The sequence below is a fragment of the Hypanus sabinus genome, chromosome 10 (assembly GCF_030144855.1).
Source record: "Hypanus sabinus isolate sHypSab1 chromosome 10, sHypSab1.hap1, whole genome shotgun sequence".
Taxonomy (NCBI): Eukaryota; Metazoa; Chordata; class Chondrichthyes; order Myliobatiformes; family Dasyatidae; genus Hypanus; species Hypanus sabinus.
In genome coordinates, this window is record NC_082715.1 from 39482049 (window position 1) to 39745004 (window position 262956).

Genomic DNA, 262956 nt, shown 5'->3' on the forward strand with positions numbered 1-262956 from the left:
AGTCTGCTAAATCTTCCTGAAGGTCTTTTGCAGTCAAATGGGTGTTTTGATTTGCCTTTCTAGCAATCCTACAAGCAGTTCTTTGGGAAAGTTTTCTTGGTCTTGCAGACGTCAACTTGACCTTCACCATTCCTGTTAACTGCCATTTCTTAATTAAGTTACAAACTGAGGAAACGGCTAGCTGAAAACACTTTGCTATCTTCATATAACCTTCTCCTGCTTTGTGGGCATCATTTATTTTAATTTTCAGAGTGCTGGGCAGCTGCTTAGAGGAGCCCATGGCTGCTAATTGTTGGGACAAGGTTTGAGGAGTCAGGGTATTTATAAAGTTTTGAAATTTGCTTCATATAGCCTTTCCTCACGATGATTGTGAACAAGCCATAGCCCTAACAAGCTAATTAAGGTCTGAGACCTTGGTAAAAGTTATCTGAGAGCTCAAATCTCGAGGTGCCCGAACTTTGCATGGTACTCCTTCCCTTTTTTCACTCTAAAATTGTACAAAACAAAAATAATACACTAATCTTGCTTAAAATGTTGAAAAGAATGTTTCATCTTTAACTTTATGTCTTTTGGAGATCAGTTCATCTTCTACGCACTTAACTATTCACAGTAACAGAAATTTTGACCAGGGTTGCCCAAACTTTTGCATGCCACTGTATGTGTTGCTCTGGATTTCCAGTATCTGCAGAATTCCTTTCTATTTCTGAATCATAAGACTGTCTGTGTGGAGTTTGCACATTCTCCCTGACTGTGTGGGTGCTACATTTCAAGTTCTGTTCAAGTTTGCATGTATATCGCCAAATGAAACAATGTTCCTTTGGATCAAGGTGTGCAACATAGTTCATAGAACTCATACTAAAGTGATCATTCTAATGACATGTTGGTCCTTATGTTAGTTGACTACTATAAATTACACCCAGTGTTGCTGGCTTTGGGGAGAGTCAGCAGAATCCCAGTGTCAGTCTTCTCTTGGTTCAAACAACATTTCTTTTCACGTGGATGCATTGTTTCTTCTTGGCACTTAACCCTGCAAGCAGCCAAAGTGCTGCACCTGCCCATTAACCTCTTCTCTCACCTTTTTTTAGGGCCCCAAACAAACCTTCCAGCTGAGGCAACACTTCACTTACAAATCTGTGGGAGTTGTCTATTGTATCCAGGGCTCCTGATTCAACCTCCTCTAATTTGGTGAGACCTGTTGTAAATTGGGACACAGCTTCATCAAATACTCTGCTCCATCCGCCAAAAGTGGAACTTTCTGGTGGCCAAACGTTTTAATTCTGATTCCCATTCCATTCTGACAAATCAGTCCACAGCCTCCTTTTGTGCCACAATGAGGCCATAAAAAGTTAGAGGAGCAACACCTTATATTCCATCTGGGTAGCCTCCAACCTGATGGCATGAACATCAATTTCTCCTTCCAGTAAAAAAGATACCCTCCCCCTCCCTTCTTCTTATTCCCCACTCTGGCCTCTTACCTCTTCTGATTTGCTTACCTCCTTCCCGTCCTTCCATCATCCACTCTCCTCTCCTATCAGATTCCTTCTTCTATTGCCCTTTACCTTTCCTACCCACCTAGATCCACCAATCACCTTCTAGCTATCCTCCTTCTCCTACCCTCACCTCTATATTCTAGCATCTTTCCCCTTCCTTTCCATCCTTGAAGAAGGGTCTTGGTGCAAAATGTTGACTGTTTATTAATTTCCATAGATGCTACCTGACCTGCTAAGTTCTTCCAGCATTTTGTTTGTGTTGCTTTGGATTTCCATCTTCTGCAGACTTTCTTGTACTTATGCATTGTTTTATATTATCTTTGTTACAATCCACTCAGACAAAAGTTGCAGTCTGCAGTGTCATTTGCCATTGGCAATCAAGATGAATTTGACTTGACAAGATGATCCTGCTAAACTGAGCTTCTCAGTTACTCAAAAGAAGTTTTCAATAGAAGTGCCAAGTGTTTGAAGATCCATGTTTTTTCCTCTGCTTGGTTTATACTTATGACTATGAGGCTAAGTACAGCTTCAATGCCATATTTAAGTTTGTAAATGACACCACTGTTGTTGGCTGAGGGAGACTGAAAATGTGGCTGAGTAGTGCCACACCAACAACCTTTCACTGTACATCAGCAAAATCAAAGAGCTGATTATTGACTGCAAGAGAAGGAAACCAGAAGTCCATGAGCCAGTCCTCATCAGGGAATCAGAGGTGGAGGAGGGTCAGCAACTGAATTCCTTGACGTTATCATTTTAGAGGATTTGTCCTGGGTCCAGTACATGAGTTCCATTATAAAGTCCTCCCCACCATTGAATGCAGCTACAAGGAGAGCTATCACAGGGAAGCAGCAACCTTCATCAAGTCTCCCACCAGGCCATGCTTTCTGTTTCACTGCTGATATCAGGAAGGGGGTATAGGAGCCTCAGGACCCATGCCAACAGGTTCAGGAACAGTTATTACCCACAACTACCAGTCTCTTGAACTAGAGTAGACTTCGGTCACTCCAACAATGAACTGATTGAATCCTTTTTCATGTGCAATTTTTCAGTGATTATGCATTTCTTTGCATTTACTATGAAAGCCCACAAAAATGAGTTGTAGGCTAGTATGTGGTGACATTATTGCACTTTGATTACTTTGAACTTTGACAAATTGGTAGCTATACTGCCTGCCTGCAAAATTTTGAAATTTTGGCATAGTTATCTTGATTTTGCAGCTGAAGTATGGTTCATTGCTTGGAAGTATTGGAATTATGAGAAAAAGCTGAAGTAACTTGTGTACATTTCTGTCTCACTGGGCAAATTCCAACTGTGGGTCAGTAAACAGCTGTTCCTAATATACCAGAAGGATGGTTGTCAAAACACAATCATTTTTATTTCAATATTTCAGTGGATGTAATGTTATTAGAATTTCTTAAGTAAGGAGTGTAGTGGCTGTATCATAACAAATGGCCCACACAAAACATACTTACCAGTGAAAAGAACCTGCAGTGCAAACTTCAGTTTTGAAACTGCCCACATGCACAGGAATATCTTCTGCTTGTGTAAAAATGGTCAGTGTGCATTCATGATTTAAGCTGCAAACACATTTTAATCTTTAAAAAAACTCAAGTACATAAACAAACTTAAATAAAAAGATATATTAGTACAAATCTTCTACCAATTCATTGTTGGGACTAATGGAAGTCCACGTTTCCAGTGGCAGCATTTAGAGCAAGCTGGAGTTGTCATTTTCTGTCTAGGCTGGCTGACTGTGGATGTCTCTGTCTGCTCTAATGGATTGCTCATTGATCTTCTGCAGACCTCCTGACCCTCAGTCTGGGAAATCAGCCCACTGAATCTGTGCCATTTTAAACTAGGCACAAGCGCAACAGTCTCCAACAAATGGAATAGAGGCCACCTGGTTCCAAGAGAAAGGTAAAACAACTCAATTTTTAATATTTACTAAAAATTACTTTCAATGTTTAAATGATATATTCAGAAACAGAATTAGCATCACTGGCATATGTAATAATATTTGTTAACTTTGTGGCCGCAGTACAATGCAATATGTGATAATCGAGAGAAAAAGAATGTCAATTACAGTAAATATACACATACACATAGTTATATATAAATAATTAAGTAATGCAAAAATAGGAAATAAAAAATGGGTTCAATGTATATTCAGTAATCTGATGGCAAAGGGGATGAAGCTGTTCCTGAATGGTTGAGTGTGTGCCTTTAGGCTCCTGTACTGCCCTCCTGATTGTAGCAATGAAAAGAGAGCACATCCTAAGTGGTGGGGGTCCTTAATGCTGTATGGTCACTTTCCAGAGGCACCGCTCCTGGATTCTACAAAGGCTTGTGTCCATGACTGAGATGACTAATTTTACAAGTCTCTGCAGCTTATTTCGATCCTTAACAGTAGCCCTCTCCATACCAGTGATGCAGTTATGTATAGATGTGTTTTTCAATTAGCATAACTTTTTTGTTTCAGATCTCTTGACGGTTACTGCATTTTTGAAAATATCAAAGACCAGCTTCATGGCCCGTGAATTAGGGTTGGAGCCTATCCATCAATGGTCCTGTGGCTCTCAGCAAAATTCTGCACACTGGGCCACAGTGCAGCAATCCAGCATAATGTGCGTCTGTAATAGATAACTTTAATGAAAATAATATGGTTGGTGTTCTGTTGACTGATTTTCATTAAAGTTATCTATTTTCTCTCCTCTGGAGTTCTCAATGTGTAGATAGGGATGTCACCACAAATTCGGAGTACAGAGACATGAAAAGAAATGCTTGTTTATTTCCAAGGCAGAACACTTAACCAAAATACATGGCGACGCCTCTGGCTTCAACTCCAGACGGCATTTATATTCCAATCAACAAATGCTGACAGACCTTGCGGGTGGTAGAGGGCGGGAACGGGTTGGGATTTACGATTTCAGGCTCGGTCGGTTGGCCTCTGTTGTTTTTTCCGCCGCCCCGGGCTTAACCCGCGTCAAGAGAAAGAGAAGAAAATTTGCACCGAATTTCCAACAACCAGCAGCTCCGCGCCGCGCCGCGACCCCGGCGGCCCGAGCCGGCCCCCACCCGCTCACGGTGGCTGCGTTCCCCGGCGCGGTTACTTCCTGTTTTACTGTCGGCACACGACGGCCGGGGGCGCCGCCGGCCTCGGCCTCGGCCCCGAGACCCGACACCCTGCACGCACGCCAGCCTCGGCCGGCGGAGCGGGGGATGGGGCCGGGCCCGCCGCCGCCGCCGCCGCCGGGCGCGGGGTCAGAGGGCTGCCCCGGGGTGTGATGTTATTTCCTGCCTTACTGTACATGACGTGTTGGCACTCGGGCCGGGCCGTGGGTCTCCGCGTCATGTGAGCTTGTTGTACAGTAAAGAGCCAGCAGCAGCAGCAACATGGCAGCGGCGCTCGCACCCTGAGAGCCTGGGCGGGCTGTCACTCAGCGACCAAACAGAGCGCTCGCGCTCCATTGCTCAGCTCCCCCCTCCTCCTTCCTCCTCCACCCGCCGAGTCTCTGTAACCTTCAGCAAGTGTCAGCCTTTCCGACATGAAGGAGAAACAGAAGAAAAAGAAAGGGCGAACCTGGGCGGAGGCAGCACGAACGGTAAAAAACACACACACACACACACAACCGAAATAATTGCAGCGTTAGTTTTGTCTTTCTGCGTTTTTTCCCCCCTTTTGGCAAAAGGGAATTTGAAACTTTGCGTATGATTGCGTGGGCGAGCGTGAGTGTATGTGTATGAGTTCATGACCTACTACTGCAATCATTTACTGTCAGGGCCTCCTGTAGGCCGGGGAGTTATTTCTTTTAAATTAATCGATTGTGGGTGTCCAGGCTAATGGTCCAGCCACCCAGTTTGGAGTTGTCAGTTGGAAGTTCGCCCTTTTTAAATGTTTTAGAAGCACCTTGTGCAATATTCATTCTGGGAAATAAAATGCTAACCCGGCACACACATTAATGGGGCAGGCAGATAAGAGCTGTTAATGGCTTTCATTTGCAAGATAGTCTTTTTGTAAACTTCAAAAAAAAATAGGCATTTATATGATTTCTCCGCTAATGCACCAGGTGAGCGTGCAAACTCGTGTTTATGTGGGTGACATAAATGGTTAGGTTGAACCAGTAATCCTGTTTTGCTTTGCACAAGTAGTAATTCACTAATTATGTTATTGACATGATTATATGAGGTTGACATCTAATACTGTTAAAAAGTTGAGATACATGAAACAGATAAACAGGGAAGAATCTTTGAGATATTTTAACACTTCACCCTCTGCAGCACTATGGTTGCCTGAAATGATACACATGCTTAAATACATTTTAAGAATTGAGGATATAATAGTTTTTTGAAAAGCTAATCCTTGTGGCTCCATGTTTGTGGATCCTTCTGCCGGAAATTACGACTGAAGTTGGCCTTCTGGAAAAACCAGGATTAGAGGTCCAGGATAATTTGATGTGTGTGTGGTAAAGTATTTCAGTCTCACTTTGAAGTTGTGCATTCTGGCTTTTTAAATCTTCATCATATTTTCTGTATTTGTGAAGTACATCAATGCAAACTGCCTATGTTCTGATTGCATATCCTTGCCAGTACTGGCAGTAATGTTTATTTGCAACACAATTTTACATGAGCATTTTATATTATAAACATGAATATAGAAATTAATGGTAGAATTGGAAGTACACGAATGTCCAAACATTATCAAAGCATGGTTCTAGTCATACTTTTCATATTTGCACTGTTGTATTACTAGTCGATAGTGCTGAGAGTTGCACTATATAAAGTAAGTTTGAGCTAAAACTTAACCAGATAATAAGATAACAATACCCTGTCCCTCATGAGCAGTGGGAAGTTGCACCTATTGCAGAGCTGCAGTACACTTTGTAGCAATCAAACTGAACCAATCACAACCCACAATTCCAATTTGATGCCCAGTCAGGCATCTTCCTGTAGATTCCAGGAAATGAAATAATGGAGGGTTTGTGAACTTGCTCTGGAGCTGTGCAATTAAGACCCAAGTATCATGATAATGAGAATTTGCTACTTTGTTTTATGTACGGTAAAATGGACCATGGATTTAAGTCTAGTTATTGAGCTGTGCAATATTTTTCAGTACTCTGCAGTAAGCTCATCAGCTGCATTTCAAACTTCACTATTAGTATATGTGGTATGCTCTAAGTTTACTGTATTTTTTGTTTGGCTTGACTACAATTTTTGGAGATGATCTTGCATAGTTTCTGACTGGATTTGCAGAATAATCTATATCCTACTTTGACCATTGGTATTATTAAGGATTCTGAAAAGTTATGCTGTTTTGAACAGAGTGGTAGAAAATAAGGACTTACACATGATTCATTTTTCTGGAGCTTTATGCTGAATTCTGTAGCGTATTGAATATTGAAATTAGATTAACTGAGTTCTGGGAAAAAGTCTAATAACACTGATTAAATGTGGCTTTGCTGATGGATTGTTCATTGGAAATGTGTCTTGAATGGGACTCCAATTGGAATAATGTTCACTCCATTACTTTCAACATGGATACCTAGCAATAGGATAAAAGAAAGCTGGAATGGAGAGGCTTACACATTTCTCCATGTTCAAATGGGCTTTACAATGATTATCTTAGAATTACCAAATAAACTTGGAATGCCATAGTCATTAAATGTTTTTATGTCATGGATAAAGAGAAATGCATGGGAGGGATTTTTAAAAAATAACCAACAAATCTTAGCCAAGAATTTTATTGAAAATAAACATGTATTACATTCAGTTTCAAACTGATATATATTATGTTTTGGTGGTAGTAAATCTGTAGTGGGCGTTAATAAGAATTTATAAACTAAGTGAGTGAAAATGGGTGAACGATTCTCCATATTGTTTTGCACCCTCAAACTTGTGATGCTTCATATTGCTCATTGTTGTAGTCAGAATGCTCTACGTTTATGTAGTCATACTTCTTCAGCTTAACATTGTTATTTCCTTGCCCCAAGGAAGCAAACATAAAGGGGTAATTAAAAATTGAGAATCATTTGCAATTTTTCCAAGACAAAATTGAGTTAATGCATATGTTTAAGAATTTTTATACCTTGTTGGTTCAATTGACATAGCTTAGCTGAAGTAATCTGCGTCTCAACAACTAGCTCTGAAATTGGAGGTTGATATTGTTGTCTTGTTTTTGAAAACCCAAGTCACAGATAATTCCTTTGACAGGCACAGCACAAGTCTCACGAGTTGGGTTTGGCAAAATGGTGCACTGTGCCTGAGCAATGTCAGTGTGCAGTCAGCAAGAGTTTTGTGGTCTACTGATTGCAGATTCATGTCAATTGTTATATAGCTCCATTTCACTTGGTGGGCTCTTGACCATGTGAATTGTGTACCTTGCAGATGATCAAAGGGATCTATTTCCCCTTTGACCCAGCTTTGTTGTCTTAATGTCCTCATTGACATTGTTATGTGTTAGGAGTTGCCCCAACACATGCCTTGCATGTGGCTGCAGCTGTAGTGCTGTCTTCCCATGTTGCTTTGAGAAAGCTGGTGAACTTTGATGGTGGTGAGTCCATGAAGAAGGTATCTGTGACCCTGTGTGCAACAGCTCTCCTGATGTTTTGATGCAGAAACCCTGGACATTTGTGGACTTGGATAGCCATTGATGATTCTGCAGCTGTCATTCAGCACTGGTCAATTGTTTTAGTTTGACAGAGCATTCCCAACAGGACAGGTATGCTTTCTCTACAGTGGTGTATAAGGGGATGAGAGCACCATTTCCAAACATGGATGGCCTTCCGTTTGAAGTTCTTGGTTGTAGTAATACTTGCCACCTTTCACTTTTCTGATGAGAACATGGCCAATTTACATATAACTCACAACTTGTAATCATTCTAATGAATCTGTCTCCATTGTTTGAATGGATGCACTGCACCAGAGGGCTATGTAGTATTTCAAGTACAGGAACATTGGTAATTTGCAGATGGCTAATTGCATAAGGAAATCAAATTGATATTGTCTCTGTCATACAATTTCACCATCTGGTTAGCTTCATTTATTGTTGTAGGACATTGTAATAGTTTTGATTATCATCAAGCTGTCTTGGACCTAGATAAACATTTGTGATTTTTGATAGACCTCTTGTTTCTCTTTCCCTTGCACCATTCTTGACCAAAGATTTCAGCTTTCTGACTTGTATGATTGACTGCATCTTCTGAAGGGAGCCTGTTGATGTTAATTGTAGAAACGATTGTATGAAGAAGCATAGCTGAATTAATGCACTGTTGTGGGAGGGCTTTGTTTATTTTTTCCATTTTATTTTTGAAAACTGCAAACCCCGCTGTATTTTGTTAGCACTTCAGTTTTAATTTCCACCCCAATCTTGTTTTCATTCTTCATTTTCCTGTCTTTTCCTTGACTCTGCCTCCAGTTGCTTTATTGATATACACTTCTGTTTTTATCTTTCAATTTCCTTTCCAGTGTCTTGCTCCATTGATCTATTGCAAAGTCTGGCAATCATTTCACCATACTACCTCTCAGTATTTGTTTTTCTTGTCACTTCCTCCTTTCTAAGTTGACTTACATCTTCACCCTTCATTTGTAAATTTTCAAATTCCAGGCCTGAGCCACTGATCTGTCTTTGCATCTAATAAGTTAATTGATGCACATACCCACCATTTTCTATTTTCATTTTTTTGGGTAAATGCTTTCCTGATCTGAGTTTATGTTACACAAGAATTAGCACCAAAATAGTCCAAAGCAGCACATATTTGTAAAGAAGCGATGAACGAAAAAGGTTGAATAATATCTTTATTAGGGTCCTCTTTTTGAAATCCTCTTTTGCATAGTAAATGGAAGATCTTATACTTTTTAAAAATGTAAGTGTATAATACAATAGTTCTCTATTTTATGTCCTAACTTAAAAGAAACAAAGGCACCAGGAGAGGACGCAGCACAGATGGTAGCTGATTGATTACCAATGGCAATTTAAAAATGCATCTGATATTCTTGTCAGAATAGTTTTTAAACCTTTTTCGATCTTATCTCTGTGAACAGCTGGCCCTATGCAGGCCAGCACACCATTCACTGCTTGTATTCTGAAGTGGGCATAATTGCTCATGGGAAGTTATCTGGCTGCTGTGCATTGTTGCAAATATAAATCATAGACAGTCATTATCCTTGTGCACATCCTAATTGAGAGATTGAAAATGGTGACAATTATGCTCAGCAAGATCCAACTTTCCTATCCAATTGTTAGCACTGTCCTGCCAGTAGAATTTTATTGCTAATGACAGAGAGCTAGTTTACAAATTGACCAAGGCTGGGAAGGAAAAACATCTAGTGATACTTTAAGAAGAGATGGGCAAAGTAGAATGAATAATAGGGGGGGGGGGGGTAGTCCTGATAAAGTTTGGGATAAATGTGGTAAAGAGGAGAGGTCTTAGTTTAGAAAAGAAAGAAAAGGCACCAGTTTAGACCAGGCTAAGAACTCGGTGGGGGGGGGGGGGGGGGGAGGTACTACATGGGAAAACAATGGCGGGAGTTGTCTAATTCCATTCATTCACCCCACAAAAGAAAAGATAACATGGGAATAATGTCATCAGGAAAAGAAGGGTGCCTATAACAAGGATTATGTGGGAATTTTGCATTGTACTAAGGAAACCAAATTATTAGCCATAGTATCCTGACTGAATTTGCTTAATATAAAAGAGATTATTTCTTAGAACATGATGTTGTGGAACCAATGAGGGATCAAGCTATCTTTGGTATCCTATTGTCCAATGAGAGAACATGAATTTATGATCTGTTGGTGAAGAGAACTTCAGACATGAAGGGAATTGTAGAATTTAGGGGTTAATTTAGCAAAGTGGGGGTGAGATAAAAGGTTGCTCATAACCTTACTGAATGGCAGAGTAGGCACAATGGGTCGAATGAACTATTTTTTGCTTCTGTCATGATAAGAATTGTTTCTCAGAGTCTCCTGGCTATCTGTTTTGACATCGAAATTGCACTTATAATGGCTGTGGCTTGTTACTGGTTGGGAACCGATGGCAAGTTGGAATGACACATCATTATGGCAAAAGCACAATGAAGTTAGTAATTTTATGTGGTTGCAAGCTAATTTGTACTGTATCTGAATTACTGCTTGATTCACAAATTCCACTTCAATTAAATTATGATCAGAATTCTTTTTGTTCATGTTGAATTGCATTTTCCCCTATCAGAACACTCCATTCTACCACCTGCATTACTGTGAACTTCTTTTGGGAGGGTTAGCAATATTTGTGCTTCATTGTGAGCCAGTGTGCTAAAAGATGACAGTGTTGTCAGATATATCAAGGCTGCCAATCATGCTAGAGGCCTTGCAGAATTTAACAGACACTATGTCAGTCTGACTGGGGGAGACCAACAATCAATTGATGACATCTAACAACAGGGATGACTGAAGAGCTTCCAGGCATTTAGGAATGCTATACAAAACTGCAAAGACCGTGAGAATAGTATTAAGTTCTAAGAAAAACAGCGGCCAGTCTCCAAGAATAAAGGTTTTGATGTTGAAGAGAAGGTCAGCAAAGGAGAACTATTGAGAGTTAACAGTTTTTAATTATTTGGGAGCCATCATAGATAACAGTTAAAAGGAAGTCATGACCAGAATAATCCTGCCAAAAACAAACTGCTAATCTGGATAAATTGCTGTCATGCACTTAAGTTAAAGTTGCTGCCTATTGTACTCATCTCAACCCTTGTGGCTGTGACACAGAATTTCTTGACAAATAGATAGTTAAGGCAATTGAAATTGTTGCAACCTGTGAACCTTGATAGACTTGATGGTGCAATGGTTGGGGCATTTTACAAAAAGCCCAAACATTTTTGTCCATACCAAAATACAGTGTTGTGGAGGACAGAAACACTGTAAACCCCAGAAGAGCTGGAAGCTGTTGCAAGGTCCTTGACCTGAAACACTCACTTTGTTTCTTTCCCTGCATCTGCATTATTTTTTTCTTTTTAGAGGACTTCTATGAAGGTCTAGATGTGTGTTCAACAGACAGTGCACAAAGCGAGCTAGCAAGGACAGATTGGAGAAAGTGATTGCAGTGACCCCATGTCTGAATATGGTTAGCTTTCTTTTGCTGTCTTTTGTCTGTTGTTGTTGTTCCTTTTCACACCTTGTGCATCAGGCAGCAATTTTGCCATTTCCTTAGCACTTGGCTGTTTTTTATGAGGCCAAGTTGCTAGCTCAACACTCAATCCTGCACAGGTGGAAAGCGTCCAAGGAGCCAGATGGATTCAAACTCCAGACCATTTGCCTCAGAAGTCCAGTGCTGATGCTACTACGACACCGACCAGTTATTTTGTCCATTGATCTTGCCTCCGTTTCAAGTCATGTACAGTCAAAGATGCTTAAAGTAAATAATAAAGTATTTCTCCTATTTTTATCTTAAAATGGACAATGATAGACAGCAAATGTGAAAATGCTTGTCCAGTTTAAAGTTCAAAGTGAGTTTATTGTCGAAGAACATTTATGTCACCATGTACAACTCAGATTTGTTTTCAGTAAATCCAAGAAACATAAAATCAATGAAGGACTGCATCCATCAGGATGGACAAACAACCAATGTACAAAAGGCAACAAACTGCAAATACAAAATAAAAAAAGAAATACAATAATAAATACATAGGCAATGAATATCAAGAACATGAGATGAAGAGTTGTTGAAAGTGAGTCCACAGGTTTTGGGAACAGTTCAGTGATGGTGTGAGTGAAGTTAAACCCACTGGCTCAAGAACCAGATGACTGGGGGATAACTGTTCCTGAACCTTGGGGTGTGAGTCCTGAGGCTCCTGTACCACCTTCCTGATGGCAGCAACAAGGAGAGAGCATGGCCTGGCTGATGACTTCATGATGATGGGTGCTGCTTTCCTACGACAGCACACCATGTAGATGTGCTCAATGGTGGGGAAGGCTTTAGTTGTGATGGACTGGCGATATCCTCTACTTTTTGTAGGATTTTCAGTTCAAGGTCATTGGTGTTTCCATCCCAGGCCATGGTGCAACGAGTCAATATACTCTCCATCACACATGTAAAGGTGTTGGTCAAAGTTTAGATGTTATGCTGAATATTCGCAAACTTGGAAAAAAGTACAGGCACGACAGTGGTTTCTTTGTAATTGCGCCTATGGACTGGGCCCAGGACAGATCCTCTGCAATAATAACACTGAGGAATTTTGTTGTGGCATCATAGAGCCAGCTTTTCAATCTCCCTCCTCTGTGCGGATTTGTCACCACCTCTGATTGGCCAATGACAGTGGTCTTGGCAGCAGGCTTGTACGTGGCATCAGCACTGTGTTTAGCCTCACAGACATAACTATAAACTAGTAAAGCAGGAGAGAAGTACACAGCCTTGTTGTGTACCTGTGCTGATGGAGATTGTGGAAGAGATGTTGTTGCCAATCTGAACTGACGAGTGAGGAGATCGACAATTCACTTGCACAAAGGCTCTCATATTGGACTCAGAGGCTGAATTCACATGGTCGCCGGGGGCTGTTCGTGAAGGTTCTTCATATTTTGGCAGTCAAAGTGAGCATAGAAGGCATTGAAGTCATCTGGGAGGACAGCCTTGTTATTACCCACTTGCTTGGTTTCTCTTTGTAAGAGGTAATGGCATTCCAACCCTTTCACAGCTGTCGAGCATCATTCAGTGATCACTCCTTTATACTTGCAGTGATTGGATTTTTCCCATGTGTCAGATATATTAACTCTGGATTGTTCTTTATCCTTATGCATACCGCATGGGAACAAGCCATTTGCCCCATCAATTCCTCAATTCATATTGATTTATTATTGTAATATGTATTAAAAATAGTGAAAATCTTGTCTTGCATGCTGTTCATATAGATCAATTCATTGTAATAGTGTACTGAGTTAGTACAAGGTACAATGACAGTACAGAATAAAGTGTATGTAGGCAATGCAGGTAGACAATAAGGTGCAAGGACATCTGAGGTAGATGCTGAGATCAAGATGGTGCCTTATCATAATAGCGAACCGTTTAATTGTCTTTTAACAGCGGGACCCTTGAGCCTGGCGGTATGTGGTTTCAGGCCTTTGTATTCTCATGAAAAGACGATGACTGAGTGGGTGGGGTCTTTGATTTTGTTGGCTGTCTGACCAGACAGTGAGAATTATGGACAGAGTCGATGGACAAGAGGCTGGTTTACGTGATCTGCTGAACCGTGTCCACATCTCTCTGTGGTCATGGGGAGAGAATTTGCTATACCAAGCCATGATACACCCAGATGGACTGCTTTCTATGGTGCGCTTTTTAAAACTTGGTGGTGACATAGAAATTTTTTAAGCTTCTTGAAGAAATAAATGTGCTGGTGAGCTTTCTTGGCTGTGGTGTCATTGTGATTGGACATTCCCTGGTGCTGTTCACTTGTTGGAACTTGGGGCTCTTAAACCCCTTTGACTTCATCATCATTGATGTAAACAGGAGCATGTATATCGCCCTCCTTGAAGTCTTTGACCAGCACTTTTTTGTTTTGCTGGCATTGTGGTAAATGTTGTTGTGATGATGCAATGTCAGTATGCTCTGTGTTTCCTTCCTGTACTCTGACCCATTGTTATTTGAAATACAGCCCACCACAGTGATAATCACCTGCAAATGTATGTGTAGATGGAGTTTGAGCAAAATCTGGACATGGTGTCATGAGTATGTAGGGAGTAGAGTAGGGGATCTGATGACCTAGCCTTGTGTAGTGACAGTGTTGAGGATAATCAAGGTGGAGGTGTTGCTGCTTATTTTTACTTTATTATAGTCAGGAAGTCAACGATCCCAATTGTAAAAGGAGGTGTTGAATCCCAGGTCCAGGAATTGGCAGATGAATTTGCTTGGAAGATTTGTATTGAACCACCATGTACTCCAGTTATCCACTAATTTTATATTTTAATACTCCCCACATTCCCAACCGCTGCCCACAGGTTCTACTACCACTCACCTGAACTCCAAGGGTAATTTACAATGGTCGCTTAACTTACCAAGCCACATGATATGGGATTAACCAAGCTGCATGTTTTTGGGATATTGGAGTAAACCACAACAGCTGGAAGAATCTACCCTTGATGCTCCAGAGATGTGTATATTTCTTCTTTGGCACGGTAATATTCACTTAGATTATAATAGCCACCCGCTGACAGTTTGTTTTAAATGGCGCTCATTGTTCCTGTGTACCTTTCCAGCTAGGAATGTTCACGAACTATGCTTATTATCAATTTGCAGCATGTTGTTGCATGGCTGTTTGAACCTACAACTCATTCAACCTTATCACCACACCTTATGCAGCAGAAAACACTCTTCAAATTTGAATCTGTTAATAATCTCGTGTCCTGTACTGATCCTGCTTTATTTATAACTTGGTCGGCTCCTGTCTCACGTGGAACTCCTCTCCAGCTCTTTGAACTTTGACTTCTTGTTCCTTCTGTGCTGCCGCTTTTCCCTGTTAGGGCTTGTTGACTCTCTCTCTATGAATTCCCTTTACCTTGGCGGTAGGAAGGCAGTTTGGATTTGGAAACCATCAATGCCAGCAGAACTGTCTCTAGCCCTGACAATCAAATCTCCATTATATTAAAACTCTTTTAATATGCTACCTGGGATTGGTACCGGACTGCAGGTTCCTTGGACAATTGGATGTTATACTAAAATCTCCAAACCTTGCTTATTTTGTTCAACTGTTCGACAGGAGCGTAGAATAATTAAGTTTCTATCAGCTGAGTTTAGAGGGAGCAAAAGAAGTTAGTGCATTCACAAAGAAGGCATGGCAACAGCTCCAACGGGATCCCACTACCAAGCACATCTTTCCCTCCCCCACTCTTTCCGCTTTCCGCAGGGACCGCTGCCTACACTACTCCCTTGTCCACTCGTCCTCCCCATCCCTTCCCACCGATCTCCCTCCTGGCACTTATCCTCGTAAGCGAAACAAGTGCTACACCTACCCTTACACTTCCTCCCTCACCACCATTCAGGGCCCCAGACAGTCCTTCCAGGTGAGGTGACACTTCACCTGTGAGTCAGCTGGTGTGGTATACTGCGTCTGGTGCTCCCGGTGTGGCCTTTTATATATTGGTGAGACCCGATGCAGACTGGGAGACCGTTTCACTGAACATCTACGCTTGGTCCACCAGAGAAAGCAGGATCTCCCAGTGGCCACACATTTTATTTCCACATCCCACTCCCATTCTGATATGACTATCAATGGCCTCCTCTACTGTCAAGATGAATCCATACTTGGGTTGGAGGAACAACACGTTATATACCGGCTGGGTAGCCTCCAACCTGATGGCATGAACATTGACTTTTCTAACTTCTGTTAATGCCCCTCCTCCCCTTCTTACCCCATCCCTGACATATTTAGTTGTTTGTTTTTTTTCTCTCTCTTTGCCCATCACTCTGCCTGTTCTCCATCTCCCTCTGATGCTCCCCCCCCTTTCTTTCTCCCAATGCCTCCCGTCCCATGATCTTTTCCCTTCTCCAGCTCTGTATCACTTACGCCAATCACCTTTCCAGCTCTTAGCTTCATCACACCCTCTCCGGTCTTCTCCTATCATTTCGCATTTCCCCCTACCCCCACTACTTTCAAATCTCTTAGTATCTCTCCTTTCAGTTAGTCCTGACGAAGGGTCTCAGCCCGAAACGTTGATAGTGCTTCTCCCTATAGATGCTGCCTGGTCTGCTGTGTTCCACCAGCATTTTGTGTGTTGTTATATAATTCTTTAGGACATTTGGTATGTCACCAAAGTCTCTTGCAAATGTCTGTAAATATACTGAGCATTCTGACTGGTTGCATCTCAGCCTAATAAGGAGCTGAACTGTATTGGATTGCAAAACTCTACAGGTGGTTGTAGTCTCAGTCAGATCTATCATGGGTACAACTCTCCTGGCCATTGAGAACATCGTCCAGATGAGGTGCCTCAAGAAGCTGGCATCCATTATTTAAGACCCTCACCTCCAGGACATGCCTTCTTCATGTTACAAGCATTGGGGCATTGGGGCGAAGGTGGAAGACCCACACTCAACATTTTAGGATCAGCTTCTCCCCCCCCCCCCACCCCACCACCAGCATCAGATTTCTGAACAGTCGCTATTCCTCTTTATTTTTCAGGTTCAGGTTTTCATATTTATCCCATGTACATCAAAGCCTACAATGAAATGAGTCATTTACATTAACAACCAGCACAACCTCAGGAGGATTTGCTGGGGCAGCCTGAAAGTGTCACCACACATTCTGGCGCTAATTTAGCACGCCCACAGTGCTCGCAGAATGACGTAGAAAACAGCAAAACTAAACAGGACACTGTGACGTATTCAGGCAACAAGAAATATATGAGTTCGGCAAGGGTTTCTTATAACAAACAACACGTTTATTAAACACCAAAAACAACCCCCCCAAAAGTAAACAAACACTACCGTAACCGGAAACAGCTGCTGAGCGGCAGCCCAAACAGTTCTTAAAGTGATATTGCAAAAACAGTTCTTAAAAGTGGCATTGCCAAAAACAGTTCTTTAAAGTGGTATTGCCAAAAGTTCGATATGCTCACGGTCCATTTTAAAAAGGAGAGACTTTATAGGACGATTTAGGTTCTCTTTCACGTCGCTTGGCTCCGATCCCCGACGTCGAACTTCCCACGAAGAATTTACGAAACAGAATGGCTTAAAGGCACTGACCTTTCTTTCTCCACTACCTTCAATCCTTTCTAGTTAAACATAAGGATTAACACGAAGATAGTCAACTAAATCCTTCCAAATAAGGATCAAACAAAGGTTGCCCCCGTTTCACCGTAGAAAGCGATTCTCCTCGATCTTTAACTTCCAACTTCCAATCTTCACTCTCCACTAATTTCTCGAACTAGCAGAATCATAAAGAACCTGCTGGCAATGACCTCTTAAACTTTAGGCATTAAATAAAAACTTCATCCTTCAACTAAACTGCGTCATCACTTAAAACACGCAGTGGCATGAAGTCAACCTGGCAAATCCAGCCACGAACTGCCCCTCCTCACAGGGTGGGGTCTACCTTTTATAACCTGTAAAAAAAAAACAACCCGTCACGTGATCTCTACTGGCGGGAAAATGACGTCATTCCACCATCACAAGACCATCACCTCAAGACCAGTACAGCTTCAAACCCAGTCACATGACAAGGGCACCACTGTCATGTGTCACGAGTACGTAACAACACAACAAGCAACAAAACAACAGCAGCAAAACAAGCCCCTTTCCTTCCTCCCTCCTACCCACACAATGGGTCAGAACACAGGACAGGCCTCTTGGCCTCCAATCTCCAGGCTTGGCCCATTGGGCTTTGACTTCAATCGACCTACAGGCTTCTTTCTTTGATATTGATCCCTGGGCTAGCCAGTGCCAGGCTTGCTGACTCCCTGGCCCTTGTGCCTCCTGCTTGTACAGACATTCGATCCTGTGAGCCACCAATGTGGTACATCCCAAATTGATGGATGTCCTTCGTCACATGCTCATTTTGCAGGCCTTCCAGTGTGGGAGGCCTACACTCCAGATGCTCTTTGTCCTCTGTCCCTGTTGCTGGCCTTTTGAGGGTGAAGCAGAGGTTCGGACTCCAGATGTAGTGATTTTTATATCTTGCGTTATACCATTGCTAAAAAAGAACAAATTTCATGACATATGGACATGATAATAATTCTGATTCTAATTTAGAAGAGAGCAAGGGATAAGAGGAAGAATGGGAATTGGTACCAATGAGCCAGATATCAAATTACAGGATTTCTGAACAATTATTGGAATTTTAATGAACGGACGAATTTGTACAATTGGCTCTTATGTCGGGCTCAGGCCTCTGACCACAATGAATGGTTTACTTTGGGTTTATAATCCTACCTAATTTTTTTTTTTACTGAAACAACACAAATGGTTGACAGATAAGTTGCAGTAGTTTTGGGCAAATCAGAAATCAACTTTGCCTTTAAGGCTTTTCACTTTTATACGTGGCTCTTGACGCTGTTGGGTTGGAGCTTCAGGAAGAACAGCATATAACTATTGTAAAAGTACTGTAAAGATACCAACTGATATAATCTTCTGCAGAATTTGAACAGTGCTGTGACTGAGCCAAAAGTTTTCACATCGTTAATGATTTAAACAAAAACAAGGATGATCTTGTACTCACTATCAGTAGTGGCTCAGTTGACTGCAGTCTGACCTCATGCCTCTTAGTCATAGCGTGAGATTGGTCCACTTCGTAGCGTTGCTTCTCCGCCATGTTTGTAGGCTGTGTGTACACCGATACAAAATAGATTAACCAAATCATCAAATCTACCTGCCGACATGCGAAAATGTTTGAAATGCATTTTCTCATCCATGTCTCTCACGAAGAAACTCAACACAGTGGCAAAGAAACCCCACTGCCAACTAGCGTTTTGGCACACACCAAAGCATGCTCGCTACAGCGTAGAACGATGCAGAAGTGAAAATCAGGGTTGTGGCTTAGCCCGTATGCACATGTATAAATCAGCGTGTTGTGTCTTTGAGCAAGGCACTTAACCACACATTGCTCTGCGACGACTCTGTATCGGCCCTTGCCCTACTCTTGGGCAACATCAGTGGTGTGGAGAGGGCAACTGCCGATCTCCCATACAACCCTGCCCAGGCCTGCGCCCTGGAAACTTTCGAAGGTGCAAATCCATGGTCTCTCGAGACTAACGGATGTCTGTTAATTGGTATAGACCTTAGTTAATTATGGATGTTAGCACTTTGTTAGAATTAGTTAACAGTATAAATTTGTACTACAGACTCAATGTGCTGGATCACAAAATGCTGGATGAGAGAACATCAATTACATTTTCAGGCTATCTTGGGCAAACCATCATCACTTTATGTACTGTACATTTGGAAGTAACAGGATTTTTGGGGAAAAATAATTCACAGTTACTTTCTAACAGTTACTTTGCTTTCTTTTCACTTTTCCCTGTTAATCTATTTCATAATTCTATTGCCAGCTCAGAAAAAATACCAGCAATGTTAGCTAATTCTTCCCGATTTCCCTTTCTTTGACTGTTTCAGCGAATAGAAGAAATTAGCTGAGAAATTTTATACACTTGTAGCAACACTCTCAAAACGCTGGAGAAATTCAGTAAGTCAGGTGTCATCTGGGGAGGGGAATAAAAATCGGCATTTTGAGCCAGGACCCTTCTTCAGGAGGATCTCCGCACTTCGCTTCTCAGCACTTGTAAATTTTTGAAACATTTATAACCATTGTTATTTATAAGGTACTAGTGAGTTCGAGCACTTCATGTTGCATAAATCTGAAATTTAGGCTTCAGCTTTGTAGCTGACTTCTTTGCCTCATATTCATACAGAGAATCAATCTGAATGCAACATAATTGGTGAATCACTAAGAGCAGACTCACTTGGAAATAGCACTTTCCTAAACTTGTAAATCATACTTGAACACCAGCACCTTATTCTGTTTCTTCACGACTTGGAATCTCTGAACTTAATTTGATACCTAGATCTGATAGTTGATAAACACAAGTGATTCTCCAGATGCTGGAAATCCAGAGCAACACACGCAAAATGCTGGAGGAAATCCAGAGCAATAACAAAATGCTGGAGGAACTCAGCAGGTCAGGAAGCATCTCTGGAAATGAATAAATAGCCACTATTTCTGGCGAAGAGCCTTCATCAGTACTGCAGGGGAAGAGAGAGAAGAGGCCAGAACAAGAAGTTGGGGGGAAGGGAAGGAATACAAGCTAGAAAGTGATAGGTGAAGCTGGGTGGACAAAGCACGAAGCTAGTAGGTGATAGATGGAAAAGTCAAAGGGCTGGTATCCGATAGGAGAGAAGTGAGGACCATTGGAGAAAGGGAAGGAGGAGGGGAGGTGGATAGGAAGATGAGGAGAAAAAAATGGGTAAGGAGGCCAGAGCGGGGAATTGTAGAAGAGGGAGGGGGAGAGTTTCCCAAAGTTGGAGAAATCATTGTTCATACAATTTCACCACTCTTGAATGTCTTGTGTCTGTACACAAATGTGCACTGCATTTGAATGTGTACGAGCTGCAGGATTGAACTTGATGCAATAAGTAGCAAATTGCATTTTGACTAATTTGCATTTTCCTACGCATACCTGTTAATTTTGATGTGAATTCTGTTTGTGTGTGACAGAGCTAGTGTAATTCTGTTGATTGGCAAAATACATCAGCTTCTTAAAGCCCCCATGGCAGCTGTGGAAGGCCATCAAACTAATTTAAGCTATTACCATAGAAGCTGTGACTAGCATGTAAAAGTGACACAGATACCAACTGTTCACACTTCTGTCGTCGTTTTGGAGAGTTTTAATTTATATTTCAGTCTTGTTCAAGTTCCTGAAGCAATAAAAAAAAATTAATTGAGGCCAAAAGTGCTAATTGGAATATAATGCCAGTGTCAGCAAGAATTCTGAATTGTGTTTGGACTGATGTTGAAAAGATCCAGAGGTTTATCTGCACACAACATCCAAGAGCAAGATTGAAATCCCACAGTACTGCAGGTTGATGAGATTTTTTGATAGCAGGTTGTGTTACAGCCACACATAGAACCACACACTTGGATCAGAAGTTAAATACATTCTCATTTCAATAGTTGAAGTGCAAGGTGTGCAGTTTCGGAATAAACATAAGATATTTGCAGTGTGAGGGCATAGTTTTGAGGAAATGTTGAAAAAATTGATTTAATTTACTTATTTATAAAAAAAATTGGAAAATTTATTTATTGTCCAAACAGGACAAATGGATTTCTCTTGGGGATCGTTCCTTCAGATCATAAACAGGACTCTCGCAAGGTGTTAGGCCCTGATGTGTACTTGGTAGGGCACTGAAAACCTGTGCCAACCAACTGATGGGAGTGTTCAAGGATACCTTCAGGTTCACTGCTGCATTCGGAGGTTCCCACCTGTTTCAGAAGGGCAGCGACCATACCAATGTCCAAGAAGAGCGGGGTGAGCTGCCTCGATGACTATTGCTCAGTGGCACTCACAGCTACTCGAGGTTGGTCATGGTTAGAAATAATACGTGCTTAAACAAAGGTACAGACCCGCTGCAGTTCGCCTGTTAACACGATAGGTCTATGGCCGATGCAATCTCACTGGCTCTCTACTCAGCTTTGGGTCACCTGACTATAACAATACCCATGTCAGGCAGCTGCTTATTGACTATAGCTCAGCGTTCAACACAATCATACCCTCAGTTCCAATCAACAAGCTCCAAAACCTGGGCCTCTACAACTGGATCCTTGACTTCCTCATCGTGAGACCACAGTAACTGAAAATCAAAAATAACACTTCCTCCTCACTGACAATCAACTCTGGCACACCTCAGGGATGCATGTGTAGCTCTGCTCTGCTCTGCTGTCTTTTCGCTCATAATTATGTAGCTAGGGACAGCTCAAACACCATCTATAAAATTGCCAATGAGTGTAGAACAAGCTGTCAGTGCGAATGGTGCTTGCTACTTTTGAGAGGTGTTTGGATAGGTACATGGATGGTAGGGTTATGGAGGGCTGCGGTGCCAGTATGAGTCAGTGGGGGTAGGCAGTTTAAATAGCTTGTCATGGACAAGATGAGCCAATGGGCCTGTTTCTGTCTGTACTTTTCTATGACTGTTGTTGGCAGAATTTCAGGTGGTGATGAAGATATGTACTTGGAGTAAGATAGATCAGCTGGTTGAGTGGTGCTCCAGCACTCACAGTTACAGTGACAGTAAGACCAAGGAATTGATTGTTGGCTTCAGGAAAGGGAAGTCTAGGGAACACATCCTCTTCGATAGATTAGAAGTGGAAAGCTTCAAGTTTTTGGGTGTCAACATCTCTGAGGGTCTATCTTGGGCCCAGCATATTGATGCAATTACAAAGAAAGCAGAGCAACGGCTATATTTCATTAAGAGTTTGAGGAGATGTGATATGTTACCAAAGACGCTTGCAATTTCTGCATATGTACTGTGGAGAGCATTCTGACTGGTTGCATCACTGTCTGCTATGAAGAAGCCACTGCACAGGATCAGAAAATGCTACAGGAAGTTCCAGCATGGACATCACCCTCTTCAGCATCCAGGAGTCATATAAAAGGCAATCCCTCAAAAAGGTGGCATTCATCATTAAGGACGCCCATCACCCAGGACATGTCCTCTTCTCATTACTACCATTAAGAAGGTGATACACATACTCAGTGTTTCATGAGCAACTTCTTCCCCTCCGCCATCAGATCTCTGAATGGACAATGAACCCACTGAACCAATGAACCAAACTATCTCACTATTTTTTCCTCTCTTTTTGTACTAATTTAATTTAACATGCTTTTTATATACATCTTATTGTAATTAATAGTTTTTATGACTATGTGTTTCAACGTAGTGCTGCTGCAAAACACCAAATTTCACGGTACATGCCAGTGATATTAAACTGAAAGCTATCGTAAAACATACTCTTACAACATCATAATGGATATTGAGCATTATTTGACAAAAGAATAAACATGACTGTGCTCTATTAAAATATTTTGGAGATACTGAACAGATTTTTGCAAGTAGGACATGTGAACGGATTGTAGCTGGGAGTTTTGTATGTTACTTCTGGATTGAAGAGTTGGAGTAAGTGGAATAATCTTACTTTTCCTGAACTTTATTATGAGCTTAAAGCTGTTTGGTAGTTCAGTTAAAAACTTAGTTTCTCATTGTGCATTCCTTTTTGCTGCCTTCCAACTGGAATTAATTTACTCTTTGGTCTTTCCAATGTTCATTCACAGCCTGTTTGAGATGAGCATCACAAACTATTTTGCAAGGGTGTTTCTTCAAATCCAGATTTGGAAATTAAACACCAGTGGCAACTCTTCATACAAAAAGTTAGAATGGTTAAGCTAATGAATAATAGCTTGCCATTTTCTCATTCTGACGAAGGGTCTCTGCCAAGGATGTAAATATGTATTTTCTTTTTGAGTTTGTAACTTCACTGTATTTCATACAACTTTGAATTTTGTTTCGGATGTTTCTTTAACATTCATGTTTCAGTTTTTACTTGTGTTGAATAACATGGTCATTATTGTTTGAGTTCCTGAGTACACTTGCCCTGTGTTAACATGAACTTTACGGACCTTTCATCACACACAGTTGTGGTCAAGGAATGAAATGAATTGAGGTAATGTATAGGAAATCTGTGTTTGTGATAATACATTCTAAAGTGGGCTAGAAAGGCCATACAAAACATTTTAATTTTTGATGTTAATGACAAAATAGGCCTTTTGCAGATGTTGAATGCCAGGACATGAGTTGGCTATTGCAACCTTACTTGACAAAAAGAAGCAAAACAGGAAATGGAAAATTCTACATTTGCTTGGGCTAATATCTTGGGAAGGAAATGCTTTGAATGCACTTTACTGAATGCAATTAAGGTTCATCCAAAGAGCATTAACTGGAATGGTTAGAGTGGTTTTGCCAACAAATATTCATGGCTCATTAAGCTTCTGGAATTCTTTTGTGTAAGTAACTGACGGAGGACTGTACAGTGAATATAATTGATTTGGGTACTTGGGATATATTTGATCATATTTCTTGTGAAGATTTTACAGAAGAAATTAATGACATTTTCCAACTGAACAGAGAATGTGAATGTACAATAAAGGCGCAATTAGATGTGATTTTAAAAGTAGTTGCAAGTTGTACAAAATACAACAAACTGAGGAATCATTAATATTTGGTTGAAACAAATTTTTGTAATTTGAAGCAAGAACAAATATGAATTAACAGTGCTTTGATGTGCTTTGAGACTTCAGGAACAGGTGAAACTGTTGTTACCTTCAGCAGTGTTAAAGTGTATTCTGTAATTATGTTTTTACATTTACTTTCCTTTTTATCTCACACCCACCCTCAGCACAACAGGTTTATAGCAGAGGGAAAGAGTGCCTTTCATCTTGTTTTGTAGCAATGTATCTCCACCCCAATATTCATTTTCCAAAATTTGCTTCAAATTTTGGGAACTCTCCTTCTCCCACTTCCTGTATGACTTATCCATTTAAACTCCCCCGAGTTCTAATAGCTGTTCTCGTGGAATTTTCACACATGACAGAACAGAGAACAGTGCAAAAAACAGAAAAACCATCCAGTGAGCTTCAGTTCTGTGGGCAAAAATGCCTTGTTGTTGAGAGAGGTCAGGGGAGAAGAGCCAGACCTTATTAAGCTGACAGGAAGGCAACAGTAGCTCAAATAAACATGCGTTACAACAGTCATGAACAGAAGAGCATCTCTGAACGCACAACACATCAAACCTTTAAAGTGGATGGGCTACACAGCAGAAGACCACACCAGGTTCCACTCTACTTTATCAGGTACGTTCCTGTATATGACACTGAGTGTATATGATAAGCCACAAGTGTCTCTGCACTGATCGCCATGGTGCACCGCTGGTCTAAGAGCCATCAGTCCATTACCATCATCTAACTCCTTCCAGCTGGACAATTTTGTTTCCAATTGAACAGCTCACCCAGGATCCTATGTGATCTCTCCTCCCAGACAGCCCTTTCATGGGGACCTTTTGGATCGCCCTGCTTAAGCCCTGTCTTCTTTAATCCTCATGGTTACTCCTTCATAAACAGAACTGAAGTCAAATTTGTGAGAAATGAGAAGTATGGGTAATTTCAAGATTAGAGTGACAGCAGGAAACAAGCACCAACACTAGTTGTCGGTGCAGCAGTGCGAAGCAAACAGGGGAACCCGAGTAGTATTGAAACAAAGAATGCTCTATATAGCTTACAAAACGTCAGGTACAGCTGGCTTTCCATAGCAACATCTTTATCTGCTGTTGAGTTAAAAAGAATTTTTTCAAGGTAATACAGAGAAGCTTATCAGCTAAGTAGGGGAGGCTGAAATGTGTTGACTGTTGGAACAGCACTTCCAGGACACTTTCTGGGAGATGGGAAGTAAGTCGTAAGATTTGGAACGCGAAGTCATTTTGGTAGCAGTGTCTTGTCAGAGGGGTCATGAAGATGAGACATTGGACAAAGAAGAAAACTGATCAAGGTATGTGGAATTTAATTTCTGGCCTTTGAAATAAATAGTTTACAATTATTGATTGTGAATATGGGTTAAGAGAGGAAGGAAGGAACAATTATCATGGAATTAGGCATAGAACCAGAGTGTAGTTGCAAACAAACTAAAAATTGCTGAGAGGCTAAGTGAGGGAGTATCACACTGTGATGCAACTGAGTTCCCAGTCAAAAATGTACCTTTAATCTTCTATGACAAACCAACAGTAAATCATTTGACTCTCCATGATTCAGGTAAAGCAAAAATGAGTGAGATGAGCATAATTGGATCAAATTCAAAAACAAAAAATATGCGTTCCTTACTGACCCCCTCTCTTTGCCACTATGCAGGTGAATAAGTGACCATATTCTTTTATTTCTCTCCACGTGACAAATTACCTTAACCCAGAGTGAGGATACTCAGCACAAATACAATACAGACGGGCAATAAATAGATACACGGCTCCGACAAAGGGATCAAATAAATGACTGGTTTAAAGCTCAGGAATGATTTCAGAGTGCTTGTACTGATGTGTGGAATACAGTATGACAAGCTAAGAATTATGTTATGCTTCAGCTGAGCTATGTTTCACCAGTGGGATGCCTCTCTCTCACATATTGGCTGGTGAAAGGAGGGGTGGTGGTGGTGAATGAGGAGGTAGAAGCTTGCGCTGGAAGACCAGAGCTACAGCAGCTATGGATAACTGAATCCTTCCCTGGTTGCTAATCCTCCAGGATTATTTCGGATATGATGAAATTAAGGATAAATCCTTTGAATTAGCAGCTCGTCAAAGAAAATACCAAGCGATGCACATCAAGGAAGTGTTTTTTGTAGTTCATTTGGGAAATTGTAGAAAAGTTTGAAAAGGATCCTTGGCTGCAAATGGCTGCTGCATGTGTGGGACAGGGTGAACACCCAGGAAGGTTCATATCATAGTTTGCAAATGTATATGCTCTATGTATTATCATAGCATTTGTAAAATTCATGACCACATTATGGGTGGGGTTATTGATCTTACAGTACTTGGAGATAAATCTGCTAACACGGCTGTTAGCTAGGCTTTTAAGCAACCAGGCTGTTGGTTATATCGCAAGATATATATATTATATCACAAATAAAATTTAAATTGTGGTCTCCACGATATATTGTGGTCAATATATTGCTTTTATTTTAGCCTTTAGATCATAGGCTACTGATGTATGTGGACTGGCTTGCTAAGCCCACTGTAGAAGACTGTATACGTACCTGTCCTCCTTGTGTTTCAGTTTTTGGCTTTGTCTTGTACAACCTGGTGTCCATTATTGTGAACTGTGAATCGTTGAGTGGCAGGTTACAAGCTGGATATACTGATTAACAAAAAAAGGGGGTCTGTCAGATGCCTGGCAGTTCCTGCAACTCAGCAAAAATAGCTGAAGGGTATTTGATTTCTACTCAAGTGTCCTGGTTTTTCATGCTGCAATTTTGCCATCAATACAATTTCCAAACCATCTGCTTGTAAGTGAATGAGAGCAGGTATGGTTTGTAATTTCCCCATTTGAAGTGTAAAAGTTGAATTCTATAGCTTAGCAGCCACACTTCCATGTCTTGATAATACTTTGATTCAAACCAGCCATTTGACCTTGAGCTCCCTTCTCTTTTGGGACATGGCTTTTACAGTTCATTTTTTCAACCTTGGTATGATTAAAGGCTGGAGGATTTGAGTGCCAACATAACTTTTGTCCAGAATTTGATCCTTTGTGATTTGACTGTTGTCCATTCTTCTGCCCGTACCCTGTTACCCCCTTGACTCAGGGTCGTATATGTTAATCATCAGGTGGGAAATTTGGTCGTAACAGTCTCCTGTATCACCATCCAGAATGCACAAGAAAATGATAATCAGCATATGGCAGCAAATTTCCTCATTACATTTTAATCAAATGTCAACAGTATCCACTTGGCATTTTCTGGTGAAGGTTATGCATTCGCTACCTCCTGCAGCAAGACCTACTGAACTGGAAAAGCTGCTAGTTTCATAAATTCTTATTGTGTGCGCAGTTCCAAGACTGTTCCATAAATGATTAACTTGCTCATTCCAGCTGTGAGCTTTCCCTTTCCACATGCTACTAAATGTGTTCTGCTCAAACCAACAGTTCAAGCTTTGTTGCAGCACATCAGTGTTCAGTAATTGGCAGGGACAATGCCTGAGCATTTTTATATCTAACCTCCCGTTCTTGATTAATGTCATATTCAGAAAATAACCATTATATAAGTGAACTTTATAACATTATTGCATACCACCACACACACGGGGGATTTTGCACAATGGCTTTCATTCAACTCTAGAACAATTAAGAAGGGATTGTCTATCATTCATTATGAATATAATTACTGAAGTAAGATAGGAGTACTACAGTAATTGGTACCACAGAGAATTTCCAACAAGAATGTTGGCAGTGTGTTGAAAGCTAGATAAAGTGTATCTGATGAGTTGCACAAGTCCACTTCCTGAGTGATACACCTATAAACAGTGATCAAAGAGAGTGTTCTTTGGAGCCTTGAGGTGAGAGCTTGCAAGTAATTTCAAGTGTAATTTTAGTTTATTTAGACTCCTTCATTTTTCGCAGCAAGGCAAACTTATCCCCCAAGTAAAATTTAAATTGAAGTTCTCTGTCTCTTTCAGTGTATGTTATACTCCATACTGTAAAGGTAGCACACTAGACCACCAGGCCAGTACCTGGACACCTGGAATGTCAATCAGAAATTGCTTATCGACGCATGCATGTTCTGCATCGTCCCTTCTCAGAATAAACTGTCTCCTTAATAAAGTGAATGACATTAAAAGCAGCTAGCATGGGCATTATATGGGTTTGTTTACAATTTGTGATGCTGTCAGTCAGGGTCGTCCAGCTGTCACTGTGAAATTATGATGTATCTTGTCATTAAATCTGGGTGTTAAAGGAGTTTTCAAAATAAACATTCACAGTCCACAAAGACCTAAGTTTGTTGCAACTGTATTTTGACATCCAGTTTCTTGGGAGTTGCTATAAAAATTTAAGATTCTTTTAAGTATTTGGTATCTTAATAAATTCTATGTGTGGCAGAAATCATGATTTGAAAGTTGATTGAAGTGAATTGAGTTGTGGAGTTAAAGTAGATAACAGGTTTGTTAGCTTGGGGGTGTTGGAGTAGAATCTGCTTCAATTAATAGGGATTAAATAATTTTTTTAAAGAGTTAAAAATGTTACCAGGCCATTAAGTTTAAACTTTCAAGTTATAGTGGAGTTGTGTAGTATGGCATTGTTCCTGCTTTGATCAATTTGAATTTATTTTTGGAAGCATTTTATGAAAATCTGAAAATCTTGAAAATCTGGGGAAAAATGTCATCTTTCATTTTTTCCAGGTATTTGTATTTCCTTTTCATGCTGAGAAACCTCTTCCACAGGTGCTTATTGCTGACCACTGCACTGCCCAAGCAGCTGCCTTTTATGTGTTGACTGAAACAGGGTTTCAAAGTAAGGCTATGAAACTGGTGATAAGGAAAATTACAGCTAATTGCAAACATGTCTCTTCTTGCTTTGGTTTCTCCATTTGTTGCCACTCGAGGTGAGCTTTGTTAACCTGCCACACACCTAAGTTAAAAATCTTCGCTTTCATTGAAGTTAGATGAAATCTGCATGAAGCAGTTAACAAAAATAAAACTGATTCCTTTAGCATGCAGGAAGTGCTGAACAACATGTTTGGGAAGAATTGAAATGCTCTAAGAAATCTGAGCCTTCAACAGGTTCCAGCCAGAATTACTAACTTCAGCTGCACAAATATTAAACTTGACCATGAACCCTTAACAAGGATGCAAACACAAAGAAGCAATTACTTTATCTTGTTGACTTAATGACTCAAATTATTGACCTCACTTGTCATTGCAATGTTTTTATTTAGATCTCACCAATTTATATTGTCTGTGAACAGTGCATTAATCATAGCGTTCCAAGTTTTCCATGATTTTATGTGCTGATAAATAATGTTGGATTTAAAACAGATTAGCTGGACATTTGCCCTAATGTGGTAAATGTTAAATCACCACTTCCTGTGACTGAAAGCAACCTTTTCATAATAATCTATTGTGCCATTCAGTAAATTGGGCCAGTCTTAAATAACACAGACTTGTCCATTTGACAGTGTTAAGGATATGATAATTAAATCATTCGATTCTCCGTGGATGCTGCCAACTTTCCCATTTCAACTTAATTAGTTTTAAGACTCAGACAGCTTCACTGACAACAGAACAGGCAAAATAACTTTACTATATTTTCATTTCTAAAACATGTTTTTATTTGGGCCAAGAACTGAATTATTTGAAGCAGAATTATTTAAAACAACCAAGTTCATGAGTTGAGGGTGTACCAGAGCTGCATTGAGCAAATGACATAAGTCAGCTCCAGAAAGGCAAATGTGTTTAGAGTGCTTTGCTGCATGAAAGAGAGAAAAAAACTGTGGAAAGCCAAAGTGGCGAGGAGGGGGTTGGAAGATTTGATCAGATTTATTTCTCGTGTAGATGCATACATGCGTGATTCAACAGCTCCTTTCAGTTGTTCTTCTTTACCAGTTTGATGCACGGGATTTGATCTTGTTAATTTTTTTTAAATGGTTTAATTGATTTTAAATTTTTAATGTGTTTTCCCTGTCATAATGATCTTGCATTGCCACTTGTCTTATATTTTGGCATGCTCCACTCAACAGATCCTGGTTGAGAAAAATTAATGTACTTGTGCAGAAAACAGAAGGTGTGAGATGGATGTGCTGTTTTCACTTTACTTTCTTGTAATAGAACCATAGAACATTATAGCACAGTACAGGCCCTTCAGCCCTCCATGTTGTGCTGACCCATATAATCCTTAAAAAAAAGTACTAAACCCACACTACCCCATAACCCTCTATTTTTGTTTCATCCATGTGCAAGTCCAAGAGGCTCTTAAATACCCCTAATGTTTTAGCCTCCACCACCATCCCTGTCAAGTCATTCCAGGCACTCACAACCCTCTGTGTTTTAAAAAAAATACCCCGATGTCTGCCCTAAACTTCCCTCCCTTAATTTTGTACATATGCCCTCTGGTGTTTGCTATTGGTGCCCTGGGAAACAGGTACTGACTATCCACCCTATCTATGCCTTTCATAATTTTGTAGACCTCTATCAAGTCCCCTCTCGTTCTTCTATGCTCCAAAGAGAAAAGTCCCAGCTCTGCTAACCTTGCTTCATATGACTAGTTCTCTAAACCAGGCAACATCCTGGTAAATCTCCTCTGCACCCTCTCCATAGTTTCCACATCCTTCTTATAATGTGACCAGAAATGAATGCAATACTCTAAGTGCAGTCTCACCAGAGATTTGTAGAGTTGCAACATGACCACTCTACTCTTGAACTCAATCCCCCTGTTAATGAAGCCTAGCATCCCATAGGACTTCTTAATTACCCTATCAACCTGGGCAGCGACCTTGAGGGATGTATGGATTTGAACTCCAAGGTCCCTTTGTTCATCCACACTCTTAAGTAACTGACCATTAATCCTGTACTCAGTCTTCTTGTTTGTCCTTCCAAAATGCATCACCTCACACTTATCCGGATTGAACTCCATCTGCCATTTTTCTGCCCAACTCTGCAGCCAGTCTATATCCTCTTGTAACCTTCGACAACCTGCAGCTCCATCCACAACTCCTCCAATCTTCGTGTCATCCACAAACTTATTCACCCATCCTTCTGCCTCTACATCCAGGTCATTTATAAAAATCACAAATAGCTGAGACCCCAGGACAGATCCCTGCGGCACTCCACTAGTTACCGACCTCCAGGCAGAATACTTTCCTTCCACAACTACCATCTGCTTTCTTCCTTTAAGTCAATATTTTATCCAAACAGCCAAGGTTCCACTTATCCCATGCCTCATGACTTTCTTGATGAGTCTGTAGTGAGGGACCTTGTCAAATGCCTTTCTAAAGTCCATGTAGACCAATCCACTTCCCTACCTTCATCAATTTCTTTTGTTACCTCTTCAAAAAACTCAATCAGGCTTGTGAGGCATGATCTTCCCTTCACAAAGCCAGGTTGGCTATCCATGAGTAGACTGTACTTCTCCAAATGCTTGTAGATCCTATCCTTAAGAATCCTTTCCAGTAGTTTGCAGACCACCGACGTAAGACTCACTGGTCTGTAGTTCCCATGTTTCTCCCTATTACTTTTTTTAAACAAGGGAACTGCATTTGCCATTCTCCAGTCCTCTGGCACTTTCCCTGTAGCCAAAGAGGATTCAAAGATTGTAGCTAATGCTCCAGCTACCTTTTCTCTCAATTCCCACAACAACCTGGAGTGTATCACATGCAGCCCTGGGGATTTATCAATCTTGATAATAAGACATTAATCCCTGGAGAGTATCCAGTCTACTCCACATGCAAATTTTGCATTGCCAGCTATTGGTCAAGACACTCTAGGACTAAAGGGGTTGCAACTTTAATGTACTCGGAGCCACTGAATCTCTCTTAGTGTAAGCCATACCCCTGATGTTTACACACAAAATGCCGAGGAAACTCAGCAAGTCAGCCAGCATTTATGGAGGGGAACAAACGGTTGATGTTTTGGGCTGAGACCTTTATTAGGACTGGGATCTTAACAATCTTACCTTGAGTCAGAAAGTTGTACATTCAATACCTATTGCAGGATTTCGACCAAATCGTCCTGACTGACTTTCCATAGCCTGTACTGAAACTGTATATCGAGTGAGTTATCAATGAGGATCTCCTGTCCCCTTGGGTGGAAATAAAAGATAACAGAACATTGCCAGTGTGAGTGAGAAGTGGTGAGCAAATTTATCCTTCAAGTGGTATTACAAACCATTTGTTTGTGAAATCCTGCTGTGGGCAATTTGACCTTTGTATGTCCAACCTAACTAAGTGGCAGAACTCCAAAAGCAGGCTCAGAGCACTTATAGATGCCCACAGGTTGTGACTGGTGATGTACAAATGCATCCTTTAATGAGCAGCTTTCTATCATACACAGTCTCTTCGAGCAAGTCAACTTCGGATCCAGCTTCCGAACTTGCTTTCACCTTTTGGACTAGTCTCACATTAGGGACATACTGAAGTTGTTAATGCTCTTTTGTTACCCCATTTTTAAAAAAAGTATAAGTTTGTTTAGATAGGATCCATCTTTCTTGTTTTTCCAAATGATCACTCGTGCTATCTCTCAAACTGTTTGAGTTTGTCAGGTTTACTATCAGAATCAGAATCAGATCAAATTTACCCTGAAAATTGAGGAGAAGCTAAAGTCAGATGTATCAGTATTACAATGGAGTAAAGGAAATTACAGAGGCATGAGAGAGGAGTTGGCCAGAATTGATTGGGAAAGAACACTGGCAAGGAATACGGCAGAGCAGCAGTGGCTGGAATTTCTGGAAGCAATTCGGAAGGCACAGGATTTATATATCCTGAAGAGGAAGAAGTATTCTAAAGAAAAGATGACACTACCGTGGCAAACAGGAGAAGCCAAAGCCAATATAAAACCCAAAGAGAGGGCATATAATAGAGTAAAGAATGGTGGGGATGTTATAGGATTGGGAGGCTTTTAAAAAAAACAACAGAAAGCAACTAAAAAAAGTAATTAAAAAGGGTAAAGATGGAATACGAAAGCGGTGGTGGTTGGTTTCAGTCTGTCCAGAAGGACAATGGGTGATGATGATCATTACAAGCCTGGGCGGAAGATGAGTTCCTGAAATGGCAAGTTGTCAAGATCCCCCTCTTGGCCTCACCAGTGTAGTCCAAAGGAAAGCTTATGAAGCAATATGTTTGGCACCAGTTTGGCTGCAGGAGCTGCCAGAATGATGTTCAATGACGTCCAGCTGCCTTAGGGGCTCCACTCCAGGTTTGCTGTCTGGGTTTACTTCTGCAGCCGGCGTCTCTCCTGAGACTGCCCACAAGGCAATGGGGCTACTTACTCATAGTTGGGGATCTGGTAGGCGGTAGGTGTGAGTGCTACATGTACAGGGGCCAAACCTCCTCCCTGCTCTCTAGTTCAGCCTGAGTCTGAAAGGAGTTCAGTTTCTGTGTGTCGCCACCAAAAAGGCACTACATGAGGCTTGCCTTTGGAGAGGTAGGAAGATAACTACACATTCATCTCTCCTTTTCGCAAGACTGCTAGCCAAAGGTGGAAGCTCAATGTGAGAGTGACAAGCACTACCCACTACATTACCATACTAGATGCATCACAACAACCATTTCAACATACAAAAGTAAGCTAACCAATAATATTAGAGAATACCAAAAGTTTCTTCAGATACTTAGAGCGTAAAAGAGAGGTGAGAGTGGATATCGGACTGCTGGAAAATAATGCTGGAACAGTAGTAATGGGGGACAATGAAATGGCAGATGAACTGAATAAGTATTTTGCATCACTCTTCACTGTGGAAGACACTGGCAGGATCGTGGAAGTTCCAGGTGTCAGGGGGCATGAAGTGTGCGAGGTTACCATAAGTACAGGGAAGCTATGGTCATGCACTTTGGTGGAAGAAGTAAACTGGCAGACTATTATTTAGATGTGCAGAGAATTCAAATTGCAGAGATGCAAGGGACTTGGGAGTCCTTGTGCAAGATACCCTAAAGGTTAACCTCCAGGTTGAGTCGGTTGTGAAAAAGGTGAATGCAATTTTTACATTAATTTCCAGAGGTGTAAGGCACTTGTGAGACCACACTTGGAGCATTGTGTGCTCCTTATTTTAGAAAGGATATACTGACATTGGAGAGGATTCAGAGAAGATTCACAAGAATGATTCCAGGAATGAAAGTGCTACCATATGAGGAACATCTGACAGCTCTTGGGCTGTATTCCCTGAAGTTCAGGAGAATGGGGGAGATCTCATAGAAACATTCCAAGGACAAAAGGGCCCAACTTCAGGATTGAAGGACTTCCATTTAGAACAGAGATGCATAGAGATTACTTCAGTCGGAGGGTGGTAAATCTGTGGAATTTTCTGCCACGAGTGGCTGTGGAGGCCAAGTCATTGGGTGCATTTAAGGCAGAAATAGAAAGGTTCTTGATTAGCCAGGGCATCAAAGGATATGAGGTGAAGGCAGGGAGTGGAGATGACTTGAAGAATTTGATCAGCTCATGATTGAATGGCAGAGCAGACTTGATAGGCCGAATGGCCTACTTCTGCTCCGATATCTTATGGCCTTATGACCTTCTTGGGAAGTTGGAAGGTCTGAAGGTAGATAGGTCACCTGGACCATATGTTGTACAGAGTTCTGAAAGAGGAGGCTGAAGAGATCGTGGAAGCATTAGGCCATAAGATGTAGCCAGAGAGTGGTGAATGTGTGCAGTTCTTTTCCACAGGCAGCTGTGGAGGCCAGGCCTTTATGTATATTTAAGGCAGAGGTTGATAGATTCTTGATTGTTCAGGGCATGAAGGGATATGGGGTGAATGCAGGAGATTGGGGTTGAGAGGAAAGTTGGATTAGTCATGATGAAATGGTGGAACAGATGCGTTGGGCCAAATTGCCTAATTCTGCTCCTATATTTTATAATCTTAGTGTCATTGGTATATGTTGTGAATCTTTTTAATTTTGCAGCAGCAGTAATACATGAAATACATGATAAATAAATGTAGAGAAAATAATCTGAGATAACTTAATTGTATATATGTCTATTAAATAGTGAAAGTAAATAGTGCAGAAAGAAAAGAAATAAATAAGTTGTGAGGTATTTTCATGGGTTCAATGTCTATTCAAGAAATCAGGTGGCAGATGGGAGGAAGCTGTTCCTGAATCGTTGAGTCTGTGCCTTCAGGCTTCAGTACCTCCTTCCCAATGTTAGCAGTGAAGAGGGTATGTCCTGGGTGGTGGGGATCCTTAATGATGGACTCTGCCTTCCTAAGACACCACTCTTTGAAGATGTCTTGGATACTGTGGAGGCTGGAACCCATGATAGAACTGACCAACTTTACAAGTTTCTGCAAATTATTTTGAACTTTTGTCGTGCCCCCCCCCCCCCCCCCACGATACATTTGTAAAAGTTTTTGAATGTTTTGGTTGACAAGCCGAATCTCCTCAAACTCCTATTGAAATATAGCCACTGCCTTGCCTTCTTTATAGCTGCATCTAGGTTATGTTGCGTCCAGGTCAAGTCCTCAGAGATATCAACACCCAGAAACTTGAAAGTGCTCACTCGCTCCACTTCTGATTCCTTTATGAGGATTGTTTTGTGTTTGTTTGTCTTACCCTCCTGAAATCCACAATTGGCTCTTTGGTCTCGCTGCTGATGAGTGTGACATAAATTAGCTGATTTATCTGGCTCCTGTATGCCCTTTTGTCACCATCTGTAACTCTGCCAACAATGGTTGTAAATTTATAAATGCTGTTTAAGCTGTGTGCAGCCACACAGTCATGGGTGTAGAACAGTGGGCTAAGCACATATCCCTGTGGAGCATCAGTGTTAATTGTAAGGGAGCTGAAGATGTTATTTCCAATCGACACAGATTGTGGTCAGTGCTTTGAGCTTGCCTATTTTACAAGTTGAATTCCTTGCACTAAAGTGATGCAATTAGCTTTTGTTTTCTTCCAACACTACTTATTCCTACACTACCAACTGGACTTAACTTTTTCTCCAATCGGTGACTGTACCTCCCCATCTGAATATCTACTCTGAGTCCCATTCCCTTATCAACTTGGGTTAACTCCTTCTCCAACTGCACCAGTGAACAGTAACTTGTAGACTGAGCTCTGGTGAAGGGTCTCACTCAAAATGTCAAATTGGTGTACAATTCACAGTTATCAATTTAACTGAATTCTTCAGTCTGTGCCTTGGACTGGAACAAAACTGATTTAATAGTATTTCCCAGATTGTCTGTTTTGTGTCCAGAAAAAAAAACTTTTCTCTCTTCTTAGTCCTGATGATAGAATTAACTTTTTTTTTTAGCATAATCAAGGATGCATACAAAGGGCCACACGATGGTTAGTGCGATGCTATTACAGCTTGGGGCTTCCTCTGCAAGGAGTCCGTATCTCTCCTGGTCTTATCAAGTCCACGGGCAGATTCTTCAGAGATCCTTGATTGGTCAGGGATGAAGGGATACAGGGAGAAGGCAGGAGGAGATTGGGGCTGAGAGGGAATGGATCAGCCAAGATGAAATTCTGGAGCAGACTTGATGGGCCAAATGGTCTAATTCTGTTCCTATATCACAGTCTTATATACTCCCCGTGGAATGCATGTGTTTTTTTTCCCTCAGATCCTCTGGTTTCCTCCCACCAGTCCAAATACAGTGCCTACAAAAAGTATTCAGCCCGCTTGGAAATTTTCATGTCTTGGCAGCAATTACAGCCTTGAGTCTGTGTGGATAGATCTCTATCAGCTTTGCACACCAGGACACTGCAATTTTTCCCTATTCTTCTTTGCTAAACTGCTCATGCTCTGTCAGGTTGCATGGGGATTGTGAGTGACAGCCCTTTTCAAGTCCAGCCACAAGTTCTTAATTGGAATGAGGTCTGGACTCTGACTTGGTCACTCCAGCAGATTAACTTTGTTTTTAAGGCATTCCTGTGGGGTTTTGGCTTTATGCTTGGGGTCGTTGTCTTGCTGGAAGACAAATCTTCTCCCAAGTCATAGTTCTCTTACAGACTGCATCAGGTTTTTCTCCAGGATTTCCCTGTATTTTGCTGCATTCATTTTACCCTCAACTTTCACAAGTCTTCCAGGACCTGCTGCAGTGAAGCATCCCCACAGCATAATGCAGCCACCACCATGTTTTACAGTAGGGATGGTGTGGATTTTTAAGATGTGCATTGCTTGGCTTACACCAAACATAGTGTTTAGTTAAAGAGCTTAATTTTGGTTTCATCGCACCTTCTTCCAGTTAACTTGAGAATCTTTCAGATGCCTTATGGCAAACTCTAGCTGAGATTCTGTGTGAGTTTTTTCAACAGTGGCTTTCTCTTTGCTATTCTACCATAAAGCTGTGACTGGTGAAGCACCCGGGCAACAGTTGCATGCGCAGTCTCTCCTGTGTCAGGTACTGAAGCTTGTAACTCTTCCAGAGTTGTCATAAGTCTCTTGGTGGCCTCCCTCACTTGTCCCCTTCTTGCGCGGTCACTTAGTTTTTGAGGGCAGCCTGCTCTCGGCAGATATACAGCTGTGCCATATTCTTTCCATTTCTTGATGATTGATTTAATATCCTCCAAGGGATATTCAGTGAATTAGAAATTTTCTTGTGTCTATCTCCTGACTTGTGTTTTTCAATAGCTTTTCTCAGGGAGTTGCTTGGAGTGTTCTTTTGTTGTTTTGGTGTAGTTTTTGCCGGATGCTGACTCAGTAGCAGTTGGACCTTCAAGATGCAGGTGTATTTTTACTACAATCAATTGAAACACTTGACTGCATGCAGTGATTTCTCTTTAACTAATTATATGGCTTCTAAAACCAGTTGGCTGCACCAGTGATGATTTGGTGTGTCATATTAAGGGGGGGGGGGTGAATACTTAGCAATAATTTTGAGTTTTATAATTGTAATTAATTTAGATCACTTTGTAGAGATCTGTTTTCTCTTTGACACAAAAGAGTCTTTTTCTGCTGATCAGTGTCAAAAAAGCCAAATTAAATCCCTTTAATCAATGCTGTAAAACAATAAAACATGAAAACTTCCAAGGAAGGTGAATACTTTTTATAGGCACTGTACATACTGGATAGGTTAATTGGTCATTATAAATTGTACTGATTAAGTTAGGGTTAAATCAGGGTTACTGGGCTGTGTAGTTTGAACTACCAGAAGGTGCTACTCTATGCTGTATCTCTAATAAATTAACAAAACTGTGGTGTTTTTGGCATTTTAAAATTTTGTCTCTGATTTCCAGCATCTTCAATACTTCACTATTTTATCATGGGAGATACATTGATTTTTAAATAATTCTGTGTAACTGGTACTCCACCCAAATATCTATTTGTACAAGTGCTGTAACCAAATACTCAAACCTTTTGTCTTGTATATGGACTTGCATTGTTCATGCTTTTCATCAGGGCTCTGGGAAAATGATTTCTTCTTTATTTAATCGTGGTCCCAGCCTGCAACAATTAAGTCTAATTTTTTTTAAAGAAATTTCCTTGTACTGGTACTGCTTAGTTTTTCATGTATTATAGCTAGCCACATGATTGTTGAGATTTTATTTGGCAGTTCAAGGTTATTTTCTGAAGCTGGGTAAGTAGAAAACCTGCATGTTAATTAGTTTTCCTGTACGGATAAAGTTGTACTTAATTTGTGTTGGTATGTTGACGGTGATGGACTTTATCATATTAAATGTAAGTTGATTTGGTACCCGCTGTTTTTTTCATAAAGACAAATAATTTGCTCAATGTACTGTTAGCTTGGATAATTGTCAACTGATAAGCATAAAACTGGCAGAAAAGGCCTGTGACATCGTTTCCATTAAAATATACTATGTAATTCTTCTTTCTTTATTTTAAAGATTGACAATTTGCAGAGCTGGAAAATCAAGCAAACCCAGTCGCTGTTTTGAATTTCATATTGCCCACATTGAGAAGGGTGAGATGCCAAGAAATATTATCTAAAAACATTTTTCTATGTTTATGTTTTTGAGGATTGTTTGAGTAAAGCAAGTATTGCACGATTCTTGTTCACACTCAAGACTGAAGTAAAGATTGTGAGATTGAAATAATAATTTGAAAGGACTTTAAAATAATATTGATTAGTCAACTATATCTGTAAATTTAGTGACAAACGCAAAGAGGTAACCAGAAATTCTCATGGGTCAAGGCTCCAGTGGTTAACAGATGTCTGTTGTTTTGCCAGCCAGTAGTAGTAAGTATGGGAATCCCTATATAAAAAGTCAAAATAGAAATGGATGCACAGTAAAGATCTTCCATTTGGTACCTTTGTGCTTTTATATCTTCTGTTCAGCATGCTCTCAAAGCCAAGTCAATATTCCCTTTGTTTTGAGAAAAAAACCCAATGAATATGTAAATACTTTGGAGATTTTTATAATTGCTCCAGTATGTGTTCCACTTGTTTCTCCTCTTTTTGGGAGAGATGGGCTCAGTAAATGCAGCATTAAAATTGTTGAATTTTAGTTTATAAACTGCTTTTTTTAATTTTGAGTACATTAGCGATTACAAGGCAGCTTTATAATGGGAAGTCTGGTAGGGTGGTTAATATGCTCTTGGTTGCTTGTTCTATCTCTATACTCTCCCCAGGCCTATTGTCCATGAAGTGTGCCTGATAGTTTAAAATATTTTGTTTTAAGTGTGTATCAATGTGTAACCAAATCCTAGAAGGGGAATTCCTTCTCAAGAACATTGGTCAAAGATCTCCTGTGACTGCAGATATTCTAATCAATTTGGGGCTCTGGATTTATTTTCTATCTATAGAATTGATGTAAACAGATTTTGTTTCTTTTTGCTCTTGGTAAATCTTCTGAATATGTACTTCTAAAGCACCATATAAAGTCCACAGTGACTGCTGAAATTATCTCAGAAAAAACTTCTAGGTTGTAAAGTTATGAGCTGTAAATTGCTGTAGAAGGATCAAGGGTACAGACTTAGTCAAAAAGATAAGTTTCCTAAAGGTTTTTAAATGCAGAGACAGTGGCAATGAGTTTAGAGATTAACTTGCAGAGTGGAGGCAGGTGAAGACTAAAACTCAAAGAATGGAGTGATCTAGACGCGCGTACGCACTCACTCACACACTCACTCACACTCACACACACTCACACTCACACACACTCACACACTCACACACTCACACACTCACACACACACACACACACACACACACACACACACACACACACACACACACACACACACACACACACACACACACACACACACACACACACACACACACACACACACACACACACACACACAGTGCTGGAGGATCTCAGCAAGTCAGGCAGCATCTGTGGAAAGGAATAAAGAGTCAACATTTCGGGCCAAGACCCTTCATCAGAAGATGGTTTGAAACGTTCCTCTTCATAACTAGAGCAGAAATATTTGTCCGAGGTACACAAGAATAATCATTGCATAGCCACAAACATTACACAGATAACCCAGCTCAAAGAGCCATCTGACCCTCTTTGAGGAACAACAGCTCCTCAATCTGCCAGTGTATATAACCATATGACAATTGCAGCATGGAAACGGGCCATCTCGGCCCTTCTAGTCCATGCCGACGCTTACACTCACCTAGTCCCACTGGCCTGCACTCGGCCCATTAACCCTCCATTCATTTCCTGTCCATATACCTATCCAATTTTTACTTTAAATGACAATACCGAACCTGCCTCTACCACTTCTACTGGAAACTCATTCCACACAGCTGCCACTCTGAATAAAGAAATCTCCCCTCGTGTTACCCTTAAACTTTTGCCTCCTAACTCTCAAATCGTCCTCTTGTTTGAATCTCCCCTACTCTCAATGGAAAAGGCCTGTCCACATCAACTCGATCTATCCCCCTCATTATTTTAAATACCTCGATCAAGTCCCCCCTCAATCTTCTACGCTCCAAAGAATAAAGACCTAACTTGTTCAGCCTTTCCCTGTAACTTAGGTGCTGAGATCCAGGTAACATTCTAGTAAATTTTCTCTGAACTCTCTCTATTTTGTTGATATCTTTCCTATAATTCGGTGACCAGAACTGTACACAATACTCCAAATTTGGCCTTACCAATGCCTTGTACAATTTTAACATTACATCCCAACTCCTATACTCGATGCTCTGATTTATAAAGGCTAGCTTACCAAAAGCTTTCTTCACCACCCTATCCACATGAGATTCCACCTTCAGGGAACTGCACCATTATTCCTAGATTACGCTGTTCTACTGCATTCTTCAATGCTCTACCATTTACGATGTATGTCCTATTTGGATTATTCCTACCAAAATGTAGCACCTCAAACCTATCAGCATTAAACTCCATCTGCCATCGTTCAGCCCACTCTAAATCTAAATTGCCTAAATCTCTCTGCAAGCTTTGAAAACCTACTTCATTTTCCACAACTTCACCTTAGTATCATCTGCATACTTAGTAATCCAATTTACCACCCCATCATCCAGATCATTAATGTATGTGACAAACAACATTGGACCCAATACAGATCCCTGAGGCACACCACTAATCACCGGCCTCTAACCTGACAAACAGTTATCCACCACTACTCTCTGGCATCTCCCATCTCGCCACTGTTGAATCCATTTTACTATTTCAATATTAATACCTAACGATTGAACCTTCCTAACTAACCTTCCGTGCGGAACCTTGTCAAAGGCCTTACTGAAGTCCATATAGACAACATCCACTGCTTTACCCTCATCAACTTTCCTCATAACCTCTTCAAAAAATTCAATAAGATTTGTCAAACATGACCTTCCATGCACAAATCCATGCTGACTATTCCTAATCAGACCCTGTCTATACAGATAATTATATATACCATCTCTAAGAATACTTTCCGTTAATTTACCCACCACTGATGTCAAACTGACAGGCCTATAATTGCTAGGTTTACTCTTAGAACCCTTTTTAAACAATGGAACCACATGAGCAATACACCAATCCTCTGGCACCATCCCCGTTTCTAATGACAAGTGAAATATTTCTGTCAGAGCCCCTGCTATTTCTACACCAACTTCCCTCAAGGTCCTAGGGAATATCCTGTCAGGACCCTGAGATTTATCCACTTTTATATTCCTTAAAAGTGCCAGTACTTCCTCCTCTTTAATTGTCATAGTTTCCATAACTTCCCTACTTGTTTCCCTTACCTTACACAATTATAAACTTGGTGCTCTGTTAGTAAATTGGGGAATTGAAGTAGAGCAAGTCTGAAACATAGGTCAAGTGTTCACTATGTATCCACACACCAAAAATACTCTCAGTTTAAGATCAACAACAGTGTATGTTATATCTATATCAGGCGGTGAATATTGAGCTATTTGGTTCAGAACTTAGATTTTTCTTTTAAAGGCAAAGAGCAAGAAAATTCTGTATTCTGAATCATTTGTACATAGTTGGCTAGGAAGAGCAGAGGGGAAAAGGGGATGGAAGTAGTGTTTCAGAGTCAAACGGGCAGTAGTTTCAGCTTGAATGAATGTCTGGCAAAGATTTCATAAACCTGGAAGCTTAAGGGTCATGAGGTGGGAGTAATTTGTCTTTGTATGCTCAGTTGCAGATGTGCAGTTGTTGGCTGTTGCTTGTATCTGCTTTTCCATATTTAAAGTTATTGACTAGGGATCCATTTGATTTGTTCAGGGGTATATTGGCAGTGCCTGAGGCACTGAATTGTAATTTCTATTCACGTGCCTTTGGTTTGTTGTGGATATAACCTGATTTCCTTGTTCATTATGACAAGGCTGTTGTACATTTCCACCTTTTCCAAACTCTTACCTTGTGAAATGAATTGCATTCATATTTATTAGTTTTACTTTGGACTCCAAAAATCTCTGGGCAGTTTGTTGCTGATTCACAATTAATACACACCATTTCAATGAAGTCCCAGCATAGAAACTGGCCATTTACCCGAAGCAATTCATCTCTGCTTTTATCCTTCATTCAGCCACTTGACCAAATCTAAATACTCACTCCTTCCCTGCATTTCTTTTATTTTCTCCTTCACCCCATCTAATTCCTTAGCATTTATTCTAGTTCACCAGATTGCCTTCATCCTTTCTCTCATCGCTTGCAACCTGTCACGTAAATGTACCTTAGTTGGTCCTTTGTTCATGGGGATGCTGATACAGCTCCCGAATCAGATCCTGCAGAAGGGGTTCCCTTGGACCCTGTGGGAGGCTGGCACTGAAATTCAGGAGCCCCAGCAGAGGTATTTGAAACATCTTTGGTCACAGGTGAGGTGCTGGAGGATTAGAGGAGAGCCAGTGTTGTTCCATTGTTTTAACAAAGCCTCTAAGAATAAGCCAGGAAATTATAGGCCAATGAGTAGGCCCATTGGTAGTGGGAAAGTTATTGGAAGATATTCCAAGGGACCAGATATATAAGTATTTGGGTGGGTGTGGACTGATTCGCGATAGTCAACATGTCTGTGTGTGTGGCAAATGTCTGATCAATCTAATGGGGTTTTTTGAAGAAGCTACCAGGAAAGTTGATGAAGGCAAGTGAGTGGATGTTGTCCATGTGGACTTTAGCAAGGCCTTTGACAAGGTCCCCATGGGAGGTTGGTCAAGAAGGTGCAATTGCTTGACATTCAAGATGAGGTGGTAAATTGGATTAGGCATTGGCTTTATGGGAGAAGGCAGTGCATTCAGTACAGGGAGTTGAGGTGTTATGTTCAAATTATGTGTCATTAGTGAGGCCTAATTTGGAGTGTGATACCAGTTTTGATCATCTACCTAGAGGATAGATGTAAATAAGATTGAAAGAGTGCAGAGAATATTTAAAAGGATGTTGCCAGGACATGAGGAAAAGGTTGAATAGGTTAGGACTTTATTCCCTAGAATATAGAAGATTGAGGGGAGATTTGATAGTTATTCAAAATTTTGAAGGGTATAGATAGGGTAAATGCAAGCAGGCTTTTTTTTTTACTGAAGTTGAGTGACACTCCTACTAGAGGTCATGGGTTAGGGCTGAAAGATGAAATGTTGAATGTGAACGTGACGTGGAACTTCTTCACTCAGAGAGTGGTGAACGAGCTGCAGTGCGAGTGGTGGATTCTGGGTCAACTTCTTGACTTTTTATTCAGATAAATAGTGAAGAATAGAAAGGCTTAATAGATAAATGAATGTCACATCAGTATTGACATGTAGTCATGCTTTCAGGTCAAACCATGTAATCCCATTAGTTCCATTTCTCTAATCATTTTCCTGAAATCTATTCTCTCTTACATAACAAGTCCCATAGATTTTACCATTCACAATCACTTGGATTAATTTATAACAGCCAATTTACCTGCCAACCTGCACCTCTTTGGGATGTGTGAGGAAAATGGAGCATCTCCAGGAAACCCCACGTGATTGTAGTAGGAACATGCAAACTCCGTATAAATAGCACCAGAAGTCAAGATCAAATCCAACCTGGGTCAAGCCATGCGCTTGATGTCTGATGCTCTCTGCTGAAGGAGATAGAAACAAATTGCTGGCACTTAATTTTGCTTACAGAGGTACTGCAAATTAGAGGAGGGACACTTCAGATGCTGCTGACTGGAATGATCAGGCAACTTACTGATGGAACAGTCCTTTTTTGTAGCCAGTTCCTCAAGATTGAGGATAAATTTGCTTCCACTCCAATTCTCAGATGTCTGATATGGCCTGTGAAGAATCTGCAGGCTCAGACACAGATGAGGCACAAAGTGCTTGGCAGGGCAGGTGGATGCTAATGTACTCTTCCACCACTTTTGCTGAGCCTCTGTGTGCTCCTGACAATTGGAGAAGGCATTCCAAATACTCCTTCCCCAGTGCAGGAGGTCCTGGGCCAGCGTTTCCCTCAGGCTGGCTGGGAGTTACCCTTCTTCAAAGCAGCATTGAAAATATCCTTGCAGCTTCTGTCTGCTTTGCATGTTTAAAGGATTGGATCAATTTGGCTTGCCTAAGTAAGAAGAAAGCCCTTAACTCCGAGTGGAGTAATTGGGACACGGCGTTTTTTTTTTAGCAGGTTTTCTTGTTTTTATGAGGCTGAGTTGGTAGTTCAATGCTCAACCCAGCATGGATGGAAAGCGTGCAAGGGAGCCCACTGGATTCGAACTCAGGAGCCTTTGCTCTCAAGTCCGGCAGTGATGCCACTACACCACCAGCCGTGCCCAAAGGAACTGACTAAACACTAGAAACGGACCGCAGTGCTAGTAATGTTGACCTATGAGAGGATATTGAAGCTGCTTCAAGCTTTCTGCCAATGGATTTGGAAGACTTTGCTAAAGTGAACTTGTTGGCTTTTCCCCAGAGCTTTGAGATGCCTTCTGTGAAGAGTCTATGTACAGAATTAAAATGTACTTAGTGATGTAAAAACTGGGAATATATTCCTTTTTGTGTTTGAGTAATATTCCATGACACTGAGACTGGATTCTCCATGCATGGTCAAAAATATTGTCATTGGAATATTTATGAAGTGCTGTATTAGTAATAATATAATCTTGTGAAATTCCAAAGTGCATGCAAGATGTACGTATAAATACATGTTCGAAGTTAATTTGATGCAATGCACTATTTCCCAATTGCTTTTACACACACTTTATTTTAAACAACAATTAAAAAAAAGACTGCTCCAATAACGTATTGGCAAAATACAGTGATCTGATTTCACACTGTCAATGTCTTCCAAATCAATAAGTTAGAAATAATTAAATCATATGCACAAGGAAACCTGGCAAAGATTTCTCTGAATTGTCTGTGGGTAAATTGCATAATTTATTGCCAACCTCATTGCTCATCGCATCCGTGTCAAAGTCCTTTATAATTGCTTTCTGACCTTGAGAGATGTGCCAAAGCTATGCTGAAATTTTGCAGGTGGTAAGACTACCTGATAAAGCTTTCAAAGCAACATTTGGAATCCTTGTCTTTGTAAATAAAATACCAAAAGTGCAAGAGCAAGGTCATCTTGAAGCTAAATTAAAATAACTGAAATTAGGATGGTGCACACAACCAAGCATCATTCACAACTCTTTGGGTTATGTCACATAGGTACATGTCCATTTACAAGTTTAAAATGCTGAAGATTTCTATGTCTATCCCCCTTTTAAGCCAGTGAGATCCACATCCTCACATCCTCACTTAACTTAGGTGAAAAATATTTTTGTCAACTCCTTTCCACCAACAACACCATGCCCCCTAATTAATTACCTCTCTGCTACAATATGAGATATTAAGTCCTTTCCTTCACACTGTTTGGACCTCATGATTTTATAAACCTCAATCAGATCTTCCCTTGTGCAAAAAGAAGACAGTCCCAAGCAAGGAACTATCCACTCCATCTGCAGTTCTTTAGCATTCACAATGGCTTCGTCAAGAATATAATGACCTATGAAAAGAGACAAAGGAGATTTTTCAGAATGGAATGAATATCGGGAGATTTCACTTATTGCCAAAAGACAGACTGGAGAAAATGGGATTGTACTTCTTAGAATGAAGAAGATTAAGAGACAATCTGTTAGAGGCACTCATTATCGTGAGAGGTTTTGACACAGTGAAGAGGAGGAAATCATTTCTACTAATAGCACCATTGATAATGAAAGGGCATTAAAGTAAAATAATTGGCAGAGGAGCAGATCAGAGATGAGAGAACTTTGAAATAAATATGTTGGAAGTGAGCAATGATAACAGAAAATGCAAGAAACGCTGAACGGGTCAGGCAGCTTTAATGGAGCAGGAAAACTTGAAAATTTCAGATCAAAGATACTATGTTGGAACAGGTCTCACCAAAGGTCTTCAATCTATGAAGTTCATTTTGTTCCTTTGCATTGCCCAACCAGCTGAGACTTCCAACATTTTTTCTTTAAATTTCTTTACCAAAAAAATGTAGCATGCATGTTAGATCATGTAACATCACCCAGAAGAATAAACAGAAATTGGATATACATGTGCAAAAAAAAACCTGTGCAGGTCATTGGGACGGCAGCAGAGTACTGATTTAATAGCTCTTCTCCAAAGCTAAGGCAAGATATCTGTGTTGCGATTTCCTTTCTTTCTTTTTAAATCTTTTTATTAATTTTAATCAAACATAAATGAAACATGAATACAAAGTGTTTGAGAGTACATAATTAATAGTTTAAATAGACATTCAGATATATAATAAAAATATATAACCCCCCAAACTCATAACATTGATGAACAAAGAAATAAAAAGGAAAAAAAGGGGAAAAAAAACACTAACCAACATGGGCCATTGACTAATGTTAAGTACATATATAGTAGTGCCAATAACTCCGAACCTCCATCCAAATAATTAAGGATAATATAAGTAAGGTTTAGGAAAAGACAATTCAACTCATATGAAAATGTTGAATAAATGGTCTCCAAGTTTCTTCAAATTTAACTGAAGGTCAAAAACAACACTTCTAATTTTTTCTAAGCTCAAACAAGAAATGGTTTGAGAAAACCACTGAAATATAGTTGGAGGATTAATTTCTTTCCAATTCAATAGAATAGATCTTCTAGCCATTAGTATAACAAATGCAATCATTCGTCGAGATGAAGAGGATAGATAACTATTATCCACCATTGGTAAACCAAATATTGCAGTAAAAGGATGTGGTTGGATATTAATATTCAGAACTCTTGAAATAATACTGAAAATATCTTTCCAGTAATTTTGTAAACAAGGACAAGACCAAAACATATGGGTTAATGAGGCAACATCAGAATGACATCTGTCACAGGTTGAATTAACATAAGAATAAAATCGAGCAAGTTTATCCTTAGACATATGAGCTCTACGTACAACTTTAAATTGCATTAGAGCATGTTTAGCACAAATAGAGGACAAATTAACTAATAGTAACATTTTCTCCCATTGCTCAATGGGTATATGACAATGAAGTTCTTCTTCCCATTCCTCCTTAATTTTTTCTGATACATCTGGCTGTATATTCATATATTTCCTATAAAGAGGAGCGAGTAGAATTTAGAGCCAGAGTTTATCCATCTCAACATTACCACAAAGGGCATTATGAGGATAAATAGTGCTGATGGCAAGAGTTCAGATTCCTGAAAGACTAACATCATCACTGGGAGAGAGAGGCCAAATCTTATAAACAGATGTGTGCTATTCAAGGGGGCAATGATTATTCTTACTGGGAGTATGACTAGAACAGTAGTGAACATTTAAGATAATACAGAAAGGAAATGGAAAGAATAAACAAAATAAAAAACCCCAAATAAACCAAAAAGTGTAAAATAGTGTTTGAGATGGAAAATCAGCAATGATCTCGCTGAATGGGGTTCATGCATCTGGCCAAATAGCCTTCTGCTCCTTTGTCTTAGCAATTTCCTTAAACCCAGTGGAACCATTTCTATTAACGAGAAGGGTCAAAGGTGAGGTACTGGCACCTTAACACCAGTTGCTTCAGGCAAATGAGACTCGTCAGCTGCGATTGGCAGCTTATCTCTGAAAAGGAAAGCTCTGATTTCAAAGCTCTGCTACCTTCTCCACTCATGGGGAAGGCTTCAGGAGTAAACCCCGAGGGGGGAGAAATCCAGAGCTGGAGTCTCTAATGCAGTCCTACGTTGAGTTCAACACTGATGGCAACTCCTGCGACACCGGTGGTGCCAAACTGTATCGGTCTCTGATGTTTCTTTGGATTTACGTAGCGAGGAGGAGCCTGCTGCATGGACATTGGCTTGCTTTCTATATTGGACTGCCCTTGTTTGCATACCAGCTTGTGTATCACGTAGACAGCTAGTCGTGGTCAACCCCGACCAACAGGGCCTCATATTACATTTGGAGTTTTCCCCACAGCAGTGCTCAGCACTTCAAACCCTGCAGTGGATGAGGAAGGCAGCACCTCAGCACAACTGATGCCAACTCCTCCAGTATGGTGAGCACCTATGAGAAGATAAATGAAAAAAGCGAGAGTAAAACATTTCCTAGTTGCCATCCCTCTGTCAAAGATAACTTTGGTGTCCTTCACTATACAAACCAGAATCACAAAGGTTGATATTCTAAGTATTATGTACATACATTCAATGGCATAGTTGTCAATTCATCACTTTATGCATTCCCTTAGTGCCTACAGGACTATTACATGGCTCCTTCCCTCGTACCCTATTGCTCCCTTGGAGTAGATGAGGACGTGGATGACTGTATAGGGTGGCTACAAGGAGGTGACAAAATAAACTGATGAAGGTAGAGCGGTGGATGTAAAGTATATGAATTTTAGTGAGGCTTTTGACAAGGTTCCCCATTGTAGGCATATCCAGATAGTCATGATGCATGAGATTCATGGAAAATTGGTTGTGGGGATTCAGAATTGGCTTGCCCACACAAGACAGGGATGGTGGTTGATGGAGCAGATTCTGCATGGAGGTTGGTGACACGTGGTGTTCTGCAGGAATCTTTGTGCTGTTTAGAAACGACTTGGCTGAGGAAGGGGAGAGTTGGGTTGGTAAGTTTGCAGATGACATGAAAATGGGAAGTGTTATTAATCTTGTAGAAGGCTGTCATAGGTTTTAATGGGATATAGACAGGATTAAAAGTTGGGCAGAGAGATGGTAGATTAAGTTCAGTGTTAAGTAATACACCGTCAAAGATCAAACGAAGACGGAGCACAGGACTAATGGCAAAATTTGTAGCAGTGTGGAGGGAGAGAGGCTTCCTGAGGTTCAGATCCATAGATCCCTTGAAGTTGCTGCACAAGTTGATAGGGTTGTTAAGAAGGTGTATGATGAGCCGATCTTCATCTGTCGGGACATTGAATCGAAGAGCTGTATGGTAATGTTGCAGCTTTATAAAAGCATGGTTAGACCATACCTGGAGTAACACACACAAAATGCTGGAGCAACTCAGCAGGCCAGGCAGCATCTGTGGAAAAGAGTAAGCAGTTAACGTTTAGGGCTGGGACCTTTCATCAGGACTGGAAGGAAAGAAAGTTGGACTGAGAAGGAGGGAAAGAGGAGGGAGAAGTACAAGGTAATGAGTGAAACCAGGAAGGGTGAAATAAAGAGCTGGGAATTCTGTTGGTGAAAGAGATAAAGGGCTGGAGTAGGGTTAATCTGATGGGAGAGGACAGAAGGCCGTGGAAGAACGGGAAGAGGAAGGAGCACCAGAGGGAGGTGATTGGCAGGTAAGGAGATAAGGTGAGAGAGCGGAATGGTGGAGGAGGTTGGGGAGCAATTACCAGAAATTCGAGAAAACGAGTTCTTGTCCTCAGGTTTGAGGCTACACGGATGGAATATAAAGTGCTTCTCCTCCATGCTGAGTGTGGCCTCATTGTGGAAGTAAAGGCGGCCATAGACTGACATGACAGAAGCTTGGACCGTTGTGTTCAGTTCTGGTCATCTCATTGTAGGAAGGATGTAGAAGCCATAGAGAGGGTGCAAGGGAGACTTAATAGGATGCTGCCTAGATTAGAAGATTAGGAGAGGTATCATATGTTAGGGAAAAGGTTACAGAGAGAATGGTAGGTGCCTGGAATGCACTGCTGGGGGTGGTATGTTAGAGACATTTATATGTTGGTGCAATATCCTTTGCACGCTCTTCATCCGTGCCTGGGTTGAGTGTTGAACTAGCAACTCGACCTTGTAAAAAAAAAACCTGGAGAGGGATGGGCTCCGCTAGGTTTCAGATGCCCAAGACACGCCATACAATGAGCAATCACCAAAAAGATTGGTGCTGACAGCTTGTCATGACGGCACCCCCATGACTCCACAAGGAGTTAAGGGCATGTGCACGCGCGCGCGCACACACACACACACACACACACACACAATATTGTGGGTTGAAGGGCTCATGTTGTACTGTACTATGTTTAATGAACAGCACTGGGCTTGGATGACCTGACTTTAAACTGCATATACCTGAAACATAATTTCCAGCATCTATTGCAACTTGTTTTGGACTTGTATTTGTCAGACACACGTGTATGTTCAAAATCTGCCAGGTGAAGGCGCTCAAATGAGTTCTGCAGAGTAGACCTGATGTGTGGCCTCACCTGACAGAAGCAAGTTGCAGAGCTTTGTCTTCACCAGTTTGGCCGGCGTACACCCATGTGTGGTGACTGAGCTTGTGCATCTCCTGCATCTTCAGCTGCTGTTCAAGAAGTGTCGGTGTCTGACCAGGTCACTCAAGTGTTAGATATGGTCATTTCTATTTTCTGCAGGTTCGCCAGTGGTCGATTGTGATCTCCTTACTCTGTGAAATAACGAGATGACAAATGTGTGGTCACAGGGAGGGGAGTGGTGGTGAGGAAATGGGGTCACAGTGAGGGGAGTGGTGGTGAGGAGGTGGGGTCACAGTGAGGGGAGTGGTGGTGAGGAGATGGGGTCACAGTGAGGGGAGTGGTGGTGAGGAGGTGGGGTCACAGTGAGGGGAGTGGTGGTGAGGAGGTGGGGTCACAGGGAGGGGAGTGGTGGTGAGGAGATGGGGTCACAGTGAGGGGAGTGGTGGTGAGGAGGTGGGGTCACAGGGAGGGGAGTGGTGGTGAGGAGATGGGGTCACAGTGAGGGGAGTGGTGGTGAGGAGGTGGGGTCACAGTGAGGGGAGTGGTGGTGAGGAGGTGGGGTCACAGTGAGGGGAGTGGTGGTGAGGAGATGGGGTCACAGTGAGGGGAGTGGTGGTGAGGAGGTGGGGTCACAGTGAGGGGAGTGGTGGTGAGGAGGTGGGGTCACAGGGAGGGGAGTGGTGGTGAGGAGATGGGGTCACAGTGAGGGGAGTGGTGGTGAGGAGGTGGGGTCACAGTGAGGGGAGTGGTGGTGAGGAGATGGGGTCACAGTGAGGGGAGTGGTGGTGAGGAGGTGGGGTCACAGTGAGGGGAGTGGTGGTGAGGAGATGGGGTCACAGTGAGGGGAGTGGTGGTGAGGAGATGGGGTCACAGTGAGGAAAGTGGTGGTGAGGAGGTAAACGTCACAGAGAGGGGTGTGGTGGTGAGGAGGTGGGGTCACAGTGAGGGGAGTGGTGGTGAGATGGGGTCACAGTGAGGGGAGTGGTGGTGAGGAGATGGGGTCACAGTGAGGGGAGTGGTGGTGAGGAGGTGGGGTCACAGTGAGGGGAGTGGTGGTGAGGGGGTGGGGTCACAGTGAGGGGAGTGGTGATGAGGAGGTGGGGTCACAGTGAGGGGAGTGGTGGTGAGGGGGTGGGTTCACAGTGAGGGGAGTGGTGGTAAGGAGGTAAGGTCACAGTGAGGAAAGTGGTGGTGAGGAGGTAAACGTCACAGAGAGGGGTGTGGTGGTGAGGAGGTGGGGTCACAGTGAGGGGAGTGGTGGTGAGGAGGTAAGGTCACAGGGAGGGGTGTAGCAGTGAGGGAGTGATGGTGAGGTCAGGTCACAGAGAGGGGAGTGGCTGTGAGGATGGCCGAGGGGAGAGGCAGCAAGCTGATAAGGAGGGGCATGGTGAATGGAAGGAGTAGCTGAGGAAGAGTGCCTGTGAGCTGACGGACAATGTAGGTTGGGTGATACCAAGGGGATTGTGGGAGGTGGGTAGGACACCGCAAGGCTAAAATTACAGTTCAGTTGGATATTATGGAAAATCTATCACATATGTTCAGCACTAAAATGAATGTGACCACAGTGAGTGACTGTTGCGTGGGATGTCCATATTTTCAAAGTTCAGGGACCACCCTGTTTGGACAGATACCTGAAAAAAAATGCAAGCTTTGCATTTCTGCCTGTTATTACGACAGCAGAGGGCAGAGTTGCATGTCATTGTAACTTTATTTAAGCAGTTTTAAAAAAAAATTATATAATGTTTGGTAAATTTGTTTTTTTTGTGAAGTGCGACTGCTTTGCCAACTGACTTATTCATGACTCTTGTTCACTTGTTTTGGGACAATAATCTCAGTTGTGTGTGAAGAAAATTAGTGACTTGGATTTTTGAAATGGTGCACAGTAGTAAGGTGTGGATATTTTAAAAAGTTGAAGTGTATTTTAGGTATGTAGAGTTTGCAAGCTGAAGATAAAATTTTATGTTTTGCATCATTAACTTGTGCTTGCCAATAAAATGAGCTCATGTGAGCAAATATGTGAAAGGTAGTCTTCAAGATGGAAAATTCCAGTTTATGGAGTATTCATGTCTGCGCTCGACAACTTTTGTGTGGTCAGTATATTGCAAATGGTGACTCATTTCTTTAGAAATGTTAATTCCAGTGTGGTGGCAACATTTTTAGTTTTTAGAGCAATGAAATACAGTTAAACTGAACTTTGCTCACAATGATGTTTATAATCTTGCATTTAATATTACAGGATTTAAATTGGAAGTCATATTTGTTCCTTTCAAAATCCTGTAAATACTTCCTTTATATTTTCATTCTTTTCCTTTTGGAACTACTTACAGATTTTTTTTAGCATCAATTGTCTCTCGTGTATGGCTCCTAATCAACTTAGTCTTTTGTGGCTTCCTAAACATTCTTCTCATAAAAGACCTTTCCTATCATTCTATCTACTCTGAACACTTGTTTGAGATACTGGTTGCTGTGGTTTAAATATCACATTGTTGCTAAATCTTGTATGGCTTCCTGAATTTTGAAGTTATCTTTTCACTGCATTAATTCAGTTCTGTTTTAGAGTACAAACTTTTTATTCACTTATCTGAGTAGGAGATCGAAACCATTTGTGATCTCAATTCAACTTGTGATATTAAAGTAACACTTCATATAAGATCACAAATGTAAGATATAGGAGCAGAATTAAGCAATCCGGCCAGTCGAGTTTGCTCCAGCATTCAATCATAGCTGAATTATTTTCCCTTCTGACACCATTCTCCTGTAATCTTTAACACCATTACTAATAAAGAATCTACCAACCGCCAGTTTTGAATATGTCCGATGTCTTGGCCTCCACAGCCGAATGTGGCAACAAATTACGTAGATTAATCACCCTCTACCTAAAGAACTTCATCCTCATGTCTGTTCTAAAGGGACATCTTTCTATTTTGAGACTGTGCCCTCTGCTCTTAGAGTCTCCCAGCACTTAAAGCCTCCTCTCCACTCTATTTAGGACTTTAGATATTCGGTAGGGTTCAGTAAGATTCCCCCCTCCCCATTCTTCTAAATTCTAGTGAATACAGGCTCAGAGCCATCAAAAGCTCCTCAAATGTTAACTCCTTCATTCCTGGGATCATTCTCACAAGCCTCCTTTGGGTCCTTTTCAATGCCAGCGCATCTTTTAGGTATGGGGCCCACAACTGCTCATAATAATCCAAATGTGCTCTGACCAATGCCTTATAAATTCGCAGGATTACGTCCTTGCTTTCATATTAAAGTCCTCTCAAAATCAACGCTAACATTGCAGTTTGCCTTTCTTGCCACTGACTTAGCCTGCAAATTAACCTTTAGGGAATCCTGCACGAGGACTCCCAAATCCCTTTGCACTTCTGAATTTTGAATTTTCTCCCATTTAGAAAATATTCTTTGCCTTTATTCCTTCTACCAAAGTGCATGCCCTTACATTTCCCTATACTATATTCCATCTATCATTACTTTACCTACTCTCCTAACTTGTGCAAGTCCTTCTGCAGAGTCCCTGCTTGTTCAACACAACTATCTATCTTCATATCATCACAAATGTAGCCACAAAGCCATCAATTCTGTCATCCAGGTCATTGACTTACATTGTGAAAAGTTGCGAAGCTAAAACTGACCCCTGTGGAACATCACTGGGCACCAGCAGCCAACCAGAAAAGGCCCTTTTATTCTTTCTTATGCGTTTTGTCAGCAAACCAATTTTCTGTCCATGGTAATAGCTTGCCTGTGATAGCATGGGCGCATGTCTTGTTTAGTGGCTTCATGTGTGACAGCTTGAGAAAAGGTCTTCTGAAAATCCAAGTGAACAACATCCACGGATTCTCCTTTATCCACCCTGCTTGTTATTTTCTCATAGAATTCCAACAGATTTGTCAGGCAAGATTTCCCTTGAAAGAAACCATGCTGACTTTGGCTGATTTTTATCCAAGTACCCAAAAACCTCATCCATAATAATAGACTCTGACATCTTTCCAACCACTGAAATCAGGCTAACTGGCCTGTAATTTCCTGTCATTTGCTTCCCTTCTGAAAGAGTATGATATTTGCAATTTTTCTAGTCCTCTAAAATCATTCCAAAATCAAGTAATTCTTGAAAGATCACTACTCGTGCCTCCACAACGATGTGGGACAGTAGAAAAAAGAAATTATAATGCAAATTAAAGCAAATCTATTATTTGCACTTTGGCAGATTGCAACAAGTATTATAGAAACATAGAAAATAAGTGCAGGAGTAGGCCATTCGGCCCTTGAGCCTGCACCATCATTCAGTTATGATCATGGCTGATCATCCAACTCAGAACCCTGTACCTGCTTTCTCTCCATACCACCGATCCCTTTAGCCACAAGGGCCATATCTAACTTCCTCTTAAATATAGCCAATGAACCGGCCTCAACAGTTTCCTGTGGCAGAGAATTCCACAGATTCGCCACTCTCTGTGTGAAGAGGTTTTTCCTCATCTTGGTCCTAAAAGGCTTCACTTTTATCCTTAAACTGTGACCCCTCGTTTTGGACTTCTCCAACATCAGAAACAATCTTCCTGCATCTAGCCTGTCCAATCCCTTCAGAATTTTATAGGTTTCAATAAGATCCCCCCCCCCCCTCAATCTTCTAAATTCCAGTGAGTATAAGCCTAGTTGATCCAGTCTTTCTTCGTATGAAAGTCCTGCCATCCCAGGAATCAATCTGGTGAACCTTCTCTGTACTTGGACATTATGCAATGTCCAATCTACCCTGTGGATTGATACAGCAGAGTGAGTCGTTACGCTTTGCCAATCTAGGACCTATACCATCTTAACTATCAAAAGTTTCTGGGTGGAACTTATAGTTCAGCTGTACTTACATCTAAAAATGTGAAATAATGCTGCATCTGACTAAATAGTACCCAGGTTGATAATATAAAATAGAACAGGCTGTATGTTATCATCAGCATATAACCTGCAGCGCCAGGGGGTCCCATAACAACATACTTGACCACTGCTATACTACGATTAGGAATGCTTATGGTTCCGTGTCTACACTGCATTTTAGGAAACTGATCACTTGGCTGTCCTTCTCAACTGCATATAGGCAGAGGGTAAAGAGCAAGGCTCCAGTGATCAGGACAGCAAAGAGATGGTCACCGGAGGCAGAGAAGTGGACTGGGCAATGTTCAAGGATTCATCAGAGAATCTGAACCAATGCACCTTAGTTGTTATGGACTTTATAAAAACAGTCGTAGACAAGTGTGTCCCCTCAGAATCATTTAAAAACTTCCCCAACCAGAAGCTCTGGCTGAGCCATGAGACAGGTCAGTGGCATTCAGGTAAGATACAAGAGGTCCAGGTACTATATCTGGAAGGACATCTCATGGGCAAAGTAGCAATTCTGGACTAAACTCAAATCAATGAAAGTTACTCCACAGTTGTGGAAGGGCCTGAATGCTGTTCAGTAAAGCCAAGTGATGTAGGTAAAACAAGGCTACGTTCCTAGATAAGCTTAATGCCTTTTATGTTCACTTTGACCATCAAAACATGGAGGAACCGCCATAAACTCCCACAGCCCTGATGACTCTGTGATTTGATTCTTTGAGGCCAATACACGAGTAACCTTCAAGAGGGTGAACCCATGGAAAGCATCTGACCCAGATGGCATACCTAGTAGAGCACTAAAGACCTGTGCTGATCAACTGGCTGGAGTGTTCATTGATGTCTTTAACCTCTTACCTTGGCAGTTTAGTGTGCACGCCTGCTTCTAGCAGATTTCAATTGTACCAGTGCTGAAGAAGAATGTGGTAACCTGCCTCAATGGCTATTGTCCAGTAGCACTTGCACCCACAGTCATGAAGCGCTTTGAGAGTTTGGTGATGAAATATATCAACACTTGCCTGAGAAGCAACTTGGATCTGTTCCAATTTGCCTACTGTCACAGCAGGTCCACAGCACATGCTATTTCATTGGCTCTTCACTGAACCCTGGAACATCTGGATAGCTAAAAAGACATACATTAGAATGCACTTAGTCAACAACAGCTTGGCATCCAATGCTATCATCCCCTCAAAACTAATGAAACTTCAAGACCTCAGCCTCAATACCTCCTTGTACAATTGGATACTCAAATTCCTCACTTGCCGATCCCAGTTATTTTGGATTGGTAACAAGATCTCCATAATCTCCATCAGCACAGGTCACCAGAAGTCTGTGTGCTTAGCCCCTGCTCTACTCGCTTTATACTTATGATTATTAGATTAAGCACAACTCCAAAGCCATATGTAAATTTGCTGTTGACATCACTGTTGTTGCCCGAATCAATGGTGGCAGTGAATCAGCACATAGGAGAAAGATTGAGAACCTGGCTGAGTGATGTCACAAGAACAACTGCTCACTGTCTGTCAGCGGGACCAAGGTGCTGATTATTGACTTCAGAGGAGCGAACTGGAGGCCCATGTTCCAGTCCTCATTGGAGGATCAGAGGTGGAGAGGGTCAGCTACCTTAAATTCCTCGGTGTAAGCATTTCAGAGGATCTGGTTCCAGTACGTAAGTGTTTAGAAGTTTGCGAAGATTCAGCATGACCTCTAAAACTTTGACAGACCTCTGCAGTTGTGTAGTGGAGAGTATATTGACTGGCTACATCATAGTCTGGTATAGAAACACCAAGGCTCTTGAACTGGGTTTTCCTTTTTGTAAGAAAATCCCAATAAAGTAGTGGATAAAGTCCAGTCCATCACGGGTAAAGCCCTTCCCCACATGGGACACATCTATATGGAGTGTTGTTCCAAGAAAGTAGCATCCATCATCAAGAACCCCTTCCACTGAGGCCATGCTCCCTTTCACTACTGCCATCAGGAAGAAGGTACAAGAGCCTCAGGACTCACACCACCAGGTTTAGGAACAGTTATTACCCCTCAACCATCAGGCCCTTGAAATAGAGGGGATAACTTCACTCAACTTCCCCATCACTGAACTGTTCCCACAACCTATGGACTCAATTTCAAGGACTCTTCATTTCATGTTCTCGATATTCATTGCTTATTTATTTAATTATTTATTGTTATTATTTTGTATTTGTGCAGTTGTCTTTTGTACATTGGTTATTTGTCCTGTTGGGTGCGGTCCTTTGACTTTATTGTGTTTTTTGATTTCCTGTGTATGCCCATAAGAAAATAAATCTCAAGGTTGTATAGGGTGACACACATGTACTTAGAACTTTGAAAAATACATAAAGAAAATCATGTTAATAGTTCTTAACACAGCTTGGGTCTGCTCTCCTAAATGAAACCTTCTACTCACTGTCCCAAATTTCTGTTCTGTTATTAGACTGGAGTAGAGAAAAATCATCAACCTCAGAACCTGCTCTTCTGGTCACACCCGGCAATGCCTGTCACCAGAGTGGCATCTCCATTTCCATGGCCCAGAGAAACTGGTGGGAAAGCCACGATGAGACGGTTAGGGATCCTTGCTTGATCCGTGACCCTTTCATAACTGCTGTTAGATTTCTGCTTTTGTCAGCCCTTAAAGCTCTGGCCTCAAAGGTCACTTGGAAATAAATAAAGAAGCATGTATCTTTGAGGATACAGACTCTTAAAGCTCCAGGGATTGAAGTGATTGATTATTCATTGCATATCCAATCAGTTAGGTAATAAACTTTAAATGCAGTAATTGAAATCTGAGTTAACTATTAGTTAAGAAGAGGCCACAAGTGAAATGTGTAGAGGATTTGATGTGGACCTGAACATGAACCAATTCTTTGCACTTTCAGGCACGTACTTGGGGCTTGTTTACTATGGGTGAAAAAGCTTAAGATGATATGATCCACACATTAAGAAATAAGCTGCATGATTTAACTACAAACACAGTGCTTGTTTTAAATTTGTGTAGTCTTCAGGAGAATTCCAGTCAATATTAGTGACTGGAATATTTCTTTAAGGAAAGCATTCCATAGACCATAAGACATTCCAGAAAAATTAAGCCACTTGGCCCATTGAGTCTGCTCCACCATTCCATCATGGCTAATTTATTATCCCTCTGAACTCCATTCTCCTGCTTCATATTGTAACCTTTGACCCCTCCCCCCCAAAAAAATCAAGAACTGATCAACCTCTGCTTTCAATATACCCAGTGACTTGGCTTCCATAGTTGTCAAACAAACCTCAATGAATTACACAGATTCACTACCCTTGGATTAAAGAAATTCCTCATCATCTCTGTTCTAAGTGGATGTCCCTCTCGTCTAAGTCTGTGCCCTCTGGTCCTAGACTCACTCAGTCTTGGAAACATACTCCCTTCATCCACTCCACCCAGACCTTGTAATATTCAATAGGTTGCAATGAGATTCTTTCTTCCCCTCCTCCCCCATTTTTCTAAACTCCAGTGAGTACAGGACCAGCGCCATCAAACGCTCTTCATATGTTAACTCTTTCATTCCTGGAATCATTCTCGTGAACCTCCTCTGATCCCTCACCAATGCCAGCACATAATTTCTTAGATAAGGGGCCCAAAACTGCTCACAATAGTGCGATCTAACCAATGCCTTGTATTCAGCAACATATCCTTGATTTTATATTCCAGTCCCCTCGAAATGAATGCGAACATTGCATTTGCCTTCTTTGCCACTGACTCAACCTGCAAGTTAACATTTAGGGAATCCTGCACAAGGACTCTCAAGGCCCTTTGCACCCCCGATGTCTTAAATTTTCTCCCCGTTTAGAAAATAGTCCATACTTACATTCCTTCTACCAAAATACATGACCAAAACACTTTACTACACAATATTCCATCTGCCACTTCTTTGCTTATTCTCCAGATCTGTCCAAGTCCTTACTTCCTCAACACTACTAGCTCCTCCACCTATCTTTGTATTGTCTGCAAACTTGGCCACAAAGCCATCAATTCCATTGTCCAAATCATTCACATATAAAATGAAAGGAAGCGGTCCCAGCATCAACTCCTGCATAACACCTTTCATCACTGGCAGCCAACCAGAAAAGGCTCCCTTCATTCCCACACTTTGCCTCCTGCCAGTCAGCCGTGTCTTCTATCCATGCTAGTATCAAAAAGTTTGAGCATGGAGACATAAGCCACTGCAAGTTCTGGAATCTGGACCCCAAAACAAAAATGAGCTGCTGGAGGAAAACATGAGTTGGGCAACAGGAGAAAAACACGAATCAGGCAATATCTGTGGAGGGAAATGGACAGTTGACATTTTGTGTTCCTTCTATCAGTTTACCCCTCCCATCTGGATCAAGCTATAACTTCCCAGCTTTTGCACCTCCCCTCTTTATATTCATCTTTTTTAACAGGCTATTTCACTCTGCTCTTTAAGTCCAGAACAAGGGTCTCAACCCAACACATCGACTGCCCATTTTGCTGTATGGATTCTGTCTGATCCACTGAGGTTCTCTGGCAGCTCGTCCTCTTGTGCTACCTGGCAGCCTGGTCCTTTTTGATACTCAGGTCATTTCTCAGTTTTGGGATTAATTTTTGGTGGTATACTTGGAGAACTCCTCTTTGGATTTGAAGTCCAGAAGTATGAAAGAAAGGGATAAATGAGTTTCAACAAGTCTCAACACTGAACTAGTGTCGGCTGTCACCCTGTTTTAAGAATCTGCATTGGACTTGAGTCCACAGTCTTCATCGACATTGATAGTGTCACTGCTGGCCAAAGCTGCATGCCTGTAGCAAGCAGGTGGCACAGCAATTACTGCCTTTTCTCCAGAGCTGAAGGTCTAAACGGCTTTGTGTGCTGGAATGTAAATACAGGAAATACAGATTCTTTTGTGAAGTTTGAAGCAGGTTAAAAGCAGCTTTTTCAGTATAGTTATGTCTAAAAATAAAAACACAACATTTAAGATGTTACATTGATGAACTATTATTTTCATTTCATGATGATTTTAAGCTGGACTCGCGAAAGCAAAGAAATGTTTTCTTTCATGATTCAGTGGGTACTGTAAATCGCCAGCGGAGAACCTCTTTCGGCTCCAAATGACTCATCCATTGTTTTTCACAGATATGTTATTCGCAGCTTTGATTATTTGTTAAGCATATGGAAACTATGATTCCTGAAGAAAAAATTGCCAACCATTGTCCATTCAAATGTTGTAATTGCTTTCTGATGCACTTGTGTCAATTCGTACCCTGCGGTGTAATTTTGAAGCTGCTTGTTGTAGTTGTGAACAATTTGTTTTTTTAATATAGCAACATCTGGTGATCTCAGAACTTAGTTCTTCTGTGTGGCTGTACCAATAGCATGAAGGGTGGTTCCCATTTATAACCATGGTTCCTATATTTGTTATCTACCCTTTGAAGATTTTTGGTTGCCAGCACAGACTCAGTAAGCCTATTTCTATCTGACTCAGTGACAACTAAGATGGCTTTCTTATTGCTTACAAACTCCACCCTCAGTCAGTGAAGCCAGACTATAGACCAGGGTTCACCAATTCAAGCTTCCTGTCCTTTTGTTTCCAAATCTACCATCCTGAACCAGTGGCACCTAAAAATTGTAAAAAAAAATTTAAAAGTCTACAGATGGTGGAAATACAAAATAAACTGGTAAATGCTGTTTAGCTCTGCACTGATCCTGCTAACCTGCAAAGTGCTTTCGAAACTTTGTTTTTATTGATGACTTTGGTTGGGATCTTTTGTGGGAAGGACTGAAAAACGAGTGGTAAATCAAATTGAGCCAAAGAATTGTGAGGAGAGTGAAAGGGACAGAGGGCATTATGCAGGCTGTTTTTTATTTAACATGAGAGATGAGAATCAGCCACAAGCTCACTCCAGGCTGCTCTGTCTGTGTTCAAAGGTTTCAAAGGTACATTTGGTGTCAGAGAAATGTATACAATATACATCCTGAAATGCTTTTTCTTCACAACCATCCACAAAAGCAGAGGAGTGCCCTAAAGAATGAACGACAGTTAAATGTTAGAACCCCAAAGTTCCTCCCCCTCCTCAGCTCCCCTCCCTCCTGTGCGTAAGCGGCAGCAAGCAACAATTCCCCCCTTTTCCCCCCCCTCCACCAGCAAAAAGAAAGCATTGGCACCCGCCATCAAGCAATCAAGAGTTAGCAAAGCAACAGCAAAGACACAGACTTGCAGTACTCCAAAGACTACCTGTTCACCCGGTATTCAACTTGCCACGTGCTCTCGCCCTCCCTAATAAGGGATAAAGAGGTATCTCCATTTCACAGCGAGAGGGGAGACATAACAAACAACTCACTGGTTGACGATGTTAAAAATCTGTTGCGTTGTTTTTCCAAGCTCTGTGCCCAAAGATCTCTGGTCTCTGGGCACACAGCCTTAGATCTTCCATCTCCCACGATGCACCGATCTTCGGCTTGGACACCGGCCTCTGATTCCCCCCCCCCCCCCCCCCCCGTTTGCAGAGCCAAAGCCTAACAGGGATATTTTTGACATTATGCTTTTATATACTGTGAGACAAGTTAATATTCTTCACTATTTGGAACTTAAGTTGATACAGGTTGAGTACCCATTATCTGAAATGCTTGAGGCTGAAAGTGTTTCAGATTTTGGATTTTTTTTTTCAGATTTTGGAATATATAATGATGGTACTACTATCATTTACGACACAATTTATGTGCTGCTGGTAAGCAGTCTTTGTCTTACACTAATTCATCAAACTTGTGCACTTAACAGTAAATAATATTGCATGCCATTAATATAATGAAAGTGTAATATGTGCAGCATAACTAAAGCTGCACACTAGCTTTGGGAGAATACCTGGATCAGCTGTTGAACAACAAATAAAGGCAGGCTTTCAGTCTCCACCAACGATGCTATGTTTTGGTTAAGAGGTTACACTACACTGTATTTGTATTTTTACTTTTTTTAGGTTTGATGTAAGGTATAAAAATAATCATCATTGTAGACTTGTTCTGGTGTTAGATTTTCAATAGCAATGGCCTTGGCAAACTTATCAATGAATTTCTGTGCTTCATGATTAGTAGATGCTTTATCACCTCAAATATTTTTTTAAAAATTAATGCCACACCTTTTCTTAAATTTCTGCAACCAGCCTGCTGAATATTTGCAGTTACCTTCAATTTCCAGTTGTAGTGATAGATAGTTGCTTGTTTCACGATCAGCATACCGTTAAGTGGGATATATTCACTCTGTTGCTGATGAATCCACTCTTTCAACACATGATTGAAGTCTTTATTCTTTGCTTTATGCAGTTTTTCTATTTTCCTTTCACATTTGTGAGGCCACTTCTCAGAGCTGTCCGTACTATGCAGGGACATGCACATCACCTGGAAACCTTCCCAGCATCTTGTGGAATTTTCAATTTGTGATGTCATGTCAGCACTCAAAAAAAATTTGGATTTTGGAGTTTTTGGGAATTTGGATGTTCGGATAGGGGTGCTCAACCTGTAGTTAAGAAAGGCTCTTCAAATGACGCTTGTGACCGTCATTTAGAAATTAAGTAATGTTCTGAAAATTGCCAATAGTTGAAATATTTTACTGAGTAAAGTGATGGAAGTTGAATCCTATTGACTGATTGGAAGTAATATCTTTTTTCCTGAAATTATGTTGGATTTCTGGCACAAAATGAGATTTTAGTTTGTTGTCTATATCACTACTTGCAGTAAAATAATTTTCAGACAGTATGGTCTTACACAAGCTTGACTGTCATTACTACAGTAAATGCAGAGTTTTGTTTGTTCAACATCCTTGTACAATGTGGATTTCATTCAAGTGGTGGAGCAGCTGAGGAAATTGCTATCTTTAGGCATTTATGCTGATCACTTTCATTCTGTAATTTCATGTAAGAAAATACATGAGACCTCATTTTTTTCAACCCTGTTCTTTACTATCAGATGGATATATTTCTTTGGTTATTCTGTCCCAAAGATTTGTTTTTTCTTCCTTTACCATTGCATGAATTTGTCACTACCATTTTAATATTTTATATGTTATGTCTCTGTTGTTCTTAGCTCACTAAACCTGGTCTTTTGTTCCCCACTTCATGGCCAGGCCCTGACTTGCATCTACAATCTGCCACATGAATCACTGCCTTGAACTGAAAGCCAAGATGTATTTCATTTATCTTTCAGAATTGCATTGTCTTCATAAATGAGGCCAGTCCATATTTCGGTGTGATGTTTCAATCATGGGAAATGGCCCGCCACAGGAATGTTAAAATTCAATTCACAGGCCTAAAAAAAGACTTAAGTAGGAAACATCCTTACAAATACAAGAAATTCTGCAGATGCTGAAAATCCAAAGCAACATACATAAAATGCCGGAAGAATTCAACAGGTCGAGCAGCATCTATGGAAATAAACGAACAGTCGATGTTTGAGGCTGAGACCCTTCTTCAGGACTGGAGAGGAAGTGGGAAGATGCCAGAATAAAAACAAGTGGGAGGGGAAGAACAATAGTGAGAAAGATAAAGGGTTGGAGATGAAGGAATCTGATAGGAGAGGAGAGTGTACCATAGGAGGAGGGAACCCGGGGTGAGGTGATGGCAGGTGAGAAGAGGTAAGAGGCCAGAGTTGGGAGTAGAGGAAGAGGGGAGTGAGAGGTACATTTTTTTTCACCAGAAGGAGAAATTGATATTCATGACATCGGGTTGGAGGCTACCCAGACGGAATATAAGGTGTTGCTCCTCCACTGTGAGGATCGCCTCATCATGGCACATGAGGTGGCCGTGGACCAACGTGTCAGAACAGGAATGGCAATTGAAATTAAAATCTTGGGCCTCTGGATGTTCCACTTTTGGCGAATGAAGTGGATGTGCTTGGTGAAGTGATACCCCAATTTCCGATGGGTCTCACCAATGTAGAGGAGGCCGTGTTGGGAGCACTGGACACAACAGATGACCCCAGCAGAGTTGCAGGTGAAGTGTTGCCTCACCTGGAAGGACTGTTTGAAGAGGGAGGACTTCTTTGATGTCCTGGAAAGGAAAGCCTCATCCTGGGAACAGATGTGGTGCAGAAGAATGAACTAAGAACAGGGAACAGCAAAATCAGAAAAATGCATTAGCTGAGCAACATTCTTTCCCCCTCGCAGTTTGGCTTTTCTGAGTCTTATGTAAATGTCTTTCTGCTATAACTCACAAACATGCTCATTCATTAGAAATACAGAGTGCTGGTATGAGGGCAAGGCACGTGTGATGTATTAGGTGAAGATTGTAGACGTGTGCTATTGGATTCCACATTCGGAATATGAAAATTGGCATTCTGCAGGTTATGTAGTTAATTTTCAAGATGAACTACCAGATTTTTTCATGTGAAAGCAAATCTTGTATCTCCATGGAATGTGAAATTCCCTCAAAGAATAAGGAAGGTAGCTCCAATGGTAGGCAATTAACATTATAATAGTCCTGGTGAGTTAAATTATCTAAGTGTTCACAGCTGCTTCCTCTTTGATCTTGTACTGAAACCAAACAAGTCATAATGTATTTAACTAGGAGAGCCATTGAGCATTTTGTAATCAACATATTAATGAGAAGAGGAATTTTTTGATAAGTATATAAAGCCTGGAATTACTGCTGCTTAATTTTTTGGAAGACAGTTTTCATCACTGAACAACAGTTTTAATATGGAACAGTTTAAAACAGTGGTTCCAAAACCTTTGGGTTACTGTCCCTTGGCTCCAGACCACATCCCCACTGCCCCCTCTCCCTTTCTGGCCATTACAAACTATAAAGAATTTTGATTTATGATGCACAGTGAAAGAAAATAGGAACTACAAATTCAAAGCAGAGACAAATAATTGCTAAAATTATTTAAAGCGACATATAAAATTATTTAAATTACAGTAAAAACAATTTTCATCAACAATTTTGGAGTGTACATTAGCAGTCCAACTGTTAATACTTTATAAATTTTTCTCCTTTCAATAAGATGAATGGGCTTGGTGCAGTGATATCAGCTTCTCAATGTCAGGCTGAATTTTACTCAGAAGAATTCTCAGGTTCCCACGTTCAGTAATTTGCAGTCTGTTTTGTTGCTTTAAAAGAAGTTGGGTGACTGCACTGAAACCGTACTCTATCTGTCCTGTTACTTCATTTACAAATGTTCAGGAATGGATTTTATAACTCAGTCTGGAATTTGAATCGAGAGAAGATCCTGAAGTCTCCTTGGGATGTCTTTATGCAGCTCACACACTCGGGCACAGTGTACTTGAATATCATCTGGTATTCTTTCTTTCTCTTCCAACTCCAAAAGGATGGGAATTGAAAAGGTCGTGACAGCCGATGTTGCTCTTAAATAGGGTTAACTTGGTCAGAAATGTGGAGACGACTGATTTGACTTTGATAAGATTCACATCATTTTCTTGCAATTGAATATCAATTTCATTAAAATTTAGTGAATAAGTCTGACAAATAACTAATGTTATGTTTAATATTCTCGAGATGATCACAGTTTCAAAAAGTGCATAAAAGTGTCTCGGGCATTTTCCTTTTTGAAGGCCATCTGTCTTCTGTGTGCAAAAGCAAGTGTTCATACTGTGCATCATTCTAAATACAAAGCTCTCAAAGTAGTAGAGAATGAGAGCGTGGAACTTGATTTTATTTACCCCGTGATAAGAGTATTGATTTGTATAGCTGATCACTTAGATTGTTGCGACAAGATAATGTCTGTGAATAACACAGTAAATGATAAATATGTTAGGTACAGCTTTTTTCAAGAAAGTAATAACCCCATGGTGATGTCCTGTCTGATGGTGCCCCATCTGTTGTACAACCAAGAATGTTGGTCAGCAGTATCTCCTTTTCTTTGAAAAATTGCCCGACAACCTGAGATATTAAACTCCCACTCTGTTTCCAGTCCCCTTGTAAATATCAACTCCAGAACCATGCTTCCATCTTTTATGAAGCAAACACAACCAAGAAGCAAAGGTTTGTTGCCTGGCAAAGTTGACTCATTCAACTGCAGAGCAAATTCTGTTGCTCAAACTGTTGCACAATATATCTTCCACATTCTCAGACATTTAATCTGTTCATTTTTGAACAGAGTTGTCGCTGAATGCAATTACTTTTGATTATTTGGTCTGGAGACTTATTCAAAACCAAACTTCGAACCTCCCTTCCTGCTGCCAGAGACAATTCTTCTCCAATTGTATGGGGTTTTCCAGATTTAACAATGAGCAGTGAAAGCACACAAACCATCACTGTTTTATTGTGAAGTGCTGGCAAACATGTTTTGAAGTGTTTAACGTCCCTGAAAGAGATAGGGTGATTATGTGATCACTGCAATCAATTATATGGCACTGCTGATCAAATGCTTATAATAGTGTTTCATTTCTTAAATTAAGCCTGTAATCCCTAGCTGTCCCCCCCCCCCGCTATCAATCACCCCTTTAGAAACTCTCAGCACCCTGGGGGGGGGGGGGTGTAATTTCACCAACCTTGGGAACCAGTGGTTTAAAACGTATATATTCTGCAAAATATCACAATTGCAAGGTGATTGTCTATTCATTGAACACCATAATTTGATATTATGTTGTTTGAAAATGCTATGTTTAATAAAATACCACTGTAACTGGAACATAATTTTTCTAAGTTAATCTTTGGATTATTAGATGTATACTGGATGCTCCTCATAAGTGCGGTTACCACGCGGGAATGCACATATGAAGCTGACATTGCTGTACATCTTTATCAGGTACTGGAGAAGTACCGAAACACACCAATGAGCCACAAGGAGATCCTACAAGTCATTCAGCGTGAAGGATTGAAGGAGATCAGGTAAGTGCTTTTACATTCTTTTTGCACACAGTTACCTCCACAAACCAGAATAAGGGTGAGAAGACAGCATGGATATAGTGTTGAGGTTTTATTAGGCACTGGTGAGGCCTCACTTGGAATATTGTGAGCAGTTCTGGGCCCATTAGAAAGGATGTGCTGAAACTGGAGAGGGTTAAAAAGAGGTTCATGATAATGATTCCAGGATTGAATGACTTGTCATATGAAGAGCGTTAGATGGCTCTGAGCCTCTACTTGCTGGAATTCAGAAGAATGAGGGGTGACCTCATTGAAATGCATCAAATGTTGAAAGGCCTCAATAGAGCTGACGTGGAGAGGATGTTTCTTATGGCGGGTGAGTCTAAGACCACAGCCTCAGAATAGAGGAGTGTCCTTTTAGAACAAAGATGGGGAAGTATTTTTTTAGCCAGACAGTGGTGAATATGTTGCCACAGTTGGCTGTGGAGGCCATGCCACTGGGTGTATTTAAGGCAGAGGTTGATAGGATCTTGAGATTAGGGCTGAGATGGAAAATGGATCAGCCATGGTGAAGTGGCAGAGCAGAGCCAATGGTCCAAATAGCCTACTTCTGTTCCTATGTCTTGTGGTCACACTGATAACAGAAAGACAATTGAGCTACAAGCCAAGTACACACGTCCACAAAATGGTGTTTACTCAAGAATATGGAGACATCTCCTCTGTTTTTCTCCTGTTTAGAACTTTGAAACCAACTTTTTCCTCTGTCCATAGCACAGTGCTTTGGTATAAATGTAAAAGTTTGTCAAATTATGTACAGTAAAGGTAACTAAGCAGAGATTTCAGAACATTATAGTTAGTGCTGTTCTCTTTGTTGTCTATGAGTTCTCTTCAGCGATGTCATCTGGAAGCAAGATATTGATTATCCATGTCTTGTCTCCACCTCTGTGCATACCAGTGACTTTATTTAATTGGCCCAGTTAGAAGAGCAAATCTCCCTTATCTACATGGAGCCAAAATTGTAGCAATTCCTTTTGGCTTTTGTCAGCTTTAATGGTTCTGCTCTTGTTCTTAATTTGAAGTTTTCCTTGGTGTCATTTGTCTTTGAAATTGTGTTCAATTCTCAGCTGATTCCTTTTCCCCACATTGTCAGCAAAACCACCACTTTGCATTGTCTGTAACAGAGTCTTGAAATAGATAGTAGCTTTTTGTGACTTCAAGGCAATTAAATATTTTTGGGTATTTTATCATACTAATTTTGATTTTTGTGTCTGTCCATCATTAAATTCCATTACTCAATTTTTTATCTATTTAAAAAACCCCACACTTGCATTACCAGGCTTCACTTCCACCCTGCATTTTTGAGGATGAACTTGAAGATGCAGTCCTTCAGATGCAGTCCTTCACACATCTTCACAAACCTTTTAACTTGTAACTTTGCTCCTATCCTTTTTCCCTGTGGTTCAGTTTTGTGCCTTCATTGATGCCTTCTGTGGTTCACATCTTCTGACTATCTTGTCCTTACCCTTCTGTCTCTTCCACTTCTGCTTTCGTATTTTAAAATATTTCCTCCTCACTCCTCTGAGCTTGCACTCTTTTCTCCTCCTCTCCAAAGTTCCCTCTGGACAACTTCATTTGGCACTGCAGATTGGTGTTTGTGAAAGAACTGAAACTGTTATTTTAACTGAATATAATGATGTTCCATAAAGTGACACTCAGAACGATTGAACAAAGTTTATCTCAACCGATGTGAATTTTCTAATCTGTGTGCCTGAACATTTGGGTAAAGATGAATAGGTTGCTGTGTTTTTATAATGATCTATTGGCATCTGATTATCATAGCAGATGGTGAAGTTCACATATCTAGATTTTTTTGACTGCTGTATTCAAGTTCTCACACTGCCATAACATGTTTTTTTCATGTTTTTGTACATTTTCCTATTTTCTTATCATATAGAAAGAGCTATTCAGTCCATATGGTCTGTTGGCTCTAAATCCCATAACCCACTTATTTCCCTGGCTACTGTTTTCACTTCACATCTTTCAACTTCTTTGATTATCCTATCTCCCAGCTACATAATGGAAAACTTTGAATAGCCAATTAACTTTCTAAGTAACACGTCTTTGGGATGTGTGAGAAAACTAGTGCACCTGTGGAAACCCAAACGATTAGGGGGAGTAGGTGAAAAATCAGTCCATAATCCTCATAAATTATTTAGATGATTGGATCAAATGTAATAATCCCAAATTTGGATCTGAGTGCTAGATGACAGAGACTTGCATGCCGGGGAACTGAATGGGAAAGTGACATGTAGGTGGAACGTAATGTGGAAAAATGTAACCAGCCACTTTGTGAAGAAATAGGAAGGCAGTGTATTTTATAAAGGGTAAAAGTTGGAAAGGTGCCAATGTCTAAAATAAAACTTGGGTGGCCTTGTAGACAAATCACCAATAGTTAATATGCTAGATTAGGAAGGCAAATGAGACGTCTTCTTTCATTGTAAGATTCTTACCCTTATGATTTAGAGCTTCAGTAGTACCACATTTGGGATATACCCAAGGAAGAAAATACTTCCAATGGAGGGAATGCATCAGTTTGATTTATGGATAGAGGAGATTGGACCTTGAAGAGATAACATAGGATGACATGACCATGATGATTCCCTCAGGGTGTCCAAAGGAGGGACGTGTTCTCAGAATAAATGGCTGGCCATTCAGGACTGAGAGGGGAAGAAATTTCTTGACTTGGAGAATGGAAAATGTTTGAAATTTGCTGTTGAGGCTCAGTTACTGACTAATCATGTTAAGGGAATCGAGTAGGGGGTTTAATCTACAAATAACGTCAAGGGCAAAGGTCAGGCACAACCTTACTAACTGGTAAAGCAGACATAAGGGACCAATTGGCTTCCTGCTCAGATTTCTCACATTCTTCTGATTTTAAAAATCAATAGATGGGAAACCAACAGATTTCATACTTTAAGATCTTTAAAAAAAAGTAAAGAGAAGTACTTTCAGAATTGATGAAAATGTTGGGAAATCATGCAGGATACATTTGAAGAAGAATTGGAAAAGAATACTCAAAGTCCCAGTGTATTGGTGCCACTAACCAGCAAAGTACACACTGATACCACTTTGCAACACTTGATCCAAAATGCTGCAGATCATGACTTCAGGTATGTTTTAAATGTGATATGAATTTCTCCCTCTACCTTCCTTTCAGACAGTGTATCCAGACTCTATTACCCTGGGTTTAAATCATTCCTCCTCTCTCCTGTGATGTCTGCTGTAACTTCAAATCTATGCCTCCTATTTTTGAAATGGCTGGTTGGAGAAATAGGACATTGTTATTCACACTGGTTGAGGAGAGTTGGCTATGCTAGATTTCATCTTTTCATAGAAACATAGAAAACCTAAAGCACAATACAGGCCCTTCAGCCTACAATGCTGAGCCGAACATGTATTTAGTTCACAAATTACCGATAGACCTGTGTTTTTCTAAGCTCCATGTACCGATCCAGGAGTCTCTTAAAAGACCCTATCGTATCCAACTCCACCACCGTCGCCGGCAGCCCATTCCACGCACTCACTACTTTCTGCATTAAAAAAAAGAAACTTACCCCTGACATTTCCTCTGTACCTACTTCCAAGCACTTTAAAACTTTGCCCTCCCGTGCTAGCCATTTCCTCTCAAACCATAACCAGTGAATTGCCTGTCTCCTGCAATCATTACACACATATAGCTGTTTGCTCTTATTCTTTCATAATACTGTATGCAAGATGCACAAGATTTATTCACACATTATAATATTTATAAAATTACAGCACAGTCAGTGATTATCAGAATTAATGGATTTACCAACTGTACACAATATACAAAATGTCTGCATCAAGTGTTAAGAGGCTTTGGTTCTTTGGAAATAAGTCTAAAGTGGATATCTTGAAATGGTGTTGGGATTTATAGAAAGCAAGAGTCGAGGTGTCAAAGAAAGAAATTTAGGCTGTTATTTTAATCGGTGTCACATGACAAACAAATTTATTGGCAATGCACTTGATGGAGCTTATGTTGGAGAGAGTGAGATAAAACTATTTGTTACTGAGCATGGTCTTGCATTTGTCATTTATGTATGAACTCATGTTCATCTTTGACAAAACTGTCTTTATGTTCTCCTTCCTCACAATTTTTGTTCACTGTCAATTATCATATTAAAGATTTCCAGCAGTAAACATGCAAAACATAGATTATAGCTCGATTAATTTTGTGTTACTAAGGCTTGCATTTGAAAAGTAGTCACAGTTCCAGTGGGGTTTATATTGTACTGTCCTGTTACTTGGATGGAATGAGTGAGTGGTTTAGTGTCAAGAATGCTGGTGAACCCTGAAGTATTAGAGATGTGGGATCTACACAGTAAGTGTGAGGTTCAGTTGCTGTGGCCTGCCTGTGAGTAGGAGCAGCTAACATGGGCAATGGATATTTATGAATTGCTGAATAGGACCATGGTTATATTCTGAGTTATCTTTCCTTGTGGAGGTACAAATAAAATGCAGTAAAATTCATTTATGAGCACTGTTTTCTTTGGGAAAATGATGTAGGTAGCAGAGGTCACTCATGTTTCATGGTGGTAAAAGTTGGAAGTTTAGACAAGGTTGGATCATAAGCAGCATGGTCCTTTTTGAGGATGCATTCTTTCATGCCTGCTTTGATATTAGATTATACCTATGAGAGTTTAGTCTTTTATTAAAGAGAACAGCTTAATCAGTTCTAGAGAAACTAATTACGTGTTTGGCTCTATTCAGAGCGATTATTTGTCTAACTTCCCTCTATGATGTTGCAAAATGTGAACTTAGTGGTTAAAATGCTTCAAACTGCATTTCTTTTCTCCAAGCCCTCCAGTGAGAATTAATAAAAAGTACTGCTCCAACGAATTTTCACAATGTCTTGCAGCCAGCTGCAGATGGTAGTCGGCGCAGCATGGTTTTACTAAATCAAACATATTTTGCAACTCCTGCAGGGTGAAAGGTTCTTGCATCTGACTTGAGGGTGCTGTATGTATTTTGCCAGAGGTCAGGAATCCTCCTTTAGTATCTCAATGAACCCTTTATTTTTGACTCTCGACTGCTGATTAACACTGGCAAGGTTTTTGATGAATAAATTGCAGCAGCCACAGTGAAGAACTGAAATATATGACTTCTTAACAGGGGCCTGGAGTTTCTGGAAAGTGGACATTTTTAAATAGTGAGTGAGTGCATAATGTTAACGTTTTGAAGAGGTTGTCACTGAGAGATGAAACAGAAATGCAGCAAGAGATTAGAAAGGTAGAATGCCTTTGTTATGAGAGGGTTTGAGAGCATGAGTAAGAATTTATTGCTCTAACAATAGAACCTTTGTGATGGTATATGTGGAGCAATCTGTGGAGCTTTGGTTTCCCTTTCTAAAGAAGGATATATTGGCCTTAGAGGGAATGCAGCAAAGATTCACAAAGTTGACTTCAGGGATGGTGGGTTTGCTGAGCGAGCCGAGATTTTATTTATTGAGATACAGCGTGGAACGGGCCCTTCTGACCCTTCAAGCCCTGCCACCCAGCAGTCCCCTGATTTAACAACAGCCTACTCACAAGACAATTTACAATGACCAATTAACCTACAGTCTGGTACATCTTTGGACTGTGGGAGGAAACTAGAGCACTGAGAGGAAACCCCAGTCACGGGGAGAACGTACAAACTCCTTACAGGCAGCGTTGGGAATTGAACCCGGGTCGCTGTGAGAGTCACTACGCCGTCCTACCACCCCAATCAGGTAAATACGACTGTATTCTCCATAATTTAGAGAACGAATGAGAGTTCATTGAAATGAACAGAATACTTACAGGGCATAACTGATTGGATAGATGCAAATGATACTTCCCCAGAATGAAAGAGTTTGGGACCAGGAATAAAAAAGGGGACATGCGTGAAACACTAGGTAAATGCTTTCAGCGTTTTCTGTTTGCATTTCAGATTTACAGCATCGACAAATTTTGATTTTTAAACTGAAGCCAATTGTCATGATTTCAGAATAAAGCCTAAACCATTCTGGATCAAGGGGAGGATAAATTCCATCACTACCGAAGATGGAACAAGGAATCTCTGGAGTTTTCTACCCGGGAAGGCTGTGGAGGTTTTGTCATTAACTGTGATCAAAAGAGAGATAAACAGATTTTAGGATATTAAAGGAATTAGGAGATTCAGAGGCAGTGCTTGAAGATAGCATGAAAGTGTCAGTCGGATGAGCCATGATCTAATTCAAAGTTGAGTGGGCTTGAAGGACCAAATGAACTCATCCTGCTGTTACTCTGTGTGTTCTGAAAGATACCGAGTTCCCTGTTGTTCTCCACAAAGCGCTGCATTGCTTTGTGACAGGAGTGGTTGTCGAGGACCTGATGCCAGGAATTTTCAGAAAAGGGTGATGTCATCGACTCCAATCAGCGTGAAAACTTTTAAAAGGACAGCCAACCAGGAAGGAAGAAGATGCAATTTGAAATAGAAATTGAAACGGAGCATGCTTGAATAATAATAGTGAAAAATCATATACCAAGTTATTTAGAATTTTCTTATTTTCAAAATTCAAAGTACATTTATTATTAAAGTATATACAGTACTGAACAAAAGTCTGAGACACCCTAGATTTTTTTAATATAGTTTCAGATGGTGTGGCCTCCACAGAGCCCTGAGCTCAACATCATTGAGGCTGTCTGAGATTACCCGGAGAGACAGAAGCAAGTCAGACAATCTGCAGAGGAATTGTGGGTTAGTTCTCCAAGATACTTGGAACAACATACCAGCTGATTTTCTTATTAAAAACTGCATGACAGTGTAAAGTCAAAGTACATTTATCATCAAACTATGAAACCAGAATACAGCTCTGAGATTCGTCCTCCCACAGTCAGCCACGAAACAAAGAAACACCGTGGAACCCATTCAAAGAAAACATCAACACCCACGTGTGGGGTGAAAGAAAGAACAAATCATGCAAATGACAAAAAGGAGAAGGAATAACACGCAGAATATTAAAGATCAAACTGTTGAGTCCACAACAGTCTAGGAGTGTTCTGTTCAGTTTAGCGCTGTCTTGTTAGTTGACTGCAGGCTGAAGCACTCTGATTAAATTGTGCAAAAATAGTAAAAAGAGAAACTAGAAACACATGTAGCATGAACCGCAGAGTCCTTCAAAATGAGTCCAGAACCAGAAGCTGTGCTGATCAAACCTTGCAGTGTGAGGAAAACTCCTGCACCTTCCTCTGGCAGCAGCAAAAGAGGGGGCGATGGGGACTGGTCAAACACAGGCAGATGGCACAGAACCTTCAGCTCTTGTCCTTGTTGACTTCAACCTTGCTGTGATGCTTCAATCGGCAAGGAGTAAGCATGGATTCATGCTCCACCTTCAGCCGCTCACTCTTCTCAAGCTCGCTGAATTCTCCTGGAGACAGCAAAGGCACCAGGTTGCTCAGTCAGCCCAGAAACACATCTCTCAATGTAAATTTCATGCTCCAATCACATGCCGTTTAGTATAGAAGTGTACTTAAAAGAAGTAGTTGTTTTGTGAACTGTCTGTAGGACATCTCCATTGGTAGCTGATGCCATCTTGTCAAAACAGTGAAATCAATATTTTAAAATCAGTGAAATATTGCAACAATATTAAACCCTGTATATAAAGATCAGTCAAATGCAGTTATGAATGAGTGTGCGTTCGTAAATTTGGTTACTCATTTGACAAGTCAATCAATGTTTAGTGGTTTTATGGAAAGGATGAATTGTAGGTAGTCCCCGAGTTACAAACGTCTGACTTACGGACAACTCGTACTTATGAACAGAGGAAGGAGAATGCCATCTGCTATTTTAAGTCGTTGCAGTTGACACTGTGTTGAGTGTTTAACTTTGTATTTGGCTTAAATTTTTCTTAGTAAGATTCATCCTGACCCCGCCACCCCTCCCCCCCCCCATTCCAGTCGGCTGGTGGTGCAATGAGATCAGTGCCGGGCTCAAGAATGGAGGTTTCCGAGTTCGATCCAGTGACAGATCGCTCCCGTGCCGGGTTGATGTCGAGCTCGCAACTCAACCTCGTGAAAAAAAACACTGCCACCTCCAGTTTAAATTCCCACACGGAATATTCTGGAGAATCAAATACCTAAACGCAGCACAACCCCCACTTGTCCCATTTAGCCTGGCTCAGTGCAGTGGTCCTTAGGACCCAGTGGACCTTGGGACCCGTCGCCCGCAGTGTTTCTGTTCCATTGACGGGAAGTGATCACGATTGAAAGTAAAGTAGAAACAATAAAGCATTTGGAAAGAGGTGAAACGCCATCGGTCATTGGAAAAGAGTTTGGCTACAGTTGGTCAATGATCGGAACAATTTTAAAGGATAACACACAAAGTGAGAATAATGGAGCATGTGGAAGGTCCTGCCCCGATGAAAGCTACAATTATTACTAAGCAACGCAGTGGTTTAATTATTGGAATACATACGTTTCTTAAGTGTTTTATATGCATAGAAAGGTAAAATATATACTATATACTAAGACAAATTGACGCTAAATAATACCGGATGTACTTGTTCCAACTTGCATACAAATCCAACTTAAAGACGGACTCAGGAACGGAACTCGTACGTAAACCGGGGACTGCCTGTACTTGTGTGTTGCTTTTAGGAGCGCCAGACACAGTGCGAGACCCAGGGTATCACAGCTTGCTGATTTGGTTGTTTCCCTGTGTGTCTGTGCAAACATCAGAGATTTTAGTGTTGAGCTGACAATTTTACTATTATTAAAACCCAGATGATGGACACAAGTGGGGTAGCGATTCACAGCAATATTTGTTTCTCAATCTATTATCGGAAACTTGTTACGAGAAAAAAGGAAGGGGTCATTAATTGCAGGCCACGAATGAATTTATTCCTTTGCAGTTGATAGAGTGCCCGTATATTTCAGGCAGGATAATATGGGAAAGATGAAATGAAATTGTGGGAGGAGACAGAAGCAGACCTAACAGTTCATTCAAATATATAAATTATAATTGATGCTATCATCTAATTGAATATTTATATAATTACCATATTCTAACTGGAGCCTTAATGTTGGGCAGGAGAAATAAATTGAAAGCTGGGGAAATGTTTTAACAGAATTCAGAATTCAGAATTCAGAAATCCAATAAGCGTTCCAACTAAAAATCATTCTACATGGCAGTTTTCTGCAGTACTTCTACCTCACTCTACCTCAATTGCCACTGCAGTTAATAAATAGGTATAATGAGTTAGATTTAATTTAAATTTTCAAGTGAAGTGCTACAAAGACATTCCCTGTCTTCTCATGTCTGTCCTTGTTCTTCATGGGAATTGGAATGAGAAAGAATCCATATTTTGTTGTGTTTACATTTTGGATAGGAAGCATGGGTGCACTGGAGAAAGTTAGCAGTGTTTTAGATTTTTTTTGAAATACTGCTGAATGTCGTTACTGGACGAAGTCTAAGAAACTTTAAAACTCAAATGAAGCCTTCTCTGAGAAATCAGCTCTTTAGTGGAATGTAGCAATTTTAATGTACTAGTGTTTCTGTTTTAGAAACGTTTATGACATTTGGAGAAAATAGTGTGGAATTAAATAGGGTTCAAAACTAATGTACATAGCAGATGCAGAGTTCAGGTTGTGGTAAATAGTGTAATAACGAGGATTATGTTTGAGACTCCCATCCATGGGCAATTAAATCAGCATTTGATGTAATTGGCAAGTTTACCTAATATGGGTGTGGAAGCAACGTCTATTGACTATATTAAGTTGATTTGACGAAATAAATTACATAAGTGAATCTTCATGCTGTTGCTCCTGAGGGGATTATGAGTGCATCAAAGAATTTTTGAGCTTTTCCTTTAGGCTTGGTTGGGTGTGTGTGTGTGAGAATGAGAATTGTGCATGTTGCCAAGAAAATGACTACTCGGCTGTGTGGTTACTGGCTCTTCAAACAAGTCTAGACACACATTTGACTTTCTTGAATTGAATCTGCAGTAGCAAAATTGTCAGTTAACACCTTAATGTTTCTTTTTCTACGTGAAGCCATTACAACTGGTAGCTTGTAATATTCCAGGTTTTAAATGTTGGCCTATGTATTTTTAACCTGGAAATCTGAGGTAGGTTCTTTGAAAATCAGAAATGTTTTTTCCTGTTAGGAATAGACATGTAATTCTTAATGTATTTTGTGGCATTTCTCATATTGACTGCTTCCGTCTCAGTTATAGCTCAAGAGAATTTCACTGAACAACAATATCAATGAAGTTTCTTTTCTGAGCACTGTCTAGTAGCACTATAAGTCTATGAATGATTAAGTGCAAAATTGTGGTGTAAGTATATGTTTTCTTTTTAGTTATTGTTTGGTGTGCATATTTACTGTTTCATTTTCATTCCCTACATGATATTCTCACAGCTGTACCTATGTTTGTTTGGAAATGCTTGTGCTCGGTATTTGTTGAGCTGAACTGCTCTGTTTTAGCACGGCTTACTGTAGTGAGTAGTAAGCTGTTGCCAAACTGCCTTTCGGAACATTGGAGAGATAGAAGTAATCGATTTGAAACTGCCAAGATGTTGCAGTTGTGAAATTTTGTTTTAAATGCCAGTTTGGAGGTTAATCGGTTTTTCAGCTTCCGATGCAACCAAGAGAACCATCCAGGTAAATGTATTTGTGGTTCTTCTGTGCTCTCATAAGTAATCATACTGCTTTATGTACTCAAATTGTACATCTGTTTTTCTCTGCTGTGGGAGATGTAGTTTTAATATCAACTACAGAAACTGTTCTTGGATTCTGTCGCTGTGGTTTGAGGGGTGCTTTGTTTGTAAGGTACCTTGTAAGAATGACTTTTTTTTGAACGGGGAGGCTGATGTAATAGTGTGCTGGCAGCAGCTGCATGTGGGACAATGGCGGGTTACACAGCTGCTTTTTCCACTCAGGGTCACCAAGCAGCATTGCTTTCATCAGCTCATAGCCACTTCAGCTGAGTTAACATTAAGGCGAGAATGGCAACAGAATAGTAAAGCTGAAACAAAAAAAAACAAAGTGAGAGCACCAGATGGTGAAATTCCCAGCAGTACAGGCAGCATCCATGTTGCAAATGCACAGTCTTGAACTGATTAATGTTTGTGAGCGATCCGGCCAGAGCTATTAAATCACAAGGCAGCACGAAACAGGTTATTGAAGAGTCAAAGCTATTAACAGTCTTCTCCCATTCACACGGTTCATTATCCATCTGTAATCTGAACTGAACTGGATCAGAATCACTGATGTGAAGTTTGTTGTTTTGTGCCAGCACTACAGTTGCAAAAACATAAAATCACGATGAATTACAAACAAAACGGGCAAAAGAAAAGCAACAGTGAGGTCTTGTTCATTGACCACTTAGAAATCTAATGGCGGAGATTCCTTACTGCTATAGTTAGTCATTATAAAATCTAGATCTATAGAAGTATGATCTTTTATGTCTATCTGGCTTCATCTGGTGTTATTCTCCACAGAACATTTTGTTGAAGGTACTTGCTGCATGTTATGACAAGACCAGTGGTCTATGAGCAATACCCATAGATCAAAGATTTTGGGGACTCTGCACCCCTGTAGTTGCCATCAAACATAATCTATGCTTTCCCCTTTGCCCTCCATTTCTGGATGAAATGCCTAATACCAGGGGAGGTAAAGTAGGCTCTCACTAAACCTGCTGTTGCTATTCCTTCACTCCTTTCTTGTAAGACTGCAATGCAATTCAATTTCCATCCAATAAGAAGCAACTTTCTGTGCGTTTTATGGCCTCCCCCAATTCATGGAGCACAAACTAATAATCCTTATCAAGGTGTATTTCAACTCTTGGCTCTGCCAAAAAGGGAGTTGCATTTTTTTAACCCTCCCTCTCCCATGGAGTTGTTTCTTGTCACTTGCTCCCACTGCCTGTGAAAGAAAATCCAACCTATATTGCATTTCCCTTCTTGCCCCTCTTAACCTGCCCTGAACCTGATTCACTACCTGACTCCCATTCCTATCCATCTTCACTCCATTCTCCTTCCACCACGACTTCTTTACTTACCAAAATGATGCATCACTTCAGCATCCTCTGTTACGTTACTGTCACTTCCTCTTCTTCTGTCTAGATGTTAAACGAGCTTCCACAGTTCTGGATTTGGTTGCTGGGTATCTGCTGTTTCGTGTGAGGTTTGCTGGTGTACTGAAAAAGAAACCAGAAAAATACAAAGGAAGGAAAAGGAACTAAATTTAAGAGAGCTAATATTAAGTAATGTTCTTCTTAATTAACTCCAAATAACAATATTGTAACTGTACAGTTTTATAAAATCTTCATGGTTTATTGTTAAAACCACTTATTACAGGATGTGTTAGCTGAGCAAGCCATATCTCACTGGTGCTGAAGATTTGATGAGCATGAACTAATTAAGTCTTATGAGGGACTTAAAAGAGATGAGAAATTCTGATTAGGTACTTTTCAAACTACTTCTTGTATTTTGTGCTTTGGAGTTTTATTTTGTAAACTTCTAGTGCTGTTTTGTATTTCTAATTTTTTTTTTCTGAAACCTCTCACTTGCTATAAATAGTGCTGATATTTGGTTGACGGCCAAGTGTAAGCAGGGAGTTTGAAGTGCCACCCTGACGAAGACAGTGATGTATGTACAGTATCATTCACCAGGATGGCTGGGGTACTCAACAGACATTGGCTGTAAATTGTTGTTAATGGCAAAGTTGCCAGCAGCGTACAACAGGACAAACAGCGTGGGATTTTGAAAAATCTTCAGTCTTCAACTAATATTCATGAGCAATGGAAACTAGAATTGAAGGTGTTAAGATATACTCAGTATTCATTGAATTTCAGGCAAACTTCCCTTCCCTCCCTTCCTCCTCCCCCACCATGGGGGAACAATCAGTGACCCTAAGCCAGTGGTATTTCAAATTTCTCTCCTTTAATATCAACCTTTTCTTACTTTGGTCTCCTTCATGAAGAATACTTAAAGCATCCAGTAGTTTTCATGTAATTTATGTATAATTTACCACTCACTCATCATCAACAACTCTACAGTTAGCACTGATTCAACATTCAGTTTGCTGAGCATCATTATTTCACAGGATTTCGAGTGGGGTAGAACCAGATCTCCTTTAACAAAAATGCTGGCAGTTGGTAAAATCAGAATCAGATTTAATATCATTGGCATATATCACGAAATTTGTTAACAGCAGTACAATGCAATACATAATAAAGAGAGGTAAAGGGAAACTGAATTACAGTAAGTATATATTGTATATTAGTCAAATTAAATAAGTAATGCAAAAAATAGGACAAATTTAAAAAAAGTAATGAGGTGGTGTTCATGGGATCTGTGACCATTCAGAAATCGGATGGCAGAGGGGAAGAAGCTGTTCCTGATTTGTTAAGTGGGTGACTTCAGTCTTGATATTGACAGTATTGATTGTCAGTGAAGCGGAGATGTTACTTCCAATCTGCACCGATTTGTGGTGTTGTGGTTAGGAAGTTGAGGATCCACTTCTGAGGGAGGTGCAAAGGCCCAGATTCTGGACCTTTTTCATCAGTATTGTGGGAATGGTGGTGTCAAATTCTGAACAATAAACAGCATCTTGAAATGGGTATTTGCATTTTCTAGGTGATCCAAGGCCGTTGGAGAGCCAGTGAGATCATATGCACTGCAGACCTATTATGGTGATAGGCAACTTGCAGTGGGTCCAGGTCCTTGCTGAGGCAGAAGTTGATTCTAGTCATGTCCAATCTCTCATCACCATAGATGTGAGTGCTACTGGATGAAAATCATTAAGGCAGCTCAACTTGCTCTTCTTGGGCTCTGGTACAATTCTACACTGCCATTATAAAGAGCATTCTCACATCAGCCATTACTGTCTGGTTTAGTGCAGCATCTTCCCACAACATACAGATACTACAGAGAACTGTCAGGACGGCAGAATCAGAACCAGGTTTATTATCACTGGCATGTGACGTAAAATTTGTTAACTTAACAGCAGCAGTTGAATACAATACATAATCTAGCAGAGAGAGAAAAAACAATAATAAATGAAATAAAACAATAATAAATAAGTAAATCAATTACGTATATTGAATAGATTTTTTAAAATGTGCAAAAACAGAAATACTGTATACTAAAAAAGTGAGGTAGTGTCCAAAGCTTCAATGTCCATTTAGGAATCGGTTGGCAGAGGGGAAGAAGCTGTTTCTGAATCTCTGAGTGTGTCTTCAGGCTTCTGTACCTCCTACCTGAACGTAACAGTGAGAAAAGGGCATGCCCTAGGTGATGTCTGATCAGCCAAACATGTGGCAGCAGTTTAGTGCACAAAAACTTGCAGACATTGTCAAGAGGTTCAGTTGTTCAGATCAAACATCAGAATTGGGAGAAAATATGACCTTAGTGAGTTTGACTGTGGAATGATTTGCTAGTTTGAAACTGATGTCCTGGGATTTTCACCCACAACAGTTGACAGAGAAAGTTGTGAAAAACAAAAAGTATCCAGTGAGCAGCAGTTTATTTGTTTATTTAATGATACAGCACAGAACAGGCCCTTCCAGCCCAAGAAGCCACACTGACCAGCAACCCACCTATTTCACCTTAGCCTAAGCACAGGACAATTTACTATGACCAATTTACCTACTAACCATTACATATGGACTGTGAGAGGAAACTGGAGCACCCAGCAGAACTCCACACACTACATCTGCAGCATGCTACCACCCACACTACAGTTTGCCTTCCGACACAACTGATCAACAGATGACGCAATAGCCACAGCTCTACACACCATCCTTACGCACCTGCAGAAGGAGGATGCTTATGTGAGAATGCTATCCTTAAACTACTGTTCAGTATTCAACACCATAATTCCTTCCAGGCTCGACAAGAAGCTCAGAGACCTTGGCCTTCACCCTGCTTTGTGTAGCTGGATCCTGGACTTCCTGACAGATCGCTCACATTTGCCCCTCTGATCCTCAACACAGGTGCCCCTCAGGGCTGTCAACTAAGCCCCCTCCTTTACTCTCTGTATATCCATGACTGTATATCCACAACTCCAATCTGCCATTTTAAATTTGCTAATGACACTACACTGATAGATCTAATCTCAAACATAATGAGGCAGCCGACAGAGAAGGAGTCATCACCCTGATACAGTGATGTCAAGAAAACAACCTCTCCCTCGATGTTGCAAAAACAAAGGAGCTGGTTGTGGACTACAGGAGAAATGGAGACAGGCTAGCCCCTATTGACATCATGAATCTCGGGTTTGGAGGGTAAATAGTTTTATGTTCCTCGGCATAAGCATCACCAAAAATCTCACATGGTCTGTATGTACAACGGCACAACAGCACCTCAGGCAGTTGAAGAAGTTTGGTTTGGGCCCTCACATCCAAAGAATTTTCTATAGGGGCACAACTGAGAGCATCTTTTATGGCTGCATCTCTGCCTGATATGGGAACTGTACCTTCCAGGACTGCAGAGAGTGGTGCAGAGTAGCCCAGTGCATCTGTAGATGTGAACTTTTCAGGACATTTACAAAGACAGGTATGTGTTTTTAAAAAAAAGGCCCAAGGTGTCATTGGGCTCCCGAGTCACCCCAACCACAAACTGTTCCAGCTGCTACCATCTGGGAAACAGTACTACAGCATAAAACCAGGATCGACAAGCTTCAGGATAGCTTCTTCCACCAGGCCAGAGACTGATTAATTCATGCTGTTGCAACTGTATATTTCAATGTTATATTGACTGTCCTGCTGCAGATAATATATATTATAAATTGCTATAGATTGCACATTTGAATGGAGATATAAGGTAAAGATTTTTACTCCTCTTGTTGTTGAAGGATGCAGTCAATTCAATTCAGTGAACAAACTCCTTACAGACAATTCCTGAATTGAACTGTGTGAACTCCAGAACCTCTTGAGCTGTAGTAGTATTGTGCTAATTATACATTACTGTGGCACCTAAAAAGTTCTGTGGGTGAAGACCTGGCATGGTAGCACAGTGATTAGCACAACGCTTTACAGTACAGGTGAACCAGGTTCAATTCCTGCTGCTGCCTGAAAGGAGTTTGCACGTTCTCCCTGTGACTGCATGGGTTTCCTCTGGGTACGTTCCAAAGATGTGCTGGTTGGCCATTGTCCTGTGATTAGGCTGGATGGAGTGACTCGAAGAGCCAGGAAGAACTGTTCTGCACTGTATCTCAACAAATAAATCAATAAAAGCCAGACTGGTTCAAGCTTCCAGGAAGGAAACAGTAGCCCAAATAACCACGTGTTACAACAGCAGAAGAGCACACTCCTGTACCTAATAAGATGGCTGATGAGTGTATGTGTCCAGGACAAAGAAGCAGGCAGGAAACATTATTGCGGACACTTTCCTCCCAGCAGACCGACTTTTCCAAAACCTCCCTTCTGGAAAGGGCTGTAGGGTTATTGAAACAAATACTTTATGCTATATTAACATAAAGTTACTCCCAGAAAGTTAATCTGATCAACCATTCTAGTTAGCTCCTCCCTCCAATCTAATTACCTCAGTAACTACACTGTTAACATTTTAAACCACTTTTTATAATGCTGTTTACTTTGTAAATATATGGTTGTATTTATGCACATTTTATTCCAGGTCTGTACTTCAAACATTATTTTTATGTAATTGTAATTCTTCGTTATTTAGAATTGTTGAATATCAAGCGAACACACCACAGCAAATTACGAATACATGTAACTGTATATGGCATCTGAAATTGATCCCTGATGTAATGCATAAAAATGGCAAAAAGTGCATTTGTTGTTCATCAAATTGTTAATACCACCTATAATTGCTGGTTAGTATGGTCCTGAATTGTTATTTTAACATTGCAGACTTGGCGGGGGGGAGATCACTTTTAGAGTCACGTGAACCAGATCTGAATTCGACTTTGTGACTTGCAGTGAAGGAAAAATTGTCATTCATGTTGCTGGCAGCTGTTATAGACTTGGTAGTCTTTTGAGCCAAAACTCTCCCTGATCTATGCTTGCAGGATATTAGAAGATGAAAAATACCAAAGCTCTTATCAGTTCATTGAAGACTCCACACATAATCCTGCTGGAGTGGAATTTGTTAATGGGCACTTCTGTGTTTTGGGCAGTATCAGGTTGGCTAGCAACTATAATCAATACCTGATATTTACTTACCTTGAATTACCAGAGTAAAATATCAGTCACTGCATATGAAGGGAAGATGGTCTGCTGGCTCATGCTGTGCAGACCATCTTCTCTTCATCTGTACTGTTTAAAATGATTTGTTGTTTTGGAGAACCCAAACCAGTGAAATGAAGATTTGAAATGAAAATTGGCTTGATGGTGGTGGGGTAGGGTGGGGGAGGTGGTGGAGAGAAAAGAGATGTGGAAGGTACAACTAACAAAAAACAGTGATAATTCTTTTAAAATGACCCATTTTAAAATCACTAATGAACTCTTGAAGGAGTGAGTCTCAACACAAGAGATGTCTAAGAACGAAAAAACAAATCAGTCTAATAGCATCTGTGGTGTCATAGGGCTGGTTGACATTTCAGGTAGTGACCCTACATCTGGACTGAGAGAGACGAGTGAAGATGGTCAGTATATTGAAGTGAGAGGGAGGTTTGAGACTAGGGAAGGCAAGTAATAAAGGGAACTAGATGAAGGGGGAAAGTTGGTGGGCAGATGGTGCTGGATGATGAAGGATAGAGATGGAAGCTGGTTGGTGATGGACGCAGAATTTTAAAAAAGAACAATGGGTAGGTAGAAACAGGTGAAGGAGGGGATATAGTATGTGATCTAAGGGAGAAGAAAACCTGGGTAGGCTTGTGGGAGTGGAGGGTGCTATCTGAAACTGGAAAATTGAGCATTCACACTAATCATGCTATAGACTACCCAAGCGACATATGAGGCCTTATAGATGAGGTTTGGTAGTGCAGAAGGCTGAGGACAGATAGGATGTGTGAGAGTGGGATGAAAAGTTGACGCAAGCAACCGGAAACTCAAGATGGTTCTTGTAGACAGAGTGCAGGTGTTCTGCAAAACTGTCAACTTACCTGATCAGGTTGGGTCTTGCCAATGTAGATACAGGAAGCCACACTGTGAGCACTAGATGCAATAGACCATGTCGAGGGAGTGGCACATGAATCTCTCCGTCACCTAGAAGGGCTCTTTAGGTCTGTGAATGGTGGTGAGTGAGGAGGTGTGGAGATGACTGTCACACCTCCTGTGATTACATGGAATGATGCCAGGCTATGGGGAAGAGCAGGTAGGTGGGGAGAGATCCAGCAATCATGGCATGTAGCCCTTGCAGAAAGGTGGGTGAGAGGAGGAGATGTGACTGGTGATGGGAATCTTTGTGCTGACAAAAGTGGCGAAGGATGATAAACTGGGAATGCAGTTTCCAGGTGAGGTAAAAGATAAAGCCTAAGGGGACTCCTCTATTCTGTCTGTGGAGCAGGAGGACGTGGGAAATAGAGAACACGAGTGTTATATTTCATGTGCTGGAGAGGTATTCAGCCATATCGTCTTGTTAAAAATTTCTTAAATGCTCCAGTCCAAAATTCACATGGCATTTTTAGGGCGGTCATGTTGGACTGGAGCACCAAATAATGCCATTACATGGCATTGCTGAAGCTATCAATGTCTGTTTCAGCAAAATCTTTTGGGGTACAGGCCATCTTTGACATGATCTCTGACTGGAAATAACTTCATGATTACTGCTGCAATCATTGGCAATAATATGGTTATAACATTATAAATCAGATTACTGACTTTCATTTTAGCATTGCTCTATTTAAGTCCCCAAACTGCAGGGTCTAATTATAAAGGAGTTCAAAACACATGAAGAGGAAATGAAGTTTGACAACAGATGCCTGATTAAATTTATTAATATATATTGTGCCCATTTTTGTGTTGTAAATCTATGTCTCTATGTCAGACAGCTGATGAAAGTTTCCTTCACTTTCTTCTTCTCAACCCCTTAGCTTTCTATTTTTCTGTATTTAATATCAGAAATAATGAAGTAGACATTTGAGGGGGGGAAAAAACGGGCTTCTGTGTTTCAAGAACATGCTATTGTTGTGCACGTTGAGTTGACCTCATCAATCAAATGAATGAAAGGCAGAAAAACTTGAAAGCATTCATGGCACAATTTGCTTTGAAGAATGTGGTCATTAGTTTCATTATTTTGACATACGGTGAAATCTGAGGCTGCCTTGTTTTGGCTTTTGGTACATTGTGATGTTCATTAGCTGGTGGCTCTAAATGTCGCTGTCAAGTCACTGCAAGCCCAGCATGGAGTGGCAAGAATCACAACCTTCACTTTTTTCCCCCCCTGGAAGCACCCTTGTTTTCATCTCTTGCTGTGTGCTACAGGCCTACAGCAGGCTGTGTAATTTGAACTTAATTATGCATTTATAACAGTGGTAGATTGTTTTTTAGTGATGTTACAGTAGATGTGCACATATTGGAAATGTACTCAAAAACAAATTTTCATGAAGTGCTCACAATTTTAATAGTTTTGGTGTGAAATGCACCAGTCTTCAAGTTCTTCCAGGTTATTAGGAATCATTGTAAAAATCCTTGCATGTACATTTAAAGACTGCAGTAATAAAGAAACTATGGCGAGAATACTTTTTTGACATTCCTCACTTTGAAAAATATACTTATATTGCAAATAAGGGGGTGTTTTTCAATTTTGTTTAAATCTTATTCAGACATGCATAAGATGTATGCATTCATCAAGCTGCATTAAAGCTAGCAATAAGGAGAGCAGTGTAAATTTAAAATGGGCCTTTTCTTCCCTATTGAGAATAGTTTTAAGGATTTGTCAGGGAAGGTGACTTGCTGAAGTTTCAGTAAAGATAATAAAAAGCAACACACAAAGGAGCTGAAGGAACTCCGTGGGTCAGGCAGCATTGAGGGAAATGGACAACTGACATTTTGGCTGAGACCCTTCTGAAAGTTGGCATAAATATGAAAGGCATATTAATTTGTGTATTTCAAATAGCGTCTGCTTGTTATACAAAATATTAATAATTGGGATTGGGTGAGTATGAATTAGAAATATCTCGGTCCTGCTGTGATTAGTACAGACACTCTATGAATTATATTTTGAGTAAGAGTAGGAACTGGGTCCCAAAACAGTGGATTAACTGTACTTTTTTTATCTATGAACTTGGAGGGCTTTTCAATTATTGAATTGCTTTTATTTTTCTCATGTTAATTGTAATTTCATTAAGTGTATGAGCAGCGTCAACCTGCTGGAAATTCTATGTGGGGTTGCATTTTTCTAACCTCTTGTAGCTGCATTGAGTCCAGTAGGGGGAACACAAACTTGCTTTTATTTATCAGCACTCACACTGGGAAATGTATTCACTGAACCTGCGCAGGGTAGGACTGTTACATTTCTTTTTATTTTGTAGTTTTAGTTTTGGTGCGTTTAATAGAAGTTAGTTGTCTTCTGGCGTTTTTGTGTTTCCAGTTTAACTTAATTATTTTTGTCATCATGCTTGCTTTTTAATGGCCAGGACGTCACAGAACAGCTTGGAACTGACTTGTCTGCAGAAATTTGTGCTCAGTCCCCTGTTCCAGGTAGTAGCAAGTTCCACAGGTAGAGAGCTCAAAGTCCATTTATTATCGAAGTATGTATACTGTGCACAAGCTTGAGATTAGTCTCCTTGCAAGCAGCCACAAAACAAACCCAATAGAACTCGTTAAAACGGAATACCATAAAACAGCAATGTGCAGGGGAAAAAGCAAACCATGCAAGCAATGAAAGTAAGCAAATAACAATCAGAATGATAGTTCATGAAAGTGACATGAAGCCAGTTATAGTCAGTCCAGGGTCTTGCTAGCAGCATCAGTTCGGTGCAGAGACGAGGAAACCTCTTGAGCAATGAGCCGAAGATTGGCCCATCCCTCACCTCTGCTCCCGATACACTGATGTTTTCAGTCCTGCTCGACAATTAAGTTGGCCAAACACTGGCTCATTCCTCACTTGACCCCGCCGCTTCAATATGCTCTTGAGCCCTGGCCCCTCTACCTTGATTTGGTCTGTACCCAACCTTTCCAATCTGGCTCGGCGCTTATATTGTTCAAACATTGGCGTGTTCCTTAATCTTGGGCCCCGCTGTCTGGACTCTGCCTCACCTTAGCTCTGGTGCTTCAAATCACCTCCAGGTCTGCTCCAGCCATGACCAATATTTGCTTGTTCCCTGCTCTTGCACCCAGGTCCCGCCACCTCTCTGTTCTCATCTCCCTCAGCTCAAGATCCAGGCTATGTACTGAAGTCTGTAAGACTTCCTAATTTACATGGATATCTTTTAAGTTTGTAAGTACCTTTAAATTCGAGGAGAATTATGCCCAATTTCTGTAATCTTAACTTAATCCTGGATGTCCTGCTGCCAGGGTATTATTGCAGTGATTTCAAAGCTAATTCTGTTGTTCTAAGGTGCAGAGCACAAAAACAAAATCATTGAAATCTAGATGTGACTAAACCAATGTACCCCAGAGTTGTCACCAAACATCCTCCTCTTTATATTCCACCTCTGGGGATATCAAGCACAGCATTCCTTCTAAGCATGTTTATTGTACCTTGCTTTTGGCTTTTTGGTGGTATCTGCATGCAGTTCCTTAAATCTTATTGTGTCATCACTATATCCAATTCACCATTTACATTTTACAGTTTTAAGGCTCTTGTTGCATGTACTCAAGAAATTCATTATTTTCTCTAGTTTTGCTTTCCTTCGCTGTTTCTCCTGTGAAAGTGTTTCTGCCCTTGTGCTGGTGTAGTGTCATTAGGAGAATCAGTACCAACAGCTGCTGCTTGAAACAATGTGATCGTTGAATATGATCTAAACAATGAAGTTCAGAATGTATGTTCCTAACGGTAATATAAAATGCTGTTCCTTGAACTTCTGTTGAACTTCACTGGGAACTTTCAGAGGCCAAGGTCAAAAAGTGAGGGAGAAGAAAAATTAAAAAGGCAGCTGCTGGGACCATGCTTGAAGTCTGAATGGAGCAACTGTTCTTTGTTTTTAATTAGGTTTCATTCCGACACTGAGGAGGCCAAGGGCAGATGAGTTTAGAGTGGAAGTGTGATGAAGAAATAACTGGAAACTAGGAGCATACTGTTTGTGCAGGGGTTAAATGGATGGAAAGTGCTGTTAATCAGTTTAAACATTACATTATCTGAAGTGCCGATGAACTGAACAATCTAAATTTGTGGGTGTGTGAAAGCGAAGTTAATATTGGTGTCAGACTTGATGGTCATTTATGTTACTGGGAAACTAACAGTTGCAAGGCTGAAGTACCAAGTTGGGTTTAAATTTGTTTCCCTTGGGTGATGAGGATTGTGTGGTTGGGGTGGAGAAGGGGATGGGATGGAAAGGATTATGGTAGCATGTAGGAAATCCGAAGTAGTGCAGATCATTATGGAACAGCTTTTTAATCCAGTCAGCACGTACAACAAGAACAAATATATTATACTTAGTTAATGCTGAAGAAGTATTTCATTGTAATAACTTGGAATAAAATATTCAGGATATGAAAATTTGAACAAAGAACATGACATTCGTTCTGCCCATGACGTTATGCTGGCCTTTCAGCCTGCTCCAAGATTAATCTCGCCCTTTCCTCCCACATAGCCCTCCATTTTTGGACTGTTGAAACGCAGAGTAGCCTTTAGGCGTAGCAGCAAAGAAATGAGTGATGCAATGTTGGCTGTTACAGCTGGACCATATGTGATTCCAGACTGGTTGGTGGTGTCTGCCCCAAGCATGAATCACATATTGTCCTGGCTTAACTGGTGAGACCTTTATGGGTAACGCCTTTGCTCATGGGAAAAGTAGTTAAAACTTCTCATAATAAAGAAGGATGCTTCAGCATGATTTGGTGCAACTCCCTATTATGCTGTTAGGTCTCACTGTATCAATCCCCTTGTCCCTAACCTGTGTTTAGATGATGAGAGGCAAAAATAAGGTAGAATGTAAAAGTCCTTTTGTCAGGGTAGGGTAGTTCAGAATGAAAGGACATAGGTTTAAGTGAGTGGGAAAATATTTTAAAGGAAACTGAGAGACAACGGTTTGCGTGCAGCAGCTGGTGAATAAACGGAATGAGCTGCCAGTGCAAGTGGTTGAGACAGAAACAATAAAATTATTTAAGAACCACCTGAATAGATACATTGAGAGGTGGGGCTCAGAGAGATATGGGCCAAATGTTGGAAATTGGGACTAGATTGGTGGGCACCATGGTCAGCATGTACTGGTGGGCCGAAGGATTGCTCTGTGCTGTATTACTTAATGACTCTGAAGATTCAGTAAGATGACCCACAATTTTATTGCAAAAGCTGTTTAAAATTTTCATGCATAATTATTAATATTTTGGATTCTGTATGTCATCAGCTTTTATTGCCCGTGTTGAATTATCATGGAGAAAATGGAATGTGCCACCACCATGAGTTACTGTAGGTATTAATAAGGTTTTACTATCAAGTTCCAGCAGCTCTGAGGGAAAGGAGACTTGCATACTGGCACTTTACTGGTATGACTTCCACTCATGCTGCCAAACCTATAATAATAATTCAGCCCATTATTTCAGCTACATTAGTGTGGTAGAATAAATAGTAATGGCCCATTTAATTTGTAATATTTAATTTCTGTTGAGCAGTCCAGAACATCATCTTTACAGTTCGCCAACTGATTGCTTGTAGCATTAGCCTAAAAATGTGTTTTTATTTAAATGTTTTATTGTGAATGGCTGTGAAGCATGTAGATTAATAAAAGAGGAAACCATCACTCTCTTCTATAGCTTACCAAGTATGCTGAAGTATCAACCAAAACCATACTGATTTCTTTCTATTGGTGTTAAGACCAGGATCACTCACTCATTCCATTGACCTGCTCTTGACGTGTTGCTCCTTCCATGGCTCCTTGTCTATGTTTAGATCCATCATGATCCTTGCCCTATTTTTGATTATCTTCTCTCATAAACATTGCAGCTTTTACCTCAGTGAAACAGAGATCACACTTGCATGAATATTACTATTGCCTAAAAAGCATACTAGAACATTCTGAAGTTATCAAAGACATGTTACAAAAACAGGTTTATTTTATCTAGTTGAAATCAGTTCCTTTTTAAAATTGCCCTTCACTTTCCAATTATTCCTGCCACTGCCTGTAAGGAGTTTGTACTTTCTCCCTGTGACTGTGTGGCTTTCCTCCGGGTGCACCAGTTTCCTCCCACAGTCCAAAGACGTACCGGTTGGTAGGTTCATAGATCATTGTACATTGTCTCGTGATTAGGCCAGGGTTAAATCAGGAGTTGCTGGGCGTTGCGACTCGAAGAGCCAGCGGTGCTACTCTGCATTGCATCTCAATAAATTAAAAGATCATTAAATGATTAGAGAAAAAGTAGGCAGAATACATTAAGAAATAGAGGATCAATTTCATCGTCTTAATTGACTGCTGGGCGGTGCGACTCAAAGAGCCAGCGGTGCTACTCTGCATTGCATCTCAATAAATTAAAAGATCATTAAATGATTAGAGAAAAAGTAGGCAGAATACATTAAGAAATAGAGGATCAATTTCATCGCCTTAATTGACTGCTTCTCAGTTTTATGGGTTTTTGGTAACTGATGTGGACATTGTGGGAACAACAGACAATTCCAGGATGGGGCCAGAAGTAGATGAGGACAAGGGCAGGTGTTACCTTGTGAAATAGGTTGAGTTTCTATCTTACAGTTGGGGTTTATATAATTTACAGAAGTAACCTAGCAGTATGACTGTTGGATATGGGAGGCCAGGGCACCTGTAGAAAGCCAATGTAATAATGGGGAGAAAAGTCGCAACCCACATGGATAACACCTTAGGCCAGGATGAATTTGGATCCTGGAAATTTGAGATGACAGTACGAACTGCTGTGTCACAAAACTGTACTTCTGGTTCCAATATCATTTTGGTTTGTTGATAGCAAAGGCAAATTGTGTGTATACAGACGCAGGCTTGAAAACTGAGATAATAGTGTGATCTGGTAATGAAATTACATTTGTACATGTGTGCACCATGGTTTTTAAATTCCATATGATTCATAACATGAGAGATTGCACAGACTCTTTGAGCAGCAAAAACAGAAAATGCTGGAAGTACTTAAGTAGGTTGAACAGTAATAATAGGTTTTTCATCTCTTTATGTACAATATTATTGCTTATTTGAACAGAGCATCTTGGAAATGGAAGCTTGTTATACACAAATAACAATTCGTTTGAAGGACTGATTAGAATGCACGGTTTGAAACCTTCATCAATTTGGAAATATTCAAAGGAGCAGAATTTATTGTCATTTCAGATTTTCCATGTAAGAGTTACGACACTATTGTAATAACCATGTCAAAGTTCAAAAGAGATTTATTATCAAATTTTTATAGCCATATACAATCCTGAGATTCAGTTTCTTGCAGGCATACTCAATAAATCCAATAATCATAATAGAATCAATGAATGACTACACCAACAGGGTCAACCAGTGTGCAAAAGACAATAAACTGCAAAACCAAAAAGAAAAAAAAAAATAAATATAGAGAGCATGAGATGAATAGTCCTTCAGAGAGAATTTATAGGTTATGGGAACAGTTCAGTGATGGGGGCAAGTGAAGTTAACCCCTTTGATTGGATGGTTGAGGAGTAATAACTGTTCCTGAACCTGGTGGTGTGGGTGCTGAGGCTCCTGTACCTTCTTGCTGATGGCAGCAGTGAGAAGAGAGCATGGCCTCGGTGGTGGTGCTCCCTGATGATGGATGCTACCTTCTTGTGAGAATGCTCCATGTAGATGTGCTTAATGGTGGGGAGAGCATTACCCATGATGTACTGCGCCACACCCACTACTTTTTCTCGGATTTTCTGTTCAAGGGTATGGGTGTTTCTATACCAGGCTGTGATGCAGCCAGTCAATATACTGTCCTGCACACATCTATAGAAGTTGGTCAAAATTTTAGTTGTCATGCCGAATCTTTGCAAACTGATAAGGAAGTAGAGGCACCACCTGCTTTATTCATAATTGCACATGCAAATCTTCCTTCTGTTTCCATCCCTTTCCCCTAAGTAACACTTAATGATACTTTTACCCCATGGAAGGAGGTCATTTGTCAACCTTCAGAACAACATCATCAATTCCTGTTCCCTTTTCTTCGAGCCTGTTCTCTCACACAAGCCCTCGGTCAAGAGTCTTCCATTTCCTTAAGCTAGACAGATAGCTAACTCCAGTCTCAGCGTAGTTGTAGATGAAGGCTTTTTATTATTCACCAACGTGTTACAGTATGCAAGGAACTGGCATGAAAAGACAGTACATCTCAGCGTTTTCCTGAAATGTAGATTCAAGTATTGATTGAAATTCCTTTGGCTTCTAACAAGTGCTTCTAACTACTGAAAGAAATGTATAAGGATATAAAATGGCTGACCAGATGACGAAAGCTAATTGCATAACAATATGATAATGAGCAATCAACAACAGCTGTGAACCCATGAGTAAGCAGTGAGATCTCGCAGTTAGAAATAAAATAATTCAATTCAGGAGAGACATAACAAGCCCATTAGAAAAGATACTAATGGAAGTGTAAATGAAATAGAGCAAACAAGAGAATCTGCAGATGCTGGAAATCCGAGCAACACACATACACACAAAGTACTGGAAGAACTCAGCAGGCTAGGCAGTATCCATGGAAGAAAGTACAGTTGACGTTTTGGGCCAAAACCCTTCAGCAGGACTGGGGAAAAAAAGAGTAGAGTTAAAAGGTGGGGGGAGGGGAGAGAGAAACATTAGGTGAAATCAGGAGGGGGAGGGATGAAGTCAATAGCTGGGAAACTGATTGGTGAAAGAGAAGGGGGAATCTTACAGGTGGGGATAGAAGGCCATGGAAGGAGGAAAAAGGGGCGGAGGAGCACCAGAGGGAGGCGATGGGTCAGCAAGGAGAAACATTGAGAGATGGAAAAGGGGAAAGGGATTGGTGAAGGCAAGGGCGGCACGGGGAGGGGGTAATGTTGGGAGTTGCCACTACTGGAAGTTCAAGAAATTGACTGTACTTTTTCTCCACAGATGCTGCCTAACCTGCTGAGTTCCTCCAGCATTTTGTGTGTGTTGCTTGAAATAAGAGCTTGCTGGCAACCAAAATAAGAGTGCCAGGGAGTGAATTAGTAAAAAATTAGTAAAAAAATGGTTAAAGATCAATGTGAGAGTGCTTGCTATTGAAATGAGTTGTTTCTGTGATAAAAATACAGCATCCACAATGGAATTGGGAACTGGAGGTCATAATACACTCAAGGATCTAGGTGCCCCCATTGTAATAGAGCTGTAGACAAAGTCAGGACTAAGAATTTAACACATGCTCTGTTTATTAAAGAGAGAGGAACTGTTGTGGGTGGAGTTGCACTTTCTGTCAGAAATACGGGACAGCCATCCATACAATAGCAAACATGAGGAAATTTGCAGATGCTGGAAATTCAAGCAACACACATAAAATGCTGGTGGAACACAGCAGACCTGGCAGCATCCATTCAGGTGTTGGCCCGAAACGTCGACAGTGCTTCTTCATATAGATGCTGCCTGGCTTACTGCGTTCCACCAGCATTTTGTGTGTGTTGCTTGATCCATTCAATAGAACAGAAGCCATGTGGGGATAGGATCAATTGCGTTTAGTTGGAAGAGCCTGCAATGTACCTGTTTGTCGAGAGGCAAAGAAGTATTTGGAAAAACAATGGAAAGCACTGAGAATCAATCAGAGGGATTCAAACGCCGATTACTTAGCTGGAAGATGAAGTTAATAGGATGAGGGAATTGAGTTCTTGCGTTGTCTGCAGGAGTATTTTCTACTCAATATGCAAAAAGCAGAAAAATGCTCCTGCATGTCATGAGTAGAGTAATAAATCAGACAGAAAGCAGAATTAAGATAGGAGTGGATCAGTTGGTGGCCACATCACATTTAAGATGATTTCTGCTCCTCTGTCTTAAGATCTTATGACTGGGAAAAAAATTTTGAGGGACTTAGAAAAGATTTTTGGAAAATGAAATTGACAACAATATTGGCAACATATTAAATGGGAATGAAAAATGCAAAACAGTCTTCAATAAAGTCCAGAATATGCAGATTTTGTACAAAAATAATCAGTCGAACAGCTAATAAACATGAGGGAATATGGAAGACAGGAAAGGAGCAGAAAGAATGACAGATCTGAATATGAAGTACATGTATTATTGATGTATACGATATACAACCTTGAGATTTGTCCCCTTCAGGCAGCTACAAAACAAACGATAGAATCTATTTAAAAAAGACTGTCAAGCTGGAGAGAAGAAACAAATTGTGTAAACAGTAACTGAAGTTCACAAAAGTGAATCCATAGCCACGAAGCTGGTCATCACTGCTGCCAATCCAGGAGCCCATTAGTTGCAAGCTACCACCTCAGTTTGGAGCAAAGACAAGTAAACTTCGTGTATCAATGAGTTGAACTGGCCCATGCCTCGCCTCTGGCCCTGACACCCTGGTGATACTGTCGTCCAGACCTCAGGTTGTTCCTCGATCTTGGACTTGGGCCCTGTGGCTTCTATGCGCTCTCAGGCCTGAGGCCTGTTGCCTCAATCCAGCCCATATCTGACCTTTCCAATTCACCCACCACTTAAACTGATTGAAGCTTGAGTCCTTCCCTGCTCTTGGGCCCTTGACTCTGTATCACCTCCACTCAGCTCACCTCCATTCTGCTACATCGAATTGTCTCTCAGTATGCTCCAGCAATGGCAAAACATCGGCTCATTCCCTGCTCTTGGGCCCTGATCCTGCTGCCTTGATTTGGATCATACATGCCACACTGTAACTGTCTTGGACCTTGGAGAATTCAGTTCACGCTACAAAAATACCAGGTTGTACAGGTGGTTCAAAAGCTCAACTCCAAAAGGGAATTTACAGGCTATTGATGGCAGTGATCTTATTGGAGAAGAATTCTGATAAGTACAGTAATTTTTTTTGTTTGCTATCTACAAGCCATCGCTGTACTTCACCAGCACCATCTGAAACAGAGATTGGGTGAGAGATTGAAAGAGGAAAAAGAAGAAATGTTGAAGCATAAAGGAAAGTAAGACTGAGGGTGCAAATCTTTAAACTTGCTTCAAAACCCAGGCTTCTGTACCGCCCCCCCCCCCCCCCCCCGTAACAGGAATCTTGTCCGGAGATCACAGCCATGTGGATCAGTATTAACATCTCCTCCTCATATGCACAGTGAAGACCTTGTCTTACATAGCACATGCACACATTTTCCAGCATCTGCAGATTTTCTCCTGGTTGTGTTCTAATACTGTTCAAATTATTACTCAGCGCACTGAGGTACTACAGTGATAAACGGTAACAAAATGGGATGGAAGCACAACAGCGACAGAGAAAGTGAAGTGCAAAGAGACAGGTGCAAGATCATAATGAGGGATTTTGTGTGTCACAATCTCACACTCAACATGAGTGTGACCAAGGATGGGGAAGTTGGGAGAACACAGACCAGCCTTCATCAAGTAGAAAGGGTGAGCAGCTTCAAGTTCACAGGTGTCGACATTTCAGAGGATCTGTACAGCACCCACCACATTAATGCAGTTGCAGAAAAGGCATGCCAATGGCTGTACTTCATTAGGAACTTCAGGAGCCTTAGTATCTTACCAAAGACTCTTGAATTTTTTTTACAGGTGTATGATGGATTGTATTCCAACCAGTTGCATCACCACCTACTATGGAAGCTCCAGTGTGAAGGATCCAGAGGGCTGAGGACTCGGCCAGCTCCATTACAGGCATAAGCCTCCCCACCCTTGAGTATATTTCCAAGAGGCAGCATTCATTATTCAGAACCCGCAACATCCAGGGCATCCCCTCTTCTCATTGCTACCATCGGGATTGGAAGTACAGGAAGACCCACACTCAACCTGTTGGGATTAGCTTCTTCCCCTCTCCATCACATTTCCTAATGGTCCACAGCACTCCCTTGCTATTCCTCTTTCATTGATTTGTTTGTAACTGATTTCTACGTTTTGCATTGTGTTACTGCTGCTGCAGAACAACAAATTTCACAGCTTATGTTAGTGGTAAACCCAATTCAGAGAAGAGGGAAAAGGAGTTAAAGCCAAAGTTAGGATGAGAACAACACAGTTGGGCGTATTGAATGCAGCTACAAATGATAATTACATTGGTTGTTTCAGATGAAATAAATAATATGCGAGTGACGTCAAAAGATGAGATTAGAAATGTTGCAGCTGTATATATAATATAAATCTATTAAATTACTTATCCTCTAAAGAAGATGAAACTGGTTCAGATAGATTCACTTGCAGCATTTTTTTTAAGATGAACCTGCTCAAAGGATTATAAAAGTAGTCCCTTTAAAGCTTAATAATTTGATTGCAATGCCAAAGCTGTGTTCCCTCTAATTTGTAATGAGCAGTGTACGCAAAGATCTTGTGCTGTGCAATTTTTTGCCCAGTGACAACAACGTATGCACACTGAATTTTTAAGTGGAAGTAAACCTGAAGCTGTTGTAAGGGTAATAAACTACCAAGTCCAGTTTGTTCACTCGCTCTCCGTATCATACTGCCAGGCTTGTGTATCTAGACAGCTAGGATGCAATATTCATGGTCCACTCTGACCTACAGAGGCCTTAGAAAAGGAAATACAATAATACATATCAATGAGGTTTTTTTTTCCTCTTATGCCATATGACAATACACTCAAGTAACACCAGTTTCTGTATTGTACATAAATATTTCTCGTAGCTGCATGTTCCTGACCTCATGAGCTTTCAGTGTAGCAGTTCCTCCTGTTTCATTAAGCCATTACCTTTTAAATGAACAAGCAGTTCTTTAGTGCTTTGTGGCTTTTGCTTCTTTGGAATTTGACATAGTGAATCAGAATCGGGTTTATTATCACCGGCATGTGACGTGGAATTTGTAAACTTAACAGCAGCAGTTCAATACAATACATAATTTAAAAAAAGAGAGAGAGAAATAAATAAATAAATCTTATTCCGTATACTTTATACAGTATATGTATATTGAATTGATTAAAAATCGTGCAAAAAACAGAAATACTGTATTTTTTTTTACAAAGTCCAAGAGTTCAATGTCCATTTCAGAATCGGATGGCAGAGGGGAAGAAGCTGTTCCTGAATCACAGAGCGTGTCTTCAGGTTTCTGTACCTCCGACCCGATGGTAACAGTAAGAAAAGGGCATGCCCCGGGTGCTAGAGGTCTTTACTCGTGGACGCTGCCTTCTGAGACACCAGTCCTTGAAGATGTCCTGGATACTTTGTAGGCTAGTACCCAAGATGAAGCTGACTAAATTTACAGCCCTCTGCAGCTTCTTTCGGTCCTGTGCAGTAATTCCACCGCCTCCCCCCCCCCCCCCCCCCACCATATCAGACAGTGATGCAGCCTGTAAGAATGCTCTCCACGGTGCATCTATAGAAGTTATTGTGTATATTTGTTGACATACCAAATCTCTTCAAACTCCTAATAAAGTATAGCCGCTGTCTTGCCTTTATAACTAAGTCATTATGTTGGGACCAGGTTAGACCCTCAGAGATCTTGACACCCAGGAACTTGAAACTGTGCTCCCTCCCTCCCTCTGTCCCTCTCTCTCTCTCCCTCCCTCCTTCTGATTACTCTGTGAGGATTGGTATGTGTTCCTTCGCCTTACCTTTCCTTTCCTGAAGTCCGCAATCAGTTGTTTCGTCTTACTGACACTGAGTGCCAGGTTGTTGCTGCAGCACCATTCCACTAGTTAGAATATCTCACTCCTGTATGCCCTCTCGTCACCACCTGAGATTCTACCAACAATGATTGTATCGTTAGCAAATTTATAGATGGTATTTGAGCTAGACCAGGGGTGGGCAAACTTTTTGACTTGTGGGCCACAAAGGGTTCTAAAATTTGACAGGGGGGCCGGACCAGGAGCAGATGGACGGAGTGTTTTGGTAATACACCTCATAAGAGAAAATAAAATATCATGGGATATGTAGAAAACATGTGCTTTAATTTCAATTGAAAATGAACAAATGCATTACAACAAAATATCTGTCTTTGAAGTCCCATGGTATTTAGCTATTTATTGAAATGACTTTTAAAACACTGAAAATTAAATGAATAAAATACAGCTTTGTTAATAGTAACAGTTATTATTTTAAAGCACTGAAAATTCTGTTATCCTTCAAGATATTATCATCATCACTCTCCTCCTAACTGTCTTTATTTCAAAAATGGTAGGAGATGCAGGTCTACTTGTCCTGCTCCTTCTTATTCAATTGTCCCCTGTGCCAAAACTCAACAACGACCAGCACAAAGACAGAACAGTGACAGCGCGCCAGTATGCGGAGCGCGTTATTTGATCTGGAGCGCATTTTTTATTTTGAGAACGTACGTGCACCTGCGCACTACTCATGTCTATCACTTAACAGAAATGACATGTAACATGTAAGGCTTATTGAAAAAAATATTTTCAAATGCATTTTTTACATAACACAACGAAGAAACTTATTTTTAATTTCAGTGGGAACAGTGTTGTTGGTCTCCCTTTTTAACCAGCACATCAAAGTCTGGATTTAGTTTTGTTGTGGCGGTTCTCAGGATGAATCTGAGGTGTTGGTCAGTTAACTTGGATCTGTGGCTGGCTTTGTTGATGTTCATGACGCTGAACGCCTGTTTCCACAAATAGGTCGAGCCGAACAAAGAGTAAAGCGCAAATGTGGAGTAATACGCTGCACCTCAACAAAGGTCAATGTATATAGAGTGCGTCATCTATTGGGAAAATGCCAGAATTGCGGGGAAAAAACGTTAACAAGGTTTATTAATATAATTTCATCAAGTTCTGCGGGCCGGATTAAAAAGCTTAATGGGCAAGCAGTAGTTTGCCCATGCCTGCATTAGAGCATGTGTGGAGTTGAGACAAGTTATAGACGAGATGTATTGCTATCTTCAGGAAAGCAAGGATAAAGGATGGCTTGTTTAAGTGGCAGAGGATAGAGAACGGAGTTCCATTTGTATTACCACAGAACCTCTATTGTTCACTATTCATAGTGACGATTTAGACTGCGGCTAAAAATGTAATCTCTAAAATTACAATGACATAAAATTGGAAGTAGAAGGTTTAGGGTAATTGTCAGTGCTGAGGAAGGCCGTCATATGTTAAAGGGAGACATTAATAAATTGAAGATTGGGCATACAACTGGCAAATTAAATTCAATGACCTGCCAAGCATTGTGCATTTATAAATAAAATGCAGAGATCTCATATTACTTGGGAATTAAGAAATTCACTTAAGAAGATGAACAAAGGACTCTTGAAGTGCAACACAATAGCTGTGCAGATTATTAGGGCAGCAAGAGAAAATGCAAGCCAAACACCTGGAATTATTCCAAAAGAGTACAGTAGTGTGCCAGACCTACACCAAGCTTATGTGTTACCAGTGCTGTGCCCACTTCTGTATAAAAATACAAGATAAGGAGGTACTGGAAAGGTGTAAAATTAACAGGGATGATGACAGAGGTGTGAGGGAAAGGGGAACAGTTTACGTCAAACATAGAACGTTGCAGGCATTTCAGCCCGGGATGTTATGCCAACCTTTTCACCCATCCTCATATCAATCTAACCTTTCCCTCCAACACAATCCTCCATTTTTTTTTTGTCCACTGCCAATCTAAGAGTTTCCATGTCCGTAAATGTATTTGCCTCTACCATCACCCTTGACAGGCCATTACACATATGCACTACTCTTTTTTTTTTGACGACCACCCCCCCCCCCCATACTTTCTTCTGTTCTTATTAAAATTATGCCCCTCATAAGCAATTTCCGCCTTGGAAAAATGGTCTCCAGCCGTCCACACAATTTATGCCTCTTGTCATCTTGTTCACCTCTACAAGTCACTTCTCTTCCTTCTTTCCTACAAAGATAAAAGCCCTAGCTTGCTTAACCTGTGCTTATAAATCACGCTCTCCAATCCAGGCAGCACCCTGATATATCTTCTTTACACCCTCCCTGTAGCTTCGACATTCATCCTATAATGAGGGGATCAGAACTGAAGTCAATATTCCAAATGCAGTCTAACCAAGGTTCTGTAGAGCTGTAACATTACGTAGCAGCCCTCCAGCTCGATCCCCCAACGAATGAAGCCCAACACACCATAGGCCTTCTTAATAACCCTGTCAACTTGCTCAGCAACTTTGAGGGATCTATGGATCTGGACCCCAAGGACCCTCTGTTCCTCCAAACTGCTAAATATCCAGCCGTTAACCCTGTATTCTGCTTTCAGATTTAGCTTTTCAAAGTGAAGTGCTTCAATCTTTTCTGGTTGGACTCCATTTCCCACTTCTCAGCCCAGTTTTGTATCTTTTATGGTCCTTATTCTTTTGAAAAGAGGAGGATGAAGATTCATGTAACAGGTCTCTTAAAGGGGTGAAGAAAGATATTTTCACTTGTTGTGACCATCAATGTAAGATGGCATGTAAAGATCAGAGAGTAACTGAAGAAGAAATCTTTCCCCAGAATATTGGACTAAAGTCTTACTTACTGAAAGAATATCTCAACAAGCAAGCAAAGGAGAAGATTATTATTGGTGTGGAGGCTGCAAGAGCATTTGCATTCACATCTAGTCATTGGGCTGAATCGCCTTCCATTTTTCTTTGTTTTTAAGAAACAGTTAAAGATCAAGAAGAAAACTGAATTTGCTGTCAAGTATGGACGCAGATAAGCTATAACTGGGTCACTTAAGACCCCATTCCTGCAAGCAGCATCTGGGAAATGATGGTGTGACATCCAGTTGAAGAGCTGTCCAAAAATCGAAGAGGCAATTAAAAGGTGGTAGAGTAAAAAGTGGAGAGGAAAATTATAAAAGTAGAAAGTGCTGGAAGTACAATCCAGGTTGCCAGCAATTAACGTCAAAAGATAGTATTTCAATATAACCTAGCAGCATAACATGAAAACATCATAGTTTATCTGCTGATTATTCTTCCCCTGTATTAAAAGAGAATGGAAAAAATTTGACTGCAGACTGTGCCAACATGACTAATTGTATTCCATTTTTTTAAGGTCGACCCATTGAATAACAAAGTACAGCTAAAAGCAAAAGCCAAACACACCCAACAGGATGTTGTACTGCGAACAAAAGTTGACTGTATATTGATTTAGAAACTCACGGTCGCCATAACCTACATAGTTGCTTTTGAGGTGTAAAACAAAACTTGGTAGAATATTCTGTATGGATAGCACCTGTAGAGAGAGAACAGCAGAGCCACTGTTCCTGGCTGATAATTTTTAATTAGAACAGCCACACTTTTTGTCTTATTTCAGATTTGTACCTGACATATTTAGCTTGTTATTAAATATGCTCAGCTTCTTTATCGGCACAGATACATTGGCTGACCAGTCCAATACAACAGTCTCCAAAAACAAACACAAAATAAAGAGAAAATGGTAGAAATCGGAAATGAAATAGAAAATTCTGCAAGCATACAGCATTTCCATGAAGGCATGAATATAGATGCATTGTTAGTCATCTTGTAAACCTATTATTAGAATTGAAACAAATTCATTGAATTCTTTAATAGTAATGAACCAATCAAAAGGGAGATGAAAATTTTGCTAAGTTTGTTCCTGCCAGACCACTTTTGTATCTAGAAGCTCCTTCACGATCATAGACTCTGGCAACTGTCCAGAAAATGTTCTAATATTGTCCTGAATGATGCAAGAGAGCAACTTGCAATTAATGTAATTAAGTACAACAGATGTGATCAGTCAGAAACAGATATCAAATCATTGAAGATGTTAGGATGAGTGAGCATAACGTGATCAAGAAGGTTATTTTTTTAAGTTGCTGGCTACCTTTATTTACCACTGAGAACACAGCAAAGTATTTCAGGTTGTTTCACAGGTATGTTATTTAGCAGGTTTTAAGAAGAGGAGACGGAGGAAGGATCCCAAAATTAAAGAGGGAATTCCAAAGCTAGAGGACAACTTTCAATGAGTGATTGTAGGACAGGAATGCACAAAAGAAGTCAGCAGAATGAAGAATTTCTATATGAAGTTTGTTACTTTTGTGTGTTGAAAGAGGCAGAAGAGGCAAGGCTGTGAAAGAGTTCCACCAGAAAGAAAATGATTGTAAAGGGAAGATAATAGCTTTTGATGGAAATTGACCAGGAAAAGATGAGTCAGCTGGTAACCAAGTTTGGAATGATTGTTACAGCAATATACTGGTCTAACACAAGGAACCTTGTGTTGGAGCCTCGCATTTCCAACAGGAAACACTTATTAGACCCAACAAATATGCCTCCATAGATATCAGCAGCAGCACTGTGAATGTTGGAGATTAACTCACTAACAAAGTCTTGAATGCAAAACATGGATCCTTGTTGTATTCAATTTGCAGAAAAGTTACTAATGGATTTGGTGTAAATTAATTAAGCCAGTTAATGCATTGGATATAACCTAAGGAGGATCATTCCATTCAGTGAAAATTTTTATGGCAGATTCTCTTTAACTGAACTCTCCAGAACTTAGGTTCTGATTGAGATATTAAAGCCATTTTGATACAGTATCGTCACATGTTTTCCTTCTGCTGGAATCAAAAAGAAACTGGCAGGACTTCAAACAATTCTCCAAACTTATAAAGATGAATTTTCATTGGTTGCACCCTTCAAGGCAATGTACATTTCTAACTGTGCTCTGATTATACAGAAGATTTTAATAACGTTGTTAAGAAAAATAGTCAGGTTCTGGCTGAAGAACAAGTCATTAAAGTAGCATTGGCACCTTGTTGAAATTTAGTTTTTGAAACGCTTCAAAGTAGTTTAGTAATAAAATCTTGACTAATAAATGGTCTGTGTATCTTTAATCAAGCGTTGATTGATGTTTCTATTTTTTTCCCAGTGGCACCTCTCCATTGGCTTGCTTGAATGCTATGCTTCACACTAATTCTAGAGGAGAAGAAGGTATTTTCTATAAAGTACCTGGTCGCATGGGAGTCTATACCCTAAAGGTGAGTGCTGTTTAGAAAAATGACTCCTTTCTTCAGAGATGAATCGATTGTTTCTAATCTACCGTAAAACTAGTTTATCTGTTTGATTGCATTTATTGGTGATTAATGGTAAAGCAAGAGAGTCAAGCACTTTTACATTGAGCAGTCTCTGGTCTGATGTAGTATCATTGAGAATAAACTTGCTTAAATCTACGCCAATATTATCTTTGTTCATTGTAAGAAGAACAACCCTTTGTCATCAGCACAATTCTTCAGTTTCTTGCAACCTTTTGATTATGAGGAGTAGTCCAGGTTTGGAAGTGTTTTTGTGTTGGGCATTCTAACCGTCCAGGAATTAGTTGAAACACCTCTCAGAATTTATAACAGTCGTGTGTGACTGTGCCTCTGCACCATCAAGGATGTCTTCAAAAGGCGATACCTCAAAAAAGCAACATCCATCTTTAAGCCCCCACTACCCAGGAATCACCCTATTATTATTACCATCAGATTTCTGAATGGTTCATGAATGCTGCCTCACTATTTTCCCTCTTTTTGCACAACTTCTTTATATATTTCTGATTTTGGCATAATTTTTTATGTATTGCACCATACTGCTGCTGCAAAACAACAAATTTCATGAAATATGCCAGTAATAATAAAGCTGAATCTGATCCTGAAATGGAAGGAAGGGCCAAGATATGTAAGATTTATGAGCGGCATGTGAAACTTATAAAGTTACTCCTGAATAATGTGAAACGACAATTTCATTCACTGGATGAGCACAAATTGTCAATGGTTTTGATTTACAAACAAGAGAAAATCTGCAGATGCTGGAAATCTAAGCAACACACACAAAATGCTGAAGGAACTCAGCAGGCCAGGCAGCATCGATGGTTTTTATTTGCATGTTATCCCTCTTTAACACTAATAATACTGAAACATCAATTTCACTAAAACAGCATTAAAATTTTCCATTGCGAATGAAGTTGGTGCCCATGTTCTGCCGCCTTATATGTGACATTTGACAGCACTGTGGAATGCAGGTCATTCTGACATTAGATTCAAGGCTAAGTGACATCTACCACAACTTATGAGTGGCACAAGACTGAGAACAGGGGACTTGACATCAGAAACTTTGCTCTGCATTAAGTTTGTCCTGTGTCACTGTACTTGCAATGATTAATGTGGGAAATCAAATAGCAACTTGAAAACAATACGGAGCTGTGCTGCAGAATAATTGATGAAATGTGATGAAAAGTGATGAAATGTGCATTGTATTATACTGCATCCACGCTATCAGATATGGTGAGATGGCTCAACCACAAGTGTATTTTTATTTGTTTAAATACATCTGAATTTTCTATTTAAATTCATATTTGAACATTATCCAATTATTTTGACAGCCTTGGTTATTGATCCTTGACTGATAGTAATTGGAGACTAGTCAACAATATGTACATAAATGAATAGACAAAAATGAAAAGCAGCTGAGAACAATTTAATCTATTCTCAAGTTCATAAATGGAACTGATTATTAACCAAATATATACAGAGATATGGTCTCTGAACAGGTAACATTTGACTAGTGTCTGTGCAATAATGGAAAATTCTGAAAAGTTAGTCATTTTTACTTCGACACGAGGTACTGCAGATGTTGGAAATCTGGAGCAAGGCACACAGTGTGCTGGAGGAGCTCAGAAGGTCAGACAGAATGTATAGAAGGGGATTGTTACGAACCCCGTAACTGGGTCACTTACCAGCAAAGATAGAGAGGACCGTTGAAGTCTGATGGTACTATTTTTAAAAGTCTTTATTTGTACAGGGACACAAAAATAAGATTAAACAGACATTCAGATAAAATACGTCATCAATACTCAATCTAAAAATGCGGGTATAATAATAATCATCAATTAAGCAATAGCTCTGTCGTTTGTCTAGGAGATATTGTATTGTCGGATGGAAAGATAAAAGTCACTGTCCTTTCATGCTGCAGCTATTTGGATTTAAGAGAGACGATTTTAAACTTGCCCGGGACTTTTATGAGGCCAATCCATTGCGTCGGGGGAGTGGGTTCCCCGTTGTTAGTTCCAAGTCATTTTCCGTGGTACCAGCCACCAACTCCCAGGCAAGGGAACCGAACGCACGTGGCTTCCTTCAAATGGCTTCCCGCTATTACGGGATCGCTAGCGTTTCTTCTGGTGCGTCTGAAAGGGGTTGTTCCCCCAGACCGTCTTTTATACTTTCTCACGGGGTCTCAGATGTCAGTCAGGTTGGGATGATGCAATCCCTCTCTCAACCAGCCCACTTTGCCCGAGGGCTTGCACGTAGCATAGTCCCCATTCCACAAACGTTGTCTCCAGGAGACAATGGCCAGGTCTCTCTCTCTCATTTCCTGGGTCCTCTGACCCAACCGAATAATGCTCTTGCGATTCTCACAAAGGAGGGGGCTCCCCCGCACCCTTCGGCCCCTCAGAGCTGTGGTGCATTCATAACAGGATAAAAAGTCGACATTTCAAGCTGAGACACTTCGTCAGTCATTCTTACTTGCTGTGGTGTTTAAGTCCACAATGGGCTTCTCTTTTTTTTCAGATTGACAAATCCTTAATTCAACTCTACTTTCATCAGTACTATAATGAGTCAGTTCTGTTGTCATGCCATCCAGGGTGAGTTTTCAGAATCTCCATTTATAGCTTGTGAGCTTAAACAAGACTTGTGCTGAGCTGGTTGTAGCAGAACAAAAGTCCCAAGGGATTTTGCTGATTGTAGTAGTCTATTGAGATAGATTTTCAGTAGGTGACCTGTGCGGTATTGGGTTGGAATGTGCTGACTTGCAGTTCGTAGGCCAGGGAAGAACTGCTAGTTCATTCCTGACTTCCTGAGTTGCTGCATCTTTTGGCAAGAAGGGTGAGAACAACCTGGAAGTCCAGTGCCGGTGCATTTGGATGTTATGCATCTTCCTTCCCTCTCGACTGCTGGACTCAACACTCCATCTGGAATTGAGCCTCCAAGCTGAAGGGCTGGATGCCACTTCATAATCACCCCCCCCCCCCCCCAATCATTGTGCCAGAGATGGCTGCTATACATATTGCATGACCCATTTGCTTGAAGGGAGTTGCTAACACTGATTGAAAAGTAGAGTGGAAATAAGTGGTTATGATTGATGCTTATGATCAGCTTCTTGCTCTTATATGTTCCAAGTGATCCCGAAACAAAATGTCATGCACCAGAACTCTGAAATAAAGAAATGTTAGAAATCCTGTCAGACGTCATCTGCAAAGGATAAACAGAGTGAACTGTTTGTCTCCATGAAGAAGATTCCTAAGGACATTAAGGCAAGCAAGACTCCCAACCCCCATCTTAACTGTGTTCTACAGGAGAACCATTGAGCGCATGCTGACAAGTCTCATCCCCATCTGATATGGGAGCTGCCAAATATTAGACCGGAATTCCCTGCGAAGGATTGTGAGAACAGCTGAGAGGATCATAGGGGTCTTCCTACCATCCATTGGGTATTCATCAGACGCACTGCGTACGTAGTGTTAATAAGGATCCCACCCATCCATCCAGCATCCTCATTGACTTTCTACCATCAGCTAGGAGACTGTAAGGAATAAAAACAAGAATGATCAGGATGGCAGTCTTCCCCCAGGCCATTTGGCTTCTGAACTCCCTGCTGCATTGTATTCAAAGAGTCTCTGGTTAATCTGTTCTGTACCTTCCAATATTTAAAGTTAATGCACTACAGTTTGTTATTTATGTGTGATTCATCTGTATATTTTACCCTTACCTTCATAAATTATCGTGTGTTATGTGCGTTACTGTGCTTTACACCCCGGTTCGGAGAAACATTGTCTCATTTCTGTGTACATTAAACAGTTGTATACATTATATACGTATATACTAAAATGACAATAGACTTGACTTGAAGATACTGTTGACCGCTGAGTACTTAGAATGTTTTCTGTTTTTTACAATGATTCATTTGAGTAATTTTATTACTTTAATTTACTGAATGATTTTTAAAACAGGTAGTTTTGGTTTCTTTTTTAAACGTCCAAGATGAGAGACATGTAGGAAGTGTTCAAAGGCTGTTGATAGCAGCAGATTGTTAGTAGACTGTGAGGGTACTCTGAAGATGAAGGCTTTGTCAATGCTCATTTACTGCTTCTCCTTTGGGTCAAGAGCTTCAGTGAGGCCCCGAGGATGATTAATCCTCAATTATGCAAAAAAGTGCAACTGCAGGAAAGTTTTGTTGGGGGTTGGGGTTGTGAGTGTGCACTGTGAGCTGGATCAAGCAATGTCTACCCATTGTAATGACAGGACTTTAGAATGCAGTAACATTGCTTTTCCTTTTTGCTGCACAGAAGGATGTCTCAGATGAAATGAAGGATCTATCCGAGATGTGGGAAGACAGCAGTGATGGCCAATCGGACTCGCAGAGCATAGAGAGCAACGAGAAAAAGGAAAAGAAAAAAAGTAGGTGAAATTTAGAAGAAAAGATCATTTTGTGGCCTCCACACATGTTTAGTTCCCCTTCTTGATCTGGTCAGAGTTGTTTAGTTAGGACTGAGCTGCAGTAATTTGGATCCCGTTTTATCCCAGCTAAAAATATGCTTAGATTTTCACAGCAGGCAACTGTCAATTCAATCTAGGGTACAGGCATATTGTGCATCTTCAGCCAACCAGAGGAAATGATAGTGTTCATATTTGATGCTCACACGCCAAGTAATATTGAAATTTTAGAACCCTCCATCCATTTCCCAATGGGAAAACCTACAAAGGGAATATACGAGTACTGGGCAAAACAATGGAGTGTGTACTACATTAATGGACAGCAATGATAAAGTCCATTATTGTCCCTCCCTGGGGACTTTAATGCTACAACGGTCTTTGTACATGGTTCAGTATGAAGCTTGACTCTAAAGAATGTATTTCTATTCGGCTCTTCCTTGCTCAGAAGTTCTCCAAGCACAGTGGTAATTCTATATTTTCTGTTGCAAATGTACTTTGACCTAAACATGAATGTATGCTTGCAATATTCTTTATACTGTATTTTATTAGCAATTATGTGGGTTAGCATTTCTGAGTCAGAATCTTGTATGAACTCAGCACAAAATTCATTACATACTTAATTGATTTCATTCCTGGCTGATAATTTTGTGTTTTCAAAACTTAATTATATGTTACAAAAGGAAAAATGGCTGGAAAGGGATAAATGGTGTCAGATTTTCCGATGCACCCAATTATTTGATCATTTTATAATTAATTTGGATTTCAGCTTATATTTTTGATAAAGGGTAGATGGCCCATCTTTGAGTTTTGGCCAGTTTTTAGTGGAAATAATCAATAACAGATCTATTTCAAAAATAACCATCTGCTTGGTGAACGACCATTAATATATCTGTGACATGCCCATTCGCTCGCTATGCACAGATGGTATATTTACAAGTTATTTACCAGAGGAACACTTGCATGTTCGTATGAGAATCATTAGAATTTTTGGCTGTGCTGATCTATTGAGTAACCTAATTAAATTTGTAGTTGACAAATTAGTTAAATAGTGAAAAATCATTGCACTAAGGTGACACAATGGACAGAGTCAAATAGATGCATTTCATTCAAAACTTATTCCGCAAAGGATTGGTGGTTGGCAAAATTGAGATAATTGATAGTCATGGAAACATTTTTAGTACTTGCATTTTCCTGCCACACAAGATGAAACTTGTTTATAATTAGCATTGAGCCTTTATTTAAATTTCCTTTTTTCTACACCTGTTATAATATCTGAGACAAAAATAATTGAATATGTAACCTTTTATTAATGAGCCATCCGTAGGTTCAGTGCTTTGAGTCCATATTCAGTACTTTGTGGCGTATATTTTAAAGTATGCAAACTGGTGATAGGAGTCCATATCAGCTAAGAGAAAAATCCAAATTTAGACAGTGGATAGTTTTCAAGCACTTCTGATGTGCAGGTCTTAAAATAACTTCAGTTCGCAATTGTGTTGCACCATGAAAGTAACTCGATTTCATGTGCTTTGCAGGACATAATATTGAGCCATTTGTGATATCAAGTCAAGTCACTTTTTATTGTCATTTCGACCATAACTGCTGGTACAGCACATAGTAAAAATGAGACAACGTTTTTCAGGACCATGGTGTTACATGACACAGTACATAAACTAGACTACACTATGTGAAGAAAACAACAACAACACAGAGAAAGCTACACTAGACTACAGACCGACACAGGACTGCATAAAGTGCACAAAAACAGTGCAGGCATTACAATAAATAATAAACAGGACATTAGAGCAAGGTGTCAGTCCAGGCTTCGGGTATTGAGGAGTCTGATAGCTTTGGGGAAGAAACTGTTACATAGTCTGGCCATGAGAGCCCGAATGCTTCGGAGCCTTTTCCCAGACGGCAGGAGGGAGAAGAGATTGTTTGAGGGGTGCATGGGGTCCTTCATATTGCGGTTTCCTTTGTGGATGCAGCATGTAGTGTAAATGTCCGTGTTGGCAGGAAGAGAGACCCCGATGATCTTCTCAGCTGACCTCACTATCCGCTGCAGGGTCTTGCGATCCGAGATGGTGCAATTTCCTAACCAGGCAGTGATGCAGCTGTTCAGGATGCTCTATATTGTATGTGTGTTATAGTAGTTGTATTTTAAGGGGCAAAGTTGTGGAGTAAATTATGAAGGTGATTCCAGAGTTTAGAGCCTTGGTTAAGGATTGTCCTTGTGGGATGAATAAGTTAAATAAGTTAAAGCTTTGGGTTATGAATTTACATAAAAAGAACAAAAACATGTCTGAGATATTCAAAGTTAAATATTGATCAGTTGGGAACTAATAAAAGAAACAGAGCGGGCAATTTTTGGATAGTGATGTACTGAAATTTGTAGCAAGATGAAAGGCAAATTGATCTGTTTCATGGTGAAAATAAATATTGGTCAGAATGTTCTTTGCAGCAGAGATGTTTAATACTAAGGGACATATAATTAGCCGAAGGAATAAAGTTTTCAAAGTAATCTGAGGAAGTACATTTTCATCCAGAGTCTGGTTGAAAGTATCTCGATGAGCTTCTGATGTGTCAACTGTAAGAAGGCAAGAGGCCAAGGGCTGGTAAGTGGAATTAGCATAGATAGGAACTTGTTGGTCAGTATCTAGAGGCCTGATTCTGTCCTGTCCTGTTTTGTGATATTTATTCTTTGCTTTCTAAAAGCAATCCATTCATGCTTTATGTATACTTGAAAGAAGTGCTGCAGAAATTGAAATAACTGGCAAAATATTTTGTCTCATCCAAGGTGGCACCCAGTGCTGATGTACAAGTGAAAAATTCTGTGCTGCACTCTCTGGAGTGGAATATGACTCCTTCTCCTTGTCAGCAGAAGGATAGACACCAGTATAGATCCACAGCTTCCAATCAAAGTTCAAAGTAAATTTGTAATCGAACTAGATGTATGTCACCATGTACAATCCTGCGAGCAAAGTGAATAAATCCAATAACCATAATAGAATCAAAGAAAGACTGAACCAATAGGCCAGACAACCAGTGTACAAAAGACAACAAACTGTACAAGTACTGAAAGAAAGGAAAACAAATAATAATAGAAAATAAGTAAGCAATAAATATCGAGAACATGAGATAAAGAGTCCTTAACCGTGAGTTCATAAGTTGTGGCAATGATTCCATGATGGGGCAAGTGAAGTGATCCCCTCTGGTTCAAGAGCCTGATGGTTGGGGGCTGTTCCTGAACCTGGTGGTGTGAGTCCCGAGGTTCCTGTACCACCTTCGTGATGACAGCAGCAAGAAGAAACCATGTGGTGGGGGTCCCCGATGATGGATGCTGCTTTCCTGTGATAACGCTCCATGTAGATGTGCTCAGTGGTAGGGAGTGCTTTACCCATGATGGGCTGGCTATATCCACTACATTTTGTGGGATTTTCCATTCGAAGGCATTGGTGATTCAGTATCAGGCTATGATGCAGCCAGTCACATCTCATCTCCATCACATCTATAAAAGTCTGTCAAAGTCATGCCAAATCTTTGCAAACTTCTAAGTAGAGGTGCTACCATGCTTTCTTCATAATTGCACTTGCAGGCTGAGCCCAGGACAGGACCTCTGAAATGATAAGACCGAGGAATTTAAAGTTGCTGATACTCGCCACCTTTGACTCCCCCGATGAAGACTGGCTCATGGGCCTCCTCTTTCCTTCTGAAGGCTTAAAAATAACTAAAAAGACCGCCTTCATTCCTGGCAGCTCCAATGAAAATGCTAATGCATGGAGAGAAATAAAAGAAAACAGTATCATTTGCCTGATTTGAAGAGTGATATGCATGAGTTCAACAATGATGTTTCAGATAGCCCTGCTCTCTGCAACTTCTGTTCTGTGGTGGGGCTACTGGCTGGTTAAGCAGTGAGGCAACATGTAGTGAGTGAGTTATTTAGCAGCTTATGAAACGTGGCCAAGCTCAGGGAGTGATCATCATTGAGTGGAATAGAAATCTGTCCAAAATTAGTGATGGCATTAAATGTGGGTTGCTTGTGCACACTTGCAAGAAAAAAGTAATTTTGTGTATTCTACAGCCCTTCAACAAAAATACTGTGGTGTGTGTTTTATGGTGCACTTTATTATCCAATTGGAACTGGATTAAAATATTTTAATTTTCTTTTTTATATGAGATCTTCCTGAATAGTGAAATAAGAAATCAGCTTTTAATAAAGTACTTTGAACCCTGGATTTCAGTAGTGGAAAGGCAGTTTTGCAAACTGTACTGTAAAAGAAAGTTATCAGTAAAGGAACAGCTTCAAAATGGTATTCTTCTGCAAAATCAGTGAAAGAAAGTTTGATTTGTTTTAAAAACAGGATCTCGTATTCAAAGGTAAGCTTGGATTACCACCCAGGCAGCTATTCAGCTGACGTCAGAAAATAGTTGCATGAAATTATTGCTGGAAGCAAGCAAGGACATGGAGGCTCAGTATTGATGAAGTAAACTTGCATGTTTATGCAACAGGTAAAGGTTAGTCAGTTGGTTGACCCTTCGACACAAAGCAGTGACATAAACCTGAAACAGAAATTCAAGAAAATTAGTCTTGTTTACTTAATTTTTGGAAGGAAGTGTATCATCCAAATTAATGGCTGTAAATTTCCTTGGAATGGCGATGACCATGGCCCAGGGTTTTGACCCTAAACATTGACAGTTCATTTCCTCCCACAGATGTTGCTTGACCTGCTGAGTTCCTCCAGCACATTGTTGCTCTTCAGTTAATGTCTTGAGTTTCCTATAGTTGGATTGGTCGTGCTGAAAAGATTGGTATACGGTTTCCATTTGGTTCAGGTTTACAATTTCGAAGCTGAAATCAAGTGGAAACATCTCAGCTGCTGCTTGCTGTCAAAACAGAAAGGTGATTCACTCTTGTGCTGTTTGTAAAGGCCAAGTGAAGATTGGAAACTTTGGTTGTGAGGTTCATTACCATCACTCTCACATGCAGTGTGTAACAATGCACGAGAGAAATGCTGCCAGTGTCATTGTGGATTCTCCATTGATGTGTAGCAAGTGCTTTCAATTCTCAACATGAAATGCAACCCAGTATGGTCTTTGCAGGTAGTTTGAAAAAGACATAACTCAAAGCAGTCAACACTCTTCCACCACAGGAGAGTATTATCACAGCTTGAATGAATATTGCAGTGGTGTGATGGGATGATGATCCCAGGAGCTCAGATGGACTTGTGCCTGCTTTGTTTTCCGAAGCATGAAGGGAAATTAAATGAAGACTTCTCTTCGTGTTCAAGGAATTTGAGTGTGCTCCCAAATACATCAGTGAGCAGCAGAGTTGAGGCAGACACCAACAGCCTTGAACCATCTTGAGGCTGATAAATCATGACCTTGATGGTTCTAATATTCAGAGTTGGCAAGGCACACATCAGTAGTATTTGATGTTGCAGAAAGCCATAGATCTCAGTATGTGTTCAGTGTTTGACCCATAAAATAGTAGAATTTCAGTTCTGTGAATGATCAAGTATTCGTATCTTCAGGTCTATAAGATTGAAAACCTGACTGCGGGCAAATATTATGTATTGGATTGCTATGTGGGTGAACTTCATACTTGAAAAGTGTCCAGGGAACAAAAATTGTCCAATAAAATTAGTAGATTTATTTTTTAGTAATATGAAAAACATATTAAAAATCCTGCATGGTTTCAACCCGAAACATTGGCAACTGATTTCCTCCCACAAATACTGCTTGAACCACCGAGTTCCTTCAGTAGATTTTATTTATTGCTTAAAAACTGTTGGTCAGCTAAAGCCTTATCTTGGAATTCTCTTGTGCATTGTTAGAGTGGAGAATCCACCTGCCTCAAGGAAGCTAATTCTTGCAGAAGCTGTGAAACTGGGTGGCAGCTTTCAAAGTTTGCGATCTGCCTGTCATTCAGTGATTTAGGAGCATTTGGCATGCTCTCAGCTTCTGTTGTAATGTGTAGTCACTTCTGACAGATGCATACCAAGCCAGCAGATGGAGATGGGGAAGTATGCTTTCTGCTCTCAGTAGGCTGGTAAAATTTTCTGCTTAGACATTAAGTAAATTTAACCCATTGAAACACAGTACTTGTCTACTTCAGTAAAATTGAATGCTTTCATTCATAAAAAAATCAAACCAAAGAATATGCATCTTAGATTAAAAATAAAAAGATGAGTAGTGGAAAGGTCTGGTGTTGTATACCCAGTCTGGCAGGAAGCTGTTTTGATTCCCTTAACAAACTAAGAGCTTAGTTTTACAAGGATATTAGAAATAAAAAACTTTTTAAATAACCTCATTTGTCAAAATCCTTCAGTAGTTTCTGCAACTACTATTGAATACATGTTTAAAATGAACACTTTGGAGACCTCTCAAAGAGACTGCTTCAAGCACCCTCTCCAACCAGAACTGAGCACCACAAGCAGGAAGGTGGCTGTGAACCACCCGCGGTAGCATGGCCCACAGCTCGCACAAAAGTAAAGGTTGCAATCATTTCTATCAGAGCTTCTTTTCTGGAACCAGTATGAGTCTACACCTAATAATAGGCGTTGATGCATTTTCATTGCAAAGTCTTCCTTTGGAATACATAAAAATTCAAATGTAAGAATTAACTCTGTGTTTGATTGGCAAATTTTTTGAAGTGCAAATTAAATCTGTCTGCTTGCATCCCAGTCTTGGATCAATTTTAGTTCCCTTTTAAGAAAGATTTGTTAAGTGTTGTCTGTCACAGCCTCCAGTCTTTCCAAAATCCTCAATGACCTATTTTATTTCCTCAATGAGGAATAAAAACTGTTCTCAGTCAAACCCTGGAGCCTCTTTATGTCAAAGTATACTATAATATCGATGTTTTTCAGATGAGAGAAGAGAGAGGATTTTGTATACATATATGGACATCGAAAGCCACTTGCAGAGTAATTATTTTGCAATTGAATAATTAATAAAGAGATCAGATTTGCTTTTTTATCATATATGTCGAAGTATGTGTCTTTGCATCAAATTAAATCGGTGAGGAATGTGTGGGGTAGCCTGCAAATGTCGCCAGGCGACCTGCTCCAACATAGCAAACCCCCAACTCACAAAGCTTAACCGTACACCTTTGGAATGTGGGAGGAAACCAGAGGACCTGGAAGGAACCCAGGCGGTCATAGGAGAATGTGCAAGCTCCTTAAAGACCGCAGCGGAAATAGAACCCCAAACTTACAGCTAGTGCTGTAAAATGTTACGCTGCCATGCCTTAGCGTACGTAAGTAGACTGTGACAGGTCTCCAAAGTGGTGTTCCACATGAATCTGTGTTGGGACCGATTCTTTTTATGTTATATGCTAAGACAATAAGACCATTAGTTAAACAAGCCATAATAGACCATTTGGCCCATTGCATCTGCTTCGTTATTTCATCGTGGCTGATCTAACTTTCTTCTCAGCCCCAATCTCCTGCCTTCTCCTCATATCTCTTCATGCCCTGACCCAGTGGTCTCCAACCACCAGGCCGCAAAGCACGTGCTACCGGGCCGCGAGGAAATGATATGATTTGTCAATATGAAATGATATGAGTCAGTTGCACCTTTCCTCATTCCCTGTCATGCCCACCGTTGAACTTAAACGCACGCGGGATCATTACCCACACAAGGTCATCAGTCGCCTAAATGCAGTGATACACTTGCACTAGGGATCACTGGTTGGTGTCAGGTAACCGGCCAGCTCGGGCGGCCGGTGAGAAGTGCCGATGGTACTGGCCTGGAGTGCGGACAGATGGGCGCCACCTCTAGACCTGTTTAGCACACCAAATATTCATGGGGAACCCGATGCTAAAATACTTGCAGAACACCTAATTTGGGCTCAGGGTTTCATTAGCAGCAGAGCAGCTACCTCGCTGCGATTTACTGAAAGTCATCCCTTGAGCCAAACTTTTGTCAACCGATAGATCCTGCCTACCTACAAGGGGGCGGGCACACGCCGTCACATTCCTCGCTTGGTTGGTCACTTTCTCCGAACTGCAACCACCGCTGCCCTGGTATGGGGACCTCCGGCCTTTACCTTGTCCTCTCACTGGTGTGTTGCAATGATTTTATATGTTCATGAGAGGAAAATATGCGCTGTGTGTTTAATATCCAAACGTTGCTTAAAATGTTCTGATGCTATTGACTTATAAGTGAGTTATAATTGACTTATTGCTATATTCTTGCGAAAATATACGCTGTGTGTTTAATATTAAATTTGTTAGATTAAACCCTTTTAGAAACGAAATTGAGTGTATTAGCCATTTTATAAGTGACTTATAGTTGACTTATCACCTATATTCCCACACCCACACCCCCATCCCCGGCTGGTCCACAAGAATATTGTCAGTATTAAACCGGTCCGTGGTGCATAAAAGGTTGGTGACCCCTGCCCTGACCAATCAAGAATCTGTCAACCTCTACCTTAAATATACAAAACGATTTGGCCTCCTGTGGCAAAGAATAGATGGAGTTGATGGCTTTGTTACAAAGTTTGCAGACGATACAAAGATAGGTGGAGGGACAGGTAGTTTTGAGGAAGTAGAGAGACTACAGAAGGACCTAGACAAATTAGGAGAATGGGCAAAAAAATGGCAGATGGAATACAGTGCAAGGAAGTGTATGGTTATGCACTTTGATAGAAGAAATGAAAGGGCTGACTATTTTCTAAATGGAGAAAAGATACAACAAATTGAGGTGCAAAGTGGGTTGGGAGTCCTTGTGCAGGATTTCTTCAAGATTAATTTCCAGGTTGAGTCTGTGGTGAAGAAGGCAGATGCGATGTTAGCATTCATTTCAGGAAGACCAGAGTATGAAAGCAAGGATGTAATGTTGAGACTTGTAAAGCACTGGTGAAGCCTCACTTGGAGTATTGTGAGCAGTTTTGGGCCCCTTATTTTAGAAAGGGTGTGCTGAAACTGGAGAGGGTTCAAAGGCAGTTCACAAAAATTATTCCAGGTTTGATCGACTTGTCATTTGAAGAGCTCTAGGCCTGTATTCACTGGAATTTAGAAGAATGAGGGGTGATCTAATTGAAACCCATCAAATGGTGAAAGGCCTTGATAGAGTGGATGTGAAGAGAATGTTTTCTTTGGTGGGAGAGTCGAAGACCAGAGGTCACAGCCTCAGAATAGAGGGGCATCCTTTTGGACTGGAGGTGAGGAGGAATTTCTTTAGCCAGGGAGTGGTGAATCTGTGGAATTCTTTGCCACAGGCAGCTGGGGAGGCAAAGTCTGTCAGCTTCGAAATTGGAAGCGTAAACCTAAACTGAGACAGGTTGATAGATTCTGAATTTATCAGGGCAGGAAGGGATATAGGGAGCAGGCAGGAGATTGGAGTTGAGACCAAAAATGGATCAGCCTTGATGAAATGGCAGAGCAGGCTCAATGGAACAAATGGCCTAATTCTGCTCCTGTGTCTTATGGAATCTGCAATCTCCTGACAACATTATCAAAATGAAACACTCTCAGGACTTGAAGGGTAAGTACTTTGGCACTGAAATCAGAGATAGCCTGCATTTCTTTGGCTCTATCCCTGAAGCTCATTTGCAAAGAATCTATTAACAGAGTGACATGTTTCCGTAGCTTAATGTATAGTTTGAACTTCCCATTTTCAAACTGTTGGGGAACCTTTTTATGAAAATTCATGGAGAATTCTTCTCTGAAGAATGTTACAACCATGAACCAAGGGTGAAGTTGGCTGTAGTGCTTCTGAGATTGCTGTCCCAGCAGGTGAAACCCTCGCCAGTGATTTGATACCCTTGGTTTACAGGATCTGCAAAGGGGTGGGAGTGTGGATTAGGGAAGTGTGTTCTATTCTGAAACTATTGCAGCACTTAACTTTGAATGGCCTGGCATGCTTCACGGTCATTCAGCGCATGGTCAAATTCTCAAGAACACTTTCAAAGCAGGGAGAGAAATAGCAAGGTTGGAATTTCAAAATAGATTACATAAACAAAAAATTCAGGAAACACTCAACTGGTCAAGCAGGATCTTTGCAAAGAGAACCACAGTTTGCGTTTGAAGACCTGCTGTGTGTTAACGAGTATTTTCTGATTTTTGATCAGATTTCCAGCACTAGGGTTGTTCTTCATAGACCATTTGAAATAGGTTTCTCGTTGCCTGAAGCTTTGGTTGTCACTTACAGATAACTGGGATGCGAGGTATGTAAGCTTTGAATTTTCTATGGCAGAATCTTGTAAATGGGAGGTTGCAGGGAACTTGAATTGCTTCTTGCTCTGACTTTTGTCTTAATATCCTGCCCGTTATGAAATGATGAAACTCTAAATGCAGCATTAAAGGAAGTTGGTTTTGTGGACGGCTGTAGTAAAAATACTGACTAATTTGAAATCAGTCAAGACAAAATCAAAAATAATATGCTATCACTTTAAGAAAGTAACTTCCTGCAGCTTCGAGTTGATTAAGTCTGAGTCACAGCTGTGGGTGACTGAAGATGGCTGTGACTGTTGAATGTGGTTACCGGGCAGCAAAATGTCATCAGAAACAACATGTGTGTGGTTTGAGAATGTAGAGAGAATGTGATGCTGCTTTGGCAAATAAGGGTGTCCTATATTTTTTCCATTATATTAGTTGATACACATGCATGACTGGTTTGAAATGCAAAGAGGTGGTCTGAAGGTCCATTGTTATATCCGGAATTTTAAATCCAAAAGGAAACAGCAACATTTAAACTTATAATATTTTGTTAGCTAGGTTCAATAATGATGATTTGGATTTTTTTTGCCTTAGAAAACAACTATTTGCAAATACAAGATCGAGTGATAGCCATAAATAAGAATAGCAGGGCATAATTGCCCTGCGAACCCTGCCTTAGCCCACCTCTTCCACTTTCCTATTCAGTATAGCAGACGTATTTCTGATACCATTTATCTCTGTTACAGTATAGCTGCCATAAGACATGGGAGCAGAATTAGGCCATTCTGTCATTTCACCATGGCTGATCCCAGATCCAATTCAACCTCGTACAGCTGTCCTCTCACCATATCGCTTGATGCCCCAACCAATCAGGAATCTGTCAATTTCCTCTTTAAATATACCTACGGACTTGATCCCCACCACAGTCTGTGGCAGAGCATTCCACAGATTCATCACTCTCTGGCTAAAAAAATTCCTCCTTCCTTTGGTTCTAAAAGGTCACCTCCCCCCTCAATTTTGAGGTTTTGCCTTCTAGTTCTGGATACCCCTACCAGACAAAAGATTCTCTCCACATCCACCATTCAACATTTGGTAGGTTTCAATAAAATCCCCTTGCATTCTTCTAAATTCCAGTGAGTACAGGCTCAAAGCTGCCAGATACTCCTCATATATTAACTGATTCATTCCCAGAAATTCATCCCTGTGACCTCCTCTGGACTCTTTCCAAGGACAATACATCCTTTCTGAGATAAGTGGCCCAAAGTTATTGACAATACTCCAATTGTGGCCTGACTCGTGTTTGATAAAGCTTCAGCATTATCTCCTTGTTTTTATGTTCTATTCCCCTTGAAATAAATGCCAACATTGCATTTGCCTTCTTTATCACAGACTCAACCTGTAAATTAACATTCTGGGAGTCTTATGCAAGGACCCATCAGATTGAAACATTTTGGAAAATGTGAATTGGAATGGAGGAAGGAGGCAAAAGGGAGAACAAGATCCTTAATTTGGATTAATCTCCAACAGTCCCTTGGAGGAATACAACTATTCATGTAATAGATAAACGCGGGAGATTCTGTAGATGAAGGAACTCCAGAGCAACACATACAAAATGCTGGAGGAACACAACAGGTCAGGTCAGGCCAGGACTCGGCCCTTCCTCAATTCTGGAAAGAAAGTCACAGGAATAAAAAAGTGGGGAGGAGGGGAAGGAAGTTATTTCGAAGATGACTGGTGAAGCCAGGTGTGTGGGAAAGGTAAAGGGCTGGCAAGAAAGGAATCTGATGAGCGGGGATAATGAACTGTGGGAGAAACGGAAGAAAGAGAGGCACCGGGGGAGATTATGGACAGGTGCAGAGAAGAGATGAGAAGCCAGAGCGGGGAATAGAAGAAGAAGGAAGTGGGAGGGAAATTTTACCAGGAGAAATTGATGTTCAGGCCATCTGGTTGGAGGCTGCCTGGACAGAATATAAGGTGTTTCTCCTCCACCCTGAGAGTGGCCTCATCGTAGCAAAAGAGGAGGCCATGGACTGACTTGTCAGAATGGGAATGGGGATAGAAATTAAAATGGTTGGCCACTGGCAAATTCCATTCTTGACAGAGCAGAGGCGCTCAACAAAGCGGTACCCCAATTTATGTTTGGTTTCACCAATGTAGAAAAGGCCGCATTGGGAGCATCAGATACAATAGACAACCCCGACAGGTTTGCAGGTGAAGTGTTGCCTCACCTGGAAGGACTGCTTGGGGCCCTGAATGGAGGTAAGGGTGTTGGTAAATGTGCAGTTGGAACAGTTCAGTCACTTGCAGAGTTATGTGCCAGTAGGGAAATTAATGGGGAGGGATGAATGGACAAGGAAGGAGTCTGTGGAGTGATATGAACATTAAAGGCTTCGGGTCAAGATCCTTCATCTGGAGTCCAGATAAGGTTCCAGAAAGGAAACGTCATCCATTGTATTGTCAGAGAGAAAAAAAATGAGCTTTTTCATTGCTGTGTCACACTGCAATGGCACCCTCCCACCAGTGGAGACACTCAAGTGCCATTGCTGCTCATATCTGAGAAGTGGCTATTGGAAATGTAAAGGCAAAATGCAACGCAGTAAAATTGATGCAAAAAATATTTAAATTGGGAGAAAGGTGGTTTTGATTAGAAAAATCTGCAAAGATTTAAAAGTATACCGGTTGCTGTTAACAGTATCATGGATACATTTCACTAAGCTCTGAGACCTGTGAGCACACATTGCAGTAGCCTGGAATTGAATGCTTCAGCATGAGTATACTTCCTCATTCAGTGCTGTTCCGCCTCAATTATATGGTCAAGGATTGTTTGTCACAACTTGTACAGCCAATACTGCAGTATGCAAATTCGCAGTGTGAGCAAAGTAAATTTGTGGTGCATTCTTCTTGGGAGTTGCTTGCAAGTTATTTCATTTAATAACAAGAACCTTGGTGTCCTGATAACTCAGTGATTTAATAATTTGCAGGCATGATCATGAGTAATTTCTAAACTGCAAGTTGTTATTCTCACGGCGATTCTGAAGCAAAAGCTGAGAAGAGGTCAGCTGGTTTGCATGAGCCTCGATTTAGGTGCAGAAATACAAGCATCGACTCTGAAGATGACCAAAGAGATATGCCAGATTGTCAAAGCCCAGTCCAATCAGACACGATCATCTAAATTTGTAGAACTACAATTTTGAATCATGGTGTTTAAGATGGAAGATTCAAGTTCAAACACTTTGTAAACACAAAGGTAATAAAACTGCTGTTCACTGCAAAAATGGTGGAGAGCATTGCATGGTACAGCCCTTCACAAAGTGTCAAAATCATTTTATTCTGTGGATTTTGCAACGTGACATCATTAGTTTCATATACTTGGTACAGGAAGCTTACTGATAAAAATCAACAACCACTTCCTTATAAGTACCGAAATAAAGTCACAGAAAGCGGAAATGTCGCTTTTTTTTTCAAAGAAACACTTTATTTTGCTGATATAAACTATATTACCATGCTAATTGACCAATAAGCTGAGGTGTTGAAAACAGCACAATTTAAGCAGTACAGCAGAAGCTTCAACTGTTAGAGGCGAAGTGAGAAAAAAATGTTGAATAAAAACTTTTATGCCGATCAGTACAAAGGTAAGGAGCACTGACATTTTGTTGGAACCTTGTGTGTGTGTGTGTTGGAAATTCTTACATCTGTTAAAATGATAAATGTTTGAAAGGAAGCAGAATCACATTTGCATTGACTAATATTGTGGGTGGAACATCAACTCAAGTTTCATTTGGACATTTTAACTCTGAGGAGTCTTTGAAGAAATACAAGTAAATCCAGTCGGAGGCCTTTGCGTCAACTGTTTCCTTTCTTCGGCAAATCATGATGAATTCCTTCATCTTTGGCATTTGCTTTGAAAATGTCGCATTGATAGTGTGCAGTTCTGTCTCTCACGTGAATTAATGAAAGGCCTGAAATTGACCAGATCATTAAAGAAGTCATAACAGATTATTAAAAGATTCTTAAATTATCAGCTTTGGACACAACCTTTTATTAAGATATTTTTTGATTATGTGACTTAAACAAATTAGAACAACATTTTGACCATTCTGTGACCATTATCATAATACACACTCTGTGCCATTGACAGACGTAGTTAAAACTTGTTGAGATCTGGTGCCAAAAGGCTATTTCCATACATTTTATCATTCAGATGCTGGTAGCACCTGCCCAATAAAAGGAATTGACACCTCCAATGTTACACTTCCTGTTCATTGACCTAAAATGAGAAGTTTAACTGTATGAATATTTGCAAATCTTTATCTGAAAGCTTTGGGGAAAAAGAACATTTTTTAAGTTGCTTTCCTCTGTGTTCAATATTGTGACAGTTGCTTTGCGATCAAATTTTACAGAATATGATGGCAGTTTTGAAATTTAGGACAGTTTCGGCCTGTAACTCTTTGCTGTCCTATTAACTTAATCAGCTCTTAATACATGTCATCTATAAGCAGCAGCCAGTCAATTGAGCCAACACAGGTGTGTCCTGTTCTGTAATACCTGACCACGTTTAAATTAAATTGACATTAATTGGAGCAGCAAGAGTATCCCCACTCAATTGGGGCTTCAATTGATCAGAAAAATAAACGTTTTAAATTGGCTGCTCTGCAGTGATGTTGGATCTAAGGTTAGATTTTCAAGTTTATGTCTGCTTTTCAGAGAACAATGAAATGTACTCCCTATATAAAGGGAAGGTATGTAAATTTGCTGTGCTGATCTGCTGAAGTTACCAATTTAGTCATGATTCATTGTGTGCCGAATTTTTGGACCTGCATGATGATGGAGGAAACTCAAAGCTTGAGATGCCACTGACCTCCATTTATAAGTCTGAATCTCAGATCCTCTTGGATTTGAATTTATATTCTGATATGTAAACATAGAGCAGTACAGATAGGAATAGCCCTTCGATCCATAGTGTTTGTGTTGATTATGATGAGAATTGAAACTAATCCCATCTGTCTGCATATGAGCAGGAACTTGCAGAATCCTTGGCTGCAATGTCTTAACTTGCACTCCCGCCTTCCAGGAGTCAATTTTCCACCAATTTCCAAAAGATTGTCATTTTAAAGATTTCAGTTTGATCTTTAGATGTTCTTAGCTGGTCCAGCATTTGGGGCAGTACTATTGATCTGCATAGATAAAACATGAATGTTTCAAAAATGAATAGTCACCAACATTTGGGGCAGTACTATTGATCTGCACAGATAAAACATGAATGTTTCAAAAATGTGTAGTCACCAACATTTGGGGCAGTACTGTTGATCTGCACAGATAAAGCATGAATGTTTCAAAAATGTATAGTCACAAAGTTGGTTTTTGGTTAGTACCCAGTGATCTCTGAGGGGAAATTTGCATACATTGTCTTAATTGTATACTTTTCTCATAATTCCATTGGATTTAAAATCCTGGTAAGTTAATTTAGGAAATAATTTTCTTTGTTATATGATTTGAAGAAATGATCCATTAAATACAGCCTTACTCCACATTACCACATTAATTTCTAATCCTTTGTTTGGCAAAGCCAGTAATATTTTGCTTTTACAACAACTACTGTTTGTACTGAACCAGCTGCAGGTTCCCCTTTGTCTTGCTGGTGATGAGAATTTTTCTGTCAGACTCAATGGCAGAAAGTTACCCAGAAGCCTTGCCCCAATATGTCTAACTGGATTTTGATTCTCAAGAATCTGTGTGGTTAGATATACTTGTGTCTGATGGTTAAAGGATATAGTCCCATCACAAGATACACGTAACTAAACTGAGGAACCAGAAAACGCTTCATGTGAAGTATAATGATGGCATGGAAAATTGCTTCAGTGAGAGAAGGGAGGGAGGAAGAAAACTGAAGCATGAAGGATGGAAAACATTCTGTGAAATGTTATTGGTTCCACTGATTAATTTTTCTTATAAAGTCAAAACTGTGTATAAGAATGGTCTGTGTTCCCAAGAAAGGCAAACCCTTAAACTGAAGTGAAGACACAAGGCAATGCAGATGAAGGAATCTGGAGTGGCAATTTGTTGCAGATTGAGCAGCATCTGCGGGGAAGAGCTGTTGATGTTGCTGGTGGAAACCCTACATCAGGACTGACCTGAAATGCCGACAGTTCCTGTTCCCGCACAAATGCTCCACAAACCATAAAGGTTGTCGCCCTTAAAGGTGATATGGTGAGCACTGCCTGACTTTTAAAATTTCCTTTCTTAATCATGTCAGGTTGTACAAAATTGCCTGCGATGAAAGCTAATGACCAGAATAACTGAAGATCCACCTTAAAAGCATACAAATCAATAAATGCAGCAAGGATGAGAGGTTACCTGGCGAGGGGAATGCAGAGTTGACAATACTTGCAGATAAGCCATGATCTAATTGAATGGTGAAGGAGGTGCAAGGGGGCTTTGTGACCTACCCCTGCTCCTAATTCATACATTTCTTTACTGAGGTATTTTTATTGTGCTTGAAGAACAGAAAAATTACTATCTACTGTACTGTGGAATAAGAAAAAATCATGACATTTATAAGTGGTGATAAACCTGATTCTGATATGGGTCTCTATAGTGGGAAAGAGGCAGGGAGAGGGACATCATGGTTGAAAAAAGGGCAAGGGAGAGAGAAGGAAGCGGGAAACACCAAAGAGATGTTCTATAGTCAATAAACCAATTGTTTGAAATCAAATGACCTTACATGGTGTCTCAGGGCTGGTTATGTCTGCACCCACACTCCCCCAGCCCACCTCTGGCACTCCTATGTCAGCTGTCCCACACCCTACCTGCATACTTCAGTCTCCACTCCATGTTGACAAATACAGTACTATGTACAGTGGCATGCAAAAATTTGGGCACCCTGGTCAAAGTTTCTGTTACTGAGAATAGTTAATGAGTTGAAGATGAACTGATCTCCATAAAGTTAAAGATGAAACATTTTTTTCAACATTTTAAGCAAGATTAGTGTATTATTTTTGTTTTGTACAATTTTAAAGTGGGGGAGAAAAGGAAAGGAGCACAATGCAAAAGTCTAGGCACCCCAAGAGATTTGAGCGCTCAGATAACTTTTACCAAGGTCTCAGACCTTAACTAGCTTGTTAGGGCTGTGGCTTGTTCACATTCATTGTTAGGAAAGGCCAGGTGATGCAAATTTCAAAGCTTTGACTCCTCAAACCTTGTCCCAACAATCAGCAGATGGGCTCCTCTAAGCAACTGCCTAGCACTCTGAAAATTAAAATAAATGATGCCACAAAGCAGGAGAAGGCTATAAAAAGATAGCAAAGTGTTTTCAGGTAGCTGTTTCCTCAGTTCATAATGTAATTAAGAAATGGCAGTTAACAGGAATGGTGGAGGTCAAGTTGAGGTCTGGAAGACCAAGAAAACTTTCTGAGAGAACTGCTCGTAGTATTGTTAGAAGGGCAAATCAAAACCTCCATTTGACTGCAAAAGACCTTCAGGAAGATTTAGCAGATTCTGAAGTGGTGGTACACTGTTCTACTGTGCAGTGACACCTGCACAAATATGAACTTCATGGAAGAATCATCAGAAGAAAACCTTTCCTGTGTCCTCACCACAAAATTCAGCGTCAGAAGTTTTCAAAGGAACATCTAAACAAGCCTGATGCATTTTGGAAACAAGTCCTGTGGACTGATGAAGGTCAAATAGAACTTTTTGGCTCCAATGAGCAAAGGTATGTTTGGAGAAAAAAGGGGCCAGAATTTCATGAAAAGAGCACCTCACCCAACTGTTAAGCACAGGGCTTGTGTTGCAGCCAGTGGCACGGGGAACATTTCACTGGTAGAGGGAAGAATGAATTCAATGAAATACCAGCAAATTTTGGAAGCAAACATCACACCGTCTGTAAAAAATAAAAAGCTGAAGATGAAAAGAGAATGGCTTCTACAACAGGGTAATGATCCTAAACACACCTCAAAATCCACAATAGACCACCTCAAGAGGCACAAGCTGAAGGTTTTGCTATGGCCCTCACAGTCCCCCGACCTAAACATCATGGAAAATCTGTGGATAAACACCAAAAGAGGAGTGCATGCAAGACAGCCCAAGAATCTCACAGAACTAGAAGCCTTTTGCAAAGAAGAATGGATGAAAATCCCCCAATCAAGAATTGAAAGACTTAGCTGGCTGCAGAAAGCATTTACAAGCTGTGATATTTGCCAAAGAGGGTGTTTCTAAGTACTGACCATGCAGGGTGCCCAAACTTTTGCTTCGGGCCCTTTTCCTTTTTTTGTTATTTTGAAACTGTAAAGGATGGAAACCTTGCTTAAAATATTAAAGATATGTGTCTTTAACTTTATGCCTTTTGGAAATCAGGTCACCTTTTACTTGCTTAGCTATTCACAGTAACAGAAATTTTGATCACGGGTGCCCAAACCTTTGCATGCCACTGTAAGTCTTAGACACCATAACTAGATAGATATACATATATATATATATATATAAAAGACCTTGGTGCAGTACTCTATTATGTAATTAATGCTTCTGCATTTGCTACTGAACACCACCACCATTTTCACCTGTGGTTTTTGCTCTGTAACAGGCGCTTTGGCCCCATGGTTTTTATCCAAACCACAATAGAATTCTCGTTCTGGTATGGCTGAGCACTTCAAAGATGTGTTAATATTTGAAGATTTATCTTTTGTTGTGTTGAAGTAATTCAGGTTATGTTTCTTCTGCTTAAAATTGGAGACCAAGTGATTGGAAAGTGTTAAGAAGATGAAGCACCAGGCTATAATGACCTGTGTTTTGCAATTTGAGAGACTGTCATGCTGTCTGAGTATCTCGTAGAGCTCTTGCAGGCTTAGCTAATCTCTTGCATTAATTACAGATGGTGATGGGAGGCACCCTTATGCAATCTATCTGCCATCCATTTTATCTGCTGAAGGGGTTTTCCAGCATCATCCTGGTAGTGATGTACATTGTGTTCAAGATACTGAGAGGCATTGATCATGTGGAAAGTCAGAGGCTTTTCCCCAGGCCTGAAACGGCTAGCACGAGAGGGCATAGTTTTAAGGTGCTTCGAAGTAGGTACAGAGGAGATGTCAAGGATAAGTTTTTTTACACAGAGAGTGGTGAGTGCGTGGAATGGGCTGCCAGCGATGGTGGTGGAGGCAGAAACGATAGGGACTTTTAAGAGACTCCTGGACAGGTATATGGAACTTAGAAAAATAGAGGGCTATGAGTAAAGCCTAGGTAGTTTTTTTTGTAATTTTTTATTGAAGTTCATCGAACAAATATTTCCATAAGATGTATTTCAGATATTGTACATGTATATCATATAGTCATATATGCCACAAATCTCCACATAATATTTATGAGGTATACACTTACAGAAATGTGAGGAAAGAAAGAACGAAAGGAGAAAACTATGTACAAGTAGGGAGTGATTTTTTTTTACAACATATTCATTGATTTGTGAGAATAAAATCAGACAGACACTTTATTGATCCCGAGGGAAATTGGTTTTCGTTACAGTTGCACCAACCAAGAATAGTGTAGAAATATAGCAATATAAAACCAAAAATAATTAAATAATAATAAGTAAATTACTCTAAATGGAAATAAGTCCAGGACCAGCCTATTGGCTCAGGGTGTCTGACACTCCGAGTGAGGAGTTGTAAGGTTTGATGGCCACAGATAGGAATGACTTCCTATGATGCTCAGTGTTGCATCTCGGTGGAATGAGTCTCTGGCTGAATGTACTCCTGTGCCTAACCAGTACATTATGGAGTGGATGGGAGACATTGTCCAAGATGGCATGCAACTTGGACAGCATCCTCTTTTCAGACACCACCGTCAGAGAGTCCAGTTCCACCCCCGCAACATCACTGGCCTTACGAATGAGTTTGTTGATTCTGTCGGTGTCTACTACCCTCAGCCTGCTGCCCCAGCACACAACAGCAAACATGATAGCACTGGCCGCCACAGACTCGTAGAACATCCTCAGCATCATCCGGCAGATGTTAATGGACCTCAGTCTCCTCAGGAAATAGAGACGGCTCTGACCCTTCTTGTAGACAGCCTCAGTGTTCTTTGACCAGTCCAGTTTATTGTCAGTTCGTATCCCCAGGTATTTATAATCCTTCACCATGTCCACACTGACCTCTTGGATGGAAACAGGGTTCACCGGTGCCTTAACCCTCCTCAGGTCCACCACCAGCTCCTTAGTCTTTTTCACATTAAGCTGCAGATGATTCTGCTCACACCATGTGACAAAGTTTCCCACTGTAGCCCTGTACTCCGCCTCATCTCCCTTGCTGATGCATCCAACTATGGCCGAGTCATCAGAAAACTGCTGAAGTTGGCAAGACTCTGTGCAGTAGTTGAAGTCCGAGGTGTAGATGGCTAAGAGAAAGGGATACGTACACACGATGGAAGAACTCAGCAGGTCAGGTAGCATACGTGAGAAAAGAGTAGCCAATGTTTCGGGTCGAGACCCTTCATCAGGAAGAGAAAGGGAGACTGGATAGTCCCCTGTGGAGCCCCAGTGCTGCTGACCACTCTGTCTGACACACAGTGTTACAAGCGTACGTACTGTGGTCTGCCAGTCAGGTAATCAATAATCCATGACACTAGGGAAGCATCCACCTGCATCACTGTCAGCTTCTCAACCAGCAGAGCAGGGTGGATGGTGTTGAACGCACTGGAGAAGTCAAAAAACATGACCCTCACAGTGCTCACTGGCTTGTCCAGGTGGGCACAGACACAGTTCAGCAGGTAGACGAGGGCATCCTCAACTCCTAGTCGGGGCTCGTAGGCGAGCTGGAGGGGGTCTAATTGTGGCCTAACCATAGGCCGGAGCTGCTCTAGAACAAGTCTCTCCAGGGTCTTCATGATGTGGGAGGTCAAGGCCACCAGTCTGTAGTCATTGGAGTCACTTGGGCACAGTGTCTTCGGTACAGGGACGAGGCAGGACTGCTTCCACAGCACAGGAACCCTCTGGAGACTCAGGCTCAGGTTGAAGACATGGTGAAGTACTCCACATAGCTGGGGGACACAGGCTTTGAGCACCCTGGGGCTGACAGCATCCGGTCCTGCATCCTTGCTTGGGTGGAGACTTTTCAGCTGTCTTCTCACCTGTTCAGCTGTGAAGCCCACCGTGGTGGTTTCAGGTGGGGGAGGGGTTTAGCCATGAGAGCAGGGTGGGGGGCTGTGAGGAGGGGTAGGAGGGGAGCATGGAGTACGTGTTGGTTGGGGGCCGACAACAGATGAATCATGTGGGGGGTGGGCACATCCCCCACATGCCTATGAGGTGATATGTAGTTAAACCATTTTTCCCAGTATGAATCAAATTGTTGCAACTTATGATTAACAGATGCTGTTATCTTCTCCATTCTAAGTTAGGGACATGTTCGGCACAGCTTTGTGGGCTGAAGGGCCTGTATTGTGCTGTAAGTTTTCTATGTTTCTACATTCCATGTAAGGCAGGTGCTGAAGGAGCTGAGCACGGTAATCAGCAGGCACAAAACAGCACACCTTGATGCCTTCCCTATCATTGTAGGGGATTTCAACTGGGTAATCCTGAAGAAGTCTCTGAACAACTACCACTGACATATCACTGGTGGAACCAGAGGAGCCAACACCCTTGTCCACTATTAGACCACACACTTACCATGCCATCCCACAGTCATACTGTGCAAAGTCCAATCACTCAGCGTATATAGGCTGAGACGAAAGACTCCAGCGACAGTGGTGAGGACCAAGAAAGTCTGGTCGGTGGAGGTGAAGGAGTGCTTACAGGACTGCTTTGACTTCATCGTGACCTGTGAATGAGTGTGTGCCTTTGAGAACATATCTGACATACCCGAACCAAGAACCCTGGATGAATCCATCTTCTGAGAACTGGATCTGTGGCTTTCAATTTCAGTGATCCAGAACTATGCAAGAAGTCCAGGCATGACCTATGGAAAACTATTTTAAGGGCAATAAAACAATTCTGATTGAGGTTAGAGATGTAATCAGGTGCACGTCAGTTCTGGCAAAGTTTGTTCGCCGTTGCTTCCTATATAGTGAAACCTAACATCATGAATGGCTGTAATACTTCGTTCCCAGATGAGCTCAACACCTTCTATGCACACTTTGAAATGGAGAATAAAACTCAGCCTGTGCAAATCTCTGCCGCATCTGGTGATCCTGTGATCTCTGTCTTGGAGGCTGATGTCAGGATAACTTTCAAGAGGGTGAACCCTTGCAAGGTGTCAGGTCCTGATAATGTACCTGGTAGGGCTCTGAAAACCTGTACCAACCATCTGGTGAGAATGTTCAAGGACGGCTTTAATCTCCGACTGCTGCAATCAGACATTTCCATCTGCTTCAGAAAGGTGACAATAATCCCAGAGCCTGAGAAGAACAGGCTGATCTGCCTCAATGACTATCACCCAGTGGCAGTCTCATCCACTACGATGAAGTGCTTTGGAAGTTGACCATGGCTAGAATCAACTCCTGGCCTATTACCACAATAGGTCTACAGCAGATGCAATTTCACTGGCTCTGTATTCAGCCTTGGGTCATAACTGCGTCATGCTGCTATCTGTTGATTGTAGCTCAGTGTTCAACACAATCACACTCTCAGTTCTAGTCAGCAAGTTCCAAAACCTGGGCCTCTACCTCCTACGATCTGGATCCTTGATTTGCTCACTACAATCTGTGAATCAGAAATAACATTTCCTCTTCGCTGACAGTCAACACTGACACACCTCAAGGATGGATGCTTAGTACACTGCGCTACTGTCCCTGAACTCAGGACTGTGTGGCTAGTCACAGCTCAAACAGCATCAATAAATTTGCTGATGATGCAACCATTGTTGGCAGAATTTCAGATGGTGACGAGTGTACAGAAGTGATGTAGATCAACTGGTTGGGTGGTGTCACGACAACAACTTTGCACTCAACTTCAGTAAAACCAAGAAATTGAATGTGGATTTCAGGAAAGGGAAGTTGAGGGGGGACACACCAGTCTTCATCGAGGGATCAGTAGTGGAAACGGTGAGCAGTTTCAAGTTTCTTGGTGTCAACATCTCTGAAGATCTAATCTGGCCCAACATATTGATGCAGTTACAAAGAAGGTACAATATTAGGAGTTTGAAGAGACTTGGCATGTCATTAAAAACACTCACAAATTTCTATGGTGAGCATCACCACCTGGTATGGAGAGGCCACTGCATGGGATTGGGAAATGCTGCAGAAAGTTGTAAACTCAGCCAGTTCCATCATGGGCTCTAGCCTCCCCAGCATCAAGTATGCAGGTTCAAAGGCTATGCCCTCAGAAAGGTGACTCCATCATTAAGGACTCACCTAGGACGTGCCTTCTTCTCATTGCTACCATTAAGTGGGAGGTACAGGAGCCTGAAGACACACTCTCAGTGTTTCAAAAACAGCTTCTTACCCTCCATTATCAGATTTTTGAGTGAGTAATGAATCCATGAACACAACCTCACTATTTGTCCCTCTCTTGCACTACTTAATTTAATTTTAATATTTTTATTAACTGTACTTAACTGTAATCTGTAGTTATGTATTGCACTGAACTGCTGCTACTGCAGCAAAACAATGAACTTCATTATGTATGCCAATGATATTAAATCTGATTCTGATTTCTCCACACGTTTTTCTGGTAATTCTTGTTCTCCAGTTGAGAACTTAACTCTGTTCTGTTAGTAGTAACTAAGAATAAGTTTGGAGGAACTGAACAAGTTCAGCAGCACCTGTAGAGGGAAAGGGACAGATGACATTTATTTGTCCAGGTGAAAGGTCTTGAGCTGAAATGGCAGCTGTCCATTTCCCTCCACAGACACTGCTCAACCCACTGAATTCCTTGCACTTTTTGTTTATTGCTCTAGATTCCGACATCTACAATATCCTGTGTCTCCAGCAGCTTCTAATTTTTTTAACCAGAGGTTTTCAGTACTATGTCACATCTAGTATTCGGGCAGGTAGGTGTCAGAGTTAGTCACTGTACAGACGTCCCGCTGAAAGGTTCTGGCCCAAAACGTTGACTGTACTTTTTTCCGTAGATGTTGCCTGGCCTGCGGTGTTCCTCCAGCATTTTGTTCGTGCTGCTTGGATTTTCAGGAACTGCAGATTTTCTCTTGTTTGTACAATTATACTTACTTACATTTCCTTCTCCTTTTTCTTCCAATGTCTTGGTCTTAAATTGCACTAATTAATAGCAGCAATTGGCATTAGAACTTACGTAGGAAACCTCTAAGGTTTGAACGTCAGTGCTTTCAGCGTGGATTATGGAATCTAGCCAAGCCAATATCAAGGGTGTGACGCTTGAGTCTTGAAGAATTTGAACTTGTGTCATTTGCAAACTTTTGTGCTAATGTGGGGGTAAAAGATGAATGGGAAGAAATGAAACCTTTCATGACCTTTCATTTTAATTTATCACCTCACATTCAAAAGAAGACTGACCTACTTTTATCATTACATAAATTCACAGGGTTTTGTGCAGCTAAAGGACATCTCATAAAACATGATAGATTTAGTCAATCCTATCAATGCTATCTTGCTGGCAACACTCTAATTTTTGGTTCATAATAATGTACTATACAATGCAGCCCAAGAATAGATTTATCAAAGAGATTTGGTAATGGCCTCTTTCTCAAAGTTCATGAGGCATTTTGAGGAAAATCTGCACATGAAGTACACCCTGTACCTAATAAAATGGCCACTGAGTGTATGTTTGTGGTCTGTTGCTGTAGAGCATCCACTTCGAGGTTCGATGTGTTGCGTGGTTAGAGATGCTCTTCAGCACAACACCGTTGTAGCGCGTGGTTACTTGAGTTACTGTCAGCTTGAACAAGTTTGGCCATTCCCTGACCTTCATCAACAAGGTGTACTCCTTTGTAGAACTGCTGCTCACTGGATGTTTTTTTGTTTTCTGTACTTTTTTTGGATTTTGTTTTTTTTTTGCACCATTGTCTGTAAACTCTGGACACTTGTGCGTGAAAATCCCAGTAGATCAGCAGTATCTGACAACAACAATCATTCCACAGTCAAAGTCATTTAGTGCACATTTCCTCCGCATTCTGATGTTTGGTCTGAACAACTAAACCTTTTGACTGTGCCTGCAGGCTTTTATGCATTGAGTTACTGCCACATGATTGGCTGATGAGATACTTGTATTAGTGAGCAGGTGTATCTATTTATTAAAGTGGCCACTGAGTGTACATGGTGTGAACTGAGTGCCGTGGAGCGAGCTATCATGAAAAACAATGGCATATAGCATCAAAGGTGAACATCAGAAAAGTGTATGAAAATAGGCAGACTACATCAAACTTCTGAAACTTGTGTAGTGATAAGCATCTTGTGCATGTTAAAAACAGCATAATTAATACCAAGTGTAATTTGAAGGCATCCATCTAAATTTTGTTTTTAAGAATATTAACTTGCAGATCTGATCCCTTTAAATTCCCCTCAAGTATCACTATTTTTAAAAAAAAGTAATTTCTTCTATTTTACAGTTATTTTCCGAGTTCAATCATCAGAATGACAGTGTTATTGATAGTAAAGAATTGTGCTTGAAAATGTCCGCCATAGAGTGGGAAGACGGTTTTATGTGGGTCCTTGTCCTGCTCTTGTTGTGCACTTGCTGATTTTTTACACCCTGGCTACTTAAAAACTACAATAAACTTGTTCCACATAAGCCTGCCAAGCAAGAACCTGTGGAATTAAAGGAAAGCATGAACAGAGGATTAGCTGACCGGCAAAAGGCCAAGAGTGGGAATAAAGGAGGCCTTTTCTGATTGGCTGCTGGTGACTAGTATGTTCTGCAGGAGTCAGTGTTGGGCCCACTACTGTTTGCATTATATGTCAATGATTTGGATGATGGTATTGATGGCTTTGTGGCCAGGTTTGTGGACAGTATGAAGGTAGGCTTAAGAGCAGGTAGCGTTAAGGAAACAGAGCCTTCAGAATGACTTGGACAGAATAGGGAATTGGAAAAGAACTGACAGATGGAATACTGTGCAAGGAATAAAGATGCAGAGTAGTTTCTAAATGGGCAGAAAAGTAAAAAAAAAAAATCAGAGCTGCAAAGAGGCTTGTGAATCCTTGTGTAGGATTCCCTAAGGATTATCTTGCAGGTGGAGTTGATGTTGAGGAAGGCAAATAGCATTCATTTTGAGAGAAATAGAGTATAAAAAGCAGAGTATCATGCTGATGCTTTATAAGCTTTGGTCGGACCACACTTGGAGTGTTGTGAGCAGTTTAAAGCCCCACATCTAGAAAAGCATATGCTGGCATTAGAATGGTCCAGAGGAGTTTTCATGCAAGTTATCCTGGGAATGAAAAGATTAATCTATGAGGGGCATTTGATGGCTGTGAGCCTATTCTCACTGGAGTTTGGAAGAATGAGTTGAGTAGGGGGTATCTCATTGAAAACCTATTGAATATTGAAAGGCCTAAATAAAGAGAATGTGGACAGGATGTTACACATAGTGCGAGAACCTCAGACGAAAGGCACAGTCTCAGAATAGAAGGATGTCCCTTTAGAACAGAGATAAGGAGGAATTTCTTGAGCCAGAGGTGGTGAATGTGTGGATGCCTAGCAGGACAAGTCATTGGGTATATTTAAAGCAGAGTTTGATGGGTTCTTCATTTGTAAGAAGGTCAAAGGGTATGGGGAGAAGGGAGGAGAATGGGTTGAGAAAGAAAATAAATCAACCATGATAAAGGATGGAGCAGACTCGATAGGCCAAATGGCTGAATTCTGCCCCTATGTCTATGATCTCACTGGAAAATTAATCAAGCATGCTATTACCCTGTACCTTGGATTATTGAAATGTTGAAATTTTGAAAACTGTCTGTTAACATTATGGATTTTATTCACTAGATTAATTTTCCAATTTTTTTTCAAGTCTCATCCAGGTTATCACCTCAACCAGCCTCGCCTCAGGAAAGCTGTCCCTCTCCTTCCATCACTCAGAATAAGGTTATGTCTCCATCCCAGAAGCACAGCAAAAAGGCTCTCAAGCAGGTTAGCCTATCATTTCAAATTGTCTCTTGTGTCTTTTTAGTAGCCTCATAAATATCCCAAACTTGGTGCCAACAGTTGAATTATTATTAACTTTCAGCTGAATAAATTTCAGCAAATTTTAGTTTTTGGAATATTTTGTCCACATCTTTATTATACTTTATACTTTATCATTAACCTTTCAAGAATGTTAGGCCAAGGACAGTTGCAATTTTTCTGATTTAATATTTTGTTTTAAATATTCTAGGATAATTTCAAAAATAATGTAAAATAAAATGAAGGCTTTTTTCTCTGTTTTCTTTAAATGCCCCTGCCCATGCCACTCATTTGAACATTGTGAGAAAATTGAAAAAGAAGAAATCCTCAATTTAAAATAAAGACTGAAGATGTAATATACTCCAGTTTCAGAACCCATAAAAGCAAATATTTTCAATTTGTCAATAAGACCATTGTAGATTTAATGTGATCTTTATAACGGTTTAAGTAACGTTGTAATTGTGCCAGTTTTATTCTGATAAAGAAATGATACACATGCAAATGAAAGCCAGATGAATTAAGATTTCCTTGTCCAATGTTTCCAGATTCTAGAGATATGAAACAGGACAGGGTATATATTATCAGAGTCTACTGTGATGGGGATCATTGGGACTTGGCTCAATCTATATGCCTGTAATGCTGCTGCAAGCAGGGTTTCTTTGTCTTTTAATGTTCTGTGTAAGTTTTTTCCATTTATAAGATGACTGAATAAATTGGAGATTGCACTATTTCTCAGGGAAATCCCCTGGAATTAGAAATGGAAACAAGTGGAAGCCATGTTGATTCATTGTGTTGTGAATGGAACAGACATGAAGTTTTATCAGTAATTTGAATGAGCATTTTATTGTAAATAACTTATCCATCTGTATCCCCCTAACTGGTTCTGCTCCTTTCTTGATCAACACAGTCTAATCACTATTATTCTTAACATCAGAGATAAAAGTAATGCTCCAATCTCATGTTAAAAAGTAACCATCAATTCAAGTGCTTGCTAACAGACACTGAAAAGTGAAACAGTTTGTACATTGAGGCGTCTCTGAAGTTGCCATTTTTCTAAACAATGTTGTCATTTCTAAGCACAAATAGGTTGTACATAAAAAAAATAGCTTTCAGTCGTCATTTTTGTGACTTGAAGCTATCCAAATAAAAGTGTTTTATGTTGTTATGCTTTAAATAATATAAAAGCTTTACATTTTTTAATACTGGCAGAGACAACAAAATAGGTGTAAATGTGTTCTTCATTAATATAATGCATGATTAAGCAAAACTTGTAGTTAACCAATGCTTAGTTAAAAATTGGTCAAAATTGGTGGTTGTTCCATTGCATTTGTGTTTGTGATGTGGTATGGTGTTTCTCAGTTTTCATGTTGCATTCAATGTTCAACAAACCCTTTCGAAGAGCACCGTTCAAATTCAAGTTTATTGTCATCTGACTGTACGTGTATGCAACCAAATGAAACAACGTTCCTCCAGATCAAGGTGCACAACACATTAAAAAAATTACCACAAGTCTCTCAGCCTGAGGGAAGAAGGTACTGCCCTATCTGGCAGTCTAGTCCTGATGCTTCTGTACCTCTTTTTCTTGACACTAGTAGATCAAAGAGATTGTGGGATGGATGGTAGGGGTCCTCAACGGTGCTTTGAGTCCTTTGTGGACAGCACTCACAGTAAATGTCACAGATGGGGGGGGGGGGGGTGAAAATGCATACCTTAATTCAAATTAAACAATATTAATGTAGTGATTCTGGGTCAAGGCCCCATCCATGAAAAGATTATTGGGTTGACTTGACATCTTTTGAAGGACCCAGGAAGAAAAATGTTTGATTCCTTGTCATTAATTGAAAAAAATATTGATGGCACAATGACTTTGGCAGAAATATGTACTGCATTAAGACCATAATATATAGGAGCAGAGGTAGGCCATTCGGCCCATCGAGTCTGTTATACCATTCAATTATGGGTTGATCCAATTCTTCCAGTCATCCCAACTCACCTGGTTTCACCCCATACCCTTTGATGCCCTGGCTAATCAGGAACAAATGGAGACTGCATTGATATACTGCTTGTGTGGAGTTAGATAATATATGGGTAATCATATTACCCCACTGGAAAAATAATCTTTTTTGGTAATGAATCTGGCATGTGTATTTTGTTTAACCAGTTCATTATGGCTCCTGAATGTGTTTGATATTATTCAGTGGTTTGCCTGAGGCTAGTTATTCCCTTTAACTTACCAGGTGCACAAACACGGAAAACACTCGACAGAATTAAGTTTAATATCACTGGTATATATTGTGATATTTGTTGTTATGTGACAGCAATACATAATACTGCAAATTACAGTAAGAAGTATATGTACATTTTTACAATATAAAATAAGTAGCGCAGAGAGAGAGAGAGAGAGGAGTAGTGCTCATGGGTTCAACGTCCATTTAGAAATCTGATGGCAGATGGGAAGAAGCTATTCGTTGAGTGTGTGCCTTCAGGATCCTGTACCTCCTTCCTGATGATAACAATGAGAAGAGGGTGTCTTGGGTGATGGGGGCTTCTTAATGATGAATGCTGCCTTTTTGAGCCATTTCACTGATTGAAAATGTCCTGGGTGCTAGGGAGGCTAGTGCCGATGATGGACCTGACTGAGTTAACAACTTTCTGCAGCTTATTTCGATCTTATGCACTGACCCCACTCCCCCCCCCCAAAAAAAAACAAATGGTGCCGGAGCCAGTTGGAGTGCTCTCCCCTATACATCTGTAGAAATTTGTGAGTGTGTTTGATGACACACCAACCCTCCTCAAACTCTTAATGAAATACAGCATCTGTCGTGCCTTCTTTGTAACTGCATCGGTATGTTGGGCCTAGATTAAATCTTCAGGGATGTTGACAAGTAATGTCATATTTTACAAAGAAAATTAACTGCACTAAAAATTGGTAGCATGTCATTTTGAATAACTGTTGACACTTGCATGCCATAACATGTCAAATGGTATTCATTATTTTGATTTCACCTCCTTTTGATTTGGGATTTTTTTTACATGTCTTCTCTTCAAGTAGCTCTGGGGACAAAGGAAATACTGCTTTCTTACTGCATTCATTTTCCCAAGTGTTTATAATTAGTTAAGAATTATGTTTATAGTCACAGGTTGTAATAGAAAAGTTTGTATCTTGTGAATAATTTTTCATCCATATTTTGCATTATTTTAACATATAGTTTATGAATATGTTGAACAATTCTGTCACAATTTAGACATTTAGTTCTATTAATTAGATTAATTGGTATAATTATTTTTATGTGTTTATCCCTGTTAATATACTATATAGTTTAATTAACATAATTGACCAGATAGAACTATTTTTGTTTAAATACACGCAGGCTTTGAAACAGCAGCAACAGAGAAAGCAGTGTCGCCCTGGGTTAACTGTGTCCTCCAACTCGCGGCTTTTGGTGAAGTCTGTGAAAACCACTGATCAGGCAGGCTCTGAGACTGGTATGCTTTCAACTTACTATATTTCCCAAAGGTGTTTATTTCTTCTCCATAACAAAAATGATAATGTCACATCATGTGTTATTTTTGAATATATTGGATTTTATTCCATTCGGTTGCTTTATGTATTAGCACTGCAATTTCAGTTAAAAGTTACAACTTAAATAAATGATCAGCATGCAAGAATTGTGAATACAAAAGGACCATTTGTTAGTTTAAAGCATGTGGGGTCGAACCACCAGTGTTGGTTAAATACAGTTTTGTGAATAGAATTTTGTGAGGATTTGTGGAAGTGGGTTCCAAAACAAATTTTTGTCAATGCAACTCTTATCTGTAAACTGGGGGATATGAATTGATGCAACATGAAGTCTTAAACAGTACAGTTGGATGTGGCCATGAATGCTATAAGGATACTCTGAAGTTATTAGTAATCAAGGTGAGCTCAGATATACAAAACATTTAATTTACCAAAAGAAAGTTTTCACAAAGGCTGTTTTAACAATAACTTGAGTTCAAATCCCAATGTTATTTCCAAGGGATTGAATTAGTTGATTCAAATCCACAGCATTTTGGAGAATTACATGCTTTATTGAATATGCCTTCTAAAAAAAATTTAATGTAAAATAGGTCCTAAATATGGAAGTAAATCTTCTGCTTCTGCTCCTGCTCTTGGAGCACACATCGCAAGCACATGCTGTGAAATCCCAAACTAATTTCTTTGTCTACTAACATTTATGAATAGAAAATGATCATCTCTGTGTGTGATCCCAGTGGATGCCATAAGTCATGGTGCAAAATTACTCCAAGCAATGACAGAGCGTGGCGGTACAAGTTCAAGTTTATTGTCATCTGGTTATACGTATATAAAACCAAACAAAACAACATGGGGCACCCTCACAGCACAGCACACACAGCACCCAAACCAAAATATTACCATAAATGCACAGGTAAACACTCCCATATAAAGTAAGCAGCACTTAACCGAGTGTTGAGACCACGGTGGTGGCAGGGTATTCTTTATTCTCACAACCTGAGGGAAGAAGCAGTTACACAGTCTGAGTCCTGATGCTTCTCATCCTCCGTCCTGACAGTAGATTGTGAGATGGGTGGTGGGGATCCTCAATAATGCTTTGGGCCTTTCGTCTGCAACACTAACGGAAAGTGTCACAAGTAGAGGGGAGCAAGACCCCATGATCCTCTCGGCAGTGTTTACTATCTGCTGTACCATCTTGTGGTCTGATGCCTTGCAGCCTCCATACCATACGGTGTTGTAGCCAGACAGGGCACTCTCAAGGTGCTCCTGTAGAAAGTTGTTAGAATGGGGGTGGGGAGCCTTGCTTGCCTCAGTCTCTTCAGAAAGTGTAGGCATTGCTTCGCCGCCTTGACTAATGAGGAAATGTTGCAGAAGGGGCATATTGCCTGAACATAACATCCACATGCTGAGCAGGCCTAGGGTTGCCTTGTTGAGTTCATGCATAGGTTGTAATGAAGACAGATATTGCTTCCCCATCTACTGGAAATTAAATGGCCAAAAGCGGACCAACAATCTGGCCAAGATGACCTGTATTCCAAATTTTCAGAAGAAGTGGCTGAAGCAATAGTGAATGTTTGAGTGGCAATTTTCCACAATTTTCTGGATTTTGGAGCAGTTCCAATGAATTGAATAAATGCAAATATAGCATTGCTTATCCGAAAAAGAGTGAGAGAGAAAATGGAGAAGTACAGCCAAGTTAACTTGGAATAATTTCTCTGGGGCTTCCATCATGAAGAAGATGGGAACAGGAAAGTTGGAAAACGGGAATGTGAAATCATGCTGGTGAGACTCCTGTTTTCAAAGGGAATCAGAATCAGGTTTATTATCACTGATAACTTTGTGGCAAAAGTGCAATGCAAAAATTACAGTAAGTTATAAAAATAAATAACACAAAAGAGGACGAGTGAGGTAATGTTCATGGACCATTCAGATATCTGATGGTGGAGGGTAAGAAGCTGTGCCTGAAATATTGAGTGATGAGAAGAGAAGAGGGCATGTCTCGGAAGGTGAGGATCCTTCATGATGGGTACCACCTACTTGAGGCATTGCCTCTTGAAGATGATCTTGGTGGGGAGCTGGAGCTGGCTGATTCTACAACCCTCTGCAGCCTCTTTTGACCCTGTGCCTTCATACTATACGTGAGGCAACTAGTCAAAATGTTCTCCTTCGCGCATCTGTACATCTGTTGTTGGTGACTTAACAAATCTCCCCAAGGTGTAGCAGCTGGTGTCCCTTCTTCATGATTGCATCAATATGTTGGGCTGAGGATAGATCTGTTGGTATTCAGTTATTCCCATTCAGAGAGGTTTGGAATTTATTGAGTGTTAAGTGTTGCCAGGTATTTAAATACCTCCTTACATAGTCTGTATTCTTGTCAGGCCTCACCCGTTTTCATTTTTCTCAACCTGCTGTAAACCATCTTTTTTATTTAGCCAACCTGTGATGTTCCCTGACTTCCAGGTTCTTTGGACTTGTTGCCTTTCACCATTACAGAAACTGCTTGATCCAGAGCTTCCAATCATTTGTTTTTTGAATCGCAAACAAAAATCTAAAGGTTCAAGTAATGGCCTAGAAATTCTATTGTGTCATAAAAGGCTTTGTAAAATGCAGTAGCGAGGCTTTCTGAGGCTGAATTCAAAGCTGCTATGTGCTGTGGAATAGGGCTTAGGCTAATAAATGCATACAAAGGCCTTTCCTGTGTGGCTCTGTCATGGTTAATGGTCTAGGGTACTGTGGACTTCCAAACCTGATCTTTGGAATTTGCAGACATGAGTGGATCTGCTTAAAGGAGCACACGTTTGGAGATTTGACCAAGGGATTTGTGATCAGAAGCACGATCAGATGAGGGTCAGGTGGGCAGGAGGTTAAGGTCATGAGCGGGTGCCCAGAAGCTGGAAGAATGGAATGGGTCAGTGTAGAATTCTTCAAGGAACTACCTACAAGAAAACCAGCACCTTGGACTCCTTCAACAAACAAGGTAAATATACACAGAATGCTGGAGGAACTCCGCAGCCAAGCAGCATCCATGGAAAAGAGTAAACAGTTGACATTTCAATCTGAGACCGTTCAGCAGGACCATTTGAAGAGTCTTGGCCTGAAACGTTGGTTGTGTACTCTTTTTCACAACTGGCAGGTGTGTTTACAGACATTTTTAATCTCTCCCTCTCCCAGTGTAGAGTGGCCTCCTGCTTCAAAGCGTCGATTGTCGCTGTACCTAAAAAGACAAAGGTAACATGTCTGAACAACTGGCGTCCTTTTACACTCACCTCAACAATAAGTAAATTCTTTGAGAGACAGGTCAAGGACTATATCTGCAGCATGCTACCATCCAAACTGGACCCCCTACAATTCGCCTACAAACACAATTGATCGACAGGTGATACAATAGCCACTGCTCTACACACTGCCCTTAAACGTCTGGAGAAGAAGGATGCTTATGTGAAAATGCTGTTCTTGGACTTCAATTCAGCATTCAACACCATAATTCCCTCCAGGCTCGACAAGAAGCTCAGAGACCCTGGCCTTCACCCTGCCTTGTGTAGCTGGATCCTGGACTTCCTGTCAGATTGCTGGCAGGTGGTAAGAGTGGGCTCCCTCACCTCTGACCCTCAACACAGGTGCCGGGACCAACAGGCACCAGGACAGCTTCTTCCACCAGGCCATCAGACTGATTAATTCACGCTGATACAATTGTATTTCTATGCTCTATTGACTGTCCTGTTGTATATACTACTTATTACAAATTACTATAAATTGCATATTGCACATTTAGACGGAGCTTTAACATAAAGATTTTTACTCTTTATGTATGTGAAGGATGTAAGTAATAAAGTCGATTTAGTTCGATTTTTTCCTGGATGCTGCCTGGCCTGCTGAGTTCCTCCAGCGCTTTGTGTCATATCACTTTGATTTCCAGCATCTGCGGATTTCCTCTTGTTTGAAATACAGTAAATGCAGCCTTCCTTAATGGGAGAGCGGAAACTCCTCAAGTGTAAGGCCTGCTTTAGTGTGACTGGTTTGTGACATTTGCAGGTCACAGCCACATAAGTGATGTCAAAGTGCACACTCATTGACAGGTGTGAGGATGAGGGATTACGGTAAACAAACTGATTGCATTTGATGTTTGAGTTTTGTTAAAATGAACTTGCTGAGAGTGCAGAGGCATTGCACTGTGCAAAAGAATTTCAAATACAGTGAGATGAATAAACAACGTTATGCACCATGATTTCAAGGGGAGTCTAGAGAGCTTGGCCTTAAAACAACTTTATAACATGAAATGGCCATTGGGTTTCGTGAGTGTGATGATATGCTTGAGAGCATAAAACAATGTTGGGCACATGAGGAGATGCATACTCAAAATCAGAGTCAATATCAGGTTTATTATCACCGACCAACATGTATCATGAAATTTGTTAACTTAACAGCGGCAGTAGAATGCAATACATGATAGTATAGAAAGAATGAATAAATACATTAATTATAGTAAGTATATATCTCAGCCTTATACTCTAGCCTTCTCCCCAGACCTTTGATGTTATGTCCAGTCAAGAACCAATCAAGCTCTGCCTTAAATGCACCCAACAACCTGGCCTCCACAGGTGCCTGCAGTGATAAGTTCCACAAATTCACCATTGTCGAAAGAATTTTCTCCTCATTTCTGTTTTAAATGGACGCCTCTCTTTTCTGAGCCTGTGCCCTCTTGTCCAAGACTCCCCCACCAAGGGAAATATCCTTTCCACATCTACTCTGTCTCAGCCTTTCAACATTAGAAAGATTTCAATGAGATCCCCCCTTCAGCTTTCTAATTTCCAGTGAGTATAGACCCAGAGCTATCAAACGTTCCTTGTATGACAACACTCTCGGAATCATCCTTGTGAACCTCTCTGTACCCTCTCAATTGCCAGCGCATCCTTTCTTAGAGCCCAGTATTGTTCACAATACTCAAGGTAAGGCATCACCAATTTCTTATAAAGCCTCAGCATCACATCCCTGCTGTTGTATTCTAGATCTCTTAAAATGAACGTTAACATTGCATTTGCCTTCCTCATCATCAATTCTACCTGGAAGTTAACCTTTAGGTTGTTCTGCAAGAGGACTCCCAGGTCCAAAAGCATCTCAGATATTTGGATTTTCGCCCCATTTAGAAAACAGTTAGCACATTTATTTTTACTACCATGCATTTTCCAACATTGTATTTCATTTGCTGCTCTCTTCCCATTATTAAATAGATTAAAATAGTGCAAAAACAGAAGTAATATAATTTTTAAAAATTAGAATTATAAAAAGAAATGAGTGGACCTTGAAGATTGCCTTGAGCTTTTAATTTTTTTTCGTGTTTGTCCTTGCCAATTAATGTAGATAAGCCACATTTTTATCTAAAAACGGAATATCACCTCTCACCACAGGTTGGGAAACAAAGCAGTCAGACGGATGTTCAACAAATCCTCAGAATTCAACCTCCACTCCATCAGTATCCAGTAAAATGGAACAAGCTCTGTCTGGGCTGGGCAGGAAACCCACTCAGAGGTCTGAGAGACTCAATGCAAGTGAGTTTAAAATGTATTTTATTGGACTATCTACGCTGTTCAGTTCTGTAAATATAGAAAATATCAAGAAAAGGAACACAAAAAAACGATATTTGTTGGAGTTGCTGAATTTGAGGTGAGAAAAGGAAACAGCGGTGACTTCTGTCAGCAGGAGCACACCAACAGTGTGGCTGCAAAGGCTGAAAATCTATTTTCTCTCTCTGATCAATGCACTCCTGGAATCTCAACAAAAGAGTTATTGGGCACAAGGCTTCCACGCTGTTAGTGAGAAATGCAGTTCCTCTGTCTTGGAAGTTCATTGTTAACTGAAGTATTTGATTGTAATTTTGTAAGACATAGGAGCAGAATTAAACCATTCAGCCCACCAAGTCTGCTCTGCCATTCCATCATGGCTGATTTATTTTCACTCTCAACCCATTCTCCTGCTTCCTTCCTATAACCTTTGATTAATTGTGGATTAATTTCTAAAATTTGATTCGTGAAGAAGCTATCAGCCTCTGCCTTAAATATACTCAATGACTTGACCTGCCAAGCCTTCTGTAGCAATGAATTCCACAGATTCATCACCCGCTAGCTAAAGAAATTTTTCTTCATCTCTGTTCTAAATGGATGCGTCTCTGATCTGAGACCCCCCCCCCCCCCAACCATAGGAAACACCCTCGCCACCTCCACTCTGTCTAGGCCTTTCAATGTGTGATCCACCCTCATTCTTCTAAACCTCAGTAAGTACAGGCCCAGAGCCAACAAATGCTCCTCATATGTTAACCCTTTCAATTCTGGGATCATTCTTGTGAACCTCCTCTGGACACCCTCCAATGGTTACACCTCTTCTTCGAGAAGGGACCTGGAATTGCTCACGATGCTCAAAATGCCATCTGAATTGTTTCTTCCTGAACGGTCTAAAAACAAAATTGGAATGGCAACAAAGCCTTCCCTCTTATTTGGGTCAAGGAGAGGAATGCTAGATCTGAAGTGCTTGGTTGCCAGAGCAAATGCAACCAGAATGAGAGAGAGATGAAGCATCTCCAAAGTTTGTTCAGATTAGAGTAGCAGTGGTATGAAATGTCATTGTGTGCATGTGGTATATGGATAGGTACATGGATGGTCCTGGTGCAGATCAAAGCGAGTAGACAGTTTAAATGGGTTGGCATGGACTAGATGGGCCAAAGAGCCTGTTTCTGTGCTGTACTTTTCCATGGCCATGGGAAATGTTAAAATGAATGTGGGACAAAGGTGACTAGCTTAGATAAGAATGTTGGTTGGCATGAAGCACTGTTTCAAAGGCTTGTTTCCTTGTTCTATGACTATGTGCAATGAACGGCTCTGATACCTAATGCTCTGATTTCTCTGATCCACAGAGAAAAACACGTTCAAAGTTAGCATGTGTGAATTGCTCTGAGTCCAAAGTGACTATGTCAGCGATATATGTATTTCATAATTCTCTATAGTTTAACCAAATTGCTAAAAAGCATGGTTTCAAGTTTGTAAACAAAAACTGTGCATGAATTAGCAGGTCATTGCAGGAATGCCATTGTGGAAATTGTTTCTCCTTTGGGCATGGGATGTTCACAACAGTGGAAAAATAACAGAAATGTTTGCTTCGTACTTTTCTCAAATCTTCAGTGAATTCCCAAGCAAGTTGGATCTAGAAACACTGCTGTGCAGTGCAGTAAATGGAAAATTCATCCAGGTGCACTGAAGGGTGAAAGATGATCCCTTGGTTCTTGTTTAAGAAGCACCATAAAACCAAAGCATTTTGTCATTCTCATTTCTTCACTTGGTATCTAATTTATGGAATTACTCCCCATGACAGACTTTAAGGACTCATTCTGCATTTTTAAATTGTAATATAAACCAACAGCAAGGCCACAGAATACATAACTTTAGCAAAAAGCAGAGGGCTAACTACCCGCAAACAGAGCTTGGATATAAAATTCAGGGAGAGCAACCAACTGTTGATCCAATAGTTAACAGAATGTATTCTGCAGATGGCATGGCAGTGCAGCTTCAGCAACCCAGGTTCCTGACCTTGAGTGATTGCTATGTGGATTTTGCATGATCTCCCTGCAAACGTGCAAGTTTCCCGCACATGGTTTCTCTGTTTTCCTCCCCTGTCCAAAGAGTATGAGTTCTTAATTTAGTTCTGTGAGTCCGGGGTTATAAATGGGTGTAACATTGAAGCAGCTTCACGGATTTGGTGAATGACTGCGAATAAGTGTATTAGTAATTTATTTACCAACAGTAACAATTCAATCAAACACTCATGTTACAGAAACTACAAAGTTGAATATGCAAAGGAAGAGAGAGAGCAAGCCTCCTGAATGTGCTCTCTTATATCCAGGATATACAGCGGGGCACTAGGCAGCAAACCAATGAGAAGAGCAGCTGCAGTTTCTGAACTAACCAATCAGGATGGAGGCACCTTTCGACCAGTGAAATAAGCCATGCCCCATAGGACACCGTGATTAACCCTCAAACTAGTATGACCCTTGTGAACTCCCAACAAAGCTAGATATAAAACACAAGTACAATACCCAGTACTGTAAACCCAATTGTCACCCCCCACCCAGTGTACTACAGTAGTCCAGCAGCCTCCCTGCGCCTCAAAAAGCCACCAGCCCCATCCTGGAATGTAATAGCTAATGAGCTGGTCCCCACTTAATCTTTATACACTGACTCTCAGATGAGTGATATTCCCTGGACTGTCAGGAATGTAGGTGCAGCATTCTTGACCATTAACCATTTGCTTTGAGAGCAGATAATCTAAGGTCATCAAAATCAGTTCCCAGGCCAGTCTAGCCATACCATGCTGAGAAAAGCTGTCATTGGAAGCCTTCCTTTGTTTGTGATAGCCCTTACTGTGCCGACCAACATGGGCAAGATGCTCATCCAGGGCACTGGGGTGGCATAGGTTCTGCACCACATATCATGGGCAGGCCTAGGAACTGCATATCCAGTGAGTGCAAGTGCCCACCTTCACAACACCATTTGGGATAGACACATCCATCCCAGGGTACTGTTCCTGCTCACACTTGTCATCCACTATGTACTTCTGCTTATCACACCACCACCAACATTCCCCGTCAAATGGGAACTTCAAGAGTCAGGACCTTCCAATTATGTAGAGAACTTAAAACACTTGATCAACAAGAGCGATTTCGTCTCAAGTCCCTTGAGGCCATTACTGTATTCTTGGTTGAGATTGGCTGGAATAGACGACTACTTCCCAGCTCCCCCCCAAAACAGAATGCCAAAGCCTGAGAAGCCAGATCGTTTCCTCCAACAGTCTTTTTCAATTGTCATCAAAGGGATCAATATTAGCAGCATCCCTCCCGCAATGTAGTAAGAATTCCTCATACAAATTCAGCAACCTGATCCATTGGTCCGTGTGAGAATTCAAACATCATTCCAGGAATGTGTCACAGGATCTCCCACGACTTTGCCATTCTGTAATGCAAGGAGATATACAGATGCACTCCCACCTGACTAGTCACTGGGTATTTAGAAAAAAGAAAACAAAAACTTCTAGAATTGCTCCCCAAGTGCTTATGTCCCTCAGAAAAATGGGCATCTCATTTCTGGAATAAAGTTGCTCAAATTTCTGCCCAATCAACTCAAATTTCATGTGGCCAGTGTGAAATGTGAGTTGTCTCTACAACTGTTTACATGAAAAACAAGTAAGAAAAGACAAGAAACAAAGTAACAGATTAATACACAATAAACACATAATAGATTTCAAAAATGAGAAACAAATTAATAGATTTTTTAAAAAACACAAGACATATAGCTCAGGCTGTACTCCTCTTCTTTAAAAACTTCTCATGGAACTGCAAAACCTCCGACAGACAGTTAATTCCTATGGGGAATAGCACACTTATCAGAGAACAACTGAGAAGGAAGTGGACAGGGCCCAACACATTCACATAGTCTCTCAAAGACAAGGTTCGTTCTCGTTCTCTCTCGCTCTCTCTCTCTCTCTCTCTCTCTCTCTCTCACTCACTCACTCACTCACTCACTCACTCACTCACTCACTCACTCACACACGCACACGCACACGCACACACACACACCCCCCCCCTCATATTTCTCAGCGTTTGAATCATTCACACTCTATTTACAGGGATGCAGGTCAAATGACCCCTCCCTAGGAGGGTGAGGTGTGAAAGGTCTAACCCTCCACCGGATTCCCACTGCTGCCACAGGTTGGCAACGGCCCATTGAAGGAAATCCTGAGAATAGGGAATATAAAGGATCTGGCAGAGGACCAAAAGAAGCCTTTATCAGGAGAGGGCTTGAGGAATGACCCCTCCCCAATGGCCTTCCATTCTCGCTTTCCCTGACAGTACTCCCTCCACCGTACATACAGGGTGGGGTAGGAACCCCATTTACCTGCTCCTCTGAGACCCCAGCTTTAAGCAACGCTAAAAACATTTCTCACTTGTCTGTTTATCCAACTTCCTTACCTGTCTACACGCGCCCTCTTCTACATGAAAGCCCAGAGGAATAATTGAAGAAATGCAATTGCTTCACTTATCTTTCGGAAATGGGACCCTCAATGTTTTACATGAATGGGGTGTAGATTCTGAACAGGAGGCAAAGTTATGAAAATGTGAGCAAAGGTCAGAGATTTAATTTTCAGAGACTCAGGCCAAATTACAATGTAAAGATGTTGGACATTGCAAATGAATATTTAAAGACTTGAGGAAAAATATGTTCTGTATACACTTTTTATTATTGTCTATTGAGCCCTATTGTATTCACTAGTTGTTGCTACGCATTGTAGTGCTGCTTTGGAAACATACAGAGGACTTGTTGGGGAATGTTGAGTATCCAGGAACTTCATAGAAATATTTATTTGCATATTAGCAATCTGGATTTAGAAGGTTCTGCAATGTACAGAAATTTGTGACATTAGGTCACATTCAGTCATTTTGTCATATAGATGTGACAGCTTTGCCATTGGGGACATATGTAAACCAATGGCAAAGCTTTGGTGTACTACAAATATATTTATAGCACATTGGAATACATGTAGGGCTGGGCAATAATTTAACTGTTAATAGTCTTCATACTGCTGTCCCCACTGAGTGCAATATCTGTGGAGAGTTAGCTTTACACATGTAAGGTCAGCTGTTCAGTTTTTTTTTAAAGTTAAATTATTTAAGTGTAACACTTACCCAACAGGCTGGTATATGTCTAGGGGAAAAGGAGATCCAGCCCCACACCAACCCCACCTCCCGTACACGCAGGTGCTGTGAGAATCGAGTTTATGCCTCGCTCCCGCCCACATATCAAACCCACAACAAATACCGTTATGAAATACACTTTAAAGAGTTTACTAAAATTAAAAGAGTATTAGGCAATACAATATATATGCAAGGGAAAAAAACAAAAAGGCGCCAACTTATCAAAGTTCAGTCAGTTTAGTGCACGTCGTTGGAGCTCAAACATCGAACCATTCGACCCCTCGTCGCTTGCCTCCGACCTCCACGTCTTCGCACCTAGGACCACCCCCGGTGGTCTTCCGAGCAGTGCAGCACACGTCCACCTTCCTTGACGTCCTCCTCCCGGCTCTCTCCCAAAAGCCCGCGAAAAACCCCTTCCCCAAGTTCCCAGCCTCACAAGACAAAATAACATTCCCCATTGGTTAACAAATGAATACAATTACCATATCAACAAGTATAAAGCAAAACAACTGCGAGAGAAACACTTATCAAACAAAGAAGCATTCCTACTCTTAACAAACCAAAAAACCCATTTTGAGTAACATACACAGGACATTGTACATAAGGAATTAATTAAATTAATTGTGACATTTTAGCATAGTGTGCTTAAGCAAATGGAGGCATAATAAGGCCTGTGGACTACATAGCCAGTATCATATGAAAACTCCCAGATGCAGCCCAGGTGCTGAACAAATTCAAGTTCTCGGTCCTGGAGGTTGAAAAATATCTGACACCTTCCAGGACTGTAATCAAAGTTCAGCAAGTTACCAACACCAAAGTGCAAAACTGGGAATTGGTGACTGCCATACAGACAACCAGATAGTCTAATGGACCCTTTTTCTAGTATGTATCTTGTTTTAAAAGCCACCTGGGGCCTTGCAGCTTGGTGAACACAAAAGAGCCACAGTGGCCAGAATTGAGAAAAATAGCCAAGAAAGCGCAGTTAAAACAGCAGACCTATTTCCAGATGAGATGTTGTCAGTCATGTTCTGGAATCATGGATAAATCATAACAGTCTGATGGGAGTAGAGGTCATAGATTATGTTGGTGCCAATAACACATAGACACCTGAGAAGTTCAAAAGGGAGATAGTTTGAATAAATTAAGAAGCAGGGCCTCAAATGTGGACACTCAGTGCCACTTGTCGGTAAATGAAGAAATAGAAGGATTGCTAGTGAATGATTGCTGGCCAGAGGGACACTGCAGAAGGGAGGGCTTGACAATCCTGGGGCATTGGATCTAGTTCTGGGCAAGTTGAATTGCACCTCAACAAGGCTGCAACAAATGTTTTCATAAGCAGGTTTGCTGGAGCTATTGAAGAAGAGGCTGCCTTGGCAGGAGGATGGAAAGGGAGAAAAAGCAGAACTGAAAATGGAAGACAGAAGTCAGTGAGAGAGTAAGAAGAAAAAATGGACAAAAGAAGTGTGGTCATAATTCTAGTACACAGTGATACAGAAATGAGTAAAGACAAAAGAATTTGGGGCCTTGCTAGAGCTGTTGAAAAATGTAATGACATGATTGCACAAACGTGGCTCACACTGTAAGGAATGAAAACGAAATTCCAGGTTGCAGTCTTTGCAGATAACAAAGAAGGAGATAAAATCAATTGAGTGTTTATGACAATATCAGTTGAAGAAAGATTCACAACCAAGAAAAGGGGCAATGTGTTGGAGGGATTATCTCATGAGGCTTTATAGCTTGAGGTGAAGAATAGATGATCATGCTGTTGCAACTGTACTATAGCCCGACAAATTCCCATAGGTAAAAAGCTTGAATGCAGAAGTATTAGGAGGTTTTAATTATACTGATTATATATTCACCGTGTTACATTCATTACAACTTGTTTTGAGGTCTCAAAGCCAGGCAGAAGAAAATATTTTGAGTCAGCTTATAGGAAGCTCAGCAAGAAGCATGGAGGAGAAGATGAAATTCTGAATTCAGTTCAGCGATTGACACTGGATGTTGTGTCAATAGCACAGCATACTTGTGATCATAGGTTAGATTTACTATCATGATGGAAAGACCAAAGATGGAATTGGAGATAAGGTTCTAAAATTCTAAAGTGATCTAGCATAAGTGAACTGAAAACTAAAATGTTTCCTTAACAGAGTTGGCTACTCCTGAAGGCCTGGATGAGTATTACAATTGAATAAGGGAATAGCATCTGCAACTCTCCAATCCTCCAGAGCCTCTCCTGTCCCCATTGATGATGCAAAGATCATTGCTAGAGGCTCAGCAACCTCCTCCCTCACCTCCCAAAGTAGCCTGGGGTACATTCCGTCCTGTCCTGGCGACTTATCCAACTTGATGCTTTCCAAAATCTCCAGCACATCCTCTTTCTTAATGTCTGTATGCTCAAGCTTTTTAGTCTGCTGTAAGTCATCCCTACAATCACCAAGGTCCTTTTCTGTAGTGAATACTGAAGTGAAGTATTCATTAAGTGCTTCCACTACCTCCTCTGGTTCCATACACACTTCTCCACTGTCACACTTGATTGGTCCTATTCTCTCATGTCTTATCCTCTTGGCCTCCACATACTTGAAGCATGCCTTAGGGTTTTCCTTAATCCTGCTCACCAAGGCCTTTTCATGGTCCCTTCTGGCTCTCCTAATTTCATTCATAAGTTCCTTCCTGCTAGCTTTATAATCTTACAGATCTCTATCATGAACTAGTTTTGAGAACCTTTTGTAAACACAGACTGCCCATTGCCCCCCATGGGTGCTGCCTGACCAGCTGAGTTCCTCCACTGCATTGTGTGTTGCTTCAGACTCCAGCACTTCTGGTCCCTTGTGTCTTCTGTGCCAGAAGTGATTTGGTTCTCTTTGCAAGTGGTTGCCAATGACTAGTGAGGTCCCACAGGGACTGGTGTTGGGACACTTGTTACTTGTAATACTTGTGAATGGCTTGGATGTGGATATGGATGCAGAATCAGTACAAGAGATACTGATGTGTTGAAATGCACTGCAAAATGACAGATGGAATGTATTATGGGAATATTGAAGAACAAAGGGACGTTGGAGCACATCTTTAGGGAGAAGTACCGGCAGACAACATGATTTAGAAGGCACTGAATAAAGGTGGTTTTAAAACATGGTCAGACCTCAGCTGGAGCACTTCATGTATTTCTGGTCACCATGGTGTAGGAAGGCTGTGATAGTGCTGGAGAAGGTGCAAGGGAGATTTGCTAGGATGTTGCCTGAGGTGGAAAAATGAAGTTATTTGTGGAGGCTGGGGAAGTTAGGTCTTTTCTCCCCAGAGATCAACGCAAGAGCTGTATATAAAAATGGAGGTGATAGGTTGGGGTAAGGGGAGAGAGATTCAGAAGGGACATGCAGGAGACCTCCTTCACCCAGAGAGTGATAAGTTATTGGAAAATGATGCCTGGTTGAAGCTGAGTGGTGACAATATTGGAAAATGTTCAGATGAACACTTGAAATGCTTTGACACAGAGGGCTATGGATCAAGTGGTGATGTGGGAGGCTGCCCATGGGCCAGTGTAGATGACATGCATGCTGTATGTTTGAAAGCTGTCTGATTCTAGTTGGGAACTGGAAGAGGTACTGTCTGGTGACCTGATGGGCAGTCCTCCTGGATTGTAAATTTTCTGTGATGCCATGATTCTTCGATACACCCATCAACATTATTCATAATTAAACACAGAATAATTGTTAGAGCATTTGTAATACAGTCTACATGTTAATTTTAATTCATGCAAAATCATGGCACATGAAGCTGCCAAGAATCAGCTGGAATTGTTAAAATGGTGCTGCTGATTTAATCTTGTATCAACATCTGATTACCATAAAAATTATTGTTGTGATTTGGAATTATCATTTTCTATTTTTTGAGCAAAAGGGAAAAGAACAAATTTACCTCTGAGCCAGTCACAATGAGAAATTAATTTGTCTCCTCTGTTAATTTCTTAGGACAACTGAAAAGAACAAAAGCCATGGACATTGATGTTGAAACACCAGATTCCATTCTTGTGAACACAAATCTGCGGGCTCTTATCAACAAGCACACATTTTCTGTTTTCCCTGGTGACTTCCAGCAGCGTCTCCTCCTCCTGCTTCCTGAAGTGGACAGACAGGTCTGTCTGTTGTCAATAAAGAGAAATACAGTTCTTCTTTCTGTCCATCAAATGCTCCACTTTGATTTGCTCCAAAAGAAACAGGAATAGTGTCCCACAGAACTCGTGATATTCTACTCGCAGTCTATTATCACCCCCAGAGGCAGCATGCTGAATTGAAAGTCACAGGTTAAATAGTTCCAGAAACACAGAACAGGTCATTTTAGGAGATGATGTAATTCCCTGTATTGAAGCTGCAAAGAAAAACCTGCAAGTTTGCCTTTCCACAGTGCCAGTCTGGCTGCTGGCACTCAAGATTATATCGATCGTATCAAAAACACAAACACGGAATGCCAGGAGCCCTCACAGATTGAGATGTTGTGCAATATTGATTAGGATAAAAGATAAATCACTTTGCCTGTCTCATTGAAGAAACAGCATTGTGAGTGAAAAAACCCAGAAAATGCTGGAAATGCAGAGTATGTTGAATAGAACTGAGAAAGGAAAGAAAATACTTAGAGTGGGCCCTGAACATCAAATTGAACTGGGATTTTTAGTGAGGTCATTGCAAAAACAGTATGATGAAAATAAGATAGTCTGTAAACTGTACAAAGGAAGACAGCTAAATGATGTAAAAGAAATTTGGTGGAGTGTAGAGATTTGCCAGTGGTGCGGAACAACATTGAAAATGTGAAGCTTAGAGTGTATTCAAAGCCTGGAAAATAGTGAATCAATAAGGAGTTAGAAAACTGTTGAAATATTTAGATGAAACGGAAATTAATCAAGAGAGAAAAGTGCACTAATCTGCTGGACCTAAGAAAGGGATATCTTCATAGAAAGAGCCCAGACCCCAGCAACATTGCTCTCTGATCCAAATGTCAACTTGTTGCTCTCCCACCACTGTTGTGATGAAGGTGAGCTGCGAAGCTGGGATGTGATGTTACTATGATCATCTTAAGCCCACTGGGTTGGTTATAAGAAGAAAGATGACATGTTTTGGAGGCTGGTTAAATGAAAGGCAAGGATAAGTGAGTTTAGCTAGATAAAAGCAAAGGTCTGAGATATATTGTGAGTTTTGGTTGAGAGTCCTGAGAAAGAATGCACGATTTTTGAAATGCTTTGGAAAATACCGGCTTCACAGCAAATGAGATGACGATGAAGAAGCTAAGGTGGAATACTTCATTTATGCAAGATAGAAAGAAACCTGATAAAATAATAAGGTGTACCATCTAGGCAATAAATGATGAAAACCCATCTGCATAAGTCAGGGAAGTCTGAAGAATTGGAAATGGGTTTTGTGAAGCTTCATGTTCTCAGCACAACATGCCCAACTCAATTAGGCCAGCAAAACACCACTTGCTCTTGGGTGGGAAGCTTGAGGACAAGATAATAGCATCCAGCATTAATATTGTGAACTCCTGTCTGTCCTGGTTTCACATTTTAGTAAACTGAAAGAAGTGAGAAAATCCTTTAACATTGGTGGCATCCAATAGTCTTCTCACAAATAACTTGCTAAATCTTCTGATTTTAGTGCAATCTTAGTCACTTGCATTATTTTTAATGGGTAGTTTTTCAACAGAACTTTCAGTGAAGTCCCGTGAAGAGTGAGAATTTATTTGCAAGGTTTACAAAGCATCCTTGTTGGGTTTCCTTGCAGAGCAACGTGCTGAAACTGGCATTATCAGTTGCAGCAGTGTGCCCTTCTGATAGATTACAATTTCTCTCAGCTGTCAACATTTCAACTTGGGAGTTGTGTACAGGCCATCTAACAGTAGCAGTGAGGTTGGGGATGGCATGAAACAGGAAATTAGAAATGCGTGCAATAAAGGAACAGTAGTTATAATGGGTGACTTCAATCTATATATAGATTGGGTGAACCACATTGTTAAGGGTGCTGAGGAAGAGGATTTCTTGGAATGTATGTGGGATGGTTTTCTGAACCAACATGTCGAGGAACCAACTAGAGAGCAGGCCATTTTAGATTGGGTATTGAACAATCAGGAAGTGTTAGTTAGCAATCTTGTCGTGCGAGGCCCCTTGGGTAAGAGTGACCATAATATGGTGGAATTCTTCATTAAGTTGGAGAGTGACATAGTTAATTCAGGAACAAAGGTTCTGAACTTAAAGAAGAGTAACTTTGAAGGTATGAGACGTGAATTAGCTAAGATAGACTGGCAAATGATACTTAAAGGGTTGACAGTGGATATGCAATGGCAAGCATTTAAAGATCGCATGGATGAACTACAACAATTGTTCATCCCAGTTTGGCAAAAGAATAAACCAGGGAAGGTAGTGCACCCATGGCTGACGAGGGAAATTAGGGATAGTATCAAGTCCAAAGAAGAAACATATAAATTAGCAAAAAAAAAGAGCGGCACACCTGAGGACTGGGAGAAATTCAGAGACCAGCAGAGGAGGACAAAGGGCATAATTAGGAAAGGGAAAAAAGATTAGAGAAAGCTGGCAGGAAACATAAAAACTGACTGTAAAAGCTTTTATAGATACGTGAAAAGAAAAAGATTGGTCAAGACAAATGTAGGTCCATTACAGTCAGAAACAGGTGAATTGATCATAGGAAACATAGACATGGCAGACCAATTGAATAACTACTTTGGTTCTGTCTTCAATAAGGAGGACATAAATAATCTTCCGGAAATAGTAAGGGACCGAGGGTCTAGTGAGATGGAGGAACTGAGGGAAATACATGTCAGTAGGGAAGTGGTGTTAGGTAAATTGAAGGGATTAAAGGCAGATAAATCCCCAGAGCCAGATGGTCTGCAACCCAGAGTGCTTAAGGAAGTAGCCCAAGAAATATTGGATGCATTAGTGATAATTTTTCAAAACTCCTTAGATTCTGGATTAGTTCTTGAGGATTGGACGGTGGCTAATGTAACCCCACTTTTTAAAAAAGGAGGGAGAGAGAAACCAGGGAATTATAGACCAGTTAGTCTGACATCGGTGGCAGGGAAAATGCTAGAGTCGGTTATCAAAGATGTGATAACAGCTCATTTGGAAAGAGGTGAAATCATCGGACAAAGTCAGCATGGATTTGTGAAAGGAAAATCAGTCTGACGAATCTTATGCAATTTTTTGAAGATGTAACTAGTAGAGTGGATAGGGGAGAGCCAATGGATGTGGTATATTTAGATTTTCAAAAGGCTTTTGGCAAGGTCCCACACAGGAGATTAGTGTGCAAACTTAAAGCTCACGGTATTGGGGGGTATGGTATTGATGTGGATAGAGAATTGGTTGGCAGACAGGAAGCAAAGAGTGGGAGTGAACGGGACCTTTTCAGAATGGCAGGCAGTGACTAGTGGGGTACTACAAGGCTCCGTGTTGGGACCCCAGTTGTCTACAATATATATTAATGATTTAGACAAGGGAATTTAATGTAGCATCTCCAAATTTGCGGATGACACGAAGCTGGACGGCGGTGAGGAGGATGCTAAGAGGATGCTATCCAGGGTGACTTGGATAGGTTAGGTGGGCAAATTCATGGCAGATGCAATTTAATGTGGATAAATGTGAGGTTATCCGCTTTGGTTGCAAGAACGGAAACATTATCTGAACGGTGGCTGATTAGGAAAAGGGGAGGTGCAATGAGACCTGGTGACATTGTACACCAGTCATTGAAGGTGGGCATGCAGGTACAGCAGGTGGTGAAAAAGGCAAAATGGTATGTTGGCATTCATAGCAAAAGGATTTGAGTACAGGAGCAGGGAGGTTCTATTGCAGTTGTACAAGGCCTTGGTGAGACCGCACCTAGAATATTGTGTGCAGTTTTGGTCCCCTAATCTGAGGAAAGACATTCTTGCCATAGAGGAAGTACAGAGAAGGTTCACCAGATTGATTCCTGGGATGGCAGGACTTTCATATGAAGAAAGACTGGATCGACTAGGCTTATACTCACTGGAATTTAGAAGATTGAGGGGGGATCTCATTGAAACGTATAAAATTCTAAAGGGTTTGGACAGGCTGGATGCAGGAAGATTGTTTCCGATGTTGGGGAAGTCCAGAACGAGGGGTCACAGTTTAAGGATAAAGGGGAAGCCTTTTAGGACCGAGATGAGGAAAAACTTCTTCACACAGAGAGTGGTGAATCTGTGGAATTCTCTGCCCCAGGAAACAGTTGAGGCCGGTTCATTGGCTATATCCCTTGTGGCTAAAGGGTTTGGGGGTATGGAGAGAAAGCAGGTACAGTGTTCTGAGTTGGATGAGCAGCCATGATCATACTGAATGGCGGTGCAGGCTCGAAGGGCCAAATGGCCTACTGCACCTATTTTCAATGTTTCTATGTTTATCAAATGGGTCTTAAAGGCCAACATAAATCATGTAACATCTTTCAAGCTGCAATGAGTGTGGAGTGGATTGCTTCTGTATTGATAAGGGCTGTGGCAGGGAGGGCAATGGATGAGTAGAAGAAGTGTGGTCCTGTGAAGTGAGAGCATTTTGACCTTTGGATGACCTCCTTGTAGCGAGCAACAGATTTTGAAATGGGTTGGAGATCTATGACATCATAGCAAAGCATCTGCCAAGGACTGATCCCTGTTTAATGTGGCATCAGAATCCTTGGATATTGTTGAAAACCAGTGTAGCACTGAGTATATGCCATTCAAGCTCTGACATGGGAGACAGGCCATGGGAAATCACTTTCCTCTCTTGCAAACAGCCAAAGTTTGGGTTTCATTGTAGATGCCGACTTGGTACAAGTTCACTGGATGTGAAGATGGCAAGTTTCTGAAGAGTTGATTGGGCTGTTTGGCTAGATTCTTTGCAGTGAACTTGATGATGTGACTCCAAAAACCTTATGATGGAGAAATCTCACTTGATAGTTGAAAATGTGTTTGAGTATTAAAGAGGGTTATTGTGGGGGTAAATTTTGGCATATTTTGCACAGTATGTTTGAAAGTCACCCAGGAGTATGTTTTGCACTAATTACCCTGACAGATAAAAATCAGCCACAGGGCAAACCAGACTGACAGTTATTTATCAGTATATTTAGTTTGACTTCACTTCCAGTTAGCTAATTTTGTGTCTGTCTCATATCCAGTAAATGCTGCAGTTGTATACCAGGTACACAACTGTACAAGTGACTGCCTTTGCATTGCTTTTCCCCCAATGTTCTGCTTGGATTTTTCTCACAGGTGGGTACAGATGGCTTGATGCGCTTGAGCACTTCAGCACTGAATAATGAATTCTTTACTTCTGCAGCCCAGGGTTGGAAGGAGCGGCTTTCAGAGGGTGAGTACCTTCTGCCATTTAGATAAACAGGCATTGTTACTTAATTGTACAATTTCTATTGTTGCCCATTAAGAAGTAGAATTTTGACAAATATTGTATGTTGACACTTTATAGTCACCATATGAGGTTTGATGAATTTCTCATTTGGGATTATCCATTGTGATATTGTTTTATAATTTTTTTAAATGGTGTTCTGAAATATTAGTTGACAGAAGTTTACAGAATTGAAATATTATTGCTATACTTGCCCGTAGCACATCCTCCTCATATCCATCCAGGACCCCTAGCTATCCCTCCAGGTGAGGCAACACTTCACTTGCGAATCTGTTGGGGTTGTCTACAGTAGCCGGTGCTCCCAGAGAGACGTCCTCTGCATTGGTGAGACCCAACCTAGAGAGGGAGACCACTTTGTCAAGCACCTTCACTCCATCTGCAAAGAGCAGGATTTCCCAGTGGCCAACAACTTTAACTCCCATTCCCATGTCGGTCCAAGGCCTCCTCTACTGCCACAATGAGGCCACTCTCAGGTTGGAGGAGCAATCTGAGTAGCCTCCAACCTGATGCATGAACATGAATTTATCCAACTTCTGGTAATTTTTCTCCCTTCCCCTTCTTTCTTTGATTCCCCATTCTGGTCCCCCTCTTGTGCCTTCGCATCTCTTCACCTGCCAATCACCTTCCTCTGGTATCAATCCTCCTGCCCTTTCTCCCCTGGTTCACTCTTCTCTCCTATCAGATTCCCCTTTCTCCAGCCCTTCACCTTTTCTACCTATCAACTCCCAGCATCTTACTTCATCCCCCTTCCCCCCCCCCCCTTCTCTTTCTGGCTTCTTACCGCTTCCTTTTCAGTCCTGATCAAGGGTTTTAGCCAAAACTTCGACTATTTATTAATTTACATGGATGTTGCATAATTTTCAGTATTCCTGCAGCAGTTTGTGTGTGTTGCTCTGAATTTCCAGCATCTGCAGAATCGCTTGTGTTTATAAAATCTGTTTGCCTATTTTATCACACAGTGTTCTGCAAATTCACCTCAAGTTCACAAGCATGTATCAAATATTTAAAAGAATCAAAATAATAATTCTATTAAAGGGGTTAAACAATTGTTAAAATAATATTTTTTGGTATGAAATGTTACACAGCGGGACAGGAATTGTTTTCAGGAAAGATTCCTCATATGATGAGTTCCTATTTTAATTGAATTATTAGGATAAGTTATCAAGTCCTCCCCTATTTGGATGCAGTAGTGGATCCAAGTAACTCAGCAACTTTTACTGGCATTATAGAATTGCATGTATAGTTTCCTGTAGTGTGAGAATCCAGGACCAGAGGACACAGCCTCAGAATAGAGGGGCGTCCTTTTAGAATGCAGATGAGGAGGAATTCTTTTAGCCAGAAAGTGGCGAATCTGTAGAATCCATTGTTGCAGGCAGCCTGGAGGCCAAGTCATTAGGTATATTTAAGACAGAGGTTGATAGATTCTTGATTGGTCAAGGCATGAAGGGATACAGGAAGAAGGCAGGAAATTGGGGCTGAGAGGAAAAGTGGATCAGCTATCAGCCACTGGCAGGGCAGACTTGATGGGCCAAATGGCCTAATTCTGCTTCTATATCTTTTGGTCTAATAATTGATTTAAGAGGTACTGTTTGTTTCTGTGGAAGATAATGCATATCTTGGAGACCAAAAGATGTAACTTGCAAATATTGATAGTAAATGCAGCAACTCAGTTGTAATGTTTCTCAGTTCTCCATGTCCCATTCCTGTGGCTTTTAAAGGTTATGAACTTCAAGCTGTATTTTCTGTTTTTCTTAAATCATAGCTTGTGTGTGACATCAGAACAATGTAATGCAAAAGTGATCTGATAAAGAGTTTTTAAAATGGTATTCTAGCATGTCATTCTTCGTCCTCATTTGTGCACTTTCCACTTCAGCTCAGAACAAAAAAAATCAATGCCATTTTTAAGCCTTGTCAAAAACAGTGATTCATTCCATTTCACCTCCATCTGTATCAGAAATCTAATCTGAATGGATAATTGCTGTGAAATTACACTCAGAGGCATGGCAACTTAAATCAGGGTATATTTGAGGTAGATTGAGCAGCAAAGAATTCAGGATGTCTAATCTAAATAGTTAACTTTTATAAAGCTTTTATTCCCTATAATTATTAAATATTAATCTTCTAGCATACATAGACGGAAATATTTGCTGACCAAAGAGAAAATTAAAAGAAGTAAATTGTTTGATGATGGTATTGAAGGTTTAAGCCGCCTGATTAAATAATAGTCTGATTTGCATGGGCATTCTATTTTTATTTAAAGATCAGGCAGAAAGGGAAGGGGTGGCCACTAGACAGCGTAGCAGTCAGCAGGTAGTGCAGGAGTCCCCTGAGGTCATCTCCCTCCTAAACAGATATACTGTTTTGGATACTGTTGGGGGAGATGTCTCATCAGTAAAAGGCAGCAGCAGCTGAGTTCATTGCACCATGGGTGGCTCTGCGGCACAGGAGGGAAGGAAAAGGAGTGGGAGAGCTAAAGTGATAGGGGATTTGATTGTAAGGGGAATAGATAGGCGTTTCTGCAGCCGCAAACGAGACTCCAGGATGGTACGTTGCCTCCCTGGTGCAAGGGTCAAGGATGTCTCTGAGTGGCTGCGGGACATTCTGGAATGGGAGGGTGAACAGCCAGTGGTCGTGGTGCACATAGGTACCAACGATATAGGTAAAAAACGGGATGAGGTCCTACAAGGTGAATTTAGGGAGTTAGAAGATAAACTAAAAAGTAGGACCACAAAGGTAATAATCTCTGGATTACTACCAGTGCCACGTGCTAATCAGAGTAGAAATAGGAGGATATTTCAGATGAATACGTGGCTTGAAAAATGGTGCGAGGGGGAGGGAATTCAAGTTTCTGGGGCATTGGAACCAGTTCTGGGGGAGGTGAGACCAGTATAAACAGGATGGTCTGCACCTGGGCTGGACTGGAACCAATGTCCTAGGGGGAGCGTTTGCTACTGCTGTTCAGGAGGCTTTAAACTAATATGGCAGGGGGATGGGAACAAGTGCCGAGAGAAAGGGGTGTAAAATGAGGGTAGAAGCAAAAAGTAGTAAGGTGAAAAGTAAAAGTGGCAAGCAGGCAAATCCAGGGCAAAAAGCAAAAAGAGCCACTTTTCAACATAATTGTATAAGGGCTAAGAGTGCTGTAAAAACAAGCCTGAAGGCTTTGTGTGTTAGTGCAAGGAGCATTCGTAACAAGGTGAATGAATTGAATGTGCAGATAGTTATTAATGAATATGATATAGTTGGGATCACAGAAACATGGCTCCAGGGTGACCAAGGATGGGAGCTCAACATCCAGGGATATTCAATATTCAGGAGGGATAAACAGGAAAGAAAAGGAGGTGGGGTAGCATTGCTGGTTAGACAGGAGATTAACACAATAGAAAGGAAGGACATTAGCCTGGAGGATATGGAATTGATATGGGCAGAGCTGCATAACACTAAGGGGCAGAAAACGCTGGTGGGAGTTGTGTACAGGCCATCTAACAGTAGTAGTGAGGTTGGGGATGGCATTAAACAGGAAATTAGAAATGCGTGCAATAAAGGAACCGTAGTTGTAATGGGTGACTTCAATCTATATATAGATTGGGTGAACCACATTGGTAAGGGTGCTGAAGAAGAGGATTTCTTGGAATGTATGCAGGATAGTTTTCTGAACCAACATGTCGAGGAACCAACTAGAGAGTAGGCCATTCTAGATTGGGTATTGAGCAATGAGGAAGGGTTAGTTAGCAATCTTGTCGTGTGAGGCCCCTTGGGTAAGATAATATGGTGGAATTCTTCATTAAGATGGAGATTGACATATTTAATTCAGAAACAAAGGTTCTGAACTTAAAGAAGGGTAACTTTGAAGGTATGAGATGTGAATTAACTAAGATAGACTGGCAAATGATACTTAAAGGGTTGACGGTGGATATAAAATGGCAAGCATTTAAAGATCGCATGGATGAACTGCAACAATTGTTCATCCCAGTTTGGCAAAAGAATAAACCAGGGAAGGTAGTGCACCCATGGCTGACAAGGGAAATTAGGGATAGTATCAAGTCCAGATAAGAAACATAAATTAGCAAGAAAAAGTGGGACACCTGAGGACTGGGAGAAATTCAGAGACGAGCAGAGGAGGACAAAGGGCATAATTAGGAAAGGGAAAAAAGATTAGAGAAAGCTGGCAGGGAACATAAAAACTGACTGTAAAAGCTTTTATAGATACATGAAAAGAAAAAGATTGGTCAAGCCAAATGTAGGTCCTTTACAGTCAGAAACAGGTGAATTGATCATAGGGAACAAAGACATGGCAGACCAATTGAATAACTACTTTGGTTCTGTCTTCACTAAGGAGGACATAAATAATCTTCCGGAAATAGTAAGGGACCGAGGTTCTGGTGAGATGGAGGAACTGAGGGAAATACATGTTAGTAGGGAAGTGGTGTTAGGTAAATTGAAGGGATTAAAGGCAGATAAATCCCCAGGGCCAGGTGGTCTGCATCCCAGAGTGCTTAAGGAAGTAGCCAAAGAAATAGTGGATGCATTAGTGATAAGTTTTCAAAACTCCTTAGATTCTGGATTAATTCCTGAGGATTGGAGAGTGGCTAATGTAACCCCACTTTTTAAAAAAGGAGGGAGAGAGAAACCAGGGAATTATAGACCGGTTCGTCTGACATCGGTGGTGGGGAAAATGCTAGAGTCGGTTATCAAAGATGTGATAACAGCTCATTTGGAAAGAGGTGAAATCATCGGACAAAGTCAGCATGGATTTGTGAAAGGAAAATCATGTCTGACGAATCTTATAGAATTTTTTGAAGATGTAACTAGTAGAGTGGATAGGGGAGAGCCAGTGGATGTGGTATATTTGGATTTTCAAAAGGCTTTTGACAAGGTCCCACACAGGAGATTAGTGTGCAAACTTAAAGCACACGGTATTGGGGGGTATGGTATTGAAGTGGATAGAGAATTGGTTGGCAGACAGGAAGCAAAGAGTGGGAGTAAACGGGACCTTTTCAGAATGGCAGGCAGTGACTAGTGGGGTACCGCAAGGCTCAGAGCTGGGACCCCAGTTGTTTACAATATATATTAATGACTTAGACGAGGGAATTTAATGCAGCATCTCCAAGTCTGCGGATGACACGAAGCTGGACGGTGGAGAGGAGGATGCTAAGAGGATGCTATCCAGGGTGACTTGGACAGGTTAGGTGAGTGGACAAATTCATGGCAGATGCAATTTAATGTGGATAAATGTGAGGTTATCCACTTTGGTTGCAAGAACAGGAAAACAGATTATTATCTGAACGGTGGCCGATTAGGAAAAGGGGAGATGCAATGAGACCTGGGTGTCATTGTACACCAGTCATTGAAGGTGGGCATGCAGGTACAGCAGGCGGTGAAAAAGGCAAATGGTATGTTGGCATTCATAGCAAAAGGATTTGAGTATAGGAGCAGGGAGGTTCTATTGCAGTTGTACAAGGCCTTGGTGAGACCGCACCTAGAATATTGTGTGCAGTTTTGGTCCCCTAATCTGAGGAAAGACATTCTTGCCATAGAGGAAGTACAGAGAAGGTTCACCAGATTGATTCCTGGGATGGCAGGACTTTCATATGAAGAAAGACTGGATCGACTAGGCTTATACTCACTGGAATTTAGAAGATTGAGGGGGGATCTTATTGAAACGTATAAAATTCTAAAGGGATTGGACAGGCTGGATGCAGGAAGATTGTTTCTGATGTTGGGGAAGTCCAGAACGAGGGGTCACAGTTTAAGGATAAAGGGGAAGCCTTTTAGGACCGAGGTGAGGAAAAACTTCTTCACACAGAGTGGTAAATCTGTGGAATTCTCTGCCACAGCAAACAGTTGAGGCCAGTTCATTGGCTATATTTAAGAGGAAGTTAGATATGGCCCTTGTGGCTAAAGGGATCAGGGGGTATGGAGAGAAAGCAAGTACAGGGTTCTGAGTTGGGTGATCAGCCATGATCATACTGAATGGCGGTGCAGGCTCGAAGGGCCGAATGGCCTACTGCACCTATTTTCTATGTTTCTATTATGAAAGCATATTGCATTTATTCAAATGTTCCATCAGAACACTGAATGAACTGTAAAATTGTGTTCAATCATTTAAGTTTTAGTAATAAATTTGAAATAATACTTAAGGAAATTAATTCAAATTGGAGTTAATCTGTTATGTTTTCACCAGAGGACGGTTTTGAGCAGACAAATTGTGAAGCAGAAATATTGCTGAAACTAATTATGAATGGCATTCTGCCAGCTTATTTAACAGTCCTGTTTACTGAAGAATATAATCAAGCAAAAACAGAAACCAAATAGTAGGTGATGCTGGAAGTTTACAGTCAAAATGCCCAGAAGTTCAGAGAATGTCTGCAGGGACAGAGTTTAACTTTTCAGGTTGACATTAATCAGAATTAGTTTTATCCAGCAGTCTATTGTTCATCTCACCTCATTCTCTTTGTTATCTCATGTATTATTTCACATGTATTATATCATTGATAACCACTTTTAAGTATGTTGTCTATTGGAACTGAAATAGAAGGCAGTAGACCATGTAAATTAACATCCAGTAAGCATATATTTTGGGTATAAAACCTAATTCTATAATATTATTTTCACATTTCCTGTCCGCAACTTCCCGCTTTATTTTGTTATTAGAATAAATAGTCTTAATCTCCATCCTCCTTGTTTACAATTGGGAGTCGTTTTCCAACTCCTCTGTTGCCGACTTACTACAATAGAAACAGCTTCACACTGTTGCTTTGGCTTTCTGTCTTGCAAGTTTTCATTCATCTGTCTGACTCTTGATTGCACTTAATTGAATTCTATGTTGTTCACTCTTGCAATTACTTTGTCTGCACATTGGTAGATGAAGGTAGATTCTGATTGCAAACCTTCCCACTAAACTTTCTAACGAGCAAGCAGGTTAGGGGAGGAAATGAAGCATCATTAATTTTCTTTTAATTTTCTTGATTTCCTTCATTTGATTTATCAACATTCAACCATGCAGTTGAACTGCTATATGCCAATTAATTTTATTTTCCTTCTCCAATCTTCTAAGCAACAAGAACATGTTTGTTTAAATTCCTTTTAGGTGCATTAATGAGTTTGTGGTCTGTCAGTGTCACAGTGGAAATCTTTGAATGTCAGTTAGGCTTGAATTCAGAATCACCACTGCCAGATTTGCTAGGCCAAAGATATAATGCTGTAATTATATTTTATGACCTAAGCACTAATTTTCTATTTCACTAGCACGATGATTCAGCAGTTAATAGCTGAGAGGTATTTTGTCGTGTGCTAATAGACATTGATGGTGTGTCATCTTCTGAAATTGCTGTTTTATATGGCAATGCCCAACTAACCTATTTAGCAATCAGCCTATTGTAGAAAATATTCACAAAATGTCAAGTTATTTTAATTGGGTTGATTTTTTTTTTTGTTTTTTTGAACAATGCTGCTTGTTTTACTAATAACAAAGTGTTGTTAAGAATATTCCATCAGTCTTAATTGTTAATTCTGAGAAATATTTTGATTTGTTGTTAAGTTAAGATAATGTGATGTACATTCAAGTAAGACAAAAGTGTAATTCTTTATTTCCCTGAACTACTGAAGTCAGTGGATTTTGTGAGACAGTGACAATAAAGATTACCTATTTTTGACTTGCTCCACAGCTTGCACTTCTATTTCCATCATGTCTCGTGATTAAATGCCTCAGAGAGCCATTGATAATTCTCAAAATCTTGCAGGGTTATACTTGATATTTGCCGTTCTTTTCATTGCAATGAAAAGTGGCCCTTTAATTTAATTTCCAAAGTAAGGTGCTGTGCCAGCAGTATTGTACAACTCATCTACTTTGCTTATATCAGGTGAACTTACCTTTTTTGGATTCGCAAATGACAGTGTTTTCTTCTTGCATTGTCCACAGCTTTCTGGTACTAACAGTATCTCATTCAGCTTTGGAGCCTCAAATATTCTGGCGTCTCAAAGTTTCTAGCCCCTCGCAGAATTCCACCCCACCTGTACAAAGCACTTTCTATGTCTGCACCTCTGTGCAGGATCCTGGCCATTTCCCACTTTCCGGGTCTCCTCCTCAGGGCCTTCTGTTACTTACCCAATTCATCCTCTCCTTCTGATCTTATGGATCTGAGACACAGGCGTTTGTGTAAATGAGCATAAGACATTGGAGCGGAATTAAGCCCTTTGACCCTTTGAGTGTTCTGTCATTTGATCATGGCTGATTTATTTTCCCCCTCAACTCCATTCTCTTGCGTTCTCCCTTCAATCTTTGACGCCCTTATTAATCAAGAATCTAAAAGCTTCCACTTTAAATATAACCAATGACTTGGCCTTCAAGGCCATCTATGGCAATGATCTGCAGATTCACCACCTTCTGATGAAGAACTTCCTCGTCATCTCTGACCTAAAGGGACTTCCTGCTGTTCTGAGGCTGTACCCTCTGGTCCTAGTCTCTCCCACTATTGGAAACATTCTCTCCTCAAACATTCTAGGTCTTTCAACATTTAGTAGGTTTCAATGAGATTCCCCCATCATTCTTCTAAACTCCAGTGACTTCAAGCCCAGACCCATCAAACGCTACTCATTCATTCCCAGAATTATTCTCGCGAACCACCTCTGGACCCTCTCTAATGACATGTGGTCTCCATTTTGCTTAATAAACTTAAAAAGAGTGGAGGCATGTCTGACAAAAATTGCACATCAGGATATGATGGGATTGAGTGTAGTAATGATTTTGTACCACATCAGAATTTTGGGACTTGCTATGGATATTGATTCTTCCAGTCCTATTTCTAATTGTATGCAAGCAAAACCCAAGGACACAGTACTAGCATCTCCTGCTATCTGAACTGAACATTTACAGTGTTGGCAGTTGTGCTTTTATCTTCTGAATGCAAACACTTGGTGAAATTAAACTGTTTAGAAGCCAATAAATTTATTTTAGAGTAAGTCAAATGTTTGAATCAGAATCACTTGGTTCAACAAGTTGGAGTATTATTGCATGAAGTGAACAGGACAAATAACATGGCATGCTTCCGTCTGTCATTGGAGCACCTATCTCAGCTTTGACTAAACAGCTGCTGATTATTTTCTCCTGCAGTCCAAGCACCTTCAGTTGTTTCTACCTGCTGGCCTCACTGCATTCTGGTTCAAAACCTGACTGCCTGTGCCTGTGTCTGTGTCTTTTAACTCTAGCTGTTCACAGCCAGAAAAGAAAGGATTACCAGACCTCATGCCAAGCATCAGGGACCAGTGACCCTTCAGCAGAATGCTTGTGAGTCGTTTATCAATTGCTGAGCCAAACTAATGAATTGCTCATTATCCACTGCCCATGGGGGAAACAACACCAAAGTGAGCTCGTTATCATCTTAAACTACCTATCATCTCAGACATTTTGACTTGCATGAATACACTGGGGTAGAAGATTGTCCTCAGCCTGCACTAAATGCACATAAATAGGAGGGCATGCACGCTGTAGCATACTGAAGAAATTAGCTTCCCCTGAATTGAGCATGCTCAACTAGGCCGTGCATTTACTGCATGATTCAGAGGATGAATTTCTACTGCAGCATGTTTAAAGATGGCATTTTTTCCAAGAGCTTTTTTTTGTGGAAAATAAATTAAGAGTTATAGAAATGTGTTAAACAACAGATTTTTAAAATTTCCAAGGTACACTCTCATCTCATCTTATTACTTCTTATTTCTTATTACTTATTACATTCATATTGATTTCAGTATCAATGTAATTCTCCTCCATTTTCAGAAGTTGCTTTTTGAGCACAGTATTGTCCTTTGTGAGAAGCAAAGAAAAACTTATGGTACTGGAAATGTAAAATAAAAAGCATGCTGGGAACATTTTGCAAGTTGCGTAGCATTTGTGAATGGAGAAGCAGTTGATAGTTAAAGTCAACCTTTCTTTAGAATTGGGGATTGCTAAAAATTAAGTCATCTTTAAGTTGCTGAGAAGTTGTGGAGAACAGGAGACAAGATGTTAGAGAACAAAAGGGATCAACTATGATATATAGGATGGAAAACAAAAGAAAGTGGTCGTGGTGTTGAGGGAAAGAGGGTGGTCTAGACAAAGTGTAAATGGGAGACCAGTGAATTGTAAAATTACCAGAAATAGCAAAATAAATACTCATGGCTGAGTTGTCTGATTAACCAAGATCATTTTTGAATAGGTTAGATTTTAAGTACCCAGTCAGATGATAAGATGCTGTTTCTTGATTTTAACATGGTAAAGAGGAAAGAGGGGGAGTGGAAAGGAAATCAAAATGACAGAACTGCCTAAAATCTGGTGTAAAGTATCATTTCAGTTGTTTACACCCAAAAACAAGATCTTCCTGGTTCCCAGTAGGCTAGATTCATCTGAATGCAGTGCCATCACATTGCTTCGCATCACTCATAAAAGAGCATTTGTCCCTAAATGCACCTTCTTTCCACACCCCACCACCAGACCATTGCTGTTGTCTGCTTACCATGGAAAAGGAGAAGTCGCTAAGGAGCGGGAGAGCTTCTCAGAAAAGGTTATTGAACTCCTTTTAACTACAATATGCAGCTAACTTGAGAGATGTCTTGTGTAGGACAGTAACTGGGTGGGTGAGTGCATGGGAGATGAAGAACCACCAAGACCATAATCAGAAGACTAGCATGGGAGACTCAAGCAATCCCTATGGGAAGAGCAGTTCTGAGATACGTCATGGCCATTTGCACATCACGGCAAATGTTATTACAGTAGATGGTCTTGCCTATCCAGGCATACATTCAGTTGTCTGTTGCAGAAATCTCAACATTGGAAATAAAGGCCTGAATATCATTGGAGAGCCTTCCACTAGACAGGGTTCAGAGCTTTGCTCCTATTTCCTACAGCCTTAGTGCAAACAGAGAAGTGTTACGTTCTCTAACATTTCCATTCTTGTCCCATTAGAGACTTGGTCTCTTTGTGAGGTTGGAAGGGTTGAATGTCAATGGTGAAGTGTGGTAGAAGAAAGGTTGGAGATTGGCTGGTGTAGATCAGATGAATGAGTGATTTTGTGATATACTGCCATCTGCCTGTTCCAATTGATATTAAATGTTTCTAAGCACTACTAACCAAGCAGTACGTTATTCACATTCCAAGAAAACTGCATTTTGATTTTCTGTATACAAACCCCATTTTCACATTAAATCCCATGTTATGAGCAGAGACACATTCATGAATGTTTTTTCTCTCATACTAAGCCATTTTTCAATATTGACAATTTGATCTGTTGTCGTTATTTAATAACTAAAGGCAACATTAGACTTGGATGGGCCAGGCTCATAAGAAAAATAACAAATGATGTAAAATTTTATTGTCAATATTGTGGGGCAATAAGATATAAGTTACCATGTTGATTGGGTTGGAGTTCCTTCAGTCTCAGAACACATGAATAGCCATGCTCATCAGCGAATAGATGCGCAAAGCTCATAGATTATAAGTTTGCTGGAGCCTTGACTAATATCTTTTTGTCCTTTCTAGCCATTGGCGAGGTCCCAGAAGACTGGCAAAGAGCTAATGTTGTCCATTATTCAAGAAGGGAAATGGGGATAATCCCGGAAACTACGTCAGTATTAGGGAAACTACTGAAGAGGATTCGTAGATTTACGATTTAAGTGCATTTGGAAAATCATGGCCTGATTAGGGACAGTCAGCACAGCTTTACGCAGGGCAAGTTGTGTCTCGCTAACTTGATTGACTTTATCAAGGAGATGATGAAGATAGAGCTGTGGATATTGTCAACGTGGATTTTCAGTCCACCATAGGAGACACATCTAGAAGATTAAGATGCATGGGATCCCCAGTCATTTGGCTGTTTGGATCCAGAATTAGCTTGCTCATAGAAGTCAGAGGTTGTGATCGATGGGAGTTATTCTGGCTGGAGCTCTGGGACAAGTTTTCCACAGATATATAGACTGGGACCTCTGCTCAGTATGATATATGTAAATAACCTGAATGAAAATGTAGATGGGTGGGTTAGTAAGTTTGCAGATGATAGAAAAATTGACGATGTGGATTACTTCAAAGACTGGCAAAGGATGCAGCAGGATATAGGTCAGTTGCAGATCTGGGTGGAGAAATTGCAAACAATTTAACTCTGCCAAGTATGAAGTGCGCCATTTTGGGAGACCAAATGAAAAGACAGTACACTGTTAATGGCAAGACCTTGAACAGTGTTGATGTACAGAGGGACTTTCGGGTTGAAGGCCATTGCTCCCTGAAAATGACTATACAAGTTAATAAGGTGGTAAAGAAAGCATTTGGTATGCTTGCCTTCATTAGTTGGGGAATTAAATTCAAGAGTCGGGAAGTTATATAGCCACTTTACAAAACTTTCATGAGGCTGCACCTGGAGTATTGCATTGAGTTCTGATCGCCCCATTCTTGGAAGGATGTTGAGGCTTTGGAGAGGGTGCAGAAGAAGTTTACTAGGATGCTGCCTGGATTATAGGTTATTTGCTGTAAGGATGTGTTGGACAAACTTGTGCTTTTTTTCTCAGGAATAACAGAAGCTGAGGGTAAATTTAATTTAGGATTTTAAGATTATGGGAGGCATAAACAGAGCAGACAGCAAGTATCTTTTTCTCAGAGTTGAAATGTCCAATACTAGAGGGCATGCATTTAAGGTGAGAGGGGTGAAGTTAAAAGGAGATGTGCAGAGCAAGTATTATTTTTACACAGAATTGTGGGGGCTTAGAATGTCCGGCCTTGGACGGTGGTGAAGGCCAATGTGACAAAAGTATTGAGAAGGACATGGATGTGCAGGAAATGTAAGGATATGGACATTGTGCGGGCAGAAGGGATAAGTTTAGTTGTGCGTTTGATTGCTGATTTCAGAAGTGAAATTTTAGGAGTACAGAATTTGCATGTCACTGTCAGATTAAAAGGCAGGTCTAACAGGTTTAGGAAACCTTGGTTTTCAAGAGATATTGAGGTCCTGGTTAAGAGAAAAAAAAGGTGCATAGCAGGCTTAGGCAAGCATGAGCAAATGAGGTGCTCGAGTATAAGAAATGCAAGAGAACACTTGAGAAGGAACCCTGGAGGGTTTAAGAAAGATTATGAGGTTGATCAACCAGACAAGATGAAGGAGAATCCTTGGGCTTCTACAGATATCTTAAGAGCAGAAGGATGGCTTGGAACAAAATTGGTCCTCGAGAAAACGATAGTGGTAACCCATGTGTGTAGTTGTAAGAGACAGGAGAGATCTTAAATGGATTTTTGCATCTGTATTTACTCAGGAAATGGACACAGAATCTAGGTGTGGGACAATGCAGCAGTGAGGTCATTGTCCTTGTCCAGATTAGAGAGGAGGAGGTGTTTGCTGTCTTAAGGCAAATTAGAGTAGATAAATTCCCAAGGCCTGACAATGTGTTCTCTCAATCTCTGTAGGAAGCTAGTGCCAAAGTTGCAGAGATATTTTAAAAATCCTTAGCCACGGGTGTGGTGCCAGAGGATTGAAAGATAGCTAATGTTGCTCCACTGGTTCAGAAAGGCTCTGAGAATAAACCCCGATACTGACATCAGTGAGCCTGACGTCAGTAATGGGTTAGTTTATTGGACGGAATTCTTAAGAGACTGGATATATAAGTATTGAATAGAGCTCGACTGGTTAAGGATAGTCAGCATGGCTTCGTGCATGGTAAGTTATGTCTAACCAATCTTATAGCTTTTTGAGGAAGTTACCAGGAAAGTTGATTAAGACAAGGCAGTGACTTTTGAATGCATGGACTTTTAGCAAGGTCTTTGACAAGGTACCACATGGGAGATTGGTCAAGAAGGTTCAGTTGCTTGGCATTCAAGGAGAGGTAGTAAATTGGATTAGACATTGGCTTTGCAGAAGAAGCCAGAGAGTGGTTGTAGATGGTTGCCTCTCTGACTGGAGGCCTGCGACTAGTGGTGGGTAGCAGGGATAGGTGCTGTCAACTATATCAATGATCTGGATGATAATGCAGTCAATTGGATTAGCAACTTTGTGAATGCCACCAAGATTGGGGTATAGCAGTACACAGGGAAGACTTTCAAAGCTTGCAGTAGGATCTGGACCATTTGGTAAACTGGGCTGGAAAATGGTAGATAGAATTGAATGTAGACAAGTGTGCACTTTGGGAGGACCAATCAGGTCTTACACAGTGAACTGTAAGGCACTGAAGAGTGTAGTATAACAGAGGGATTTGAGAATACAGATCCATAATTCCTTGAAAGTGGTGTCAAGAGTAGAGAAGGTTGTAAAGAAAGCTTTTGGCACATTGGCCTTCATAAATCAGTGTATTGAGTACAGGAGATGGAATGTGTTGTTGAAATTATGTAAGAATTTGGTGAGGTCTAATTTAGAGGATTGTGTTCAGTTTTGGTCATGAACCTACAGGAAAGATTCTAAAGTTTAAAGGACATTTATTTTCAGAATATGTATGCAGTATGCAACCCTGCAATTCATCTTCCCACAGGCAGCCGTGAAACAAGGAAACAGCATGGAACCCATTCAAACAAAACATCAAACAGCGAACGCGCAAAAGAAAGAACAAATCATGCAAACAGCAAAAAAAGCAAAGAGCACAATAGAAAACATCAAACCACAAAGTCATTGAAACAGTTTAGTTCAGTTCAGATCAATTTAGCACTGTGTTGATTATTAACCGCAGGCCGCAGAGCCAATCTGCCCCAATCAAAATCGCACAGAATAGCAATAAACAAAAGTAACCAGAAATGCATCATAACATGAACTAAAGAGTCCAATCAACAAGTCATGTTGATTAAAACTTGCCCAAGACTTGAGACTCTGGCACCATCCTCTGACAACAGTGAGTGAGAGGGAGAGAAAGATTGGTCAAATGCAGGTAAACGGTGCTGAACACCCGCTCGCCCTCGTTGATTTTAATCTTGCTGGAAGTTTTATTTGGCAAGATCGGTGAGAAATTAAGTCTCTCATGGGCTCGTGCCCCACCTCCAAGCTGCACACTCTGCAGAGAAGGGAAAATTTACAAGGATGTTGCTGGGATTTGAGGACCTGAGTTATTGGGAATGATTGAATAGGTTAAGACTTTATTCCCTAGAATATAAAAGATTGGGGGGGAGATCTGATAGCGATTTACAAAATTTAAAGGGTATAAATAGGGTAAATCCAAATAGGATTTTTCCACTGAGATTGGGTGAGTCTGAAGCTAGAGGTCATGCATTTCGGGTGAAAGGTGAAATGTTTAAGGGGAATATGAGTGGGATCTTCTTCACTCAGGGTGGAGAGAACGTGTGAAATGAGCTGCCAGAGCAAATGGTAGATGCTTGGTCGATTTCAATACTTAAGAGAAATTTGGATCGGTACATGGATGGGAGTGGGTATGAAAAGCTATGGCAGTAGTCGATAGGATGAGGCAGATTAATAGTTTGGCACAGACTAGATGGGCCAGTTTCTGTGCTGTAGTGTTTTATGTTCTGTGCAAGAGCCTGATGCTGTGCTGTAGTGGTCTATGTTCTGTGATCAGTCTTAGGTTCCTATATCCGGAAATATCCACAGAGAGCACCAGAGACCCTATTCTAAATCATTTGCACAGACAAACTTTGAAGACGGAGGTAACATTCTCTTCATTTAGCATTTCTGTTTCTGGTGTTTATATTATAGGGAAGGTCAGTGTTGAAGCAGGGGAAGATGTGGAGGTTGCAGTTTATTGTGAGGCAAAGGATGCCAGTGTAGCACTGTTGGATTCCACCTTATGGAATCTACTAGGGTATAAACTTCTACAGACTTCCCTGCTCCTAGGATGGGATATCCTCTGCTGACTACGTGCCATTTTAACCTGCCATAGTGATAGCAAGCCCATTGGTAACTGAGAAAAATCAGCTGCACAAGAAACAAATATGAAGATTATTGTGTAATTTAAGTTAACTTAAATAGTTTGCATCATGGCCTGGTATGGGAGCACCAATAGCCTTGAACGGAAAAGCCTACAAAATGTAGTGGATATGGCCCAGTCCATCACGAGTACACTTCTCTCCACCAGAGAGCATATCTACATGGAGCGCTGTCACAGGAAAGTAGCATCCACCATCGGGTACCTCCACTAACCTGGTCATGGTGTCTTTTTGCTGCTGTCTCCAGGACCAATGTTGGTCATGGTCTATTCTTGCTACTGTCTTCAGAAAGGAGATAAAGATCCTCAGGATCTGCAGCACCTGGTTCAGGAACAGTTAATACCCCTCATCAGCTCTTGAACCAGAGGAAATTCATTCAACTTCACTCATACCATCACTGAACTGTTCCCACAATCTACGGATTCATTTTCAAGGACTATTCATCTCGTGTTCTCGATGTTTATTGCTTGCTTTATGTTCTTTTTCATTTTTACACAACTAGTTGTCTTTTGTACATTGGTTGTTTGTCCATCCTTTTGGGTGTGGTCTTTCATTGATTCTATTGTGTTTCTTGTATTTACTGTAAATGCCCACAAGAAAGTGAATCTCAGGGTTCTCTATGGTGACATAAATGTGCTTTGATCATAAATTTACTTTGAACTATTTGATTTCTAATGTTTATTATTGGTTGTGTAATCTTATTCTTTAAATATCATTCAATAGATTTTTTTCCAAACAGGTTCCAGGTGTTTTTAAATGTTTCTACATAGATATCGCATCCATTAATATTGGAAATAATCACACCATGGACCGGGGGCAATTGGGAAATTGGGCTCAGCAGTGATTAAGGGCATGTTGTCAACACAGCTGGACCCCCAACATCAGGAGAGACTCTGAACTGCCCGTGCTTCACATTGTCCTTGCAGCAGAGAAATTTGACCTGCACTGCTTTGAGCAGAAACGTGTGATTCAAGACACAGGTCACAGTTCATCAACATTCTTGGGGCATAGCAATCTGCCCCATAGTTTCCTCCAGCTTGGGGATAAGTCATACTTTGTACTTATCCCCTCTGTGAAGTGATGGCCTCTACTGTAGCTATAACAGAACAGCTTAGCTCAAGAGGCAAGGGATTTTGATCATAGATCTTCTCCACCAATTTTCCGATAGTGTGCAGTCCCATTGACTTATCCTGTGTTGTCAACCCTTGTTATCGCATTTAGCTGATAAATTTACAAGATTTTGTCTCGTGCCTTTTTAAAATCCATTGTTTTCTCATTCTGTCACTTAAAAGTTATCTTTTCATGTACTTAGTACCTCTTTAGTAAAGCAGGACTTCCTGCTTTTCCAGTTTTCTTTTGCTGTCATCAATTTGTTGATCTGGCCTCTGTCAAAGACTTGTATTTCTGTGTACCCATTTGGAAAATAGAAAGCTGGCAAAAGAACAACTTGTGATTTAATGTGAAAGTCATCCAAAACACTATGAAGAGAAGCACAAGGAAATGGTTGCCAGCAAGTTGCAGAAGTGGATTTTGAAAAGGTTTTTAAGAGGAGAAGAGTATAGGACAATGATAATGGCTGGAGAAAGCACTGCATGATATCACTTGATGCCTTTGTCTTCTTTGTTCAAAGCATAAATGTGTTTTGTTCCCACCAGGTAGTTTGGTGATTGATCTATTATAAATGAATAGTTTATGTGTAGAACTAAACTGCATAGCTAATGAAGAAATCTGCATCTTTTTGTGCCATTGTGTTTCACTTTCCCACTACTGTGACTAAAATTATTTCTGTACTCTCACTTTGAGCCACAAATTTTGCTGAGCAGATGGATTCAGTTGACAGAGTGATCAGCAATCTGGATGAAAACTTGGAAATTTCTTCTGGGAAGTTTATTTGAATTCAGTACACATTCTGATCCAGATGATGTAACTATTCATTTACTTTAGGAATCTCACAATATCCAGACCTTCTCTATGAGTGTGCTTGAAATATATTTTGGAAATACAGTCATCATTAATTGTAGGGGATTAAAAATTACTCAAGATTTATGTTAAGTTTAATCTGAAACATATAAATATATAGCGAAACAAATGCACTCTAAAACTTGGCTGCTGGAACAGCTTGCTCTTTGGCTACCTGACAAGAAAGGCTGCTGTCAGGGACTTCTGATCGCCTTTAATGAAAGCAAGAGAGGGCCATTTGGCCCCTCCTGTCTGCTCTGGCAATCATGAAAATTATGGCCAATCTTTTACTTTGGTAGCACTTTCATGTAATAAACCCATATCTCTTAATGTCAAAAAACCTGTTGAGCTGCATCGAGAGAATAGTGAGTGTGTCTCCTCGATGCTCTTAGCATGTAGATATATAAACACATCTTCCAACGCAGGTAAATTATCCTAATCCACCTAGTCAGAAGGTGAGATATGTAAGGGTTCTCCTCCCACATAGGGCAGGAGACTCATGGTAAAGACACAGAGATTGGCAATAGTGTGGAATATGATTGGTACTGCAGGGTCAATGGAGTAATGAAGCCACTAGGAAATGTAAATGCAATTGTGGGAATATTGGTGATAACACTACAGAAAGAGGAGCAAAAATATTTGAATAATGTAGAAATTGTCATGTTAACACTAGTATTCACATTCCTGCACGTAGGTTATGCACTTTTGTGCACACCACTATGCTGTTAAACCACAGAAAGAAAAAAAAAATGTAGTTCTCAACAAGATTATTGGAAGAAAGCTCTAAATATGGATGTGTGTGTTTGTCTGTCTGTCTCTCTCTCTCCCTCTCCCTCTCCCCCTCCCCCTCTCTCCCCAAGATGATGATGGAGAGGGTCAGTCAGTTAGTGGGGTTTCAGGATACCCCACTTCTCGGAAAGGAACAGCGTGTGCATGAATGGATTTTAGGTGAGTAGGGGGTTGCACAGGTCCAGACCCACCCTCTTGATATCCTCTCCCAGATCCAGCAGCATGGTAGGGTCCAAGACTGCTGGGGAAGTTCTGTTGCAGTGAATGGCCAGACCAAGCTTCGATGCAAGGGATACCCTTTCCACACTTCACGGCACATGTTTGCTAGATGGCTGTTGACCCTACGAGAGGGTTAATTGCCCCTTGACAGGTCTTGTTTTTCGTCCTGCAGGGTGTCTAGCCACCCTCCTCACCAGGCAAGCCTGGTGGAGAGTCGGTTTAGTCGCCGACCACCCGACCATGCAACATATGGATGTACCGTTGAGACTTTATAAAGCACTGGTGAGCTCTCACTTGGAGTATTGTGAGCAGTTTTGGGTTCCTTATCTTAGAAAGGATGTGTTGAAACTGGAGAGGGTTCAAAGGAGGTTCACTAAACGGATTCCAGGATTGAAGAGCGTTTGATGGCTCTGGGCTTGTATTTATTGGAATTCAGAAGAATGAGGGGTGACCTCATTGAAATCTATCAAATGGTGAAAGGCCTTGATGAAGTGGATGTGGAGAGGATGTTTTCCTATGGTGGGAGAGTCGAAGACCAGAGAATAGAGCCTCAGAATAGAGGGGTGCGCTTTTAGAATGGAGATGAGGAATTTCTTCAGCCAGAATCTGTGGAATTCTTTGCCACAGGCAGCTGTGGAGGCAAAGTTTCTGCATATTTAAGGCAAAGCTAGATAGATTCTTGATTGATCAGGCATGAAGGGTTACAGTGAGAAGGCAGGAGATTGGGTCTGAGGAAAATTGGATCGGCCATGATGAAATAGCAGAGCAGACATGATGGACCAAATGGCCTAATTTTGCTCCTATATCTTATGATTTTATTACTTCTACATTTACATAGCAAATAGTATTAGTATATACTTGAAGATGCATAAAATAAGTAGAGAAGTACTGAGGAAAATTTGGACTAAACACATTTTTCAAATAATAGAATTGATTTTGTTTCATCCTTGTTTTAAGCTTAAATTCAACACTCGACGGATTAGAGCCTTTCATACTTTATGAAACAATCTGGGGAAAGCTATTGTATCTTTCTTCTTTTAACTCATTAGTTTATCACATATTCATTTTCTTAAATCCACACTTTCTCAGACTACCTTGCCTGTACTAAATGTACTAAAAACGTACATTTACCAAAAGGAAACAATAAGTTCCAAATATATCAGTGTATTGCTGCATGCCATATTTCTACTGGTTAGTTTTTTATATAATCAGGAGCAATACTGGCAATTAAAGCAGGATGATATCTTAAGAAATAACGTGTGTTCAAACTTAAATATGAATGTGGCATCAATTGGTGCCAGAGCTTTGCTTGTTATAGTGAGCATTCACCCATCTACCTGTTTGGTAAAGGTCAATATCTAGTGTGTGTGTGTGTGTGTGTGTGTGTGTGTATATATATATATATATATATAGTGTGAAGGTTTTTCAGGTCAGTTTCAGAACCTGGATAACAGTGGAAAAGGAGTTGTTGTTGAACCTTGAGCTGTAGGTCTTCAGGTTCCTTTTCCACTACAGCACACACAAAATGCTGGCAGAACTCAGCTGACCAGACAGTATCAATAGAAGTGAATAAACTGTCAACAGAACGGGCCAAGACCCTGCTTCAAGACTATGTCTCTAGCCTGATGAAGTCATCATGAAAAGAGCAGAGCCAAATGAGGTGTGCGGTAGGGCATCCCTGGTGGTGGATATACTCTTCCTGAGATGTCTGCTCTTGAAGATGTTCTGATGTTTACTTGCTGAGTTACCATTTGTTACTTCATGATGCACTTCATCCCAAGTCACAGAGGAATTATGATGTGAGAAATTAATATTCCAGGAGTATGCATGCCTTTGAAATTCCTCTCTCTGCTATTTTAGGAACACCATTAACCTGTCTAAAATAAGTGTTGTTAGCACCCTTGAACAATGGAGATGAATTTCAGTCTTTTGTATTGATTATTTATCTCCCAGAATGACAAAACATTTCTTGTGGACCTAGATATTCTGTTTCAGCTCATTTATATTCAGATTAGTGATTGAAAGTTTAAATTTTTAATCTTTTTTTTGTGTAAAGTGCATTTAAGTTGTTTTAAAGCATGGCTTTTGGAAAAGTAAGTACATGTAAGTTGTATTTACCATCTAAGACTAAGCAATCTTGTAAAGCTGCTAAGGTGATGAATTGTTCTGCTCCAGGCTTAATATGATAAACTGAAGTTACTTCAAGAGAATTATTGAGAGTCAAGTGGTTTCAGTTTATATTTGATCTGAAGAAATAATCTTGTATTCTGATTTGTTTTTTGTTACTTAAAGTTGTATCCAGCCTGTGGTCATGGAAACGGTATTCAGACTGCTGGGATCTTTCAGTTCCATCCAGATAGACAATGTTTAGCTCCATTCGATAATGTCTTTACTGTGAGGACTGTCATAATATCTGTAATGTATTTATATGTTTGAACATTTTTATCATTGATCTTAATTTATGTTGCCCTATTTCAAAATAAATTCTTGTATTCTTTGCAAATGCAAACAAAATCTAGCCAAATTCACTATGGTTAACAGAATCTGTTTCAGGGTTAAAATATCAGGGTTTGTCACTCAAATGAAAATTTGAATCGTCTATTTGATTGAATGGTCCAGAATTTTGATTTCAGTGCCTGCACAGGCAAGTCAGAACATTTTATGCTCCATTTTCTAATTATACTTCTGTATAGCTGGCTGGTGATGAGAACATTTTTATGACTTTTCAGTGTGTATCATGCAGCATATTAATCTGTTAAATATTTATTTATCTTCAGGAGAGTTCACTCCAGAGATGCAGTTGAGAATACGACAAGAGATAGAGAAAGAAAAGAAGGTGGAACAATGGAAGGAAATTTTTTTCGAAAACTATTATGGTCAAAAGTAAGAAACTTGTTCAAATTTTAAACCATTCTTTGCCTTGTATTGAAGTTATCTATAAGTTGAAGGGAATATGTCCTTTACTTTATGGCAAGCTATTCCTGTTCAGGTGCTATAGTACTGCAGTTTTTGTCACAAAATTAGTACCATGAGCCAATCCTTTTAAATAAAAAATAATCTTCCTTTGTGAAATATAAATGAAACATTTCTTCAATAGAAAAATAACTGTCTAATATAATTTTAATTGATTTGAACATTAACTGTGATATTGTTTAAGGACAATGGTAGGGCACTGAGGAGTGCAGTAGAACAGAGGGATCTAGGAATACAGATACAAAATTCCCTAACAATGGCGTCACAGATAGATAAGGTAGTAAAGAGAGCTTTTGGTACATTGGCCTTTATAAATCTAAGTATTGAGTATAAGAGTTGGAATGTTATGGTGAGGTTGTATAAGGCATTGCTGAGGCCAAATTTGGAGTATTGTGTGCAGTTTTGGTCACTGGATTACAGGAAGGATATTAATAAGGTTGAAAGAGTGCAGAGAAGGTGTACAAAGATGTTGCCAGGACTTGAGAAACTGAGTTACAGAGAAAGCTTGAAGAGGTTAGGTCTTTATTCCCTGGAGTGTAGAAGAATGAGGGGAGATTTGTTAGAGGTATATAAAATTATGATGGGTATAGATAGGGTGAATGCAAGCAGGCTTTTTCCACTAAGGCTAGGGGAGAAAAAAACCAGAGGTCATGGGTTAAGGGTGAAGGGGGAAAAGTTTAAAAGGGACATTGGGGAGGGCTTCACACAGAGAGTAGTGGGAGTGTGGAATGAGCTGCCAGATAAAGTGGTAAATGTGGGCTCACTTTTAACATTTAAGAAAAACTTGGACAGGTACATGGATGAGAGGTGTAGGGAGGGATATGGTCCAGGTGCAGGTCAGTGGGACTAGACAGAAAAATGGTTTGGCACAGCCAAGAAGAGCCAAAAGGCCTGTTTCTGTGCTGTAATACTCTATAGTTCTATGACAATACCAAGTGCTAGTTTCACCTTACGCTAGTAAGGTCAGAAACAGAAGGATAGGCCAGATTAATTCATGGTTGATAAGCAGGTTCAGGTTCTTGGACAATAGGGATTTCTTCTAGGGTAAGGGCATCTGTACAAAGATGACAGGTTGCTACACAGGAAGGTTTAAACTGAATTGCCAGAAGGATGGGACTCTGAGCAGGAGCAAGTCATAGGATAAAGCAGAGGCCTGTGAGAGCAAGTCTAGTAATCAGAATAACCAGAGCACAGCAAAGGCAGGGAGAGGAATACTCAGTTAAACTGTGTTTAGTTCAGTGTTCAAGATAAAAAAGGTTAAGAAGACGAACTCAGCTTGGATTGGCTCTGAGGACTAGGATGTTAAAGAGAAAACAGAAACGTGACTAAGAAAAGGGCAGGACTGGAAGTTCAGCATTCCAGGATACAGGTGCTACAGGCATGACAGAGGTACAGATAACCAAGGAGATGGTGTAGCCTTTTTGTTAAGGAAGAATATAACAGCAATACTTAGAGAAGATATTCTTAGGGAATCATCTAGTGAAGCCCTATGGGTCAAGCTAGAAAGGGGTGGGGGGGGGGGGGAGTCACCCAGTATTGACCAAGCCACCAAGAGTGTTCAGCACTTACACAGGGTGGAATTTGTGAAATGTGTTTAGGGAAGTTTCCTAGGCCACCATATCCAAGCTAGGGACCAACAGACTGTTCAACCTGGCGTCAGTGGTGGGAAAGTTACCCAAAGGAATTCCAAGGGCAGGACCTACCAACAATTGGATAGATAGAGTCTGATCAGGAGGAGTCAGCATGGCTTTGTGCATGGCAAGTTGTGCTTGATGAACCTTTGAGACCTTTGAAGAGGTAGGACACTGGATGTTGGATTATTGAGGGTAGGATTGTGGATGTTGCCTATTTGGATTTTAGCAAGGCTCTCCTTGGTAGGCTGGCCTGGAAGGTTGGGCTCTGTGGAATCAGGGAGAGCTCAGTAGGTGAATTCATAATTGGCTTGGCAGTGCGAAGAAGAGCGTGGAGGGTGAAGGTTTTGCTTTGGATGACTAGTGGTATACCACGTGGCCTGGTGTTGGAACCCATGTTGCCCTCTACTAATTTGAATGCAAATGCACAAAGCTTGGTCAGTAAGTTTATGGATGACACACAGTTAGGTAAAATTGGTTATTGTAGATGACAAGGAAATCTTGATCAGTTAGAAAAATGGACTGAGGAGAAGCATATGGATTTCACACAGCAAAGTGTGTTGTGATGCATTTCTGAAAGTCAAACCAGTGTAGGACTTAAAATGTGAATAGTAGGGCAATGGGGAGTACAGTGGAATGGAGGAGTACAGGAGTATTGTTCATTGAAAGCAGTGCCACAAGTTGACAAGGTAGACCATGAACACAGGAGCCGTATTAGGCCATTTGGCCCACTGTTTCTGTTCCGATGATGGAAAAAGGCTCTTACCATGCTGGCCTTCATCTGTCAGAGCCCTGAGTACAGTGTTGGGACATTATGGTTCTACTGTACGAGTCATTGGTGAGGCAGCACATGGAGTATTGTGTACAGTTCTGGTCACCATGTTACAGGAAAGGATACAGAAAAGACTTGCAAGGAATTTGCCAAAACTAGAGGGCCTGAGTTCTAGAGAGAGGCTGACCAGGCTTTGTCTTTATTCCCTAGAACTTTGGAGACTGAGGGGTGGCCTTATAGAAATGTTTATGATTATGAGAGGCTTAGATAAGATGGACAAAATTGCCTTTCCCCTGTGGTAGGGGAATCCAGAACTAGGAGCATAGATTTGGATTGAAAGGGGAAGGATTTAGAAGGGACATTGGGAATTTTTTTCTGCAGAGGATGCTGAGCATATGGGATGAGTGGCCAGAAGAAGTGAATGAAGCAGGTACCATAGTGTCATTTAAGAAGCACTTGATAGGTACATCAAAGGACAGAGCTTAGCGCAGCAGTTCCCAACCTTTTTTAAGCCATGGACCTTTACCGTTAACTGAGGCGCCTGTGGATCCCAGGTTGGGAACCCCTGGCTTCAAGGGATATGAGCCAAACACAGGGAATTGGGACTAGCTGGGTGTGCACCTTGGTCACCATAGACTCACTCTACTGCTCTGTGGCCCTGTAACTTCCTCTCTAGGCCAAGAGTATATTATCCAGAGCTATTCTATACCAGAGATGTAAACTAGAAATGGATATTCCAAGTTAGCAGAAAAAAATGTATTCAGCATTTTCCTGGTACCCCTTTAAGAGGGAGCTTATAATGTCTAGTTTTCTTCAAAAAGTACATGAGTGTGTTTCTTGTCCACTTGGTCAGAATATGAATATAATAGTCATTTTCACCAGGGGATTTCCTCACTTACTGGTACATCACATATTTTCCAAAATACATCTAACAATCTGAGGGTAGTTGGCCAGTGGTGTGATGGCATTCCACCGGACATCGAGGCGAGCAGTCCCGGGTTCAAACTCCTTGCATGCTTTCCATCTGTGCTAGGTTGAGCGTAGAGCTAGCAACTGGGCTTCATTAAAAAAAAAGACAAATGCTAAAGAAACGGCAAAATTGCCACCCGATGTGCCACAGGGCGAGGAAAGGAGCAACATCAGTCATCTGAGGGTGTTCACATTTTTTTTTTAACAATCATTAATGTTATTTACTTCCCCACCACATGCTTGAAAATACCAATTTAAAAATTGTTTCTGGTTTTCGATCTCTTTTAATTTTGCAGCTCTGGGATAAGTCTGGAAGACTCAGAAAAGCTGACTGCAGTAACAAATAATTTGGAGGATCGTCCCGCATCCAAACAATGCCCTATCCAGTTGGCTGCACATGATACCTCTCGCAAGGCTGGGACAGAGACTGAAGCAAAAGGAGAAAAGGATGACAAGACAGGAACCAAAGAAATAAGAATGCTGAAAGAAGACAAGACTGAAGAAAATGAGAAGTCACCTGTGTCTCTAGAGCAATGTAAAACCAAATCTTCAATTATTAAAAATCCTGAAGAAAACTCCTCTGAGATCAGTACCGTGTCTGAGGTAAAGGTGGAGCACGCACAGAGTACTTCAGCACTGAAGCAGGATAATCAAGCAATGGGAACAAGCTGTGTTGTCTCCCCAGAGCCTAAAGTCATGGTAGTTAAACCAGAAGTGGAGCAAACTGAGTCCAAAGTGCAACCCAAATTGGAAAGCTTGGATGCAAGTGAAAATAAAAAATCTGAGACTGCTGAATCTGTGGAGAGCAAAGCCCATGAGCTTTCTAAACATGACCAGCTTGTAAAAATGTCTTCTGCAGAGGAAATGGAAGTTACTGCAGAGGGTCTGAAGAGGAAGTCTACCAATGACCGAGAATCTGTGCTCAGCCCTGAGAAAAAGCCTCGAGTTGTGGATCATCTGTTATTTCGGACCCCACCTAAGGACTTTCCCAGGAACGAAACTGAGCCAGAAGAACCCAAAGTCCCACCTCTTAAGGTACTTAAAATCATACTTCAGAGGAGTTGCACCTGGTATAGTTAGGGAGAGATATGGGTGTACATAATAGAACTTGCTACTGACTCAGTTAAAGAGATTTTTCTTACACTTCTAGCTGAGTTTGTCACCAATTATTGGCATATTGGTTAAAATCGCACTTATAATTTACAAAGTTATGTTTTATAGCCAGAAATAATGCAAGAAATCATAGAATGAAGCAACAAAAATACTGTCATTGAACCATGGAATCATTACAAAATAAGATGTCTTTACTCCTGACTATAGTCAGTCTTATTGCCCATCTGTTACCAGTAACTCTGCATTTTTCCTGTCAGATTTCTGGTTAAACCTTTTGGAAAAAACAAAAAAACATTGATTCCACGGCCTTGCAAGCTGTGAAATTAAGACCACAACAACGTCTGGCATCTTTTTTGCATCTTTGAGTCACTCTTTACAAGTTTGCCAATCACTTTTAAGTTTAGTTCCTCACACTTCACCTTTCTTCAGTAGGAACAGGGTTTCTATGTGCTGCCTGCTCTGGATGTTTTCATTGCTAATTGCCAATGAGACATTAACCATCTCGACTTTAACACTCCTCTCACCAGTTCTAACTTCACTCCTTCCGAAGGCACTGCTCTTCACTCTTTCTGCATTAATCCTAACCTCACCATCAAACCCACAGATAAGGTGGGGGGGAGGGGTGCTGTAGTAGTCTGGCAGACTGACCTCTACCTTGCTGAGGCTGGACAACAACTCTCAGGCACCTCCTCTGACTTAACCCCTCGAACAGGACCCTACTAAGATGCAGCAGTTCATTGTCTCCCGCACCAACAGCGACCTTATTAACTCTGGGTGTCTATCATCCATTGCCACCAATCTCCTTCCCCCATCAGGAGGCCTTAAAGCTCCCGACCTCTTTCTAGTTAACAAACCCGACCTGTTCCCCTCCACCACCACTCTCCTCCATCTGGGAGAACTGGTGCTCACTCTCAATAATTTCTCCTTTGGCTCCTCCCACTTCCTCCAAACAGGTGTAGTCATGGGCACTCACATGAGTCCCAGCTATGCCTGCCTTTTGTCAGCTACAGTCTACGTTCTAAAAGCCTACACCAGTATCACTCCTCAGCTTTTCCTGTGAAACATCACATTGCTGCTGCTTCCTGCATCCGTGCTGAGCTCGTCGACTTCATCAACATTGCTTCCAACTTCCACCCTGCCCTCAAATTTACCTGCTCCATTTCTGATATCTCCTTCCCCGTTCTCGATCTCTCTGTCCCTGGAGACAGTCTATCTACTGATATCTTTTATTGACTGTGAGAATATATCAGTGAGAATCCACTGATTCTCACAGCTACCTGGACTATACCTCTTTCCACCCTGTCACTTGTAAAAATACCATCCGCTTCCCTCAGTTCCTCCATCTCTGCCACGTCTGTTCTCAGCATGAGACTTTTCATTCCAGAACTAATGAATGTCTTCCTCCTTCAAAGAAAGGGGGCTTCCTTCCTCCACCATTAACACTGCCCTCACCTGCATCACTTCCATTTCACACATGTCTGCTCTTACCTCATCCTCCTGCCACCCTACCAGGGATAGGGTTCCTCTTGCCCTCACCTACCATCTCAGCAGTCTCCATGTCCAGCACATAATTCTCTGTAACTTCCGCCATCTCCAACAGGATCCCACCACCAAGCACATTTTTCCCTCCCCCCCCACTTACTACTTTCCGCAAGGATTGCTCCCTACGTGGTTCCCTTGTCCATTCATTCCTCCCCGCTGTGTCTCCCTCCTGGTATTAATCCTTGCAAGCAGAACAAGTGCCATACCTGCCCCTACATGTCCTTACTCATACCTATTCAGAACCCCAAGCTACCCTTCCAGGTGAGGCAACACCTCACCTGTGAGTCTGTTATGGTCACTTCCTGTATCCAGTGCTCCCAGTGTGGCTTCCTATATATCGGTGAGACCCGAGGTAGATTGGGAGACAACTTGGCTGAACACCTATGCTCCATCCACCAGAGAAAGCGGGATCTCCACACATTTCAATTCTACTTCCCATCCCCATTCCGCCATGTCAGTCCGTGGCCTCGTCTACTGCTGCAATGAGGCCACTCTCAGGTTGGTGGAACAACACCTTGTATTCCACCTGGGTAGCCTCCAACCTGATGGCATGAAGATCAATTCCTCAAACTTCCAGTAATTGCCCCCCACCTTCACCATTCCCCATTTCCATTTCCCTCTCTCATCTCCTTAGCTGCCCAACACCTCCCTCTGGTGGTGGTCCTCTTTCCCATTCTTCTCTGGTCTGCTACCCGGCTCCTAGCAAATTCCTCCTTCTTCAGCCCTTTCTCTCTTTCACCAATCAACTTCCCAGCTCTTTACTTCACGCCTCCCCCTCTCCCGGTTTCACCTATCATCTTCCCCACCTCCATGCTCTAACTTTTCCCCAGTCCTGATGAAGGGTCACGGCCTGAAATGTGGACTGTTTACTCTTTTCCAGAGATGTTGCCTGGGCTGCTGAGTTCCTCCAGCATTTTATGTCTGTTGCTTGGATTTCCAGTATCTGGAGATTTTCTTGTTTTTATATGTATTCTGTTTAGATAGTTAATAATTTTGAACTACTCTCAAGACGCATCCCAACCTTCTCTGTTCCAAAGTCATTACTAACTTCTCTGTTCTGTTTAAGTTGTTCAAGTCCATTGTCCTACAACCACTGAAGTGAATCTATTTTTCTACTTTTCTTGCTCATTGCCCCTCCGCGTGACCCATCCCAACACCCTCCTCGTCACCCCTCCGTGCCAATCCATCCCTCTCATCTGCTACCCCTCTTTGTGTCTCTGTCCTCAATGTCTGCCTCTTGGGCCTCACTTCTTTCCAGTACTGCCATGATCAAAAGTGGAGGGCAATTACAGGTAGTTTATTCAGGTTCAATGTAATCTGCTTTTGTACTGCTTGCTCCAGTTAATTAGATTAGGATCCCTTCTACTTTCTAGAAAGTCTACTTTCTCCACCTCCTGTGCACCTTTTAACGCAGATAATAAATGTTATCTCTATGTTCCAGCCTCCACTTTGGAACTCTGCCATCATGTTGCCATTCCTCCTTCTCCCTACTGAAAATTCCTGGTTTTAACCTCTGTCTGCTATGTATTCAATGGACTGTCTGCATCTTCTTGAAGTCACACACTCTGTTGACTGCTGATCTTGGGGAATTCAACTCCAGTCCAAAAAAAACTTTCACATTGCACTGATTCTTGTTTCTGATTTTTGGTGCAGTGCGCTGCTACCAACTTTTTCAAAACAGCTATTCAATTTGTCCCACTCGCATGATCTTTTCCTCAAGTCCTGCAAACCTTCCTTTTTTACCAACATTTTTCTAAATCCCATTTGTAAATTATAATTGAAAATTTCTCCACTATCTTTGAAGGTGAAAACTTTTAAGCAGCATTATCAATAACTGGTCTGCCTTTGATCTGTGTCTTTAACTTCTGTCATTGAAAACGCTTTCTCCTGAACCATCTGTGATTCAGGCACTTATGTCAAAGCTTGATTTAATCTGCTCTGCACTGAGGAGATTAGTTGCATTTTCTATAATTTGTGCCTCACTGGAATTCATTCATATATTTTCCCATCCCCAACGCAGACACCTCAAGATTGTGACATCCTTCAGAAAGTGTGCTGCTTAGAATTAACGACCATACTTGACTGACTTAAGTTTGTTCTGATGTCCCAGTTTGTGGTTTCTGAAGTTCTATTTATAAACCCCAAGAATCAAAATGCATTATATAATTTGGCTTTAGTTAATTTCACAGAGACCCATTGAGCACAGTGGTGCAGTTGACAGAGCTGCTGTCTTTCACTTCCAGTGATCTGGGTTCAATCCTGATCACTGGTACTGTCTGTGTAGAATTTTTTATTCTTTCTCCAACTACATGAATTTCTTCCAGGTACTCTTATTTTCTCCCACATCCCAGACAAATTCTGATCAGTAAGTTAATTGGCCACTGTAAGTTCACCTTTATGTGGAGGTGATTGGTAGAGAATGGGAAGAGGTGATGGGAATATGAAGAGACTGAAATGGAATCATTGTAGAATGAGTGTAAATTGGCCATTGATTTGCTATTGTCCAGGGCATCTTCAAAGAGCTTTGCCTCAAAAGGGCAGCATCCATCATTAAAGACCCCCATCACCTAGGCCTTGTTCTCATTGCTACCATCAGGCAGGAGGTACAGAAGCCTGAAGACACACACATCAACAATTCAGAAACAGCTGCTTCCAATTTCTGAATGGACATTGAACCCTTAAATTTAGCTTAATTTTCATTTTTGCACTAATTTACTTGTGTTATTGTATTTGTGTGTGTGTGTGTATTTATAGCTATTCGCTTTTTTCTGCTGTCATGTATTGCATTGTGCTGCTGTCACAAAGACAACAGATTTCTCGACGTCTGCCGGTGATATCGGACCTGACTCTGATTCGCGTGATAAGATTTAGTTTGTAATGCCATCCAGACAGACCATTCCATGCAGAGAGTTGTGTACTGCTGAGAGCTATGGGCACAGAAACCAGCTACCTTCTATGGACCCTGTCATCTTTATGTTTCAGTGAAGCAGCCAGCCTAATCAAAGGACCCAAGTATTCTCTTCCCATCAGGCAGATGGAAGATACTAAAACTTGAGACCGTGGCTCAAGGACAGCTTCCATCCTGCACTTATAAGGCTTTTGAACAGTTCCCTCATACGATAAGATGGACTCTTGACCCCAATCTATTTCTTATGGTCTTGCACCTTATTGTCCACTTGCACTGCACTTTCTCTGTAACTGTAAGACAATATTCTACATTCCTTTATTGTTTGTAATTAATTGCTCGTGAGGGATGGTATGCAAGACAAATTTTTCACCATTCCCTCAGTACATTTGGTAATAATAAACTAATTTTCCGTAAGGTAGAATGATGTATGTATAATGAAGCGGTACACTTACAGAGTGAGTGCACTGCAGGTAGATATATAAAATGCAAGGGCCTCGACGAGGTGGATTTAGCAATCAAGAATTCATCTTTGTCATAAAAGAGGCCCATCTAAGACTCTTGACTCACAGTGCTCAAAGGCAGCTTCTACGCTGTTGTTACATGTTCTCACTTTAGCACCTTCTGTCCAAAGGAAGGAAGAAGAGGGAGTAACTGGGCTGGAGGGGTGTTGGATTATGCTGGTTGCTTTCTCGAGGAAACAAAATATCAACCAAGTCAATGGAATGGAGGCTGGTTTGCATGATAGGCTGGGCTGTGTTCACAACTCTCTTCAACTTCATGCATCTTGGGCAGTGCAGTTGCCATATCATCCAGATAGGATGCTTTCTATTCTCAGTGTGGACTGGACCATTGGGTTTAAGGTTCTGTTGCTATGCAGTATTAATCTATGTCTGTATGGCTTGAGAATCTAAGAAATGAGCAGAAGATTTTGAACTTCATACGTTTTCCCATGGCAGAAACTATGTGTTTACACATTTTAATTCAAGGACTGAAAAGCTTTATTAATGGAACTTTGACAAAGAAATTTTAAGAACAAACATTGATTCCACCCATAATTAGGCAAGCTATTCACATGCATTTAATACTCCCTTAACGTTGTGTTTTCTTTTTCATTCTTAACAGATACCGGTCTCAAGGATCAGACCCGTACAAACCCCAACTGGTCAGGTCTCTCCAAGGGCCACTTTCCCACTGCCCGTCACTAGTCCAGGGAGAACCTCAGCCAGGACTCTGGCCGACATCAAAGCTAAAGCTCAACTCGCCAAAGCACAGCACGCAGCAGCCGCAGCTGCCGCAGCCGCAGGTGGAGCCGTTCCGGGCCCGGGTCCGGGAGGAGGGAGTGGAGGCGGAGGAGGTGCGCTCACTGGGACAGGGAGCCATAGGAACTCAGGACAGTGGAGTGCACTGGACCTGGACAGAACTGGAGGCAGGAGAGGTACTGGAGGTCCCCTGTTTGTTTCTCCAAGAGAGCAACCTAAATCGAGTTCGGAGGCGACGAGCGAGGCAGGAGCCGGTGTGGATCCGAGAGCACAATTACAGCCGGCTGCCGTGGCACAGTGCAGATCTGCAGTCAGCAACATGGACCCCAGCAAACCCGCATCCCTATCAACACCAGCATTAACATCACCAATTGCAGATGAAGCAATATCGGTCGCTGCGCGAGCACATTCGCAGGCGGCCCCACTGATGGCATGTATTACTGCAAGTAAAACTTCTCCTGCCCTTTTTCAGGCACACACTGTAAACCAGGTTTCCAGTCCAACTTTGAGAGAAGTCTTGAAACTTGCACCTGCTTTCAAAGATTCAGAATATGCAAGGGCAGAAACTCAAAGCTCAGGAAATTTTACAGTGCACAATAAACCGGGCGAAGGGGGTAATGAACACCCTTCGGTAGGTTCCAGTAACAGAGAATCGAATGTGGACAGAAAGCAACCTGCTGAAACCCAGCTGCCACCCCTTTCATTTGATGCACAGAAGAACCTCCAGCTGGCATCTTCAGCCAGCGTCTTCACCACAGCAGGTAGTTGTAATATGGTAGCAGCCAGAGGCACAACTGGGACTTTAAAGGTGGCCCCTCCAGTTTCTGAAGCCATTGTGAATGTAGAGAGCTGTTTTGTTACATCGGTTGCATCCACGCCATTACTTTGCACCTCACAGAATGCAGCCAGCCTTAAAGCGCAAGTGGAAACCATGCCAAAACCGAGCTCGTCTATCCCTGCAAACAATCCACTGGTGACGCAATTGCTTCAAGGAAAAGAGCTGCCTCTGGAGCAATTTCTGCCTAAGACGCTGACCAAAGCAGAGATGAAACCTGTGTATCAGTTACCGCCAAGTGATAAAGTGAGGGCATGTTCTGATGGCGCATTGTTGGTATCTGTCACTGTGGGAAGTGCTACCACTGTGATTCACAGGTCTGGTGAAGGAACCACTGATCTTATCAAAGGGAGACGATTCCAAACAATTACAGAACACGGTGTTGAATCAATTGCTCAGCAGATTCAGCCGGAGCAGTTTGAACAGACTTCAAAGGACAGTTCTACCAGTGAAGAGCCACAAAGCAGGGACTCTGATCAAGACAGCATTCAATCAGAGTTGTTCAACAGATCGCAGGAGCGAATTCTGCCACCCATACTGAGCAACTTGCCAGGTCAAAGCCTGCCTGCTGTGTCAGAGTCATTACAGTACAAGATCAGCAGCTTCCCCTCTGGAGATGCCTCTTTGGGTCAAAGATCAAGATTTGGTTTGATGGGGACAAAGTCTGCCCTTAAGCCAGCAGTGTCTGGCCATTACCTGCTTAATACGGCAACCTATGGGAGAGGTTCTGAGAGCTGGAGGAGGGCACATGCTCAGGCCTCGGAGCCTCAGGTTGCTGTGAATGGTCAGGCGGAAACTTGTGAGAAGGAAGGCAGGGCAAAAGCGGCCGAGGCTGGTGCTCAGCAGACACCAGAGTCCAGTCATCCTCCATCTGCAGTAATCAAGACAGAGCAGGACTCTACCCAGGTGGGTGACAGTGTTTCCTGTCCCCAGGCAGGTTACTTATCCAGTGGGGGTTTGAAGCAGGAAGCAGTTGTGCATGAATACAGACACACAGGAAAGGAGAATACTCCTTTACTGCCTCCTGCCCAAGTGGCTGGTGTACCTGTGTTTAAAGAACACCATCAAGGAACCCAGGCAAACCTGGCTCATTCTGGTGGTGGCAAACTGTTGCAGAGTCATCAGGATCCCAACAAAGCAGCCAGTTTCTCTGTTGGATTTCAACAGTCTGCCCAGCATCAACAAAAGATTCCTGCTTATGGAAACCGTGCAAGTTCCCAGTTTGCATTCAGACCTGTTCATAGTGGTAGTAACAACATTCCTTCTGTTTCACCTGTAAATCATTGCTCCATTGTCAAAGGAATGTCAGTGTATAGCCAAGTTTCAAACAACTCTGGAAATATGGTGTCATTCTCAGTTACTGTGACAACACTTCCTGCTGGTCAGTCAGTAAATACCAGCACTCATGGCCAATCTGCCCAGACTTTTTCTGAAGGTGGCAAAATGGAGGACTCACCTTCCAAATGTTATTGTAGGCTTAAAGCCATGATTATGTGTAAAGGATGTGGAGCATTTTGTCACGATGACTGCATTGGACCATCTAAGTTATGTGTTTCCTGTTTAGTGGTACGATAGGTAACATGGTTTCTTTTGTTTAAAACATTACCTGAACTGGCATATGCCATGCACAAGAGACATGTACAATCAGGAAAAATTTGTATCGATTTTATTAACAGTGGCACCTTGTTCTAGGCTTGACTGGTATGTGTTAAGTGAGACAGAGTTTGCACTAAAGATCATGTTCAGATATTATTCATCTATTTTTTTCAAAAAAACTTTGAACAGAAGCAAACAGGGTAACTAATAAAAATTTGTTTGATGTTATTTAAATGCCCACATATATTAACAGGGGCCCAGTGAATTTTACCTTTTCTCCCCGTTTTGGCCACTAATGAAATTAATTTGATGAGGCATATTTGAAATTTGCATTGGCAGTGCTGCTCATTTACCTTTCCCTTGAAATGAGACAAATCATCCAGCGTTAACCGGGGTAAAAAATTTTCGGCTTGTCACGAGGGATGGCTGGTCTGTCAACTTAAATCTAAATCTGCTTGGTAGTTGCTCTGCGCTTAGTTTTACACTTATGAGATTGGCAAATGGGTAACGCAGCTGCAATATCCAAATATAGCCAAAATCATAAGTCTCTGAAGTCAGTTCTGAACTAGAAATCATGGCTGATGTGAAATTAAGGCAAAATGAATGAACTGTATTACTATTGACTTTAAATAAGAGAAACTCCATCAGGCATTAAATTTTAAAAGCTGTCAGGTTGTGTTTGTCAATCAATAAAAGCCGAGATTATAAACTGAAGGTTCTTTGGCAATGGCCAATAAAATTTACATCATGGTTTCATCATATAAAGAAAACCCCAGGATGATTAGATTTTATATTCTTTCACAGTATTTCTACGCTCCTCTGATGATCAGTCCAATGACAATGACAAAATTGGAGTGAATTTATTATATAATAGATTTTTAATCTGTATTTCCTGAAATAATTACAGGGTAAGTGGCACTGAAGAAATTCCAGATTATTACCATCAATTTTAATGATTTTATTTAAGTGTATGCATTAAAATAATTACATCCCAGAATGTCAGTGGGAAAAAATATTCTCTGTTACAATATACAGATCCAAGCCCTCAAATAGAGTACCACTTGTCCAGTGTTTCTGTGAAATGACAAAAGTGAAGCTCTTAATTTCTGAAAGGCAAACATTTAATACAGATATTACAGCCTCTGAAGCAAGAGAACATATCACTGATTATATCAGCAATAAACAGCACAGTTGCAAACTCAAAGAACTGGCATACTAATCTTCCTTAATCCTTCACCCACAGCCAAATCTAGGCTTTGAGGTTAATTACCAGGAATCACCAAAGCTCTTTTTACCAACACTAGTGAAACCTGCTAACATACAATTGTCTGTGGATATTTGGAGATTTCAGATGACATTTTATGATTTTTGAAGCTGTTGACAACGATCCAAGCAGTTTAACACCAAAAAGGGGGCCAACTAAATAACCCACTTTCTCGACAGTGTATGATTTTTTTTAAACCCTTTTCCATTCAGTTCAAGGGAAATAAGACTTCAGTTGGGTGATAAAGCAAAAAAAACACCCTTAACTGTCACTTAACTGAAGACTAGCTACACTTTTTTTTATTATTTCTATTGGTTTTGGTTTAAAATAGATTGTAAAAATAGCATGATTTCAATGCTTTTGTTGTCTTTAAAGACTTTTTAATATTCTGCCTTTGTCATGCAATTTTTGGAGGGTCTTTTGAGTTAATAATGGGGCAAATGTAAAAATAAATTAGACTGATATATAGTTTAAAAAAAAGACAGTAATTTTTTTCACAGATACCAGTATAGAAATCACTATTTTAAAATAATAAAGACTTTTTAAAGAATTTAAAAATGAAATAGATGATTCTTACTTTATATTGGTTGCACTTCATATTTTATGTTTAAAGAAAATAAGTGGCAAGATATTTAACATTTACTTCCCAAACAAAATTCACCCAATAGTAGGTTTCATGGTTAGTAACATGGAAAATACTCCATACTTACTGTAACTGTATCAACCAATGTTCTTGTCATAGATGCAATTGAATTATTGATATATTATGTCACTTGTTTTAAAAAAAAGAAACATAGAATCTTTATTTCTGGTATTGTCTTTCTTGATACAGATTATATTTTTCTCTTAAAATTAAGAAACTGTTCTTTTAATGGAGAATGTATATTAGAAATATAGCTCCTGTATGAAATGTATTTTATCACCAGATAAACAGCAAATAAAGATGGCTGTTATATCATTTGTGTTTGCAATAGCAGAAGTGAATGGTACGATCTATGACAAAAATCACACTAGTCAATTGTTTCTTTGTTAGTCATCAATTAACAATATGATGATATATATATATAATATCAATTAACAATATGGTCTGTTCTGCAAACTGGGCAAATTCTTAAGGTATGCTTTAGATCTGGAAGTATTTTCATCTTTTGTGTTAGACACTACTCACTGAGTAATCCATTTCAAAATCTTTGTTAGCGAAGGAATAATACTTTTTACTGGCAGTAAGAAACTGATAACGCTAGATATTTCGGTTATACAGTTCACCCAATGTTACGTCATGTCATTTTTTATGGAAATCAACAAAAGAATTTATGGTGCAGTATAGAACCTGCAGGCAGCAGATTACTGATTGCTTTGGAGTATCATTCTCTTAAGCATTTACAGAAGATCTTATCTTTTTGATTTCTTTCCTTGCCTCACAAGTATTTCAATATCCAGAGCTTAAAGCAAGATTCTCTCTTAAAATTTCACCTACTGTTTCACACTGACCATGTTGACTGTGTGCAGTGTTGATCTGTTATTAAATGTGTGTACACTCTCACACATCCACATGAGTTAGCAATGAAAACCCAGGGACATTTGCAAACAGTGTGTTTTATATGTGAGTTCAGCGTTAATCCACTGTACCCTTTTATAACACTACATGACATTCTCATCTGGCATCATTAAGTTGGCAGTAACGTTTGTTAAAGTTAATTTTATTCCTCACCTGGTGGGCAAATTGATGTATAAATGGAATTATGTCTATGAAAACAATATTCATAAATTTAAAGTGTTAGAACCTTAATAGCTATTTTCAGAAGGAAATCTGGATGCGTAATAAATATTCAGTCGGAGCTTCACTCATTAAAAGATGATAAAATATAATATTGAACATAAATGCGCTGAACATGTTTATCAATGTCTAATTAGTTCTTTAAAAGCTTTTTAGCATGAAGTCACAAATTGCCAGAAGTATTTCAATACAACATTGGCTGTCTGCACCTCCCACTGCCTAAAGAAAGCAGCCAATATAATCAGGGCCCTTTTCCATGCCAGTCATTTTCGATTCTCAGCCCTTCCATCGGGCAGAACTTACAAAACCTTGAAAGTGTGTACCCACCTGACTCAAGGATAGCCTTTACTCTACTGTTATCTGACTGAATCTCTCATATGCTGAAGATCAATTCTTGATCTCTCAATCTGTTTTGTCATAGTCCTTGCAATTAAGTTGTCTACTGCACTTTCTCACCAGCTAGCACAATGGGTCTGGATGGTAAGAAAACAGCTTTTCACTGTACCTCAGAACATTTGACAATATGATGCCAGTATCATAAACTTAATACTTCCGAGCTGCTGCCTGCACAAGATGGAGGAAGCTATGGTTGCAATGCAAGTAATGTTGTGGAATGAAGCTTCCCTTACACAACATGTAGCATTTAGGTAAGTGAATCAATTTGCAAGGGAAGCACAAAGGCCAAAGGATAACTACAGACCAAACAGACTGGTTGAATAGAGCTATGAAATATTTGTAGCACTATTAATAGATTTCATCAGCAATGTGGTTCTGTCATTCCTGTTGAGGGAGTGAAGACTTTTTTATCATCTGCATCTCTTGATGAGCATCTTTTGTAAATACGTGTGGCACAGATCTTAAGATTACAGTTTGTGAATAATTAATTTTTACACAGCAACTTCAGTTTCATCTGTGTATCTGAACGACAATACAGATAGTAATTTATTTCTAATTAGGATCTTAATTGGGGAGCCACTTCATAGACTTGTATCTGCAACAGCTTTACAGGCAAGCACTATGGTCTGTTCATCACCATTCCTTTGCACCTTGCCATTAACTGAACATATCCTGCCTCTATTTGACTTATAATGTGTTACCTTTCACTTGTTGGGATGAAATTCAATTTGCCGACACCCCATCCAAATTTCCATCTGATCTGTAGCCTTAACGTGTGTTCCACACCAACAACTTTTGTGCCATCCACAGATTTACTAAACGTGTCTCCAACATTGATGTCCCAGTCATCAATATGTATCAGAAACAATGAGGCTCCAGGCATCGATCCCTCAGGTACCCTATTGTTCACAGACTTCTAATCAGAAAGACACCTCCCCACCACCTACCTTTACCTTCAATCACTAACCCAAGTATAAATCAAATTTGTCAGCTTGCCTTGGATCCCATATACTGTAATGTTCTGCATCAGCCTACCATGGAGGGTCTTGTCAACTGCCTCATTACAATCCACATAGACATCATCCACCATCCTGTCTTCATCAGTCTTCTGTGTTATAAAAAAAAACATAAATTAAGGAAGTATGATTTGCTGTATGTAAAGCCATGCAGGCCTTCCCTGATCAGCTCTGCCTTTCCAAATATTCATAAATCCTATCCCTTTGGATTTTCTCAAATAATCTCCCTCCCATTGACTAAAACTCACTGGCCTGGAGCTTATTCCTGCTGCCCTTCTTAAATAAAGGAATGACACTAGCTATCTTAGTGAATATGCTTTCACTGGTTCAGAATAAGGGCCACTGTTGAGTATAATGGTTGAGTGGCCTTCTTGTGTGCTGTTGATTTTCTGTGGTGTGGTGTATCTGTGGCACAGAGTTCAGACTTGCTATTGCACTCCTTGGAAAAGAGGAACCAAGATTAGAATGTAAACTGAGTTTATTGCCTATTCCGGGGCTGAAACTGCATCCTTGTATGTTAGGATGCCGCGGTAGAGTAGCGGTTAGCATGCTTCTGTTGCTGCTGGGGGAGTCGGAGTTGCGGTTCCATTTCATCATCCTCTGTAAGAAAGTTTGTCCATTCTCCCCACGTGCACTTAGGTTTCTGCTAGGTGCTCCAGTTTCCTCACGCAATACAAAGGTGTACCGGTTTGTGGGTTATTTGGTCATTCGAAATTGTCCTGTGAATAGGCTAGGGTTAAGTCGGTGGGTTGCTTTGCAGTGCGACTTGTTGAGCCAAAAAGGGCTGTTCATGCTGTATCTGTAAATAAATAAATCAAGTATGAGGGTGAGTTTGACTTCTGACAATTACCTAACACGTATTGGCTCAACCCCCTGTTAAATGCTTGAAAATGACTTTCTGTTGACTACAATAGAAATGAGAATCAAGCAGGACATATATCCTGTTATCAAAAGTCAAGAAGATCCCACATGTTTTGTTTTAGTTCATTTCTCAAATATATTATCTCTGCTTTAATATCTTGGAAGCAATGCAAATGATGAGAACTTTGCATCTTATGTAAAATCTGTGTACACGGACTAGCAAAGTCTTCACAGTGTGTTAACACTCACACCATAATTTATGGAGTTGCACAGTTTTCTCCAGCAGATCTCAAATGTGTAACAGCAACAGAAATGAAAGCTGCCTGAATTTGGTCTCGAAGCTAAGTGGCAAATTTGTGGTCAGAACAACCAGATGGCCAGGGGCCAGAATTATTCCTGAGTGGTGTCTTTGTAAACTGAATTACAATCTTTCTACTGTAAACAGCCTTCAGAACTGAAGCTCCAATTAGGCCCATTACGTTACAACTCCGTAAGATAGAAATACACTCTGACATCAGCCTGCAAGGTATTTCCATTGTTGCAGCAAGAAAATAAAGACTCTACATTCAATGGCATTATCTTGTTACTGTGATAATTCAATGTAGACAACATGAAATCCCTGATCCATTTTTAAGTAGCAATCCAAAACTCTGATTTCAAATTATTAAGGTTTTCTAAATTTGAACAGAGTACAGGAGTAAAATAAAGTTACTGCTTTGTAAAAGAAATCATCTGGGATGATTAGCGTACAGAATATGAGGAAAAGCATACCTGTCCTCTCAAAAAAAAACACAGCCAGTTCCACCAAGATAGCAGTGACTCAGTCATATGTTGGCAGTTCGATATCTGAGTTAACAGGGCAATTCCTGCTGTAGCAATGAAGGAATATTGGAAATTTAATGGAAGTTTCCAATATTATTAACAACTTTGTAGAATTGAAAAAGAAAATTAATTTCCTCTAGCCCTTAGTTGTGTATGGTCATCAGCTTAAAATCATCATGGTGTGCAATAGGAAAGATAAGAATTTGAAATGTGTATGTTTGTATGGGCAGTGTATTGCTCAAAAGCTTTAAGTTGTATCTTCTTAGTTAATCCCTGGAGAGTGATGATGACTTATTTCCATTCTGGTTGTGTAGGTCCCGAGGTGTCTAATCAGACCAATGTAAGACAACAGATTCTTCCAGAGATTGGTCAGGAGTTTGAATATATAGGCAGTTTGTGAAATACTTACTCTTCTGCTAATGCTGGTCTTCTGTGTGGTCCTGATGCATGGCCCCCAATGCCATCCTAAATGTTCCATCTCCACTTTGAGAGGTGATGGGCCTGGGATTCCCTGGAGTCAATGGGAATGCTGATCCTTTTTTTTCCAGAGCATTTGAGTACACCTCTGAATCCATACTCTGTCCAACTGATTATCTCTTCCTGTGATGCTGACCAGTCTTATGAAGTGGCCTATTGAGGTTTCAGATCAAGGCTTCCAGGGTCGAGGAACAAGAGAATGCTCTCAACTGAAGACTTGTTCATTCTTATGAATACATTTCTGAGTGGAAATAATTTCTTAGCATCTATATATATCATATATTACGTGGTCTCTCAGTTACCCAAACACAAGCAATTACAATCCACTATGTTGGCTGCTCTCTCAATGTATTGTTATGAATGTGCCAAAACTCTGAGGGTACAAAGTAGCCCCCTCCTTTGTGAGAATCGCAAGATCGCTATTAATTCAGGTCTGGGACCCAGGAAATGAGAGAGAGACATGCAGAATCCTCAAGGGTTTGGAGTGTGTCCTGGCCCCAGCAAGACGGAACCATTGATAATGGCTATTGTCTCTTGGAGACAGAATTGTGTATTGAATACTGTACTATTCATTGATGCCCTCGGGGGATGACCAGAGTGGGCTGGTTGAGGGATTGCATCATCCCAACCTGATTGACATCTGAGACCCCGTGAGTAAGGATAAAAGAGGGTCTGGGGAACAACCCCTTTAGACACACCAGGAGAAACGTATGAGACCGGTGGGGACTTGTGTGTGTGTGTGTGTCCATCCTTGCCTGGATGACAAGTCCTCCATGGAACGGCCTCGCTAAAGGACGAATACGGATCAAGATTGGATAAAGGAAAGCCGGCAAGTTTCTTTTCTCAAAAATCTCTCTCTCCCCAACATTTGCAAAACCCAGCGGTCCCCAAAGGCTGAAGCCTGTGTGAACTGAAATGAACTTTATATTTCCATCGGACAATACATTATCCCCTAGACCACGATAGAACTATTTCTTATTGATTATTATTATACCCGCACTTCTAGATTTAGTATTGATGACATATATTATATGTATGTTTGCATTGATATTATTTTTGTGTATTTTTACTAATAAATACTGTTAAAAATAGTACCATCAGACTTCAACGGACCTCTCTATCTTTGCTGGTAAGTGACCCCGTTATGGGGTTCGTAACAGTATATACTGTAATTAATTCCTGGGGCATTTTTGTGCTGACTTACAGAAGTTTGCTCCTTGAAACTAAATGCAATACTTCATTCGGTCCCAACTTTGCATTGGTCAACTGAGACAGATCTCCATTCCAGCTTCCAGCTGCTCGGTTTCCTGACCCTTAGAGATGAAAGGCAGTGTTGTGTTGCCTGTGAATTATTGTACACATCTGTGAACAAGCTTTTAATGGTTTGTGTTCAAGGAAACACAAAACCCATTGGTCTTTTGACTCTGCTTATATTTCACCTATAAAATTCACATCTTTCTTCTTTTGAATCAAAGTTGATTACGTCCAAATTAAAACATATTTGATCATGGTTTAATCATGTAATTATAGCCATTTGGAAACACAGAGGAATATGCCATACTTTAATCCTTTATGCAAGAAATAGGTTAGACTGAGGTGCCACTGGAGGTGACTGGGGAGTATCACACACATCATTAGACATACCATTAAAGAGAATGTAGTCCCTCAATCCCACATCTCTCTCCTGCAATTAACAGCTCCAATTCTTCATCGTCTCACATAGTCTCTTGTGCTATAAACACTGCACAATTGTGACTTTTAAATAATATTCTTACAGAAATATTACTAAAATTAATGAATTTATTTTTATAATAACCTTTAGATGGCAATGAAGCAAAGTTCACAATCCAGAAGGACAGCCGTCAGACCTGTTAGACCTCCTCCACTTCCATACACCTCTTCAGACAATCCTTCAGGGTTGAAGATAACTTGCTTCCACTCCAGTTCCATGAACAACATAGAGCACATGGATTTTGCCACTGGTGTTCAGTAAGCGTCAGGCTGTTCAGGGAGGTGGGAGGTTTGTCCGGTGGTGCATTCCTTCCACTTTCTGCTTTCTGCTCCAGCTGCATAGACCCACGAGCTCTGTCAACGATGGGAGATGGAAAGTCATGGAAATAAGATATCCTCAGAGGCAACTTGGTGGAAAGCCATGTATTTAAAGCAAATAGAATGGAAATAGAGGAACATGGAAATTTGAGTGGAGTCCTTAGATGAGGCAGTGTGAGAGGAAATATGGCAGAGCTAGTCTGTAGGCTTGTAAAGGATGTTCTCCTGAGCAAAAGTCACTGCCACTTATTTAGAATAACAAATATTTACAACAGTTCATGAGTAACAGTGGGCACATAAGTGACTAGGTCTTCTTAAAAAATTCATCTTTGTTATTTACATCCTCTAAGGAAGGAGATTATCGACTCTGACTGGAGTTCAGTGTAATTTTTGGAAATGTGAAAGAAAGCAGGAATACTGCTGGAAAACCTCAGCTGATCAGGTAGAATCCACAGGCAGTACAGTAGAGTAGTGGTTTGTGTATCACTTCGCAGTGCCAGCATCTGAAAGATCGGTGTTCTATTCCTGCTGCTGCCTGTAATGAGTTGGTATGTTCTCCCCATGACTGTGTGGGTTTCCTCACAATGTTCTGGTTCACTGCTCCCCCCATATTCCTAAAGATGTCCAAGTTTGGGTTAAAAAGTTATGGGCATGCTATGTTGGTGCCAGAAGCATGGCAGCATTTGCAGGCTGCCCTGAGCACATCTTCAGGCTGTGTTGGTCATTGACACAACACATTTCACTGTTTAGGTTTACATGTGACAAATAAAGCGAATCTTTAACAGAGATTAGCTTTATCAGAGTTGACAGGGGGCAGTCTGATAAAAGGTCATTGATCTGAAATATTAACTCTGTTTCTGTCTCCACAAATGTTTCCTGAACTGTTCTCAATATTTATTGCTTCTTTATTACTACTACTACTACTATTATTATTATTATTATTACTTGTATTTGCACAGTTTATGGTCTTTTTTTACACTTGTTATCCACCCTGTAGGTGTGGTCTTTCATTGATTATTGGATTTATTGAAAATGCCCACAAGAAAATCAATCTCAGGGTTGTATATGGTGACATATATGTACTTTGATGATAAATTTACTTTGAACTTTAAACTTTTGTGGAATGTTTCCAAAGACTCACTGTTTTTATTGTGGGTGATTCTTATCTGTCCTTAGATTTCAAATCTAACATGTCAGGAGCATCCAAGATTGGGCAATAAATGACTGCACTGCATCAAATCCAAAAGACCAATTGGCTAAGCACAGAATTTTTATAAACTGTTGAGGCCTCAATCAGATACCCAGAGAAGAGAACTTTAAAAACAAGATTCATAATTTTAGTTGAAAACACATGAAGTCTTATTTCCTACTTTATTTATCTGTTATAAGCTCATCTACACTGCTGTTTTTATTAATTAGAAGTGACTGTCACCTGAATAAATGTCATATTCAGACAGACATCTCCAATATTAATACTGAGAACTGACACAGTTATATAGCACTCAGTCAAAATGATTGATGCTTTGCTGAGTGATTGATTGAATCATGTATTCCTCTCAATAATTTCCAAAGCAGCAGGAATTCAATGACTTTTTGACAGGACATAACAGAAACTGAATATTTGGAATCAAAGTGGGATCTCACAGATGGACTGGACTGGGGCAACATGACCAATTCCCTTTCTCAAAGGCTGATAATGGGCAGGCCTCTGATGACACTACCTGAGATTTCTGTATGTGCTCTAGTTTGGTCACATATCCCAAAGGCATGCCAAAAGGTCAATTTGAAGCTGTGTATTTGCTTTAGTTGTAGATGGGTTACAGGAGAATTTAAGGGTCATCAGCGGGTATGAGTACAGGGTTATGGAGAAATAAGAGAAGGTGTGTCATATTAGATTTTGTAAAAACATTGGCTGAATGTCTGAAAGGTCAAAATAACAATTTAGCTCTTTCTGATCTTGTAGCATTTGGGGTCTGTTGGTAGATAATGTTTGTGAAGTGTCCAAAAAAGGTAAAGACTGTAGATCTCTTCATGTCTGCACAACATTTGTTGATAGAAGCTAGATCTTTTCTTAGTCTCAGACATCATTAAAATGTGAATGTGGATCCAATGATTTGATAGTTGGCTAGATGGATTTTTTTGGTTTCAAGCTTATTGCTAATATGTAAGCATTAATGTCCTTTTTAAGTCTAAGGGATGCAAAGAGTAACTATTACAATATTTAATTGCTTTGTGAGGACTCAGGAAGTGTTTGTAAAAAAACAGGCTGTGTGGAGACGAGATCAAAGAGTTGGTCTGTTTCTGGGTGTCTCTGTGCTTGTGGAACCCATATTTATGGGGAGTGCCTTTCCTGGCTTCGTTGGACTTCACCCAAGGGTGGAGATGGTGATTGATGACAAGGAGCCAGGGGAATTTCGTGAATGAATCTGAATTCGGAGCTCCCATGACAACAGCAACGATCAAGCGGTGACTAAGAATCGTGAGTCCTGAACCTTTGTGCCTTGTGGAAATATGATACTTGCTTTGTAGTATTTCGTGTGTTTTATTTGTGTTTTCTATTTTATGATGATAAATTAGGCTTACATTACCTTGTTGTGCTTGTACACTTATTACCACCTGTCCTGGACACTCAAATAGTCTTGAGTCCGATTAATCCAGCTCATTACAGAATGGGGAAACAGGACTGATGGAATTGCTCTGCTGGGAGCTAACGTGGACCTGATGGGTGAGTATCTTCTTTCAGTGTCAAAAGAAGTCAGTAAGTGCAAGTGAATAATTATTCGGTGGACACAACTGGAGTACACTTGCTGTAGGTAAACATACAGCAGCTTGTCAGTATCTACAGATTTCATCGTGTTCCTATATGCAATGCAATAATGCAGAATCTGAGAGTTTTCTACATGACAAAGTACACTCATCAGTGATCAGCAATGCTATTGTAGCTTCGCTTTTCGGTGAAGTATTTTTATACGTGATTAATATTGCTGAAGATTTTAGAGCACAGTCTAGTTTCAAGCAAACCATTTGCATTCTCTCCATACAAATCATCATCCAGAATATTAATTCATCCCCACTGCTTGCTGTGCCTGAATAAACTATTATTTAGGTTTCAAAGAAATGCTTCAGAAGAGGCAATGACTTTAATTTCTCTGTGCAAGCTTTTTATGTAATTGTGTTGCAATATTATTCAAATGGAGTTTCACAGCACACAAGCCCCTGAAATTTGGACACTTGGATTTCTGTTATCTCTGATGAGTTTTCAGCAATATCCACTTTCATGGGGTGTCAATAAATTACTTGCATCATTGATACTTTGTTGTTGGAGGGTCATTGTGTGAGTGGACAATGTTAAAGTGGAGAACTTAAGTTTGAGAGGTTATAGGCATAACAAGTGTAGGCAGGATGGTAGTTCAGGCAGTAGAATGCTCCTTCTGTGAGAAGTATGATTTCAAGGTACCTAATGGGTCTGCCTGATTATTACATCGGCAGGAAGTGCACCCGACATCAGCTCCTGACTGACAAGGTCGAGGAGCTGGAGCTGGATGTACTCAGGGTGTATTCATAGACAAGTCTTCTACTGAGAAGGTCATACCAAGAGTGCCAGGTTCAGATTGTAGATGGGTGACCAGCAGGAGCAGGAGATCCCCCGTGTCCATTCTCCTCAGTAGCAAGTGTTCTCCTATGGACACTGCCGGAGGGGTACTTTCAGAGCACAGTAGCAGCAGCCAGGCCAGTGGCACTGAGGGAAGAGTAAAGCCAAGAGGAGCAACTATGATAGGAGACTTCATAGTTAGGGGGACAGACAGCAGATTCTGTGGCCAGGATGGTGTGTTGCTCCTCAGCTCCGAGGATCCAGGATGTCTCAGAGCGGCAGCAGAAGATTCTCAAGGCAGAGGGTGAGCAGCCAGAGGTCGTGGTGCACATTGGCACCAATGGCATAGTTAGAAAGGGGGAAGAGGTCCTGTGCAATGAGTTTAGGGAGGTAGGGAAGAGGCTTGAAGAACAGGATGTCCAAGGTAGTAATCTCCGGAATACTCCCAGCGCCACGTTAGTCAAGGCAGGAATAGGGTGATGGTACAGATGAATGAATGGCTTAGGAAGTGGTGCAGAGGGCAAGGTTTCAAATTTCTGGATCATTGAGATACTTTCTGGGGAAGGTATGACCTGTACTAGGCAGACGGTTTACACTTGAACCTGAGGAGGACCAATATCCTTGTGGGTTTGTTTGCTGGAGCTCTTGGGGATGGTTTAAACTAAACTGGCAAGGGAATGGGAATTGGAATGATCGGGCTGAGGATGGGACTGTTGATGTACAAGTCGATGCAGTGCGTAGTGAGACTGTGAAGAGAGACAAGCAGATAGTAGGACAAAATTAGATTCAGTGGGATGAGTTGAAGTATAACATCTGAGCAAAATTGAAAAGGGCGATGAATACTGGGCAAAAGGTCTTCCATTTGAATGAATGCAGTATACGGAATAAGGTAAATGATATTGTAGCAGAGTTAGAGATTGGCAGGCGTGATGTTGAAGGCATCACTGAGTCATGGCTGGAAGAAGATCACCGATGGGACCTTAAATCCCAGAATACACCTTATATTGAAAGAACAGGCAGGGAGGCAGATGAGGTGGGGTGGTTCTGTTGGGAAAAATGGGTAGGTACAGGATCTCAAGAGGGAACTTATAGAGGGGCAATGATATAGCTTTTTCTAGCAGTTTGTGATTGAGCCCACAGTTCTGGATTGGGTGTTGAGTCATGAACCAGATTTGATTTGGGAGCTTAAGGTAAAGGAACCTTTGGGAGACATGATCATAATATGATAGAATTTACTCTGCAGTTTGACAGGGAGAAGGTAAATTCAGGTGTTTCAGTATTACAGGGGAGTAAAGAGAGTTATCGATAGGAGTTAGACAAAGTTGACTGAAAGCGGACATTCACGGGAATGACACAGAACAGCAATGATTGGAGGCAATTCAGAAGGCACCACCTGGAGAGCAAAATACACCCCAAAGGTGAAGAAATATTCGAAAGGGAGGATGAGGCAACCGTGGCTGACGAGGGAAGTCAAAGAGAGGATAGTAACAAAAGGGAGAGCATATAATACAGCAAAAAAATAATGTGAAGTTAGAGGATTGGGAACCTTTTAAAAACTAACAGAGGACAACTAAAAAAAACCATAGAGAGAGAAAAGATCAAAAGTGAAGGTACAGTAAGTTAGTTCAAAAATATCAGAGGATACCAAAAGCTTTTTCAAATATAAAAAGTGTAAAAGAGAGGCGAGAATTAATTGGCTGCTGGAAAATAATGCTGCAGAGGTAGGGATGGGACAAAGAAATAGCAGGTGAATTTAATGAGTAATTTGCGTCAGCCTTCACTGTTCAAGACACCAGCAGAATGGCGGAAATCCAAGTGTCAGGGGACAGAAGTGAGTGTAGTTGCAACTAGTAAGGAGAAGGTACTTAGAAGCTGAAAGGACTGAAGTTAGGTAAGTCACCTGGACCAGAAGGGCTATATTCAAGGGTTCTGTAACAGGTGTCTGAAGAGACTGGGGAGGCATTAGTAATGATCTTTCAAGAATCATGAGATTCTGGAATGGTTCCAGAGGACTGGAAAATTGTAAATGTCACTCCACTCCTTAAGAAGGGAGAGGAGCAGAAGAAAAGAAATTATATATCCGTTAGTTTGGTTTCAATGGTTGGGAAGATGTTAGGGATGACATTTCAGGATGCTTGGAGCCACGTGATAAAGTAGACCAAAGTCAGTATGGTTTCCTTAAGGGGAAACCTTGACTGACAAATCTGTTGGAATTCTTCAAAGATTCAAGATTCAAAGTATGTTTATTAGCGAAGTATGTGTGCAGTAAACAGCTCTGAAATTCATCTTTCCCGCAGACAGTCAAAAAGCCAAGGAGAATCATGGAACTAACCCTGTTCAAAGGAAGACATCAAACCTTGCCCCCACCCCCCATATCCACAAATGGTAACAAAAAAAAACTGAGTGAGAACAGAATATAAAACATAAAATCATACAGATGATACAAAAATAGCTGGAGAGGCAGGTAGTCTGTGGAGGGACTTAGACAGATTGGATGCTGGAGTTTAGAAGAATGAGGGGGGTGGACCTCATATGAAATCTATTGAATATTAAAAGGCTTAGTGGATGTGGAGAGAATGTTTCCTATCATGGGTGAGTCTAGGACCAGAGAGCACAGCCTCAAAACAGAGATGAGAAGCAGAGAGTGGTGAACCTGTGGAATTCATTGCCACAGATGGCTGTGGAGGCCAAGTAATTCAGTGTATTTAAAGCAGAGGTTGATAAGTTCTTTGTTAATCGGGGCACAAATGGTTATAAAGAGGATGTAAGAGAATGGGTTTGAGAGACCCATTGAAGTTACTTCACTGACACAATGAGGCTTTCAATACTCCTGTCATGACTGGATGGAAAATAATCTTTGAAGCTGGTCTTGGAAGTGAGGCATTACTATTGCAGCAAATGGTCTTAACTTCGTGTACAGATCGTGTAGATTTGCAGAAAAAGAAAAACATGCAAGTTTGACCTGCAAACTTAAGCATTTAAATTTAAATTAAATCTGAAATGTAATTTTGGAATGTGGTTGTTAATTGATGAAGAGGGAGACTAGAAAAGACATAAACAGGAAAGGGAAACTTATTGGGTGTGTGGTCTGAGTATATTGGATTTACATCTTTTGAGGACTCCATAAGAGATAATGCGCTCTCTTTTGCAACAAGTTTGAGGCATGAATAGCATGGCATAACATGGATGCATTAGGGAGTGTTCTTTGTAATTTATTCTAAGATGCAGGCATCAGAGAATGGCAAGATCAACACATTCCTCATTGCCCATGAGAAATCCTCATTCTGGTACAAATTAACTTTTGAGTTACAGATGTGCACAGGCACTTAAAGGGATTTTTCTTGCTCTGGAGCTGAGAAGCCTTATCTGGCATGAACAAAACTTGGCTACGTGGGACAGGATTTATCAGCATTTGGAAAAGCATCTAAAATGTTCATGAATTTTGAGCTCCTAAGACCCTGATATTTATTGGCAATGGGCAGAACACCCTGAAAGAAGTGAGGAGTTATAAAATAACCAAAAAGTCTAATCCGTTTCCTGTTCTCATTACTACCATCAATGAGGAGGTGCAGGAGCCTGAAGACCCACACTCAACATCTTAAGAACAGTTTCTTCCCCTCTGCCATCAGGTTTCCGAACGGTCCATGAACACTATCTACTCTTTTGCACTGTTGATTTATTTATTTTTAAAATTGCAACTTAAAGTGTTATGTTTACACGGTACAACTTCCACAGAACAACACACTTCACTAACATCAATGACAATAACCCTGATTCAGTCTCTAATTCAGAAACTATCTTGTAAAAAATTTCAACCACCAGCTGTTGAGATGTGGTTTAATCCACTAACAAATTATTGGGACGGGGCCTTTTGGGGGAAGGCTAATTACAATGGTATTAGTCAGGAACTTGGGAGCCTAAAGTAGGAACAGATGTTCTCAGGCAAGTGCACAGCAGAAATGTGGAGGTTATTTTGAAGCTCTTGCATGGGGTTCTGGATAGGTTTGCCCCACTGAGACAGGGAAAGGATGGCTGGTTGTAGGAACAGTGAGGAGGAACAAGAGAGGACAAAGGAAGCAAACTTAAGGTTTAGGAAGCAAACATTAGACAGAAGAGAGTTAAAAGGTAATCAAGAAAGAGCTTAAGTAGGGACTTAGGAGACCTAGAAGGGGTCATGAGAAGGCCTTACCACACTCTAGGTGTTCTACACACACGTGAGGAACAAGAGGATGACTAGATTGAAGGTAGGATTGCTCAGGGACAAAGCAGGAAATATGTGCCTGGAGTTGAAGGAGATAAGGAAGTCCTTTATAAATACTTTGCTTCAGTGTCCAACAAGGAGAGGGGTTTTGACGAAGGTGAGGTCAGAGTAGTAAAAGCTAATATGCTAAAACATGTCAATGTGAAGAAAGAGGCAGTGGTGGAGCTTCTGAAAAAAATTTGGATAGATAAGTACTCCAGGTCAGACAGGTTATTATGAAATGAGAGGGGACAGATTGCTGAGGCATTAACAATGATCTTTGCATCTTCCTTTGCCACAGGACTCCTAACAGAGGATGACATGTGTTCCATTATCCTCAGAATTATACACCTTATGTTAATGGAGGGCAAAATAATGGAGAGGATTCTTGGGGACAGAATTTATCACCATTTGGAAGAGCATATGTTTATTAGGGATAGTCAGGATGGTTTTGTGAGGGACAGGTCATGCCTCATGTGCCTGGTTTGAGTTTGTTAAGGAGGTTTAAATTGATAAATTGATTAAGATAGAGTGAATTTGACAAGGTTCCCCATGTTAGGTTCTTCCAGAAAGTCATGAGGCATAGGATTCATGGAAAACAGCCTGCATGGATTCAGAGTTGGCTTCCCTACAGAAGGCAGATAGTGGTAGTGGATCGAATACATTCTACCTGGAGGTCAGTGACCAGTGTTGTTCAGCAGGGATCTGTTCTGGGAACCCTATTCTTTTTGATTTTTTTTTATATATAAATGACCTGGATGAGGAAGTGGAAAGGTTAGTTAGTAAATTTGCAGATGACACAAAGGTTGCTGATGTTTTGCATAGAGTCATAAGTTACGATGTGATATAGACAACTCGCAGGACCGGTCAGGGAATTGGCATATGGAGTTCAATATGGAAAAAATGAGAAGTGGTACACTTTGGAAGATTGATCTTAAGTGTTAATGGCAAGATTCTTAACAGCATGGAGGAACAGAGGGACATCAGACAATAGATCCCTCAGATTTGTCACACACATTGATAAGGTGGTATGGTGTGTTGGCCTTCATTCATTGATGGATTGAGTTCAAGAGCCAAGAGGTAATGATGCAGCTCTGTAGAACTCTAGTTAGACCACACTTGGAATACCATGTTCAGTTCTGATCACCTCAATATGGAAGCTTCATAGAGGGTTCAGAGCAGTTTCACCAAACTGCTCTCTGGATCAGAGAATAGGTCTTATGAGGAAAGGTTGAGTGAGCTCGTGCTTTTCTCTTTGGAGTGAAAGAAGATGAGAGGTGACTTGTTGTGAAGATTATGGGAGGCATAGATAGAGCCAGTACCTTTCTCTGAGGTTGCCAATGGCCAATAACGAGAACATCCTTTTAAAATGAGTGGAGGGAAGCTGAGGGGTAGTGTATTTACCCAGAGAGTGGCAAGAGCCTGGAATGCATTGCAAGGGATGGCTGATGCAATAGGGACATTTAATAGGCACATGGATGTAAGAGAAATGGAGGATTATAGGCTATGTAGGAGGGAAGACAGAGCATCAGGGGCATTAAGGATAATACTGTGCTTTATGTTCTATGTTTTATTTGTATGCCACCCTGTTACACCCCTGATTATAGGATCATTCATCAAAGTTATTATCAGATTTGTCCTTTGACATTGGACTTCCTTTTCTGCTAAACAAGTTAAATACACTCTCACTAAACTTAAAACAAACTGACAAGCCATGAAGACTTTCTTTCCATGACCAAGCAGCCTAAGGCAGAATCATTAGTAGTTTGAGTCTCAGGATCCCTTGGAATAACAGTGTTTTCACCAAAGGTTTCAAGTAATATTGCTCATACGTAATTCTGCATTCACCACCACAAAGAATTCTCCTCTGTTTATTCAATTAATTTTCACTTCACAAATTTTCTATCCATTGTTGAAAACATGGACACAAACTGATCTTATGGATGTTACAGACAAAATACTGAAGGTTCAGGCAGCATCTCTGGAAAGAAATGGAAAATCGATTTTTCAGGTCAGGACCCTTCCTGGACAGCACCTGCGTGCCATTGTGTCTCCATTGTCAGTTATTTGTCAGTATCTCTGGCATTCACTCTCCTCACAGGGACCTGGAATATTAACACAGCAACAATTATGGAGTTTACATCTTGATTGTGGGATAGGATTGATAAGTCAAAATCTCTTTGTCAGCTGCTGGTCTTAGAGGACAACACCTGAGATAAATATAATTTCTTTATCTTATGGTCTCCTGAGCTTTGGATCAAACTTTCATTTACGTGTTTTAGTAATCATGAAAGAAAAGGGCTCGACAAATGATGAATTAACTCACTAATTGTAAGGTTTGCCAGCTCAGTAATTAAATCCACAGAAGGTCGATTTCTCTTTGTTCTTTGTTTCAGCTTTCGATGCGTTTATGAGCAGCACAATGGAACAGCTTCCAGACCTGCCGCCTCACACTCCAGTCACCGGACCTCTCGAGCTGTCAGTTTGAGAGTTTGCTTTGTCTCTCTCTCTCTGGCTGTGTGGGTTTCCTCTAGATGTTCTACTTCATTTCCACATCCCAAAGGTGTGTTTGTTGGTAGTTTGTGTGTAGATGAGAGGTGGAATCTGACAGGAATGTGGGAAGAATGAACTGGGATATGTTTAAGTGGGTGTCTCATGGCTACTGTAGATCCCGTGGGCTGAAAGACTATAACACCATAAGACTATAACACATAGGAGCGGAATTAGGCCATTTGGCCCCTCGAATCTGCTCTGCCAGTCCATCATGGCTGATCCAACTTCCCTCTCAGCCCCAATCTCCCCATAACGCTTCATGCTCTGACTAATCAAGAATCTATCAACATCTGCCATAAATATACATAAAGACTTGGCCTCCACAGCTCCTGTGGCAAAGAATTCCACAGATTCACCACATTCTGGCTGAAGAAATTCCTCATCTCCATTCTAAAAGAATGCCTCTCTATACCGAGGGTGTGTCCTTTGCTCTTCGGCTTTCCCACCATCCTCTCCACATTCACTCTATCAAGGCCTTACCATTCGATATGTTTCAATGAGTCACCCCTCATTCTTCTACATTCTAGTGAATACAGGCCCAGAGCCATCAGATGCTCTTCATATGACAAGCCATTCAATCCCAAAATCATTTTTGAGAATCTCCTTTGAACCCTCTCCAGTTTCAGCACATCCTCTAGAAGATAAGGAGCCCAAAACTGTTCACAACACTCCAAGTGAGGCCTCACCAGTGCCTTATAAATATCCTTGCTTTTATATTCTAGTCCTCTGAAATGAATGCTAATATTGCATTTACCTTCCTCACCATAGACTCAACCTGCTCAAAGACTTTCAAGTCCATTTGTGTCTCAGTATTTTGTATTTTCTCTCCATTTAGAAAATAATCAACCCTTTCATTTCTTCTGCCAAAGTGCATGACCATACAATTTCCAACACAGTATTCCATTCTCCTAATCTGTTTAAGTCCTTCTGTAGTCTCTCTTCTTCCTCAACACTACTTCTCTTCCTCCTATCTTCATATTTACTAGAATGTTACCTGGGTTTCAGCACCTAAGTTACAGAGAAAGGTTGAACAAGTTAGGTCTTTATTCTTTGGAGTGTAGAAGGTTGAGGGGGGACTTGATAGAGATATTTAAAATTATGAGGGGGATAGATAGAGTTGACGTGGATAGGCTTTTTCCATTGAGAGTAGGGGAGATTCAAACAAGAGGACATGAGTTGAGAGTTAAGGGGCAAAAGTTTAAGGGTAACATGAGGGGGAATTTCTTTACTCAGAGAGTGGTAGCTTTGTGAGGTGAACTTCCAGTAGAAGTGGTAGAGGCAGGTTCGGTATTGCCAATTAAAGTAAAATTGGATAGGTATATGGACAGGAAAGGAATGGAGGGTTATGGGCTGAGTGCGGGTCAGTGGGGTTCGGCACTAATACCTAATATAAGAGTAAGCGTTCGGCACAGACTAGAAGGGCCAAGATGGCCTGTTTCTGTGCTATAATTGTTATATGGTTATATATTGTCTGTAAACTTCAATTCCAGCATCCAAATCATTAACACATAACATAAAAAGAATTAGACCCAAACCCAACACAGACCCTGTGGAACACCACTAGTCACAGTTAGCCAGTCAGAAAAGGCTCCCTTTATTCCCACTTTTTGCCTTCTGCCAATCATTCATTGCTCTATACCGTAGGTTTACAGCTTATTAAGCAGCCTCGTGTGTGGCACCTGCTCAAAGGTCTTCTGAAAATCCAAGTACACCACATCAACCAATTCTCATTTGTCTATCCTGCTTGTTACTTCTTCAAAAAAATTCCAAAAGATTTGTCAGGCAAGTGTTTCCCTTGAAGCACTGCTGACTATGGCCTATTTTATCATATTCCTCCAAGTATCCTGAGACCTCATCCTTAATGATCGACTCCAACATCTTCCCAACCACTGAGGTCAGAGTAACTGGCCTGCAGCTTCCTTTCTTCTGCCTCTCTTCCTTCTTGAAGAGTGGAGTGACAATTGCAATTTTCCAGTCTTCTGGAACCATTCCAGAATCCAGTGACTTTTGAAAGATCATTATTAATGCCTCTACAATCTCTTCAGCCACTTCTTTCAGAACTCTGGGGTGCACACCATCTGGTCCAGGTGACCTATCTACCTTCAGTCTTTTCAGTTTCCCAAGAACCTTCTCTCTCGTAATGGTAACTTCACACACTTCATGCCCTCTGACACCTGGAACTTCCAACATACTGTTAGTGTCTTCCACAGTGAAGACCTGTTTCCATACTTGGGCTCCATGATGGGAAGCAGTTTCCTGGCCCTTTATGTAAGTGATCTTTCTTCCTTTTCCCCATACCAGGTTTTAATATAACTCTTCATCATGGGGCAGCGTAATCAGACCACTTCTCTCAGGGATCATTAAATCAAGATCAGCCATGAATTCTGATTTCAGTCCCTGCCTTTTCCTCACAAGTCCAATAGTTGAATCACATGAGAGATACAAGCCTTAAGAGAGTTTTATCTTGTGCAGCAGAACAAGAGCTATCACAACACTCTAATCTGCTGAAATAATTCAAGTCCCGAGGCCGTCTTGTGTACTGCAACAGCACAAAAGCATCCTTATATCAAGAAGCAAAGGAAGAGTGAAGGTGTTCAGGATCAGTCAAGGGGTAAATAAGGAACAATGACCTAGAAATAATGCATGAGATTCCCCTCACCAACACTTGCATCTCACCTATTAAACCAAAATTCAAACTGACACATTAACCTCATCCACTTGTCTGGATATAAACCTTTTGTTCAGAGGTATTAGTCACCGGTGGAAAACCCAGGGATGTTAGATTGATATAAATCTGAAACATCACTGTTCTGACCCTACAAACTTGATTTTGCTGATAGTAATAACCTTGCTCCCCAGAGCATGCTGGTTCTATTTCTTTCTGCAACCTGGATCGAAGGCAAGGTATCTTTGGAGTCAACTTTTAATTTACTTTCCTGACTGATACCTGAACGTCTTCACTTTTGCACTTTGTTTATCATGGGTACTGGTATAATTAGCAAAGGCTGACTGTAAATTGATCAGCACTCAGTTACAAACCCTCAGTATAGGAGTGAGTAGTATTTGCACTTTGGTGCCACTGACCCTCCCAGCATCTAGTGGACCTCCCAACAAGGCTCCAGAAACAGATCTTCATTGAAGAATGGAGTGACGGTGTTGCAGCATCTAAATATAAAGCTGTTAAGCTTTCTGGATCTCACAGATGAAGGCATTGGATTTCATCATCTGATCAGCCACCCAATACATGATGTGTGAAATCTCTGTGATTTTTAGCTTGAAGACCTCAACATCTCCAGATATCATGGCAAACAGTCCATTCTTCACATATTCTATCACCCCCAACCCAACTCCTTACCCCTTGCACTCCTCATTCATCGCTCTTCTGGTAATCTCCTTCTTGGCAGGGAGAGTGTGGGTGCTAGGTGGCTAGGATTGCTGGTATGATTGGTAGTGAAGGGTCTGAATGGATTTTCTTCTTTCATTGCTTCTGCTTGACAACACAAAGTGTCATGACAAGGAATTGAGTGGTTAGTGAGGAGAATGGACAAGTTGTGTTCACATACAGCTCGTTGGAAAATGGGACACAGAGATTTTGACAAAAGCTTTATCACGATGAAAAAGTATGGAAAAATGTTTTTGTGAACTCAGGGTGATGCTTGCTTTTTGCTCGTCCATCAACAATGAAAACATCTTGAACAGTGGAGAAAATCAACGATGATGGTGGCAAGGGTGGGGATACCGGTTCATCTGTGTTTGTTTTCTCTTTTACGAAGAATTCTTGAGCAGGTGGATGTATGTGCAAGGAGCCTTGGGCAACTTGTTGGACATTAACAATTAATCTTAAAATTTTACAATAAATCTATGGGGAAATTTTTAGATGATTTCTTCTTCAAAGGTGGCTATCCTGTGCCATTATTAATGACTAATGACATTTGTCAGTATCTCAGCTCAGAGAGACTGTCCTGAATACTTCCTTCGGCTGAATCGGATAACAATCTCTGAGCTTGGTCTCTGATGTAATTTTCTTCTGTTTTCCTCACTGTGGAGTTAATGGTCCAGAAAATGAAATTCTTCTTTCAAGGAATGCTTGGCTAGTTAAAATTTGACTAAATGCCATATCATATCCGCTGGTCAATGTGCTGCTGTTTGTCCACAGCAGTTCAACACTGTTGAGAATCTGGGCAGATTCACCACAATGCCGTTTAATCAGGGGAGGCTCCCTCCTCCCACTTCTCACGATGATCACTCAGCAGTGGAACATCTGAAGTCATGCACTAAAAAGCAGCTTTTAATATTTTCAGGATTTCTCTACGGATATGTTACAACTAAAAATATTCTCAGAATGGTAGTTGTGAAGAGTTCTGCATGAAAACAATTTGTATAGTTTCCTGAAGGTGGATTTGCATAAAAAATGTTGTTTTGCTCTGATTAACAATTTCATTTGCTGGGCAGGTTACATTTCCCTTTGCTCATCTGCTTAAAAGTATCTTATGGCATTAAATGCTTCTAAAAGTCAGTGTTCTCGCAAGATTCTCTCATGGCATAAAAATGATTGGAACTGTTTCATGCAAAAAATGACATTTAGTTGCTAATTAACACTTTTTTAAATATTCCATGAACCACTGTATATAATCTATTATCACCAGCACCTCATTAAATTTCATGGCTTCGCTCTTCCTAAAATCGCATTAAAATCCCCATTGCAGGTGTCATCAACAAGAGAGTTCTATGCCCAGGTTCTCAACATCGCCAGTATCTCTGCTTCCAAGCAATGATGTGTTGACTGTAGATTATTCCTCTAGAGAAATTCCAGTTCTCTTCAGTGCACATCAGTAATTGCATATGACAGAAAGGTGAAAGTGCTGACATTGTTGATGAAATTACTTGTCTCTTTACAGGCTTTATTTCAGCCAGTGTAATTAAGGAATAATTTTATTCCTTCACTGTTGTGAGGGGAGCACTGAATAGTGAACTGTTCATCACAAAGTGTATTCTTATTTGAATAAGATTTTGCTTTTCTTCACATTGATCTTTGTTTGAAATGTGGCAAACAAAATAAGTGTCACTGATGGTGGAAAGATGGACTTCGGGGCAGGAGTGAAGTGATGGTGGTGCTAAACAGCGACTCCTTTGCTTGCATCTTCGGAAACAGCTCTACTTCGGTCCTTGATATCTCTTTTTTTCCTTTTCAAGGTTCTTTCGAAGACCCTGACCTGGAGTTACTCTCTGACATTGGTTCTTCGCGGGAATGGGACCCGCTCTCGGGGGTCTCACGACTGGCCGTTATTTTGATATCCCAAATTACCGGGCGAACGAGTAGTCTCTGGGGTACTGCAAGTCTGTGACTTTATTGATGCTTTGCTGCACGCTTGAGTGCTCGGTGGTGGGTGCTGATGCTTTTTTGCTGGTAGGGGAGGGTGGAGGGGGTCATTGCCTCAGTGCTACTTGTGCATAGGAGGGGGAGCTGGTGGGGGGGGGGGGTTCTAACGTTCTATTTGTCATTCATTCTTTTGGACACCACTCTGTTTTCTTGGATGTTTGTGAAGAAAAAGAATGTACATTGTATACATTTCTCTGACATTAAGCGTACCTATTGAAATCTACTGAAACAAAAAAAGAATATAAATTGTCTCCTTATCTCAATGGATTAAAAAAAAACTTCTTTCATTTAGGTCAGAGGTCGAGGCATTCATTGACAGTATGCCAGGTATGATTAGACACCTGCTGTACTTTGAAGCTGTAAATTCGTCCAGCTGTGGTATAAATAGGTTACCATGTACTGCCGACAAAGGAACATGTGGGTGGCATATGACAATTCAGTTGTACCATATGTAATGGGCCCTTACACTGCGGGTGTAACCCAGGTTAATTAAACCCAAAGATGTAACATGAGAAAGCTCCACCTGTGGAGGGATGAAAACAATGTTTATCAAAGAGAACTTGGAAAAAAGCTTTGCGAGAATGAGGCACGGCTGTTGCAGGCATGCACAAGTGAGGGAAATGTTGCAATCTATAGGAAGCTAAAGATGTAAGCTGTTAAGGGTGGAATTAGTAGTGAGTATCTCTACACTACTTAAGACTGATTTATACTTTTGCGTATGGGCTACGCCATAGGCCTGATTTTCACTTCTGTGTAGGCTCTACGACGTAGCGAGCATGCGTTGGTGTGCGCCAAAACACTAGTTGGCGGTGGGGTTTCCTTGCCACTGTGTTGAGTTTCTTCGTGAGAGATGTGGATGAGGAAATGTATTTCAAACATTTTCGCATGTCGGCAGATAGATTTGATGATTTGGTTCATCTATTTCGCATCGGTGTACAGATATGGGGAGAAGAAGCAACTGTGTAGGAGGAAATGCGATGCTACCAAGCTGACCAATCACAGTTGTTGCGGTCTGCATCGCCGCAACGCATGAGTTACTTTTTTGGGAGGTTCAAGTCACCCTATGGCGTAGGGTACGTGATACCTATGGCATAGATGTAGAAGTATAAATCAGGCTTTACTTGAAAACCTCAGAGTGAAACCCCTGGAGGAGAGGCAATAGTGATAAAAAATTTATTGAAGCCACAGCTACAACAGGCAGTAGCTATAGCGAGACAATTTCGCTAGAGACCAGTGTCCAAGATCTCTACTGTGAAACTGGGAATAAGTTCTGTTAAATCATGCCAAGGGATTTGGGTACTTTTTTTGGGTAAGTATTGTGAATGGATTTTCTATGGATGATCAAATACATCATCCAACGAACCAAGAAACAAGATAGCAAGCCACCCAAGATCAAAGAACCAGCATGGGATCAAAATGTTTCATGATGTAGAGGATTTAATATGGTTAGATGTACAAGGTTATTTTCATTCGAAGAATCTGAATTTGATTTTCTGCAAGAACTGATTATTTTTGCTAAGGCTTCTTCTTATGCTGTAGACCAATGATATAGATGATAGAATAGATGGCCTGTTGCCGGGTTTGCAGATGATACGGGGATCGGTGGAGGGGCAGGTAGTGTTCAGGAAACAGGTAGGCTGCAAAATGACTTAAACAGATTAGGAGAATAGGCAAGAAAGTGGCAAATGAAATACAACATTGGAAAATGCATGGTCATCTACTTTAGTAGTAGAAATAAATGTGCAGACAATTTACTAAACGGGGAGAAAATCCAAAAATTTGAGATTCAGAGGGACTTGGGAGTCCTTGTGCAGGACACCCTAAAAGTTAACTTGCAGGTAGAGTTGAAGAGAAAGGCAAATGCAATGTTAGCATTCACTGCCAGAGGTCAAGAATACAAGACAAGAAAAAATCTGTAGATACTGGAAATCCAAGCAACACAAACAAAACGCTGGAGAAACTCAGTAGGTCAGGTAGCATCAATGGAAAAAAAAGTACAGTCTGTATTATCGGCTAGCTTTCAGCCCGAAATGCCAACTGGACTTTTTTCCATAGACACTGCCTGGCTTGCTGAGTTCCAGCATTTTGTGTGCTTTTGTCCAGAATACAAGAGCAAGGATGTAATGCTGAGGCTTTATAAGACACTGGTGAGGCCTCACCTTGAGTGTTGTGAACAGTTTTGGGCTCCTCATCTATGAAAAGATGAGCTGGCATTGGAGAGGATTCAGAGGAGGTTCACGAGAATGATTCCAGGAATGAAAGGGTTATCATATGAGGAACATTTGATAGCTCTGGGACTGTACTTGCTGGAATTTAGAAGGATGCGGGGGGGTGGTGGTGTGGGGGGGATCTCATTCTAAACTTTTGAATGTTAAAAGGCCTAGACAGAGTAAATGTGGGGAAAATGTTTTCCATGGTGGGGGAGTCTAGGACAAGAGGGCACAGACTCAGGAAAGAGGGGCATCCATTTAAAACAGAGATGTGGAGAAATTTCTTTAGCCAGAGGGTGGTAAATTTGTGGAATTTATTACCACAGGTACCTATGAAGGCCAGGGCATTGGGCATTTTTAAGGCAGAGCTTGATTGGTTCTTGATTGAACAAGGGATCAAAGATCATGGGGAGAAGGCCAGGAAGTGGGCTGAGGAGGAGAAAAACAGATCAGTCATGATTGAACGGTGGAGCAGACTCCGTGGGCCAGATGGCCTAACTCTGCTCCTGTGTCTTATGGAGTTTGCTAAGTTACTCAATGCGATCTACTTTATTTGAAAGTTATGATGTTGGAGAATTTGTTATGAAAGGAGTTAAGCTGTATGTACATATTTTTCGTGTTGAATTTGAATTTGTAGGCATACTAACAAACTAAAACTGAAGTTCTCCATAATACTTGAGAATAGGAATTCAGTTAGTTTCCTAACTAACTGGGGGTAAATTTTTTAAAAAATGTTAGTCTGTAAACCTTTACATAGGGAATAAGACTAGATCAAATTAAATAAAGAAATTGGAGTAATAAATGTTATTCTAATGAATCTCACTGATTCTAACTAAACAAAAATTTGGTTTTCATTTGATGTTTGAGATTTGGAACCTAAACAGCATGTTGGAATTTTGAATTGTTCTTATTCATATTTTGTATATATTACCATTTTTATAAACAAAACTTACTTCCAGAACTGAGTGTTTTCTATTCTGAGCCTCCTCCTGGAGTTTCTGATGGCCTTCTAGCACCCAGTGTAGTACTGCGTAATCTGATTTTCTCAGAATGAATGCCATAACCAGTCACATGAAATAAGACGAGCGTGACACAGGTGTTACACCTGTGATCCTCATGAGTCCATGTCACCTGTCCTTTTGCCTCTTCCTATCGAGGTGTATTGCATTTGGTGTTTACAATGTGATCTCCTCTCCAATGGACAAACTAAATACAGGTCTGAGGTCACTTTGCAATGCACCTCAGTTCCCATCCCCACTCCCACTCTTGCTCCTTCTGTCTGTTACCTTCTGCACAGTTAAAATGACCAACCTTGAGGAATCATATCTTAAATTATTCTGGACGCATTGCATATGGAGCCTACCCTGATTCAACAGCTTTGCTGGTGAATCTGCCCAGATTCTCAACTGAGTTTAACTGCTGTTTCTCCAACTTTAGGTAGCTCACTCTTTCTTTCTGTCTACTTCAGAACTTACTATTTGTCTCCATCGTTTTGGCTCAGTTTTTCTTTAACTGTATAATATAGTAAGTCCAACTGGGCACAACCTTCAGTCTTATCGTAAGCAGGACACCGCACAAAGTTTAATCTGACCTTACTGCTATATTCACTCAACACACACAAAATGCTGGTGGAACACAGCAGGCCAGGCAGCATCTGTAGGGAGAAGCGCTGTCGACGTGTCGGGCCGAGACGTCGACAGTGCTTCTCACTATAGATGAGTCCTGACGAAGGGTCTCGACCCGAAACGTCAACAGCGCTTCTCCCTATAGATGCTGCCTGACCCGCTGCGTTCCTCCAGCATTTTGTGTGTGTTGCTTGAATTTCCAGCATCTGCAGATTTCCTCGTGTTTGCTGTATTCACTCATTTGGTCTCACCATATCAGAGATACTACCTTTGTTCGACCCATCCCTCCCCACTTCTCTGCTACTGAAAATTGTTTCCCCTCTTTCCCATTTTTGGTCAAGTTACATCTTCCACAGATGCTGCCTGCCCTGCTAATTTTTTTCCAGCATCTTCTGTGTATCTTTCAGATTTCCAACAAGCATATTAGAGCTGTGTTCTGTAACTGGCCTAATAATCCACAGACCAGAGCTGAAACCCAGAGCAGCACTGAAAGTTCAATTCACCTAATAATCTGCACTGAACAAAAAAAAGAACTTATTATTGGTAATGTGAATGGCAGAATTATTGAATTGTCGTAAAACCAGATTGAAAAGGTCAGGACGGTGGAACGAGAGGAGAGGTAAACTCAACGTCACCTTGCTCACTTTGAAAGGGAGAACACAACTACAGCTGTGAAGATCCCCGCTGTACCTAATGACCCTGTGATCTCTGTCTCGGAGGCTGATGTTCGTCTGTCTTTAAAAAGAGTGAACCCTCGCAAGGCGGAAAGTCCCGATGGAGTACCTGGTAAGGCTCTGAAAACTTGTGCCTACTAACTGGCGGAATATTCAAGGACACTTTCAACCTCTCACTGCTATGGGCAGAAGTTCCCACTTGTTTCAAAAAGGCAACAATTATACCAGTGCTTAACAAGAATAATGTGAGCTGCCTTAATGACTATCGCTCGGTAGCACTCACATCGACAGTGATGAAATGCTTTGAGAGGTTGGTCATGACTAGACTGAACAGCCTCAGCAAGGACCTGGACCATTTGCAATTTGCCTATCGCCACAATAGGTCAACGGCAGACACAATCTCAATGGCTCTCCACATGGCTTTAGACCACCTGGACAACACAAACACCTATGTCAGGATACTGTTCATCGACTATAGCTCAGCATTTAATACCATCATTCCCACAATCCTGATTAAGAAGTTGCAGAACCTGGGCCTCTGTATGTATCTCTGCAATTGGATTCTCGATTTCCTAACCAGAAGACCACAATCTGGGTGGATTGGTGATAACATCTCCTCCTCGCTGACGATCAACACTGGTGCACCTCAGGGGTGTGTGCTTAGCCCACTGCTCTACTCTCGCTATACCCATGACTGTGTGGCTATGTATATCCCCTTCTCAAACACCACCTCATTCACATTAAGAAACTGTGCCAATCTGGTTAGTGCTATCATTTGGGCTGCCATTGCCTGTTGAGGACACACTGAATGTTGGCCCTCCACTTTTCAATACATGAAGCTCTAAATGTTGTGTTTAGCCTCTATATGTTGCATTTACTCTCAGTTTGCCTTTGGGAGACACTTAAACAATCTATTGTATTCAGCCTCTGGAATTATAAACAAAGCTGACCTGCTATCCAGCTCCATTTTCACTTTTACACCAGACACAACTGTTGTGATCCATATTATATTGTGATCTGCTTCAGTAACTCTATGCAGTTCTAGGCATGACAGCTCCCCTTTGTCAGACTCTATGTTGTCTGATTCTGTTTTACATTCAGTAAATTCATGCATTTGCTTGGTTTTGTGTTTGAGACTTTTCACTCAGTTGCACCTTGCACACTCTCTCTATGTGACCTTGTCTGTGACACTTCCTGCAGACTTTTACGTTGAACCAACAATCATTTGCATCACGGATGATTTACCACGTTGCTAACATTTTTGGCTTTTTGCACCATTCAGGGACATTTTGTGTGTTTCACATCCTAACCTCCTTTTCTGTAGTTCAGCTATGTCCTTTGCTGAAGTTTCTAACGATATTGCAATGGTCAATGCACGTACCTGGATTAGGTCTCTTTCTGTCAGTAGCCTTGTTTGAGTGTTTTGATTATGTACGCCACATAAAAGCCCGTCCCTTAATGTTTCAGAAAGTCCGTCTCTGAAGTCACAGTACTGGGAAAGTTTACACAATTCTGCAATGTATTCAGGAAGGCTTTCAGCTTTTGACTGGTTCCTTTCGTAAAATCTAAATCTCTCAGCTATTACCAACAGTTTAGGGCCCATTGATTTTGTAGAATTGTAACAATTTCATCGAACGTCTTTCTTGCTTGCTCTTCAGGGCTCTCCAGGTTGCATAAGAGACTGTGGTTCCTTGCACCCGTAAAAGGGGCTTTCTTCTCCTCCTCCATGTTGTTCGCGTTACAATACAGTTTCACATCGGTGATATACAACTCCCAGCCTTCATCAAGTTCATCAACTTTTCCAAATGAAGCCATCAACACAATATTTTCACTTTAAGTTCAGCATGTCTTTCACTGTTACTGTGCACTGTGCTTAACACATTTATTAGCCTCTCTGATGGCCTTCTCGTGCCGTTTAACTGTCGTCGTTTCGTCCCGTAACTGTCAGTACAGTTGGTGATATTTTCTGACACTCGGGCTCGTACTCATCACCAAGTTGTTGTGTCTGTGCACAACTACATGTCAATTAAATAAAAGCACTCACGCGGGAGGCGGCTTTAACTTGTGCATTTGCATTGCAGCAAGTGAGAGGAAGAGAACAATGTGTTTTTGCAGACAACAGATCAATATGTAATGCTCAATGTGGGGTGGGGGTGGTTATTGCTCTAAAAGCAATAGATCCATACATTACAGATCCCAGACTCATTTGTTTGGTTGACTCAAATGTTGACTCAAAGGATTGAAAGCTCCTCAGTTCAAAGGCAAAAAGGGAGGATCAATAAATCCTAGATTCTGAAAAATGAATAATTTAGTCTCCTGGCCCGCAAGGTATTCACTGGCTGGAGAGAATGAAATGAGTTCAGCTCAGTACATCTTATGAAGGGCAAGTGGTGACATTGATTGCTGCCAGCTAAGCAGTACTTCTCCAAAGCTGGGGTTACTTTTCATTCAGAACTAACTTCATAAAGCACAAGTTCAGAATTGCATCTCAAATGGTTGAGCTGGCCTCCCAGTGAGATTCCTCCTTCCTGTCCACCAGCTGTCCGTTCTGTTCTCTGTGCTCTGTTGTCATTATTTTAGTCACGCAAACTCCAAGGGAAATGTCTACAAAGACATGCATGCTTGGGTGAAACTGATTGGCATGAAGTCTCATCAATGACTTCAAGTGCCTGCCCAACCAACAGGACTGAAATATGCCTTTTGATTTTGTGCTGCACATTCTGTTTTCACTCGGTTTTTTGTCAAAGTTTGCCCAATTTTTTTGCACACAGGGGAAGGGGTGGTGGTGGTTGATGTTTTTTCGTTTGAGCGGATTGGTTCCATAGTTGTCATTCCTTTGTGACTGTCTGTGGGGAATTTTAGGGTTGTATACTGCATACATAATTTGATAATAAATGTACTGTGAATCTTTGAAACCAATCTCTATACCCATGAGTACCACAAAAAATACTCATAACTGTTTAATTCTAACAACAGCCAGTAACAATCAGACATCAACTTACCTAAGTCGCATTAGTAGGAAGGCCTTCCCACTAATAAGTGTTCTGCTGTGCAACATCAAGAGAGGGTCTGAACTGGAGAATATGGGGTGAGCTGTGTTGATATCAAACATGCAATGCGTGCTCTTCGTGTCAGAATCTGCCTTCTCTGCATCCCTTTAGCAAGTGACAGCATCACTGACTCAACCCTCTTAAAGTATGGTGTTCATAGTGACCATGCTTCAAATCTGCATAATGGCACTTCAGTAAACATATTGGAATCAAGGTTCTGAATAGAACCTTGTGTTTAAAGTAATCATTTATTATCGTGTTATTTAAATGTTCCCCATAATAATTTGTCCTGTCTTTGCCTCAAAGAGACCCACCTTTATTTCATTCAGGATTTCATTATGGCCGTCTTCAAGGATTAAATTTATCTGACCATGTTGCTGAAAATCATCCTCTTGATGAGCAATAAATTGTATTTTCTAAATTGCTAACTTCATTTGAGATTACTTGGTTCTGCTCTTTCAGTGGTTTATTCCAATATGTGTCTTCAACTAAATACAGACAGAATTGCAATTTTAATTAAAAATGTACATTTCCTCAAAGTTTATAAAATATAAAACTGCATTCTATATATTCTTTCATAGTATTTTCATCCAAGCATTATTGTTTCAAGTTTACTTCATTTAAGTTAGCCTATAATTCCTTCCAAAATTGGAAGTCTTCATTGGAAAAGCAGTACTTTAAGTGATTAATATTACTATAAGCCACATACAGTGGTGTGAGAAAGTTTGTGAACCCTGTAGGATTTTCACTATTCCTGCATAAATATGACCTAAAATGTGATCAGCTTTTCATATAAGTCCTAAAACTAGATAAAGAGAACCTAATTAAATACATAACACAAAAACGTTATACTTGTTCATTTATTGAGAAAAATGATCCAATATTACATGTATTTGTTGGAAAAATATGTGCACTTTTGATTTCAGTAATTAATGTGGCCTCCTTGCACAGCAATAACTTCAACCAGACCTTTCCAGTAACTGTTTATCAGTCTTGCATATCAGTTTGGAGGGATTTTAAGCCATTTCTCCTTACAAAATTATTTCAACACTGGGATGTTCGTGAACTTTCCTTGCTTGAACTGGTTGCTTCAGGTCCTTCCACAGCATTTCTATAGGATTGAGGTCATGACTTTGACTCGGCCATTCCAAAACACAAATTTTCTTCTTTTTAAACAATTTGGTTGTGAATTTACTCTTGTCTTTCAGATCATTGTCTTGTTCCAGTATCGAACTTTTATTAAGCTCCGGGTGACAGACTACTACCCTGACATTCTCCTATAAATGTTTTGATACTATTTTGAATTCATTGTTCCCTCAACGATTGCAAGCTGTCCAGGCCCTGAGGCAGCAAAGCAGCCCCAAACCATAATGCTCCTTCCACCACACTTCACAGTTGGGATGAGGTTTTGGTGTTGGTGTGCAGTGCCCTCTTTCCTCCAAACATAGCAATGTGCATTTTTGCTAAAAAGTTCAACTTTTGTCTCATCTGTCCACAAAATATTGTCCTAGAAGCATTGTAGAATGTTCAGGTGGACCTTTGAAAACTTGAAACGTGTAACACTGCTTTTTTTTTAGAGAGCAGTGGTTTCCTTCGTGGTGTCCTTCCATGAACACCACTTTTGTTCAGTGTTTTTCTTATAGTGGACACATGAACAGAGACTTCAGCAATTTCTGGAGATTTCTGCAGGTCTTTCTTACCCTTGGGTTCTTTTTCACCTCCTTCAGCATTGCACGTTGTGCTCTTGGTGTGATCTTTGCAGGGCACCCACTCCTAGGGGAAGTAGCAACAATACTGAGTTTCCTCCATTTGTGGAGAGATTCTCTACTCTGGACTGATGAACACTCAGGTCTTTAGCATTTTCTAGCTTCATGTATCTCTACAATTCTTCTAAGGTCCTCTGAAAGTTATTTTGATCAAGGCATGGTGCACATAACAGATCTTTCTTGAGAAGAGCAGGCTCTGTCAGTAAGCTGACTTTGAGTGTCTTTTTAGGGCAGGGCACCTCTCCAACCCACACCTCCAGTGACTCCAAATAGCTTTTGTAGAAGGCTTTACCCCAGAGGTTCACATACTTATTCCAACAAATACATGTCATATTGGATCATTTTTCTCAATAAATAATTGAGCAAGTATAATGTTTTGTGTTATTTATTTAATTGAGTTTTCTTTATCTAGTTTAAGGACTTGTGTGAAGACCTGATCACATTTCAGGTCATATTTATGCCGAAATAGAGAAAATTCTATAGGGTTCACAAACTTTCTAGCACCACTGTACATGTGTATTTTTCAGTTAATATAAAGTAGTTTTCAACTTCGACTTTGCATTGAAAACTACACTTTTGGGGTCAATTCAAAATATTTCAAAGTTCAAAATTAATGCCACCATATATAACCCTGAGATTTATTGCCTTGAGGGCATCCAGAGTAAGTGCAGAAACACAATGGAATCAGAGAAAGACCACAGCCAACAGGACCGGCAAACAACAAATGCGCAAAGAACAACAAACTGTGCAATACCAAAGAGACAAAATACATCATAACAATAAGTAAGTAGGCAGTAAGTATCAAGAACATGTGATAATGAGTCCTAGAGTGTGGGAGCAGTTCAGTGAAGCTGAGTGAAAATATCCCCTCTGGTTGAAGGGTAATAACTTCCTGAACCTGATGGTGTGAGTCCTGAGACTCCTGTACCTTCTTCCTGATGGCGGCAGCAAGATGAGAGCATGGTCTGGATGGTGGGGATCCTTGATAATGGATACTGCTTTCCTGCCACAGCTTTCCATGTAGATGTGCTCAATGATGTTCAGTTTTGCCTGTGATGGGCTGGTCCATATCCACTACCTTCTGTAAGGTTTCCAATTCAAGTCCGAGATGCAACCAGTCAAAAGTGGACTTGCATGCTAGGCCCAGGACAGATCTGCTGAAATGATAATAATGAGGTATTTAAAGTTGCTGACCCTCTCCACCTCTAATTGCCCAATGAGGACTGGCTCATGGACCTCTGGTTTCCTCCTCTTGAAGTCAACGATCATCTTCTTAGTCTTGCTGTCATTGACTGACAGGCTATTGTTGTGGCACCACTCAGCTAGGTTTTCAGTCTCCCTCCTGTATGCTGATTCGTCATCATCTTTAATTCAGCCAACAACAGCGGTGTTGTCAGCAAAGTTACAGTAAATAAGACACTGGAACTGTGCTTAACTCACAGTCATAAGAGTAAAGCGAGTAGAGCAGAGGGCTAAGCACACAGCCTAATGGTGCATCTGTGCTGATGGAGATCGTGGAGATGTTGTTGCCAATCCGAACTGACCGGGGTCTGTACGTGAGGAAATCAAGGATCCAATTGCACATGGAAGTGTTGAGTCCAAGGTCTTGAAATTTATTGATGAGTTTTGAGGGTATGATAGCATTGAATGCCAAGCTGTAGTCAATGAAGAGCATCCTGACATATGCATCTTTGCTGTCCAGATGTTCCAGGGTTGAGTGAAGAGCCTATGCAATGGCCTCTGCAGTGGACCTGTTGTGACAGTACGCAGAATGGAGTGGATCCAAGTCACCTCTCAGGTAGGAGTTCATCATCAATCTCTCACAGTGGATGTAAGTGGTTGATAGTCATTGAGGCAGGTTACCAGATTCTTGTTAGGTACCAGTATAATTGAAGCCTGCTTAAAGCAGATGGATACCGCTGTCTGCCAAAGTGAGAGATTACCAATATGTCAGTAAATTGTAGTTAATTGTCTCCTTAAACAATGAGGATGCATGCAAAGGCAGAGCCAGTTCGAGGGATGAGCTGTGCTGGGATGTTGCAGAATTGGTGCAGATGGTGTGAGCCATTCAGAGAGGAGAAGCTGAGGCAGAGGAGTTTCGAAGCCTGTACAACTGGCTCGGGTGCAAGGTTGGATGGCTCTGGGCCCAAGCCAATTTGGAAACATTGAGAGCGGCTTCAGGCTGGGCAGCGAAATCTGGGCCCGAGCGAGTCATTGGGCGGTATGTTCTAGGCCCAGAGCCTTTCGTTGTAGCAGTGCCTGTGTCCCAGCGCAGTTTAAATGCCTAGATATACTGGAAAAGCAGGATGTCAGGATCAGAAGCAAGAGAAGAATTCACTTGCTCTCCTGTGATGTACACTCTTCTCTCCATGGGGCTCAGGCTATGAAGACTGCCCCCAGCTGCTGTACATTGAGCCCACAAATATGATGGCTGATACTATAGGCTTTGGGCCTACTCCAAGCTGCTCTGGGACTCATCAGCTAATAACTCATTAGGGGTTCTATTCAAAAAGTTCAAGAGAATATCTAAACAAGCCTGATGTATTTTGGAAACAAGTCCTGTGGACTGATGAAGTTAAAATAGAACTTTTTGGCCACAATGAGCAAAGGTATGTTTGGAGAAAAAGGGTGTAGAATTTCATGAAAAGAACACCTCTCCAACTGTTAAGCACAGGGTTGGATCGATCATGCTTTGGGCTTGTGGTGTAGCCAGTGGCACGGGGAACATTTCACTGGTAGAGGGAAGAATGAATTCAATTAAATACCAGCAAACTCTGAAAGCAAACATCACACAATTTGTAAAAAAGCTGAAGGTGAAAAGAGGATGGCTTCTACAACAGGATAATGATCCTAAACACACCTCAAAATCCACAATGGACCACCTCAAGAGGTGCAAGCTGAAGGTTTTGTCATGGCCCTCACAGTCCCCCGACCTAATCATCGAAAATCTGTGGATAGTCCTCAAAAGAGCAGTGCATGCAAGGCAGCCCAAGAATCTCACAGAACTAGAAGCCTTTTGATAGGAAGAATGGGCGAAAATCCCCCAGACAAGAACTGAAAGACTCTTAGCTGGCTACAAAAAGTGTTTACAAGCTGTGATATTTGCCAAAGGGGGTGTTACTAAGTACAGACCACGCAGGGTGCCCAAACTTTTGCTTTGGGCCCTTTTCCTTTCTTGTTATTTTGAAACTGTAAAAGATGGAAATAAATAAGTAATCTTGCTTTAAGATATTAAAGAGATGTATCATCTTTAACTTTATGCCTTCTGGAAATCAGGTCTTCTTTTACTCACTTAGCTATTCACAGTAACAGGTATTTTGACCAGGGTGCCAATACTTTTGCATGCCACTGTATGTTAACTACACAACAATGGGTAAAGATTTTTCACAGTATACATTTCCCTCTCTTAAATCAGCAAGGTGTTGATGGTTGATGATCTATGATTTCTGATGATGAACAGATCTGAAATGTAACTTGAATTGTCTTCAAACATACTGACAGGACTGTTGGGTGTTTTGGAATTCTTGCTTTAGATTTCCGCATTTCCTTTCATTCTATTTTATCAATACTGCTTGATTTGTTCTCTCTCTTGCAGGAAGAAATGTTTTGAAAGCTTTGTGTTCTTAGAATCATAGGGACTTTATTCTGATTTTGCACAAGTATGCACTTGTCAAGATCTACTTTCATAAGATTTAATGAGATGTAATGAGGAGGTATTTACATAGGTTCCTTCTGATTGACATTTTAAATTTAATGAACAACCCTATTTCTCCAGAGGTTCCAGGAGTTTGCCATAATAACGTTCTCAGTAGGCTCAAATTCGCAGCAAATGCTTCTGGTTCTAATTCATTCTGCGTGGATTTTAATTGAAGTTTTTTTTTGTTCCATTTTTATTCACATTTACCAGTCAGTGGAAACTTTTCTGACTTTCAATTCCATTCTGGTTTCAGGCAATCTACAATGATTTTTTGTGTGTGTATTCTCAAATTTTAAGCAACTGCATTGGCTGAACCCTTGGTTTTCCATTACGCATGATCCTTCCTGCCATCTGTGATATACCCAAAAAAGTTTTGTACTTTCCTTTTAGTTGAGAAGATTGGAAAATTGAGCATTTATTGTATGCAGACTAAACCACCATTTTCCTCTGGCCTTGGACTCTTGTAATCTCACATCCAGTCAGTGTTCTTCAGTTGTGACCCAAGGTTCCTTAGCCTGGAGAGTGCTGCCATGTATCCCAAAAATGTCCTTCATTTGCCGATGATGGCACCTGCACTGCTATACCTGTCTTAAGATGTTTATTTAATGCAATCAGTTTCTCAGAAGCACAAGTTGCCAAGTTCTCCCAAGTTCTCACCACAACTAGAAAGTAGAAGATTGAGAGATTTGATAGAGGCATACAAAATTATGAGGGGTATAGCAAGGGTAAATGCAAGCAGGCTTTTTCCACTGAGGTTGGGTGGGATGACAACCAGAGGTCAGGGGTTAAGGGTGAAAGGGGAAAAGTTTAGGGGGAACATGAAGGAAAACTTCTTCACTCAGAGGGTTGTGAGAGTGTGGAATGATCTGCCAGCACAAGTGGTGCATGTGAGCTTGATTTCAACAACTAAGCAAAGTTTGGATAGCCATATGGAATATAGGAATATGGAAGGCTATGGTCCCGGTGCAGGCTGATGGGAGTAGGCAGTTTAAATGGTTTTGGCATGGACTGGATGACCAAAGGGCTGTCTTCCCTGCGATACTTTTCTATGACTCTAACTGATCACAAGCTTGTTAAGGCTTTGTTTAATCTGCTGTTGCCATTATTACTTCACTTCCTAGACCCTTTTTAACATCAGGAGAATCCTTCTCTCTAAATCTGGTCTTTGCAGCAGACGGCAAGTAAGAGCAAAAACTGAACCTGCTATTTCAGGTGATGATTGGGGGTGGGAGAGCTTGAAGTTCCTTCTCCAGAACTACCATGGGATCCTTAACACTCAGCAAAACAGAGTTAAAGATCAGCTTTAGTTGTCACATATACACATATATCAAGCACTCAGAGTAAGTAGAATGAAATGCATCAACGACCAACACAGTCCGAGGATGAGCTGAGGGTGGGCAGCTAATGTCATCATGCTTCTGGCATCAACCTAGCATGTCCACAACTTAATAAACCTGACTTGTATGTCTTTGCAACGTGGGAGGAACACAGAGCACCTCGAGGTAACTCGCACAGTCAGAATCAGATTTACTATCACCGGCACATGTCATGAAATTCGTTTATTTGACAGCAACAGTACAATGAAATACATGATAAATAAATATAGAGGAAAAAACTCAGTTACATTAAGTATGTATATATATATATGTCTATTAAATAGTTAAAATAAGTAGTGCAGAAAAAAAACTGAATACAAAAGTAGTGAGATAGTGTTCATGGGTTCAATGTCCATTTACAAATCAGATGTCAGATAGGAGGAAGCTGTTCCTGAATCACTGAGTGTGTGCCTTCAGGCTTCTGTACCTCCTTCCCAATGGTAGCAATCTGAAGAGGACATGTTGTGGGTGGTGGGGGTTCTTAATAATGGATGCTGCCTTCCTAAAGCACCGCTCCTTGAAGTTTTCTTGGATACTATGAAGGCTAGTACCCATGATGGAGCTGACTCATTTTACAAGTTTCAGCAACTTATTTCAATCTTGTGCAGTGGCCCACTCCCCCCCCTCCATACCAGACAGTGATGCAGCCAGTCAGAATGCTCTCCATGACAAATTTGTAGAAGTTTTCAAGTGTTTTTAATTGACAAACCAAATCTCCTCTAACTCCAAATTAAATATAAGCACTGTCTTGCCTTCTTTATAGCTGCATCAATATGTTGCATCCAGTTTAGATCCTCAGAGATATTGACACCCAGGAACCTGAAATTAGAACATTAGAAAGTTTTTGATAAGAACAGACCATTTGGCTCAAGAAACTTTGCCAAATTCCTATTCACATAGTGTGTTGAAAAAACTATCGAGTTTAGATTTGAAATTCTCTAAGGTACTCCTCTCAACTACACAACTGGTAGTTTGTTCCATATGTACATAACTCACTCTGTAAAGAAAAGCTTCCTGATATTAGTCTGAAATCTTTCTTTAACTGGTCTCCACCTATGGTGCTTGATGATGGATTAATTTTGAAGTAGAAGCTGGCATCCATCTTACTTGTACCCTTAATGATACTGAACACTTCTATCATGTCACCTCTCATTCTATGTCTACTTATGGTAAACAGATTTAATTCTTTCAATCTTGAAATTTCTGACACTCCCCACTGCTGATCCCTCTATGAGGATTGGTTGGTGTTCTTTCATCTTACCCTTCCTGAAGTCCATAAGTCCACAGTTCTTTGGTCTTGCTGATGTTGTTGCTGCGACACCACTCAACTAACTGGTATATCTTGCTCCTTCATGCCCTTTCGTCACCATCTGAAATAATGGTTTTATCATTAGCAACTTTATAAATGGCATTTGAGCAAACTTGAGCCACACTGTCATGGGGGTAGAGATAGAAGGGCAGTGGGAAGTGTTGATTGTCAGAGAGGTGGAGATGTTATTTCCAATGTGCACAGATTGTGGTCTTCTGGTTTGGAAGTTGAGGATCCAGTTGCAGAGGGAAGAATGTACAAGCTCCTTACAGACAGTGGTAGGAATTGAACCCTGATCTCCCGATCAATGTTGCCATAAAGTGTTACTCCAACCAATATGAAACTGTGCAGGTGTTGATTTATGGCTTCAGCGTGATAGTACTTCTCATGCAGTAGCTGTTTATAATACAACACATCAATATTATGCTGTGTGGAGCAGTCAGGATAAATTATGAGTTGATTTCCGCAATGGGAACTGACTCAAAACAGAGAGTACTTCTGATGGAGTTAAGCTAAAACTTGAATATCTTAAAGTATGGGCATTTTCATATAACATTTCTGTTTGATATTGCTTTGTGACTTTGTTGAGGGAGCAAAATCTGCTTTGCCACTTCCCATTTTGGTTTCACTTCATCTTCAGCCTGCTCTAAATGCAGCACCACTGAATGAAGATTCAATTGTGCAGTGATGCATTAACGCCTTCCAAGTGTTCTGCAGACTTGATTTATTCTATGTTCGTCAACAATGTGCACAGGGCTTTTCCCTGAACAGCACCATTCAAAAAGACAAGTTTGCATTATTAACCCTTTCAGTACAATGAACGGTACCAGGCCACCAATGGGTTTATTTATCGTTGATGGCATATCATGGTCTGGATGCGATTTCCCAGTCTAAAATCAATCCTGTGGCTTCTGTAATGCAAGCATTTGAACTCAATATACTGATAAGCAGATAAATTTACTTTGAGAGGGAATCATAAGCTAATTGTTCAGTGTGTCGTTTTATCTTTGGTTTCATTTCGAATGTGGACAAGAGAAGCAAGACCATCAAAAAGGAAGGGATAAAGAACACTAGGGTAAATGCAGATAAAAGTCTGTGAAATTAGTGACAAATATATTGAGGGTCCTGCCCGGGATGTTGAGGGGCTGCAACAGGGAACTCCTTAGCAAGGACAAGTGTTTGAAGAGTCAGTTAGGGAGCACCTTGGGTTCAGTGACCATAATTCTATGAGTTTGTAAAAAAAAAACTAAATGGGTAAATTGGTTTAATAGTGTTGTATGTAGTGAGGTACAGAAAAAAACTTTGTTTCGCATGCCATCCTTACAGATCATTTCATCACATCAGTGCAATAACAGAATGCAGAATAAAGTATTACAGTTATCAAGAAAGTGTGGTGCAGGTAGGTAACAATTGACCATGAGGTCCAGAGTTTATCTTATCATACCAGGGGATTGTTCAATACCCGTGGGATAGAAGTTTGTCCTTGAGGCTGGTGGCATGTGCTTTTGTATCCGTCATCCAAATGGTGGGTGAGTTTCTTGGTTCTGCTGACTGCAATACTGAGCTAGTGAGAAGGGTGGACAATGTCTCTGGAAGGGTGGCTGAGCTGTATCCACGACTCTCTGCAGTTTCTTACAGTCATGGCAGAGCAGTTGCCATATCAAGCCACGATGCACCTGGGAAGGATGCTTTCTATGGTACATCTGTAAGAAAAAAATTGGTAAGAGTCCAGGGGGACGAGTGAAATTCCTTTAGCCTCCTGAGGAATTTTAGGCACTGGCGCACTTTTTTGGACATGGTGTCCAGTAGTTATAAAAAATAGATATGATGGGTCCACGAGTAAAGTGAAAGGCTGACAAGTTTAGGAAACTCTGACTGATGAGAGAAATTGTGGTTCTGATCAGGAAAAATAACAGAGATATACTCTGGGTTCAGGCAGTTGACAATAGCACAGAGTATTTAAGAGGGGAACTCGACCAGGCAAAAAGAGGGTATAACATGCAATTGGTAGGCTGGGCTATGGAAAATCCCAAGAGATTCTATAGGTATATTCAGAGTAAAAAGTGGCCTGGGAGAGAAAAGGTCCTCTTAAAGATCAGCATAGGCACATGTGTAGAGCCAGAAGATGGGTGAGATTTTAAATGAATATTTCTCTTCAGTTTTCATAATAGGGAAAATGATGGGTGCTAAAGAAATGTAAAAAATGAGTGATGATGTCTTTCATCACATACATATTCCCAGGGAGGAGGACTGGCAGCCTTAAAGCACATTAAAGTGGATAAATTTCTGAGCCTTGACCAAATGCACCTTCAGGCCCATGGGAAGCCATGGAAGAAAACCTAGAGGCCCTTGCCGAGACGTTTGCTTCAGTTTTAGCTGCAAGTTATGTTCCAGAAGACTGGAGGAATGCTAAGGTTATGTCATTATTTAAGAAAGACAGCAAAGATACATCAGGATCTATAGGTCAGTAAGTCTATCGGTGGTGGCAAGTTACTGGAGGGAATTCTGAGGGGCAGGATCTATCAACATTTGGATTGGCAAGGTCTACATAGGGAGAGTCAGCATGGCTTTGTGCATGGTAAATTGTGTCTGACAAATTTCTCGAGATTTTGGTAGAGGTAACCAAGAGGCGAGATAAGGGTAAAGCAGTGGTTGTTGGTATGGACTTTTGCAAGGCCTTTGCCAAGCTCTTGCATGACAGGCTTGTCTGAAAGGTGAGATTGCATGTAATCCAGGGACAAGTACCCAAATGGATTCACATTTGGCATGATGATAAGAAATTATAAGTGATGGTCAGAGAATTTTTCTTGGACTGGAGGCCTGTGAACAGTGGCGTGCAAAAGGGGTCATTGCCAGGACTTCAGATGTTCAATACTTATATTAAAAATTTGGATGTGAATGTACAAAGCACAGTTGGTAAGTTTGTGAATGATACTAAAATAAGTGGTACCACAGATAGTGAAGAAGGTTTCCAAAAACCACCGAGGGACTTCGATCAGCTCGGAAGGTAGATTTCCAAATAGCTTTCAATTAAGCTGAGTACAATGTGTTGCATTTTGGAAGTCATACAAGGGCATCACTTGTACAAGAATGGTCAGCCCCTGGGAAGTAGTGTGCAACAGTGGGACCGAGGAAGGACATGAAAGTGGCATCACAGAAAGACAAGAGAATGCAGAAGGCATTTTAGCTTGCTGGCCTTTATCAGTCAAGTTACTGAGTACAGGGTTTAAGACTCTATGTTACAGTGGTACAAGATATTAGTGAGACCATACTTGAAATATTATGTCCTATTTTGATATAGTTAAATTGGAAAGAGTGCAGAGAAGATTTACAGAGGTGCTGTCAGTACTCAAGGGCCTGAGCTACAGGGAGAGATTTGACAGGGCAGGGTTTTATTGCCTGGAACAGACGATGTTGAAGGGTGTCCTTAGAGAGGTGTTTAAAATCATGAAGGGAATAGATACTATGAACTTTGAGATTGGGTGAGTACGCATTGTATTTTTCTCAGTGAAGGGGAACAAAAGTCAGAGGACATAGGTTGAAGTTGAGAGGTGTAAAATTTAAATGAGATCGGAGGGGCAACACGTACATGCAGAGGGTAGTGTAAGTATGGAGTGAGCTGCCAGAGAAAGTGGTTGAAGTTGGTAAAATAACAGCATTTAAAGCAAAAACACAGGAGAAAATCTGCAGATGCTGGAAATCCAAGCAACACACACACAAGATGCTGGAGGAACTCAGCAGGTCAGGCAGCATCTATGGAAAAGAGTACAGTCAACGTTTCGGGCTGAGATCAGGACTGAAGAAAAAAAGGCAAGAAATCAGAGTTAGAAGATGGTGGGAGGGGAGGAAGAAACACAAGGTGATGGGTGAAACTGGGGTGGGGGTGGGGGAGGGTTGAAGTAAAGAGCTGGGAAGTTGATTGGTGAAAGAGATACAGGGCTGGAGAAGGGGGAATCTGATAGGAGAGGACAGAAGGTCATGGAAGAAAGAAAAGGGGGAGGAGCACCAGAAGGAGGTGATGGGCAGGCAAGGAGATAAGGTGAAAGAGGGAAAAGGGGGTGGGAATGGTAAAGGGGGGAGGGACATTACTGGAAGTTTGAGAAATTAATGTTCATGCTATCAAGTTGGAAGCTACCCAGATGGAATATAAGGTGTTGCTCCTTGACCCTGAATGTGTCCTCATTGTGACATTGACATGTTGAAATGGGAATGGGAATTGGAATTAAAATGGGTGGCCACCAGGAGATCTTGCTCTTTCTGGCGGACTTAGGACATTAGGATAAGTACATAGGGAGGACGCGTTTAGAATGATATGGGGCTAGCACAGGTAAATTGGACTCGCTTGGTGGGCACTATGGTCAGTATGGATGAAGATCCTGTTTTCACGTTGGTTCACTCTTTGACACTATGACATATAAGAGGACACTTCTGGCTGCAGAGAGAGAAAGCAGAAGAATTTCAGTTGGCTGTAAAGCACTGCTAGGATAATATAGGTATTTGCACCAAACTGCAATTTCCACTCAAGCTATTTTATACTAACAAGGATATCTGTTGAAAACACTCAAGGCACATTTTTAACTGATAACTTCTGTCAAGACCTAAGCCTCAAGAGCTTCTATCAGTCAAGCCTTAATTATGAAGCTTCGTCTTTCACCACGATTATTTCAGGCCTTGGAATAAACCAGAGTGAAGTGATTACTCCCAATTATCTATGTTGTATACTCAATCTGACAAATTTCAAAAATAACTTTAGACAAGAATTGGAAATTACTGTAGTCTGAGAAAACTTGTACAGATTATTCATATTTTTTCAAGAATATTATACCGTTATTTATTACTTACACAACACAAAAGGATAAGATTTGGGAGAATGAGTCCAAGATGGCCTCCAACAAGACAATCCCATCATCCATCACTCCCATTCCTGTGATTTTTAAAAATATTTCCCTATTGCTCAGGAACCTATTCTATCAGAAATGCCCACAGCTCACCTTTGATCCTTTTGCCACTGTACCAATTAATATCTCAGTTCAGAAGGGGGGAGGAAATTGGAGAACCTGGCAGAAGTCCATAGAGTGTGTAAACTCCACACAGACAGTCTTCCTAGATCAGAATCAAACGTGTCTCCCTGGAACTGTGAGAGTGCAGTGCTAAGTGTTGCTCTTTAAAACTGTCACTGTTCTGGTGATGAAATGATAATTTTGTTAAAAGTGCAAAGTCCTTGTGAGTATTAATTTCACTTCTCATCCATTTAAGCAGTGCAAAAAAATATACATAAACAAATAAATTTTGTGTGTAGCATTGCATGGAACAATGTATTCCTAATTCATAAATAGCAAGTATTGTGAGTCTAATCGGAACAAAGCCAGTTTGATACAAAGAGTGGAAGGATTGCTGCCAACTGTTTTAGTAAATTGTCTTGTTAATAGTGAGAATAAGATAGAAAACAATAGATACCTCAATGAGAAAGTGTCCTAACATAATTTTTTTTCTGTTGGAAGAAAACAGGTCAAACATTTAATGGCTTTACATTGCTGTTCAAAATACATTTGGACTCCCATTAAGTGCTTCCTTATATGCAGAAATCCTGGTCGTTCAGCATCCAGCTCACTGGCGATGTTTGCCCAGCTCACATTGAACTAAATAGAGCCTAATTCCAGTGGTCCCTTCCAATCCAACTTCTTCTGCTTGCTTTTGAATTATTGGGACTGCTGCTCCCTCTCACTTCCGAGTCACTGGGAAAGCTCCTGTTCCCATCTCCTGATTCAGTGGGGTGCTCATTTCCAAGCTCTCTTTAAGCCACACAGAACACCTCCCCCCACACCCCACTCCAGCTCTCCTGTAAACTTACTAAGTTTTACTAGAAAACGTACAATACTGTGGAACATGTAATGGAATGGACTGCAGGAGGAGGTAGGTAAACTATCATATCTTGCAGACAAGAGGCAAGTGTGCTCAAACAGGATGATGTACAGTGGATTCTGGTTAATTGGGACACAATCAGACCAGCACATTTTGACCCAATTAAGTGGCTGTCCCTATTGAAGTTTCATGGAAATAGATAATTTATTATTCAGTATAAAGGTATAAAAAAGACAAACTACTGTTGAACTGAGCAACAAATTATGTATTTAAATAAAATGCAGAACAAATTAGAACACTACCAATACTACTACTGCACTCTACTGTACTAAAAATGTGCATTAGTTCCTAATAGTTATCAATGGAAGAATTAATTCAGTGTATGCTGTCACATTCTTTTCATTGACTGTAAATGAATAAAATCAGCTGAGACACCTAGTATAGATAAACGACGACCTCCATGCAATGATTCTGACAATTGCATCCTTCATTTTAAGACCATAGGATACAGAAACAGAATCAAGCCTTTTGGCCCAATGCGTCTTCTCCGCCATTTCATCATGGCTGATCCAATTTTCCTCTCAGCCCCAATCTCTTTCTTGCTCCCTGTATTCCTTCATGTCCTGACCAATCAAGAATCTATTGACCTCTACATTAAATATACATACAGACTTGGCCTCCACAGGCACCTGTGACAAAGAATTCTATATATTTACCACTCTCTGGCTAAAGAAATTCCTTCACATCTCCAGTATAAAAGGACACCCCTCTACTCTGAGGCTGTATCCTCTGGTCTTAGACTCTCTCACCACAGGGGACATCCTCTCCACAGCCACTCTATCAGGGCCTTTCATCATTCAATTGGTTTCAATGAGGTCATCTCTCATTCTTCTGAATTCTGGTGAATACAGGCCCAGAGCCATCAAACGCTCTTCATATGATAAGCCAATCTATCCTGAAATCATTTCTATGAACCTCCTTTGAACCCTCTCCAGTTTCAGCACACCCTTTCTAAGATAAGGGGCCCAAAACTGCTCACAATACTCCAAGTGAGGCTTCATCAGTGCTTTATAAAGTCTCAATGTTACATTCTTGCTTTGATATTCTACTCCTGTTGAAATGAATGCTAACATTTCAACAGGACTAGAATGAATGGCATAATTCTAAACAGTCTTCTGGAATTGAAGGGTAAGAGTGCATGTGTGCATAAATTGTTGAAAGCAGCAGGATTTTTGGATTGGGTTTGGTTTATTATGGTCACGTTTATGAAAATAGAGTGAGAAGCTTGCTTTGCACACTGTTCAGACAGATCAAAATCATTGCACAGTGCATTGAGATAGAACAAGGTAAAACAATAACAATGCAGAGTGAAGTGTAACAGCTATGGAACAAATGTAGTGCAGGTAAATTATTACTGATGGTGACAATCTGTCTTTTTGGGGTAGCTTTATAGCATCAGCATTCTAGTGTCTGAGATAAAACCAAACAAACCAGTGAGAACTTTAATGGAACCTAACAGCATGATGAAGATTAAATACGGAACACTGCAGATACAGTGAAAAAGAAATCCAATAAATTATACAACTGGGTTTAATTGGAAGTTTTCACAGGTTAAACTATTTCAGGTATAAATGTGGAAAGTACATTATCCCTAAATTTAAGAATTAAAGCTTTGCATGCAAAACTGACATTGTGTGCTACCAAACCAAAGGAGATGAATTTATCAAGAAAGTATTATGCAAATGCATTGCACTGGAAAGGTTGAGTTATCAGGAGAGATTGGATAAATTAGCTCTTTTTTCCCTGGAGTGAGGGAGGCTGAGAGGTGACATGTTAGAGACAAATAAAATTATGAGAGACAGTAGATGTTTCCCATGGCCATCACCATTACGTGCCGTGTCATATGACATAGGCCATCATGGTCTTTCCGTGACAATAATTGTTCTTGGCAATTTTCTCTACAGAAGTAGTTTGCCATACCCTTTTCTGGGAAATGTCTTTACAAGATGGGTAACCCCAGCCACAATCAATACTCTTCAGAGATGGTCTGCCTGGCGTCAGTGGTTGCATAACCAGGCCATGTGCTATGCACCAGCTGCTCATACGACCATCCACCACCTGCTCCCATGGCTTCACATGACCCTAATCGGTGGGGAATGGCTAAGTAGGTGCTGCAGCTTGCCCAAGGGTGACCCGCAGGCTAGCGGAGGGAGGGAGTGCCTTACTACTCCTTGGTAGAGACATTTATTCACCCTGCCACCTATGGCAGTGGTGTCTGGAACAGGAGGGCAGAGGTTTAAGATGAGAGGAGCACTGAATGGTAATTTCTTTTCACACAGTGTGGTTAGTAACTGAAGTGAGTTGCCAGAGGGGGTATTGGAGGCTGAGGCATGAACAACATTTTTGGAGTTATCTGAACAGGTACTTGAGCATGCAAGGCAAAGAAATATATGAAATTAATACAGGCAAGTAGGATTATTACAGATATGTATAGTTGTCAGCATACACTTGATGGGCCAAAAGGCCTGTTTCTACACTGTATTAACTCTAAGACAACATGAAATGCAATGGCCCATGCACCAATGTTACTTGAGGAAGATTTAGTGTACCTGGCTCATAGTGGAAATAATGTTGAACACAGGGTTGCTTATTTGGGAAATGGTTATGTCACATTGTAAAATAGGGCGGTTTCTCAAGTTGAATCTGAGGTAGTTTAGTGAGGAATAAGTGATCATCCTATATTATTGATCTTGTTGCTCTAATCTATAAATTGATCCTCAAGGCCTCCTGCTGGGACTCCGGTCTATTCTGGGGTTGGCCAGCAGGGGCAGACATAGTTCCCTGGAGTTTTCAGAACTGATCAGACTCTCTTGTTATTGATCATTGACTGCTCATGATCCTAATTCATGCCTGTGTATTTAAACCCTGCTTCCTGTCCTTTACCTTGCTTGGTCACTGAGAGCCTCTGGTATTTGTGAGTCCTTTCTGTGTTTTTTTATGTCTGCTTACTGCCTGCCATTTATGGATCTTATTTGTGCCTCAAGATCTTGGATTATTGAACTTGTGTGTGGATTACTGCATTTTTGGGTTGGACTAGTTGCCTGTGCCTGTTTTTTTTTCCCCATCTTGGCTAAAAGAAAGTAAAACTTGCTTTTGAATCTACAAATCAACTCCTGCCTGCCCCGTGGTTCTGCAATTGGGGTCACTCTCTATCCTCACTGATGCAGTGGCAGAGTGCTGAACTTTCTAGCTGGCAACCTGAGTTCGATTCCTGATTGGGCCATTTCCTTACAGCCACCAATCCCAAACATTCTCCACACTGATCAAGTGAGGACAAAAAAATATATACAATGAATGCCTACATATATCAATGATAATATATATAAAATATAGAAAATTATCAGATACAAAACAGGCAATATCCTTAACAACCAATTCAAGCTATGGCATAAAAAAGCCAGTTCAACACTGCCCTGATCCCTGGATTGAGCTGCCAAAGCTCAGCAATCACAAACACCTTTAGTCAAAGCTTCCTTCCATTGGCTAGGCCGAAGCCACCTGGAAACACCAGAAAGGATAACTGGGAAAGTACAAAATATATTCAAGGAAGTCACTGTGTGATACTGTTAGGTAACACAATTTATATTAATTATTATCTAAGCATTCATGATCATCTTAACACTGTTCTTTCAGGGCGAGATGTGTACCTGGAGTGTGAAGAAGTCATGGATCGGACAGATTGGAAGTACTGTACTCATGTGCAGAGCGAAAAGCCTGGAGGAGCAGGCCCTAAATACTTAATCTTCAGAGGAATCATGGAAGATTTGAGTTGATTGAATAAATAAAAGATTACAGAAAATAATTAACTGATCCAAAATGGTTTGAGCACCAGCTGACTCCCTTGCCCTTCTTTCCTGCTCTATCATATCACTGGTATCATCTTCAATATACAACAGGAGGTCCTCTTGCTCTTCCTCTTTCACTCTTTTTACTGCATGTAGTTGTATAAAAAGTGGATATAAAAGCAATGAGTCAAATCTATTAAATCTAGAGAAATTGTTTTAAAGCCAGTTAGGTTATAAGATGTTCACTTGAATTTATTTCCATATAATTGCCTTGAAAGCAGATTGGAATTTATGGCAAATTCAGCAAGTGGTGTTTTGAGCTTAAAATTAATAAGGTATTGGTTTATTATTGTCACATGTAGCAAGAAACGGTGAAGAGCGTATTTTGCATACTGCCCACACAATCAAATCATTACCACATTGTGTTGAGGTAGAACAAAGGAAAACAATAACAATGTGGAATAAAGTGTAAAAGCCACAGAGGAAGTGAAGTGCAGGTAAATTATAATGTTGTAGCGATGTACTACATACAGAGCTAGAGACAACACGCAGTTGGTAAATTGTTTCGAGATTAGTTTATTCAAACTTCGTGGTGCTGGCATTTAATCCCTAGCGCCCGCCCTCTCCGGGCAGAAATGGCATCAGAGGTGCATCACCAAAGTCTCCCCCTGCATGCTGGCGATTTGTGAGCCGGTTCGCCTGCGCAGAAAGTGGGTTGCCACATAACCACCCCCCCCCCGAACCAGCGATACACCCCCCAATGTCCACAGTCTGGATCAGCCTCTGTTTGGGAGGTCTGCCTCTGTGCCATGGTGCCTGAACCTCGACCGGCTGCGCCAAGTCCACATGGGTTGGTTTGAGTCGGTCCACCGTGAAAACCTCCTCTTTCCCCCCAGTGTCCAGAACGTACGTGGACCCGATGTTGTTGATCACCTTGAACAGCCCCTCATACGGCCGCTGTAGTGGTGCCCGGTGTCCGCCCCTTCATACAAACACGAACTTACAGTTCCTCAGGTCTTTGGGTACATGGGTTGGGGTCCGTCCGTGCTGTGAAGTTGGCACGGGGGCCAGGTTGCCGAGTCTTTCGCGTAGTCTGTCCAGGACTGCTGCGGGTTCTTCCTCTTGCCCCCTTAGGGCTTGTATGAACTCTTCCGGGACGACCAGGGGTGCGCCGTACAGCAACTCAGCCGACGAAGCGTGCAGATCCTCTTTGGGAGCTGTGCGAATTCCAAGCAGGACCGAAGGAAGCTCGTCTGCCCCGTTAGGTCCTCACAGGCGGGCCATGAAAGCTGACTTCAAGTGACGGTGGAAGCGTTCCACTAGTCTGTTCGACTATGGGTGGTAGGCAGTTGTGTGGTGCAGCTGTGTTCCTAACAGGTTGGCCACAGCCGACCACAGGCTGGTGAACTGGGCGCCTCTGTCAGAGGTAATGTGGGCCAGTATCCCAAAGCATGCTACCCAGGTTGCGATCAGTGCTTGGGCGCAGGAATCGGCAGATATGTCGGTGAGCGGGACCACCTCTGGTCACCTCGTGAACCGGTCTACCATAGTTAGGAGGTACCGCGCTCCTCGGGACACTGGTAGGAAACCCACGATATCCACATGAATGTGGTCGAACCTCCGGTGGGTGGGTTCGAACTGCTGTAGCGGGGCTTTAGTGTGCCGCTGCACCTTGGCTATTTGGCACTGCTCGATATGGGTGGGCCAAACCGTGTATGGAGTCGAAAACTCGCTACCTCCAGGCTGCCGGGACGATGGGGCAAGATTGACCGGTAGCCACGTCGCACAGGAGGGTCCTATCACCTGGGCCTACGAGAAAGTCCTGCAGCTGCAAACCCGAGACTGCGGTCCTGTAGCTGGGCATCTCTTCGTCTGCCTGCTGCGCCTCCGCCAGTGCTGCATAGTCCACCCCCAGGGACAGGGCCTGGACAGCTGGTCTGGAGAGTGTGTCCGCCACGACAGTGTCCTTTCCCGAGACATGCTGGATGTCCGTCGTGTACTTGGAGATGTAGGACAGATGTCACTGCTGGCAAGCCAACCAGGGATCAGACACCTTCGTGAACGTGAAGTTCAACGGTTTGTGGTCCGTGAAGGTGGTGAATGGCCTGCCTTCCAAGAAATACCTGAAATGCTGGATTGCCAGATACAGCTCCCGGTCGAATGCACTGTACTTGAGTTCGGGTGGTCGTAGGTGCTTGCTGAAGAACGCCAGGGGTTGCCAGCGCCCCTCGATGAGCTGCTCCAGCACCCCACCGACTGTTGTGTCAGATGTGTCCACCGTGAGGGCGGTCAGAACATCCGTTCTGGGGTGCACCAGCATCGCAGCATCTGCCAAGGCTTCCTTGGCCTTAACGAAAGCGGCTGCGGTCTCCTCATCCCAAGTAATGTCCTTGCCTTTACCCAACATCAGGGTGTACAAAGGGCGCATGATATGGGCTGCTGAGGAAGGAAACGGTGGTGGAAATTCATCATACCAACGAACTCCTGCAGGCCTTTGACCGTGTTGGGCTGGGCAAAGTGGTGGATCGCGTCTACCTTGGTGGGCAGAGGTGTTGCCCCGTCTTTGGTAATCCTGTGGCCCAGGAAGTCAATGGTATCGAGACCGAACTGGCATTTGGCTGGGTTGATCGTGAGGCCAAAATCACTCAGGCGGGAGTAGAGCTGGCGGAGGTGGGACAGATGCTCCTGGCGACTGCTGGCTATAAGGATGTCGTCCAAATAGATGAACGCAAAGTCCAGGTCGCATCCCACTGCATCCATTAGCCGCTGGAACATCTGTGCAGCATTCTTCAGGCCGAACGGCATTCGGAGGAACTCGAACAGGCCGAACGGGGTGATGAGTGCTGTTTTGGGGGATGTCTTCAGGGTGCACCGGGATTTGATGGTATCCCTGGACAAGGTCTACTTTGGAAAAGATTCTTGCCCCGCGCAGGTTTGCTGCAAAGTGCAAATGTGCGGCACGGGGTAGCGGTCTGGAGTGGTAGCCTCGTTCAGTCTGCAGTAGTCGCCGCATGGTCTCCAACCCCCGGCTGCTTTGGGCACCATGTGCAGGGGGGAGGCCCATGGGCTGTCGGACCTCCGTACGATCCCCAATTCCTCCATCCTCTTGAACTCCTCCTTCGCCAGGCGGAGCTTTTCAAGGGGGAGCCTTCGAGCGCGGGTGTGGAGGGGTGGTCCCTGGGTCAGAATGTGGTGCTGTACCCCGTGTCTGGGCATGGCTGCTGTGAACTGCGGCGCCAGAATCGATAGAAAGTCCGCCAGGATTCTGGTGAATTCGTTGTCCGACAGCGTGATGGAGTCCAGGTGTGGGGCCGGCAACTTGGCTTCACCCAGGGAGAATGTCTGGGAAGTCTCGGCATGTACCAGTCTTTTCCCTTGCAAGTCGACCAGCAGGCTGTGAGCTCGCAAGAAGTCTGCCCTCAGGAGTGGTTGGGCCACTGCGGCCAGCGTGAAGTCCCACATGAACCTGCTGGCACTGAACTGCAGCTGCACTGTGCGGGTGCCGTAGGTCTGTATTGTGCTGCCATTTGCAGCCCTCAGGGTGGGTCCTGGCTTCCTGTTGCAGGTGTCGTATCGTCGGGGCCAAGACACTGATCTCCACTCCGGTGTCAACCAAGAAGCGGCGTCCTGACTGTTTGTCCCAGACGTACAAGAGGCTGTCCTGGTGGCCAGCCGCCATAGTCATTAGCGGCTGCTGGCCCTGGCCCTTGCAGGGCGGGCGACAACAGCGGACTTCTGTGCCCCACCACTGGTGGTAGAAACACCACTGTTCACTGTCCTCCTCACTCCTGCCTCTGTGTTGTATGCGCTCCCCTGCTGGGCTTGGTCTGGTCTGATGTTGGGTACGTGGCCTGGTAATCTGACCGACAGACGCCACGCTCTCCCTCTTGGCTTTCCACAGCATGTCTGCCCGGGCTGCCACCTTCCGGGGGTCGCTGAAATCTGCGTAGGACAGCAGCAGATGCATTCCTCGGGCAGCTGCTCTAGGAACGCTTGCTCGAACATAAGGCAGGGCTTGTGTCCATCAGCCAGGGACAGCATCTCATTCATCAATGCTGATGGCAGCCTGTCTCCCAAACCGTCCAGGTGAAGCAGGCGGGCACCCTGCTCACGCCGTGAGAGGCCAAAGGTCCCAATGAGCAGCGCTTTGAATACTTGATATTTGCCTTGTTCCGGGGGCGACTGTATGAAATCCGCAACCTGGGCGGCTGTCTCCTGGTCAAGGGCGCTCACCATGTGTTAGTAATGCGTGGAATCAGAGGTTATCTGCCGAATCTGGAACTGAGCTTCTGCTTGGCTAAACCACACGCGTGGTCGCAGCATCCAGAAAGTCGGCACTTTCAGCGAAACTGCGTGAACAGATGAAGAGTCGGTCATCTTTGGTCCAAATCCCATTTGGACCGTCGGGGTCACCAATGTAGTGATGTGCTACACACAGAGCTAGAGGCGACACACAGTTGGTAAGTCGTTTTGAGATTAGTTTATTCAAACTTCGCGGCGCTAGCATTTAATCCCTAGCGCCCACCCTCTCCGGGCGGAAATGACATCAGAGGTGCTTTACCAAACTCTCTCCCCGCGTGCTGGCTATTCGTGAGCCAGTTCACTTGCACAGAAAGTGGGTCGCCACTATGTACAAGATCATAATGAGGTAGATTGTGAGGCTAAAAGTCCATCTTATTGCACACGAGGTCCTTTCAGGACTCTGAAAGCAGTGGATGGAAGCTGTCTTTAAGCCTGGTGGCACGTTCCTTCAGGCTTTTGTATCTTCTGCCCCATGAGAGTAGGGAGAAGAGTGGATGTCTGGGGCGGGTGGAGACTTTGATTATGCTGGCTGTTTTACTGATCCAGCGAGAAGTATAGACAGGTTTCATACAGGGATGTGACGTGCTGACATGTTCCATGACATGCTGCACAACCCTTTGCAGTTTCTTGTGGTCATATACAGAGCAATTGTCATACCAAGTTGTTACACATCCAGATATAATTACTTCAATGATTCATCAATTAAAATCAGTAAGAGTTGATGGGGACGTGACAAATTTCTTTAGCCTCCTTAGGAAGTAAAGTTCAAAGTAAATTTTATTCTCGAAGTGTATGTATATATATATAAAATCACCATATTCAACCCTGAGATTCATCTTCTTGTACTCATACTCAATAAATCTATAGAATAACCATAACAGAATCAGTGAAAGACTGCCCAACTGGGATGTTCAACCAGTGTGCAGAAGACAGCAAACTGTATAAATACAAAAAGAAGAAATAATAATAAATAATAAATGACTAAGCAACAAATATTGAGAACATGAGATGAAGAGTCCTTGGAAGTGAGTTCATTGGCTGTGCGAACATTTCAATGATGGGGCAAGTGAAGTTGAGTGAAGCTATCCCCTTTGGTTCAAGAGACTGACAATTGAAGGGTAATAACTGTTCCTGAACCTGGTGGTGTGAGTCCTGAGGCTCCTCCACCTTCTTGCTGATGGTAGAAATCAGTGAGAAGAAATCATGTCCTGGGTGGCGACGGTCCCTGACGAAGAGTGCTGTTTCCTGCGGCAGTGCTTCATGTAGATATGCTCAAAAGTACGTTGGTGAGCGACGTTTGAACCAGCAGAGGGAACTGGAACTCAGAATCCTCTCAGCCTCAATACCAGTGATATAAACGGGAGCATGTGCACTGTCCCTTTCCTGAAGTCAATGATCTGCTCTTTTCTTTTGTTGACATTGAGGGAGAGGTTGTCGTCATGACACCATGTCACTAAGCTCTCGACCTCCTTCCTATACCCTGACTCATTACTATTTGAGATACGGCCCACTAAGGTGGTATTATTTGCAAAACTGTAATTGGAATTAGAGCAGAATTTGGCCATGTAGTCATGAGTGTGGAGCAGGGCAGATGAGGACACACCTTGTGAAACACCAGTGTCTGGAATAACTGTGGTTGAGGTGTTTCCGCCTATCCTTACTGATTGAGTCTTTTAGTCCAGAGGTCAAGGATCCAGTTGCAGAGGGAGGCATTGATGCCCAGGATCCAGAGTGTGGTGATGAGTTTACCTGGAATTATAGTACTGAAGGTAGGACAGTGTCAATAAACCATAATCTTTGCTGTCTTTACCATCTAGATGCTCTGGGGATGAGTGTAGTACCATGGAGATGGTGTATGCTGTAGACTTGTTCTGGCCATAGGAAAATTGTAGTGGGCCAGGTTGATCTTGGTATCTGTTAATCTTGACAGAACAAACAACAAAACAAATAGGAATATAAATGACAGAGAACACTGATTATTCAAATTACCGTGGATTCTGCAATTTCAAATAATTGTTTGTATGATTGAAAAGGTAATTTTATTTAATTTTTCAGAAGGCCAATTTGGGGATTGTTTACTTTTCTATCAAACATGTGGAGTAGATTCCTGAAGCAGAAGCTCTTTTCCAAATCCTGTCATGGGATGACATCGCCAGAGACGGAAAATATTCATGAATGTGCTCAAAGCTCCACTGACAAAATACAACATCCCAGCACAGATTCTTGGAAACTTTGGCCTCTGACTGCTCAAAGAAGCTTTCAGAATGCCAAGACCATGAGTCAAGAGCACACAGATTTCTGTATAAGTGATGGGAAGACTGTAGCACCACAAAATATCCATTTGCCCGCTCCATCAATTACCTTCTATCCCATCTGAGGCAAAGTCTGCAGTTCACACATTGGCCTCATCAGCTACCTCTGAAGCCAGGGAAAAAGCAGAACATATAACATAAAATAAGGATTAAGCCTTCATGATTGTGGATTGTTGCCTGTTCGAACAAAGAAGAGAATTTATTTTCAATTACATTATTTTTCTCATGTAAATTCAGGGTGGGAATTTTAATTGTTAATCCATTAAAACTGCAGGCAAAACAATACTTTTAAAATAGAGAAATGTTGAGGTCATAGGACCAAGGCAGGGAGGGTCAGGTTATTGAGAAAACCACTGAGCTTAACATGTATAATGTCTTCTCTGGCTTCCAGTATACCAAAACGACTGACGAGAAGTGTACAGTGGAATTGCACATGATTTGGAATCAGAAACACAGCTTTTCCTGATGCAGATTAGTAACTCAACTAGGGTGCGCTCTAAATAGTTATTAAATTGCAAATGACATATAATTCAAAGGTATAACAAAAAGAAGGTAGGAAGACACTTTGGAAGATGTATTCAGGTTGGTGGAATAGTCAGATAGGTGGAAAATGTAACTTAATTCTGAAAAATGTTATTTACAATTTGATAGGAGGAATAAAAAAGTAATATATACAAGGGAGCATAATTCTAAAAGGGGTTCAAGAAAAGAATGATCTGGGGGTGGAGTAATATTTGTTTGTTGCAAGAAGGACAAGTTGAAAAAGATGATTAAAAACATACTGGATTTGGGGCTGCAAAAATAACATTCAGGGAGTATAAGGCAAGGACATCAGGATGAACTTTTATTAGACAATGGCTTAGCCTCAATGCGAATACAGTATCAAATCCATTTCAGGGTGCTACATTTTGGAAGGAATGTGGAGACTAGAAATTGCAGAAATGATTTACCACAAAGATCATAGGACTGAGAGACTAAAGTGATGCAGATGATTCTGAGGAGATAAAATAGAGATAATTAAAATAATAAAATATATTAAACAGAGTGGACGCAGAGAAATTCTCAGAGGAGTGAAGAACCAGGGACATGGGATGAAAGTGACTGTCAAAAGGACTAAAAATGTGTGAGGAATTTTTTTTGATGCTGCAGGTGATTGGGTCTGGAATGGACTGGATTTTTTTAAGCCAGAGGCTGAGAATCTATGGAATTCGTTGTCAGTCATGGCTGTGGAGACCAAATCATCAGGTATATTGAAAGCAGAGGTTGGTAGGTTCTTGATTAGTAAGGGTGTTATAGGTTTTGGAGTGAAGATAGGAGAATGGAGTTGAGAGGGAAAATAAAATCAGCCATGAACGAGTGTTGCAGAAGAATATCGGGGTGAAAGGCCTAATTCTGCTCCGATGTCACATGACCTAATGAAGGCACGTTCAAAGAAAGTGTGCAGAAGAAGATGGATTTATGTCTGAAAGGAAAGAATTTGCTGGAGTTTGGGGAGGGTATGTAGAGTGGATCTGATTAGAATTTTCTTCCAGGGAACGAGTACGGACTTGATAGGCCACATAGCCTCTTTCAACGCAGTAACCATTCTGTCATTCTGAAGTGCAATTGTTTTCTTCACTCTGGAACAAATAACTTGAAAATCCCCGTGTGCTCTTAGCATTTCTTACTTATAATAATAAACCAAGAAGTTTCACTTCTACAGCCTTCCTTGAGTCACAGTTTGAAATCTGTGTGGACAGAGAAGATTGTTGTCAGCTGCTTGAACACATACTACCAGCCCATGATTATCAGACAGTCTGTGGGACAATGATGGATGCAATGTATTTCTTACAGTGATATTACGTTTTCCCACATTAGTCCAAAACACACTTTCCAGGAACTTCTTTGGTGTTCTCCTGATGCAAAATCCACAGAAAAATGTATAACTTCTTTTGCATTTTTTTGCTGAAATAACGGTATTTAAATGGAGCTATCCCATAGACGGTGTGAGTAATCAAGTTTATTATTGTGCATTTGCTTTGAACTGATATCAGTCAATAATGGAGAGGCCAACTCTCTAGAGTTCATTAAGAAATAAAAACTAACCTGCATGACATAAACGATGAGCAAGCCAGGAGAAAGAAGATATCGTAAAGATAAATATATTTTGTTTTAATTTGTTTCAGGGTTCAGTTTTGTGTGCCAGTTACAAAAGTACCAGACATAGAGGAAAATGGACTGTTAAACTAATTGTCCACAATCATTCAGCTGTTCAAGTAATGGAGGGATGATTCACTTTCTGTTTGGCTGGTGAAGACGATATACCAAGGTAATGGATATATTTGGATGACTAATAGATGGGACGACACCTCCAAAAATTTTTGCAACATCAAAAAAGGAGCACGATTCTCAAAATTCAGATCGCACCTGGTAATGTTTTAAGCAAGAAGAAATACAACATTACAGTCTATAGAGATTGGAAGTAAAACAAAATAGAATATTATGCTGATAACAGACAACTATTGCAGATACTCTGCTGTTCTATAGGAATATGTTTCTTCACAGCAACTGGAACTCTTTCTATAGGACAAGGATGCCAACAATTCTTGTATAATTAATACAGCAGATTTATAATCAATTGCGTAGGGGATGTTATCTCTGATTGTGCTATACAAAATAGCGCAGTACAGTTTCTCTCTTCAGGAAGAAACTGGAATTTGGAATTATTTTTTGAATTGTCGCTGGAAAGCGCATCACCTCATAAACTGTCCACCTGATTACTGTGTCAGTCATTCCTTGTCGTATACATAGTCCAATTCCCACATGAGCCTTTTCATTTGGAAGGATGAATTCATCATTCACACAGGTACTCTGAAGTCAATTCCTCAGGATTCACTGATTCCAAAGCATTGACACCAGGTTTCAAACCTGTCAACTGTAAACCAAGTCCATTTAATCTACTTATTGTAAAGTCAAGAATAAGCAAAGCTCAAGAAATTGGAAAATAACTTTGTGACTGGGCAACTCTAATAGTTGTCATGGTGAGAGAACGAGTATATTTACATATAATAAGTAAATAAGCCATGACATTTCCATTGCAGAAAAGAATGTAAGTGCTACATTTTGACCTGCCATGTTGGACCAAAATATATTACATAGAAACACAGAAATCTACAGCACATTACAGGCCCTTCGGCCCATAATTTTGTGCCAACCAAGTAACCCACTCTGGCAGCTGCCTAGAATTTCCCTAGCACATAGCTCTCTATTATTCTAAGCTCCATGTACCTCTCTAAGAATCTCTTAAAAGACCCTATTGTATCTTCTTCTACCACTTTCGCTGGCAGTGCATTCTATGCACCTGCCACTTTCTTTGTGAAAATCTTGCCTCTGACATCCCCCTTGTAACTACTTCCAAGCACCTTAAAACTATGCCCAAAACAGCCATTTCAGCCCTGGGGAAAAATACCTCTGGCTGTCCGCATGATCAATGCCCCTCATCAGCTTATACAGCTGTCAGGTCACCTCTCATCCTCCGTCGCTCCAAGGAGAAAAGGCCAAGTTCACTCAACCTATTCTCATAAGGCATGCTCCCCAATCCAGGTAACATCCTTGTAAAATCTCCTCTGCACTCTTTCTATAGTATCCACATCCTTTCTGTAATAAGGTGACCAGAATTGAACAGAGTACTCCAAATGGGGCCTAACTAAGGTCTGATATAGCTGTAACATTACCTCATGACTCTTAAATTCAATCCTATGGTCGATGAAGGCCAACACACCATAAGCCTTCTTAACAACACTGTCAACCTGTGCAGCAGCTTTGAGTGTCCTATGGATACAGACCTCCGGGTCTCGCTGATCCTCCACACTGCCAAGAGTCTTACCATTTATATTAAATTATATTATATTCTGTCTTCAAATTTGACCTGCCAAAATGAACCACTTCACACTTATCTGGTTTGAACTCCATCTGCCACTTCTCAGCCCAGTTCTGCATCCTATCAATGCCACACTGTAACCTCTGACAACCCTCCAGACGATCTACAACAACCCCAATTTTTGTATCATTAGCAAATTTACTAATCCTCCACTTCCTCATCCAGGTCATTTATAAAAATCACAAAGAGGAGAAATCCCAGAACAGATTCCTGCAGAACTCCATTGGTCACTGACCTCCATGAGAATACAAAGCATTTGCCTTCTGTCGGCAAGCCAATTCTGGATCCACAACGCAAGGTCTCCTTGGATCCCATGCCTCCTTTCTTTCTAAATGAGCCTTGCATGGGGAACCTTGTCAAATGCCTTGTTGAAATCCATATTATGCACCCATGTTTAAAAGCTCCTCACCACCATCAGCTCAGATTTTGTTGGAGACAGTCTTTACTCGTTGGGGATTGCCAAGGAGTTTTGAATCAGATCAAAATCCGCACTTCACTGCACATGTGATGCAAAATTTGATGAGACTGTATGAGATAAAATAAAGGTTCCATATCCCTCATCAAAACCAGTCCAGTGGAATTGTTGAACGGATGAATAGGACTTTGAAGACAACATTAGCCAAAATGGCTAAACAACATAGGACCACAAGGGTCACGGTCTTACCCTATGTCTTTATGATTCTCCGTACCACCGAAGCTTCTTCTCCTGTGAAGTTGATGACCCGGAGAGAAATGAGAGGGTTAGAATTCCTGGTTGGACTAGGTTTATTACATCCTGAGTATGATGGTATTGTAAAGAACAAATGGGTGCAGTAGTTACACTATTAAGGAAGCCCATTATGTCACAGCCCATAATATGGGACAGAAGAAATAGCAGAGTAAAACTTATTTTGGTGTGTGAACAAAACTTAGAAAGTTGGAGATAGGACAGAAGTTTATGATCTCTGTATATCAGCCAGGCTCTTTTACATGTCTGAGATTTGTGGGACCATATGATGTAATTGACAGAGCCAGTCCATCAGTTCCTCTCATCCAGACTGCACCAAATAAGTTAGGTTGGTATCATATCAACCAGTTTAAATCCCTTGGAGACAATATTCTCTGGTAGCTGAGGTTCATAAAGCACATTGTCAATGGGATGCTCTGGACCGAGATGATGATACACGTTGATTTGTTTCAGACAATTGATGATGATAAGGATGAAGGTTGCATCCTCAGTTACTTTGGCAACCATTTCTAGTTTGTACCTGGAGGTTAAGGATAGTCCACTTCATACTCAGTATCAAGAAGGAAGGGTTAAGGCTGGGCAATCTTTACAGTTGCCTAAGCCAAAGCAAAGATAATGGAAGAGAGAAGCAGATGGAAGATTGTGTTCATCACCAGATATTCTGGAAATACAGCAGGGGATAGAAACCTTGAATTCAGAGGAGGTACAGCATTCGATAACTAGAGAAGTACAGAAACTGCTCTTGATGTTTTTATTTCCAGGTGTTCAGAGATGATTGGGGTTGGAATACTACAGATTAATGATCTCATATAATGGTTGAAGGCTCTATCGAAGATTGCATGTAATATGAATTAAATTGTGAATGACTGACTGTTGACATTTGTGGTTGAATAACAGTGATAAGGGGAAAAGATGAGAGTACTGGGATAACAGTGGGCATCATGTTTTATTGTGAATATAATGATATTGTTGATAAGGACACAAATCAGAAGTAAGGTTAAGGGTTACCCTAACCCAGGTAACTCAGTCCCAATGGCCCTGGAGCTCGAAGGTTTCCCATATATACCTTACTTCATGGTGTGAATGACAACAACTGATAACCCAACCATCACATTGCCAACTGATGCAAGTCCTTTGTTGTGTGATGAGGTTTGGAACTACAAAGGGAGTAAAATTGGTTCTTTTCATCAAAAAGGAGAATAATGGGTTTATCGTGAGGATTTAATTAAGAATGGGTAAACAAATTGTGGTTTTGTTTCTTATGTGACTGAACCCATATACTGGAATTTGAGAAAGAGAAGCATAACTCAGATGTATTGGTATCACGATGAAATAAAGGGAATTACAGAGGCGTGGGAGAGGAGCTTGCTCAGGTGGATTGGAGGAGGATACTGGCAGGGATGACAGCAGAGCAGAGATTGCTGAGGTTTCGGGAAATAGTTCACAAGGCCCAGGATAGATACGTCCCACAGAAGAAGTTCTCAAATAGCTGGGGTAGGTAACCGTGGCTGACGAGGGAAGTTAAGGACTGCATAAAAGCCAAAGAAATGGCATATGAGGTAGCAAAAGTGAGTGGGAAGTTGGATAATCAGGAAGCTTTTAAAATCCAACAAAAGGCAGTAAAAAGGGAAAAGATGAAATATGAAAGCCAACTAGCCATTAATATAAAGCAGGACCCCCAAAATTTTGCAGTTATATAAAGAATAAAAGGGAGGTGAGAATTGATATTGGACCACTGGAAAATGATGCTGGTGAGGTAGTAAATGGGGGCAAAGAAATGGCAATAAAGTTAATGGGTACTTTGAATCAGTCTTCACTGTGGAAGACACTAGCAGTGTTCCAGGGATTGTTGAGTGTCAGGGAGCAGGAGTGAGTGCCATTGCGATTACAAAGAAAAAAGTGCTAGGCAAACTCAAAGGCCTTAAAGTGGATAAGTCACCTGGACCAGATGGACTACATCCCACTGTCCTCAGAGAGGTTGCTAAAGAGATAACGGATGCACTGGTCATGATCTTTCAAGAATCACTTGATTCTAGCATGGTCCTGGTAGACTGGAAGGAAATTGTAGGCCAGTTAGCCTAACCTCAGCGTTGGAGTCTATCAATAAGGATGAAGTTTTTGGGTACTTGGATAAAATAAGCCAGAGTCAGCATGGTTTCTGTAAAGGGAAATCTTGCCTGACAAATCTGTTAGAGTTCTTTTAGGAAGTAACAAGCTGAGTGAGACAAAGGAGAGGCAATGGATGTCATTTACTTGGATTTTCAGAAGGCATTTGATAAAGTGCTGCACATAAGGCTGCTTAACAAAATAAAATCCTATGGCATTAGAAGAAAGATACTGGCATGGATAGGGGAATGGCTGACAGGCAGGAGGTAGTGAGTAGGAATGAATGAGGCCTTTTCTGGTTAGCTGCCATTGACTAGTGGTGTCTCTCAGGGGTCAGTATTGGGACAATTACTTTTCACATTGTTTGTCAATGATTTGGATAATGGAATTGATGGCTTTCTGGCAATGTTTGCAGATGATAAGAAAAAAGGTGGAGGAGTAGCTAATGCTGAGGAAGCAATGTGATAGCAGTAGGACTTAGGCAAATTGGAAGAATGGGCAAAAAAGTGCCAGATGGAATATAGTGTTGGGGAATGTATGATAATGCTTTTGGATAAAAGGAACAATAGTGCGGACTATCTAAATGGGGAGAAGAAGTGCAGAGGGACTTGGGAGTCCCCGTGCCAGACTCCCAGATGTTAATTTACAGGTTCAGTCTGTGGTAAAGAAGGCAAATGCAATGTTGGCATTTATTTCAAGGGGAATAGAATATAAAAGCAAGAAGATAATGCTGAGCCTCTATAAGACACAAGTCTGGCTGCACTTGGAGTATTGTCAACAGTTTTGGACTCCATATCTCAGAAAGGATGTGTTGTCATTGCGAGAGTCCAGAGGACCTTCACAAGGATGATTCTGGGAATGAAGGGGTTAACATATGAGGAGCGTTTGACAGCTTTGGGCCTGTACTCACTGGAATTTAGAAGAATGTCGGGGTGATCTCACTGAAACCTATTGAATGTTGAAATGACTAGACAGTGTGGATGTGGAGAGGATGTTCCCTCTGGTGGGGGTATCCAGATCTAGAGGGCACAGCCTCAAAATTGAGGGGCAACCATTTAGAACAGAGGTAAGGAGGATTTTTTTCAGCCAGAGAGTAGTGAATCTGTGGAATGCTCTGCCAGAGACTGTGGTGGAGGCCAAGTCGGAGGGTATATTTAAGGCAGAAGTTGATTGTTTCCTGATCAGTCAGGGCATCAAAGGATCTGGCGAGAAGGAAGTGTATGGGGTTGAGCAGGATCCAGGATCAGCCATGTTGGAATTGCAGAGCAGACTCAATCGGTTAAATGGCCCATTTCTGCTCCTATGTCTGATGGCCTTATTATGTGCCACGTTGTGTGACTTAGGCGATCGTGGTTGTTGGCTGTGATTGGTCTTGACAAATTCTTCCATAGAAGTGGTTTGCCATTGTCTTCTTCTGGGCAATGTCTTTATAAGACAGGTGACCCCAGCCATTATCAATACCCTTCAGAGATTGTCTGCCCGGCGTCAGTGGTCACAGAGGACTTGTGATATGCTCCAGCTGCTCATACAACCAAAATAGAAGTCCTATTGTATTGTAAATATAATTGTTGTAAAAATTTGTAAGCAGTTCCAAAATAATTTGAGGTCCATCCCAAAATACATTGCGAGACCAAGGAGTTATTTTAGAGACAGAGTGAAAACAGATACTAAGTGGGTCACACACTGTAAAGGATATGCCTGATTGAAAGCCTGGTTCCTGCCTGCATTGTTGTGGCTAACTGTTGAAAATCACGATCTGCATATTCCTGGAGAGGTTAAGCTGAAGACACACACAGCATTCACTTGGTCAAACACCCACTTTTACCGAACGTGGAGAGTTAATGGTTAATGGGTAACACCATGTATGAGAACATAGAACACTACTAACAGAGCTTTCGGCTCACAATGTTGTGCTGAACTTTTAACCCTTTTCCATGATCAATCTAACCCTTCCATCCTACGTAGGCCTCCATTTTTTTGTTTCGTCCATGTGCCTAACATAAGAGTCTCCTAAATGTCCCTAATGCATCTGCTTCTACCATCGCATTGGAAGCACATTCTACACACCCACTACTCTCTGTGTGAAATATCTGCCTCTCAATCAGTCTGATTGTGGGGGTGTAGGTGCTTGCTCCATCCCAAACCCATGGAGGAAAGGAAGTCAGGGTGGAGAACAACCGAAGAACATGTGAGGACATTGTTGAGCAGATGAGGGTTCAGAGGCCTGTTTCCATAGCATGGCTCCAATGCTGGAACAGATTTCATCATTTGGCGTTTTAAGGTAGACACAACCTGGATCTCAATGTCAAGGGAAATGAAAGCTACATTCAAGACACATTTTACCTCTGTCAGACACATTTTACATTTTGTTTTCGAGCACTGTTCAGCATGAGATGCATCTATACAAAATACATGCACACGTACCTGCAATTTTCTTCTTCTTCTTGTTTTATGGCGGTTGGCACTTAGCTTAATGGTGCATTACCGCCACCTTCTGCCCTGAAGTGTGGATCAGACGACAGACTTACATTCTAAATCCCTGCACCCTTTCACACACACACATACCCTAATCTACACTTTATCCTTCCTTCTTTGACCATCCTAGTACCCTATTCCTGCTTATCCATCATATCCTATAAAATCCCCTGTATCCCTTAAGAAAGCTAACAGTACCCTGACCTGTGGTCTCACACCCATGCCCAGTAACACTTTTAATGTGAATTCCTGCACCCCCAATTTCCTTAGATTAATTCTCATCATCTCTCTCTGTATCCCATACTTCCCGCAACTCAGAATTACATGTTCTACTGACACCTATCTGTTTGCAGTGGAGTCATATAATAACATGCAAGGCCATGATGAGGTAGATTGTGAGGTGAAGAGTCAATCTTATAAAAGAACGTAATTAATTTCTTTGATCTAATACTATATATAATTTCTTAATAGTTCAGATTCCCTGGTGAAATTTTTTTTATCTTGGAGTATATACATTTTTCAAAAGTTTGGCACTGTTGGTTTACAGTCAAACTCTTCATTCTATTTTCCCAGTCTATTACGGTACACCATGCCTCATGTTCTTCTATATTCAGATTTAATACCCTAGGTTTCAAATGAAATAGATCACTTTAACTCTTTAAAATAAAAATATATGTAATTATTATTGCTGCACTCTGAAGACTCTTGAACTACCAGATCATCAGTTACTGGTTTCTCAGTACTGTTCCCACATTGATTCCTCCACACCTTAATTTTTAAAACATCCTGTAAACACTCCATACATTTTTCTTCTCCACTATCATTGCTGATCTGCTTTCCCTTGTCAAAGTGCAGGATTAAAGTCCATGATCATTCTCTTATTTTATTCCATTTATACTACCCCAAATTTCATGTTTATACTATACCTTTACTGTTTTTAGGGGGAGGGGAAAGGCCTATAGATAAAACCTATTGATGTTTTCTGCTGTCTCTTAGCTCCATCTAAATTGATTCCAACTTTATAATTTTTTAGCTAAGATTTTTCCACTCTACTGCCTTTTCCCCATGCTTTTCAATCAGGTCTATCCCATCTTCCAGTTCGCTAACTCTTAAGAACTACATGCAAATGTTAGAGCCCTTGACAAACCCTCACTCATGGATGGTAATGCCATTGGCAGAACAACTTCAAAGTTTGATGAAAGAAGATGTGCCTTTTCATTTAACAGGCAATCATCTGGAGGAGCTCAGCAGGTTAAGAAGTACCCGCAGCAGAAAATGAATTATAATCCATTCAGTTCGAAACCCTGCATCAGAACGTTTCAAGCTGAAACACTATCAATGGCTGTACCCCCAAAAACGTTGTTCAACCTACTGAGTTCCTCCACCTGGTTGACGGTTGCTCCAGATGTCAGAATCTGCTGGCCCTCATGCCCCCCTTTTGATTTAGCTGGTGCCAAACATCTCTCCTAGGGTCAGGCTGAAAATCTTGACCTTCAATGTTGTATATAGTATGCATACTTTGATAACAAATGTACTTGAAACTTCGCTAGTCATCCTACGAGGCTGTGGTGGCCAGTACTATCATATTTGCTGTTGTGTGCTGGGGCAGCAGGCTGAGGGTAGCAGACACCAGCAGAATCAACAAACTTATTCGTAAGGCCAGTGATGTTGTGGGGGTGGAACTGGACTCTCTGACGGTGGTGTCTGAAAAGAGGATGCTGTCCAAGTTGCATGCCATCTTGGACAATGTCTCCCATCCACTCCATAATGTACTGGTTAGGCACAGGAGTACGTTCAGCCAGAGACTCATTCCACCGAGACGTAACACTGAGCGTCATAGGAAGTCATTCCTACCTGTGGACATCAAACTTTACAACTCCTCCCTTGGAGTGTCAGACACCCTGACTTATCCTGGACTTATTTCCACTTGGCATGATTAACATTATTTAATTATTTATGGTTTATATTGCTGTATTTCTTCACTATTCAGACAGACAGACAGACATACTTTATTGATCCCGAGGGAAATTGGGTTTCACTACAGCTGCACCAAGAATAGTGAAGAAATATAGCAATGTAAAACCATAAATAATTAAATAATAATAAGTTAATCATGCCAAGTGGAAATAAGTCCAGGACCAGCCTATTGACACACAACAGCAAACATGATAGCACTGGCCACCACAGAATCGTAGAACATCCTCAGCATCGTCCGGCAGATGTTAAAGGACCTCAGTCTCCTCAAGAAATAGAGACGGCTCTGAGCCTTCTTGTTGACAGACTCAGTGTTCTTTGACCAGTCCAGATTATTGTCCATTTGTATCCCCAGCTATTTGTAATCCTCCAAGTCCACACTGACCCCATGGATGGAAACAGGGGTCACCAGTGCCTTAGCCCTCCTCAGGTCCACCACCAGCTCCTTAGTCTTTTTCACATTAAGCTGCAGATGATTCTGCTCGCACCATGTGACAACGTTTCCCACCGTAGCCCTGCACTCAGCCTCATCTCCCTTGCAGATGCATCCAACTACGGCCGAGTCATCAGAAAACTTCTGAAGATGCGGCTGTAACAAAATC

The 262956-nt window shown here is 41.1% G+C and overlaps 2 protein-coding genes across 6 annotated transcripts; both read left to right on the top strand.

Annotated features, from left to right (window-relative positions):
- The first annotated feature begins 4612 nt into the window (after nt 1–4612).
- Nucleotides 4613–196920, top strand: asxl2 (ASXL transcriptional regulator 2). 5 transcript variants are annotated; one of them, XM_059981714.1, is made up of 13 exons: nt 4955–5092; nt 39008–39084; nt 67772–67854; nt 104801–104909; nt 109253–109364; nt 136459–136577; nt 139982–140096; nt 145533–145673; nt 154825–154988; nt 160112–160208; nt 181878–181983; nt 185742–186480; nt 192131–196920. In XM_059981714.1, exons 3-13 carry the CDS (start codon nt 67799–67801, stop codon nt 194675–194677), a joined length of 4305 nt encoding a protein of 1434 aa, XP_059837697.1. In that variant the 5' UTR covers nt 4955–5092; nt 39008–39084; nt 67772–67798; the 3' UTR covers nt 194678–196920. The 5 variants fall into 5 exon arrangements, with proteins under 5 accessions (XP_059837695.1, XP_059837696.1, XP_059837697.1 ...); XM_059981712.1 differs by lacking the exon at nt 39008–39084 and having other exon boundaries at nt 4613–5092; nt 67689–67854; XM_059981713.1 differs by lacking the exon at nt 39008–39084 and having other exon boundaries at nt 4901–5092.
- A 10867-nt stretch (nt 196921–207787) lies between these two features.
- On the top strand, nt 207788–244527 carry LOC132400424 (uncharacterized). Its single transcript, XM_059981362.1, has 4 exons — nt 207788–207990; nt 213589–213755; nt 218939–219073; nt 244388–244527. The coding sequence occupies exons 1-4, from the start codon at nt 207788–207790 to the stop codon at nt 244525–244527; spliced, it is 645 nt and encodes a 214-aa protein (XP_059837345.1).
- The last annotated feature ends 18429 nt before the right edge of the window (nt 244528–262956 follow it).

Excerpts from the sequence above, each read along its gene's own strand:
- asxl2 (XM_059981712.1), top strand. The coding sequence starts at position 67,700 with ATGCTCCTCATAAGTGCGGTTACCACGCGGGAATGCACATATGAAGCT. Across the intron at positions 154,989-160,111 it reads TTCCTGAAGTGGACAGACAG|GTGGGTACAGATGGCTTGAT; the intron begins GTCTGTCTGTTG and ends TTTTTCTCACAG. Across the intron at positions 160,209-181,877 it reads GAAGGAGCGGCTTTCAGAGG|GAGAGTTCACTCCAGAGATG; the intron begins GTGAGTACCTTC and ends ATTTATCTTCAG.
- LOC132400424 (XM_059981362.1), top strand. The coding sequence starts at position 207,788 with ATGAATACTGGGCAAAAGGTCTTCCATTTGAATGAATGCAGTATACGG. Across the intron at positions 207,991-213,588 it reads AGGGAGGCAGATGAGGTGGG|CTTTCGATGCGTTTATGAGC; the intron begins GTGGTTCTGTTG and ends TCTTTGTTTCAG. Across the intron at positions 219,074-244,387 it reads GCGAACGAGTAGTCTCTGGG|GGCGAGATGTGTACCTGGAG; the intron begins GTACTGCAAGTC and ends CTGTTCTTTCAG.